This window comes from Patiria miniata, unplaced genomic scaffold (assembly GCF_015706575.1).
Source record: "Patiria miniata isolate m_02_andy unplaced genomic scaffold, ASM1570657v1 HiC_scaffold_22, whole genome shotgun sequence".
NCBI lineage: Eukaryota > Metazoa > Echinodermata > Asteroidea > Valvatida > Asterinidae > Patiria > Patiria miniata.
This window is the reverse complement of record NW_024037061.1, coordinates 10,838,932-11,098,713: the sequence shown is the minus strand read 5'-3', so window position 1 is coordinate 11,098,713 and position 259,782 is coordinate 10,838,932. Positions and strand designations below refer to the sequence as shown.

Genomic DNA, 259,782 nt, shown 5'->3' with positions numbered 1-259,782 from the left:
GGGTTACGATCGCGCAAGGCATGATGGGAAACAACATTACTAATGGAGATCAATGACTGTACGATATGCTAGCTTACATGGGTAAAGCGTAATCAAGTACAAGGCTAGCTGAACGGGTTGTATGCTTGCGTGGTGTACATTACTTGCGCTGGCGTGTACTGTTTACACTGGTGTACATTACTTACATTGGCGTGTGTTGTTTATATTGACGTTCTTTACTTACATTGGCGTGTATTGCTTACATTGGCGGTATTGTTTATATAGATACATACAATGTACATTTATTTCGATGCTGCATAAAGGACGATACATAATGTTATATATTCAAATTGGCAATACATGTACATATATATATATATTTACAATAGTGCACATTAACTAAATGGCAGCATCTAGGTCCGGGATGAAGCATAAGCTTTTGTTCCCCAGCCTATGGACAGACAGACAAGTGACAGACATACATGGAAAGACAGAGCACAAACACCGGTGTAAGACAGTAATCAAGGCCGTTGTTATCCCTATTACATTGTTTTAGTATGCAATTAACAATTGATTTTTTTAGTTTTCTAGCAAAAATAGAGAGAGTGGGTGATGATTTAAAAGTGTTATCCAGACTATTCCAATATAGAGTGCCACGTCGGACAACACTGTTTTTGGACAATGTCGTTCTACAATAATTAACATACAGATTTTGCCTAGTAGTACTGCGGGTATTATAGGAATGAATGTTTGAAGTAAGTGTAAAACAGGGGTGAAAACAAGCAGGTAATGCACGATTCATATATTTATACATAAATTTTCCTAAGTTAAGATGATACAGGTCAATGAATTTTAACAATTTTAAATTTGCAAATAGAGGCCCAGAGTGTTCACAATAGCCAGTTTTAAAAATTACTCGAACTGCACGTTTCTGTAGAGTAAGCAGTTTGTTGCATTTAGGAGTTGGACTACCCCAAGTCAAAATTGAGTAATTTAAATACGGTAAAACAAATGAGTTGTACAAGGTTAGTAATATGCTACTAGGTAAAAAATATTTTAGACGGTTCATTATACCAATATTTTTTGATATTTTAGCTGTTATAACGTCTATATGATTCTTCCAAGTTAAGTTCTCATCAATATTATGTATTCCCAAAAATTTGGTACCCTTAACTGATCAAGATGAGTATCATTTAAAATTATAGGAACAGACTGAGTGTACTTGTACTGGCTAGCACAAAATATTATATAATTTGATTTGAGAACATTTATACATAATTTATTGGCTAAAAGCCAAGTGGTAATTTTTCGGAGCTCAAGATTAAGATTCTGTACCGCTAAGTCTACATTTTTGTCAGTATATAATAAACTTGTGTCATCTGCAAATAAGCAAAATGTAATAATATCTGAAGTGTTGCAGATGTCATTAATGTACAAGATAAACAATAAGGGACCCAATACAGAGCCCTGTGGTACACCGAAAGTTATAGGCTGTTCTGTAGATTTTACAGAATTATACAAGACATACTGGGATCTGTCACATAAATAACTTTTAAACAAGTCTAAGGCTATTCCTCGGATACCATAATGTTCTAATTTACGAATCAAGATATCATGGTTAACTGTATCAAATGCTTTCGATAAATCCAAAAAGATGCCAATAGAAAAATGTTTGTCATCTATATCATTACACAATTTGTTAACTACATAAGATGTCGCTAAATCAGTAGAGCGATTACGTCTAAATCAAACTGTGATTCCGAGAGAATGTCATGTTTATATATAAAAGATATTAATCGTGTATATATTAACTTTTCAAATAGTTTCGAAAATGTTGATAAAACAGAAATGGGTCTATAGTTTCCAATATCATGTTTCGAGCCTTTTTTATATATCGGTATAACCTGAGCTATTTTTAACCCATCAGGAAAAAGTCCAGCTGTAAGGGATTTGTTGAAGACATAAGCCAACGGTTTAGCCAATGAATACTTGGCCTGTTTAATAACAAGAGAGTTTAATTCATCAAATCCAGGGGCCTTTCCTGGAGGAATTTTGTTCAGAGTGTCCACAATCTCTTCTTGCGTAATGGGAGTCAAAAAGAGTGAATTCGAACACCTTTCACTTAGGAATGCCTCAATGGGAGTATTACATAATGGTAGCTCACTGGCAAGTTTGCTTCCTATGTCAACAAAATACGTGTTAAAGGCATCAGCAATTTCTTTGCTATCAGTGATTTTGTTACTATCAGTACAGAAATACGTAGGGTTCATTTTTTGTTTACGCCTATTGAGTAGTGAATTTATAAGTTTCCAAGTACCTTTAATGTTATTTTTTTGTTGATTACATTTTTTGCTTAAATAATTTTTCTTTGATGATTTTATAACAGAGTTAAGTTTATTTTTATACAAAGTATAATTAGATTTGTTCTGTGAAGTACGGTTTTTAAGAAACTTCTTGTACACAAGTGGTTTTTCCTCCTAATAAAGTTGTAGATACCATCAGACATCCACGGTGACTTTGATTTATCATAACGATACTTAACTTCAACCACAGGAAAATGTCTGTCATAGAGTTGTTTAACGTGAGCCAAGAAGTTATTATACATACAATGGATATCATTCGATCGATGACATTATACAATCCCAATCAGTCTCATTCAGATCATGAGTAAAATTTTCAATATTATCGTTACCAAAAACTCGCCTTTTATAATTTGTATTAGCCTGAGCACTTTCTCTAAAGTTATCAATAATTAAAAATACCGGAAGATGGTCACTGATGTCAGTTATCAGAACACCTGAAGTATGGTTCAAATAATCATTTGTTAGGATATTATCAATTAAAGTTGCACTATCAATAGTAATCCTAGTCGGTTTGTTTATGGTGGGATAGAATGACTGAGAATCAAGAATATTCATAAAATTGTGTACAGTATTATCGATAGCACACTGCATTAAATTTATGTTGTAATCACCCATAATATAACATTTTTTGTTTTCAGTATTTAAACGACTTAATATTTCATCAAACTGATCTATAAAATTATTACATGATAGACACGGGGGTTTATAGACAACTCCAATGATAACATTTGGTTTATGGGAATTAACAAGCTCTATAAAACAGGATTCTGTTTCAGAGTAGTTTATACATAAATCATTACGAATTTTATACAGAGGTTTTATTCGATCTTTTTGTCCAGTTTTTGGTGTTTTCGTACATGTCATTGACAAGTGTCACCGATGACTTTAAGTCAGCAATATCTGACTTGTTGGACATGACCTGGGTGTTAACATCATGATATTTCAGCTCCAGTGAGGTAAGTCGTTGCTCTACATTAGTAATGGACGCTAAGATCTTCTCGAGCTTGTCCTCAATAGCCGGTAGGTTACCACTGCACGCAGGAACACATACCACTGCCGCCATCTTGTTCGCTATCGCTCGCACACGGCGATGGTGGTCTCGAAGAACTCGGTTTCCGGCGTCTTCGTCCTGTTTTCTTGGCAGGTTGACTGTCAGCCATGGTCAGGGATGTATTGCTAGCTGATGGACTGTTGTCACCTTGATAGTGGGCAGTGGGCACTTCCGGCCGATTAAATAAATTTTACAATATTTTGAGGGAGAGCAGGATCGTGCCACGTCACGCTGTCATGCTTCACTTCACAATCTGTGCGGCGTATCTCTAAAAAGAAAAAGAAAAATGCTGCACCACGAAGTGGCGTATCCCGATACGCCGCTTTACACGCTAATTCCCATAATGCTATGACGTCACAAAGGAGCGTCGACATGAAAAATTGGAATTTAGCGTTTCACGAACCGACGTATCTCCGTATCTGGCAAACGGCCACTATAAGCGCGTTGTATGACATACGATAAAAATGATAAAAATCTGTTTCACGAAGTGGCGAATAACTTTGGAGCTGAATTTCTCAAAAACTTAGCAACTCAGATGCACACGGATTGCATACAATAAAGTTTAATCTATAATTTACTAGCATAAACGAAACAGCTTGAATTCTTACACAAGGAGTATATGGAATGAGCCTATAAAATAATGACCAACTTTAAATCCGTTTTTCTCGAAACACAAACAAAATGTGATACGTCGGTTCGTGGTGTAACCGACGGATTGTTATTCCTCAAACTCAAAACGCGTGGCCCGTCGGATCACCGTCCGTTTTTCACCGGTAGTATACATTCTAAAATATTTGCCGGGGGGGGGGGGGGCGTGCGCCCCCTGCGCCCCCCGCTGGATCCGCCAGTGGGTAATGTATTGTTTGTAAACTTATACATAAATTTGGTCATTGCATTGTAAGAGTCTCAAATTCGCAAATAAAGGAAGGGTATGATCACGATAACCAGCATGAGATATTAATCGGACCGCTCGCTTCTGTAACATGAGCAGTTTGTTGCATTTGGATGGTGAACCATCCCAAGTCAAAATTGAATAATTTAGATATGGCAAAACAAAAGAATTGTACAAAGTTAGTAATATTCTACTGGGGAGGTAATATTTTTAAACGATTCATTTTGCCAATTTTTTTTGATATTTTTGTCGCTATATCATCAATGTGTTTTTTTCCAAGCAAGATTCTCATCAATAGTTATGCCCAAGAATTAAGTACTTTTTACTTGACTTAGATTGGAATCGTTTAAAATTAAGGGAACAGATTGGGTGTATTTATACTGATGCGCACAACAAATCATAATAGTTCGATTTCAACAAATTAATGCGAGGTTTGTTAGCTAAGAGCCACGTACTAATTATTTTCAATTCAACATTAAGTTTTCTAAAAGCAGTATCAACATTTTTATGAGTATATTATAAACTAGTATCATCGAAAAATTAAAAAAAAATGAAATAATGTCAGAGGTGTTAATGATATCATTAATATAAATGATAACAAGTATTGGGCCTAATACAGAACCCTCCACAAGTAAGATCTCGATAGGGAGAATTTACAGAATTGTATGACACGAACTGCTTTCTATTTCTCAAATAACTTTTAAATAAGTCAGTGCGGTTCCACGCACACCGTAGTGTTCCAACTTACTTATTAAAATATCATGATTGACTGTATCAAAAGCTATTGACAAGTCTAGAAATATTTTACTAAGAACATAGGATGTCGCCAGATCGGTTGACCCTTTTTGTCTAAAACCAAATTGTGCATCGGACACGATATCATCAGTGCTTGTTCATAAAAGATATTAATCTTGTGCAAATTAACTTTTCAAATAATTTGGAGAATATGGACAATACCGATATTGGTCCATAATTACCAATGTCTTGCTTACAACCTTTTTGTGGATTGGTGTAACCTGTGCTATCAGGAAATACTCTAGCTGTCAAGCACTTATTAAACATGTCAGCCAAAGGCTTCGCTATAGAATACCGTGCTTGTTTAATAATAAAACAACTTAAGCCATCAAATCCGGCGGCCTTGCCAGAAGGAAGTTTGTTAAGATTATCCACAATCTCTGCTGGGGTAACAGGTAACAAAAAGACTTAGTTCGAACACGGGGTCTTTAGATATGAAGGAAAAGAAGTGTTACATGATGGAAGTTTGCTAGCAAGGTTATTGCCAACATTGCAAAATAATTATTAAATGCCTCAGCAATCTCCATGTTACTATCAAGATTAGTACCATCTTGGTTAAAAAAAGGAGGGGTTAGCATTTTGCTTGCGCTTATTTAGAAGAGAATTAATAACATTCAAAGTACCTTTAATATTGCTTTTTACTTCATTGAATTTTTTTATGGAGATAATTTTTCTGTGATAATTTAATAAGAGAGTTAAGTTTATTTTTGTAGCAGGTATAGACAGATTTGTTGTGCGAAGTAGGTTTCTTCCTGACTTTTCAATACAAATAATTCTTACGCCTAATTGAATGGTAAATACCGTCAGTTTAGCCACGGGGATTTAAGTTTATCATAACGGCATTTTACCTTGTGTAAAGGACAGTTTTTGTTATAAATTTGTGTAACATGTAACAAAAATGTATTAAACATACTATGAATATCCTCGCAATGATGAGCAGACTGGTTCCTAGTCCCTCGCTATCAGCATTGGTTCAGACATGGGAGTGGGACCAAGTAAAGATAAGACCCATTAGAAAACAACCTCCAACTTTTACTGCACTGTAATAACTGTGGTGATTTTGTAAAGGCGAATTTCCATTGGGGGAAAAAACCTGGTTTACTGTAGTCAGATTTCTGTTAACATCAAGGTTCACTATTGTCCAAAATAAAAAAAAACCTTTTAAGGAAATTGGACAAATATATTTGTTCTAGATTTGGAAAGATTGCAGTATCACCTCAATGTTATGGTAAGTCACCACGACTATATTTGACAAATTATAAATTTCGAGGCGAGAAGCATAAACTTTGCTCGATGGCAAAGTTTTAGGTCGGGGGCAAAGGGTGGGTAATTTTTCTGGGAAAAATTTGCCCTATTTTGGATTTTATTCGTAAAAAATGGTTAAAAGCCGCAGGAAAGGTTAACGCTACTACAATCGGTTGTGAAGTGCTGGTTCTTTCATTTCCTCAAAAGAAGGCTATAACGTCACCGGGGGAAAAGCCTTCACCTGCCCTGCAACCCCGCGCGGGCCCCTTCCCGACGGATTCTGCCTCTAAATTCACGTCGATAATATAAGCGATGTGGGCTTATTGTGTGAAGTAGCTACAGAAGCATCCATGTTAATGACCACGCTGTGGTTGACTGATTCTTTGCAATGCTCGCTAAGAAAGTGCACCTATGCTTTAACAATTGAACACAATTGCTGTTATCTAAAAGCTTTGGGACAATAGAACGATCGAGAAGGTAAAGTGAAGCACATCTTCACATGTCATCTTGAACACCAAGCGGACAGTCATCCGTTGCCGAGAAAGGTAGGTGTTTATGCACAGCTATTCCGAAAATTTGGGACTCTCAATACTGTGTATGCGAGTCCCAAAACTTAAGGTATTGAAAACATGCAATACAAGAAAATAGACCGGCATCTGAAACAACCAGTCCAACAACCCTTCGGCACTGCATCTATCAACTGTGCCAAAAGAAACATCTAGCATGTCTGGTACTGATCTCTATTTCTACACATTTCTCCGTACGGCCAAAAAGTCTCCGGTTTCTGGTATGCGTGCGCGTCGCCGTAGCCATGCGCGTCGGCAAAATGAGAAAGGTTTTTTTTATTCAATGAAAGATGATGTCTCAAAACCGCCAAACTCACTGGTTTGACTGGAATCCTGCTGCTGCACAACTTTAACGTGTTTTTAGATGGGGTTGTGATCGAGAATAGCTTTATGTGGCCTCTCTGGACTCCCATATATTTGCACTAAGTTTAGTCGGGCACCATTTGCAGTCATCAGCCGACATTTGAAGCAAAAAAAAAAAAAACAGGTAAAAAAAAGCCGCGTCGCCGCACCACTTTTTGGGGAAGCTCCATACCAGAAACCGGAGACTTTTTTTTGGCCTAATCAACCACCACACCAATGAAGAGGTCAGTCTTTTCAAACAGTTGGACCATGGTTTGACATGTACCAGTCTAGTCTTTGGCCTCAACTTGACTTTCCTCTCAGGTGCAAAATGTATTTAAGGAAAGTCTCCTTTGAAAATCGAATTTAGACTTCAAATTTGGATGGTGAAATAGAGTGAGTAAAGCTGGCCTGATTTTGTTTTTCATGTTTTTCAGCACACAAGGTCCCAGTCTGGTGCACAGCCAACTTGCCACAGTATATACAATGTACTATCTAACAGTTTCACAAAATATCTAGATTGATAAACTTCAGTGTACAACAACAAGCGTGCAAAGTAAAGTCAGGCCATTATACCCACTGGGTCCACCAGAATTCCCCATGGCCTAATTTCCGCAAAACAAAGATTGGGTCCTTAGTATTGCACCAGCCAAATAGGATGACTCGTTTCGAATTCCATGGTGACAAGACGTGATCCCCCAAAATCAAATTCATTCGCAAACTTTCTTTGAAACTTTCCGTTTAGAAGATAACTTTGATATCCCACGTTATGAGGCCAGGAACCGATCGTAGTGATCAGAGAAATACGTCAACCCTCTACCCTTTGTACACAATTGTATTATTCACAGAATGATCAACAAATGGCGCAATCTGCGTTCAAGTTAACGTAATCGTGAAGGCCTTTATGTTGTTGCAAAAAAACCAGGACAGCAAACTTCTAAGTTAGAAAAGGTATAGACTCATGCAAAGTGTATACACTTTTACAGGGTGGGTAAAAAAAATATGTCACATTCAAAAAAATATATATCACCAAAATAATAATGACTGGAAAGCCAATTTGATGAACTAGATGAAAAAAAATACAGAAACTGCGCAATCTGTTCAAGAATATCACCATTTAAACGCATAGACCTTAAAACCTGTTTCGTAAAAAAAAACCAATTTATTGTGTGTTCTGACTGTTTGGAACAACAAAGAAAATGAAACAGAGTACTTGTTTCAACAACTGTCAACAACTGTAGTACACAATATCTTTATTAACAACCCTGCTTAGGCAAACAATATATGATTTATTAAGTCAACTTCTTTTAAAAGACTTGCCTTCAAAAGGACTTTGTTGAATATTTTTAACTACTCAACTGAGGTTTTATCGCTGGTGATGTTTGAAGACAATTGTGACGACGATTCTTGAAATCGCAGTTTTGGACGAAAGAAGTTTTAGGGTCTTTGCGTCTAAATGGTGATATACTTGTGCTTTAAACGGATAGAGCAAATGCAGTAGTGTTTTCGTCTAAAAGTAGTTTATGAAATTGGCTTTCCAGTCACCATTATTTTTGGAGGTACATAGTTTTTTTAAATATTCTTTTGGGGTTTGGGTTCCGTTTTTGTTTTGACTCGCCCTGTAAAAGCTTACGACCTATTCTCTAATTCATTTTCGCAAGATTTTTGCCTACCCAAAAAATTGCTCTAGTTGTGCCAAAGGAGTCGAAAGGAGAGTTTCCTGTTCTCTCGGATTTTCCCTCTCCTCATTACTGAACGTATGCGTAAAGGAGGAGTTAGAAATCAATGGTTTTCTTGCGCTTTGACTGTCACGAGTAAATTCTGTGCATTCATTGTTACTAAATTAAAACAATGAAGAACACCCTCCGAGATACCTGCAACGAATAAGGTCTATTAAAAAAGGGGTACAGTCTAAAAGGTCAAGGATCAGATTTCACCTGATTCTTTTCAGGGTCAAAATGACTTTTTCTGGGTCAAAATGCAAAATGACACTTTTTCCTATAGGTTTCCGGGTCAAAATACACCTGTCAAAATGATCTAGAGAAGTGTCATCTTGACCCTGAAAAGTATCAAGTCACAAACAAACCCGGGTGCTGGGTCCGACTTTTTGGAGTGTCTTGAAATAAAATCTTTCCTTCTCTGAGTTCACTCTGACGTGTCAGCCACTCACACCCCCTTAAGAATCAAAGGTTTAAACACCACAGCAAACCCTTGTTAGAAATCATGCACATTTTTGTATATCTATTTCATGGTATGCAGATCAGCTGAGCCATGGCTGGATCGGATGCAAGTGGATCTGATGCCCGTGCTGGATGGTTTGCTGTGCTGGCTATGTGGACCAGAGCTTTCATCTGGTCTGCAGTCATCAAAGTCATCAGCATGACGCTTCCCTTGTTACAAGACCAGTTTGATACCACCACGTGGATCTTGGGCTGGGTAACGTCCTTCATAGGCACTGCCACTGGATTATTTGGTAAGTTTAAATTTCAACTTTTGTTCGGAATGTACCATTTTGGGCTCTGGAACTCGTAAGTTCTTCCAAAACAATCACAGATTGAAAAGATCGTTCAAAATGTAAAATATTCGTTCACTTAATTCCTACCTAAAGAGACGGTTTTGACGGTTTCTCTGTAATTATCGTGCGAATGAATTTCGAGGTACATTTACAACATTTTTGGTCCACAAAAAAATTCGAGTCGTTGGTGCGCTTGTCTTCATTCCAGTAGTTCATGTGCACTTTTTAAAAAGGCGCTTCATATACGGATACGCTCAGATCTGAAACTGGCGTGGGACCTGATTTCGCCGCGCAAGTCTCAAAACTCTCAAACATCGTTAGCTTTATTTACTGCCGGAAATAAGTAAAGGCATATAGCAAAGGCAAAACATCTGTGCAGCGTCAGATGCAAACAAACTGTTTCCCGACATTACCCCGTTTATGCATGGGTGAAGGAAAACAGCTTCCCCCTTGGTACACGGATCCTACACACACAAGGATGAACCACTGTTCTGAGCTCTAGTACACGCTGCACTGAGCGTACTTGCCTTAATTGGCTGGACGCGTGATAAGGCCAAAAATAAATAAATAAGTACATTGTAAATAAATACTCGGTCTTTGGCCAGTGCGCGCGTCGATTTTAATCATGTTTAAAATTTTTGTACCAAGGAGCACCAAGGAATGGGGAAATTGCACCAAGGCAAATGATAAAGGGCACCAAGGCAAATTATGGAGGACACCAATGTATAATGAGGACACAAAAAAAGCAAAATAGTACCCATCTTGTCTGAACAACTCAAGGTTGAAAAAAGCCACCAAAAAAAAAGAAGCCCGCGTCGCCGAATCAATTCCGGAACTTCGGTCTGACCAGAGACCGACTTTTTTTCTTAAACGGAAATATTCATCAAACTATGAGCAAAACCACACAAAATAAATAAATACTTCAAGATATAACAGATGGTATTGTGCAGTTTTGTCGTCATAGATGAAGCATTTACCCGGGAAATAAACGTCAAATGTGACACCTTTTCCGAGGAGGACACCGTTTCAAGACAGAAATCTCGTTTTTAATGAGGCTTTCATGCTCGGGATTAACATGGTTATGTTGTTATCACTTATCAAAATTCAATAATAAAGGCCAAACGTGTAGGATCAATTAATATTCAAAACTATGATTAGCTGGCTTGACAGATATCGACACCAGATCGGGTACAGAGCCGTTCAGATTTGACTAGTATTTATGATGGTATTTGCCACCAGTACGGGCCGTTATCACGCGTCTGACCAGGAGTTTGGCCGAGTCGTAAATCCTTGTGTGCAGGATCCTTGTGTGCAGTTTTACTCAGACCTGTGGAATGGCTGTATGGCCAGTGAACAATAATGGAACGCTGAATTGCCGGTTAGGTACACCAAGTAATTGTACATAAGATCAACGTGGGCCCGTTTTAGTTGTTCGATGTCTCATTCAATAGTGAATAGCTCTTCTGTTTAAACAATTAAAAAAAAACCTAAACAAAAAAGTGGGGAATGTTCATCCTCGGCAGCCTCCGTCATGAAGTAGCTGAATTTTAAGAATCTCTAAGACTTAATTCCTGTTCTTCCCTACTATCAAAGGGAAGAATTAGGTGAATGACCCGCAGAGTCTGACCACATGCTTAAGCTGGCAGCAACAGACCAAACGTAAACGACGGTTTAACTTTGTGAATCAGATGAAGTGATGTAGGGGCGCTCAGTCGCAAGGCCCGAGGCGATTTTTCCCCTGAACGACATCCACATTGGGTGTACGCTATGGCGTTTTGGACTTTACTTCTCTAAAGACATGAGAAGAAAATATAAAATTAGAAAAAAAGAAATGATTTCGAACGTAATGAAATTCGGACTTTATTTCCCTTAAAAAAATCACACAGAGCCTCAGATTAGAAAAAAAAAAAAAGGTACAAAACGGTGACTCGTACCCACACGGCGAGGATCCCTGGCGGTACAAAATGACGACGCTACCAACTGAGATATCGCACTGCTCGACAAATCCTGGAAATATATATATATATACCTGTGTATACGTATCATAAAAGTATTGAAGAGGACGCTAAACAACCATGTACAATGAATGTAGTTTGGGAACAGAAGATTCCTGGCCCGGAGTGCTAGTACTAATCACGGATCCTAGACACACAAGAATAAACGACTGTTCTGAGCTCCAGTACAAAATGCACTGAGCGGACTTGCCTTAATTGGCTAGACGCGTGATATGGGCACTAATACCCGTTGGCTTGCAATCGCGAATTTTCCAGGTGTACCATTATTGTCGGTTTTTTTGCATGACATCTAAAATGGAAATACATGTATTCATAAAACTGTAATCAAAACTATTCCTTATATATGTAAGATATAATTGTTCCAAATTTAAAAAATATATATATATACTTGAGGATGTAACAGATGGTATTGTGTAGTTTTTGTCGTCATAGATGAAGTATTTACCCGGGAAATAAACGTCAAAATTCAAGGAAACACCGTTTACTCAAATTATGTATTTAATTAGGCTTTCATTAAAAAGTTTTAGAGAGATGTGGTCCCGAACCGATGAAACAAAAGCGACATTATTTTCATAGTTCATTTTATAGCTAAAGATATTGTGCTCGCGTTAACATGGTTATGTAGTTATCACTTATCATAATTCAGTAATAAAGACCAAAAACGTAGACTCATGAATATTCACGAATATAAGTAGCTGGCTTGACAGACTTTGACACCAGATCGGAGGCAGGGCCCTGCAAATCTGAAAGCCGCCGCGCGCAGGGGTCTTTGTCGAGAGGTACGGTATTCGTAGTATTTCCCACGGGGTCCGCTCATAGGTCCGACGCCTCAGTCCGAAACAGCGTTTGTCCATTGTCGGAGTTATGAGGCGTCGGACTCGTAAGGAGTCGGACCTATGGGGTGGAATTCATGACTCATAAGTCCGCCGCCTCATATTCCGAAATTTCGGTCTTATGAAGCGTTGGAGCTATGAGGCGTCGGAGCTATGAGGCGTCAGACTTAATGATACGGCCCCTCTTCCACCTGTACGGGCCGTTATCACGCGTCTAACGTTTGGCTGAGTCTAGGAGTTTGGCCGAGTCGTTAATTTTTGTGTGTAGGATTATAAAGCTAGGACCCAAGGAGTCAGAACTCTTCGGCGATTCACATTGTGACCAATGTCCATAGCTAAAGCACTGTGACCGCAAGCCTCGACCATTCATTGCATGACTGCAAACGGCCTTTGAAAACATTGGTCGTCGCAGCCTTTTCAGTTGGTAACCAACAACCTCCCTATATGTGCTGCATAATAAGTCATGTCACGTCGCTGCTCCTTTTTGAGAAATATATTTTACGACAAGATAGGTTTTAACAACTGCGCAGTTGTTAGATGCGAGTTATGAATTCAACCGATGTGCAGTTGTTGGTCCTTGAAGGCGCTACCTGTCCCTGTAATTTGAAGATAAATTGGGGGTTTTTTTCAGATAAGTTGTCGTGTCTTTTCGGATATTTTAATTCGCAATTAATCATTTACGGAATGTGAGTTTTTGGGAAATTTCACACGTTTTCATACTCAGGCCAAAAAAAAGTCTCCGGTTTCTGGTATGGAGCTTGCCCAAAAAGTGGTGCGGCGACGCGGCTTTTTTTTTTTTTTACCTGTTTTTTTTGCTTCAAATATCGGCTGATGACTGCAAATGGTGCCCGACTAAACTTAGTGCAAATATTATGAGAGACCAGAGAGGCCACATAAAGCTTATTCTCGATCACAACCCCATCTAAAAACACGTTAAAATTGTGCAGCAGCAGGATTCCAGTCAAACCAGTGAGTTTGGCGGTTTTGAGACATCATCTTTTATTGAAAAAAAACTTTTTTCATTTTGCCGACGCGCATGGCTACGGCGACGCGCGCGCATACCAGAAACCGGAGACTTTTTTTTTTGGCCTAAAGGTATAAAGAGCATTTTGTTGGTCATGAAATAATTGTTTCAGTCATGTTGATCATATTGATATACATTGTATACAGTATTATCCAACTGTGAACAAACACTTCAAAATCTTTTTTTTTTGGGTGATGCGTAACAACTGCGCATGCATAGTGCCATGGTATTGTCTACAAAGCAATGTAAACTCTTTCTTCTAACATTAGTGAGCGCGGATCTCTATTGTGTAGAGATTAGCGTCGTGAGCAACTGAGCAAGCTGGGTCCAGGTGCTTTTTATTGTTGCTTTTGAGCGCGGCGACCAACCTTTTACTTTTGAAGTCTTGGAGTTCGAACTCCTTGGGTCCTAGCTCTATGGTAGGATCCGTGTTTTAATGTCGACAACAATCACCAACGGCTATAAAAAAGCTTATAAAGACAATGTGCACACGTAAAATACCATGTATTCTGTTTAATCACAATTCCAACTCACCCATACATAGACCAACCCGTCTCCACCAACAAACTAATCTCCTCCTCTACAACAATTACCTCGAGGCTGATGGGTAGATGGTTCCGTCCCGGCTACGTCATCATGACGTGTGGTGCAATGATTGGTGGTTCGGTCATCATGGCGTCGTTTGCCAACTCGCCTGCTCACCTAGCTTGTGTATTCATTCTACTCCTGGGTAAGCAAATGACATACCCGTAGTATGTCTCGTGAACGGTGCTGGTTGGGCACAATAAACGTTTTGTTTAGTAAATAAACGCTTCCTTTCTGAACAGCGCCGTTCGAGAGGCGTTTACAATGTACTTGGAACGTTTAAAAATGGGTTTCCAATGTCCAAATTTCAGTTACCGTCTGCACAATAAAACCGACTCAAAATGTAACATGTTAAGCATACGTCAACTGCGTCTCTTTCCTTAAACGTGTTAAATTGTTTGTAAACTGTTGCAACAAAATCGTTTATTATGTGTTCAAAGGTTTAACTATAAAGTGCACCCTAACTCTCCTGTGCGCTGGTGCTGACCCTTGTTCATCTGTAAACAAAACCTGAATCTCCTGAGGAGCGAGCGGTTATCATACTCATGAAAACGAGGGTGCATGCGAAGCTGGCGCACAATCGCAGTGATCTTTGTCTCTGATTTCTCTTCACACTTTTGTTTTCTTCACACATCAGGTACGGGATTCGGGATTTCCAGTGTGCTTATAAAAGAGGCCATCGCCCGCTGCTTCGCCACGAACTACGCCACGGCCACTGGCATTGCACGCACAGGTGATTCCATCGGGCTGTTTGTGTGTGCACCGATTATCCAGGTATTCATCGATACGTATGGATGGAGAGGAGCCATGCTACTGGTGGGTGCCATCTCTATGCATCTTGTGGTGTGTGGCGCCCTCATGATGCGAGCAGGAGCACCTTCAGCAAGCAGATACCAAAAGCTTTCAGCAAACGATGGAATATCAGAACATCCAAGTCAACTTCCCTCTCGCTGTACCTCATTTTATAAGAACCTGTTGGAGATCTTCGATATTCGACTTCTCTCTGATTTCCGTTACTGGTCGGTGGCCATCATAGCCTGCTGCTCAAAGTTTGCTTTCCACATGTGGCTCATTTACTTCGTTTCACAAGCGAAGTCAAATGGCTTTTCCTTACAGGAGGCGGCAACATTTGTAACAGTTGGCGGCGTTGGAGGTTTAATAGCAAAACTGGTTCAGGGATTCTTTCTTGACCGAGGGGTGATGTCAAGTTTTCATCTGACGGCCATCGCTGTCGCGATTTGTTCGGCGTCATACTGCGCAACTCCCTGGCTGACGTCATATTGGCCAATGATGACGTCATCACTCCTGATCGTGACAAGCTCTGGCGCCCTCTGCTGTCTTCAGGACGTTCTCAGTAAGCAGGTACTCGGTGTGGATTTACTGGTCGGAGCGTTTGGTTGGACAGCTTTTGCAGGGGCCATCTTGCAGTTCTCTCTGGGCTATTTACCTGGTAAGCTACTAGTATGTCGCTCTTATTTTCATTTCTCGTAAATTTTCTTTTCATCTAGACATTTTCCGAAATCCCCTTAGCATCTGTTTTCTTTCCTGGCCTGTCTTCTGTTTCGGCTTTCATTACTCTCCCATCTCAATATATTCCTTCGAAAATTCATTCTTTCAAGTTTATCTCGGCCATTGTTTTGGTCGTGAAGACATCAGCGCGAACCAGAGTGGACCTGAGCAATGACAGCTGACGTCACACCCAAATGTCGGGACTATTAATTTTATTGAAGATCTGCATGTAGCACTTTCAAAATCTACGATATGAAGGCCCAATTCATTCTTTTAGTACAAGAATTATTTAAATCGGTCATGTACATTTTAAGTTACCGAATTTTAAACACAACCACCGTTTTAAAGTTCTGTCCACGGATCACAAAAACCAAAAACGTTGTGCCATCTTTCGGCAAAACTAAAACAATTCACACACACATCCCTATGTGATTTGTTTTCGTTTTGCTGAAAGAACACTTACCTTTTTATTAATGGTTATTAAAGTGAAATAATTTTGGTACCGGTACATCTCAAGGTGAAGGCCCCTACAAGCCAAGTGAAAAACAATTAGCAATTAAATTTTACTCACCCTATATAATTGGATATATACCACCATATCACTCATAGTACTCTCCGTATTGGGATAGCATAATAGTTGTCGATAAGAACACTGCTTGAGATTCATAAAATGACTCGGACTCGGAGACAAGGACTCGGACTCGGATACCAAGGACTCGGACTCGGACTCGGATACCAAGGACTGGGGCTCGGATACCAAGGACTCGGACTCGGATACCAAGACTCGGACTCGGATACCAAGGACTCGGACTCGGATACCAAGGACTCGGACTCAGACTCGGACTCAGATACCAAGGACTCGGACGCAGACTCGGACACCAAGGACTCGGACTCGGACTTGGATACCGAGAACTCGGACTCAGAATCGGATTCGGATGCCAAGGACTCGGACTCAGACTCGGACTTGGATACCAAGGACTCGGACTCGGATACCAAGGACTTGGACTCGAACTCGGAGACAAGCACTCGGACTCGGATACCAATGACTCGGACTAGGATACCAAGGACTCGGACTCGGATACCAAGGACTCGGATTCAGACTCGGACTCGGATACCAAGGACTCGGACTCGGATACCAAGGACTCGGACTCGGATGGGGTGGACTCGACTACAGCACTGTATATGTAGTTCAGAACTTGAACCCTCACAAACCCTCACTTGCAAGGGTCACAAAACTCTCCGAATCTAGAAAAAAACTGAGGGCATCCAATGGTGATGAATAGTCACCGTAGGCAATTTTGGGCCTATTTACTGCTCTGTATATAGGCCTACATTGTAGTCTGTTTACCGTAGTTTATTGCAATATCTGTTGTCATCTCACCTATGTGTTTTGTGCACATTTCAGGTTGGCTGTTCGACACCACAGGCAGTTACACCACAGCGTTTGTTTTCATAGGCTCCATGCAATTCCTTCCGATGTTTCCTCTTCTCATTCTCAGGTATTATCGATGCTTAGAAAGAGATGCACGGGGCGAACTTAAATAGACCCCTGGTAAATAGGGTCCGATTAAGAACAAACACACATGTATGTGCTCGACCGGCTTTAAAGGGAAAATACAACATTTGCAAACATCATAATAAAAAATTACCAAATCATTTTGAAATACCTTGCTGGACTGTTAGTGAATGACAGTGTAAAGCATCCTGTAAAATCATGGCACCTGGTATACATGTACTGTCATTTTTAAGAAAAGTGGTATTTTTGTATCAATTTCCAACGCTGGTCGGCCGAACAGCGTTGGAAAAAACTGTTTTTTTCAAATACTGGCCCCAATTGACCATCGCACTTGTTTGCAATCGATTACACACCTATGAACGGGTACAAGCAAGCTAGACTGGTTCCCTGACCTTACAATTTCCCAATGTATGTAAACTGCACTGTTACTTCTTATATGGAGTCAGGGAACCAGACTACAGGAAAATGATTGTTTTCTTGGTTTTTATAGCATTTTCGAACCCAAAACCTCAAAAAGTCAGTGTAACTTAATTTGCTTTATATTTCCAACCCCCCAATTCCAAGGGCGGATCGGGGGGGGGGGGGGGGGGCAAAGGGGGCCATGGCCCCCCCCCCCAAAAAAAAAAACCGAGACCAATTTTTTTTTTTTTTTATGTGACATCGCAATAAAGGCAGGCAATGAGTACACCACCATCTTTTCCTCAAAAAAACATTGGTTAAAGTGGTCAGAAATTTCCTCAGATCGCATCACAGAGCATCTAGAATCCAACATTTTTTCGGGGCCCTTAAGCGGGCCCCGAACCCCACACCGTAATTTTTAGACCCACTTTTTTGGGGGACCACAATTTTTTTTGCCCCCCCCCCCAAAATTGTGTTCTGGATCCGCCCTTGCCCAATTCCATCCATTTCTGAAAACTTACAGCAAAAGCAAATGATGTATATTCCCTTTAAAAAAGGGGCCTGGACGCTAAAAAAAAATTGCCTGAACCAAATGCAATGACCGTTATCGGTGACCAAGCCCCAAGCCGCATTTAAACGTTCTTGTTTAAAGAGGATTACGGTTTGAAATCCCCGAAAACTTCATGATTTGGATTGTTTACTTATACTAAATCTAAGATCTTGTTGAAAGGAAAGAAACCTAATGTCCTACCGTTCCCCGTGAAAAGACGAAATACCTGGTTGTTTCATCGGACGCCACGGACCTTCTGTGGCGTACCCTTATGTATTTTAAGTCATGTAACTTCAATATACGCTTCACGTTGTGTGTGTGGGTGAGTTTGTGTTACATACCCTATGTGGACTTGTGAACAAAAGAGGTCCACATAATGCAGGTTGTGTTAACCTTATGTGGACTAAGCCGTGTCCACATAAGGTTTTGCCCTTTCTGGAAAACAGGTTTAGAGACATTTTTGGGTTAGGTTTATCTGTAACAGAATGAAGAGAAACACTATATGGAATCATAGAAAAAAAATAGGGTTAAAAAGAGTTTTCACAGTTTAAGTAAAGTTATTTTTTGTACCGAGTTTTCTTAACTACACGAAAACAAAGCAATGTCCACACAAGGTATGTAACGTAAGTCTGTGTGTGTGTGTGTGTGTGGGGGTGTGACTGCAAATTCGTATCCTTGTGGAGACACACACACAATAGGGAACAAAACATTGTAAAGGTCTCCACAGGGCAATTTCTATAGATGAATAGGTCTCCACAAGGTTTTCACGAAATAAATATTTGGGTTTTACTCAAAAAATAGGAATTTCCAAGGTGGGTTGATCCGTCGCAAATGAAAGAGTTTTAGAAACGGGATATTAAGTCCAAATTTCAGCCAAGGAAACTAATTCTGGTTAAAATAAGAGCATTTTGAAACTTCACTTTCAAAATTGAACACTTTACTACACGAGAACAAAGGAATGTCTCCACAAGGATACAAATTTGAGGGTGTGGGTGTGTGTGTGTGTGTGTGGTGCGTAATACCATTGATGTCTATTAAATGTATATAGAATTTAATATCATTTCCTTTAAAACGCGTTTTATAGCCCAATTTGGCGCATTCCAGGCCGTATTACCTCTAATTACCTCTAATTAACATATCGCCCCTAGACAACCATAGGAAATTTTGGTAGTGTTAAGTTTTGTTTGTCTCAGACATTGCCCGTTCCGCGTCCATTTTGTATATCATGTGATAAGACAATTTTTCACAAACTGCGTAGACGCGATTCTACCGCGATAGGTCAATACTGCGGCTAGGCACCTATTTATTCCCATTCATCAATACCTTTCGGTCCGAGTCAAAACAAGTACAAAATTCACAAATTCCCAACGAGTTTATTCAACAATTTATTGTACTCCATGTTTTGAGAAACACATCTTTTGCCATGTCTAGGCTTATAATTTAGCAGGGAGTTTATTGCCAATACTATCTTTAAACAAAGTGAGCTTTTGAACAATAATTTCGTCAGTTACTTTCTGGATAGCTACAAATGATTTACTCTACCTTCAACACCACCCACGTGACGGGCTCTCGACCAATATGGACGGGTAAATAATCTAAGGTATTTATGAATCTTAGAATTTCATTTTATTACATTGTATTAACTACATACCGAATCAGGATACGATAGTAGTGGACACTAAAAAATAATATTGGCATTAGGCTAAAGAGAATAATACGCTATTTCAGTATTATCATCTTTACCGATGTGTATTTATTGCGCTAAATGTATATTACAGGAATTTCAAATTTCAATTAATTGTACTACTTTTGTTTGGTAACATGTTTAATCGACCAATTATCATCAGGAAGTTAATTTGTTATTTTCATAATTAATGGCTCAGTTATCACGCCAAATTGTTCCGTCTGCAATGCTGGAATGTTGAATAAAACACGGGCAACTTGTAAATACGTCTGTGCATGGCACACCAGCGTGCGTATTATTTTGTTTGATGAATTTAATTTAAAATTTCTTGAAATCGATTGAACAAAGACAGATTCAATGTAGATGGTCATCAGGTGAGACGAATTCCATTGAAATTTTTAACGACTTCGAAAGGACAAAATGTTGAAATTGATTGACCATTGATCAATTGAAATGACCAACGACTAATTGTAGCATTTGCGCGAAAGTTCTCGAGACGAAAGTAAAGTTAACCGTTTATAAATTTGAATGAAAACAGTTTTAAAATGGGCGGAAAAACCTATACTACAATCTGTTTTGAAGTGCTGATGCTTTCATTTCCTACAAAATGCTAAATATCACCGAAATGAGGAAAGCCTTCACCTGCTTTACCCCCCCCCCCACAACCCTTCCCGCTGGATACGCCACTGCTCCCTAAAGATATTTTCCACAGTGTTGTGTATGGACTTGAACTAAGACTAGCAGACTATTAATGTAAAAGTTTGTCAATGCGCAAGCGTGCGCGCGCGTTTGTTTGGAAAGTTCCAGTACTTTCTTTCTCTTGTTCAAGTGATAGTTTTGAGTTATCAACGTTATTGTGATCCTTGGACAGAACGTTAAAAGAGTGGTTGTGTTTAAAAATCCGGAACTTAAAAGTGATTCGAATGATTCTTGCACTTAAAGATGTAGTCCATCATTTGTAATTTGTGCATTTTGTTCGTTTGAAACAACAAAAGTGTTCAAAATCTAATGAAGGATACTGAACAACTAAACCTGATGAAGTTTCAGCTAAGCTTCAGCTATATATTCCGAGCAAAACAGCATTCTAGGATCTCAATTTTAAATCAAAAGTTGCTGAATCATATTTTGAATTGTTTTGAATTGCAGCTATACGCGATGTCGCGCACTGATCCGATGAATTATAGCAACCGCGCGCGCGCGTGTGCGTCGTGCCAATGCTTGCGCGCGCTACCTTGAATAACAAAACGAACTACTAATTTAAATTGTCCATTTTGGTTCCAAGTTATCAAAGTATGTACGTGAGTTGTAAAGTTACCCCAAAGGACACAACAATTTCTGGCGACAAGCACTGTGTGAAGGCTTCCCGAATCCCCGTCGATATAAGGGCTTCAAGTGGTATGGGCCTTAATTTGGTTGCTGGATTAATGAGTAGGCTCCAAAACCGCTTCCGTTAGATTTACTAGGAATATTCTTGGCACAGATGGACATTCTAGATTGTTGCATTGTACAAATGTAAAGAGGAACTGAATCTCAGGCCAGTTGGACGATTGTTTAATTAAAGTTCTAGATAATATAGGGCCAAATCATAGAGAGGGCGCTGTGTCGGAGCTAGACGACTTTTATTTCGCGGGAGATTTTTAGCTTTTTTATCCTTGATTTTAGGCGTTTCCTTTGGCCATCCAGGTCTTTTAACCCACTTTTATCGCTTTTGATGTTTTTAAGATCTGCTTATTGGTTTATTGTTCGTCGTTCGTGTGAATTTTCGTCAAATCTCGTCATTTTTAGTCAACTGTGTAAACTGTGTAAACAGTGAATCTTGAAGTCGGCCATTTTAAAAAACACTGTGCAATTTATAGACCGACATCGAAGTTTGTACTTGGACTTCCTACTACCGCTTCTGCAGCTTTTGACTTGGATTAAACCACCATGGAGTTCACCATTACTTATTTTGTGATTGGATTCCTGCTTACTCTCGCACGTATTAGTGATGGGATCTGCAAAACTGTAAGTACAACCGTAGACACAAGGCTGACAGAATGTGATCCCGATATTGGCACAACAAGCACCAGTTATTTTGCAACTGCGTTACTGCCTCGTAGACAATTTATCAAAACTCTGAAAAACTCTCATGGCCTATCCTGGACCCATGTTTTGTTGATCGGACTTGGAAATGATGTCAACCTAAACCCAGGCCCTCCATCCAACTCTTCGCTTGATGACCCCCCTGCACCGTGTGGTGTTTGTGGAGAGGAAGTAGGCTATTATCCAGAGAAGGGTATCCAATGTGAAGAGTGTGAAAAATGGAATCATGCCGCTTGCATCAACATGAGTAGTAAAACTTACAACTTGTTGGCTAATTGTAGTACCTCATGGATTTGTGATGGGTGTGGTCATCCAAATTTTTCTGGTTCGCTATTTAGTATCGTGACTGATTTTGAAACTGAAAATCCCTTTACTCCACTTGACTCAGACCAGTCTTTGAGTGATGTACAACCCCTCGCTGCATCATCCCCCAAACCGCCTTGTAAAACCAGGAAGAGAAATCCTCCCATACGTGACACAGCAAAAACAAAGTCTAAGAAACCCACCAGAGCGAAGAAGCTTACTGTCATTAACATCAACTTTCAAAGTCTGAAAAATAAGGCTTCGGAACTTTTGGGTATCCTACATGAACATACGCCGGACATTCTTATTGGCACAGAAACTTGGTTAAATGAAAAGATCCTTGATGCTGAGCTTTTCCCACCAGAGTACGCTGTCTTTAGAAAAGATCGTAATGATGGCTACGGGGGTGTCTTGATAGCTGTCAAAAACCTCTCCTGTCATCTAGTGGATGAATTAAATTCTGACGCTGAATGTATCTGGGTTCGCGTTGAATGTGGACCTAAGAAGAAGGTGTACGTGGGGGCTTTCTACAACCCAGACTCCTCTCATGAACCGATTGATAGACTTGATACATCTCTCTCAAAGCTCCATCAATTAACCAAAGGAAAAGGTGACATTTGGCTGGGAGGAGATTTCAACTTGAAAGACATCAATTGGGACGATAGGTTGGTTAAGGTTGGCGCCCAGTTTTCTGCTCAGTGCAGGAAGTTAGTTGACATCTGTAACTCCTTCAACTTAGACCAATTTGTTCTTGAGCCCACCCAGAAGGAAAGTATTCTTGACTTGTTTATGACAAACAACCCCACCATCGTTGAATCCACCAGGGTGCTTCTTGGTTGTGGAGATCACAGCATGGTGAAAATTCTGATTAACGCTGGAGATGTAACTACCAAACCAGTTCGTCGCAAATTCTTCCTGTACAAAAAAGGGAAGTTTGAAGACCTCCGTAATGATTTGAAGAACTTTGGTGAAAATTTTCTCCATGAATTGAATCTAAGGACAGTTAATGAAAATTGGATTCTTCTGAGGGACACCCTCAACGCACTTACTGAAAAGTTCATCCCATCCAAGTACTCCTCAACGAGATTTAACTTGCCATGGTTTTCTCCTGCGCTCCGTCGTCAAAGCAGAAAGCTTCAACGTATGTATAATAAACAGAAGAAAACTAACTCTGCTGAGGACTCCAAACTGTTCAGAAGCGCCCGGAAAATGTATAAAAGAAACCTCAACAGAGCTCACCAGCAATATATCTCCAGTATGCTTGAGGAAGATCTCCAACATAACCCAAAAAAGTTCTGGAAATATGTCAAATCAAAGCGAACTGACAATGTAGGCGTCCATCCACTGAAGAATGGCACTGACACCGTTTCAGACCAAGTTGGGAAGGCAAACATTCTCAACTCCTTCTTCAAATCAGTTTTCACCAAGGAAAACACATCCAACCTCCCTAACCTACAGCAGTCTGTTCCAGACATTGAATCACTTGAGATCGTGGCTGAGGGTATCGAGAAACTTCTTCGTGATCTGAACCCCTCCAAGGCTTCGGGACCAGATAACATTCCTAATAAAATCCTTAAGGAATGCAGCGTGGAGTTGGCACCACTACTAGCAGCGCTGTTTAACCAATCCTTAAAATCTGGTGACCTCCCAGATGACTGGACTACAGCCAACGTGTCTCCTGTCTTCAAAAAAGGCAGTAAAAGTGACCCCAGTAACTACCGCCCTATATAACTAACATCAGTGGTATGTAAATGTCTTGAGCACGTCATCCATCGTCATATAATGTTCCACATTGAGCAGCACCAGATCCTGACAGACTGCCAACATGGGTTTAGAAAAAGCAGAGGGTGTGACACTCAACTCCTCATTACCATTGATGACATAGCTAAATCAATCGAGAAAGGCAAACAGGTTGACGCAATATTACTTGATTTCTCGAAAGCGTTCGATCGCGTCCCACATCAGAGGCTTCTCACCAAACTGAGGCACTATGGCATCACCGGTAATGTGCACAAGTGGATCTCAACTTTCCTTACAACACGTACCCAGCAAGTCGTCCTGGAGGGTAAAAGTTCTACAACAGCTGAAGTTTTATCTGGAGTCCCGCAGGGCACTGTCTTGGGACCCCTGATGTTTCTCCTCTACGTTAATGACATCCCTTCATATGTTTCTTCGAAAATCAGACTGTTCGCTGATGACGCCATACTTTACAGAGAAGTAGAAGAAACATCTGACGCTACATCCCTGCAAAACGATTTGGATGCTCTGTGCAGATGGGAGAGGGAATGGGAAATGAAATTCAATCCAGACAAATGTTTTGTCATGCATATCACCACCAAAAAGGATCCACTCATCAGCACGTACAAAATCAACCAGAGACCTCTCCAAACTACTACCAATCACCCATATCTTGGCCTAATCCTGAGTTCTGACTGTAGCTGGTCGTCTCACATCAACAAAATTACCAACAACGCTAGGCAGACCATTGGCATCATCAGAAGAAACTTCAAATCCTGTAGCAGAAAGGTTAAATCCCAACTTTACCAGTCTCTCGCCCGCCCCAAACTAGAGTATGGTGCCTGCGGCTGGGCCACCTTCACTGAGGAAGAAAACAAACAACTTGAAGGTATCCAGAGATACGCTGCCAGGATGTGTTGTAACAACTTCACCAGGCTTGCCAGTGTCACAGATATGTTGAACCAGCTTGGTTGGCCTCTACTTGAAACACGTCGCTCCATTGCTAGACTAACCATGATGTACAAGATCTCTCACAACCTCGTTGAAGTCAAACACGACCTTAGGCCCAAAACAAAAACCCTTAGGAGCTCGCACCAGTTTTCATACCACCGACCCAACGCTAAATCCAAGTTCTATAGCACCAGTTTCTACCCATCAACGATCCCCATTTGGAACGACCTGCCAAACACTATCATCACCATACCCGACTTAAACCAGTTTAAACAAGCCTTAGTAGACCACGTCATCGGGGAGGGAACCAAAACCCAAGTTAACTAGCTCCAGCATAGCCGCCCCAACTCTAGCGGGATGCGGATTCTACCGTTTAGCTGGAGCAACGGATACAGATACAGATACAGAAATTAGTACGCCGGTGCAGCGCATAAAAAAAGAGGGACAGCCCCTCCGCCCCGATTCAATGTGTACTACGAAGTGTTTTTGATAATTGCACCTATAGCTAGAAACTTTAATTCCCCTGAGACATACCTTAACTAAGCTATCCAGGCATGCAAAATACATTTGGCATTTTGTACACCCAGTATGGAACACAGCGTATGTGCAAAAGGGCGCCCTCTACCCGATTTCTCAACCCCAAGAGGGCGCTGTCCATTCTGCAATGTGGGAATTCCCCATGTGAGCAATAAACAGGCATCGGGGCGTTTCTGTTTCGCGGAATCCACACACAAAACTGTCAGTGTCAGTATTTCGGATTGATGTAGACTCTCATCGACAGCATCAGTGATTCTGGTAAGGTTGTGAAGGTATAATTTATACATCTATACTTATTCTACCTCCATGTTGTTTGTAGTCTGTAGTGATATTTATTTTATCATTCACTGGTTCAGCGTGTACAGGTGTATATGTACCTGACTACTTGCTACGCAGGGGCTAGCCTAGCCCCATAAATGTGGCCTATTTACTGGACTGCCTCCGTAAACATAGGCCACACATCCACATGTACAAAAAACGTGTCGACTTTGCCAAATTTTGATTTTCACATTTAGGCTTACTTTGTAGGTTTTTTTTGCTTTAGTCGCATTCTCACCCTCTATATAGGCTAATCAGAAAGTGCTGCCTTTTTCAGATGTCTAATTTTTGTGAAATTTCATGTTGAAATTTTGATACGCAAACGTGTGCAAATGTATCTGGAAATTTCACGAAAAATGGACATCTGAAAAAGGCAGCACTTTCTGATTAGCCTATATAGAGGGTGAGAATGCTTCTAAAGCAAAAAAACCCTACAAAGTAAGCCTAAATGTGAAAATCAAAATTTGGCAAAGTCAACACGATTTTTATACATGTGGATGTGTGGCCTATGTTTACGGAGGCAGTCCAGTAAATAGGCCACATTTATGGGGCTAGGGCTAGCCCGACTGCATCTGGCCGTACGTACTGTTGCAAGCTCTGTAGTACGGCCAGACAACTCGGATGTGGCGATTTTGCTACCGATTTTGATCGAAATTATCTTCTCATCCAGGACAGACCTTTCCAAAGTTAACATTACTAGTCGTAGAGGAACTCATACCTTTTCGAAAAAAAACATTCTTTTATCCCAAAATCTTCATCCATCTGGCCAAAAGACGACTTTCAGTCATTATCTTCCACGAATATCGTCCCGAAAATGTCCCTCCATGCGATTTCAAAATGGCGGCCGCATTGTAATGTATGCATTATGCGGGCGCACTTTGGCAAGGTTATGAATATGCATTGTTCAGTTCATGACCTCGTGTTTGTATGGCCAGCCGCGCCGTGCGACCGACAAACGTCATGAACTGCAATGCATAATCATAATCTTGCCCAAGCGCACCCGCATAATGCATAAATTACAACACAACCGCCATTTTGAAATCGCATGGAGGAACAATTCGGGACGATATTTGTGGGAGTTGATGACTGAAAGTCGTATTTTTGGCAATATGGATAAAGATTTTGGGATAAAAGAACATTTTTTTCAAAAAGGTATGAGTTCCTCTACAACTAGGAACCTTGGAAATGTCTGTCCTGGATGAGAAAATCGCTACATGATCAGAGTTCAGGGGAGCATTTGGTGTCTGGCCGTACTACAGAGCTTGCGATAGTACCGTACGGCCAGATGCAGTCGGGCTACGCAGCGGCGTATCCAGGAATTTTTTTTGGGGGGGGGGGGGCCGTTGTTGGTTTTCATCAGGAAATCAATGTTAAAAGGTAGATCAGTGTTTTTTCTTGGGACATGTCACACCTGGCCTCCTTAAAATCAATGGGGGGGGGGGGGGGGGCTCGTACCATACTTTCAATAGGGGCGCTGTTCTAATCCGTCGATCATATGATCATATCACTACAGTGTACAAATATCATTTTTTGGTTGGGGGGGGGGGGAGTCACATTATTTTTAATGTATTTCCATGGAAACCTAATTGGAGCAGAGAGGGGGGGGGGGGTTGTTATAAATCCCCCTCCCCCATCCCCCCGGGGCCGTGCCTGCTACGATGTAAATGTAACTTAAAATGACATCTTCGAGTACCAAAACATGTTCAGTTCTAGATCTTCAGTTCTTCTAGATGGCTCACACACTGGACTTGATCCCCCCCTCTATTTTGAGCGAAATTATTCGTCATATGTTCGGAAAAGTAGATTTTGAGGATATTGACAATCAGGCCTTTGGTTAAAGTTGATATTAAAAATGGAACATACCTGATTAATAACCAGGGAAAATCAAAAGAATTAAATGAACATGTAAAAAAGGATCCTGTGACTCAGAGAAAATTACCATAAATGTTTTTGGGGGACAAACTCCCTTCAGATTTTGACTCAAATGTGAAGGACATACATAATGGAGACGTCCATTATTACTGTATGGCTCTTTATTACTGTATGGCTCTTTTTTCTTTAACATGGTGTCATATGTTTATCACCATTAATAAGACCCATGTTAAATGAGAGCCAATACAGCCTTGTGTGTCACGCTACACATTTGCTCCTGTTACAAGACGAGACAGTGATGAGACAGTGACGCACTGGGGGGGGGGGGGGGCGCCTTGGGGGCTTGAGGTTCCCCCAAGACTAAGAGGTTGTTAAATTATTTTTTTTGGGGGGGGAGGGGATGGGGTTAAATTTGTTGGGTCCATGATTCGGCCGTGGTAGTAATTTATGTGGCCTGTTTTCGAGTGGTATGTAATTGGCACTCGTACTTATGTCAAAAAAATCCGTCCCCCCCCCAATTTTCTTTTCTGCGGCAAAACATTTTTGGCTACAAATTTTTCAAAAACTAAAAATTCTGAAAACAGTTTGAAAACAAAATTGTGAGCCCCCCCCCCCCAAGCCAAATCCTGGGTGCGCCATCGGGATGAGAGGACTAAAACGCTTTAGTTTTTGATAAGGGCGATCTGGTTAACCATATTTTTATAAAACCTCTCAGATATGTGGCTTATGGAGTACTCTATCGAAAATGCCTTGTTCCCCGATCCACAGGTTGCTTAGGAATGAGAAAATCTGGGAAAAATCGCCAAGAATTCTTTCTGAGAAAAAAAATAAGAAACAGCGCCCTCTATCGATATAGCCAGAAACCTGTTGCACGTAACGAGTGCAGGCTAGATGATCTTTCTTTCATGCTAAATTCTTGCTTTTTGTCGTCCTCAGCAGGATGCCAACAATACTTCATTACAGTTTTGTCCAATTTGAAATGATCAAGTTTTAAGATCGCTGGTTATTCATTAGCTACAGGAAAATCGCTCGGTATGGTAAATCCTAGAGAAGAAAAATTCATGAAATGTTTTCTCAGGGTAACACTTTTAGTTTTGGTTATACTTTAATTTACATTTGTTTTAATATAAATTACTGATTTAAATCAATTTCAGTTGTTTTTAATCAAATTTCCCACGTCTTGTTTCATGAACAGATCCTGCAGTTCACATTTGACAATGACACACGAACCGTCTGGAAAACCTTTTTTGCTTGCTAGAGTGATATCGACCTTTGCTATTTTAACCCCCAAATTAACCCCCAAAAGTAGTTGAAGCTGTGTTGAATATTCATTTCATGTATTCGAATATTCATGCAGTTACTGTTATTATTTGAATTTTTGAATAACAGATTGAAAGAACAATAAACAAACCTTTTGTCGGTAAAGTTGTTTCTATTTGTCTTTATTTGTTTCTTAAATTTATGATGTCTTGATAACAGCAGAAGATAAAATCATATTGTTATGATTATGAACAGATTTGTGCAGTTATTACTTTCGTTGAACAGCTCCTTCCGGTATTTTACTGAATATTCAAATTCTAAATAGAGAGAAATTCAAGTATTTGAAATGACTTTCGAAATTGACTCAATTACAGGGTGAGTCAAAAAAGCGAAACCCAAACCTCCAAAATTATATTTCGTATTTAATAGGTTATGTAGCACCAAACATAATAATGACTGGAAAGCCAATTCAATAAGCTACTTTTTGATGAAAAAAAATACTGAACTTGCTCAATCCGTTCAAAGAATATCACCATTTAAACACAATGACCCTAAAACCTCTTTCGTCCAAAAATGTGATTTCAAGAATCGTCGTCACAATTTTCTTCAAACACCACCAGTAAACCTCAGTTTAAAAGTTACAGATATTCAACATTGAAGGTCCGTCTTTTAAAAATATTGGATTTTATAAATCATATTGTTTGGGTTGTTAATAAAGGTAGTGTGTACTACTACAGTTGTTATAAAACATGTATTCTGTGTTATTTTCTTTGTTGTTACAGTCAGAATACACAATACACTGCTTTTTTGACAAAACAGGTTTTAGGGTCATTGCGTATAAATGGTGATATTCTTTGGACGGATTGAGCAACTTCAGTTGCTTCATTTAAAAGTGGCTTATGAAATTGGCTTTCCAGTCATTATTATTTTTGGTTCTACATATTTTTTTTAAAATATGAAATATATTGTTTGGGGTTTGGGTTTGCTTTTTTGGACTCGCCCTGTTTAGCCTGTCAATTCCGTCTTCATCCTAATATTTGTGGCATGAAATTAAAAAGACGACAGCTGAAGACATTGTCAGAAAATATTAATTGTTCTATTCGATATTTTAATGAAACTGAAATCCACGTACACTGTAAACAGTTAACTAGTAAACAGTTCCTAAGTCTGAATTATTTTTTCTTTTAACAGCCTGGCATAACGGCAAATTACGAAATCCACGTACACTGTAAACAGTTAACTAGTAAACAGTTCCTAAGTCTGAATGATTTTTTCTTTTAACAGCCTGGCATAACGGCAAATTACGAAAGGACCAGTAACATGGCATCCTCAGACACCACCGTCTCCCCAGGGCTGTTCATGTTGCCTCTTCCCATCAACAAGGACATTAACATTGACAAAGCTGTGGTGGAGACTAAAGTCAGAGATCTGAATCACTTCCTTCGAGTACGAACTGGCCGGTCGGAGGAGTTTGCTATCCTGAACCTGCAGGGTCTCCTGACCCTCCGACTTCACCGCTATGAGGAGGCCCTTGGCTACTTCCACGCAGTCCTGGAGAAAGACCCGGAGAACCTGAACGCCCTAGCTGACCTCCAGTATGTCTTGGAGAAGCTCTTCAGACTGGCCGAGGCAGAACACTGCAAAGATGAGCTGAGTCGCCTTCTCCGATCTCAAGATCAAAGTGAGTTGATTGAATCTCAGAAATTGAACAAAGCCCGGTGCCTGGCCGAACAGGCTTATGCGTATGCCTATGACATCCATAGCGACACTCTCGAAGGAAAGAGATTCATGGATTCTAATGGTTTGTACCGGAAGGCACTGGACCTTGGCGGTACAGCTGTTAAGACTGCTGAGAAAGACGACTGGAAATTATGTATGGCCACCAACGCGCATAAGCTGTTTGACAGTCTCTATTATGAGAACAAGCATGCTGCAAAAGACTACATTGACATTGCTGTAAATTTGTTCTATGAAATCACCCAACGGATTCCCGGTGATCCCGAGTTTCAGTGGGATAGCTGGCGACACTTGGCTGACATTTTCAGGTCGTTTAAAATCAGGAAGATTTCTAAAGAAGTGCGTAAGGAGCTGATGGAGTACAAGAAAGATCCTGAGAAGTGCATGCTGAAAGCCATGGAAGTCACCCCCAACAATGCAAGGCTCCTAGCTCGCTATGCCAACTTCCTGTATTCCCTCAACAAGGAATACCAGAAGCCCCTGGAACTGTTGGAGCAGTCCATAAGTCTGGATAGCACTGAGTTCAATTTCTACGCGTTCACCACCAGAGCAATGATCAACCTCAAATACTACAATTATCACGTGAAGCAGGCAGGGCAAGACGCCTCGAAGATGGGTCTTCTTAGGAATGCTCTCCAGCTTGCCAAAAGTGACTTGGAGAAAGCCATGGCCATGCATGTCACCCCGTGGGATTTGGCCCGCCTGGGAGAGGTCTATTACCTCCTTGCAAAGAACCACACAGAGCAAGACAGTGAGATCAGGTCCCTGATTGAGAAAGCCCTTCTGCACTTCACCAAAGCAGGAGATTGTCAAGATGGCCATAAGATGATTGCGGTACATCTCAGTCGAGGACGCTGCCTGTTTGAGATCGGAGAGAAGCGCTCAGCGATAGGATGCTTCAAGCAAGCAACAGACTGTGAACCCCCAACAAGCACTTACACTGGCAATTTCAATGAACTCTTGAGTGTTTACCTGACCATTCTTCGTGAAGAGAAATCTTCGGAGGACAGGTCCATCTTTGCTGAAACTGCCTACTCCCTGAGGAGCGCGGTACTTAAATACGGCGAGAAAAACATACGTTCATTTTGTATTGGTAAGTTTAGATCAGAATATGCAGACGAATTGCAACAGCTGGCTGCTTACTGTGATAAGTTTAAGGAACTCAAGCAACTGGCATCCTTACTTAAGTTTGAGGAACCAGTGTCACCTGCAAAAGCAACTATTGACACCGGAGGAAAACTGCAGGGGCCTTGGACTAAAACTTACTTTCATAGAGCAAGTGACGTGACACAAGGAGTTGCACAAGGTCATGGTACTGCTGCTGCTAGACCTGTAGTTGACGAACACGATGACTCGGCTAAGAGAGTTGTTGCAGGACAGATGAAAGAAGAAACAGAGGTCGCCGCAGGTATCATTCCTGATGAAACTTTGGCTGGTGCCTCTGCTTCCATTGATGCACCTGAGAATAAATCCGAAAATGCTGAGGCTGACCACGAGATGACATCTCTGGCTGAAGACGTGGCAAAAATAGCCATCATGAGGCCTTCTGGGGAGTTGAAGGAGCAGCCCATTAGGAAAGCACCTGAGAAAGCAAGGGTCTCCAGCTTTGAGTATGACTTTTTCGTTGTCTATCCCAAGAACCAGAGAGATTGGGTGTCATACGACCTGCTGGTGGAATTGGAAGAAATCCGGAAGTTGAAAGGGTGTACTCGTCACAGGGACGTTATTGCTGGAAAATTCAGGATCAGGAGTGAGATTGAACTGATGAAATCCAGTGCCAGCATTTTATTGATATATAATGAAGACTTCAATCACGAGTGCGATTATTCCATGCATCAAGCTCTCCAGTTAAGAAAGAGCAAGGACTTCAGTCGGGTCATTATTCCCATCTTACGAGATGCTTCAGAGATACCGGATGAGATTAGTGTCTTCCATGATTTTGATGCCACTGGTGCAGTTGACTGGAATAAGTTGGCACTTTGCATCGAACAGCAGATAGCTCGCTAAGCTTAGATGATGTCCAAAAAACCGCATTTTCCCCCAACTTTCACTCGGGAGGTAACACACTGAGTATACAGTGTTTATACGTCGGTGAAGGGCAAAACCTAATTTGATTAATAAAGTAAAGTAAAATCTGTCACGAGCTAGAAAATTATGGCCCATCAGGACGGTGTTTATCTCCTGTTTCCTTTGTATGACGAAACGACTGAGATTGTGTCTATTCTCCCTGGCCTGGATGGGATGCCGGTCCATCGCAGGTACATAACAACAGTGTACCTGGACATTGTTTGAGTAAGGACGGGGAGGTACTGAATTCGCATATTTCCAGCTAGCTTGTTTGGCCAATATTTATCATGGAACAATTACGAATCAAGAAGCAAGACTAATCCGGACTTGTAAAGCTGGTCCCAGGCCAAATTGGTCTAAGGCGTTGTGGGTGTCATCTGAGTCAATTAATTTCGCCCAAAGTCAAGTCAGTCAGTGAGAAAGTCAATTCAATTCAATATAATATTTTGTTTTATCACAATTAAAAACTTAAGTAGTGAAATTCATGATCTTCTCAATGTGCACATAAAAACAGTATACATGTATTTAAACACTTATGAATTTACATTAGGCGAAAAGTTACGGGGGGAAAAGAGAAGTATAAAACAGTATGAATCCCCTACTTTGGAAAAATCATTCAAAATGAAAAAAGAAAGTAAATATCTATGTAAAAAAGCTGCTATTGTAAACACAAACTCAAATCTGCATGCGTACCGATGTGCTAAGTTATAAATTTAAAAAGATATCTGACTTATTGAAACATTGCAAACAATATTTATCTGATAAAAGTAGAATTGTAAATATGAATGGCACTAGGTAAAATTAATATCTGAACCAATTTGTGTGAGTGGGGAGAGCACCAAATCTTCCTGATCGGAGTATGTGTAAAGATGAATGGAGAGAATGAGTTGGGTCCCGAGTTAAAATCTGCAGTTAAGTGAGATAGTTTGTTCAACAATTTCGTTTACCTGTTTTTCCTCCGGACCACTTTAATATTTTTAGTGCAGCTTTGGTAGAATAGATGCAAAATTTAATCATGGACATTAAAAGAACTTAACTTCCTGAAAAAAAATGAAGCCTTTTATGAATGACTGTCCCAAAATTCTTGTACTCGGTGAAATTTTCCACTTGTTAACAGGTCCAGCATCATTTTTTTTTTACGAAAGTCAAAAATAAGTCATCGCACCATTGTCATCGCACCATTCAACAAATTATCAGTCAGTGAGAAAGGTTCAAGGTTGACTGTAGGCCTAGAGATCCAGCAAATTCAAATTCACAAGTGAATGCCATGATCCAGTGGTTATGGTGTTTGACTCTTGTACGATGGTGCATGGGTTTGAACCCTGCCAGGAGCATGGTGTTTGTGCCTTTGGGCAAGACCAACTTAACTCCAATTGCCTCGCTCCACCCAAGAGTATGAACGGTTTATAACCCTGTGAGGTTAGAGATCGGAATGTGCGATGATAGTATCAGCTGCCGCGAGGCCTGATGAACGGGGAATAATAATGCTTTGAGATTGTTGGTACGATGGAAAGCACTATCCAAGCATTACAACTTATTTCATTTAAGTGAAGATCAGTGAGTAGGTGATAACAGTACAAAAAGGACATCAGGCTGGCCGTCCTGGACCAGCACAATCGGAACATGGTTATCCATCGGGGTTGGGGGAATTGTCGGCATCTTCCAAGCCTCCTAGTCCTTGGGTCTGTAGTCCTATTGTTGACGGAGTTTGACTCGATGGAAGAGTTCTAAAGATTGATTTAAATTCAGCCAAAGAATGATTATCGTTGTGTCCGCAAGCAAGGTATTTTGCTTTAATCATGTCTATCTTGCTGATGAGGGCAGAGTCGGAGTACTTGATGGCTGTCGGGGTTTGGCAATTTCCCCACTGAGAGGTTTTGTAAAGCTTTTCATCAGAATTTCATATTATTAAATCCAGGATACTTTCTATCGTATGGGCAGTTTCAATCGACATTAATTATAACTACTTGCTTTTTTTTCTGCTGGTTCCTGATTTGCAGATTTCTTTGCTCACTGTGACTCGTCAGGTATTGTACCGCATCTGGAAAAATCGCTCAACGTCAGGTTACATAGGCCGTACTCGGTTTTTGTAATCGAAACATTACCTTATTAACAATAAATTAAATATTCTGTATATTATTTCTAATACAATGAGCTTAACAAATTGATTGAGTGATTCATTACATTCATCATAATTACGTGGGTATATAAATCTCCGTTCTGCAAGGCAGACAAAAGTAGCCTAGGATAAACTGACGCGGGAGACACAATATCTTAGACAAGAGCCAGGCGAAGTTGTCTGGCGGACTGAATCTCCTGGCGTCCACAACTGCCGCCAGATATTGAAGTGGCGGCCGCCATATATTAAGTGGCGACCACGAGATTTTAAGTGGCTGACGCCAGATATTAAGTGGCAGCCGCAAGATAAATAAGTGGCGGCCACCATATATGAAGTGGCGACCGCGAGATATTAAGTGGCTGACGCAAGATATTAAGTGGCGGCCGCCAAATGCATTCATCCCTTATCGACTGGCACTTATATCCGTCTTCCGTAACCTCACAATTTATTCCTAGCAAGTAAATCTACCGACTATTTTATCATTATTCTATACAACCCAACATTCACTGCTTATCGGTTTGTCAACAAGCTGCTTCAATTCAACAATCCAAAGTACATTTTCGTTGAGGAAAATATCTACCCTATGGAATATCCTCTTACACAGCAAGGGTTTATGATATGCGAGCAGATTCGGTGATGAATTATGCAAAACAAGACTGCGTCTTGACCTCGAGATTCTGACCTTTCAGCGGGCGCCTTCTATCCGGTTTTCCGTAACCCTTTGTTGTATTACAAAAACATGGCAGCCAAATTGACCAATCAACAGTTTCACCAAATGTATATCAGACGATGTCATGTTTTGGAGACGGCTCCATTTGACAAGGGGTGATATTCACACTAGAAAACCTCCTGCAATTATGCTGAAAAGTACAACTTTTTAAAGTTTTGGTTTTAATTTAATATTCATACATGCAAATATATTCCACACTGACATCAGCTTCCATGACGTCTTGAGATGAAGATATCGCATGACTGTACTGTGCTAACAATGTTTAATTTCAAAATTTCAGCCCAAGACATATTGTGCAAACTTGTGGACAATTCGTTTTCAAAATACAACAAAGTTACAGAAAGCAAAAACCACTAAACCAGTACAATTCCAATAAACAAGGTACGTCTATGAATCGGCTTTTATGAAAATGTGAACGTGTTTTATATAAGACAATCAAATTCCAATGATAAAAATGAATATTTTTTTTCGTAAAAAGGAGGAAAAGAGTATTCTCAATCAGTAATTGTCAATTTTGTCAGTTTTTCAGGATAATAAAGATCAATAAATGTATCATTTTCAGATTCATACATTTTTCACTCGAGTTTCACCTCGTGTATACATGTAAGTAGTATCCATAAATTGCATAGACTCCTTCCAAGACTTTACAGTGCTCGTGCATTCAGTACGTTTCTATCATCAACAGACGATAGTGCTAAACCAAAGCGACTGGTGTGGGAGTCTAGCAGAGTATGGCATGCACATGAGACAACATTTACACAAAAAGGAATGATTTAAACGATGCTTAATCATCAGAGTGATTTTGAAAACGGAATTGGGCAAAATGTTTATTATCCTTGAAAATGTTTAAACATCCAAGATCGGGTTATAATAACAAAGAATATAATAACCGGGAATGGGTCATTAGGGAGACTTTCACTTTCCAATAGACTTGTGCACAATTTTTTTCCAACTTAAATGTGCCCTAACCCAATATTCCCTTGTCCTTTTTCCACCAATTTCGGTATTTTTACTAATTAGACCACGAGCAACAAATATAACCTAATTGCGACGGCACAATTTTGCTAAAGTTTGCCTCTAAATTGGGGTAATGACCGGTGTCTCCCTATTATCGAAAAAATAACTATAAGGTGTATCCCTAATGGTACTTTCAGGAATATAATACAAATCTGTACAAGAAAGAGTTCTTTTCAAGGCATTCTTTTCACTTTGAAAATAAAAATGTGGCAAAACTTGGTGCAGCGGCTAATCAGACATGACATCAAAGTTAGTACAGGGGAGTCCGAATGATCTGGACCCAATTTCACAATTTTTGTGTGTGTGGCAAATAGAGTATATTGAGAAAAATCTGAGTGACTCATATTAATGGTTATTACCTTGTCTTTCACAGGAAATTAGAATTTATCAAATTAGTGGCTGTGGTGAGGAGTTATGCCATTTTTATCGAAGTGGCTCATTTCCCAGTCTGCACACGGAATTGGTTTTGCCTTTTTTTTTAATGTGTCGATAACTTCAAGTGAGTCAGCTACCATGACTAGGTTTTTATTTGTTATTACACTGCTTCACATCAGAACGCGATTTCAGTAAAGTTGTTGAAACTTTCACCAAACATGTCCAAAATACCAGCATATAACATATCTTATTTTCACTTGTTTTGATACTTGCTACACATTTTTAACATTGTCTTTAATTTGGGTCCAGATCATCCTGTCTCCGTCACCCTGTATAGTACTCACAGCTGCTCATTAGACAAATTTGTAAGGTAAGAGAGACTTTGGCTTATCCGGTTAGCAGCCACAATACTATACTGCTTGCATGCTAAGAAGGACTAATAATAATAATAATAATCGGCACTTAAGAACGCTTTTATTAGTAAACTAAATCACAGCGCTTACAGTATTATTATTACCCCTGATCACTGGGCCAAATAAACATTCCAAATACCATCTCAGTTCCCTGGGGAGTATACAACTCGATGCTGCCTGTTAAGCGCAAGCAAGCTTATTCAATCACAATATAACCATCTCTGCCCTCACAGGTACCATTTTACTCCTGGGTGGAGAGAAGCAATGAGTGACAAAGTGCCTTGTCCAAGGGCACACGCACCATGACCCCGGGCTGGACTCGAACCCACAACCTGCAGCTTTATCCACAGGCCACGAATCCAGTGCCCTTAACCACGAGGCCACACAGCGCTCCACTCCGGTCAAAACCTGCTAAGTAAATTTGCTAAATAATTTTGCTTAATAGTACTCTTTAACAGCTTAGTACTTTCAGTAGGTATTATATATTTCAGAAAAAAAATGTAAATTTTCAAAATTCCTTATGATATTTCAGGGTGATTAACAATGTTTTATACAAAACTGTGCATTTTGTGATAAAAGCATGAAACTTGGCATGTGATGAAGTCTTCATACAAAAAAGTGGCATTTGCAATTGTGTAGATCTTATTAATATCCATAGGTAGACTATGGTTTTACAAAGGTCATGACCTCTCGTAAGGTCACCAGAGGTTGAATATGAAATGGCCTATATGTGAAAAATCTTTTTATAGCATGAACACCTTTAATTAAGACATGAACACCTTTAATTAAGACATGAATCGTGAAAAAAATGATGGGGTTTAAAGAATCAATCTTACAAATAGCCATAAGGAGGTTTAATTACAATGGTCATGACCACTCAAAGGTCACCGGAGGTCAAAGATGAATTGTCTCCACATCTGATAATTATTTTCATGGTATGAAGACCTATGAGATAGACTTGGGTCATAGGAAAGTGAAGTTTTGAAGAACAAAAGTCATGAATAGAGTATGTAAAAGCCATTGACCTCTCAAAGGTCACCAGAGGTCAAATATGAAATGCCTCCATATCTGAAAATGTTCTTTTGGGCATGAAGAACTAACATGTGAAGTTTCATGCTTTTCATGCACAATCCTTTGGCATAATTATTGGGGCTATGCCCATTCACCATAGCTTCTGGTTTCACGCTTGATGTCATAGTACAGCATCATAGTAAACACCATTCCCAAGATCTGTGGATATTGAAAAAAACAAAGAAAAATACTGCTATCAAATACACGCCAAGGACAGACAGACAGACAGAGGGATAACAACAGATTCTTTGTTGTCCTGGGGGGAGGGAGGGGCTCATGCCATACTTTCAATAATAAAACTTTAGTACACGAGAACAAAGACATTACTCCACAAGGACACGATTTCCAGTATACACTTGTGGCCGGGGTGCCTTTAATAATAGACATAATTTCCAGTGCCTTGAGTGCCTAATTGTTGGTAGATACGTGCGCTATATAAGACTCTGGTAATATTATTATTACCAAGGGAAGAATGGTACCCCACAAGTCAGTCTTGGTCTGACCGTACCCGACAAGGGACATTCTACAGAAGAGGGATAAAAGGAAAAAGTACCCTGGCTGTGCATGTCAGAGTTGTAATGACTCAAGTCAATGACTCGACTCGAGTCCGACGCGAGTCACAATTTTTGATGACTCGCCTCGACTCGAGTCCCTAAGGGTAAATGACTCGACTCGACTCAAGTCACTGCGAGCCAATGACTCGACTCGAGTCCCTCATCAGAAAAATCGACTCGACTCGAGCGAAGGCTAATAAGACATACACGAGTCCCAAAAATAAAAGCAAAACTTTGCGAAAAATATTTGCACACATTATGTTCACGTCACTTTGCGAATACAGTACGGTACAGCGGCCGCTTGTACAAACAAACAACGTGTGGTTTCTTATTAAGCTCTTGGATTCGAACGCCGTCTAAATTTATGCCATCCTTTTAACAATTAAATATAAACATGCCCACTTTTAAATAATCAGAAACAGTTTGGTTTAATGCAATTTGGTTGTGATGCTGTCAGTTATCAGCGGAAAAAATTCTAGATCTGAAGTCAAACCAGATAAGAGCCTGTAAGACCGAAGTTTCACTTCTTTTTTAACTGTTAGTGATACAAATGACTTAATCTCTTGTCTTTATTTGTTATTGTAGTCTTCAAATATTCGTGACTCGAATTTAATCGAGCTAAATATTTGACTCGACTCGACTCGATACGACTACATACTGTGACTCGGCCCGACTTGACTCGACCTTGTTGACCTAATGACTCGACTCGGCTCGCGTCACTTCTTTAAAATGACTCGACTCGAGTCACAAAAATCAGCAACTCGTATACAACTCTGGTACATGTTCACAAGTTGATTTGCAAGGCTGCAAAGCTGTCTCCCCCGTAAAGACAGGCACGGCAAAGCCCAATCCCAGATATTGAACGAGATGGGTGTCAAGGGCCAGTCTCAAGTCATATCCAGGACGAGTTCCGGACACGCTTTGGGTAGAGTCATTCACTTAGTCTCCAATAGAAGCTCTACACTGGTCCCGGACATGTTTCTGTTAAATTTCGTCAACAACTGCTTGTCTCATCAATATTTACAACTTCATTGTCAAATGATTGCAGGACTAACTTTGGTTCAGAATCCTGCAACTTATACCACACAATGCCCGGAAGTTGTTCGGAACTCGTCCCAGATATGAATTGAGACGGGGGCCCTAATAACATACCTGGCATACACCGGAAGCAATGCATCCTGCAACGATGTAGTAGATGGAATCTCCCAGTTGCTTGATCAGTGCTTTTTGACAACCCTTGAGAAGCAAAGAAATGATTCCATTCAGACCGACAGGTTGTGAGAGTGGGAGAATTAATATATACGAAATAATTAACCAGCACGGGGTTTGAAGATTGCTCAGCCCCCACAGCAATGTAGGGTCAATTCCCTAAAGGTATACCCCTTCAAAATACCCATTTCTTTCATGTTAGGGAGGCGCTGTGGTCCAATGGTAATGGTGTTCGACTCACGTGCCGTGGTACGTAAGTTCGAACCCTGCCGAGGAACACGATGCTTGTGTTCTTGGGCAAGACGCTTTACTTCGATTGCCTCTCTCCACCCAGGAGTATAAATGGGTAGCTGTGAAGGAAGAGACCTGACTGCACTGATCTGAAGCTGCCGCAGAAAAATGGTATCATTCCTGATGAATAGGGACAATAATTGCAAAACGCTTTGAAACCTTAGATTTAAAGCGCTATATAGCACCACCGTTATTTGACATTACATTGAGAGGAAAAAAACCTAAATAATAAAACCTCAGAAATTCCAGTCCAGCATTGAAACAGGATTCTCTACAAAATCCTAAAATCAGAATCCTGACAAATTCATCCTTGGACGAAAGGCGAAAAGTAACGAGACAAAGTTAGTAAAGGGCCAGTTCCGACCTCACGTGAATGTGAATGCAAATGCCACACAAACTTGGCCAGCAGGAAGCATTCACAGTGAAATTTACCAATGAGATGAGAAGTGAATTCAACTTTGGAGAGCCTGCAATGGTTTCCCATTGCAGTTTGGCATCGAGAAACACATCGCCACGGCTCTAGTTATCGCAACCGGAACTAGTAACAGCCCAGTCCTACCACGTATACATTTTTTTCTAGAACGGAAGCCGTGAAAGATGAAATCTAAATCTTTATTTTTTTTTCTGAATGCAAGAAGGGGAAACTAAAAGAGAAAGGTGCTGTTTTCAAGCTGCTACTACTACTACTACTAATATTATAGTACTTTATACCAAGGTCTCAAAGCGCTTCACGATTATTACCCCTGTTCATCAGGCAATGAGACCAGTTCTGCAGCAGCTCAAGATCAGCGCAATCTGGTCTCTACCTTCACAGGTACCCATTTATACTCCTGGGTGGAGAGAGGCAATTGTAGTAAAGTGTCTTGCCCAAGAACACCAGCACCATGTTCCCCGTCCGGGTTCGAACCCACGTGCCGCGGCAAGTGAGTCGAACACGGTAACCATTGGATCACAGTCGCTCTACTGTAAAGGCCATATGTTTCTGTACACAATTGAAACCATCGTAATAATATCGCTTTGTGCGTACGAAAAATAAAAGTCCAAGATCTTCAAAGTGTATGCTGCCTCTCTTCTAAACTCACATTTTAACAATCTCCCTTTTTGGATTGAGCAAATAAACTGCTCTTTTTACCCATTTAATGTCACAGTTATAGGGTCTCATTTGCTCAGCGGAAATCTGGTGCAACGGGGCGGGCCAGATTATTCCAAACTAAACCTACCTCTTGGAACTTTTCAATAACATTTGATATACCACATCCCTCTGTATACGATGAACAGCAACTATCTGGGGTTTGGTTCAATATGAAGTCATCGTTGTTGTCTGCCCAGTCGCGTAAGCCATTCACACCACAACACTCAGACTTAAAAAAAATAATTAAAAAAGATAAAATAATATAATAACTAGAGGTTGTAGGAACAACCACACGGTGTTGGGCTAGTGATGACTGCAAAAATTCGCCACACACATGAACTCAATATGCATGTTTGACTTTATCAACATGCTGCCAGAGGGCGCTCTAACATTTGATGACGTCACCTGCAATATTTTTGTACAGTACTGCCTAGGCAGAGACTTACATCGTTGAAAGCAAGTTCGCATCTTCTGCCAATTTCAAATAATAAGGCACTTTCGGTTTTGACCGGGAGGAAGGGTCATGTGATTTTGCACTTTTTACCAAAAAAGAAGACCCTGCAATATTGTATCGATTGCCACAAATAACAAAATCAAATCTGTAACAGTTGATTTTATACTGATTTTCAAAGATTAAATCTGAAAATCTTTGATTGCTTGTAATATGATTCCTGGTGACGTTATCGTGACGTCATTACCAAAAAGCTCAATAGCTGTGTTAACTGTGCTATTTATAGCGACATTTTGATTATATCTGTCACGAATGATTTTTTTAGCAATTTGTGTATGATTAAAAGGTCTTTTCATTAAAACTTCCGGTGTGATGACGTCGTCGATTTATTTCTATTTTCTTTTTAACTAATTGAATTTTATATCTGCACAGACCATAACATCTCTATGTGAGCATCAGGCACCTTAAGTAATGTATTCAGTGGTCCCCCGACTTTCTGTTACCGTTGAGCAAAGTTTCAGCACATTGCCAACGACGCCTGACGCTCATGCGATGGGCGTTGCCAGGATTTTTTCTAAAGGGGGGCCAATTAAGCGAAGGGAGAAATCACCGGCCAGGCAAAAATTGACGCCCTTTGTAAAATAATAAATATACATTAAATTAACATAAAATGATTCGCCACTCGTTTTCTTTCTTTCTTTTTTTCTTAATCCCTTACGCGAATAAATATGGCGTTCAGGGAGCCTTCTGAAAGTGGTCAATAAGCGTCCTGTGGTTTTCACTAAGGTGCCCATCGAGCCTTACCTCAGTCTGGAGCCTATCCCAGGCAAAGGTAAGCCATGCCTCGCCATCTTTGCCATAATTTTTCAGACCTTTGATCATCAGGTCGTCAGTAACTACCGTCTCGACCTGTCTTCGGTAGACGAAAGCAAGGATGACAGCGACAACCTCCAGAAGGAAGATCAGCAGCAGGAAGAGGAAAAACTACAAGGAGAGAAAGGAAACGGGAATTAATGACCGAGGTATAATGAGACATCTCCTTAAAGGGGCATAACGCCCTGAGGGGCATAAGGGCCTGAATTCCCCCCCCCCCCCCCCAAAAAAAAAACTTGATGTTTTGGATTTGATTACTTATCCTATTACTTACTTATCAAAAGTCTGGTTGAAAGGAAAATAACCCAATGTCTTGCAGTTCCCGAGAAAAGACGAAAAAACCTGATTGTTTACATCGGATGCGGTGGACATTTGGTGGCATATAATACGCATACGCATTTCCAGCCGTGTGCATTCAGTGTAGGGCTACCGTACATGTATGTTGTGTACGTCATAATACACACAGCACCATTACAAAATGTTTCTCGCATGTCCACAGAATGCGAAATGCTGTGCGGCAGCTCACAACTAGCACGCAATAGCTAATTTTTTGAGAGTCAAAATGTTGCCCCCTGAAATTCGTTCTCACTCGGTTCTTGCAAGAATAATACAAAATCGCCAAACTTTTAAGCATGGTTGTGTGGAAGTTTATATCCTATTTTGAAATGCTCATTCAAATTAACATATGGTTTTGAAGACTTTTTTTTAATGGTCACTACTGTACACGTCACTACATCACGTGAAAACGAAGCTAATTTTAGGTCAACTGAATTTTCATTTTGACATTTGCCATTACCCTGACGAATTCGCTTCGCACTGAACAAATCCACCTCCACTCTTCGAACTAACCTGAAATTGGTGTTACTCACCATTTTGAGCAGGCAAGTGCTTTCCTTGTATGCACCGCAGCATCCCACGCTGGGCATAAGTATGACGATGAAACCGGCTGCAATGCAAATATTAGCGGCGTTCCGGATCAACGGCAGGTCTGGAGCCAGCGGGAAAAAGCGACCCTCTTTCATACGAAGGATGATACCCAGGGCCAGAATGGCACAGCCCGAGAGCTGTGGATGGTAAAAAAGAAGGTAAATAATATGTGGCTGGTGTTTTGACTGGTATACTGGCTGATGAAATGGCGGCTAACCTGACTGATGAAATGGCTGCTAAATTAGCTGGGAAAGTGGCTGCTAAAGTGTCTGCTAGATTGGCTTGTGAAATAGCTGCCAAGATATGTGGCTGCCACTTTGCATGCTAAATTGGTATTTGAAATGGCTGCTAAAATGGTAAGTACAATGACCGGTGAAAATGGCTACTAAAGTGGCCAGTGAAATAGCCGCTAAATTGTCTAATGAAATGATTGCTTTAATTACCAGCTAAATGACATTTGCCGTTTCCTGGATCCGACTGGACCACTCTACACCGGCGCGGTGCAAAGCGGTGGGCACCGTACACCGTGCACGCACGCTTGCAAAATGGTGATAGCGCAGCAGCTTAGTACAAAATGTTGATATTATTGTTCGACGCTGTGCACATTGTATAGGATTCTGGAACTTAAAAAAATTCCCATGGACTTAAATGAAGAGTAAAAATGTGTGAGAATCGGTGAAAAAAGTGGTTGCCCATCGGGCTGGCATCCTGGAACTTTTGGTTGTCCCGGGACGTCGGACAACCGTTTTTGGGAGTCCTGTGATAAACATCAACTTACAAAGAGCAGGAGGTTGAAGAGGAGCACCAGACGCTTGAGACATCCCATACCGATACACCGTTTGCCAGCCATCTTGGATATTCTGTCTTCCTCACAGCTTTGTCAAAATCTGAAGAATTTGAAAAGAAAACACAAAGCTTGATCAAAGAAGACTTACATGTAAAGGTAATATACAAACATTTGTTTTCGCTGTAATCCTCAAAAATGGATTTCGAAGTAAGTGTTTTATAGTAAATATTCAGTGGCGCACCCAGGATTTGGCTTTAGGCGGGGGAACTCACAATTAATTTTTTGTTTTTAGAAGTTTTGCCCAAAATTTTTGGCCGCAGAACAAAATTGGGGTTTTGGTGGGGGGGGGGGGGCTATTTTGACGTTGGTGGCGCCACTTACACCCCTATTATACCACTCGAAAATATGCCACATACATATCACCAAGGTCAAATCGTGGAACTAAAAAAAAATACAAAAAAACCCCAAAAACTAGAGGTCAAGGCGTTTGTTGAGTTACAAACGCAGAGTGGTCGGGCTGATAACTATTTCATTAGACACAGCCCAGTTAAGTTATGAACAAAGGATCACGAAAATTTAACCTTTCAAGTACAACCAATGATTTTGTTGAAAACAAAAATGTATCAAATTTCAGTGTACATTTTATGTACACGTACAAGTTATTTCTGGTTTTATAATAATAATAATAATAATAATAACTGGATTTGTATAGCGCCAAATTACCAAAGGATACAAGGCGCTAGAAAAGAAGAAAGAGGAAAAGAAGACAAAAACAACAACAAAAGAAGGACATGCAGCTACGTTTGGGGGAAAAGGTAGGTCTTGAGAGCCTTTTTGAAGGAAAAGACACTGCATGAGTTTCTGATGGAGATGGGCAGGTTGTTCCATAGCCGGGCGGCGGCAACAGAGAAGGCCCTGTCACCAGCCAGTTTACGTGACTTGGGGATGACAAGAGACTCACAAGCAGAAGAACGAAGGGAGTAAGAACTCTTTTGGATTTTGAGAAGAGAACAAAGATAATCTGGTGCAGAGTGTTAAGTGACTTGTATGTGTGAACCAGTGTGCGAAACTGAATTTGTTGGGCGACTGGGAGCCAGTGTAGTTGTTTGAGCAGAGGAGAGGTATGGGTGTGTTTGGGGGTCGGAAAGATAAGCCTTGCACATCTGTTTTGAAGTCTCTGAAGGCGAGATATTTCTTTCTTAGAGACTATATTAAGAAGGCAGCTGCAGTAGTCCAGTTTTGAAAGAATCAGGGCACGGACAGCATTGTGGCAGTCATCAGTCCAAAAAGAGAAAGTAAATACAGATTTAGTTCGGAGAGCCATGTTCATTATGAAGTCGTATGTTGTTCATGAATTGCTCAAAGCCATAGATAATGGTGAATTTTCAATTGGTATTTTTTGACCTTTCAAAGGCTTTCGAAACAGTTAATCATGAAATTTGTACACAATCGCGGAAGTGGTGTCAGGTTGCAACATTTTTTCCAAGCAAACAAATTTAAATACATCAATGAAGTACATCAATGAAGTTCCTAAAATATATATTTTTTTATTATAGCTGTCCATCAAGTATCATTGGAAGCTTTGGAGCCGAGTTAGATTACGCACAGGCCTTCAAATACAAATGAGACTTCAATCATTTGGGTCAAGACTGAAACATTATTTTTACAGTCAGATTTTGTGTTTTGAATATGAGGAATAAATCAACTTTTTTCCCTGAAATATTGATGGCGATTTTGGTCTGTTTTCCTTTGCAAATTTTTGTTCATTGATGGAGGTGGGAAAAGTATCTCGACGATAAACTCAGAGAAGAAAAATAGCCGATGAAAATGAGCAGAGACGACGTGGATTCGACCAGGGATCTTTGTGGATATAGCTCATCTCGCTATCTACTAGGCTGTAGCTCAAAGACGACCGTTCTTAATTTGTTTTATTTATTTATTTATTTTTTTACTTTACTTTATTTCATCTCAAGGCATGAAAGAATACAGTTTATACTTAGAATTTACTATGATTCATGCATTTTAGAATATAAAGATAAGAATAACATTGGAATAACACCACCAAGAGATGCAGGGGACCCACAGAAAGCACAGCTGGTCGAGTTTGAGTCTCCTGAACATAAACAACAAAGAAGATACAGGATGTCAAGAACGATTATAAACAAAGACAGTATGAAAGCTAAATAAAAAACATACATACATAAAAATAACGTAACAAAATAGTTAAACTAAAAGTAAATTTTAAATGAAAAAGAAAATGATAATAAGCGACGCGAAAGCACAATATGGCAAATAATAACAAATGTTAAAGGTGAATTTTACAGGGAAATGAATGAATTTATAAAATAAAATAACATAAATTATAGGGCTCCAAAACAATGCTTTAACTCCTATACTTATAACTGTCACTAACTATCAAAAACCCCGAACTGGAACTCTCTCGGTAGCTTTTGTACAGGCTGGTCACCAAGTACTACACATACCCAGGATTAGGCTACACCGTAAAACTGCCAAAGACAGTGCGTTTAAGTGGTTTGATAGATTAGTTGACTATTAATAATGCTACAGGTTGTGTAGCAGCCATTTTAACCTGTCAATTGTACCAATATGAGGCCAGGCCAGTTTACAGACATAGATAGGGTTACCAGTGACAGATTGTCACTGAGTGTAGGAGGGTTAATCATATGTACCGGTTGACTAAATAACAAAACAATGCTCTTGGTATTTGTTACCACTGGAGTTGTGATACTGGCCGTACCAGGGAGATTCGCTCGTAGATTCTACCAAAAGGCATACTTGGGAATCTCCCATGTCATGAGCAGGCGAGCCTAGAACTAAGCTGCACATCGCCTTTTTTATGTTGTATATTTTTTTCCCGAAAGTGTTTTTCCCCTCCAATAATAAGTTACATTGTTCAGACAAATTTCTCACCAAAATCCACAGCATGCGGGCACATCAGCTTCTTTTCTGAATCGGTTGATATGTGGAACACATTACCCCATTCAACCTTAATTTGTGCAACGTTTACATCTAGTTTCAAAAGTAAACAAGTCCCACTAGAACATGTAGAACATGTACCAGTACCACCCTCATCAAGCCGCCAGTTATCAGGTTATACTCGCATGAGGATGGTTGTTATGACGTACAAAGTACAACTTCAAGTACAAGGTACAATTAAGGCCAAAAAAAAAAATAGTTCTGCTTCCGATTACATGGCATTCGAAAATAGGGTAGGTAGGTAGGGAATTGTTTTTTTTTTGCCAATTTTGTGTGTGTGTGCACGATCATATAGAGGCGTGTGCGTGCAGTCAAGGGTAAAAGGTAAAATTGATGGTTTTGGGGTGTTTTTTCCTCATTTTTTCCATAAAAACATCTCAGAATAGGGTAGGTAGGGAAACCGGAAGTAGAACTTTTTTTGGCCTAATTATGCACGATCACAGTGAAAAACATAATGCAAACACTTGATGCGTAGTGTGCATTATGGTAGCCTTTCGTGTTTACTCGGCTTCCGGAATGCAGTATGGCGAACGAGTTGCGGGGTACACCGCACGACCATTGAGAAAATGTCTTAGATAAATTTGTTTGTTCGCATCACCATATCGCGATCGGGCTCCAGATCCTCGTAATTGTATTTCCCAGTGATTTCTGGGAACCGGAAACGACAACTCCTGTGCGATTGTAGATACCACCCCAAGCTACTTAAAGACATACAATGAAAGAACAAGTTGACAAATAAGACTTCGTTTTTGGAGAACCCACGCATTTTCATCCAAACAGAAACGGAAGATTCCACCCGCCAACGTGAACATGTCTGTGTACTGTTATTAGCTATAATAATTTTGGGTCAACTTTTGGGGATAAATTTGGGAAAGATTAGCGATACACGTTTTAAACTTTTATGCACGTTAGATGCACGTTTATTGAATGCACGTGACATGATTCTCACGTCAGTTTCATCAGTTTTATATGGATTACTGTCAGCCAAGGTTAATGTTGGATACTTGACTATTAATTTCAATGTAAACATTGATGTACTAGGACACATGACATAGGTTGAGAAAGACACAATTTCATGAGTTTGGGGATCAAATCAGTCAGTTTAATTAATCTAGTTCATATTGTAATTGATTCATGTATGTACAGGTACATTTTGACATACTTTTATAGACTTATTGTATTTTTTGGTTTGATGTTAATTGCAGATTGAACTGCATACTCATAGCATCACAAACTTCGAGAGTACAAACCCGTCACACATTTTGCTACACATTTGCTATTGGTACAATACAAGGGCATAGAGATTTGAATCGTCATTCGTCATCAAAGGAGTCCTTTTTGTTGTCCGTCATATTATACATTCATAATTTTGCTTTTTTGTATTGGATCCTGAATTTCCTACACTGCAAAAGCTGTGTTTAGCAATTAAACACTTTTCTAAAATGTTCTTCCTATCACTTAAGGATGGATGAAGTGTTTAATCAGGTGTTAACATTATTGAACAGTAATGTTTAGGAATCGGACACGTAATGTTTAGCTTCTAAACATGTTTACAAAGTGATAGCAACATTGTGTTTAATAATGCTAAACACAGTTTTTAGCGTTTGTTTATGGTGTAAATCGAGGACACACACGTGCAACATCGTCGGTGAATCGAGGACTGGAACCAAATCGAGGACGACCTCGATTAGAAACCGTGTACAAAACTATTCTAAGCTTTTGAAAACTAAATATAGATTCGAAAACGTTAATAATTTTGGCTAATATTTGACTCAAAAGATCGTGTGAATATAGGCCCTTTTTTATTTGGGTTTCGTTTAAACGTTTTGGAAAATTTGTAACGTAAACGGATTTAGAATGTTTTGTTTAAACGTTTAAAAGTGTAAACGTAAACGTCGCATCCCTACAAATAACGTATGTTACAAATTAAAAGCCTTCTGATAAGATGTGTCTTCAGCAGTGACCTAAAGAAGTCCAATCTATGACAATCTATTTATTTTAAACAAAGAGCAATGTACATTTCTTATTGTGTTCGTACATTTATTTGTTGATCCATAGCATGTATCTCTAAATAAGTACCAGGTTATTTGATGATTTGTGTACGGTGACTAAAAAAGTACCTTTTCCGATTTTCTTTTTATATTAACAAAAAGCAATAAAACACAGAGGCATGGTTTTGAAGAAATGTAAAATCAGTTTATTGTCTGAACTATATGGTTGTGAATAATTAGCATATAAAGTTTACTATGTACATGTAGTATTGCACTTTGTTTTCCTATGTGCACAGATTTCTCACAACATATCAACTTCATGTGAATTATTATGTGGCACACATCAATTTGTCTCCTCTAGCATATCGTCGGAGTTAAACCCTTGACCCTAAATTTTGCAGGAATTAATTTTTAGCAAGTTGTAAATCTCCCTATTAAAGGGAATGTACATCATTCATTGGTTTTTGCTGTAATTTTCAGAAATGAACTATTTAAGGGGTTACTATGATAAATCAGATATTGTTACACTGACATTTTTGAAGTTTTGTGTTCGAAAATGCTGGAAAAACCAAGAAAAACACAAATGGTGGAGTAGTCTGGTTCCCTGACTCCACTAAAGAAAAAATGGATCAATTTATAGATGCCGGAACTTTGTAAGGTAAGGGAAGCAGTCTAGCTGGCCTGCACCCGTTCATAAACATATGTAACCAATAGCAAACAAACTTTTGGACTGAAAAAAAAAATGGTGAAGTTAGAGCAGTAGTTGAAAAATTGTTGGGTTTTTCCAACGGTGGTCAGTCGGCCGACCACCGTTGGAAATTTATACAAACATACAATTTTCTTGAAAACGACTTCACACCAGGTACCAATTTTACAGGATGCTTGAGACTGTCATTTACCAACATCCTAGTAAGGTATTTCATAAAAACTTGGTAGTTTTATTTTTTGATGTTTGCAAATGTTGTATACATCTTGAGTTTAAAAACCCATTACAAAGTTTGGATTGTAATGTCCATTCGACACAATTTTGCAAAAAACAAAATGTTTTAAGTGCTCTTTGAACCGTTTTAAATTGTGCCTCAAAATATGGAAATTACTCCTTACCAATAATAATGTTTTATCTAATTTGAAAGAAATATCACATGTTCACTTGAGAATTTCTATGGTTTGTTCCAGTGCGCCACATTAGGCAAATCTCGTCCCAATTTTGTGCCTGATTTTTGGTCACTGCCTTTTTTTGACCTGTAGACGACGTTTTCAGACACTAAAATTGCTTTGCAAGCATAAAACCAATATTTAGCTGAATGAATTTGAAGCTAAAACAAATAAACAAATTGGCAATGCATGGGGAAATTCTGGGGAAAAGTCAATGTGTGCCACTGAAGAGGCCTTCATTATATACAACTGTTGTAGTACTCGTAATCGTACTCCTCATACTCCCACAAAGACAGAACTCACTCGTACTAGTACTCGTACTTTGCAAATGTTCTCCCACAGGAATTAATTTTTTTTTAAGACGTACGTGCAGGAAAAGCACCTAACCTTTCTACTGTTTGGGAGGCTTCAGCATTTGTTTAATGCCTACTTTGACAGCAAAAACCCCTTGAGAACAAAAGTACCCATTTAAATTTGCTCCTACTCATGGAAAGTACTTGTACTTTTACTTGTACTTGAACTCGAGAACCTTTTTTTGGTACCTGTACTAGTACTCGTGGGGAAAAAATTGCCTTGTACGCATACTCATGGCCTACGACGGTCACAGCCCGATAGTCCGAAGGTTCGATAGTCCAAAGGTTCTTTAGTCTGAAAGGTAATTAGTCCGAAGGTTCATTAGTCCGAAGGTTCAATAGTCCGAAGGGCCCGTTAGTCCGAAAATAGAATAAGGTTAATAAATCCGAAGGTTCAATAATCCGAATAGACGATAGGGTTCGCTGGTCCAAATAGATGGTAAGGTTCGATAGTCCGAATATACGGTAGGGTTTGATTGTCCGAATTGATATTAAGGTTGGACAGTCCGAGTGGGCAATATGGTTCGTCAGTTTGACACTTCGGACCATCGGACATTTCTGTTGATTTGGTCTATCGGACCTTATTGTTGATTTGGACTATCGGACCTTATTGTCGATTCGGACTATTGGACCTTATAGTCTTTTCGGACTATCGAACCTTGTTGTCAATTCGGAATAATGAACCTTCGGACTATTGAACCTTATTTTTGTTTCAGACTATTGAACCTTCGGACTGATTAACCTTATTCTAAATTCGGACTACCAAACCTTTGGAAAAATGAAACTTCGGACCAATGAACCTTCGGATTAATGAACATTCGGACTATTGTATCATATGTTCGGATTAATGAACCTTATTTCATTTTCGGACTAACGAACCCCCTCTTATGAAAATTTGTGCATTCGGACTATCGAACCTCCAGACTAAAGAACCTTCGGACTATCGGACCTTCGGACTATCGGGCGGCCCCCGACTATGCCACTGTTATACACTGACCCTCTGGAGTCAAGTAGAAAATAAGCCTATACATTTACATTATACATGTTATAAGTACAAGTGCTTCATTTCACACTCCCATTGGAAAAGTAACCTGTGATGAAGCCCATGTGCAAGTATATCCACATCGGTAACAAAGAGTTAGATATGACTGACACTTTTATGCAATTGCTGCCACGCACCTAGCACCCATGCGAAGATAATACAGATTTATACATGTTCAGATGACACAAATTTTGCACACTCCACACCAAACGGCCAAAAGTCCAAGTTCCCCTCACTGAACACTGGGGGTCCTAATGAAAAGGCCACAGAGGCCACATGAGGAAGTGGGGGATTCGGTGACATCCCCGATAACTTTGTCTTGTTGACGACCTGTGGTGCGAGAGGGGCTGGAAGATTCTGTGCCATTCTGGATATCGTCCACTTGTCCCTGGTGCTCGGCAAGAGCGCCCTCAACGAATCCTACAAATGGCATACGTAAATTCCTCATTTGTTGACGACCTCTGGCACAAGCGGGGCTGGTAGATTCTGTGACGTGCTGGATATCTCTGTGTCCAGTCCTGCGGGCACCTTGGCCCTCCGGATGATCAAGGGTTTTTCTCTCAAAACGTCATCCACCTGCAACAAAATACAATCAATCAATTAGATGAGGGGTGTTTACGAAATCTCGGCTTCTCGTCTGACTTTGGCTTCAGGTGTGTCTCCTGCTGCATGACTTTCCTCCTCTATTTCATCATGTAATTGTTATATGGAGACAATTGGAGGATTTGCAGGATTGAAGTTGCATCCCAGAAAAATGCTGCAGGAGTTCGGGTTAAATGAATATAATGGGGTCCATAAAAAATATTCATTACAGCGGTTGTTAGTTATAGGGATTGTGCATTACACATGGAATAGAATTATCTTGGGAGCAAAAGGGGATGTTTGTTATAGCCAAATGTTTGTTATAGCGGTGTTCGTTATCTGCTCCATTCACAAGTACCCCCTCATCGGCAAAGAAAGTACAGTTGGGGTTGACAGACCGACGCCATCTTGCCTGACTGCAATTTTGCCGTGACGCGTGGCCGTACCACTGCGTGTACATAGTACAAATCCTCTGGTGTACATGCGTCACACACAAGGAACAGTGTGCGTCAACCAGCTTAATGTCCTACCTATGGGACGTTGTTGCTAAGTAAAAGGGCGCCCTCTTTCGTTGGCGCACGGAGCCCATAGCGGCATTTTTTTGTATTGCAATCTGCCCCTGGTTATTACCTGTTTGATGACGCTGTCCTTCCAGGCGGTCATCTCGGCTTGCAGCTCCTTGGCGCTCTTCATCAGTCGGTCCTGCCGTCCTCGTAGCTCCTCCAGGGACGTGAGATTGGCATACATCAATCGCAGTCCGTCACAGATGGGCTCCTGGGACAGGCCTCCCGGCGGCACGGCCTCGCCAGCCATGTAGCTGTCGTATTCCTCTTGGGTCAGTGACAACGACTGTGCATCCAGGTTCTCTATGAAGCTGATGGCACAACACTACCAAAAAAAAACCCAAAAAACACCAGTTTTGATATTATTCTGTTGGAAAATTAACCGCATGCGTGTCATGTTCACATGGACCAGTGTGTCAACACTATACAAAATCTACCCTGCATTGGCTTTCATGAGTAGTCAATGTTGCACTATCAACAGTCCCTGTTTTGTACATTGTAATTGTGTTGAGTCAAATATCGGGGTTCCAAACACTTTGTGAAAACGAAATTCCCTGAATTTTCCCTGATATTTACCTGAGAAATTTCCAAAATTCCACGAGAAATATTTTCATTTTAACAAGGTTGCTGGGAGGTGGTTGCAGCAAAGAAACTAAGATACTGATAATACACAGGCAACTTGTTGACAAGCCATGACCTCCCTTCTCCCCTTACAGCCATCCTTTCCTCACCATATGCAACAGAGATGCACATACGCCATACTGGTGAAAACCTCTCCCTTCTGGGTCACTGTCCTATTCCCAGAGTTTTCCCTGATTTTTTTTAGTTTTTCCCAAATTCCCTGAGTTTTCCCTAACTGGAAAAAAAATTGAAACTCATTTTCAAGGTTCCCCTGAAAGTGGTTTGGAACTCTGAATATCCTTAAAAACTCAAGTCAAATTGAATTTTTCTTGTCTCTTTTGCACAACAAAACTGCAACCCAGTGATCTAAATTTGAAGCATTAAGTCAGACCTGCATATATACACAATTTGTGGGGAAAAGATGGGGAAACCATTCAGTAGTCTGGTGGCATCACTGTGGATAGAGTGTACAGCAATCAAGACTGGGTACCAGATATGGCTACTGACAAACTTGAATAAGCGAGTTGGGTATTCCAACTACGCATCAGCACATCAAGATTTGCCGATTTTTCTTTCGGGATAAACATTTCATCGTATGCGTGCAAAAAGCATTGCGGGGTACCATCAAGATTGAATCTTTGAGATTCTGAAGTATTGGAGTATTGTTCTGGAGTATAACATTTTGTAAAATGCCTTTGGACAGCGAAGTGTTTTTAGGTGTCTTGTGTGTCAAAACTTTTGTGCGAACAAAAGTTCCATCTCTTTTTCGATTGCACAAAAAATTTCACAGAATGCAGATTTGGTTAGGGACCGTGACCATTCAGCCCTGGTATGAAAAGTACCTCGTCCGGTCCAAAGCCAGTCCGGTCTTCAGCCAAGTCTCGTTCGGTACATGGTCCTGTCTGACCAGAAGTTTTGAAGTCAGTCAGGCGCATCAATTTATTGCCTTCAGAGAACGTCCAGAGCAGGACAATAGCAGACTTACCGGATTAAAGATAAAATCCTTCCATAACACCTTGGTAATTTACGATCCCATTGTGCGCGAAACCACATGGCAGGGGATTTGATCTGTGCCGACGAAAGTGTTCTATTGTTTCGCGCTGAGAGATGAAAACCACAAGCGGGTTTCTTCTGGGATATATTACATGTGTCAATACTTGCAAACAATAGACCCCAGGATAGAGGAGTTCCTGATTAGCAACTGGACCAGCTCCTGGGCCGGTAGCTGGGACGGTACGAGAGGACTTCTTGGGAGGGGACGAGTTTACTGGGGGGCCCTTTTCATACCGGGGCTGAATGGTCACGGGCCCTTACCACGTCCCCCATAGCCTTGTGTGCATTTATCTGCCACGGTTATCCCGAAGAAAAACAAACAAAAAAACAAAATCACTGAATCTTGCTGTGCACTGAACCGGCTTATTGTGCTGTACTGAAGAGCTTATGAACTGATTATTGCGAGCACCAGTCAATTTTCTTGTAACGAATGATTCCGCTACATTACTTTGATCATTGAGCCTCTCAATAAAAATTTGAAAATGAACAAAACTGCTCTAAAATGCTTACTAATCGGCAAATCTTTGTCTTGACAAAGACCCTGCTTGGATCGAAACGTTAGGCCCCTACTTTTTTCTCATTTCAATTAAAATCTTCAAGAGTTTGAAATTTGAGGACAAAACCAGCACTAAAATGACTGTTTCTAGCCTTCCACCATGTACATACCGCATTTGTAAAGTAGTATCCAGCTTCGCCTTGCATCAACCGGGACGGGTTTGCGAACCTGGTGATGTACTGAATATTGGAGTGCAGTTGGGGCGGGTTGGCTTTAAGCACCATGTAGATGATGGCAGGCAGGTAGTCGTCTGCACTCGCCGGTGCATCCTGGGATAAGCTGATGATCTTGAAGATGTTCTTGCTGCAGCGCACGATGCAGGACAGCTTGTCGATGGGCGCTCGACGAGAGTTGACTTCGATGAGGTCTGATGAAGGGATTACCGAGAAAAAAAAGTCTCAAACTGTTAGCTCACGTACACTACCTACCGTAATTTTCGGAATATAAGCCGCAGCACGCGAAAATCTGCAAATTAAGATTTGAAGTCGGCGTGTAAGCCGCACTGGCGTATAAGCCGCACCAACGGCAGCGGTTTCAATTTTGTAAGGCCTCCAAATTCTAGCCAAAATGCTCTGAACCAGTTCCATTTACAATACAGAAGCTATAAGTTTCCAAGATAGTACACCTATATTACCTCAAATGGTGTGGTCCGCTGGGGAAAGCATGCTGCATGCAGCAACACTAGAATCACGTGCGGCTTGTTGCAAGCGTCGATCGAAGCATGATCGAAGCCAGCTTTCACCGTACTTTTTACCGCTCGGCACCTTTACGTGGCACGTGGTTTCGGTTCGTTAATGACTTTCTTAATTGATAATTCATTTCAGCAACATATCTCTTCTTATACCAGTACATTAAATACACATGTGAATTTCATTTTTATTCTTCAAGGCTCGGCGTATAAGCCGCCCTGTGTATAAGCCGCAGTAAACATTTTCATGGGCAAAATCAACGTATAAGCCGCGGCTTATATTCCGAAAATTACGGTAGTTCTCTTTCACTTGAAATCCTGAAATACTGCTTTTGACCGAACAAAATAAAGAATTGTTGTAACGCTCACTCTATGAAGGCCGTTAGTTCTTGAAAGTTTTGATGATTTTATGAAAAGGAGATTACTATTTCCAAGACTATGGATTTGATTTATCATGTCAATAGCGCCCTCTATTGCCATGACAACTTGGCCGCACTTGCCAGGGGATCATGAACGGCTACATTAAATATATACGTTTGCTTTGATCTAATATTCAGAAATGGATGGTTTTTTGGGATAGCCTTTTTAGCAAATATTATTCCAATGACTTAACTGTTTTAAATTTTTGTGTTCATGGATGCCAGAAAAAGCAAGAAGAAAACACTGTTCTGGTAGTTCCCTGACATAATGCTTCAGACGAAGTAGAACAATTTATAGACGTCAGAGAATTATCAGGTCAGGGAACTGGTTTGCCCCCATTCGTGGATACAAAACGCAATGCAAACAACATGTGGACTAGCATAATTCGGTCAATTGGGGGCAGCATTCGAAAACAGCTGTTTTTTTCCCATTGTTGGAAAATGATACAAAATTTCACTTTTCTTGAAAGTACAGCATACCAGGCGCAATGATTTCGCAGGATGCTTGAGACTGTAATTTACTAACAGTCAATTAAGGTATTTCATAATAATTTGGTAGTTCAGAATAATGATCATTCAAACCCAGTCTCTGACCAACACTAATTCCAGGACAGCCCACTGGCCCTCAGTTTTTATGCGATACTCCTAACTTAAAGGTATAGTCCATCATTTGTAATTTTTGCATTTCGTTCGTTTGAAGCAACAAAAGTGCAAACTCTCAAGAAGGGTGCTAAACAACTAAGCTGATGAAGTTTCAGCTCAGCTTCAGTTGTATATTTCGAAAAAAAAAAAAACATTCTAGGATCTCGATTTTAAATCAAAAGTTGCTAAATCATGTTTGGAATTGGGCCTCATTTCATCATCTGAGACACGTTCTCACAGAGCCGATTGCAGCTACGTGATGTCGCGCACCGATCCGACGAATTATAGCAATTGCGCACGCATGTGCGTCATGTCAACACTTGTGTGCACTTTGCCGAATAAAAAAAACGAACTACTAACGGACATTTCCAACAGTGCTTCTTAAGACGCACCTTTGGAAAGGCCTTCTTTCGTTAATTTCTTCAAAATGACATCTTGCCAGAAAGAATAATTTCACAGGGAGTTTAGTCCCCTTACTATCTTTCAACCCAGTATGTTTTTCAACAATAATTACGCCAGTTACTTTTTGGATAGCTGTAAATGATGGACTCTGGCTTTAATAACACTGACCTGTTTGGGCTCTCTCGATCAGCTCTCTCACCCTGGGGCTACTCTCATCAATGACTGCATCCAGCATGGCAGGCAAGATCCATCGCAGACGTCGGATGCGATTTTGGACGGCTAGGTCCTTCTGCTCGTCGTCCGTGTACGGCGGGCAGAAGAGCGTGCGGTACAAGCGGGTCATGATGACCTTCTCTATGTTGTCCAGCATGCCTTCCAACTGATCTTGTGACGACCCTGAAATTTGACAGTGATGAATTTCAAGGACCATTTAAGCACATTTTGCTCCATGGATCCGTAGTCAAATCATCAATGACATTAAAAGCCACACACAGAAAAAAGTCTCACGGCTGGTTTATAATTAACACGAATTTATTGGGCAAACGATCAATGAGCGTCACACTGAAATATTAATTTGTAATGTCACGAATTAACTTTGCTTTATTGCTCTCACGTGAAATATGACCCGGCCTTGAGCCAAACCCTGCTCTACAGATCGTACGTCAAAGTGGGAAACACAAAATAGTCAACGGGGCATCCAAGCATTACAGGAAACCTATGACAGCTTTTAAGTAGAATTATGAGTGGTAGGATTCTACAATAACCCTCCTATGCAAACATACATTCTGTGCAAAGTTGTCCTTTTAGTCAAAATCAAGTGACTGTTTTTAACAGTTGAGTGCTCCCTGCCTACATAAAGCAGGTGACTGATAAGCCAGCTGTATCCACCACCTGCCTGCTTTTGTCTGTTGACTGAATTTGACTAGTCGCAGCGCTTGCTTAAAATATGATCTGAATGTTGGTGACTAGCCTGCGTAAAAGGCATGGCAGGGAAGAGGATTGATATTTGTTTGACTGTCTGTGATTGTTCAGACAGCAGGAGGGTTAATACCCATTTGCTGTGCACAATGACTGAACCCTTTAGCAGTTGTATTCAATTGTATTACATTGTATTTACTCCTCAATAAAATCAATAAAACTATAGGATGCTTGGGTGGTTTGAGGCGGTATGAGGAGTAGCAGGCAGAGCGGTACAGGGCGGTGTGAGGGCTACTTAGTGGGTTAATTAAAGGGAATGTACAACATTTGCTTTTGCTGCAATTTTCAGAAATAAATGGATTTGGAGGATTAGTATGGTATAGTAAATATTGTTAAACTAACTTGTTTCTCGTTCTGGGCTTGTAGGTGCTGGGAAAATCAAGAAAACCAATCATGTTCTTGCAGTCTGGTTCCCTGACCCCACTTCAGATGAAACAGAGCAATTTATAGACTTTGGGGAATTGTAAGGTCAGAGAATCAGTCCAGCAGGCTTGTACCCCTTCACAGGTGTGTTATCAATCGCAAAGAAAATGCGGAATAACTTAATATGAAAAATTAGGAGCAGTTTTTGAAAAAAAGCCAGTTTTCTCCAACGCCGACCAGCGTTGGAAAAATACAATTTTTCTTGAAAATGTCAGCACACCAGGAGCCACGATTTTACAGGATGCTTTAGACTGTCATTCCCTAACAATCCAGTAAGGTATTTCGAGATAATTTGATCATTCCGTTTTTTGATGTTTGCAAATGTTGTATCTTCCCTTTAAGAGCAGGCTGTTCCTAGCTGGAAACACACTAGGAACAGATCAACTACACAGTATTCAAAATGAAGCATTAATTGTAAAGGAAGGACATTCTGAGATTTGTAATCTCTTCTTTTATGTCTTCATTCATATAGTTTTTTAAAGAAAGTATTTAACTTGAACGTAAATTGTCCCTGACTATTTCTGCGTGCCAGAACTGTTGCTAGATTAACTTATCAATTAAGAGCTGTGAAATGTTGTGTGACACCTTTGGAGAGCAGCATGACGTATGTTGTGAACTAGAATGATTGGTTTGATCTTGAAGAACTGTTTGAAAAATGTTGACAGCCCGTATCTTTGCACACTTTGACCCCATGAAGCAAAATGTAAGATTACAGTGTTCAACTTATGTGCAATGGTACGTGGGTTTGAACCCTGACAGGAACATGGTCCTTGTGTTCTTGGGCAAGATACTTAACTACAATTGCTCTCTCCACCCAGGAGTATAAATGGGTACCTGTGAAGGTAGAGACCAGATTTTGCTGATCTCGAGCTGCTGCAGAAAATGGTATCACGGCCTGATGAACAGGGGTAATAAATGCGAAGCGCATTTCCATCACAAGTCAATCACAAGTCATCACATGTCAATCACAAGTCATCACATGTCAATCACAAGTCATCACAAGTCAATCGCACGTCATCACAAGTCAATCACTAGTCCATCACAAGTCCACCACGAGTCAATCACAAGCCATCACAAATCAATCACAAGTCTATCACTAGTCCATCACAAGTCCATCACAAGTCAATCACAAGTCAATCACACATTATCACAAGTCAATCACAAGTCATCAAAAGTCAATCACAGGTCATCACAAGCCATCACAAGCCATCACAAGCCATCACAAGTCAATCACAAGTCAATCACAAGTCAATCACTAGTCCATCACAAGTCAATGACAAATGTCATCTAGTTCCAAGTCACGTCAAAAGCTATTCACATGAACTTCACCCCCTATTTCTTGTGACTGGACCCATGAATGGACTTGTGAGTTACTTGTGACTGGACATTTGACAGACTTAACTCCAGCCACGTTTTGTGAGATATGGTAACAGATTCATCCTTGTCTACTTAATGGACCAAAAGAAAATGTACTTGCTGTGCCAGATGAAAAGTCTGAGGAGCAGCTGTAAACGAAGCCTCAAAGCAGATGACGCTGATGGTGGTGATGCGAGAGCTAGTCCAGCAGAGAAACAAAACAGAAACGATATTTACCTTGCGCGAGTTTACCTTTGAACGCTACATGGCTCTTGATGCGTTCGCCCATGGCGGCATAGAAGTCCTGCACCATCTCCGACTGCTCGTCCACGCTGAGGTGGGTGGCGCGCTGGATCTTCTCCACGAAGAGCCGGCACTGCTTGTTCAGGTCCTGGGCGGCCGGACGGTTCAGCATCTTCAGGAACTCCATGAAGTCGCCCATGGCCTTCTGGCTCTCTGTGCTGTGCTTGCGCTCCATGGGAGGATGCTGGCCAACCATTTCTGCAAAAAATTTGTAGAAATGAAGTTTCATAATTATCACTGATATCTTATTTGCAAACATATAAAAGGTGCTGCTAGCATGAAAGTCTGTACTAGCCTACCAAATTTCATGAAAATTTGTAATTTCATTTCCAAATCAGAAAGGGGTGGAAGTGGGGGAGTCCCCCCTTTTTGTTCATATCCCTGTTTGATTTCGGACATCTACAGCCCCCAAAAGGGGCGATCCAGACATAAATTCTTAAATAACTCTTTTTCTAGTGTACAAAAGTTATTTTCTTTTGAATGACACAATGAATAAAAGAAATCGGCCCAAGTTTAGTTACGGAAAAATTACTTCACAAATTTTTAGTAATTTACAGCCCAATGACAGTTCTGTAGTTGGGTAGTCTGGTTCCAGCCCCCCTCCCCCAATCTGGACAGAACTAGTTTACTTGCAGGGCGGATCTGTCTATGGCAAACAGCAACCCCAAATAAAAGCCTTGGGGGGGGGGGGGGGCTTCATACGCCCAAAATACAAAAAACAAGTTTTTTATGTCAAAATACAAAATTAATATTCCACAGGAAAACAAATTAAAAACAATACTGAAGGGCACGGTCAGTACCGGTACATCGTTAAGGGTTTGTGCAATATTAAATATTGGCCACATTCAACAGGTTTCATCACTGTTTCAACATCTACAAGTTTCTTACCCTTGTTTGGACTCTTGGCAGTTTTACCAAAGAACGTCTTGACCGCTTTGCTGCGGGTGGACGATTGCTGTTTCTTCTTCTCCTCAAACTTGTCAAAGGTCAGCGGTTCGTTGCTCTGGCCCGAGGCGGGCTGCAGCGAGTGGGCACGCTCGCTGTCCGCAATTCTTTCAAGACACAAAAGATCAATTCAGTTGTAGTTTACTAGACGTAACTGGATAAATTTCAGATTAGCTGTAATCACAAATTCTTCGCTGAGGACCTTCATGAGTCCTCTTCAATCCTGAGATAACAAACTTGTACCTCCAGGAGGGGACTAAGTAGGTTAACATCTTCCTTAATTCTGATTGATTGTCCATCTTAGACCCCCATGTCTGCAAAAGCTGCAGTTCCAGAAAGTTGGCTTGATTAAGGTACAGGTTAAGTGTAATTATTAAAGGGAATATACAACATTTGCAAACATCGAAAAATAAAACTACCAAGTTTTGGCGAAATACCTTAATAGGATGTTGGTAAATGACAGTCTAAAGCATCCTGTAAAATTATGGCACCTGGTATACTGTAATTTTCAAGAAAAGTGGTATTTTTGTATCTATTTCCAACGCTGATCGGCCGATCAGCGTTGGAAACAACTGGCTTTTTTTCAAATACTGGCCCCAATTGACCATTGCACTTGTTTGCAATCGATTACAAACCTATGAACGGGTACGAGCCAGCTAGACTGGTTCCCTGACCTTACAATTCCCCAATGTATGTAAACTGCTCTGTTTCTTCTTATATGGAGTCAGGGAACCAGACTACAGGAAAATGATCGTTTTTCTTGGTTTTTATAGCATTTTCGAACCCAAAACCTCAAAAAAAGTCAGTGTAACTATATTTGCTATATATTTCCAACCCCCCAATTCCATCCATTTCTGAAAATTACAGCAAAAGCAAATGATGTATATTCCCTTTAAGGTGTGTTTGTAAAGTCCTTCCCATCTGCCCCCATAGATTTAACTTTTGTTAAGAACACCAATTAACACTCCTTCTCTGGCTGGCAAATACAACAAAGCCAACCCAGCAGTCAAAATAAATCAAGTGACTGTGACAGTTGAGTGCTCCCTGCCTTCATGAAGCAGGATTGACTGGCTGTGATTGTTATGAAACCTGATACAGCTATGCTTTGACTGTAGAAGATTGATAAGGCAACAGTGACTACCACAGTTACCTGCTTTTGTCTGTTGATGGAATATGACTAGCCAAGTGCCTATAGAAATATGGTCTGATTGTTGGTGACTAGCCTGCCTAAAAGGAATGGAGGGGGAAGTGGAATGAATGTTTGACTGTCTGTGACTGATCAAACAAAACGATGGTTTGAATAGACCCATTCACTTAGACCCGCCCATGGAGTTTCAACCAAACGGGTCATACGCACGAGTGTATGGCGCATTTGGCTGGAGCATGTAGGGTGTGGCATTTCAGAGACACGTGTGGTGTTGCTCACGTGCATAGTGGGCCGAGTCTAACGGAACGTTCTAATTTGCGACACGGAACACTTACTTGCGAGCAAGCAAAGCGTCGCTCTCTATCTGCGCCTGCCGGGACTTCTGGCACACCTCACGCCAACACTTGGAGCAGTAGCCCTGCCACGCCACGTTGCCATAGAAGCCGCATCCATTCTTGCACATCAGCTCCGACTCCTTCATGTGGAAGCCCCGCTTCTTTTTTGACGACGATGACAGATTCATGGTGATGATTGGTCTTTTGAACTAGTTCATCAACTGTATGAAAGTTCGTTGACCTGAGGAAAGGAAACATCTGCAAATTTAAATCAATTGGTTATGGACCTGTATCATGCTTCCACTATTTCAGTCTATATGCAGTTAAGTACTGAATGATAATGTTTTTTGTGCAAAAAGGAACCAGACTATTTTTCCTTCAAGCCTGGCTTTGGTTACGTTGATTCGAATAGGAACAAATGAAGATGGCCCCAATATGATGGTCTACTGCATATAATTGTTTATCCAAAAAAAAACCAGCCATGTCCAAAAAAATTGTTTTCATAAAAATTCATTCAAAATATTGCGACCCCCCCCCCCCCTCCTGCTCTGCAACACCCAAAAATATTTTAATTAAGCTATACTATAGCGCCTGCACAACTGTAGTGGTAATGTCTGCCTGTGCACAAAATAGTGTTAGAGGCAGTTTGGTTAGGGGGTATTTTTACAGTATTCTGTAACATAGTCTTGATAATCGTCGGATTTGAACAGCACCCCTATTGAAAGTATGGTACAAGCCACCCCCCGCCGGCCGCCCCCCCCCCCCCGCCCCCCATCATTTCGGAGGTCAAGACTAAGCTTAGACTTTAGTCAAGTGTTCTTTTTGTTTGACTCTCCATAGACTTTGTACACGACCAACGAAGTGGCGTATGGATACTACATTCTTTCCACAATAAATTTATCACGTTTTCAACATTTCGCACTAAAAAATGTTTGTTTTTTTATTGATACTTACGCCTGATATTTCACAATGATTCAGAATAACGATCCAAACGATCGATAGCCGATACGATTGGCATCAGGTCAACTCGGACCCAAACCAAGTCGGACCCACGCCAACTCGGACCCACGCCAACTCGGACCCACGCCAACTCGGACCCACTACCAACTCGGACCCACTACCAACTCGGACCCAAGACCAACTCGGACCCAAGACCAACTCGTACTCAAGCACGACCAACTCGGACCCAACAATGACTTAATCATTAGTTTCAGAGATTATATTTTATAGGTCATCTTAATGTTACAGTGCTTATATAGTGAAGATATTCTGTAATTATATTGGTCAGAATGGGGCTTTTAGTTTTGTTGTTTGATTATACTACATTGATTTTGCACTCTTATTACTCATTCACATGAAGAAATGGATATGTGCAATGTTTTCCTTTTTCATCTGCTTTTTGTGGGTGTGTGCCAAATAATCAGTGTTCAAGGTCTCGAGACCGCCCTCGAGACCACTATTTGCTGGTCTTGGTCTCGGTCTCGGAAGCTGTGGTCTCGGTCTTGGTCTCGGTCTTGGTACGGTCCCCTTTGGTCTCGATATTTTGGCTGGTCTCGGGTCGAGCTTTTACAGCTTGATCGATTACTGTTTGTTTACTTCGTTCAGTACAATTAATAGTTAAAACATTTGCTAGCCAGTAGATCAAGCTTGTTATATATCGCGGTCGGTTTGGACTCGACAGCACGTTGGAAAGTCTCCAAAGTACATGTAAAGCTGCAGCAGTTCCAGTCACTGAACGATTTGGATCAAGTTCGGCATTTATCTGTTGAGTCGGGCACAAAAAGCAAAGTATAAATTTGAAATAGGCCTTTCATTTCATGTAATTGTTAGTTTTTTTAATTGTTTTTTTTTTACGAATCTGTTTAACTTTTTATACTTTTTTGATTAACTTTTTTCCCCCCATGGAACATCATAGTCGAACATACAGACAGCTACCTGTAAGGCCTTGAAGGATAATCTTCCCAGAGCTCCAATACTCCTTTTTGATGATTGACATTTCATAATTGTAGGGTATTTAATAAGTTGATCTTTTTTTTAGTTCACATGCTGGCTTTGAGTTTTGTGGGTTTTTTACGAATCTGTGTAACTTACTTTTTTGATTAACCTTTTTTGTTCAATATGGAACCTTCGTTTTTCTTGCAGTGTATGCAATGGTGTTTATGTGTTTTGGTTTTTTAAATCATATACATGTAGAGATTAGAATAGACTTCGTTTTTATACTTTATTTATTTTATTGAATGACTTATAATGTTTACTTATATTTATTGAATTAATCATGTCATGTTTGAAAGTGTTTATGTTTCAATGTCATACTTTCCAATTTTATTTTTCTATGAAGATCTGTTTTGAATTTATGTGGTGTTAATTAAAAATGAAATGAATTGCTGTTAAATTGAGCAAGATATGGCGTGAACGATGTCAAATATGAAAATGAATAATTGGTTAAACTTTAATTTTAATTACTTTTGGTTAAAGCGCAATATGTTTCAATGGAAACAAATAATAAAAGTAAATAATTAATTACACTTTTAAAGCGCATTTCAAAAAAGCATTTCAATGCGCTTTACGACGACAAACTGCTGCAATACAGATATTTTATCTGACAACTACAATGAAAATTTATACTTAATAGCATCACTCTATTTACAGATGATAAGTGGACAAACTTTATGAAATTGTTGAATAATTGTCCGAGTTGGTTATGGATCCGAGTTGGTAGTGGGTCCGAGTTGGCGTGGGTCCGAGTTGGTGGTGGGTCCGAGTTGGCCTGGGTCCGAGTTGGCTTGGGTCCGACTTGGTTTGGGTCCGAGTTGGATCGAAACTACAATTCACATGACATGACTCACACATGTATAGCGCCCTCAATAGCTCCGATAATTAAAGCAATGGCTGGTCCCAATATTCAGATGTATTGAGATGTCACTGTAAAGTAAGGAAACCAGTTATAATATGAATATTAAATTTTAATACTGACCTTTGACCAATGTTTACAACATACCCTCGACAGATGATTTTGATGCACAGAATTTAAAGAAAATCCCGGAATTGTGTGAGTATGTAACCTCTTGTGATGTGCACATTTTGAGAAATAGTGGCAGTTTCGGTGTAGATTTGTCTAGAGATCATTCGGGCGGGCAAACATGTGTTTAGGAACTCCAATCATGACATGAATGTCAATTTTCTTGGGTTGATTTGCATGCATTTATTTGTACTTTTTTTTGTAGGCCTACCTACGACTACGTAGTCGTTTCGTTTTCCTAGTTCCGGATTTTTCCTAGTTCCGGATTGCTTCAAAGTTCAAATAAAAACCTACCTCTTTTGGATTAGTTTCCAATAATTTTTTTTCTGAAGATGTGCATTTTGAAAAGAAAAATGTAAGCTCCTTGATCATGTGTTGATACACAAAGATTTTTCCGATAAAGTATTTAGAAGAGGAATTTTGGCCAGATTTGCGACTCGCACTTCGAGATGTTTCAACGGTTTGTAGAAAATCGCGGGAGCTGCGAATCGACGATAAATTTTCTCATCGGTATATCACTTGGACCGTGTGATTTCGAATATTTTGTTCATACACTACAGTCGTATAAACTCTTCCATTGAATACTTGTTGAATCAAAATAAGTTGTAAAGTCTCTAATTTTTGAAAATTTGCCAACGAATGACCGTATGCTTTTGCCAAGTTCCGGATAACGCGTGCACTTACGACCCAACTACATGCGCGTTAATAAATTGTGTGTTACGTTTCTGTGCTGGGTCAAAGATTTTCGGTCCGTGCATGAGTTTGCGCCGTTGCGCTGCAGACAAAAGTTTCAAAATCATTTACGTTTTTTCTCTTTTTAAAATTTACTGGATTTCTCTTGAATAAATTTTGAAAACCCCACAACTTCAGGTCATGAAACAATCGTTTTGTACACAGGAAAGAGTTCCACAAGAACCATTGCCTATGACTCGAGCCTTATTGCAAATATTGCTTGAGTGCATTTGAAAAATGGAAATTGTATAAACGGCACCATGACAGACATTGCTGCTTTTTCCTTCCCACACTGCTTGGTAGCCATTTGTACAAAATCACTCAAAATGCAAAAAGGTCTATTTGTGTAGCTATCATATGGTTGATTTTTTTTTACAGTTACGCAAGATTATGGAAATGAAATCTGATGACCATCGCTGGAAAGAATAACCCTCGTGACTTCCACTAATGCTTCAGTGAGTTCTTGAAGACTGGAACAATGGTCTGCTTCTTGAGTTCCATCCAGGGCCCTGTTCAGGCCACGATGCGCCCCGCAATGTGGGTACCGGGAGTCAAACTGGTGCACAGCCACAGAGAGAAGTACGCATTCAATAAATCATGGGCAAATTTCCTTTATTCAACCCTATTTCCCATATTGCATTGTAAGTCTAGAGTCCGAGGCATGATCTCTGTCACTCAGACTAGGAATCCTGAGTGCAGAAAAACATGCAAAACTAATTCAGGCAACCATTACTCACTCTTTAGCAAACAAAATTCGCCAAAGTTTTCATGAGGTGAAGACAAGTATTTCACCAGCCCAGTTATTCTGGTTGTTGGCTCTGTGAAGAGAGCCCAGCAGTGCTATTGTATAGGATTACCCATGGGCTTAATCCAGCCCATTGTGACACCACATGCATGAAGAGATTTCAAGTGACTAGCCATTCTGTTGAGTGGCTTGAGTAGATTTTGTTGTGCTCTGGGACCAGCTCTACTATGCTTGAGGTGGTTTATAGCTTGTAATTGTTTGATCGTATCTGTTATGCCCTAACTATTGCAGAGACCCCAACTATAGACAAATCCGGTCACGATAACAATTCTATCACGAAGGCCCCCTTTAATGGCGAAAGCGTTGTGCTAGCTATTGTTCAGATAATCCATCACAGGGCAGTTGTCTTGTACAGTAGCGTGCACAATGGTTTCTCCATTGAAGGGGGCCTCGTGAGTGTACAGTGATCACGTGCCCAGGGCCAAATTTCATGTCTCTGCTTACAGTTAACGAAAAATCTCTGCATACTATAGCAGAAAATTCCGTGCTTACGGTAAGCGCATTTAACGTGTTAGCGAGAAGTTTTGGCTTATGCGCATGCGTACATGCATGGGTAAGGATTGCGTACTTACAGGGTTAGCACAGAATGTTTCTGCTAGCGTGGTTAGCACAGAACGGTGATCGTAAGCACGGATCGTTCAAACCATAGTTGGAATAATGCTACAGTTCTGTCGTAATACTTATAATGTCCTTTCATTCAACTGAACTTTAGGTGGGACTGCCCTAACACCTTGCCCGGGGTATGTGTCGAGGAGCTCATCAAAGCCGTGGATCGAGTCCAATCTCTGGAAAGCACTAACGGCACATTCTTTGTGAATAAGGTAAGATTGCATCTTTGCTATACGGCTAGCAGTAACACACATGACTATGGGAAGTGGCTTCAGCGGCTTCCATAGGCGCGTGTAAGATGGCCAGCCATAGCCATAGCCATGTCATATACACAGCCAGAAACAGTAGATGAGCAATTTGCCACGTAATGTGCTACAAAATGCCTAGAATCCAAAGGCCATTTTGCAGGGTATTTTTGGGTAAAGAGTCAACAAATGTGTCAAACCAATTTCCTTTTAAACAAGGGCACTGCATTTTCAGGAGTGCGTGTGACTTCAGTTTAAAATTTTTTGTGAGTAACAATGAGTTTCATTACGGGATTCCATTAACATTGGTGTTTTACTTTAATTAAGATAAGAATGAAATATTCGGGTGCTTCCCTGCAAGTCCATCACAAGTCTTTCGATCAGTTTTAAGTCAAAGTCATAATTCAAATGCACTGTTATGAAAGCCTTCCTTTAACATTGTTCATCCAGTTACTTGTGACTGGCTTTATGAAAGGACTCTTGGAAGGACTTGTGATGGACTCAAATACAACACTGGAAGGACGTCAAGTTTAGATTTGAAAAATGGCCTCTCCAAGGCAAAGGCTTTGTGGTGCATTCTATCGCTCCTGTTGACATAACAGCAGAGATCAACAGCAATATATCGTACAAGTGTATCACCAGATTGATTGGAATGAATGGAGTCATCACCATTCACCATTATCATTATTATTGGCTATTTAAATAAGGCAAAAAAAAAATAGTTCTGCTTCCGATTAAATGGCATTCGGAAATAGGGTAGGCAGGTAGGGATTTTTTTTTTGCCAATTTTTGTGTGTGTACGATCATATGGAGGCATCTGCATGTAGTCAAGGGTAAAAAGTAGAAATTGATGGTTTTGGGTGTTTTTTCCTCATTTTCCCTATAAAAAAAATTAGGGTAGGGGCTGTCAGAATAAGGTAGGTAGGGAAACCGGAAGCAGAACTATTTTTTTTTGCCTAACAGTAACATGCCTAATCCCCATCACCATCATCATAATCATAATCATAATCGTCATCATTGTTGGCATCATCATTATCACTACCATTGCACATACCCACCCAAATCTCTACTAATCTTTCACCTTTTTTTTCCTTTCAAACTGACAATCTGTCCATTGGATCCTATTGTAAGATCTCCAAATGTGTCATCCAAGCCTGCTTAACCCTAGTTCTTTTGACATAATGCCCTCAGGTTGATCGGGAGAAATTCCGAGTTCAGATTTTCAACTGGACGTGGGCGGAGTGGCTGGACGTCGTTGAAATCGAGTTCAAACATGGCCAGGAGCAAGGTACTGAAGCTGAGGTAATGCTTCCTCCTGCCAACTCCCTCCCATTCCCAATCCCCTCCCCTCCCCTTGCAATTCAGGCGATTCACAATGTAGTGCGCCACCAAGAGTTTGCCACGGAGAGTTCATTTTTCCCAGTGCATTGTGGGAGATGGTCGACAAATTCGCAGCGCGGGACATTTGAAATTGTTAGTTTTTTCCGGTCAGTAGTTTTGTAAGCGTATGATTCGAGGATCTGTTTGCCCTTTTCTTTTCTTCTTATCAAAATGGTGGTTTTTTTGTAAGGCGGCTGAGAACGCTATGCTCCAATCTATAACATATTAGCTCAAGTTGTCTACTGACATTCATTCAAATGGACCATGTTTTGTCGACCGTAAACCTGAAAAGTGGACTCTCCATGGCAAACTCTTGGTGGCGCACTGCATTGTGAATCGCCCGAATTGGCCAGTCCCAACCCCAATCACCAGCTCAAGTTTATGCACCTGCTTCGCAGAAAATATTGGTTATCCAGTTAATTTGTGACGCATAAGTCACCTGATGACAAGCAATGAACTTTTGACGACATTTTAGCTGATCCTGCTTTTTTTTTGCTGAGCAAATACTTTCTAGTCTGTGCTTACCAAATTTCACTTCTTGGGCCCGGGTCCACCCAGGAGCAGGCAATAGTCAGTGACAGATCCAGCATTTATGGATAGGGGAGGGTTGCAAAAATGGAGGCAAAGACCTACCTCCCACCAAAAAACCAAGGAAAATAGAGGGGGGGGGGGGTGGGGAACTGGCTGTGCTGGATTCCCTACTGATAGTTCAACTCATCCATAGATCTAGAGCCTGAATCTTGAGTGATAGATTTGACTTTGTATGAACGTGCATGGTACAATTTTTACTGATTTGAAAAAAAAGATACAGATTATAATTTCGGGAGTACTGGAATACGAAATGGAGGCAAACAGAAAATTTAGTATGGCTCATTGGGGTATTAATTTTTAGTTTGTGGAGTTGAACTTGATGGCTTTTGGTTGTTTTAATAGCATATTTCAAAAGTCTTACTATTTTTCTTGTTTTACAGTGTTTGTCATTCTCCAGCGGCTTTCTGCCTACCTGGTTTCCTCTGTGTTTCATCTTTAATTCGGTAGGTCCTTTCATTTGAAATAAACTACCACAGTTGTAATCTAGTCATCACAAGTCATGTGTTAAGTCAAGGGAGAAGCATTTGAAATGAACAGTGTCAGGACAGTGACAATGGAATGCCTTCTTCTCATTCATAAGCCAGTTCAGTATCTCGATGAAGTTGTCCAGGCCAAAGGTCATTCAGGATAGGCATCAAGCGACTTGTTACTCAGACGCCGATTCTGCTTGTAATTAATGCATGAGCGTCGTGCAACCGTCTCTTTGTGCATTCATGTGACGTTTGAATTATTCATGTGACGTTTGATTATCCCAAATGACCACATGACCCATATTGCACGCATATGCATTTGAAATAAGCCTGTGTAGTGATGACGTCACACTTCATTTAATTGTGCGCTTTTCTATGTGGCTACGAAAGCATTGTCTTCACCATGCTCCCGTAAGAAAGCACACATGTAAACAAAGTGTGACGTCATCAGTGCAGAGGCTTATCTGAACTTGCTTACATTCATTTGTATATTTTCAACTTGACTTAACGGCTGGATGATTTGTCATCAACTTGTGATTGATGTGACTACAGCATGTTTTTAGAGACCTTACCAAAACTGTTCCACATTTGAACCAAATCCCTCACCCATTCCACGTGAGGTGAAAGGCCCCCCCCCCCTTCTTGGTACACCTCCTATGCATGCCCAACAGAACCTCCAAGAATCATCCACATCCCCCACCCCCAGATTTTCAATGTTTTCATTGCCAGTGACATCTTGCAGCACTAATGGTGAGGCAAAAAAAAAAAATACTGCTGCTTCCGATTACATGGCATTTGAAAATAGGGTAGGTAGGTTAGGGAATTTTGTTTGCAATTTTTTTTTTTTTGCACGATCGTATGGAGGTGTCTGCGTGTAGTCAAGAGTAAAAGGTAGTAATTGAAGATTTTCAGGGTTTTTTCCTCATCCCCCCCCAAACAAAAAAAATTAGGGTAGGGGCTGTCAAAATAGGGTAGGTAGGGTAACCGGAGCATTTTTTTTGGCCCGAGTAGATTGGCTGCCATGAAAAAATTCAAGTGACACCCGTGGCCATGTCGGGATAAGAACCTATGTCACAGAGGTATAGAGGTGAAAGGCGAGGAAAGTACCACACTGCCAACCTGACTCCCCATAGGATTTTTACTTATTTGAGTTAAGTATTTGTCATCTTTGCTGTACATTTAGGACTTGTGTAAATGTGTGTTGACATCTTTTGTACAGGTTTTCTGCTTTTTACCGTTCTGGGACAAACATTTCAACAGAGACCGACTGCACAGTCTGAGGTCTGCGATGCAGATCGCGTGCAAACTCCAAGATGGGGACAAAGAACTGCAGGATCCCCTGATATGAGTGTGAACGTATGTCAAGGAATCTGACATCCAGTTTTCTGTACAATTTCACCTCCTTGATTGGACAGAAAGAAATTTGGGCGATTCATAATTAATGCAGTGCGCCACCAAGAGTTGCCACGAAGATTTCATTTTTCCCAGTGCATTGTGGGAGATGGTCGACAAATTTGCAGCGCGGGACATTTGAAATTGTTAGTATTTCTGGTCAGTAGTTTCGTAAGAGTATGATTTGAGTATTGTTTGCCCTTTTCTTCTCTTTTATCAATGTGGTGTTTTTTTTTGTAAGGCGGCAGAACGCTATGCCCCAAGTTAGCTCAAGTTGTCTACTGACACTCGTTCAAATGGGCCATGTTTTGTGGACTGTAAATTTGAAAAGTTGACCCTCCATAGCAAACTCTTGGTGGCGCACTGCATTGTGAATTGCCCGAATTGGGGAAAAAAGGGAAAGGAACGGTTCTGCCTGCTTTATGGCAATCTGAAATGGAAAAAAGAGGCTAATTCAGTTTACTCCCAAAAACAATTAATTTGTAAGACAACTTAAACAAAAAGAAAAAAAAGGGCTAAAAATATAAATCTATCGGCAACTTTTACTTCCTGTACGTAGCCCATACATTGCTGAATTGCTAAAAAAAAACGAAGTTTTTGACTGATTTTGGTCGTGTATAAAAATATTAAATTAAAACTGATTGTAACACAGCTTTCTTTGAAATACTGTTACCATGTAATTCATTTATGTCAAGTTCTTATTTTTAATATTTCTATTGTATTATTTTTACATTCTAAATTCCTTACAGGGAAAATTATCAAAGACACAATTTTTACTAGACTTTTGCAGAGACAAATACCGGTACTGTAGTTGAAAAAAAAAGAGTTTTTTAAGTTCCAAAACTTTGCCTTTGATAAAGATCATGCTATGATGATGATCGTGTGTGTTAGTTCTGCCTTGAATAACATAAACCAATTTAAAATTTGAGTGTATCTGTGGGTCAGAATGGAGTTCACCTGTTTCCTGTTCCTGTTACACCTGAAAATTGATTGCAATTCTCATCATGCACCCCTAGATAATTGCAGTCTTCCTCAAAGTAACAGGGATGGGAAAACATGTCACACTTTGGACTCTAAATTGTGACCTGTTCTTTTTTTTATTCTATTTTTTTCCATTTTCTAATTTTTGCATATTTGTAATTCCGAGCATGTCTAAACTATACTATAAAAGTTTGAAACCCTAATTTGATCTCTAATTATAGTATATTTGATGATTTGTTAAGGTACATCAGTTAAAGAAATGTCTGTTTTGTGACGTTCGTGTCCATTTTCTCTGTTTTCTACTTTTCGACCCAATGAACTTCAAAATAGCATAACTTTGCGCAGGAATGACCGGTTTCAAAAATTAAACCACCTATTAAAAGGAAACAGAACATATTTTAACAATATGCAAAAATCTCATTTTTGACCTTATGCCCAGAAAAGTCTGATTTTGACAGAACAGGTCACAATTATAGAAAGACCCACATTTGAAAAATGTCTTCCTCTTTTATGATGTGAACATAATTACTATTACTATAGGCAGAACGGATCTCTTTTTAAGTTGGCATCAAAACTAAAATTGTCACTTGGTTTGATATTTGACAAATTAACTATGCATGCAATCTGATGGTACTGAAATTTTATTAGATGGAACATATCTAAAATATTAGCTTTCTATGATATTCTGCCTTTTTTATTTTCTATGCAGCTTAAATCATTTCTTTGGATTTTGTTAAAATTATGTACATGTATATAATTGTTATTGAATTGATATGAAACGTATGTCTTATAAAAAATCCGAACTTATTTTTATATTTCTAATTAAGCTTTGTAAACTGATTATTTTTGTAATACATGTACTGACATAGTTAGCAAAATGAACCAAATGGATTAAATTTTGCCAATATAAAAGTTAATGATGTTAAAGTTTACGTGTGAAGTCTAATTTCTTGTCTAATTCTTATGACTTTGACAATTTTTGTTTGTTTGCCCTATTTAGTTCTTCCATAATGCATTTAAACATTTTCTCAGGGTCGTAAATTACCTTTATTAATTGATTGGTTTTTTGGGGGGGGGGGGTGGGGGGCGGTGGTTGGCCAAAAAAATGTCCTCAAGCTTGAGAGAAGTTTCACGCAATACTTGAAGAGCGCCACCATTTGGCTCACTTCGGTGAGTGGCAATGGCGGCCTCCATTTACAAATGATTTACGGCATGTACGGCAACTGAGTCAGATTTTGGTGCTAATTTTTGTTTATAATGATTGGTAAAATGCCGAATTTTAGTCGTTTACAGGAGTTAACTTTTGCTTGTGGGTTTTCAGCGCCGATACACATTATACAACACTAAAATTTGGCGACGGTAAGGTAAGAAACGTTTATGAAATTTACAATCTATTTTGTCATGTTTGTGTTACTGTTAGTTTTATGACATGTAATGTATGATAGGCCTAATTGATATTAGTATTAAAGTAACAAGGCTTGCAAACAATGGAAAACGCGTTGCAACCTGACGCCACTTTTTTTTCTGCATACATCATCTCAATGAAGGTCAGTCAATGCAAAAATGATGATAAGACATGACTCTCATGACTCTGGGAGTGGGACTGAGAAACATTTCCAATTTTGATAGGAAATACTTAGAACATTTTCTAGACTCTCCATACATGCTAGCTGGAGTTACCCAGCCCTGAGTTTTATCATTGGGTTGTCTATAAGGGCTGGAGCGAATTTTTCTCGTAACTTGTAGTATTTGCAAAAATTTTTGGAAAATGTTCAATTTTGTCCCCGTTACACACTAATTGCAACTGCAACTCACCCCAAACTTGCCTGGAATAACCATTACACAGGTCCTTGAAGTAAAAAACGATCCACGATGAAGATTCAGCCTACAATTGCAGTGAAAACAGGAGGAATAACCGCTAACTTGACAACCTTGCTGGATTGGCCAGGACCGCAATTGGTTTGTGCACAAAAAAAATTGTGTACAATGAATGGCGGTCGATTAACAGGCACAGAGAGCGATCGCTGTCAACTACTCGGTTTTGCCGGCTGCGCTGGCTGTTGGCGCGCGACGTCACGCGGAAGCGTAACACCCGATGACTGTTTCATGCACTATTGGTTGCGGTTCCAGTACCAAAGCTGTGATGCGAGTGGTAAACCTTATATTAGTGCATGAAACAGTTATCGGGTGTTACGCTTCCGCGTGACGTCATGCGCCAACAACCAGCGCAGCCGGCAAAACCGAGTAGTTGACAGCGATCGCTCTTTGTGCCTGTTAATCGACCGCCATTCATTGTACACAATTTTTTTTGTGCACAAACCAATTGCGGTCCTGGCCAATCCAGCAAGGTTGTCAAGTTAGCGGTTATTCCTCCTGTTTTCACTGCAATTGTAGGCTGAATCTTCATCGTGGATCGTTTTTTACTTCAAGGACCTGTGTAATGGTTATTCCAGGCAAGTTTGGGGTGAGTTGCAGTTGCAATTAGTGTGTAACGGGGACAAAATTGAACATTTTCCAAAATTTTTTGCAAATACTACAAGTTACGAGAAAAATTCGCTCCAGCCCTTATAGACAACCCAATGATAAAACTCAGGGCTGGGTAACTCCAGCTACATACATGCCATGGTCTTTGTACACAACCGCTGAAGTAGCTTCAGGTTGCAACATTCTTTCCCAAACTATGTACCCTAACGTGGCACGGCCCCCAACGTGGCGCACTTTGATTATTCGCCAGTAGCACCTACCTAGAGCAAAAGTTTTAACTGAAATTTCACAGAAAGTTAAATTTTATCAAGTTCTAAACACTCCTGTTCATAAATCGCGAGTTTATTTACCTGTAAGTGTAACAAAGTTACAGGAAAAATTTATTTTGGCGTGATTTTCTGGTTATATTTTCAAGTGCAAAAGTGAACCCTTTGATAATGCTCCGAATAAATAAGAAAATAATTTTCTGACAAACATATGGCTGGGTATGTAGGGCCTAAGTACAAGTAGAGATAATAATTATTTATCAGAATTTATCAAGTTTACAGAAATTCTTAAATGTTAATTTCGATTTTTTTTCGAGATTTATTCAAGTGCGCCACGTTAGGGAACACTGCACCAATTTGTGCCCAATTTCCGTACGCCACCGTTTTTTTAATTTCGGATTAAATTTTATGAAACCGAAATTGTTCACAGAGGTTAAATAGCAAGCATTAATAAGGTAAAAGTACTAGGATTTTACTGCATGAATTTGAGGTTTGTCAACAAAGAGGTTTAGCAACACTACACGAAGAAAGTGGAAGTGCACCACGTTAGGGAACACGACTACATTGTATATATGAATTACAAAACCGTGAAAACACAAATAGAAATAACCATGTGGGCAATCATGTAGTTATGGGCCCCTCTTTCATGTCTTTAGTTTCGATCAAATAAGAGTAATAAAGGTGCTTTTTGTCATTCAAAAATGACTTCTATTTATTCTAATGACACCTTTATTTTTGTAATTTGAACAGTGTCTTGTGCTCGTGGTAGAAATTACGATTTTGATTTTGTACGCGTTTCAAAATCACGGTGATCGCCATCTTTTTCGTGTTGCGTTTTGTAGTTAAAATCGTCATTTCACCCCAAAATGTCCCTCAAAAATACAAACCGGGAAGAATTCCATACAGGGCCACCCCACCACTCATATTCCTTAGTATGACCTGAAAAGTACCAACAGTTATAAATCTGATGAAGAAACACTTTTTTAGGAGTGCAAAAATTCTTTGATCATACTGTAGCGTGGTCAGGTGCCGCAGCGAGACAAACAAATAACTTGGTAGAAAGAGAAGATGTTTAGGCTTCAAGTAAATAAATTTATTAAGAAAGATTGGATCTGTCTACTTATTTCTACTAATTATTACTAATTACTTCTAATTTTAGGGGCAACTACGATTTAAGTTCTTTAATTATAGTAAGAATAAAGGAATTTGTTGTAGAAATAAATGCAAGGAAAACAATTAATTATGAGAAAATACAAAGGGCGGGGCTCGGTGATGGTCAGTGTGAGTGGGGTAGCTTATGGTACATGTAAAAGCATCATAACTCTACTCCCAACCCAGCATGCCCAGGGGGGATTTAAAAGTTGTCATGCACTACAACTTACATGGTCATTACATCAAGGCCTTTCCTTGCCACGCCCAGACAAAACCTGCACAGCCCTCCACAGACAATACATGTTTATACATGTATGACACACATTTTGGGGTACAACAAAAGCTGAAAATGAGAAATGCAACAAGAAATGAAGACGGTGAATGATACCCAATGCATGAAATGGCTTTGGTTGCCAACTGGAAAACTGGGTTGCATTTTCTACCAAATACATGTATGCTGGTAAAGAAAAAAGGGGGCATTGGAATAAAAAAAAAATTGCTTTTAAAGGTTGTAGAACTCATTTTGTAAAGAAGAATAAAAGGGCCCTGAAGTAGGTACACTTAATCCTATCGCATGAGCAGTTATTGTAGAAATCCCATTTCAAATGTAGTTCCTACTGGTTCACTGGCCATACATGTACTTTATAAAAAAAAAACCAAATTAACTGCTTCTTTGCCATCCACAGAGCATACCCAGACTCCAATGTGAACTTGAATAAATTTATATACGTGTATTGGTTGAACTGCAGAGGATTGTCATGAAAAAAGTTGCATTATCAAATCATTCTGTCATCAAATTCTAAAGCCATGAGATTAAGATCAAAAGTGCAAGCAGACAATACATGTAGATTAAAGGGGCACTAGATCCTGAAATCCCCGAAAATTTCATGTTTTGCATTGTTTACTTATCCTATTTCAAACATCTAGTTGAAAGGAAACCAATCTACATGTATGTCTTACTGTTCCCAAGAAAAAAACCCTGTTGTTTACATCGGTCACGACATTCCCTGTCGTTCCCTGTTTGTACAATATAGCATACATACATGAATACACGTTTGTCTCGGGAACAGCGGTGACCAATCACCAAAGCACAAAATATATTTTCTTTGACGTCCGCAAAAGGCGAACCCTTTTCGAATGAAATCACAACTACATGTAGCACCCAAACAGCTCAACTTTTGGGGGTCGCAAAAGCGGACCCCGAAATTCGTATTCGCATGCATTATACAGGAATAACACACAAAAAACCAGGTTTTAGAGGATAGTTGTGTGGATGTATACATGTGTATATCCTACTTTTAAATGTTCTTTCCGATAAACATCATTTCGTTCAAAGCGCATTTTGTAGCCCAATTGGGCTGTTTCAGGACCCAGTGTCCCTTTAGTGTTTCGTTTGTCAGTTTTATTTCATCTTATGCTATGTTTTTACTTTAATTTTTTGTGTGGCATTTTTAACTTTTGTAATATGTTTTGGATACCAATATGTGGAAGTTTCTCAATTTTCGCTAACTTTATGTTTGAACATTAACCCTAACTCCCTAGCGTCTTTAACTAGGAACTGGACCAGTCCATCAAAATCCATCAATCACTGTGCATCACATACAAAACTGTACATGACATACCTGTAATGGAGTCCACCACTGGTTGACATTCACAGACTTTCTACAAATGGCTTTTATTACAATAGCAGTACAGGAAGCTAGGCAAAATCAATCAGATACCCCCAGCACTGCTTCAGGCTCATGATTAGGCCCAAACCCATCATACTGCATCAATATTTAGTCACGCCTGGCCTTCTGGACCAAGTTCCCCCAAATCCACCCAATATGGGGGAATGGATTTTGATGGAGTTGGGATGGTTATGGTTAATTGAATTGTCCTGTCCACATTTTTAAAACTTTTGTTTCTTTCTGTTTTTCCCAATAGCAAATTGATGCTCACCATGAGGAGAGCAGCTTTTGAACCACCACCTTCACCAGCTGATTCCAGTCCCCCACTGACACCCACTTTCCCCCAAAGGAGCTACCAAAGTGGTTTGAGCTTAGACCCTTTCAGTACGATGGCCGTGTGTGTGTTGCTGCCCTGCCAGGTCTGTGCTTGGCCCTGGCCCTGTGCGGAGAGCTACTTCTCGGTGTCGTTGTTGTCGGAGGACTCATTATCCACTTCATGCAGAGTGGGGGCGCCAGACGGAGAGCCGTGTTGGCCTTCCTGTTGGTCTTCATCGCAGCTCAGGTCAGCACCATCTACTCCGCCCTGCCGCTGGTGTGGGAATCCATGTACCACTTCATCACCATTCTCCTCCTCAACATGTCGGTGGTGATGACAGGGGGATGGGTACTAATACACTTTGAGGAGTTCCTGAAAGAGGAGCCAGTGCTGGCTGAGACCATAGAGATGTCGCTCTTCACGATCTTTCCAACCGTGTCAGTGGCCATTTTCAGCTGTGTCCTGGCAATGTTTACCTCGTCCCACTACATACCCTATAGTATCATCATTCATGGCTTCCTTGTACTCAGACTCTTTGTTACCCCCTCACAGCCGTCGTTTCGCAAGACAAACTTTGGCTCAAGCTCTGACATCTTTGTTCTCGGTCATGCCGAAGTCTCCTTGCTTCTGATTTTATACGTATCAGCACCTGCAGAGATTTTCATCATTTTGAACATTTGGAACCTACTCAGTGTGACCACCATTGTGAAGCTCCTGTTCCTGTTCAGTTCACCCTGCTTTCTGATGACATTACTTGAGTTAAGAACTTGGTCTGATTGTTACGGCATTCCATACCGGTTTGTCATTGGGTTGAGATGGACCTCTGGCCTTGCATCACTGTTCCTTGGTTGGATAATTCTCAGTCAGACACAGGATTCATTACTTATTCACTGGCTGTCGGTGATAATACTCGCAAACGTGCTTCTCGGATGGACAGCCTCCCAAAAGGGCCAAATTGGCCAAATGTTCAAGTGTGCATGCTGCTTGGCTGTGGTGCTTATTTATGTACTTGCTGTGCAGTACAGTATTCCATGGCATTTGAAACTTCCTAATGTGGACCTTTCTGCCATTGAGTTTGCACTGATACTGAATGCACTCTTGTCTGTCGCCTGTTTCCTTGCGTGCAATGTAGGTAATCACAGACTCTCAACAACCTTGTTAATCACGTTCATGGGAGTGATGGTCTACACTGAATCGTACCTCTACAGACAAGACCTGTACTCCTTTCTCCTGATGCTGTGCACTAGCGTCACCAGTGTGTATCTCCTAGTGAGGTTGCTATCTGCTGGCATTGTCCTGTGGTATTGTGTCTGGATAGGGTCAGTGCTCCATGCCTACAAGGTGCCGTTTTTGGTTGGCATTCTGACAGGGAAGCCGTCTGACACCAGTGGCTTATTTGGGGTACCAGTCGTTGCTTTGGCCCTGGCCATGACCAAGCTTCTGTTCTTTGAGTGGCAGGGAGAGGTATCTAACAAGGCTGCATTAGGTTACATCGTCAGCATCATGGCTAGTTTGCTACTCTGCTATCAGAGTCTAATACAACCTGCAAGTTACATGCTGTATAACAGCTCACCAACCAATTCACAGGTTGTTTGCTTGGTGGTGGCATTAACTGCCACAGTTTGCCTCAAACTGACCACGCAGCACTTGCGCCACATACCTGTAGCCCGTAGAGTAAACGTTCTCTGCCTGGCTGCCACTGGGCTTGCATTTGTCATACAACCAACCACTCTGCTGGAGTGGCAAAGCTTGAGCGGCTGGTTGACCTTGTTGGCTGGTACTTTGCTTGTAGCTGTCGTCCTTGGCATTATGTCACCAGATCAGAGCCTATTTGCCGTGTTCTCCCAGTCTGCTATCACCGGCCTTGCCTCAGGTGTCAAAATCTCGGAGATTCTCTTCACAACACCCAACAAACTAACCCTGTTACAATACACGTTGTCTTGTGTAGCATGTGCCTTCATCCTCCTCTCACTATGGGTAAGCTTCAGGGCAAAACAACTTGTCAGGAAGCAACCTCTACTAAAGCCGGCAGTCTGCTTTCTTGCATCTGTAGGATCAGTGACTTATATCACCGAGTTGAGCCAAGGAATGAAAGCTGACTTTAACATCTTTGAAGATTTCCTAACTCCATGCCTGCGACTCTACTGCGCTATCAGCATACTGCTTGGGTTTGCTCTTCGTTTCTACTGTCTTCTGCTACAAAGCAGGGATCCTTTTGGGTTTGCACCCAATCAAGTGTCGACCATCAGCAACCTCTTGACCATTTCAGCATACCTCCTAGCATGCCTGAACTGCCCTCTCCAGCCCCAGGAGATCTGGAACTCAGGGTGTGCCTTGCTTCTCCTGAACCTCCACCAGGACCCACACATCATCACTTCCTTAACGCCCAAACGCCGGACAGGTGTGGTCCTTGGAGCTTGCATGTTCAGCATCTATTCTGCAACCCTTCTCCACAGCGATCTTCTCCAGACTGGAATAGGCCTATACGCCTTGCTTGAAGCCATCCTTTTTGTTGCGACCCTGCCAGTCTTCGCCACCTTTGTACAACACCATGTCGTCGCTGATCATGTCCTGAACGTGGAGCTTGTCGTTTTCCTGACACCTTTGAACGCTTTCCTTTTCCTTGTCGGAAGCAGCTACACCAGCTGGCTGCTGGGTGGCGTAGGAATAAGCGCAGGGGTTTGGATGCTGGTTGAAAAAATATCCTTCAAGGACTTGCAATGAGACATGGATCAGGGGCCAATTGGAGCTGCTAGGAACAACAATTTGCTAATCAAAGACAGATTTCCAGCCCAACTATTATGCAAGGTTTATTCCTTGTGACTGATTCTCAATTGATTTTTGCTGAGCAAAGTAAGCACTACTTCCTGCATACGGCTCCATGACATTGGGCCCTGGCTATACATGTAAGACCCTTGCATAACCTACAGAGGGGCACTGTAGGGTCTAGCAACAAGGATCATTGATGGGCACATACTTCACTGGTTAATGCACCATTCAACAGTTAACAGTTGAGACTCAATGCATTGAACTGTAGGTTGGCTTAAACCTAACGGTGGTCATCCTCATTTTTTCAAAGAACTTTAGAGGGTAGGCATGTGAACCTTATTGATGCATTCACACACATACATTGTACCCGATAAAAGGCAGTAAATTGTGATTGGTATTTGGTATACTTTGATGAGTTGGATTGTTTCTCTAGACTACATTTTTTTTAGGTATGGTATATGCTTTATTCAACAAAAATAATTTATGTAGACCTGGACATTAATTTCTGTAAATGTACCCTCGTTGTAACAGCTTTTCGTCATAAGTTATACCTGAGGGAGACGAGGTAGATTAAGGAGAAATGTCAATGCCTCTCTAATGTCACAACTCCTTTTTAGAGGCAAAATTGTAATGTCACAAATAGGCTAGATCGATTTCTCGTGATCCAAAACATAAATGTACCAAAATCCGTGGGGGTAGGATAAGGTAAAATGGGGTTTAGGGATCCTGAAAGTTTTAAATGTTTGTGCACAAGTCTTTGAGAATGTCTCTCTGAGGTACTATTTTTGATAATATTAATTTGTACGTTAATCGTTTATATCCGAAGCGTTTGGTGTTTTGAAAACTTACCAAGTTGGTGGGAAGATAAAGTACAAAATGTGTATAATATCGTTGTGTGTTTGATTGTTTGCATTAGTCGCTTTTGGGTTCAAGGGTGTACAGGGTGTAGATACCCTTTTCATAAGGCAGCCTTGTTTGAGGTGTTTGTTACTAATTCTGTAACAATGAATGTATAAACTGTCCACTCTTGCTGTGCCTGTAGAAGAACGAAGAAAAACCTCAAAGATTGTTGCCATGAAATGGCTCTATTGCTTTGTATAAAATAATAAAAAGAAATTAAAACGGCCCTCCAATTTTTAACAATTTGTTCATAACACAGCTCGAAGTAGAGTTATTGTAGAATAAAACCCTGGTGCAATATGTATTATAAAAAAAAGGAGCAATTGCAAAGCTCCTTGAATAAAAGTGTTTTGCTTTGGATTCCCAAATTGCTCCTCATTGACCAAATAGGCGTCTACATGTATGTCCAAATGTTGTATTGGTGTCTCCATATATATAAGCTTGCATTTTATCAGTCCGTAACTCCTGTGTATGAAGTACACATAAGAGCTTTTCCGAACTTAAAAAAAATATCAATGACAAAAAAATACTCCTAAATCGGACATACACATATACTGAATAAAATCTGTTCTCAGGTGAAACATGGAAATGAAAAGTAAGAATCTCAAAGATCGCCATGGCCATTTTGAGAAGAAAGCCAACAATCAAGGAGTTATCCTCGGTTTTGTTGTCTCCAGCCACAGATAACGTCCTATTCTAGCATTATTTCAAAGCCCTCAATATCCATAACAAACAGAAATACAAAATGTACTACAAATTATACTTGCCTCCTGATTTCAAGATTTGTTCTAAAAGCAGAAAATGGACCTAGATATTAAGCCGACGTCCTGACTCCTAATATACATGCACGCTGAAGACAAGCGTTTGGGAAACTGCACACCGAAAACAGCACCAGTCTAGACATACCCGTATGCCTACCCATGATGTAATCGCTAAATACAAATCAGGAACACACTAGTGTCGGGAAAACACCATCATGGAATTTCGTGTGAAAATAATTCTGAAACCAAAGTTTGGGAATGCATTTTTAAACATTGTGAATGAAATTTATTTTCATGATTTCGAAACACGTCAGTTACCACGTTGCTAAACTGAGTACAGAGTCTCGGATTGATAAGTGCCATCGGGAGCCTGTATGAAACTTCCACACGGAGTACTAGGGCCAGCATTTTTTTCATTCAAATCAAATACATTTGTGAATTTATTTGTCATCCTGCAAGATATTAATATTTTGCGGGGTCTTTGTACAATGTAAAACGTACCACTTACAGCGATTTAATCACAATATTTAAAACATTTCTACGGACAAAACATGAATCTAGTATATTACTATTATGGAACGATTTGGGGTTCTGTGATAGTACATTCTTTGTCAAGGAAACTGAAAATTTATCTTAAGCACCTACTAAGGCCAAAAAAATAAGCTCCGGTTTCTGGTATGCGCGCGCGTCGCCGTAGCCATGCGCGTCGGCAAAATGAAAAAGTGTTTTTTTCAATGAAAGATGATGTCTCAAAACCGCCAAACTCAATGGTTTGACTGGAATCCTGCTGCTGCACAATTTTAACGTGTTTTTAGATGGGGATAGTTTAGTCGGGCACCATTTGCAGTCATCAGCCGACATTTGAAGCAAAAAAAATCAGGTAAAAAAAAAAAAAGCCGCGTCGCCGCACCACTTTTTGGGCAATCTCCATACCAGAAACCGGAGACTTTTTTTTTGGCCTTAGCCTGAGTGTGTTCCTAGCTCCAGGGCCTGAGGGAGAGTTTTCCCATACAGTGTTATGACTTTTATGCTATTGTCTCATCGATCACAAACTCTCCTGGTCCAACCACATCTCTTATTACTAAAACCATTTCTCGCCACTCTGGCGTCGATCATCTCTAGGATTCGTCATTTTCTCCCAACGTCCTCTATGCCCCTCCTTTATTTACCCGATTTGAACTATTGCAATTTTGTCTGGGGTCGTGCCAGTAATACCAATTACATCCTTTAAATATTGCACAAAAAGGGCTGTCTCGGATCTGTACTTTCTTACCGCCAAGAGAACACTGTTCACACCTATTTGCACAGTTGAGCACCCTTACTCCTACTGATATAAATAGTTTTCACGCTGCGATGTTCACGTACAAATTCACCAACAATCTTCCCAGCACATTTTCGTCTTTCTTTTCTTCAGTACAAAACACCCCTAGGCCTAGTCGCTTTACTAGATCAAGCAGTCACTCGCACTGTACTCTTTCTTCCCTTAACACTCAGTCTTCGGTACCATGGTCCCCCTACTATTGATCCCAGCATAGAACACTGTCTCCCGTGGGGCGATTTTAATCATTGTACAATAAATTCTTCCTGTCCTCGTACGTAGCATAGCTTCCCAACCTTATTTCCATGCATTTTCATCATTTGTATTATAGCTCCTTCTCTCTAATAATCATTGCTCTTTCAAGAAATTTGGACCGATCCAGTAAGCTCCGCCCAGTGCGCACGTGGGCAAATTGACACGTGCTCCTCTGCATTTTCCTTCCGCGCGCATCATACGCGCGTGCACGCATGGTCGGACTTTAGTGCACGCACGTCGGACATAAATCACGGCTGCTGTGATTGGTCAGAACACCATGGATCGGGCCATTAATTATTCATTTTGTACTTTTATATCATTTTGTACTTTTATATACATTGTATTTTTGCATTCCTGTATTTTTTTTTGCCGTCAGCTTTCGTCGTGTCACTTTTGTCTAGTCTGCCTCGTTCGAGTTTCGTTATTATGTTGTTTTTCTGTTGTTATTGTTGTCTGTAAGGGCTGTATCGTACAAGCCCACCATACTTTAACAAACCCATACTCCTTATTTTCTCTTGTATACAAAAAGTTAGTTTATCATTTGTTTTAAGCTAGTTTTACTTTTATTATATTTTTGTGTGACATATTTATCGAATTTATTAACTTGCTATGTACCAGATTTCTTTTATTTATTGATGTATTTCTCTAAAGGTGTATGAAATAAACGTCTTCTTGAATTGAATTGAATTGAATTGAATTGAATTGAATTGAATTGAATTGAGTTTTACAAACATTGATATAACCTTGTCTGGTCTCACTCGACGTAACGGTCGTAATGTCTTGTGTATCATGTAGGTACAATTCTCCTACTCGTATTTGTTAGTTTTTACAGTATTTTTGTCTGTGATAATTACAGGGAGAAGTTTAAAAGCTGCTGCTGCTTCACTTTTATCCCTACATGTTGGTAACTAGCATAATCAAGTATTTACGCAAAACATGTAACTTGGTGCATTCAACTATTATGAGTTTTGTTGTCGGTGTAAATGTATCTTTTCCGACAATTATGTTCAAATACTCAGTGAATCAAAATGAGATGTGCCACACTTACGACAACAAATTCGAGTGCTGAATTTTTCCCAAGGTGTTTTGTTTTCTACAATTTGGTATGTGAAATAATCAGTGCAGGTTTTTCCATAAATAACAAAAACAAGGTCACCTTTTCTCCTTGATCTTTGTTTTCAAATTCTTTAAAAAATGGGATTTTCCTCCTACAAACAACGACTTTGCAATTTGTATGTTTTCTTTTCTCAAAAAAATTACTTATTCCGTCTTGAGCGTCTGCAACCCTTTAAAAAAAGGAGGGTTTCTTTCTGCGCACGAATACCCGCCCTGCAAGAGCCGAGTTATTGTCTGGCAGCCAATAATTCAAATTTTGTGAAGAAATAATTCAATAACTAAACGTCGGTGGATTTTACCGTTCGATGACTCATTCAAAAGTGAATAACTTTTATATTGCTAGCAAAATAGCAAGCAAAATTTTTTTTATCTTTTTTGTTAGAGGTGGTACTTGAAAACAGCACGGGGAGCCATCTTTAAACAAGACCGAGGCCCCTTTTCTTTCTTTTTTATTTTAAATAAATAATGGACCCCAGCCCTAACCTAATTTTATCAGAACCCATGTACATCTTCATTTTGTAATCTTCGGCCAAATATAGTTCCAGTCGATAAACAACAATGACTACTATGCCTATTGGAATCCGAATATTACAAACTAAAATAAATGATGATTAGGGCCTAACTGACAAAAATAATCTGTGTAAAAAAAAAACATGAAGGCAAATTCCACGGTTAGTACGCATCTGCTCAACTTGCTTATATTCATCATTCTAAACATTCAATGGGAGCAATGGACCTATTTTAACTTAAAACATGCATGCATGTAATTGTAATATCAGACTTAAGTACTTCAAAACATTCAAGGTAAAAATGAACACGTGATTTTCATGTTTTGAATTGAAGGGGAAGCATCTATAGTCGACCAATGGCTATAGCAATTAATACATCTGAAGAATTTAGTTGCTTAACAGCAACTGGGGAAAGAATGTTGCTTCCTGACGCCACTTTTTCCTTCATAGTCGTCTCAATAAAGGTCAGTCATTTGCAAAAAGTCCGACGCCGCGTAGGTCCGACGCCTCATAGTTCCGACGCGTCGTAGGTCCAACAAATTAAACGCCTCGTTTTTCCGACGTCGGACTTATGAGGCGTCGGACTTATGAGGCGTCGGACCTATGCGGCGGAATAAATAAATTTTATGCCTCATAAGTCCGATGCTTCATAAGTCCGAAATTTCGGACTTATGAGGCGCGTCGGACCTATGAGGCGTCGGACTTATGGTATACGGCCCCCGGCCATGGTGATCTCGACCTCATATGTCAAACACCTCCCTATGGAGGTCCGGCATTCTCTGTGGCATTTCCAGAGACATGGCCAGCACCAGATTCCTGTGGTCACAGTTGATTTCTCTGACAGATGGCAGAAGGAGGATGGTCTTAGAGAAGACCTCACGGTGGTTCTCTTGATGGGTTCTCATGATGAGCTGCTGCAGGGCCTCTAGGGTCAAAGACCGCAGCCTCTCGATATCAGACACGTTCTTGAGCCCGATGCGATCTGAAATATTGACAACAAACTATTTCAAGCCTCTTTAATATATAAGGGTGTGTTTAACAATTATCTTTTAGACTTCGCTTGTCCTATAATATCCGTCTATCCACCACGGGTGTATATCTGACCCCTATATCGGTCCCTTAGTCGTTTCAGGAAACGCAATGCGCAAAGTACTGATGTATTTCTATAAAGCACAATGTTATATGTGTATACTTTTCGTACGCACGTGCTAGATAACTAAGAACAGAAAGTTAATGAAAGTATCAACCAACCTGTAGCAAGTATAGCAATGACGCCCAGCACGCATGCATGTTGCCCGTTGAGACCCAATCGCATCATCTGCCGGCCGACATCCGAAGTGGCTCTCAACATGTTCCAAAGAGCTAATTCAGTCACCGTTAGGCTCAAGGGGATCCTGACTGAGTGCGCGGAACTAAGCACATGTATGATCTCGGAGTTTCCCATCAGGAAAGCTTGATGCAGCGTGATCGCCTCGTACATGTTCTCCTTGATCAAGATAATCTGGTCCTGGACGTCCAGCCTACGGAACTCCGAAATGAGCTTCATGAACTTGATAAAGTCCCTGATAGACGGATCGAAGTTAGAAAGTAAGATGGACATAATCTGACGCCGATCCTCGACTGCTTCAAACTGAATATGTTCCAGGTCGGCCCGCTCCACCACGTTGATGTAAGTGCCCTCTTTTGACAGATACTTGTAAATGGAATTCCAATGATCGAATACCCTGTCAGCGAAGTCGATGCTGTTTGATGGGCTTTCTGCGGTTTTCTTCCTGATGCCACAGGACCCCTCGCCCGTGGCTGGAAGATGGGTTGCAGGCGTGCTGTTCCCGGCGAAGCATGACCCTTCAAATGGAACCAGAGGCTCACAATGCGGAGGTGTCTCGGTCCAAGTTGTTTTTGACATCCCTGGTGATGAAGCATACTGACTGCTCGTAGTCTGCCACGGATCCTGGCCAGCTTGATCGGATGCTGCTGAGGAGGAATACATGTAAGTACCACTACCGACGTCTGCACTTTTACCCGCCAATGCACTTGGCACAGAACGAGAGACTCGGCTCTTCCTTGGACGTCTGCCGAGTTTGCTTCCTGCGAGAAAACAGCAAATGAATTATTCAACTGAATTTTGCTTGTCCCATCAATTACCATTGGCCATTATCATGTTGCGGCCATCTTGATTTCCCCCTACTTAAATCAACGTAACCAAAGCGAGGCTGGAAGGAAAAATAGTGTGGTTCCTTTTTGCACAAGAAAAACATTATCATTCAGTTCTGTTATTGAATACAGGGAACATGACTGAAATGGTGGCAGCAAGATAAGGTCTAGTTCCTTGATTCTGTTGCAGTACATTGTTAACAAAATTAGTCACAAGTTGTCAGCGGTAGGCCTACGGTAGAGTATAAGTCCGTTTTATTTTATTGAGCAGATTACTTGAACAATTTGATACTCTCTGTTGCACGGGGTAATCTTACTATCTTTTGACATTCCCACAGCGATGCATTTCTTCCATCGGCAATACATGCATCGGTTCCTGGTAGCTTTGTTGATTCGGCAGGTCTTGGTCGGACAGGTGAAGGATTCGTGGTTGGCAATGGCTCGAGAGAAAAAACTCTGGCAGAAAAAAAGAGGAACAAGATCGATCTCAGGCCTTCCCCACGCACCCATTGTAATAACAAGGCGATTCCATCAGATCACTGATATCGAGAAAGTTGGAATTTCGCATGGTGAGAAACAGCAGAAAGCCTTGGTAAGCTTGTGGTGGCACTGTGGCATCATGTACATGCATGTAAACAATAACATCTCCTTTGCGAATTACTGCGGTTCTGAGAATTAGGTACTGTGGTTCAGGGTGCGTTATTAAATATTTTGAATGATCAACGTTTCATGTAACAAGTTATTCTGAGAGGAACCTGTGTAAACGTTTTAAACACTCGCCGTTTAACAATAAAATCACCTTTGTGAGAACACCAATTGTGAGTGGAAGATGTGTAATTAAACGTTTTGAAAATTCTACGTTCAGTAAAATCACATTTGCACGAATTCTGAGAGGAACCTGTACAAATGTTTTGAATGCTTAACGTTTCATGTAACTATAAATCTGCTTGTGTAAACGTTATAAATGCGCTAATTGTGATGATTTCACGACGAACAGGTCACACAGTTTGAAACGTTCAGTTTACGAATAACAGTGCATACTTTAAAAAAGAGTTCATTTAACACATGGTTCCTCAAAGAAAACTTCCACCGATACAAAAGTTTTAGACATTTTCCTGATGCAAATTCAAAACTTAAAGAGATCTCCTCTATTTCAACTGAAAAATAAAACAATAGGAATAGGCCTATAGACTGTGCTTCAATGTGTGACTTTGAAAATATAAAATCCTAAAGGGTCGGATCCATCCAAACAATTATCCAATTTATTAAGCCAATGCCTTGCCAAGTTGATGGTTTGCCAGCGTCGAAATTGTATTACTTTCTTATACCTTGCATCCTTCACAAGACGAAATGCCGTAGTGGATGGCGGTTGATGTGTCCCCGCACACCAGACAAGTTCCTCTCGTATTTGCTTGGAGAAAAAGAAGACAAAACGAAGGATATGATCTTCAATTATTATCAGCAAATCAAACTAACTTTTTGTTCGTCTTTCAGAAAGATTTTGTCATCTTCTTACTTTCTTTTATACAATTCAGTACCGAGCAGCTTTTCACTTAAACTGTAAAAGTCATTTTAACTTTTGAACACATTACAAGCGCTTTGTTACAACCGTTTAAAACGTTTTTAATAAGGGCAGAGCTAGGCGCCGCTATATACGTAGTAAAACTTTGCCTCAGTTAAATTTTGAGTCAGATTCCTTATGCATTATACAGATGCACGAAAACTAAGCCTCAAACACATGCTTAATTTTGTAACTAGAGACTTTCTGAAAACACATTCAACATTCCGTTTAAATTGTTTAGCGTTTGTAAGTTAAACAAGATATTTAGTGTTCATTTCGAGGTATGAAGGCCGTCCTCCGACCTCGATTTTTGTTTCCGAACTGATAGTCAGCCGTGTGGTTGCGACAGCCTTAGCGTCGCTGTTGTTGGACAAAGTTAATCCGATTACGTACTTGGACGCTACAGGCCAAGCAGTGAAATTCATGCACCCCCCCCCCCCCCCACACACACACACACACAAACCCATGGTTTTTGAATATTGTGTTTCTCAGAAAATATGCTCAGTATGATTGAAATGTTAAATTATAACAGAAGAAGAAATTCTAACTTCATGTCAGTAAAAAAATCGCCGTCATCGATGCCGAACGACCTCAATAGCCTGGTAAAGCTGACCTGAAAGTCGTGAATTAAGAAATCGTTCGAAAACGTCCCCAAATCTATGTATTTATCTCAATTTCTAGGAATCCACACAAGTTGTCATTTCACGAGTAGTTGAACACTAATCATCTAAATATATACCGAATTTCAGCTTAATCTGTTGTTGGAAACGCTTGTGTCAAACCTTGAAGTATCTCCAAGGAAAATTTCGTCGAGGATTTTTTCCGCTCAAACTCCGACGTGCATGGTTTTCAGGTTGGCCGATTTTGGGGCAACAGCGACGAAGCGTATGTTAGCATATTCATTAGCGTGACTCGGCGTGACTTCGCGTGGGTCTCGGTATCGACCAATGGAAGCCGGCCGTGGGTGATATTTATTAATTAATAACTCGTGAAGGGGGCGATAGTGCAAATGTTTACTGTGCACAAAATGGATATGAACCGTATTAACATTCGTGAGGCTTTAAAAAGATTGACAGATATTGCAAACACCAGTGTTACAACTGTTAAAAAATGCACGTAACCAGGCTATTCTTCCAATTTCAAGAAAAAGTGCTGAACATATTACAATGAGTTTAAGCACATAGTTGGATCATTATTAGAAAAACATACCCTGAAAGTTGCATAAAGATACGGTCTTCCAACTACGGGAGAAATTGATTTTCAAAGATTTCGCCCGCGAACATCAACATGTCTGTGTGCATGTTGTTTCATTCAAAATAAAGTATTACGTAACTTAGAAATCGGCCTTCGCAACCCCATATGGCTGTAGTAGCATATCTTGGTATGAACACCACTATAGTTTAGGCACATAATTATTCTACGTCCCGGGATAATACATGTGATCATTAGAACCTATTGACACAGAACCAGACTCTCACTTATAAGGGATCATCATTAGTCCTTAATGACCAGAAACCTTAAAAAAGTTATATGCGTCATTAGTGATTTGAATCAACTCGTTGCTATGTCAACCGTTCAATGATGAGGTTATATCGTCCTTCCAGAAAATCATTACTTTTCACGTAGGAACACATCAAGACGATCATTACATATTTTAATAAAAACAAACAAAGAGAAAACAAATTGTCGCCATGATGTATTTCACCAGAAAATCCGGTGTGGGCATTGTTTCTTCATAAAATAGCAGCTGTGTATCATCTCAAGTAGGGGCGTGGCTTTGGCACCCGTTTAGAGCTACATCCCCCTCCCCTTGAACAAACCCTAGATATCCAGCTCTGATCATGTATCAGTGTCTGTTCTGGTGTGGTTCTACGGGAGAAGGGGGCTATAATTGTTTTTAATCGTTCAGGCATCAGACTCCGTCCACCACAGACAAACTAGTCACTCCGTTTTCGACAATCTTTTGTCCCAAATTCAATCCATCTCTTCAAACACTTAACCAAGCGATAAAATGGCCAATGGTTTTAACGTAATAAATATGAGTATTTTAATCACATGTGCATGTATTGGCTTTTAGTAAGTGTATAATAAAATACATTTTTAAGTACTGGTAGTAAATTGTAAGTATAAATTGAAAACAATTTAATTTTGTCTTACTTTTGATACAATATTAGTGAGATTTGAAGGTTTGCCTGGTGGAAAGATACTAAGACAAGATAAGTTTGCGGCAGCACCATGTGAATAAATCATGTGAATAAATATTCACATGGTGCTACCGCTGACTTATCTTGTCTTTGCAATATTACTGTTTTAATGTAATTGTGTTGCCGATGGAATATGGTTATCCGTATTTCATTATCATTATCATAACCCCTCCCACATACCGTTCATTGAGTTAATTTAATAGTTGTTGTGGAGCAAAGTTTCTTATTCTGTCTGGATTTCCCTGACACCCCGCTCCCCCTCCCCCATCGTCACGTGGCCGGTCTTAAACGGTTGATAAAACACCGGCTGGCTGGTCTTAAACACTATTCCTGTGTCACATAATTTGGACTCACAAAACCGGTCCATTTTACCCTTTGACTGGTTGAACGTTACATTGATCGGTTAGGTGCGCGCAATACTTCCAATGAGTCCGTATTTCATACGCCTAAATTCACACTATACCGGCACAGCTGCGTTCTGCGTCACATCGCGCAGTACACGCAACGCGCGCGCCAATGATATAAGGAGTTGTTTACGACTATACCATAACATAGCTAGAGGGGTTTAAAAAAAAATGAAGTAACTTGTTGAACGAAATCGTTAGAAATTTATAATTTTTGAACTTGTTTGACTGTTGACCGAAAATTTATTTAAGAATGGGAATAAATAATTATGTGCTTGGCCGTATTAAGCACCGTGTTCAAGACCGGTTTGGAGTCTGGACACTGATAATCGGCTCGGGTCATTTTCAGTGTTCAGACTCCAAACTGGTATTTTTGTTTAAAACCGGCCAAGCACACATTTATTCCCTATAACCTTCGCCGGCTACATGTTCTCACCGGTTTTGGCTGTTGTAACATCGACTTGAACCCCTCCGTCGTTCTTCAAGTTTTCCGCCATATTGCCGAGATGACCAGAAGACGAAACCTCCTCGTTCTTCGCGGCGCACTCTGCCAGCAGCATCTTCATTCACTTCCTTCAATTTTTGAGGGGAAAAAAACAGGTGGATGTCTTCGCGAATCAGGGAGCATACGACTTGCGGACCAGTGTCATATAAAATCTGGACTCCTATGTATCTGATTTACCTTATACATTGTTATTTCGGTTGTGTGAAAATCAAACGGTTGTGTACTATTATGAACCTAGCAACCCGTTGTGTAAACTGTTGTTTACACAACTTGTGTAAAATATTACACAACTTGTGTAAAATATTACACAACTTGTTCAATTTTTTTTTACACAACTGGTTGCTATAGGTTCATATACATGTAGTACACAACCGAAATAACAGTGTATGGACTAACCTCGATACCGTACTTGTCCCTGTTCTTATTCTGTCCACCAAATCATGCGCAATACAACCAATGAGTCTACGAGTAGTCCTACTAACGTGAGACATGATATTATTGTATCTTGAATGATGTGATTTCATTGTTGTCACACTCAGAGAATGGAATTTGTAATTTTTTTGGGGAAACTACATTTCCAGCAGAACATTTTTAGTCGTCGTCGCAAAGATTTATCGTCATCTACCCCGTTTCGCATGTCAACCCACACGCGTATTGTTTCCTCCATGCATGCACAAGTAGTTGCGTTTGTAATCATAATTTCTTCTCTTTTTTCCTGACCATGCTTAATTAATTCTCAACGCAGTTGCCGCGGCTTCCGAATACAATCGCTTCTCGTATAGGTAATTTTCTTTTTAAAGATAAAAAAAACAAAGCTGAGCACATGTTAAAAAGCCATTTAGACAAATTTGGACGCTCTATATAAGCGCTACCAGAAGTTATTATTTTTTAATGCTATATAACGACAGGGTTCAAACTTCAAAAAATGACATTGAATAAATGAATTCCTCCTTGTTACCTCCTATTATTGGCAAATATATTACATAACAGTTATGTATGTAAAGTCTGCCTTCTTATCAGCGATTGACTCATATCACTGTACATAATAATAAGACGTTCGTCAATACACGCGTTATCAACGTTCCGTTAGGCCAAAAAAAAAATAAGTCGGTCTCTGGTCAGCGCGCGCGTCGATTTTAATCATGCGCGTCAACCTTTTTTTTTTTCCAAATTGTCCGCGGTAGCTACAGCAGCGCCCTCTATTGCCGCACCAAATTGTTGTACCAAGGAATGGGGAAATTGCACCAAGGCACCAATGATGGAGGGCACCAAGGCAAATTATGGAGGTCCCCAATGTATATGAGGACACAACAAAAGCAAAATAGTACCTACCTTGTCTGTACAATCCAAGCTTCAAACAAACAAAGAAAGGCAAAAAAAACAACAAAAAAAACCACCGCGTAGCCGCATCAATTCCGGAACTTTGGTCTGACCAGAGACCGAATATTTTTTTTTTTTTGCCTTATCTCCAAGAGTGTGAAATGAATCGTGCGATGGATTTTACACTAAAACATACGTTGTACAGGCAAATATATCCGTTCCTCTTTCATGAGCGAATAACACTTAAGTTTAAGACTTTCAACGTGTATAGATCGATTGCAAACAGTCTGCCAGTTTGAACTCGGAATGTATTCCATTAAAAAGTTTGTGCAAGTTTAGTGGCGGGTGCTGTGGTCCAATGGTTACGGTGTTTTGACTCGTCTGCCGTGGTAAATGGGTTCGAATCCTGACCGTGGGGGCATGCATGCTTGTGCTATTGGGCAAAGGCACTTTACCATTATTGCTTTGTCCTTCAGATGGTTAAAGCCGTAGGTCCCGTGTGTTGTGTTATGCACGTTAAAGAACCCAGTTACACTTAATTATCGTTAAAGGAAAGGGGTATATCCCCGTGTTTCTGGCAGTGGCTGCAATATGCGCTGCAGCACCTTGTATACCCTTATAAGGTGCTACATTATGGGTCTCATATTTCTCATAAAACGTCATTTACCTGTCGTTAATAATAGACATAATTTCCAGCGCCTTGAGTACCTAATTGTTGGTAGATACGTGCGCTACATAATTATAAGACTCCAGTATTCTAAGTTTGTCAGGTACAAAAACACACGAGCCCCCCCCCCCCACCCCCGATGCGCCACTGACGCCTCGCCGCTTGAGTGCCCCGTCAGTGGTTTGTCAGCAATGTCCGCGCCCACCTGTAACTTAAGGGCATGGACATCCGGGAATTATTTATGCTTATCATCTAGCCAAGACCTATGTTCTTTACTATGGTTCTTGAGTCAAAGCAACCGATGAAAACTGGTGTGCAAATAAATAGATGTTTTCATCGGATGACGTCAACTCGTCCCACCTCATGATACATGACATCCACTACATCCTTACCTGAGACAGTCGATCTTGGTTCGCTATATCCCGGGAAGAAACTCACCGGGCAAATAAACCACGGTGCAAGTTTGCTACTCGCTTTTCTATTACCGCTGTTTCCTTGCTCTATGCTGTAAAATTTAGCGCGGGTCACAATAATAATTCTCTCGCTTGAGTGCACCACGAAGTAAGATTCCTTCAATGCAAGTTGCAACCTTCTGTTGCGTAACACACTGTTGGCCAAGCAAACCAAACAATGTGTTTAAAATTCGATGATTTGGGTGGATATGTGTTTTTCTCAAAAGGACCACACAGCCAAACAAGAAAAACAATGGTATTTATCTCTTGAAACTGCTTGCTTATTTTCAAAAGGGAGTTCTGAACACAGAAGGACGTTTTGAATTGTTGACTATTATTCGCATCACGCAAACAATACGTACCACCAACACGATGAAGGCATACGTCATGATGGCCAAATGGTCTGCCAGGCACATGCGCGCTAGTGCATGCGTAGAATAATTGTGATCACCGCAATCCATGTGGAGCTACATGTAATAACTAGTCGCGAATTTTGTTGCGAATATATTTTTTGTTCAGTAGCTTGAAGGGTTTTATTTGTGGGTAGTAGCTAGAGTACTGTACACAAACAAGCGGGATCTTTTTATCGGTTTTACTTCGCTTTCACGGGATTCTCGCCTATTTTAGGAAGAAGGGCTAAATCTGCCTTGTTGTTACGGTATCCGCGTTCAAACAAGCCACGTGGAAAACAATGTTCGGTCCTAATGCCATCTCCAAACAGTTTCAACTGATCTGGTGACGAGCTTTTTTTTCGGAAGTTGCCGCTTTTTTTCGATAATGTTCAAGCGCACTGGTTCTGCAGCAACCCATGGCAAAAGATTGTACATTCTGTTATGTCGGCACGAGCTGCCGCGCGAGATCGCTTCATATACGGCGGTTGACAGCTAGAGCTATATAGCTGTACAACTTGAAACACAAACACGTGCAAACACGCAGGCAGTTACGAATTTAGGTGATTCTTGGTAACGATTCAAAATCATGGATCAAGCTAAACAGAGTCAAGCTACAGTTTTGGTGTGATTTATGTGATGTATTCTATCAACTTTAATGACCCACCCCCATTCTCCCTATTAAACTCAAGCACATTTCATTCAAAAGTCACGAAGAAAGTGGCCAGGAAATGCATTAGATTGCACCACAGAGCATCGAATCCAAAAATGTCCTGGGGCCCTCAAGCGGGCCCTGAACCCCATGCCTTCAGGGCTTCGCGCTCCGCGATCGCATATAGAAAGTTCAACTTTAGGATTTAAAGACCCCCCCCCCCCCTCCAGTCCGGGGATCAGGGATCGGGCCTGAAAAAGGTATGCACACACGTACTGAGCGTGTACACGCAGTTTTGCGACGAGCAAATGTCCAATACTTTTCAATATGATAGGGCAAAATTTTGACGATTTTGAAGTTGAACTTATCCCACTGAAAAATTTGATCCATTCAAACTATAATCAACATAATTCACCATTCATAATTATATTTGTAAAGGAAATTAGAAATGGAGTTGAAGGGATAATCTTGGGAGGAAATTACCAATTACACGCATTTTGCGTGACCGTCCGTCGGCCAAATTCCTGAGGGCACCCCCCCCCATTCAAAATGGTCTAGCGGAGCCCGTGGCGTGGTATGGAGGAACGACATACTACTGCTGCTAGCTTGTATTATTAATAGCAGACACAAGTACCAAGATACGTTGCGCATCACGCGGCCGCGGGTCAAAAATCAACTTGATGCACACTGTTGTTGAACCCTTCAAGTTACTGGAAACATATTCACGACAAAAAAATCACGAATAGTCGTGAATATTTTTCGCGACGTCGAGAATTTGTTGCACAACTAGTCGTGAAAAATGTTCACGGCGTCGCGAAAATATTCACGTTCACGACTAGTCGTGAATAAATTCACTACGTCGCAACAAATATTCACGACCGGTTATGTCCCTTCAGGGCCACCATACAGACTCCTGACGGCGGGAAGAGTATTATCCGATCGACCATGGAGCAATTGTCCGACAAAGTCCGAAACCTTGAGTTCCCCCGGGTCTGTTCAGATCCTTGATAACTCACAAAAGAACATTTGTCACATGGTGCAACCGTAATTCTTTATCTTATTAGGCCCGCTTACTCCATGTTCAAAAGAATTCCTGAGATTCAGGGAGCACAATTACCAACAGAAAATAAGTGGGGGGTGTCCCTCTGGCCCATATCATACGTGCTATTATGGTATATTGCGGGGGCGGCGGAACGGGGGGGGGGGGGGGGGGGGGGGGCCAGAGGGGCACCCCCCATATTTAGTCAATTGCCCCTCTTGCGGACATGAAAGTGCCCTCCTATTATTGTGTCTACCATTATCCTTAATGGTTCCAAAATTGCTATAGCAAGGTGATGATTGAAAACACAAAATTAATGTGACTACTGAAAGTTTGTAGCGGTAAATTGTCGTTGCGTCGTATTTGAGGGCGCTATTTCGTTTGAAAGCTCTGGCAGGAGCTTTTATACATGTCACTTTGGGTTGGTCTGTCTGTCTGTCTGTCTGTCTGTCTGTCGTCCGTCCTCGGAACATTCACCAAATGTATGGTGTTACATATGTACCATCGGCGTCGCATTTTTCAGATTCTGATCGATTTTAAGCTCTAGCAGGGATCATTTTGATCGATTTCAGGCACTGATACTGTCATGCAAGTCGTCTTTCAACACCGTCGGTCAGAACTCATGCATGCACTCGCACTTTTTCACATCGCTATCAACGGTAATGTTTACCTGCAACCAGCCTATTGCAAAATGGCAATAGCCTGGTCTCTAATTTGCAATAATTTTTTTGGGGTAATGAGTATCTCTGGCAAATTATGTCAATAAAGAGAGAGGTATTGCCATTCAATATTTACAACAAAATGCAGTTGAAATGCTTGAAATTTCTTTCATGGAGACACTGGTGATTTTGTGTACTTTTTGTGTATGGTACTTAAATACCTTAACTTAGCAAGGGTGGATCTGGGGGTGGGGGGGGGGTGGGGGCGCAACGGGGGCCACCCCCCCCCCCCCCAAGAAAAGAACCCATTTTTTATGAAGTGACGTCGCAATAAAGGCAGCCATGCATACACCACCATCTTTTCCTAAAAAAAAATCAGTCAAAGTGGTCAGAAATTGCCTCAGATCGCACCACAGAGCATCTAGAATGGATCCCAAAAACAAATCGGGGGCCTTAAGCGGGCCACGCCCAGAACCCCATGCCATTATTTTTGGCCCCACTTTTTTGTTAAATATAAGCGAGAGTTTCTAGAAATTCGTGTGTTGAATGACCCGGGCGTCCCCATGTGCACAATTGAACAGCGGCGATTCAAAAATAAACAATCATACTGCGCGCGTAGGCGATCCAATCAAAGGCTTTAAGCAGGGACGTAAATCCGGGGGGGGGGGGGTATATATCCCCCCCCCCCATTTTTTGACCAGGTGGGGTGGGCCGTTGGATCATTGCCCCCACACTTTTCGTGTTGAGCTATATGATAAACAAAAAAAAGGCGGATTATGAGGTAATTTTCGAACTTCTTAAAATGTATTTAATAGTACTGAAGAAGGGAAAATAAGATCAAAAGCTTTAAATGCGCTGTTTTGATGTAAGTTGAAGGGGCGTAAGTATACATGTACATCTGCATCAGAACAGCGCCCCCTGGTCTCAGTCTCGAAGTTTCACGGCCGGAGAATTTTGTTATTTTAGTCATCCCCCATCCCCCAGTCCCCGGCACAGATTTCAAGTTCGCTACAGTTTCAATGGGAGCTAGATATTTACGGGGGGGGGGGGGGGGGGGGACAGTCTATCCAACATTGACCAAAAGTATGGTGTTCCATAATGTGCCGCATTTTTCGTCAGAGCTTATTGTGCACTCGCACTTGTTTTCTTGTGCATGCACTGTTGTAATGTTTGTGTTAATAACTTTGCGTATTTCAGAAATACCTTTTTTGTTTAACTGTGTGGTCCCATTGTAAATGTTTGAAAATATTAAAGTCTGAGTTCCGAGTTTCCGAAAATGTAACTTTACTAACAAAAATCGTCACGGAGGTATAAGTATTATATCTTGTTATTTATTTGTTGCGCGTTGAAAAGCAATAGGCGGTGAATATTCTTCATGGATTTATACATAGGCCTACGTACTGAACGTAACTGCGTTGAGCAATGTGAATACAATTTTTGTGTTCCGTGATTGCTTTTTAGGTTAGTGAAATAAAATCACTTGACTCGAAACACCCCCCCCCCAAAAAAAGACGTTTTTGCTTTATGATGTTCTGTCTTCAAGTATGTAACGTTTGAAACACCCTAAAATTCATTGAAATACCTCTTTTAAAACAATGTTTACAATATTTAAATGCGACCGGATTTTTTTTAAAATTAATTGATGCATTATATCCTCCAATTTCTATACAGTGCACCCCATAACGTGTAAGTTGTCCCCATTAACTTCCGATCCCACTTTCCATATTTGGCATGGGTGTCGTGCGCATGCGCAGTGGGCCGTCAAGTACTCGGATGTGTCATGGCGGACCGATGAACATCGAAGATACACAGCGTGTGTGTGGCGGCCCGTCATCTACCGTTTTCTGTGTTTTTCCCACCCGGCATGGCTGCTCATAGGCCCATCGAATGGGTGTCACAGCTGATCACACGATTCGAGGAACAGGTGAGGGGGTTGTCGTGGCCCTTTTTGTGGCGAGACACGGTCGGGAAGAGTGTCGAATTTGGATGGAATTTTTGTGATCATTGCATTGGAATTGCGCGCTCTCCCTAGCCCTGCAGCGGCCGGCCTCGGCCATACTACTACGACGAGCTACAGTCATGACAGTTGTGCATTGAACCATGGTGTGCTGCCGCGGGTCACGAAAGCATTGTGCATGAAAATGGCAACTTTTTGTCTTACGCAGAATCACACAATGACACACCTTTGATTGGGATTCTGTGTGCACATTTTGAATGTTTGTTTTGTGTGTGTGCGTGTGTCCACTAGCAGTAGCTGTTCACAATATGTCATTAATGATTCAAGTTCATTCATTGTTGTCATATGATTGTTTCCTTTCCAGTCATGTCACTTTTCAGTCATATCCGTGTTTTTCATTTACGTCAGTGTTGGGTTTATTCTACAGAGTTCTAGGCCGAGGCCTACAGTCGTTTTCCTAGTTCCGGATAGCAAACATCATTCAGGCAGCTTTCACTAGTTTCAGCTGCTCAACTACGCCAGGAATTCAAGTGACATTGATTAAAAAGTTTACCTTGAGTGATGGAGATACTACACAATAATTTTTCAAATTTAAGCTCCTTTTAATTTGACTTTACGACGTCAAAAGTACCGATGCCCTTTTTCCTAGTTCCGGATCGCTTCAATCAGTTCCGAATCGATCAAACACTGCGCGCGAAAAAAAAAAAAATTTCAGCCAAAAAAACCCCGAATCAAGCACATTTCTGATAAAGTATTATTTAATTTTCCAAAAATAGTTAATTCAAGAGAATTCCAACAAATTTTAAAAAAGAGAAAAACGTAAATGATTTTGAAGCGTTTGTCTGCAGCGCAACGGCACGAACTCACGCAGAGACCGAAAAGATTTGACACAGCACACAGAATACGTCACACAAAATCGATTAACGCGTCTGTAGTTGGGTCGTAAGTACACACGCTATCCGGAACTAGGCAAAAAACATACGGTCATTTGTTGGCGAATTTTCAAAAGTTAGAGACTCTACAACTTATTTTGATTCAACAAACATTCGACGGAAGAGTTTATACGACTGTAGTGTATGAACAAAATATTCAAAATCACACGATACGAGTGATGTACCGAGGAGAAAATTTTTCGTCGATTCGCAACTCCTGCGATTTTCTACAAACGGTCCGAACATGTCAAAAAGCGAGTCGGAAATCCGGCCAAAATTCCTCTTCTAAAGATTTTATCGGTAAGACCTTTGTGTGTCAAGAAGCTTACATTTTCCTTTTCAAAATGCACTTTGTCTGAAAAAAAATTTTTTGGAGACTAATCCAAAAGAGGTAGGTTTTATTTGAAGCTATCCGGAACTAGGAAAAAAACGGAACTAGGAAAACGACAGTTTTAACTGGAGTCAAGAGTCTGATGAGTCTGACTCGAGTCACTATTTTTCGCGACTCGACTCGACTCGAGACTCGAGTCAAGTGGTATTTGCGATAAGATCTATTGGAAATGTTAAAAATACGTGAAATTATCGAAGGTCATTCATTGTAAAAATGATGATAAGACATGGATCTGGTACTGAGAAACATTTCCAATTTTGTTAGGAAATACTTACATATAGAACAACTGCCGTTGTAATTCACAGCTTTACCCTTTTACATAACAACTTACACAGCACCAACTGCCGATACATTTAAAGGGGCTTTAACTAAAAATTAAGACGTCTCTCGCATCACACCCCACCATATGTGCTGTAGTCTTCAATTGTGAAGTTAGCACTCAATTGAAAGAAGAAGAAGAGAAGAACATTTTCTGGACTCTCCATAGACTTTGAACACAACCGCTGAAGTGGCGTCAGGTTGCAACATTTTTCCCGAAATTAGGACCAGAAAATGTATCCAGTAATTACAAAAAAATATGAAGTTTCACGACTCCCCATACCATAGACTTTGTACACAGCCCTAAAAGTGGGGAAAGATTCTGCATTCCAGTCATGCTGTAATTTTAGCGTCAAAAAGCCCCAAGAAACATCAACATCAGGTCACATCAACAAGGTACTTGCATATTCCTCAGCTTCCAAAAAGTAACATAAAGCCCAATACAATCCCAAACTGCTTATTAAAAAAATTAACGAAATCATCATTTGTAATCTTGCATGAAAACAAAAATGTTTGGGCTACAACTTTGATTTTTTCAGAGAGTTGTCCATCTGTAATATTCTTTGACTCAGCGGCAGTGAGATATTAAGGAAGCTGCATGGCAGTTTTGAGGGATGTTTTTTTTCAGTGGGTGTGGCCATTATTTTAATTGGTTTAAAGGGAATATACATCATTTGCTTTTGCTGTAATTTTCAGAAATGGATGGAATTGGGGGGTTGGAAATATATAGCAAATATAGTTACACTGACTTTTTTGAGGTTTTGGGTTCGAAAATGCTATAAAAACCAAGAAAAACAATCATTTTCCTGTAGTCTGGTTCCCTGACTCCATATAAGAAGAAACAGAGCAGTTTACATACATTGGGGAATTGTAAGGCCAGGGAACCAGTCTAGCTGGCTCGTACCCGTTCATAGGTTTGTAATCGATTGCAAACAAGTGCGATGGTCAATTGGGGCCAGTATTTGGAAAAAAGCCAGTTTTTTCCAACGCTGATCGGCCGATCAGCGTTGGAAATTGATACAAAAATACCACTTTTCTTGAAAATGACAGTATACCAGGTGCCATGATTTTACAGGATGCTTTACACTGTCATTCACTAACAGTCCAGCAAGGTATTTCAAAATGATTTGGTAGTTTTATTTTTTGATGTTTGCAAATGTTGTATTTTCCCTTTAAATTAATAATAGGTTGTAGGACAATTAGTGGGAGTTATATGTCATAAGGTACATGAATACAAGTAAAAATATGACTATTTTTATCCAAGCATATGTTTTGTCATGTTTTGACTTGAAATTTTTTGTTGGCCTATGCGCTAAGATAGTTAAATGTAATATATATATACATTTGCTTTTGCTGTATTTTTGGGGGAAAGAATGGACTTGGGGGTCAGTAGTTTATAGCAAATATTTTCACACTGACCTTTTTAGAGTTTTGTGTCCGTAGATGCTGGAAAATAAAACAAGTAAAAAAAATGTTGTAGTCTGGTTCCCTGACACAACTTCAGACGGAAATGAGTAACTTATAGACATCAGGGAATTGTCAGTTACATGTAAAGGAACCAGACTAACTGGCTTGCGCCCATTCACGGATGTGTAACCGATTGCAAACAAACTGTGGACTAACTAAATTTGGTGAAATGGGGGGGGGGGGGGGCGGCAGTATCTGAAAAAGTCCGGGTTTTTTTCAGTCGGCTGACCGTCGTTGGAAATTGATTTTAAAAAAATGTACTTTTCTTGAAAATGACAGCACATCAGGTGCCATGATTTCACTGGATGCTTGAGACTATTATTGACTAACAGTCAAGTAAGGCATTTCATAATGATTTGGTAGTTTTGTTTTTTGATGATTGAAAATGTTGTAAATTATCTTTAGGGCAATTCCACGGTTACTCACGTTACATTTCTGATGTACTTTTGAGTTTCCTTGGGCTGTAATTACCTTACTGAAAAGGTTTAATGACTGTTATCCCCATGGTAGATAGAGAAGACCTAGACCTACCTAAGCACCAAAGATGACATCCAGAAAAATGTGTTATGTGTGATAAACAAGACGCACAAAATCGGTTACTCACGTTACGAAAATGTAACGTGAATAACTGTGGAATTACCCTTTAACTTTTACTTGTGAATAGTTTCCCTTCACGGTTTTACGATGATGTTTGCATACATCCAGGTCTTTACTTTTTTTTTTTTTTTTCCAGCTGCCATCTCGTCTGAGTGGTCAGTCTGGCCAGGCCCATGCCGATTTGGAGCGCAGCAAAACCTGCCTGATCAGCGTCAGCAAGCGTCTGTTCTCCCAGGTCATCAATGGGCTGGCCAAGATACTCAACAATCTCAACCCATCCTCCGTGGTAGGCCCGTCGCTTGATGTTTTTATTTTGTAAATGTTTAAACAGAACTATTGTTGACTACTCTTTTTTAAGATTTGAATTTTTTTTCTTCTAGCGAATTTTCAAACTTGTATGTTTTGTGTTTACAAAGAAAACTACTTTTTTTTATTGGGCATCTTCACATTTCAACAGGTTAGTTGTTAATTTATTCGCCCTACTTAGGATTTTCAGTAATTTCGTTGCTTCCAAAAAAAAAAAAAAAAAAAAGCATGCAAGCTGAATCATCCTATGTACAGATATCTTTAACAAACAAGAACAACCCTGATTAACCCTAACTCCCTCGGCATTTTTGCTAGGATGCAGCCTCAATCCTCCAAAATCCTCCGTTATTTCTTGAACGTGGTCCTCGGAGGGGTGACCACTGCCTCAATCCTGCAAAATCCTCCGGCAATCACTGTCAATATGATGAGGCAGAGCCAGTGACATCCTGGAGCAGTGCGGAGGACTTCAAGTATAATCTAGGCCTAAATGTATGCATAGCTGAGCATAAACAACACAAGGTCCAGCCCAAGATCCAGACACAGTACATCCTTCAAAATCAGCCACACAGTTTTGCCATATAGCCCCAATCCTGAAAAATCCTCAATTTTGCAAAGATGATTTTGGAGGATTTGGGAAGGTTAGGGTTAAAGCTGTACTTTGTATGTATGTATATAAAATAAACTTTGCTATTATTTTGGGTCATTTTGGCAGAGACCACTTGGTCAAGAGGAAGCCAAGATTCTCCATCAATCCCAGCTCATTGTCCTGGACACACTGGAAAAATGCCTATCAGCAGTAAGTACCTCCTGAGTTAAAGGGAACTTACATCATTTGCTTTTGCTGTAATTTTCAGAAATGGATGGAATTGGGGGGTTGGAAATATATAGCAAATATAGTTACACTGACTTTTTTGAGGTTTTGGGTTCGAAAATGCTATAAAAACCAAGAAAAACAATCATTTTCCTGTAGTCTGGTTCCCTGACTCCATTTAAGACGAAACAGAGCAGTTTACATACATTGGGGAATTGTAAGGTCAGGGAACCAGTCTAGCTGGCTTGTACCCGTTCATAGGTGTGTAATCGATTGCAAACAAGTGCGATGGTCAACTGGGGCCAGTATTTGAAAAAAAGCCAGTTTTTTCCAACGCTGGTCAGCCGATCAGCGTTGGAAATTGATACAAAAATACCACTTTTCTTGAAAATGACAGTATACCAGGTGCCATGATTTTACAGGATGCTTTACACTGTCATTCACTAACAGTCCAGCAAGGTATTTCAAAATGATTTGGTAGTTTTATTTTTTGATGTTTGCAAATGTTGTATTTTCCCTTTAACTTTACGAGTTGACGAGTAATCTCACAAGGATTTTTATTTCAGATAGAGAAATCTACAATGACTATTATTCTCCTTCCTTTTCTTTTCCTTTCAGCAACCTAAAGACACATCTCGCTCCAATGAGACCATGCTGGTCAAGTCCCTCCTACCGGAGGTCTGTCAACTTCTTAACGTTCCCGGCGAGCACCCACTGACCGCGCAACTCAAGATGGCTGCCTCCCAAGTCCTCTTTGCTCTCAGCCTCAACAACTTCAACGCGGTCTTCAGCCGGATATATGCAAGGTAGGCTTCTTCTTTCTGTTTCAAAGGCCTTCAAGGATTATGCAGTTTTTAAACAGATTAACCCTCCTATGCAAACATACATACATTCTGTGCCAAGTTGTCCTTTCAGTCAAAATCAATCAAGTGTCTGTTTTCAACAGTTAAGAGCTCCCAGCCTACATGAAGCAGGATTGACTGGCTGTGGCTGTTTATTCAACTTGATACAGCTATGCTTTTACTGTAGATGATTGATAAGCCAGCTGTGCCTACCACTTGCCTGCTTTTGTCCTTTGACTGAATTTGATTAGTCAGAGTGCTTGCTTGAAATATGATCTGACTGTTGGTGACTTCCCTGTGTAAAAGGCATGGCAGGGGAAGAGGATTGATTTTTTTGACTGTCTATGACTGTTCAGACAGCAGGAGGCTTAATCAATCATATTACCAACGATTTCTTTTGAATGCTTTTCAATTTCATATTTTTATGTATCTATTTTATTTGCTTGTATTTTGTGCAGACTTGACGCCCTTGCCAAAATCACCGATGAATCGGGCGACGAGTCAGACATTGAACTGATCCAACACATCAACATGGATTGTAGACGATTGACCAAGCTCTTAACTGGTATGAACACTAATTAATCCCTTGATCAAACTCTCATTTCACCTCATCAAAAATTACAGAGTTTTTGTTACTGTGTTATAATTACAACTCGACATATCTGACTCAGGTCACAAATTGACTTGACTTCCCTTGAGTCTCTGAGTAGAGTATTAAATTTTGGCTCCCCAATTTATCATATTTAGTTAGTCCGCATTTTGTTTGCAATCGATTACACATCTATGAACGGGAACAAGCCAGCTAGACTGGTTCCCTGACCTTACAATTCCCCGACATCTGTAAATTGCTCCGTTTCATCTTAAGTGGGGTCAGGGAACCAGACTACAGGAACATGATTGTTTCTCTTGGTTTTTCCAGCATCTACGAACACAAAACTTCAAACAAGTCAGTGTAACAATATTTGCTATAAAATACAAACTCCCAAATTCATCCATTTCTAAAAATTACAGCAAAAACCAAATGTTGTATATATTCCCTTTTTTGAGAGCAACTCGGGTTGACCCAAATAGAATTTGTGACAGTTGAATTATTTGTACAATCTTCAATTGACTACACTCTAGAAGTCATGCTGAACAACTACAAACATCGATCTAGTCAGAAGCTGGTGTAATTAAGAAGACATTTTCAATATTTTTCATCTTTATCTTATTACAGAAACAATTTGCAAGTTTCCCATGCTGAGAAAGAGTGTGATGGCAACTCTAGTGGTCAGTCTGGAGAAGGTAAAATAGATTTTTATTTTTTAAGGAATTTGTTCTAGTGAACATACATGTTGTTGAAACATTTCTGTACGTATGCTTGGGTGCCTTTGACTCATGTGAAGACACAATTACTTTGTAAATATTGACTTGAAAATTTGATGAATGCACTTGACATCACGAGAGCTAGCTTGCTGGGTACTCGCACGAAGGGATTAACCCTCCCTCTCTGGCTGGCGATTGCAACAAGGCCAGCCCAGCAGTCAAAATAAATCAAGTGACTGTTTTCAACAGTTGAGTGCTCCCTGCCTTCATAAAGCAGGATTGACGGGCTGTGATTGCTACGAAGCCTGATATAGCTATGCTTTGACTGTAGGAGATTGGTAAGCCAGCTGTGCCTACCAGTCACCTGCTTTTGTCTGTTGATGGAATTTGACCGTCACAGTGCCTACAAGAAATATGATCTGACTGTTGGTGACTAGCCTGTGTAAAAGGCATGGCAGGGGAACAGGATTGATTTTTAACTGTCCCTGAATGATCAAACAAAAGGAGGGTTAATGGTGCCCTGGAAGTTGTTTTTTGTCTAACGGTACCCCAGAAGGAAAATTCTAAAGAGGAGAACAATGCAAGTACCCCATAATCCTCATCTGTAAGGTTTTCTGCACACGAGAGTACGCAAATACATATCGTCACCGACACCACGAAGTAACACTCTACCGTGTTAAAGCATTTTTTTTTCGATTTTCAGTTTTTTGGATTTTTAAACATTATTCATCAAGGCCTACCATTGCACGAAGTTTCAAAGCTTCAAGAGCTTTACTTTAATAATTACGCTAAGTATCCATGACAACCTTTGCGTAAAAGTGACAATTTTCGTTTTCACGAAATAACACTCAAGTTCCATTTTCCATTGCAATGCATGGCGCGCACTCTGCTCATAAGTGAGCAAAAACGTTTTCACGAAGTAACACTCTTCTTGTAACAAGTTGTATGAGCGCGCGCGCGCGCTGACCTGAAGTTGCACTTTCCTCGTGTTAAATACATTGAAGAGTGTTACTTCGTGAAAACGAAAATTTACAGTTTCGCAGCTTTTTCGGTTTCACGAACTAACACTCATCTTTTTTCTCTTATTTCTTGTTTATTTAATACACAAACGAGTGAAAAACAGCAGATTTAATAAATTCAATTCATCAAGTGTCCACAACGAGAAACCCAACTGAAAATACTCTGTCGTTTTGACGCAAAGTGTTGTTTTAGAAGGCGTTCAACTTTAGTTGCCGTTTTCTTCGATTGCTAGTTTTTACTGGTATGTAGATGGGTGTTACTTCGTGGTGTCGGTGACGATATATCTGTCGTTTGCTTTCATAAGTAGGCCACACAGGGCAATTTACAGAACCCGCTTAACTTCAATTTGGTCATAGATATAAGTGTCCTCGTTGCTAATTTTTCTTTAAAATCTGTTTTCAGGCAATCTGGAACTGGATGGACAACTACCCTGAAGAGTTTATGATGCTGCACGACACTCGTGAATCAGAAATCCAAGGTACAGTTGACATTTACGTGTTCTTATCAAATTTTGCTCAACTACAACGAAAGAGTAGTATGTAAACTCCTGCTCATACAGGGTGAGTCAAAAAAAGTGGAACCCAAACCCCATAAAATATATTTCATATAAAAAAAAATATGTAGCACCAAAAATAATAATGACTGGAAAGCCAATTTCATAAGCTACTTTTAGATGAAAAAAAATACTGAAATTGCTCAATCCGTTCAAAGAATATCACCATTTAAACACCATGATCCTAAAACCCGTCTCGTCCAAAAAAAGCAATTCATTGTGTGTTTTGACTGGAACGACAAAGAAAATGACACAGAATACTTGTTTCAACAACTGTCACCAACTGTAGTACACAATATCTTTATTAACAACCCTGGTTAGGCAAACAATATGATTTATAAACTCTGCTTTTTTAAAGGACAGGCCTTCAAAGGGATTCTGCTGAAAAATTTTAACGTTTAAACTGAGATTGTATCGCTGGTGATGTTTGAAGACAATTGCGATGACGATTCTTGAAATCGCATTGTTTTGGATGAGACAGGTATTAGGGTCATTCTGTTTTAAACGGATTGACCAATTTCAGTCATTTTTTTCATCTAAAAGTACCTTATGAAATTGGCTTTCCAGTCATTATTATCTTTGGTGCTACATATTTTTTTAAATATGAAATACATTTTTGGGGTTTGGGTTCCGCTTTTTTTGACTCACCCTGTACTTGCATTTGAGAATGTACTGGATGGCAACACTGTCTCAGGCAAAGCACACAAATGATTTTGTCCGTTATTTCTCACCCGTCCTCAGACTGCTGCGAGAAGTTGTTTGACATGGCAGAGAGCCAACCAGAGATGCAGTCAGCGAAGAGGAAGAGCTCAGTCTGGCTCCTGCAGGTCATGCTGCTCATCCTCTGCCCGGTGAGTCAAGACTCCAGATCTGTCTATGATACCAAAACACATATGCAACCCTGCAGTGTTATCATTACTACTTGTGAATAACCCTAACCGCCCTGAATCCTTCAAAATCCTCTTTGCCAAAGTGGAGGAATTTGGAGGATTGAGGTAACATGGCAAAGGTGCGCTACTAATTTCGTAGGATGCACTTTGTCAAGGTCTTGGGCCGGACCTTGTGTTGTTTTTGCTTAGCCATGCATAAATATAGGCCTGGATTAGGCTTGACATCCTCTGTACTGCTCCAGGATGTCACTGGCCAAGCCTCAACATATTGACAGTCACCGCCGCAGGATTTTAGTGGATTCCGGCAGTGGTCACCCCTCCACCATTAGCATGTTGCGGCCATCTCAATTTTTCCCCATCCAAATCAACGTAACAAAAGCGAGCCAGGAAGAAAAAATAGTCTGGTTCCTTTTTGCACAAAAACATTATCATTTAGTACTGTTATTGGATACAGGGAACATGACTGAAATGGTGGCAGCAAGATAAAGGTCTATTTCCTTGACTCTGTCGCAGTGCATTGTACATAGACAGAGTCCGTTTGGGTGAAGAGCAAAACCTAATATTGAATTCACATCACCCTGACGCAGATTCCATCTTTATGAACACCTTCAGTCACTGAGTGCCTGAACCACCCTGCCTATTACTCACTGTAGCGCCCGAAACCACCATGCCTATTACTCCCTGTAGCACCTGAACCGCCCTGCCTATTACTCCCTGTAGCACCTGAAACTCCCTGCCTATTACTCACTGTAGCACCTGAACCGCCCTGCCTATTACTCACTGTAGCGACCGAAACCACCATGCCTATTACTCCCTGTAGCACCTGAACCGCCCTGCCTATTACTCCCTGTAGCACCCGAAACTCCCTGCCTATTACTCACTGTAGCACCTGAACTGCCCTGCCTATTACTCCCTGTAGCACCCGAAACCACCATGCCTATTACTCCCTGTAGCACCTGAACCGCCCTGCCTATTACTCACTGTAGCGCCCGAAACCACCATGCCTATTACTCCCTGTAGCACCTGAACTGCCCTGCCTATTACTCCCTGTAGCACCCGAAACTCCCTGCCTATTACTCACTGTAGCACCTGAACCGCCCTGCCTATTACTCCCTGTAGCACCCGCAACTCCCTGCCTATTACTCCCTGTAGCACCTGAACCGCCCTGCCTATTACTCACTGTAGCGCCCGAAACCACCATGCCTATTACTCCCTGTAGCACCTGAACCGCCCTGCCTATTACTCCCTGTAGCACCCGAAACTCCCTGCCTATTACTCACTGTAGCACCCGAAACCACCCTGCCTATTACTCCCTGTAGCACCTGAACCGCCCTGCCTATTACTCCCTGTAGCACCCGAAACTCCCTGCCTATTACTCACTGTAGCACCTGAACGGCCCTGCCTATTACTCACTGTAGCGCCCGAAACCACCATGCCTATTACTCCCTGTAGCACCTGAACCGCCCTGCCTATTACTCCCTGTAGCACCCGAAACTCCCTGCCTATTACTCACTGTAGCACCTGAACCGCCCTGCCTATTACTCCCTGTAGCACCTGAAACCACCATGCCTATTACTCCCTGTAGCACCTGAACCGCCCTGCCTATTACTCACTGTAGCGCCCGAAACCACCATGCCTATTACTCCCTGTAGCACCTGAACCGCCCTGCCTATTACTCCCTGTAGCACCCAAAACTCCCTGCCTATTACTCACTGTAGCACCTGAACCGCCCTGCCTATTACTCACTGTAGCGCCCGAAACCACCATGCCTATTACTCCCTGTAGCACCTGAACCGCCCTGCCTATTACTCCCTGTAGCACCCGAAACTCCCTGCCTATTACTCACTGAAGCACCTGAACCGCCCTGCCTATTACTCCCTGTAGCACCCGAAACTCCCTGCCTATTACTCACTGAAGCACCTGAACCGCCCTGCCTATTACTCCCTGTAGCACCCGAAACTCCCTGCCTATTACTCCCTGTAGCACCCGAAACTCCCTGCCTATTACTCACTGAAGCACCTGAACCACCCTGCCTATTACTCACTGTAGCACCTGAACCACCCTGCCTATTACTCACTGAAGCACCTGAACCGCCCTGCCTATTACTCCCTGTAGCACCCGAAACTCCCTGCCTATTACTCCCTGTAGCACCCGAAACTCCCTGCCTATTACTCACTGAAGCACCTGAACCACCCTGCCTATTACTCACTGAAGCACCTGAACCGCCCTGCCTATTACTCCCTGTAGCACCCAAAACCACCCGAGTACTCTATGGTTTTATTAATTCTTCATTGAATGAACACAATGTAACACAATGTAGAACAAGTATGGGTTAATGGGTTGGAACTCTAACATAGGAAGCCTTCATTTTTCACAAAGTTGTTTTGGATTGATTGAGCTGGAAAAAAGGTAACGGAACAGTGACATGAAAACCAAGTTATTGCTGCAGGCCCAATTTTCAATGAAATTTTGTGACTTGATTTGACAATGTGTCCCTTTCTCCAGGCGCTGATGAATGACATCGTCAACACCACCAGCTACCACCCCAACCCCTCCCCGCGACTCCTGCAGAAGAAACAGTTCCTGGACAACCTGCAGAAGTCGCTGTGCTCACCCGGCAGCAACAAGCAACTGACGGAGTGCGCGGTCGTCTCCAGCGTCAAGCTGTGCAAGGCAGCGTCCTACATCAGCAACCCGCAGAAGTCGGTACTCTGCAAGCTGGTCAACAAGCTCATGCTCGATCTCAAGGTAATGCTGAGTTTCTTCCTTTCCCCCCTCCCCTCCTTTTTTTTCCATTTTTTTTAAAATCGTTAGGAATATGTTTGCCTTAGCGTGGACAAATTCAGGTTTTTTGAGTATTGGGTTTGACACATTGGCAGGTTTCAGAGATGTAACATTGTCATTGAACAACAAACTTTTCAAATGAACTCGGACGCTTTATTCCTTTTTCATTGTTCATCCCTTGTCTCTTGTGATTTAACTTCAAAGTGACTAATACATTTTTGACTTGATGTTTAACTAGTAGTTTACATGCATGGACTAATATATTTTAAAGCCTGTTACGTTTACTAGGCACAATGCACCGTCTAATTTTGAAAACAACGTTCATGTGAAAAATAGCATGGGAGTACAATTTTGTTTCCATATGAAAAATCTGACTCTTGGTTCATGGGATTTTGATTAAATTTTGACAGAAAGGCTTCATATATATTCCTACAAATTCTAAGTGGTCAACCAACACTGCCTTTGTACTTAAATCTGAGTCCTGCTATTCCACTATTTTGATATACTAACCCTAACAATCCCCATCCAGTCAAACTCCAACACCAGGGTTTGTTGGAATCTGTCAGGATGACTACTGCACTAGTAAACTGATTATGCTTTACATGGGGTCAGGAATATCACCATAATCAGAGTCCAACAGTTTGGGTGTTGAGTTTACCATATGGTGTTGGAATTTGCAAGGATGAGGAAGGTTCCTAGTAGATCATCCTATGGGGTTAGGCTTATGGAGTAAAAGGACTCATCTTCAAAATAGATTTGATAGACGCTACCTTCCTTCAAAATCCCCCAAAACCTCCTGGTGGATTTTGAAGGGTTTAGGAGTGTGAGGGGAATGCAAAGTATTAGTTTGCTAACCCTAACTCCTTAGGCCTTTTTTACTAGGATGTAGCCTCAGTCCTGCAAAATCCTCCAATTGGCCTCATGGAAAAATAGCATATAGCCTCAATCCTGCAAATTCCTCCGCTATTTCTTGAATATGGTCCATGGAGGGGTGACCACTGCCTGAATCCTGCAAAATCCTCCGGCTATGACTGTCAATAGGCTGAGGCAGAGGCAGTGACATCCTGGAGCAGTGCGGAGGATGTCAAGTATAATCAAGGACTAAATTTATGCACGGCTGAGCATAAACAACATAAGGTCCGGCCCAAGACCTTGACACAGTGCGTACTCCGAAATCAGCAACCCACTTTTGCCATGTAACCTCAATCCTGCAAATTCCTCCAATTTGCAAAAAGGATTTTGGAGGATTCAGGGCGGTTAGGGCTAATAGTGTTAAAGTAGTGCAAATGGAAATGCGAATTACCATCTACTCAATTTGTGTGTTCCAAATTGTTTTTTTTTCGTCTCCAGATGCTTCTCTTCAACCCCAACAAGCCTTTCTCCCGGGGCGCAGGTAACTTCTCGGCGGACATTGAGCTGATGGTGGAGTGTGCTGTGGCCTGCTTCAGACTCCGCCCTGACAAGTGTGAACACTTCAACGCCTGTCTGTCGGTCAACGCCCCTCCACATTTCCACTTGGTGCTAGTACGTGCGTTGCACACCATCGTCACAAAGGTAAGTCAAATAAATAGGTTTCACTAAGGGGGATAAAATCTTCCATTTGAATTTAACTGAGCACATCTTTTTTTGTTGTTGACAAATTGTGTTGGAAAATGTCAGAAGTGAAAAAAATAAGAATGTTTTGGAATGCTGCAGGTTTTGCTGTAAAATTGCAAGACGTTGTATCTTCTGCCGTCATAGATTTATTTCAAACTCTCTTGTAAATCATTGTTTTTACTGATTGCAGTCCAACATGAAATGGTGGCCCAAGATCAGTGTGGTGTATGACACAATGCCGGGGCCGCTACGGATTCTCTTCAGTGAAACTCACTCCAAGGTCACCAGCCATTGCCAGACGACCATCAGAAGCAGTCAGGTAAGATGAAGTGACAAAGGGTAATCAATGAGGGCGCTATAACGACGCAGCCTGGACTCCATGGGCGCGTGCGCTTTCCTTCACTAATCCCTGCCCTTGAGGAATACGTAAACGGCGCTGACTGGCTATTCGGAGCGTACTGCGCGTGCATGCCCTACATGTATATCAGGCATGCAACTTTTCCTCGGATCAGCTGATTTCCTCTTTTTTTACTTGCCATGTGTGCCATTGAAAATAGAAAAACACTGTATAAAGTCTTGCAAAGATTTGAATTTCCTCTTTTTTTGTGTGATTTCCCGGTTGCATGCCTGGTATATGCGCTCTTGCGTTATCTCCTTTAAGTCACATCCGTCACGTACGAACATTATTTTCAAAACTGCGCGATGCCTGTATGATATGGATTCTGAATGCCTAGTTTTTTAGCCAAAAAAACCTGTATCTTGTGTTGTAAAGGAACGACAGAGGTACATTTCACATAAGTCCTTGCTAAATAAGGCGATGAGGAAGTCTTATGTTTGAAAGGATTGATTCAACAAACAGAAAACTTTGAAAATTTGAAGTACTGAGTTGCTCGTTAATTTACAATTAAATCTCCCAAATAGTGGGACATTTAATTACACAATTCCAGGGGTTCAGATCGCGCAAGGCATGATGGGAACCAACATGGCGCAGCAAGATCGTATCCATGGAAACAAGGTTGGGTATAAACAGACATTTAGCTAAGGTTATGGACACAAGTGTACATGTTACAGTTCATGAACTAAATTTTACATCCAGCCATACACACTTTGTAATATTCTGAATTTTTTTTATCTCTACAGAGTTTGACGACACTGAAAAATGTCTACAAGAAACCAGTCAGAAAGTTCAAGGAGAAATCCAGCGAGGAGGTGCCCAACACGTTGCTGCTGTGGCTGGTACGATTAGTCCATGGAGACCCGAAACTCATGCTGCATGTAAGTTCGGCCAGACGATTTACCACAGGCAATTTTTGCTGTACTTCAATTCCTAATATTATTCCTAATCTCATCCCTGGGCTTAACCACTCAATTCTACATCCAATTTTATCCTGATCTCCACCCTTACCCTTAATCTGTATTTCCAGTTTCAACTTTTTTTCATGTTGTGGTGTTTATAATGATCACTCCTTCCTGTCAATCAAACAGTGCGTATTGACCAATTAGATCATGACTTTTGGTAATGTGACCCCAGTAGCTCAGTTAACATTTTAGTCCCAGGCATTGTGAGAAATGTAGCCAAACCAAAAGTGGGCGGAGCTTATTGGCAAATCCTGAACGATCTATTTTCACATGTCGTCATCGTTCTGAATCGCAGAATCCTGACGGGGCCGGCCATGAGATTCAGAGCAGCACGAGCAACCTGATCCGAGGTCTGATCACCTTGATGTACATGTGCAGTACCATCCCCAACATTGCGCACGAGGCTATGAGGGCGCTGTTGACCCTGCACCAACCCGAGAACGTCGAGCTGTGGAACAGGGAGGCTCCGATCGCGACGTTCTGGGATATAAGGCAAGGAACACAAAAACTTCTTCTCTTAATTCTATAAACAGGCACACACTTTGTCAGGACTTTGGCTGGTAGAATGGTGAAAATAAACTTTAAAAAATCTTCAGAGGTTTAGATTTGACCTTAGCTGTCTTATTGATCTCTTGCAGCTCTCAGATGCTGTTCTCCGTCTCCCAGAAGCTTGTCTCCTGTCAGATACTGAATGGCACCGAGGTCCTCAAATGGCTGAGTGAGGTCCTGTCGCTGAGAAACTGCTTCCTGAACAAGTACAAAGACCATGCCACGGTCGACTGTAACATTCCACGCACCAGAGAAGCTCAGGATAAACTAGAGGTATGTTGGAGACGCATTCAAGTATACAAGTAAAACACGGTTTGAGGGTGGATAGTTGATATAAGATTCCTGAGGTATTGAATATGGTGGCAGCCATTTTCTGTGGTGGCGCAAGGCTTGCGCGAGTCGCTCTCAGGTATGGCGCAAACACTCCGGGCTCCTTAAACTAGTAGGAATACCAAAATAAGCGCGCCTTGTCTTTAAGAACACATGCAGCATGTGCTTGAGTGTTACACCATCGCAGTAAAAGCTTCTATTTCTGGTCGCCCGATTCCACTATACCGAGGAAAGCTGATATGTGAGGTGTTCTGGCAAAATGAGACAGAACTGGGCAGAGGTTGAAATGAGGGTTTGTGGGTATTAGGAAAGAGAATTAAATTCTCCCTACAATACTGTTTGTTGCACTTCAATCAGACATTCCTTTCATAAGTTATGGCTGTTTAAAGTTTGCATTTATTGTCATGTCAAAAAAGTAAACTACCTAGAAAAATGCCTTTAAAGTTTTGAGGTCTGTAAGTCATTAAAATATGCCAATTGTTTTTTACCTAAAAATCCCTCTTATTCCACGATTTGTTATACTGTTTTTATAAATGTGTAGCAAGCATATCAAAGATTAGACCAAAAAAATAGTTCTGCTTCTGATTACATGGCATTCGAAAATAAGGTGGGTAGGTGGGGAACTTTTTTGTGTATGATCATATGGAGGCGTCTGCGTGTAGTCGGGGTAAACGATAGTAATTGATGGTTTGGGGTGCTTTTTTTTCTCATTTTTCCCATAAAAAAATAGGGTAGGGGCTGTCAGAATAGGATAGGTAGGGAATCAGAAGCAGAACTATATTTTTGTTTTTGGCCTTCCAAATATTAACGACTCTTAATTAACGAATCTGAAAAAAAAAAAAAATATCACCCTCATTTTGTTTTTTGAATTTTTTTCAACTATATAACCAAAATACTCACCAAAATTTTGCTGAGTTACGCATCATTTATCTCATACGAAATGTTCCTGTGGACTCAAAATGGCACCAGTTATTATTTCCTCTCTGATTGTTTGTTTGTTTTTATTTTGTAGTGTGTATTCTTCATGAATCTGTGGAGTTGTGACCAGGAAGCAGTTCTGACTGCTCTCTCCTGCTTTGGTCAGCTCTGTGAGGAAGCTGAGATATGCTGCGGCGCCGACGATTTCACCCTCACCCAGGTGTTGCCCAATCACAACGTCTACTCAGATCTGGCCACTGCCGTGGGAATAGGACCCCAAGGTAATGTCAAAGGATCCAGTTGTTTATGAGTGGAGTCAACAATTCCAGTTGTTAGGGTGCCAGACTAAGCAGGCCCTATATATAAAAAATCCTTTCAAGTAATTAACTACCGTAATTTTCGGAATATAAGCCGCGGCTTATATGTTGATTTTGCCCATGAAAATGTTTACTGCGGCTTATACACAGGGCGGCTTATACGCCGAGCCTTGAAGAATAAAAATGAAATTCACATGTGTATTTAATGTACTGGTATAAGAAGAGATATGTTGCTGAAATGAATTATCAATTAAGAAAGTCATTAACGAACCGAAACCACGTGCCACGTAAAGGTGCCGAGCGGTAAAAAGTACGGTGAAAGCTGTCTTCGATATTGACGCTTGCAACAAGCCGTACGTGATTCTAGTGCTGCTGCATGCAGCATGCTTTCCCCAGCGGACCACACCATTTGAGGTAACATAGGGGTGTACTATCTTAGAAACAATAATTACCAACATTTCCGCTGTTTAAAAAAAGAAAAAAGGCGACTCATACTTTTATGGTGTCTGAAACATTTCTTTAGTTGATAATCAGTTGTTCAACTTCACAATATAGTTTTTGTACTTGAAATGTATTCAAGAAACGATGTAAACCTCAAAACAGGGACTATATCACCCTTTACAAAATTAATGGGTTCGTCCATGAAAATGGCAGCATCGTTTTGACTATTTTCGAAGAAAGTTATGATCGAAACTTGAATACTGCTCGTTAGTAATCACAAAAATTTGATAAGTTTTGAGATAAAAACGGACCTGTATATTTTTAGGACAAAACAAATCAGCATCTGTTGCCACAAAGCAAGATTTGTACGTAGCGCTCCAGTCAGACAACACACGCAATGGGGGAAAATCACGGTGGGTTGCATACTCTCTCACGTGCTGCAGGAAAATGTTGTCCTAGGCCGGCCACATTTTCCACATTTGTTTGTGAGAGTATCGATTGTAAATGATTTGATACAACTTTTGTGGCCCTTTTTATAGCTTCTGTAGTGTAAATGGAACTGGTTCGGAGCATTTTGGCTAGAATTTGGAGGCCTTACAAAATTGAAACCACTGCCGTCGGTGCGGCTTATACGCCGGTGCGGCTTATACGCCGACTTCAAATCTTAATTTGCAGATTTTTGCGTGCTGCGGCTTATACGCCGCGCGGCTTATATTCCGAAAATTACGGTACCAATAAAGTCAAGATAAGCGGTTGTCCTTGGCCGCTTTGACTTTTTTTTCAACAACCACCACAACAAATTTTATCAGTTGATAAAGATTTTTTTATATAGTTTAATAAAAGTAGAAAAAGCAGATTTAGCAGCCATTTTATCAAAATCTTAACATTCACCGTGTAAAGGGTTTTTACAAATCACCTCAACTTTGTCAACGTTTTCACAATTGTAGACTTGCAGAAAAATACAAAAGGATTGGGTAGAACCTTTGCCTGCAGGCAGCCATCTTGGAAGTATTATTGCAAAAATTGTCATTCAGTCCCTGTGGAGCAAAAGCACTACCTCCACAGTGGCTGCCAAGCAAAAGGTCTATTTCCAATGATTCCCTTATTTCAACTCTTCAAATATTATCAAGAACACTCTTAAATCCTACAAAATCCTACAAAATCCTTCACTTAGCAGGAACCAGACACATTATTTGTACTTGAACTTCAAGTACTTGAATTTTCAAGTACAAGTTAAAGTGGCTGGGCTCCACCCTTCTCAATCCTACAAAATCCTTCGAACCTCATGGTTCTGTCTTGCTAGCAAAGGTTCGTCCGGAGTGAATACATTTTCTTACCGCTTGGTAGGTATTTAATGCAATTTAGTTTTGAAGGAGGATTTTTGTTCTATTTTGTGGTTTGCAGAGAGGGCCGCACTGCAGAAGAGGATTTTTGCTCTCCTCAGGAGAATTGAATATGTGACTGAAGGAAACATACAGGTATGAAAATAAAATGTATTCAGACATTCAAATCTCCCTTTTTTTTCTGGGATAAATATTTTGTCGTGTCAGTGCAACAACGTCGTATCTCCATTCTGCAACAAAGTCGCATTTCACTAGTATACACTCCGTGAAACAACGTCTTATCTGGACGTCCATTGACTTTGCGTGTACATCCGGGTTATTTTAAGCGAGATACAACCTTTTGACGTTCTGAATCTCGCGTTTTTCGTTTATGCCATTTTAGGAGATACGACCTTGTTGCACTAAAAATAACCCGGATGTACACGCAAAGTCAATGAACGTCGAGATATGACGTTGTTGCACAGAGCGTATATGCGCGAGTGACGACTTTGTTGCAGAATGGAGATACGACGTTGTTGCGCTGACACAACGATTTGAATTGCTGATATATTTTGTAGGTACTCTTATTTTCTCAAAATATTAAAGAGAGGGGTTACAAAACCGTTTTGTTTCCAGCTGGCAGTGCCGGCTTCATATGAAATTTGGAGTCCTATGAAATCTGCTCTCTTTTACCTTGTGTGGACTCAGAGCCTCACATGTGACCTGTCACTGTCCTATCTATCTTCGCGTAGGCCTGTGCAATACCACCAATGAGTCCATATTGCATGCAGTCCAAATTTCAGCCTTCACAGGTATGCTTATAAATAAAACTTCCTCGTGAAAGTGTTTCGTAAATGAATTTTCGTGTTATTTGGTCTCAAGAATTTGTGTGTTTTGTTCCCTGTGGCATCTTAAAAGAAGCCCTCATTTTCAAAAAAATTGGTTTGTAATTAATTGAACTGCAGACTAACCAATAACGGACATGATTGATTAATGAAATAACTGAATAATTGTTGGCCGACCACAGGGGAAAATTTGCGGATAAAATGCCAAAAGTGGAAATACTTCAGTTTTGAAAATGAAACTGCCGCATACATTATTACATATATATGTCTTCCTTGTTCCAATAAGTATTAGGGGTAGACAGGTCTAGCTTTCACCATTTCTTATTATGCAATGCTTGAATAAATCTACGTCATCTGATTGGTGGGTTATTGATAACGTGTAATCGAATTATTCGTCCTAAGGCCAAAAAAAAAAAAATATTCGGTCTCTGGTCAGACCAAAGTTCCGGAATTGACGCGGGGACGCGGCTTTTTTTTTTTTTTTTCCTTTTTTTTTTTTTCTTCAAGCTTGGATTGTACAGACAAGGTGGGGTACTATTTTGCTTTTTTGGTGTCCACATGTACACTGGTGTCCTCCATAATTTGCCTTGGTGCTCTCGATCATTTGCCTTGGTGCAATTTCCCATTCCTTGGTGCTCTTTGGTAAAAAAAATTGAGGAGGTGCGGCTGTTGGAGCTACCGCGGAACATTTTGGGAAAAAAAAAGATTGACGCGCATGATTAAAATCGATGCGCACGCTGACCGGAGACCGACTTATTTTTTTTTTGGCCTAACGCACGGCCCAGCTGCACCACAGTAAATAGAGCTTCCATTGCATGGTCACACAGCTCCAATTACTCTGATGCTGTACATTCAATGTACCAATCCGATGACGAGGATTTATTCAGACGTTGTATAAAATAAATAATGAATGATTTACATTCGTGCAATGGAAAGAATAATTTCATTTGGTGACAGATGGAATTCCATCTACCACGTCATGAAATTTTTGTTACCATTGCCAGATGGCACTCATTAGCATCCAGTATTTGTATATTGATCATTTGTTGCCAGTCCTGGAGAGAGACCTACACCCGCTGGGAAACCATCACAAAGCAGCTGCTCAGTAATAAAGGACGGGGGGAGGATAGCCAGACGCTGGAAGGGCGGGGCAGCATCCGCAGGCGTATATCACACCACACGATTCCCACACAGGAGCACGAACTGGAGGTGAGTTACATTCTTAAAGCTATAGTCCATCATTTGCAGCCATCCCAAAAGTAGCTGGCATAATTATTGTTGAAAAACATACTTGGTTGAAAGATAGTAAGGGGACTAAACTCCCTGTGAAATTATTCTTTCTGGCAAGCTGTCATTTTGAAGTGATCAACGAAAGAAGGCCTTTCCAACGGTGCGTCTTAAGAAGCACCGTAGGAAAATTTAAATTAGTAGTTCGTTTTGTTATTCGGGGAAGCGCGCGCAAGCATTGGCATGATGCACACGCACCCCCGGTTGCTATAATTCGTCAGATCAGTGCGCGACATCGCGTAGCTGCAATCGGCTCAGCGACTTTTGATTTGAAATTGAGATCCTAGAATGCTGTTTTTCTCAGAATATACAGCTGAAGCTGAGCTGAAACTTCATCAGGTTAGTTGTTCAGCACCCTTCTTTAGATTTTGAGCACTTTCGTTGCTTCAAACGAACAAAATGCACAAATTACAAATGATGGACTATAACTTTAAAGGTATAGTCCATCATTTGTAATTTGTGCACTTTGTTTGTTTGAAGCAACAAACATTCTCAAAATCTGAAGAAGGGTGATTAACAACTAACCTGATGAAGTTTCAGCTCAGCTTCCGCTGTTTTTTTTGAGAAAAACAACATTCTAGGATCTCGATTTCAAATCAAAAGTTGCCGAATCACGTTTTGAATTGGGCCTGCAGCTATGCGATGTTGTGCACTGATCCGACGACTTATAGAGGGTGCACGCGCGTCTGCTTCGTGTCAATGCTTGCGCGCGCTTCGCCGTATAAAAAAATTAACTACTGACGGAAATTTCCAACGGTGCGTCCGAAGACGCACCTTTGGAAAGGCCTTCTTTCGTTGATTACTTCAAAATCCAGAAAAGAATAATTTCACCGGGAGTTTAGTCCCCTTGCTATCTTTCAACCAAGCATGTTTTTCAACAATAATTACGTCAGACACTTTTTGGATAGCTGCAAATGATGGACTATAGCTTTAAAGACTTTTGCTCCTAACTACACGGTTGATTTCTGCATTATTTGTTAAATTATTTGATGCTTGAAGTATGGTTTTTAAATAATAACATTTCTGTTCTGAAAATGACATTTGAAGTTATCTTTGTTTTGTCACGTTGATATGAATGTTGTTGTGTGTACACATACTCGAAGCAGACATGTTTGATTTCTGATGTGGCATGGTGGGACAGAGTGCTCTTGCTTTGCAGATTTCATGCCATTTTAATAAATAAGTTAATTTTGTAGGGCCGTCCATTTTTTATTAATTTAGTATTCGAACATTTAAAACTGTTTGACCGAATATTGGAGAATTTGAAACTCTCCGATCAAGTTTTTCATGCACCAGCCACATTTGCTTGGTGTGCCGGTCAAAAGTTGCTTGCAAAGCACACCAATTTAAATGTGTGTGCGGCGAGTGATGTTACGGGCCGCTGGATTATTTTATACAGGGCTAGTAAAAAAAAGCGAAACCCAAATGACGGGACTATAGTTTTAGTTAAGTTCTGCATGTAGCACTTTCAAAATCTAGGATATGAAAGCCCAAATCATAAGCTTTCTTTTAGTACAAAAATCGTTCAAATCACTCACGTACTTTTTAAGTTACGGAATTTTAAACACAACCACCGTTCAAAAGTTCCGTCCACGGATCACAAAAAAGGCGTGCGTTCTTTCAGCAAAATGAAACCATTCACACACATTCCTTTGTGATTTGTTTTGGTTTTCTGAAAGAACACTTCCCTTTTTGTGATCCGTGGACAGAACTTGAAAACGGTGGTTGCATTTAAAATTCCGTAACTTGCAAAGTACATGAGTGATTTGAATGATTCTTGTTCTGAAAGAAAGCTTACGAATTTGGCTCTCATATCTGAGATTTTGAAAGTGCTACATGCAGAACTTCACTAAAACAATGGTCCCGACATGTGGGTTTCGTGCTTTTTTGACTCACCCTGTAGTATTTTACAACTGTCAACGGCTTTAACCTGCTAAAAGGATGGGAACAATGAACCACCATCGAAAAAAAAATTACTGCCGACAAAAAGTGGCATCTGACAACAAAGCGCCCAACATTGCGATAAGAATAACGTAACAGTTGTGTGTGCGTGGTTAGTTTTGTTTGTTTTTTTGTTTTGTTTGTTTTTACCCAACTATTCAAACCGTAAAAACGCTATTTGAATATTTAGTCGATAATCAAATTTCAATACAAAGTACTAAAAAGGAAACACCGCAAAGTGGAGTACAGCCAAATCCTCTATAAAAGTCTACTATTTAGAAGGTGGATGTACATGTAAAGGTCTGTTTCTGTGTGTATATTTGTGCCTTATTCCATCTGCCAATTGATATGGGCGCAGATTTTCATTTTTTCTGAATTTATACAATAACAATATGTGACCTGTTCTGTCAAAAGCAGACGCTTCTGGGCAGAGGTTGAAATTAAGATAAGGCCAAAAAACGCTGTGGGGGTGATTTTTTTTCGATTTTCTAATTTTTGAATATTTGTAATCCTGAACATGTCTAAAATATACTATAAAAGTTTGAAACCCTAATTTGAACTCTAAATATAGTATTTTTGATGATTTGTTGAGGTATATTTATAGTTAAAGAAATTACTGTTTTGTGACGTTCATGGCCATTTTCTACGTTTTCTACTTTTTGACACAATGAACTTCAAAATAGCATAATTTTGCCCAGGAATTACAGGTTTCAAAAATTAAACCACCTATTAAAAGGAAAATGTACATATTTTAACAATATGCAAAAATCTCATTTTCGACCTTATGTCCAGAAAAGTCTGATTTTGACAGAATAGATCACATATCAAGAGGAGGAGAGTAAAATTTTAATTGCATTTTTTGATGGGTTTAGTGGAAACTCATTACTTTAGAAATCCAATGATGTAGCCTGTGAAATTAACTGTGCAAGCATTCTTGGTATCAAGTGTGCCCTACAGTGCTGCCCAAAAACTGGATTGCTGCGCGTTGCCTCGTATTGCCACACGCGTGCGGGTCGTTTTCCTTTCAGGTTGAACTGTAGTTTGCCACATAGTAACGCTGCCTAACCTTCATTCATATCATAAATAACAACAAGCCACTGGTGATGGGAAAGATAATACATTTTAATTGTGTTGTTTCTTCAATGCAGCTAACCTAACTTACAGCATTTCGTTCCTCAACCAGACCCTCATACGACTTGTGCTGGCCCCACCCCACATTTTCTGAAATGTCTTTTTTAATAAAGGAACCCTTTTTTCACATCTAATGTACATTGATTTTTAAAGACAATCCTACTTGACCCAACCGAACACAAGATTATGCAAACTTTGATGAACAACAAACGTGACCATTTAACGAGAAATAAAAGATGTAGTCAAATTTAAAACCTGCTTTATATGAATTTCTTGCATGATGAAAACAAACGTATTGAACCCCAAACTTGCAAGGCTTTAAACTTCACAGAGCTTGCTAAGCGAGAACAAATGCTATGCCAATTCACTCGCTTGGCAAAAAGAAGGTGTAAAGATACTACAGCAGTCTACATCATCATGACAAGCAAAACTTATCTGTGCTTAAAATAATTGTGTACCATAGCTGTTTCATACTTTTGGCACTTTGGCGAATAAGGGTACCAACTAGGGAACGTCTCAAAACTCGGAATGCGACTGTTTGTTTGGAATACTCCATTCTGTAACAGTTGTTCTCTGTGCCAACAAGCAGTGTTTCCAGCTGAAAACAAGTTGTTCCTGATTAAAGCCACATAGGATTGTTGGCAATTACCCCTAAAAGTACCAACAGATTTAGTGACAGAAAGCTTGCTCAAAGTGAAGATAGGACTGGTATCAAATACACCAGACATGTAACTTTTCCTCGGATCAGCTGATTTTCTCTTTTTTGACCTCCAATGGGTGTCATTGAAAATGGAAAAACACTGTACAAAGTCTTGGAAATATTTGAATTTCCTCTTTTTTTGTGACTTCCTAGTTGCATGCCTGAATACACGGTGAAATCATTGCGCCCGAAATGGTTAACGTTGAAGGTGGTTGCTAACACATTTTTACATGCGTTAGCAAGGGAATCCAGATACTAGACCCAAAGAATGGTGCATACATTTCCTCTGTTTTCTCAAAGTGTATAGTATCAACTGAGGTGAAAATTCAACAGGTTAAGATTTTTAGCATTTTTTTTTTGCTTCAAATTAAAAAAAATGCCCCAGAATCTAATCATCCGACATGCCTTTAAGTGTACCTCCTTATAGGCAAATATTTGAAAATCTTGCAGAATTAGGTTTCCAGCATTAGAAAGGCTTCAAAGCGTTCCAAATTTTGAGAGATTTCAAATGCTACAACCCAATTAATACTGCTTGGCCAAAGATCAAACCCTCATTCATAAATGCGTGTGTCAAGTGTTGTAGTCAATTCCTTTTCTGAGTCAAGAAACACACTGAAATGTATGGTTTTATATTAGGAATCAATTATGAGCACCAAGGCTATGCTGACTGAGTACTTAAAATAAGTAGAAATATAAATGTTTTGAAAGCTTCTGACACAAATATTTACAGACAAAATTGGGAGTACATGCCCTTTTGGGACTACTTGGACATGTCCAGCAAACTGTTTTGTTGCGGTTCTTGTATTCATACGTAACAGAAATCAACAAGTCCAAATACTCGAACACTGAAAGCTTTTTAAGAACTATGTCTCACAAGGCAGTTTTCACATAGGCAACTTAAGGGCAACCAAAATGTAAGCTAAAGGAACTCTCTGGAAGAACAGATATCATTTTCCAACAGTTTATGGAAATTTGTCAGAAAGTTAGACGGAAATAAAGTTTGGTTGTCAATTTCTTCTTGAAGAAACAAGTTGCCTGTAAATTGCCTTGTGTGACACGACCCAAAAGTTCTTTTCCTTATTGCACCAGCTTGTGTTTCATTATACTTGTCGGACTCAGTCAGAAAAGGATTTGACTACAATGCTGGTGTGTGTGCGTGATCACGCTTTGTGCTGTGTTTCATCTCGCTTTTTTGCTACCATCTCTCTCTGTTTTCTCTCTCTCTCTCCCTACCCCTACCCCCACCGCCCCACCCACCTTGCAAACACACCCCTACACACGCTGCCACGCTCCACTCTACTTGTAGTCATGCGGGTGTCTCAGTCCCTCGCTTCTGCTCCACCATTCCAACCCTCTGTCTGTGACCGTTCGTCTTCAGGAGTGGCAGAACATGACGGGGTTCCTGTGCGCCTTGGGCGGGGTGTGTCTCAAGACCAACAAGAGCCCCAGACAAAGGTAAAGGGATGTGGGGTTGGTTTCTAAGATAGCCTGGGACAGGCTAATTAGGTAAGGGGCGGATGTGTATCAAGACCAACAAGTGCCTCAGATAAAGATATTGAATCAGGAAAGGTTTCTAAGACAGCCTGGGGCAGGCTAATTAGGTAAGGGGCGGATGTGTCTCAAGCCCAACAAGTGCCTCAGATAAAGATAAATGGATCGGGGGAGGTTTCTAAGACAGTCTGGTGCAGGCGAATTAGGTAAGGGGCGGGATGTGTCTCAAGCCCAACAATTGCCTCAGATAACATGGATAAAGTTAAAGTGATCGGGGAAGGTTTCTAAGACAGTCTGGGGCAGGTTAATTAGGTTAGGGGCGGGATGTATTTCAAGACCAACAAGTGCTTCAGACAATGGTAAATGAGGGTAGGGGAGGTTTCTAAGATAGACTGTGACAGGCTAACTAGGTAAGGGCGTGGTGTGTTTAAAGACCAACAAGTGCCCCAGAAATGTTGCTTTTAGCTTGTTCTTGGGGGCTGGTATAATCAGGTAACTAGGGGTGTGTCTCAAGATCAACAAGAGCCCTAGACAAAAGTAACTTAATGGCTCTGATTTATTCTTGGGGGTGGGGTAATTAGGTAAGAGTGTGTCTAAGACAACTTTGAGACCTAGAATAAGGTGCTTCCAATGGGGGAGGTTTTGATTTTTTTTAGGGGTGGGATAATTAGGTAAAAGGGTGTGTCTGAAGATCAACAAGAGCTGTGGACAAAGGTGACTTAATCGGGGAGTTTATGATTAATTCATCGGACGGGGTATTAAGTGTCATTAATAAGGTAACTTAATAATAACAGTAGCGTAATGAGAAAGGTTCTGTTTTATTCTCGTAGAGGGGTGTGTCTAAAGACCAGCAAGAGCCCCAGACAAAGATATATGAAAGGGGGATGGGTTTAAGAATATATGTTGAAGGTGGGGCAATTAGGTAAAAACGACTTAATTAAGATTGCATTATTTGACTTTTGAAAGCACTTGTAAAATCTGAATGTTTATTATGTGGGTAATGAAACGGTGACTTTTCCTGTTATAAGTTATATTTTTGGTGATTTTAATAATTTAATACCCTGCATCAGACACTATCCTTTCCCAAGTTGTGTTAGATTTAATTGTGAACAAAATATTTCTTCCCCGCCTTTTAAAATTTGTAAGATTCTGTGGGATTAAGCAAACGGGCAGAGTGAAACTCAACAGTGTTGGCATTGGAGTTGCTACTTTTGTGGATCGCTAAATGATTTTGTGTTTCTGTAGGTATGAATCGTCGTATGAAACGTCTCCAAGGACCTCGCCCATGTCCAGCAATGGTCCGTCGTCAGCTGACAAACCATGTGCAGTCAATGAGTAAGTATATTATCGACTGTAACATTCACTGGAACAATTATGCCAACCTTAAAACCACATGGGAACATTTACCAGCAATTACCCAGAAACGGACCCACCAATTTAATGACAGAAACCATGCTTAAAATGAAGACAGGACTGATATCAGGTACCCTGTGAAAACACAATCAATCCTGTATACCATTATGAACTTTTCAACCATTTTTCATCAAGGTTAAATAATGTTGGTATTAATCAAATTAGGTTTCGCCCTTCACCGACATTCAAATATTCTCAGTGTGTTACCTCCCGAGTGAAAGTTGGAAAAATTCACTCGGGAGGGACTCGAACCCATGTCGGTGAATGGCAAAACCTAATTTGATTTATATTACCCCGATGCAAAATATTCCATCTTATAATAATTATGGTATTGTTTCACTGTAATGGAATCCAGTTTTGTCTTTCCATCATTAGCGCTACCCTATTCAATCATGTTGGGATTGTTTGTTTGTTTCAGATTCATTGCATGTCTACTCAAGCTGTTAGTGTGCAATAACGAAAGACTCGGACCACAGGTAATGTGAAGATGAAGCAAGCTTGCCCCCCACATAACTATCACGGTTATAAAAATGTCTGAACCCTAACCCTCCAAGATCCCTCAGAATCTACCACGAGGTTTTTGCAGGATTTAGGAAGGTAGAGTCCAGCCACTATTGCATTTCACAGGGCTTGATGTCCCTTTAAAACTTGGTAGGTACAAAGCGTATACCATTGGTTTCATTCACAGTTTAGTATTTTGTAGGATTGAGGAAGGTAGAGTCCAGCCATACTTTCCTTGAGGCTTGATGCCCTTTAAAGTTAAGGTACATAGAATATGGTGGTGGATTTTGTAGGATTTTGAATATTTGCTAAGGTTGTTTACACGTTGTTGGCTAAGCTTGGTCTCACCAGGTTATGCGCTCAAGGTAACTGAATCAGAACTAGCACAGGTTTCCATTGGACTTGCCTTATAATCCTCACAATATCCTCTCTTAGTTATTCCGATTCCCATTTGCCAGGTTTACAGCATTGCTTATGTTGCCAGCCTGGTAGCTTTGGGCTCTGTCTATATGACACATGCTGGCTTATGGCTCCTGACGGGCTCCCTTTGTGCACTGACAAATTAGGAGACTTCCAAAAAATTAGCAGGATACCAGTGTTGTTGTCGAGTCCATCTCAAGTCCATCGCAAGTTTGGTTATGACAAAATCACAAGTCAAGTTCTGATCACAAGTAACAGGGGATGAACAACAACAAAGGATTCCTTTGTAACAGTTCATTTGAATAGCTTGTGATTTGACCGAGGACTGGCCGACTTGTAATGGACTTGTGAGGACTTGTAAGGACTTCCAATATTGCAATGGACTTGCAATGGATTTGCGATGGACTTGCGATAGACTTGCGATAGACTTGTGATGGACTTGTGATGGATTTGAGATCGACGTATGATGGCCTTGTGATGGCCTTGTGATGGGCTTGTGATGGGCTTGTGATGGGCTTGTGATGGGCTTGTGATGGCCTTGTGATGGCCGCATGATGGGCTTGTGATGGCCTTGTGATGACCTTGTGATGACCTTGTGATGGGCTTGTGATGGACTTGTGATGGGCGTGTGATGGCCCTTCTGATAGGCTTGTGATGGGCTTGTAATAGACTTGAGATGACTTGTCATGGATTTTTGAGGGGATGTAATCGACTCGTTAGGACATGCGATGGGTTTGCAATGGGCTTGCGGTAGACTCAACTACAGCACTTTTGGATAACCAGTTAGTAGACCGCCTTTATAGTGTTGTATGACGATTCCAATCAATTCCTCTGCTCATTTCTTTTTTCCAGATCCGAGATTCGGTCAAGGATTTGATAGGTAGTGAGCTTCACCCAGCACTATTCCCCCACCTCTTTGAACTTGTCAAGGAACACATAGAGAAGTTCTTCAGTGCGAATGGCCAGGTAAGATTTGTTTTTGAAGAAGTTGACCTTAAAAATGATTATGCCTCGTACAGTTTTATGAAACAAATGTGTTTCTTTTAGTGGCTGAAGTTCCAATGCATCATGGAAGTGAAAATAGCTATCCAGCTCACGCCAGGCTGTACTATTGCCCGACTATCTGTGGTTCACGGAAAGATGCATGTAGCACCTGTGTTCGGTGTGGTTCATCACGAAAAAAAAAGGCTTTTTTTACCAAATATCCTTCCCCCACTCGACCAAAAAACTTGGCCGATGTAGAAACTATACAGTGTTGATTTAACACCAATGGGTACAGTGTAAATTTAACACCATTGTATCTTTTGCATTCACATTTAAAACATCCCTTGTCTCATTGTTATTTCGTGGTTTAGAAAGAAACTACAAAAATTGCCTGATTTGACCTGTTCTGTCAAAATCAGACTTTTCCGGGCATAAGGTCAAAAATGAGATTTTTGCATATTGTTAAAATATGCTCTTTTTCCTTTTAATAGGTGGTTTAATTTTTTAATCTGGTCATTCCTGTGCAAAGTTATGCTATTTTGAAGTTCATTGTGTCGAAAAGTAGAAAACGGAGAAAATGGCCGCGAACGTCACAAAACAGTAATTTCTGTAACTGATATACCTTAACAAATCATCAAAAATACAATATTTAGAGTTCAACTTAGGGTTTCAAACTTTTATAGTTTATTTTAGACATGTTAAGGATTACAAATATGCAAAAAATTTGAAAATCGAAAAAAAAAATCACCCCCACAGCGGTTTTTTTAGCCCTATCTTAATTTCAACCTCTGCCCAGAAGCGTCTGCTTTTGACAGAACAGGCCACTTATAAGTGTTGATTCAACACAGAGGTTCACGGTGTAAATTTTACTCCATTGAAGCTTTTGCACTTACATTCATCACAGTTTTTGGGTCATTGTTTTTCCCAGGTTGTTCAGAGTGAAACCAACACCTTATTCATCGAGCACGCCATCCAGGTCATCCGGCAAGTCCTGGATAATAGCAGCGAGGAAGCCGCTGAGTATCTGGGTGTGTTTAGCATCGAGGGGCTCATGCTGGCCATCATCAGGTAAGGAAGCAGCAAGCCTTGCCACTGTTTCAAACAGATATTCCTGCAGGGTGCCTTGGTGGTTACCATGCTTGATGTGCTGCGATGGTACATGGGTTCCAACCCTGATGGGGAACATGGTGCTTGTGTTCTTGGGCAAGACACTTTATTACATTTGCATCTTATCTGTGGGGGTAGAGAGCAGTTTGCGCTGATCTTGAGCCGAGCTGTTGCAGAAAAGTGGTCTCAAGGCCTTGATGAACAGGGGTAATAATTGGGAAGCACTTTGGTCATATCTTGCGCATCACGACGGTCATTGACTTTATGTGTACATCCGGGTTATTTTAAGCGAAATACGCCCTTTTGACATTGAAAACTCGCGTTTCATGACGACGTCACACGCCATTTGGAGATGCGGCCTTGTTTCACGAACATAACGATTTAGTTGAGCGATCATTTCTTTGATTGGTCCAAACATAAAGTTGAGCCCAGCACTGATTTCTGTCAGCTCGAACATGACTCATTTGTGCACTTATTTTTAGATTTTGAATGGATTGATATTTTGAAGGGATGAACTTTGTTTTTTCAGATATGTACGGCGGTTAGACACTAGTATATGCAATGCCTCTATGTACGTGGTACGCATCAAGGTGCTATTCTGTAATCTACTCACTGCGGTAAGTTTCACGGATCCTCAAAAATCGTTTTCTGTCCCAAATAACAAATTAAACCTAGAAAGATGAGATTTAATTGTGTGATTGGCCATGCAAGGCCAAAAAACCCCAACAATTCTGCTTCCAATTACATGCTTTTAAAAAGAGGGTAGGTAGGTCAGAACTTTTCTTTTGGGCCAATTTTTGTGTTGCTGATTGAATGGGGAATTCAATTATATACGAATTTCAGCCTGAACTTTTTCCATTACACTACGAAAGCTATACAAAAAATGGCCACAAAAAGTGATAAAAACTCACCTTAATTAATTGTCAAAAATATTTATGGTCGATAATTCTTAAAAATATAAAAAAAAATCTGGTCGTGCACACCATATGCACAATGCTAGTCATGACGGGAAATTGGCCCACACTGTCCGTACACCACGCGATGTAAAGTGGTGCAGCTTGCAAAAATGTTCGTTTTCCATCGGTGTTTTCTTGGCATTTTATGTCTAATCTTACATGCAACTGCAGTGCACCCCAGCCATGCATAGACTGGTTACTGCATTTCCATCATGCCTTCTTTGGCCGTTTTTAGTGCGCGGCGCGGCAGGAGCCATTCATTGCTACATTGAGCATTACGCAGGTGTTTTCATATCGTCGCCGTGACATCGAATTGCGAACTAGTATTCGCAAAGCGAACTTGTAAAAACAACGGAGGTTTCTTCTTAAAAAAAACAGCGAATGTAAATAGGCAAACAAATAAATACAAGCATTTTTGACGCATAAGGGTTAGTGAGAGGTGTTTTATGAAGACAGAAAAGACAACAGGATTTTTAAAAATTTTATATAATCATTTTTTTTTTTTTTTTAACTCGCCGATAATTTTTTTAGGGTCGCAGCCTAAAAATAGGGTCGGTCGGGTAGCCGGAAGTAGAAGTATTTTGTTGGGGCCTAATATATATTGACTGGTTGTATAGTTTGCAGGTCAATAATGACTTTAGAGCATATTCACTGAGTGTTATGTTGACTATTGATCAGGTTGTTCATTGACTATTGACCAGGTTCTGTATATTGACTGGGTGATATATTGACTGGGTGATATATTGACTGGGTTATATTTCAGATGATGAAGCAGCGTGACATCCTGTCCTTCAGGCAAGAGATTCGCTTCCGCAACAAGCTGGTGGATTATTTGTCAGATTGGATCAGTATTCCCAGAGAGGAAGGAACTCTACAGACACGGTACAAACATATGTTAAGATCACCAATTTATTTGTTTTAATTTAGTTTTTGTATTTTTGGTTTTCAAAATATTACAAAGCAGTTTAAGGCATCCCTTTTAGAATACAAAATACTTGTTTTTTTTAATTAAAGTTAATGATTTTTTTCTCATTTCAAAGGTGTTAGCATTTTGTTATATAAATCCTCAAATCTATATCAAACAGAAAAGAAGAAAAATAGAAAATGTGAACATTTTTTTCGTGTGTCCTAAAAATTTCGAAATAATTTCACCACAGAAAGTTAAATAAACCAATCCATCCCAAATTGTACAATGGGCTATGAAAATACGACTTCTGTACAAAAGTCATCTTTTTCATTTTTGTTGGTATCACTTTTATACAAAGTCCATTCATTTGTCTGTTTTCCACAAAATTACTTCAACAATTTCATCACAGAATTTAGATACACAAATCAAACACCAATTGTATGTTGGGCTTTGAAACTACAAGTTTTGTACAGAAGTCATCAATTTCTAATTTTGTTTTGGTAACACGTTTGTAAGGATTTCGTTCATTATTACAATGTCCACAAAAGTCTGTTACGTGTCCGTTGCAAAGTTAGTCCTGCAGCTCAAAATTGGCCCAAATACCCAAGGCCAAAAAAAAAAAGTCTCCGGTTTCTGGTATGCGCGCGCGTCGCCGTAGCCATGCGCGTCGGCAAAATGAAAAAGTTTTTTTTTCAATAAAAGATGATGTCTCAAAACCGCCAAACTCACTGGTTCGACTGGAATTCTGCTGCTGCACAATTTTAACGTGTTTTTAGATGGGGTTATGATCGAGAATAAGCTTTATGTGGCCTCTCTGGACTCCCATATATTTGCACTAAGTTTAGTCGGGCACCATTTGCAGTCATCAGCCGACATTTGAAGCCAAAAAAAAAAAGGTAAAAAAAAAAAAAAGCCGCGTCGCCGCACCACTTTTGGGCAAGCTCCATACCAGAAACCAGAGACTTTTTTTTTTTGGCCTTATGACATTGTCTGCAGCTCAGAATTGGCCCAAATACCCGAAAGACACTAAATGGACTAAACAAGTGTTTTTGGAAAGGTGTTTGGAAGCCAATAATTATTGACCTTTACAATGCATTAGAAAAGCAAAAGTACTTGAAAGATGATTGTTTTTCCTGTGGTGTGTAGTGAGTTGGATGAAGCCAGTATGGAAGCCATGGCAGCATTGCTGGTCTGTCTTCCCTTACAACCTGAAGAAGGTGACGCTGGTGACATCATGAAAGCTAAATCCAACCTCTTCTACAAGTAAGTGGAATTGACTGGACTGGTTGACAACAGTCAATATCACAGAACAATTGCATTGCAAATTGGAGACTAGTTACTTGGGGCCGGATAAGTGCAGTACAGGGTGAGTAAAAAAACGAAACCCAAATGTTGGGACTATTGTTTTAGTGAGGTTCTGCATGTAGCACTTCCAAAATCTAGGTTATGAAAGCCCAATTCATAAACTTTCTTTTAGTACAAGAATCATTCAAATCACTTATGTACTTTTCAAGTTACGGAATTTTAAACACAACCACTGTCCACGGATCACTAAAAGAAGTTGTGTGTTCTTTCAGCAATAAGAAAACAATTCACACACATCCTTATGTGATTAGTTTTCGTTTTCCTGCAAGAGCACGTATCTTTTTGTGATCTGTACACAGAACTTTAAAACGGTGGTTGTGTTTAAAATTCCTTAACTTCAAAATGACATTTTGAGTGATTCGAATGATTCTTGTACTAAAAGAAAGCTGATGAATTGGGCTTTCAAATCTTAGATTTTGAAAGTGCTACATGCAGAACGTCACTAAAACAATAGTCCTAACATTTGGGTTTCTTTTTTTTTTTACAAGTCACTGGGAAAAGCAGTCATGTGATCTACAGTTTCCATAATGTGATTGGCTAGTGATTAGCTTGTTATGGACTTGTGATTGACTTGTGATTGCTTTGTGATTAACTTGTGATTGACATTTGGATGGACTTTTGATGGACTTGTAAAGGATTTGTGAGAACTTATGATCGATTGACTTGTGATGGACTTGTTGTGGACGTGTGATAGAATATTTTATATTCTTGTAATGGACGTGTGATGTACTTGTGCTGCACTTATGACAAATTGTGATTGACTTGTGATTGACTTGTGATTGACTTGTTATGGACTAATGATGGTTTGTGAAGGTCTTGTGATAGACTTGAGATGGGCTTGTGATGGACTTATGATGGTCTTGCGATGGACTTGCGATGGATTTGTGGTGGACTTGTGACAACGTTTATTGACTTGACTGCATTGAGTTGACAGAGCAGTTCAAATGGAAAAACCGATCTACTTTGTACCATTTTTCCTGTGAATCAAATCAAACTTTGATTTTCTTTCTTTTCTTCAGATACTTCACCCTGTTCATGAAGCTCTTGAACGACCTGACGGAAGGGGAAGAAGACAAGGCGACAGAAGGGAGACAACAGGGGGACACACAGACCCAGGCTCACCTCAGGAAATGCACCATACAGGCCATGTCCAACCTACTCAGCGCTAACATAGACAGCGGACTTACACATTCCATTGGTAAGAAGCACTGCCCTCAATGAACTACTCAGTAATAAAGGTTTACAGCAATTGAAATAGAAAAAAAATTAACAGATGGTTCTAAATCAGTGATGAATACATGCGAAATAAGGATTTTGGTGTTTTTGTGTACAAAACACATGGTATTTGTGTCGCAGGGACAGGTAAGTTATTTATTTTTGTGCTGATAACATCACAGCCAGAAAGGAGTGTTTTTGTCTCGCCTGAACTTTCTTCAGGAAAGAGACTATGTATGTATGTGATATTTTGGTAAAAGTTTCGTAAAATAGGCTGAAATTTCCAAAGTTGAAGTCCTATTGGAACCAAACTTGGGTCATAGATGCAACATGGGAACCTCCATATGAGAATGATGTCAAAGGTCACATACCAAGGTCTAAGGTCATCTGAGGTCAAGTTGTAAAATAGGCTGAAAATGTAAAATTGGTCTCATTTGAAAAGTGGAAGTCCAGTTGGAACCAAACTTGGGTCATAGATGCAACATGGCAACCTTCAGATGATAATGAAGTCAAAGGTCATATACCAAGGTCTAAGGTCATCTGAGGTCAAGTTGTAAATAAGGCTAAAAATGCAAAATTGGTCTCATTTGAAAAGTTGAACTCCAATTGGAACCTAACTTGGGTCATAGATACAACATGGCAACCTTCATATGATAATGAAGTCAAAGGTCACATACCAAGGTCTAAGGTCATCTGAGGTCAAGTTATAAATTAGGCTGAAAATATAAAATTGGTCTCATTTCAAAAGTTGAAGTCCAATTGCAACCAAACTTGGGTCATAGCTGCAACATGGCACCCTTCATACTGATTAGTCACTCTTTAAAGATTATCGCGAAAGCAGGCGAGACGCATGGTTCGAGAACCATTTTGTTTGTGGATCTGAGCACAAGTAATGATTTTTTGGTCCCAAGTCTTGATAAATTGTCAAAACACAGAAACTGTCCTAAATCCTTTTAATAATCACATGTAGTTGTAATTTTTCAGAACCCTTTATAATTTTTTCCAGGTTCTCTTTGGGTAAACCTTTTAATTTGTACCCATGAACCTAAAGTCTCCGGGAATTACCTTGAGAGGTTTTTCGAATATTTGGTGGATGACCGATTATTCAACTATTTGGCACAAGCCTATTGTATGATTTAATACGGGTTAACCCTGCGAGCTGCGAAGCGTAAAAACTTACGCCGCGTAGCTGAGGTGCTCACGCGTGAGGCAGTTTTGATTTCGCGTATAAAATACCATTTTGTGGACACAATCCTTTCTCTAATGGTCTGAATATGATGAATGAAGGTCCCCCGAACCCATACAAGACTGAAACCCCTCCAGTAGGTCACTCACAGACATTGTGGCTGCACAGTCATGTACATACACTGCATGCACTGTGACCATTAGATGTTGGATTGACCATTACATGTTGGACCGACCATTACATGTTGGATCCCCCCAAAAAAGATAGACATGAAACAGTAGAGACAGCCTTTCTGTGGCTCTAGACAGCTGTCACTGGGCCAGCAGTAGAGGATGATTGATGACATTGTTGTGACGGCGGTATGCAAAACACAGAGAACTGTTTTGTGCACAAGTGAATGTGCTTTGGCTGGAGGCCCAACTTTCCCAGGGGCGGCTGACCCCCAAGTGAACTCCTACAAGAAAAGCGACCATACCATCTCAAACCACAAGGTTCACTTTAGGATTACATGTAGTTTCAAGGGAATTGGGCGATAGCTTCATAAAAAAAGTTAAGAAACAAAAAAAGGGACTAGCGCGTGAGCCCCTGCGTAGCCCGCAGGGTTAAAATATGAAACTTTTCTTGAATAGGGCTAGGCTACCACAATGACATCCAGACCAGAGGAGCTTTCATCGAGGTCCTGACCAAGATCCTCCAGCAGGGCACAGAGTTTGACACCTTGGCTGAGACGGTTCTGGCCGACAGGTTTGAACGACTGGTCGGCTTGGTAACGATGCTGGGAGACAAAGGAGAGCTGCCCATCGCCATGGCACTAGCCAGTGTCGTCGCGTCCTCACAAATGGTCAGTTTCTTAAAATATTTGACCTTTTTTGTATTTTGACTCTAACTGTTGTCTGTTCTTATAAGGATTTTGAAAAATAAAAATTAACATATCAATATTTTTATTATTATTTATGTCAGGTTTCGATGTACAAAAATAAACCAGCGCATTGTACGGTTAACAGAAGAAGTATCCAGATGACTGCAATATTATGTCAGTAAAAGTAACTGGATGACTGCAATATTACTTTTAATATTGTCGTCATCCGGGCATCCCTCGTTCCGGCACATTCAAGAATGTAAAAACTCACAGTTGTCAACCAGTGAACAGGGCGTAGTACGGGGTACCGTCGCACACGACGCAGCGCACTGCATGGTACTTGTACGCGCACTGTTGTCAACAACTACAATCGCAGCTTCGAGCTTTGCGAATAAGTGAAGAATATTCGATGAAATTTGAGAAATGAAGACAGTGTCCTGCAAAGTTTTTGTTTTGGATCAAGTCAGCCTGATATCAGTAATAATAATATTGGATGGCTTTTTTTTTCGAGGGACACAAGAATATATTGCACTAGCTATAACAATATCGCACAAATCAAAGCTTGTGCAATATGTTTTTGTATCCCCCTCAATGCCATCAAATATAATTATATTAGGCATGCAACTTGTCCTCGGTTCAGCTGATTTTTCATTTTTGAGTTCACACTTATGCCATTAGAAATTGAACACCACTGTGTAAAGTCTTTTAAAGCTTGGAATTTCCTCTTTTTCTTGTGTGTCTTAGTTGCATGCCAGTTTGCTGCGAGGTTAATTTCATATTCTCGTCATTTTTGCTGGGGGGGGGAGTTGTGGTTGGACTTTTTTCTTTTGTCAATTCAGGATATGTTAGTTTAATAATCTGCAGATGTGGGTTGTAAAGTTTTATTTGCTGTTTCAGGATTTTGTTGCACTTCACCCAAGAAATTTTAATGAATACTTTATGATCCCACGATCTCCTGCTTACTGGTGCAGATATCATGTTACTTGACATCCTCGGTTGCATTACCAGATTAAGGAATTATAAAAATTATCTACAAGATTCAACACTTGTTTGCATCAGTGTTATAGTCCACTCAATAATAAGTCCTTCAGTCTGAAGTCAAGTCACAAAGCTATTCAAAGGAACGGTGTCAAAGGCATTCGTTTGCCATTGTTCACCCCTTTTTGCTTCTGGCCAGACTTGTTTAAGAACATATGGATTACTTTTGACCAGACTTGTGCTAAACTTGTGTGATAAACTTGACTGCAACGCTGTTTTGCAGATTGTTTTGTTTTTGTGGTGCATTGAACTGGATTAATGTGCTTCTTTTGTTTCCCTCTGCTCTGTAGGATGAACTGGCCAGAGTCTTTGTCACACTGTTTGATGCCAAACATCTCCTCTATCAGTTACTCTGGAACATGTTCTCAAAAGAGGTAAGTTATTACAGTTGGGGTAAAGTGGCTTGCCCAAGGACACAACACACAGCCATCAACCTTGTTTAAACCACTCGCCTTCTAATCACAGGTTTTAAAACCCAACACTTTAAGTCATATGTCGCTGTCAAGTTTTATAGGCTAATTCAACCCCATTCCATGCTAATTGTTCATGCTAATTTTTCATGCCAATTTAAAGCTATAGTCCACCATTTGCAGCCATCCGAAAAAGTAACTGGCGTTGTTGAAAAACATACTTGGTTGAAAAATAGTAAGTGGACTAAACTCTCTGTGAAATTATTCTTTCTGGCAAGCTATCATTTTGAAGTAATCAACGAAAGAAGGCCTTTCCAACGGTGCGTCTTAAGACGCACCGTTGGAAAATTTAAATTAGTAGTTCGTTTTGTTATTCGGCGCAGCGCGCGCAAGCATTGGCACGACGCACAGGCGCGCGCAATTGCTATAATTTGTCGGATCAGTGCGCGACATCGCGTATAGCTGCAATTCAAAACAATTCAAAACATGATTCAGCAACTTTTGATTTGAAATTGAGATCCTAGAATGTTGTTTTTCTCGAAATATACAGCTGAAGCTGAGCTGAAACTTCATCAGGGTAGTTGTTCAGTATCCTTCATTAGATTTTGAACACTTTTGTTGCTTCAAACGAACAAAATGCACAAATTACAAATGATGGACTATACCTTTAATTCAGTGACAATGACCGTAGAAGAGGTCTACTCAAGCGTATCCCTGTTGAACAAAAGCACGCACCCCAAAGATGGCTACAGCGTCCAACCATGACAGTCGATTGCGATTAGTGACAATTTGTACTCGTACTTCTTTTGTTGGATTGATGGATTTTAGGTAGAATTGGCAGATTGTATGCAGACGTTATTCCGGGGCAACAGCCTAGCCAGTAAGATCATGGCATTCTGCTTCAAGATGTATGGATCCAACTATCTCCACGCTCAGCTGGAACCGTTGATCACTGAGCTGATGTCACCGGAGAGGGAACACATTTCATATGAGGTGGATCCGGCCAGGTCAGTTCATAAGAGCCAAGATTCATATTTCGAAATTTTGATAGTGGGTTTTAGCCTTCATCAATGTAGCTTCACCGTTTCCATTTGTATAACCAAAACGTCAAATTTATTTTTGTCTTTAAGGTAATGAACATCATTTGCAAACGTTCAAAAATGAAATTGAAAACACCATGAAATGTCCTACTTAATTGTAAGTAAATAATAGGATCAAGTATCCTGTGAAATCATTGCGCCTTGTATGCCGTCATTTTCCAGAAAAAAGGAAATACCAAAATTTCCTTGCAATGGTAAGGAGCAAACCATCTTACTTTCAGCAGAACCCTATGCTTTGCATTGAGACAAATGAAGAGGCATTTTCACCGTTTTCTCAAAAAGTATGATGTCTACTGAGCTGAAATTTTTGACAGGTTAATTTTCTAATAACCTGCTTCAGATTTATTGTGGTGTTCCTTGATTCGGCCAAAAAAAAAAAAGTTTATGCAAATTGAGTCCGTTACCTTTCCCATTTGATTCCCATTCCCTTGTAATTTCCATTTCCTTGTAATCTGTAAAGATGGACAGAATTGCGGTTGTCTTGAACAATTTATCGATTGTTAAGACTTTTATCCGGTTTCTTGACAAACAAGTAGCTGCTTAATCTCATGAGCCCGAACTGAAATGTTTTGATGTTGTGATTCTTGGACTGTTTTCCTCAGGATGAAGGCTGGCGAGAGCCTGGAGGAAAACCGAAAGAATGTCATCGAGGCCGCCAAGAAGTTCTTCTCGGCTATCACACAGTCCACTTCCAAGTGAGTAGATGCATGAGCTGCGCTGGCTTGTTATAAATTTAAGATTAATTGATGATGCAAGGATTTTTTTTGTGTGTTTTGGACTCCATGCACTAATGCTGTGTCAACAGTGACAAAAACCCAGAGATATGTCCGTTGCTTGACTGCCATGTCCAAGACAGTGTTGGTCGGCACATATGTGATGCGATCAAGTTAAATGAGCCGTTTGTCGGGAACTTTCATTTGGAGATTCAGGCCAAAACAGGGCCACTTTATCACATCACTTCATCACATCTCTTGGTGTTCCGACTTCCATAATTTTTGAACTAAAGGTGGTATCAGCATGCGGTTTGCACAGGAGTAATGCTGAGATTGTGCTCTTTTCAAATCTGTTAAAAAAAATTGACCAGGGTCGACAAACGACTCATTTAGCTTGGTTGCATCACATATTTAGGCCTGTATGTTGATCGTAGCCTTTTCGCTTACCGTTTTGGTCCATCAAACAGCTGATTTATATAGTATCATTTGGTAAATTAAATGATACTGGCAATGTAAGTATTGATCAATGGTCATTCACGCACCTTTTCATAGTGTTGGTCTTGATTTTTTTCTCACCAAGTATTCTGTTTTTATTTTCTTCCCATATCGTTGTGAAAAAGTTTTGTGCATGGATTTTTTTGGCATGTCCACTTATGCCAGCCCTTTTAAAAGGAAGTCTTCATTTTCAGAAAGTAGTTTCCAATAAATTGAACCCAAAATGTAAATGAATAACGGACACAACAGTCGATTGAAAAAATGATCCATCATTGCCAGCCATTGCACATTGAGGTGAAACTTAGTTGTTTTTATTTTGTGCAATCTGTGTTTTTACAAAGTCTTATTATCATGCACTTGTTTGTTGTGTTGACTCAACAGATTTCCAGCTCAGCTGCGTAGTGTGTGCCATTGCCTCTTCCAAGTGGTCATGCAGCGTTTCCCTCAGAATGCCATAGGGGCTGTGGGTAGCGCCATCTTCCTACGATTCATCAACCCAGCCATAGGTATGCCGAAAAAATTCCTTCCCTGTTAATACAGTTGTAATTGTGTCAATCAGTAGTTAACCAAATGTCAGTCACAAATCAATTACGAGTTAATCACCACATAATCACCAGTCAATCACATGTCAATCACAAAGAATCACAGGTCAATCACAAGTCAATCACAAGTCAATTATAAGTCAATCACAGTTCAAATCACAAGTCAGTCATAAGGAATCACAAATCAATCACTAGTCAATTACAAAACACTCACAAGGTCAAATTACAAGTTTATCATGACTAAATCACTAGTCTATCACTAGTCAAACACAAGACAATCACAGACCAAATCATAAGTCAGTCATAAGGAAATCATTAATCAATCACTAGTCAATTACAAGACAGTCACAAGGTCAAATTACAAGTCAATAATAGGTTTTCTCCAGTCAGTCACAAGTCAAACACAAGTATCAAAGTGCAAAAAGGGGACGGATAAGGGGATTTCGCAAAAGCACCCTAGACACTTGCAAGCCTGAAGAAACCTATAGAGAGAAGGCACTGAAGATAATTTCCAGTTTTTGAGGTGGGAGGAAAACCCTAGAAGAATATTCTGGGGAAAACCCACTGTATCAGGCAGGGACTGAAAACCCAATCCACATATTGGCCCAGGCAGGAATTGAACCCGGGTCACAGCGGTGGAAGGCGAGGAAAGTACCGCTACGCCAACCTGACCCCCTTGTGATTGATTATTAATTGATTTGTGATAAATTGTGCTGTCTTGGAACTCTATGTTCAACTTTTGTGAAATTCTTAGCATGAAAAATTGCTGCGATGACACAAATTGACGTTAGTAATTGCTTTCACCATGATTATGAATCGACCATAAAGTTAGCATCTGAGCTACTCTAGGGCCAGTGCATGCCCAGAGCCAATGGCAAAAGACTATGAATATGATTTCTTTCAGTGTCTCCATACGAGCAAGGCATCATTGACAAGAAGCCCGTGGGCAACTCCTTGCGAGGTCTCAAGCTGGTCTCCAAGATCATGCAGAACATCGCCAACACCGTCAACTTCAAGGAGCAACACATGGTCAGCTTCAACGACTTCCTGTCGGCCAACTTCAAGGATGGTAGAAGGTAATAGTAACCCTAATCGCCCTGAATCCTTTAAAATCCTCTTTGCCATAGTGGAGGAATTTGGAGGATTGAGGTTACATGGCGAAAGTGCGTTACTGGTTTCGTAGGATGCACTTTGTCAAGGTCTTGGGCCGGACCTTGTGTTGTTGTTTTTGCTCAGCCGTGCATAAATATAGGCCTGGATTACGCGTGAAATCCTCATTCAGGCAGTGGTCACCCCTCCACTGACCATATTCAAGAAATAATTGAGGAATTTTCAGGATTGAGGCTATATGCTATTTTTCCGTGAGCCCAATTGGAGGATTTTGCAGGATGGAAGCTACATCCTAGCAAAAAGGCCTAGGGAGTTAGGGTTAATAACAATACAGAGCTTCAAAGCTGCTTTTCCTGTGCTAGTTTTGAGTTTTTACCAAATGCTGTTTTCTTTAATTGCTGTTATTTTAACAGTTCCAAAGTTATTCTCTTATGATCAAGACATCGAATGACAACATATGTCCTGGTATAAAAAGTTTCAAAATTTTGAATTATTTGCGAGTCTCTGACAAACAATCTTTGTCTTTGCTTTGGAGGTACATAATTAAAGTCAGAATGTTTTCATCAATAATAATAAATTCTATTTATGGGGCTTTATTTATTTTAATGCGTTTTTGTTTGTCGCATAAAGAGTGAAAGACGAACACGTCTGTACTGAACGTTGAGCTGTAATGAACATCCCTTTAGGCTTCTGAATATTATGTACAATTTATAATGATTGATTGATTGCATGAACAAAGACATTTTGCCTGGAGCAGGGTTTGAACCTGTCACCTCCGGGTTGCCGTGCCGGTGCTAGTCAGCTAGTTGTGAATTGTTGCCATTGTTTCCTAGGTTCTTTGAGGATATCGCGTCGGAGGCTCACATGAACGACGTCGTCAGTCAGAGCAGTCCCTCGTTCACGTCTGACAGCAACGTGGTGGCGCTGCATCGGTTGCTATGGAATCATCAAGAGAAGATGGGTGATTTCCTCTCCAGCAGCAGGTACGCAACTCAGTCCTCTTGCTAATATCGCAAACAAAATTGCATAAAGCTAATCGTGAATGCGATTGAAAGACATTTCTTTGGTGGGATCACGCTTGTGTTCAGATTGTAATCGTGCACTTACTTCTCTATTGGCCGGTAGGGTTGCATGTGCCCATCAAAGTTTAACAAGTTATGAGATTTTTTTGTGTAACCAATTTTTCGAGCTTACACCTTAAAAAATTGCAGCAAATTGTGGTCGCTGGTTTAGTCTTCAAGTGAGAAACTGTCTAATATGCCTTGCTGAGTTTATTTTATATGGCAGAATTGTTGCCAATTGTTTGCTGATTTTCTTTTCCAGAGATCACCGAGCTGTAGGCAGGAGACCGTTTGATAAGATGATCACCCTCCTGGCGTACATCGGACCTCCGGAACATCCAAGACTGCTGCTAGAATCACAGTAAGTCAGGGACCCTAAATCCTACAAACTCTGTCCAAATTCAACACTTGATTTTGAGTTTGATTTCAATGTTGAGTTTGGTTGATTCAGAATTCAGGGGTGAGATTCTTCAGGATTTTTCCTGATCACAGAAGTTTTTGTCAGGATTTTTGCTGATTTCAGGATTTTGTTAAGAACCCCTTTTTAAATCTGAAATTCCTGATGTTTAACCTTCAAGGTATTTTTTTACCGGATAACAGTTTTTCCTAGAACACAAGAACTGGTATATTTTAAGGGGTGCCTTTAGGCAAAGAGAAACAAACCATAGACCCTACGTTGCTCTCGGGCACTCGGCAACCCATAAACCTCTGCTGATTATTTCGTGGATTTTTCATTTTTCAGCCAAAATTTTGGAGAAATTTTAGCTAAGAGATGGGCAAGTGGGTCTTTTTAGCATGTTTTTCGGCACTCGATTTCAAACTCAGAATTTGTTACTGAAGAGATATCTTCATGTGCACTTTTGATTTGCTTTGTTGTTGTAGATGGGGCAGCATGGACTTCACCAGCAGCAACTTTGAGGAGTTGATGGCGAGACGCAACATCCACAACGAGGAAGACTTCAAGAGACTGAAGAGCCTGAACATCTTCTATCAGGAGGGCACGTCAAGATGCGGTCATCCAGTCTTCTATTACATTGCTCGCAAATACAAGTAAGTCAGTCCTAACGGCACCGTCTTCAAGACCAGCCTGAAGGCTTTTGGGAATGTTGGCTTTCTCTCTGTCTTCAGCTTCATTTCTGTTTTGTTTGTAAATCGTTTAGAAGCCGCACATGACTGAACCAAGTAGATAGCTAAAACCTTGTCCTCACGTTATGGGATTGTTAGTTCTTGATTGCAGGACGTATATTGTAGAACTATTAAAAAAAAGTAAAGGGGACGAACCTGTGTTCACAGGAACGGAGTGCCCATCTCTCTTTCGTTAGAGATTGGGCCAGACTCATATGCTGTTGTGTGGGGATCGCCACACCTCCTCCACAGCGAGTCTGTTACCTTCCCAGCATTGAATAATGCCGGTACCCATTTAACACCTGGGTTGAGAGGAGTAATTGAGGTAAAGCGCCTTAACTCAAGGGGACAACACGCGCGGCCACGGCGGGGCTTGAACCCACAACCTCACGATCGTAGGGCTGGATAGATTGATTGGGTACAGTGTTAGGCGCCAAAGATTTAGTTCATATGTGATCTGTTCAAGTGTCCTTGGCACAAAGACATTGACAAATCGGGGAACCGCCAACATAGGGCTGGATAGCTCAGTTGGTAGAACACCGAAACGGTAATACGGAGGTCGCAAGTTCAAGCCCCGCTCCAGTCAATTGCTTGGCTCAAATTTTCAAAAATTGTTATAATTCACGTAGTCAGTTTCCCATTGTGGTCAACAAAGAACGGATGATTTGGGAGGATTGAGGCTGAAACGAATTTTTACATGGTGGCAATTGGAGGATTTTGCAGGTCTGAGGATGGTTCCTAGCGAAAAGGGCCTAGGGGTTTAGGAGGGAATCTAGAATTTACAAAATCATACATGTTTGACGTAAAGGGAAGCTAGTGGACCCCAAATTTATAGAATGACCCGTATAATTATGAATTAAATCCGTCTCCTTTCAGATGTGGACAGATTGACATCGACCAGCTCATCTACCACGTCCGACTGACCCTCAAACCGTTCTACCAGCGACCCTTCGAGGTCATCTTGGACTGCACCAACTTTGGTCCGGACAACCGCTTCCGCCAGCAGCACCTGCAGCACTGGCTGCTGTACGCTGAGCACATGTTTGAGAACCTACACATGGTGTACCTCTACAACGCTAACTCTTGGATGAGGGACTACATCAAGCGCAACGAGAGGATACTCACTCCGTTCAAGGTACTGTACAGTGTTGTAGTACTCGTACTCGGTACTCGTACTCGAGTACTGCTCGAGTACTTTTTTTGAAGTACTTGTACTCAAATGTCAAAGTACTCGCACTCGAAATGACGGTACTCGTACTCGGGCAGCAAAGTACTTGTACTCGACATGTCGAAATTTTACTCAATCAAAGTACTCGTACTCGAATAGCAGTACTCGGGGGGAAAATGTGATAGCTTCACTAATTACCATGGCCTTATTTTATCGATACTTTCAGTTTGAAATGGTTGATTGGCTTGTGGAGAAATCAAGATTTCCTGATTTTCCTCTGTGCAAGTCCGTGCAAACACATTTAACAGCTAGCCGTGAGTGGGTCTGTATATCGGTCTGACTGGGCCTGGGCCAATTACGCACAATGAACCATTTGCTGTATGGCCGTATTCGGAAATGCGAGTACTCCTACTCGTACTCATACTCGGAAGTACTCGTACTCGTACCCGTACTCGGAAGTACAAGTACTCGTACTCAGAGACCTGTTCTTGTACTCGAAGGTACAAGTACTTGTACTCGTACTCGTATTCGTATTCGGCAACCTAAGTACTCGGCAGTACTCGGTACTCGGAAAAAAAGTACTCGACTACAACACTGATACTGTGACAGTCCACGGAGTGTTTTAAATTGTGTAATTCGATTGGTCGAGAACTGGTCACATGGTCTGTTCAACGTCAAGAAGTCAATTTTTTTAAGTTGAACAAAAGAAATTGACTGGAGCCGGGTTTGAACCTGGGACCTCCGGTTTACTGTTCTGGTGCTCTACTAACTGAGCTTTCCAGCCCTATGTTGGCAGTTCCCCATTTTTACCGCCCTAACGTATTGGAACATAAGACCAAGCAAGTAGGTGCAATCAGCTGTATTTAGGTAGCATTTCGTCATGTGACAAGGAAAAGGTTGTTAGCAGCCCATGCACGCAAAAAACACTTTTGGAGATAATCGAGATGGAAGGTTTTGTGCTTCCATTTCTAGATTAAAAATCACATAAGGTTGAAAGTTTGACTGATGAAATTTGTTAATAATTGAAATAATATTGTGCATTTTTATTTCAAGCTATTACTGTGAATTTATTTAAATTTTTATGCTAACGACCTTAAACGGCATGTTAAATCCTTACGACCTTTTGCCGGGAACAAAATTGGCTTTGCGTACCCACTTGAGTGGGACGTTAGCCCGCTTGGAACATTTTTTGTTTACATTACAATTACATGCTTACGACCTTTTGCCGGGCACAAATAATGAAAAACGTCCTTCCGTCTTTTGTTTATTGTTAATTACGTTAGAATGACGTAGCCCCTTGAGACAATATGTGTATCAAATGAAAGATATTTCCAAGCTCTATGGATTACCCAAAAATCTGAAATTGATTTTTTGACCCATTTTTCACCCTTACGACCTTCTTCCAGGCATGTGATGATTTGCAGTCTCAATTTGTGCAGTGTTTTTGTAATAAACGTCATAAAACTTTGTCTGTTTGTAATTTTGTAATTTTCCCAGGGTACACGGAAGCTTGTCTTCATCGAGTCAATCAGCAAGCTGTCAGAGTTCATCGAACCAGAGCAGCAGCACCTGCCAAAGTCCACGCTGGCGTTTGACGAGGATCTTAAGGTCTTCAGCAATGCGCTCAAGCTGTCTGAGACGCACAAAGACACTAAGGTGTCTATGAAGGTAGGTCAGGGGTCAACATTTTAAGGTCAAAGGGCGACATTGTTGGATCCAAAGCCAACATCATATGTTGTGTTTGGAATTAAAGAGTTAAATAGCAGTTTCATATAAAGGCCCATTCTATAGAACTTATGATTTGTACAGAATATTCTTAATTGTAGAGAGTGTACTAAGGCTGCATCCGAATCAGTTGGCTAGAGCTAGGTCTAGGTCTGCGCCCATTGAAAATACGCGGGGACGCGCTGACAATAGACGTAGCCGTAGCTCTGGAAGCCCGTTTCGGACACGGCCTTAGAGTGACATCACGGCAACAGCGCCCTCAGGTTGCCAGGAAACAGCCTTGATAAAATAAATAGCCAAAAAATTACACTGAAAAAAAAAGTTGTCAAAGTTGTTGTTTTCTTGAAGTTCAGCGACGTGGACATTTGCGCAAAATACTTTTTTGATGCCAGTAATTTCATGGTCGTCTCTTTCAGTTGTGTGATTATTTGACAATTTGTCTGGGTAGGTTGGTCAGTTTGCCGTGCAGGTGACGTTTGTGGATAAGACCAAGGTGCTAGGAATGCCGGTGCTACTCAACGACATCTACCATGCTTCTGAAATAGATGAGGTCAGTCAGTTGAACAAGATTATTCAGCGATTCATTATTCCTGTTTACTTTCAAATTAAAATCAAGCCATATTCTGTAGGGGTGTGATAATCCCAACTTTTATGTCATGATGTATATCATGATATTGAGGTAACAGGCTTTTTAAAAAAAAATTCATGTATTTCTTGTATTCATTGATGAGTTGTCCTCAAACTTCAATGATTTTGTTGAGTCTCAAGTCGGCTGACAAGTTATTAATGTTACCTGTAACAAAGGCATACCTTTTGCATTGTTCATCGTCATTGGTTTGCGATTGAATAAAGTACAACTCTCAATTGTAAAAAAACAACAAAAAACATGTATTAAGCAGATAATAGGTCATTGTGGTGAAATTCAGATACTGCTAGATGCACACCACTCTGACCTGCATGTGAATCATACCATGACCTCCTGACCCTTAGGTCATTGAAGTGAAAGCCATGTATTCAGTTGTACTGAAGATATTGCCAGATGTGTACACCACTCTGACTTGCATATAAATTGAACCACGACGTCTTGACCCTTAGGTCACATTGGTTGACGAGAACACCTTCGCCATCACACTTCAAGATGGACGGACGCTGTCGTTCATGCATCAAGAATCAGAAGACGTGACGAAGGCCATTCACCACATCAAGACAAGATGGAAACGATCAAGACCTGTAAGTGTCTTTATTTCCTGTTGCATGACAGATTGTTTCTTATCCTAACTTTCTAGAGCTATTCGCTAGGAGACTTTCCTAAACAAAAGTCTCAATACTTTACAGTAACTTTCAAGCCCTATGCAAAGCCTTATGCAAGCACTGTGCAAGCCCAGATGCAGTTGTTTTGTTGTGTTAGAAATGCACACAGACCACATAAGACATTTTTTTGGTCAGCTCTCCGAAGACATGTTACTATTTTGTTTGCAGGATTCTGAGACAGTTCACCCCAAGATCAGACCCAAGGATGTTCCCGGTACTTTGCTCAATATGGTAAGTGTCATTAAAAAGTGTGATTCACAATAAAGAAACGCTGCTGTTGGTGGCCTTAAGGTTTTTGGAACATTGCCATGCAACAGGTGTTACCTGTTGTTGCATTTAGCCAGGTTTTAGCTATAATGGGTTAGGGTTAACCCTCTTATGCAAACATGCATTCCGTACCAAGTTATCCTTTCAGTAAAAATCAATCCAGTGACTGTTTTCAAGAGTTAAGAGCTCCCAGCCTATATAAAGCGAGATTGATTGGTTGTGACTAAATAATGAAAGGTTTGCAGAAACACCATGTGCGAATAATTTCTCAACTAAGAGAATGGTTCTGAAAATAACCAGAGGTATAAACTCGACGTTCCGGTCAGTATGCTCTGACCGTCTTCAGGTGGTTGTGACTGTTCATGTTACTTGATACAGTTATGCTTTGACTGTCGGTGATTGATAAGACTGCTGTGCTAACCAGTTTCGTGCTTTTGGCTGTTGACTAAATTTGACTAGTCAGAGTGCCTGCCTTAAATATTATCCAACTGTTTGTGACTAGCCTGTGTAAAGGGCATTGCAGGGGAAGTGGATGGAATTTTTGACTGTCTGTGACTGTTCAAACAGTAGGAGGGTTAATGAATGTTTTTTGATGAAAATGAATTTATACAAGAAAGCCATTGTAAAATATGTTTAAAACTGGTCACAAGACCATGCGCTCTGCACCACATCCGCGCATACACGCTGCTTGCACTGGCTACAACCAAGTGCTTCAGAACGAAGTGATGATTTCATATAAAATGATGTTAAGCACAACAACCCCTCCCCACACCCCACCCACCATAGAAATGGCACAAGCATGGAGTAAAATGGAAGAACAAAATCGTTGGACATGTGGAATGTTTGACAACTTTTCAATAAAGTTTTGAATAATGGCATTAAGGCCCCTAACCGGTTTTAAATCAGAAGTTGAAACTGCTCAATCACACTATTTTCCCTTTTTTTTTCTTCGAAAAGTTGCACTACCAGTGTTTCTTAAAAACCAGCTTCAGTGCTGTCAAAAATCTCTGTTATCATGTTGTGTATTTTTATCTGCTCATTTGCATCCAGGCATTACTCAATCTGGGAAGCAACGACCCATGTCTGCGATCGGCGGCTTACAACCTCCTGTGCGCCCTGACTACGACCTTTAACCTCAAGATCGAGGGTCAGCTGTTGGAGACATCAGGGCTCTGCATCCCGGCCAATAACACCATCTTCATTGTCTCCATCAGTCAAACGCTGGCTGCTAATGAACCACACCTTACCCTGGAGGTAAACATAGGGATTTCATTTTCAAAGATATCGGTATTCTTAAGCCCTTTGTAGCCATGTGGGATCATTTGCAGTTTGCTGAAAAAGTACCTAACGTTCTAAAGACAGAGACATTTTGCTTAAAGTGAAGATATATGACTGTTGTCAAATACCCTGTGAAATTACTCCGCTTGAAATGGTATCATTCGGAAGAAAACAATGATCGTACGTGGTTTAAGAAAGTGTGCTGTGGGCACAGTTTTTTTTTTACGTGCGTTAGCAACGAACCCAGTTAAGAGACACCACAAATTGAGCACAATTTTTCTCTATTTTCAGCAAATTTATAGTATCAACTGAGATAAAACTTCAACAAGTTAGTTGTTCTGCACCCTTCGTAAGATTTTAAGCAATTTTGTTTCTTCAAACACACACACAAAACGCACAAAAAGCAAATGGTCCTATGTACGTTAGGTGCCAATGTCAGCTTTTCTCAAGAAGGCAAGACCTTGTTTGTGTCAATGATATTCAACAAACAAACCACACACAGAACATCCACACAACAGATGCATTCAGTGGCTTCAACAAGCTGGCATGTTAGTGTTTAATATTAATTTCCCATACTTCATTAATATACCCAAATGAAAAAGCACTTTGATTGTTTGAGTAATTCATGGCGTTATCATTTTGGAATACTTGAGGAAACTGCTTCAGAAACAACCATACACAGTTGAAGGTATGGAGTGCCTTTTTTATTCAAGTGATAACTTTCAGTTTGTTGAATGTGACCAGATAAAAAAAACCAGTTAGTACGTATGGCAAACATGACAAGGTAATTAGGGAACAAACCCTGTCAAATTAACCCATTAGCACCTGGACTTCATTGCATTACATTGAACTTATTCACTGCGAAATCATAAAACCATAGAGTGCTCGTGCGGTTTCGGGTGCTACAGTGACTAAAGGGATAAAAAAAAAATGCTTAAAGAGGTTGTGGAATGCTCGAAGACATTTCCGTCATTTTTGGGGTATATGTAGCCTAAGGTGTGATGAAATAAAAACGACTATTGTGTCCGTCATGAAATGAGTACAAAAGGTACTTTTGAGAGCTATTTTTCAGGTCCTGTTTCGACCCGAACGCGCAACTTGTGTAAAAGTTGTCGTTGCGGGCAGCAAACAAAACACAGTAAATCGTGACGTAATAAACAGGACTCGTTTATGCTACTCTGCATCAGGAGTCCTGTTTATTACGTCACGATTTACTGTGTTTTGTTTGCTGCCCGCAATGACGACTTTTAAACAAATTGCACGTTCGGGTCGAAACAGGCATGACAGGACTTGAAAAACAGCTCTCAAAAGTACCTTTTGTACTCATTTCATGACAGACACAATAGTCGTTTTTATTTCATCACACCTTAGGCTACATATACCCAAAAAATGACGGAAATGTTTTCGAGCATTCCACAACCTCTTTAATTTACCCATCCAGTTTCCCTTGCGGGGAATACTTGCTAATACCTTGGAAAGACTCATGCGACATTCTCGGTTTTTGAAGAAACTATTCAAGTTGATCTTTTTTTTCCTTGGACAGTTCCTTGAGGAGTGCATCACCGGTTTCAGCAAGATCAGCATTGAGCTCAAGCATCTGTGTCTGGAGTACATGACCCCATGGCTACCGAACCTGACAAGGTCAGTCATGCATTATGAATGATGATCATAGTTTGGTGCATGTGTAGAGCTTTCTACCAAAGGTCTCAAAGCGCTTCACAATTATTACCCCTGTTCATCATGTCATTAAGCTTTTTTCTGCAACAGCTCGAGGTCAACGCAGTCTTGTCTCTACCCTCACGTGTACCCATTTATACTCGTGGGTAGAGAGAAGCAATTGTAGTAAAGTGTCTTGCCAAAGACCACAACCACCATGTTTCCCCGTCAGGGTTAGAAAACCCCGCGTAGCATGGCACGTGAGTCAAACACCGTAATGAGTCAAACACCGTAACCATTGGACTGTGATCTCTGATGGGTTTTCTTTTGCTGTTAGGTTCTGCAAGCGATCAGATGAAGTGAAGCGATACAAGCTCTCAGTGGTCCTCGACAAGCTCATCAACATGACCATCGATGAGAAGCAGATGTACCCATCCATACAGGCCAAGGTCTGGGGGAACATCGGCCAGGTGGAAGACCTGATTGACTGCGTACTGGATAGCTTCATCAAGGTTTGTAGTCACTGAGAAAGAAAAGTTGTGTCTGAATACGTCTGAGAGGGTTATACCAGAAAAAAATTCAGTTCCCATGCCTAGGATATCCCCAGACTGGGACCGTGAGTGCATAAAAATGTGCAAAATTACTACTGACGTTTTTTTACTCACCATTCGGCTAATTAATGCCCACACAACACATACATCAAAATGCTTAAGTTGCAAGCATGTCACCTGCTAAATTTGAGACCTTAAATCCAATTTTAAGGCAAGTTTTTGACAGTTCAAAAACCATCCACGTCATTCTCCATGCTTTAGAAATGGTGGTGTGATTCCCAAGGTATTCTGGGTAGGTGTAGGAAGAGCCTTGCAGCTTACTTGTTTTTTAATCGATGGCCAAATGAACATAGCGCCCTCTGTTAAAAAATGAAACATTCTGCATTCACTCAGATCAACAAGAGGGCGCTGTTTTATCTACAGGATGAAAATGTTTTAGCTTTAATAGGAGTCTTTTTTCACAATGCATTGCAGTACACATCAACGTGATGTTTTGCGTTTGGATTTCGATAACTCCCTGCAAAATTAGAATTAAACGCTGAATTTTTGGTGATGCAATGCTCACAACAGCAACTTTGCAGGGCAGAAGTTTCGAGGATTATTGAAGAAACTGTAGTGAGTAAGAAGCTTGCACATTTGATTCACACTGGTTTTATTATGCAGCACAAACTTTTGCACGATATGGATACCTTAAGTTTTGGGACTCTCATACACAGTATTGAGAGTCCCAAATTTTCGGACTAGGATATCCCAGGCTATTTTGATGTGTACCTTTAGGCAGTGTTGTAGTACTGGTATTCATATTCATACTCATACTCATGCTCAAGTGTATTTTTACGTACTCATACTCGTACTCATGAGAATGTACTGGTATCTGCAAGAAAAAAAATATTGCGTGTACTTGTGGCAAAGTGTTCGTACTCGCACTCATGAAAATGTTCTCCTGCAGGATTTTTTTTAGGGGTACATGCAGTAAATATAACCCATTTTCTACTGTCAGTCTGGTAGACTCTTGCATGTTTAATACTTATCATGGCAGCAGAAACCTGGGAAAATATTGACCAATCAAAATTGGAAAAGTACTCGTACTTGAGGAAACGTACTCGTATTCGTGCTTGTACTCAGTACTTGGGAAAATGGGAAAATGCACGTTCAAAAACTTATGAAACGACCCTTTTGGGAATTTCAAGTCAAGACGCAAGTCATCAGTGAATGTTTTTAAGCTTTCTGATCCAAAGAAAGGCCACATTACTCTTCTTAGAATACATGGGACTTGAAACCTTTATTCCCTAGGTTAAAAATCGTTGTTGCTTTTAATATGGCTTGCAGGTGACTGTGCAGTTACAGACGGGATTGACCGGCGGTGGTCAGCCGCGGACTGAGGTCATGGCAGATACAGCCGTTGCTCTAGCATCAGCCAATGTCAAACTAGTCTCTGCTAAAGTCATTGATAGACTCTGCAAGGTAGGCAAACGAGAAACCTCTTGCTGGTTGCAAGTTCTGAGGGATCAAAAAGAGTCTGTGTTACAGTTTTTAACTGCGAGGAAATACCTCACCAACAGATTCTGCCTCTTGACTTGCTATGTGGTAGTCGCTAATTTAAGACGTCGCATTTACATTTTTGGAAAGTACTGTTCTAAAAGCAACCAAAGTTCTGTGCCATTAGCAACAGGAGATTAACTTGTAATTTGACTGTTTCACTTCGATTTGACCTCTGAGCGACTTCTGAGTGGTATGTCATTGTCTTGTTATTGACTTGTGAATGCCTTTTGATTGGACTTCTGATAGACATGTGGTTGAAATGTCATGGTCTTCTGATTGAAATAAGATTGACCTGCAGTTTACTGGTGGTGGACTTGTGATTGACTTTTGACTTCTGTTTGAAGTGTGATTGTCAGATGAGATTGACTCGTGGTTGATTGTACTTGTTGTCTTGTCTCCCGCCCACAGATTCTAGAGAAGACGTGTCTGTCCCCCACACCCACCTTAGAGAAACACCTAATGTGGGATGACATCGTCATCTTGACCAGATATCTCCTCATGTTGTCTTGTCTTCCACTCCACAGATTCTAGAGAAGACGTGTCTGTCCCCCACACCCACCTTAGAGAAGCACCTAATGTGGGATGACATCGTCATCTTGACCAGATATCTCCTCATGTTGTCTTGTCTTCCACTCAACAGATTCTAGAGAAGACGTGTCTGTCCCCCACACCCACCTTAGAGAAACACCTGATGTGGGATGACATCGTCATCTTGACCAGATATCTCCTCATGCTGTCTTGTCTCCCATTCCACAGATTCTAGAGAAGACGTGTCTGTCCCCCACACCCACCTTAGAGAAGCACCTGATGTGGGATGACATCGTCATCTTGACCAGATATCTCCTCATGCTGTCGTTCAATAATTGCCTTGATGGTGAGTCACAGATACTGGCAGGTTCTGAGCAAAACTGAAATTGCTGTCTAAAAAAACCACTTTCCTGACCTAAATATGAGGTTGACAAAATGAATTGACTAGAGTGGAATTCTGACCTTCGACCTCTTGGAAAGTGTCCGGGAAGTCACTTGTCATTTTCTGCTCCAGGCTATTTCTTTATTCCACGTTTTATTGAGTAATAGTGTTCCTAGTCAGTTCACTTTATTCTTTATTAAATGTGGCCCGCTCCACAAAAAGGGTATTACGTCGCGCTGTGCATTATCGTGTAATGGCCCACTCAACGTTGAGAGGGTGAACATTTTGTCAAAAAGTGATTTTCACTTTTTGTCATGAATGACATCTTTATTACTGAAAGATTCAGGGTTCATTCACAGAAATTTTGATCTTGATGAATAAAGTGAGGAAAAAAACTACAATTTTGAGTGCATCGTGCCCAAATCTGCAACAGTGCCAGCTATTTTAAAGCCTGTTTTCTCAGTTTTGTAATTCAAACTCCAAGGAGGTTAATGTTCAAAACCAAAAGCCATTCTGCAAAACGGGAGGGGCTATGGAGCTTTATTATATACCAAATGAAAACTTATTGTTGTGGGGTTTCCAACCATGTATATAACTTAATTTTACTTTTTTTGCAACATAATCCCTCTTTTGTGGACTTGGTCACATTTTGTCTGTTCAGCACTGAAAGGTCTTTACAGTAGTCAAGCAATTTCAGGCAAACTCTCTTAGCTTGGATTTTAAACTTACTATTTTGTGTAAAAACAACTTGACACCAATTAATTTTGTGATGTTGTTTCATTCTTAGAATATACTTAGCTTTTGCTATTTTTATTAATGCTTAATTTGATAATACAAACAGATAACCAAAATTTAAAAATGAGAACCTTATATAAATGGTTCACCCTTTGATGATATATTAAATAGTTTTTGTTATTTCCTGATCTTGATTTGACAGTTGCCAATAACTTGCCTGCCTTGTTCCACATCATCCCTCTGCTTGTCTCCACGGGACCCCTACCTCTACGCGCCTCCATCCATGGACTGGTCATCAATATACTACATTCCCTCAGAACGTGCTCACAACTCAAATTCAGTGGTGAGTACTCCCACAGTCTGTCACCTTACTGCAAGTCTGGTCTTTGCAACCTCGTCCCCAGTGCTTACTTTATTTCCAACCTCGTTTCCAATTGTAAGCCCTGGATAGGAAACTGTCTTCCTGTATCCTGATTCGATACCGCAATTGGCTAGAAATGGATTTATATCGTGTACTTGGTGCTATTATTCATAACGTGCAGTGCGTGTTTTCGCGATCATTCGTCCACCATTCTCAAAAATATTCATTTCCTTTCCAATTTGTTAATATTAATATGACATGTGATACTGCATGTTGTCTCGTTAAGAATCCGGTTTAATTAAAATTAAATCGTGTTTTCATTACTCACGCCATGCTCGCGCTGCGACGAATTGATTCTGTTTTTACCCCAGACACCGCATACAAAAACAAACGCAAATGTAACGCACAGGCAGGCACCAGACTATTCCTCATTTGCATACGTGTTAAAAAATCTTGCACATGCAAATGATCCAATACCAGAGTGAGAGAGCAGGTACTGGTGGGTGTGTACTGCTTGACACCCTGGGGACGAGGTTGGGTCTTGTGAGACTCAAAGTCCTTATCTGATTGCGGGGAAGTTGTTCAGAATCCTGCAACTTGTACCTGGTACAATGTCCGGAACTCGTCCCGGATATGAATCGAATCGGCCCTTAACCGTTTCAGATCCTTTAAAACCCACCAGGGATATTTTGAAGGTTCTTCCAGGAAGGAGGAAACATTGAGTGAAAATATTTTTCTCATCATACAGAAGAGACAAAGAAGGTTCTAGACCTGGGCCTGACTGAGTTCTCCCTGCCCAAGTTCTACGGTATGTTTGGCATCAGTAAGGTCAAGTCGGCGGCCGTCACGGCGTTCAGGTCCAGCTACCGAGAGCGACCGCTGAGCCAGAGCGTGGAAGTCATGCCGCTCAGCTCCCTGGAGACGGTCACGGACGCCCTGCTGGAGATCATGGAGGTAGGAGACGGTGTTGATTAATAAAATGATTCTTATGTGCTGAATATGAAAGGTGTCAAGGAGCTTTCCAATTATTACCCTGCTGCATCAGGCCATGTGACCAGTTTTCTACAGCAGCTCGAGATTAGCATAATCTGGTCTCTACCCTCACAGGCACCCGTGTATACTCTTGTGTGGAGAGAGGCGATTGTAGTTAACAGAGATGAAACTTCTCAGATTTTAATTGGAAAACCGACTTTTTGACTTTTCCAACGAAATTTCCGATTTTCTTACAATGTGTCCCACCAAATATTATTTTGCAACGATTTTTCCACAAAATGCAATTTTTTAAACTATAATTTTGAAGAAAAAAAAGGCGATGAAAAGTCGATGAAAACGGCACGTAAAATAATTGCGGGCGTAGTTTTAATCTCTTTCACCAGTCGCAATTTTAGAAACACCTAAGCCAACGCTGATCGGACCCTAAAATGCATTTACCAGGGAGGTTTTTTTTAAAAGATTTTACATCGTTCTTGTGGATATCGTTCTCTGTAAAATTATACATGAAGGGACTGCGGTCGGGCACACATTTCCGACACCGATTTTGGCTAGACGAAATTTCCACAAGCACCAATTCTTAGTAACTGCTCCAACCTTTCCTTCAACTTAAGAAGATTCATGTGTGGTGTTCTTGAAAGTAAACCTTAGCTGACGCATTCACAGTAAATCCACATACTCCTGCATCACCTGTGAACTCTTGGGTTTTTTTTAATCTCATTGTCTTCGTCAGGCCTGCATGCGGGATATCCCGGAGTGCCAATGGCTGGCTGAATGGAACAAGAAAACCAGGGCGTAAGTTACTACTCAATTATTGCAAGCTTGCATGGAAGTATAAAAGTACCAAATATCTTAGGAAATATGCATGGGGTGATGTTGATTTTATTAGTGTGTTTTGCCCTACTTTGGTGTAGTGTTTAGAAGCGTTGTGTGGATCTGAACCCACGACCCCCTGCTTAGTAGTACAGATGTCAGACCACTCAACCACTAAGTATGCTGTGGTCAACTGACAGATTTACAGAGGGGAAAGGGTGGGAAGGATTAGGAGTTTTGACACCAAACCATTTAATTTTTCTCAAAGTTTTCGTCGTCAAAATTGTGTCTCTATCAGCACTGTATGTCGCCATGAATAGCACCGGCTTGTGTCCAATTGTTTACAGTCATGTGATGCCATTCTGCCCCCTCCCAGCTTTCAGATTCTCGGGCGACCGTTTAACTTGAAAACCTGCACCAAATGTTACAGACCAACAAAGCCGAAAATAGTGTTTAGCATATTTTAATGGTAAGCGAAAATTAACAAGGAACCAGTCGCACACAGCACACATCAAATGACATATTAGCTGGTGACCGATTTGGCTAACTCAGTATTTAATTTGCTTAGCAGATTCCTGTGCCCAGCTGAGTGATCCTTCAGCAATTTTGTGGTCACACCAATAATTTTTTTTTCTGTCACCCACAGTTTTGCGTTTACCGAGAACCCAGCCCTGCAGCCCCGGGCCATGGTCGTCTTTGGCTGCATCAGTAAGCAGGCCGACCCAGCCCAGATCAAGTATCTCCTGCACATGCTAGCGGTGGCCGTGCATGCCGTCAAGGACTGGGAACCGCCTCAGCTGCCCAGCAGTCTACTGCTGATTGAGTCCATCGTGATTGCGTTGACCAGACTACAGCCTTTGCTGCGGAAAGTAAGTGGTTTAATGCTCTGCCCCTAACACTCCCAGATCCTTCAAAATCTAACTGGGCTTTTGTAGGATTTTGCAGGATTTAGGAAGGCAGAGCCTCCTCCCCGATCTTTCAGAATCTACCAGAGCCTATGTATGATTTAGAGAAAAATCATGCACAACCATTTGATCACGAAACACAATTTCGTTAATACACGCATTCAAGTGTTCCTCGGATCCGCTGATTTCCTCGTTTTTTGCTTCTCATGAATGCCATTACAAATTGACAAACACTGTACAAAGTCTTGTGTGGTTTGGAGTTTCCTTGTTTTTACCTAAATTCCCAGTTGCATGCCTATAATCGTGATAATAAAACTCTTTATTGCAAAAATCAGTCAATTGACTGATCGTTGGAAATCTCCTACATTTCTTGATTTCTTCTAGATGACAGCAAGCCAGACGGAATAATTTTATGGGTGTTTAGTACCAGTACGATCTATAAGCTTTTGGACAATAATTCAGTAGGATACTTTTTGAAACGTTTAATAAAATGTACTTTTTTGTTACCAAAAGTAATAGACAGTTTTGACAGCCAAATAAATCATCCAGTATTTCAAAGTGGCCTCTTAATTATTCTGTAATTAATTAAACCTCTTACTGCTTTAATTTATTTTTAAACTGTTCTATGTAAAATGTGACCTGTTCTGTCAAAAGCAGACGCTTCTGGGCAGAGGTTGAAATTGAGATAGGGCCAAAAAATGCTGTGGGGGTGATTTTTATTGATTTTCAAATTTTTGCATATTTGTAATCCTGAACATGTCTAAAATACACCGTAAAAGTTTGAAACCCTAATTTGAACTCCAAATATAGTATTTTTAATGATTTGTTGAGGTATATCAGTTAAAGAAATTACTGTTTTGTGCCGTTCGTGGCCATTTTCTCCGTTTTCTACTTTTCGACACAATCATGACAATGAACTTCAAAATAGCATAACTTTGCACGGGAATGACCGGTTTCAAAAATTAAACCACCTATCAAAAGGAAAAACAACATATTTTATTAATATGCAAAAATCTCATTTTTGATCTTATGCCCAGAAAAGTCTGCTTTTGATAGAAAAGGTCACAAATATAATAATTATTTTTGTATGCATACTTTGACTTTTACCCTTTGACATTTCACCTTTGACCTGTAGAGCTCTCCACTTCACAAGCTCCTGTTCTGGGTGGCCATTGCTGTGCTGCAGCTGGATGAAGTGTCGCTGTACGCTGCCGGCTTAGCGTTATTGGAGCAGAACCTCCACACGTTGGACGAGCAAAGTGTATTCAATGAAGTGGTAAGTAGGAGTCTTGCTTATCAAAACTTCTAAGCTGAATTGCTGAGCTGAATTGCTAACCAGGAATATCTGATTCTGTAAAAGTATCAGACTTGAATCGCCACGTGCACTTAGAACATTTGCTTACTTAAAACTGGTTCATAATTTACGCTAACACGAATGGGAAGGGAAACATTTGCAGTGAAACTTGCCAGAGTTGAAATCTATTCAACATTTGCGAATTTGCAGTGCAAGAGCTTGATGGGACATCACAAATTTGGTGGGTTTTTTTGCGGCGATTGTGAGCTGGCCTTTCAGACCTGCATTTCCATTGAGCATAAACCAGCCTTCATGCTGAATAACATGAAATTTACAATAAGAAGATAAAGCAAGCCTAATAAAACTTGTTCCACAGCGCACAAAATTCTACTCAATTGATTCAGAAGACAAAAAGTTTATGCAATAAGCTGTATTGGTAACGTGATGGAAATGCAAATCCTATTTTGCCGGTCGTTCGTATGGAGACTGGACTTATTGCCCATGCATGTATCATGTAAGTACATAAAAAAGCAATGCCAGACTAATACACATGTGACCTGTTCTGTCAAAAGCAGACGCTTCTGGGCAGAGGTTGAAATTGAGATAGGGCCAAAAAAACGCTGTGGGGGTGATTTTTATCGATTTTCTAATTTTTGTATATTTGTAATCCTGAACATGTCTAAAATATATTATAAAAGTTTGAAACCCTAATTTGAACTCTACATATACTATTTTTGATGATTTTGATAAGGTATATCAGTTAAAGAAATAGCTGTTTTGTGACGTTCGTGGCCATTTTCTCCGTTTTCTACTTTTCGACACAATGAAATTCAAAATAGCATAACTCTGCCCAGGAATGACCGGTTTCAAAAATTAAACCACCCATTGAAAGAAAAAAGAACATATGTTAACAATATGTAAAAATATCATTTTCGACCTTATGCCTAGAAAAGTCTGATTTTGATAGAACAGGTCACACATTTGATGTAGGTAATTCAAGACATAAACAGGCCAGCCTGATAAAGCTACTCCTACACCAGTATAAGTCACGAGTGACAGTCGGTCAGTCAGTCAGTTTGTAACAAGTACGTTTGTAACCATGAATGAGACTTATAATATTAATTTCTGCATATTTCCAGAGTCCAGAGGAAGTCCTGATGGAGGTTCGTCGTCCGTTGGAGGAGTGGCATTTCAAGCAGATGGACCACGCCGTGGGACTCAGCTTCAAATTCAACTTCAACTTTGCCCTGGTGGGGCACCTTCTCAAAGGTACAGTCAGGCCGCTCATTTATTTTCTGGTTATTTGAGGCAAAAACCCTCCCTCTCTGGCAGGCAAATTTAACAAAGCCATCCCAGCAGTCGAAATCAATCAAGTAACTGCTGTTAACAGCTAAGAACTCCCTGCCTACATAAAGCTGGATTGACTGGCTGTGACTGTTTATTTACCTTGATACAGCTTTGCCTTGGCTGTAGGTGATTGTTAAACCAGCTGTGTCTACAAGACACCTGCTTTTGTCTGTTGATGGAATTTGACTGTCACAGTCCCTACAAGAAATTTGATCTGACTGTTGGTGACTAGCATGTGTAAAAGGCATGGCAGGGGAGGAAAGTAGAGAGTTTTTTACTGTCCCGTCCCTCCCCTCACCCTCCCTTTGGCTAGAAGGTTCAAATTCTAGTCCGGTCCAATTGAATGTTCAACTTGATAGTCACTACAAGAAGCTTGTTATGGAAAGTTCTGATTACCTGTAAATATTTGTGTTTTATCTGCAGGTTTTCGGCATCCCAGCAACACCACTGTCTCGAGGACCATCCGCATACTGAACATGATGTTGGAGATCGTCTCCAAACACAGAAATGTGTAAGTTCCACTCACAGACGCTCAAATTAGAAGACCAAATTTTTGAAAAGGAACCCTTTCAAGAGAAGGTACCTGCTTGGGCAAACCCAATTTCAAACGTGCAAACTTGTTACGTCAAGGCAAGTGTTTGCAGTGTGAATTTGAACAAGTGGAACATTTTAACTTAGGCAAATTTATTGTGGATGTTTTATAATGTCAAATTCACTTAGCATTTGTGCAATATGTATTATTATTTTGTTTATGTCATTTGGTATCTACAGAGATATGTTTGACGTCAACGTGGAGAGTGTCTCCTATCTCGCCGCCCTCTTGCCTTTCTCAGAGGAGGTGCGTAGTCGCTGCAGCATCCGCCGCGGCTGCCAGCACCTGACCGAGATGGACCTAGAGCAGACGGTCTTTGTCAACGCGGTCCACCAGGCGCAGACACAGGCCCAGGCTCAGACCCAGACGCCCAAGTCTCCCAGTAAGAAGGCCCGGTCACCTCAGAAGACGGCCGTGGCCAGCATTGCCGCCGCCAGCGCCATCAAGACCCAGCGTAGCTTGGACTCGGCGCTCCAACGCCAGCCCACCTACTGCAATCCGGACAAGATGCAGCTCAAGCCCTACAAGAGCCTGGATCTGTCGCACGGGGCGCTCTCCATGCCTTCTACCCCATCCACTTCCTCCTCAACAACCTCAGCATCGCGGAGAGCTGCAGAAGGAACTGACACTTCTTCCGGCGATAGAAGGTCCAGGATGGAACGCAAGACGAGTAGCGGAAACATCGTCGTGCCTCGGGCGAGGAAAGAACGCAAAGTGTCAACGCCTTCGGAGAACGTGTTACTGGATGAGGAGGTTTTAACGGACCCATTGATTCAAGCATTGTTGCTAACAGTACTGGTAAGTTGTTTGGCGATGCTTAGGACCAAATGCCTTTAAGAACCATTGGTTCAAGCAAGTGGTTGATTTGTGAAGTACCTCTTCGTCTGCCGGCTATGAATATTCATGTGTGACCGATTTGCAGTCTCAAAAATGGGAGTCACTGTGGTGCTTCCCTTGCCCTACACCTTTGTGACTCAGGTTCGATTCCAGCCCAGGTCAACTTAAAGATTACTTTTGCAGTCCCTGCCTCATTCCTTGGGTTTCCCTGAAACGGTATTCTGGGGTTATCTTCCTTGCACTAAATCTAAACATTTCTTTATTGTTTTCTCTGTCTCTAGTCTATGGAGTATCCCCCTTGTACATCAATGGTCTATTATATATGAACAGATTCAGCGATTAATTATGCAAAACAAGACTGCGTCTTGACCTCGAGATTCTGACCATTCAGCAGGCGCCTTTTATAGGTTCTTCCGTAACCTGTTGTTGTATTACAAAAACATTTCAACCAAATTGACCAATCAACAGCTTAGTCCACATTTCTGATCGAAATGATGTCACAATTTCTGAAGTCTCTAATCGGCTGGCACACGGGGTTGCAAACAATTTGTGCATTTCTCAGATATATCAGACGTTGGTTACGGAAAGGTCTTCGTTTGACAACGGATGATAGTAAGACTACTTTGTCTCTAGGGTTCTTTAGGATTCCTAAGCTGCAGTGTGTCTTCACTTTGGAGAAATCCGTGCTGTTTTAACCCAAACGCATTCAAATAAAACAAAATATAAATGAAATAGTCAAAGCCTTTGTCAAATTTTTATCATGACACCTACAATCTGATCAGTTATTGATAATCAGTTGTCCAACCCAAAAAGTCTACTAGAGTAGACCAGTGACAGCTAAGATGTGCTTGATAAGTGTATGGTTACGATGCACAATAGAAATCTGTTGGTTTTGGTCCTTTGATAATAAGCCCTTTTTGTATTATTTGCTATCTTTTCAGGCCACATTGGTGCGTAATTTAAACGAAGCTGAAGCGGGAATCTTATATGAATACCTGGCAGAGGCCAGCCAAGTATTCCCACAAGTGTTTCCTATTGTGTAAGTATAGCGTTACATTCCCCGTAGTCTTCAACAAATTTGACATTTTTTCTCTTAATAAATTTTTATCACGTGAATGTTTTAATCAAAGCAGTCACCTCCCTTTTCCTTTTTTTTTTTTTTTGGGGGGGGGGGTATCTGCAGCCGTCTGGAAAGCAGTTCTAACTTTGGTTGCAAACAGATCCGCTTTGCAAGCAGGCTGGGCTGCTAGTAAATCAAAATTTGTGAAGTAACATTTCAACAGTTCAAGTTGGCCGATTTTTGTTCGGTTGATGTGTCATTAAACCTTCGCATTGCTAGAGAAATTGAAATTTAGAAAATTAATCTACATTTCAGGGTGAAACTCAAAAGTAGCAAGGGGTACGCATCTTCAAATTGTCTCCAAGAACTCTGTGCCAAATAATCCCCTCGCCCATGCAAATGCCAAATAGGGGATACTTTAGTGTCTTTTTTATATACACGCCAGTTCATACTTTGAGCAAAAGCGAACTTGTGCAGAAATTTTGATGTGAAAACAGGCATTTGCTGTGCAGATTGGCAAAAAATCGACGTCGTTGCAACTCTGGCTAGTTTCATTGCAAAAGTATCTCAAAAAATTTCCTTCGTCAAATTGGCTTTGCATTTACTTGCATGTAAAGTGGAAACTCGCCTTCATGCAAGGACGTAGTGGGTTTACATTTACTTAAAAAAAGATTGTGCGGGGTACCTTGTGATGTCTGCCAAGGAAAAGGAAAGTGGACGTGGATTGTGTCCGCCTCTGGCACGGAAATCTTGCTCAGCACAGAACTCGTCTTAGTCATCAGCCAAAATGTTCCTCAATAGTAGCACAAATGCACACAAAATTTGAGCTTTGTTTTGCTTTATGCTTACTTTCAGGCACGTGTTGTTAGACTCCAAGATCGTCAGCATTCTGAAGAGCTGCCACAACCAAACCACGCTAAGCGCGGTGCAGAGCATCGTCCAGAACACCTTAGCGAGCGAGGAAATGGCCCAGCAGCACACCACCTACCTGCAAGGTATTGGCTTCGGTGGTCTCTGGAGGTTCTCCAGTCAATTCTCACAGGTAGGCGTCGACAAAAATGTGGTAAGCATGGAGAATATTTACTTAGCAAAAATAACCAGTATATAAATATAACATGGTTTGAGGGTGGACAGTCAATATTAGCTCCCTGAGGTATTGGAAGTTGACAAACTTCGCCTCGAGAACTAGTTTGTCAACTTCCAATATCGAGGGAGCTAATATCGACTGTCAATAAACCATGTTATATTTGTATTACTATACCTCATACATATTCAGTTGCCGAAGTTTCCCTTTGCAATATGCACCTCACAGGCATAAAATCTTTGGAGAAAGTTGTCCAGCTCACCTCAGAAAAGTGCATTTCGTTTCCAATACAGTAACTCCTAAAAGTTAGTACAGGATTCATCTTTATTGTCCACAATATTCTCCAGTTCAGCATTATTGAGCTCAGAAAAACGCTAATTAACATTTACACATGCAGCCATCTTTTCATGTGTAGCTAGGGGGATGTTCATGTTTGCGTACTACACCCATGCGACAGGTCCACGATTGCTTCATAAAGTGCATGCATAGTAGACTGTTTTACAGGTAACCCGTGCGACAGTCTACTACGCATGCATATTTACCCTGTGTGTAAATACTCGCGCGCGCGCTTGGTAAACAGCAACTGACACGTGTTGGTGAATGGACCAGTGAGAATTCGGCTGTCGATCATGAATATGTATGAGGTATAGCAATATGCTCTGTTCATTGTAAGCAGACTTGTATTTCAAATAGTTGAAATCTCTCGGTCTCTCGACAGAGGATACTGCGCAAAATTTGGAGTTATTTGCAGGTTCTTTTCAGAACTACGATGAACTCACAAAAGAGATTTTTAGTCGCGTGGTGTAACTGCTAACCTCCACATAGTGTTTAAAGCTATTGAAAAGTTTTCATTAAAGCATTGAGAATTACAAACATGATCTCATATTGTATATTATGCATAATGAATATTCATGACTTTCTTCCTCTCACCCTTTTACAGAAGGCTCAAATCCGAGCCAATGCCGAGCTCTTTGTCAAGCTGATCAGCGCCCTCATCGGCCAGACGCAGCAAGTCATGGAGGGCGATGCCAGCAGCAACAACTTGAGCCTGCACCACTCCCTGCTGACCACCTCCAACCTGTCCAGCTCCATGTCCTCCCTCAGCGTGACCACTGGCGGCACGCAAGCCGACGGCGAGTCTTGCGAGTCCCTACTGAGCGTGCCCAGCGTGGCGGGCCGGCTGCGCCACAGCTCGGCCAATCAGGTGCCAAAGAACCGGAGCATGGGCAGCCTGAAGCGCACCAACTCCAAGAACTCCAACGGGAGGTAACACAGGCCGTGGCGTTCGGACGCGGTGCGCGGGATGTGTCGCGCGAGCCTCCAACTGAGCATGCCCATTGGAGCTCGGCCAATCAGGTGCTAATGGAAGCAACGCCTGTGGAGCCTCAACTGCACCAACTCAAAACAACTCCAATAGGAGGTAACAAGGCGTGGCATATGGGCGTGGCACATGGGTGTGTCTAAGTCAAGACTATCGGGTGCTTTTATCGTAATATAGATCAGCAAGATACAAAAAAAAACTGTATCTTACAATCTGAAATGAGAGGGTTGTAGCATCCTTGTATTTACAAAAAAAGAGGATGTGTTTATAGTGTACAATTTATTTGGGAATCGAGACAAATGTATGTTAAGTAATTTCTTTTTTGTTGATGAAGAAACAAGCAGTGAAGTCTTTGTAAGAAGTTCCAGGATTGTGTTCTGCCCTTCACCGAAGTGAGCGCTGCATGCTGGGTGCTCTTCCAAAGCATGAGAAAATAATAAAATGGAAAAAAGTCGCTAGCTTTTACTTGTTGGCGCTCAAAGTTTTAAGGATGTCGGCCATCCTCGTCATTGTTCATTAACTTGGTAAACTTCACTCAGTCTCCTTTCAAGTATCACACCAAAACAGGAAAACTAAGAAAACTGTCAAGTCCTTTCAAGAAGAGGTCTGGACCCACTTTCATGACTCCGCTAAGCACAGAATTCCGTGGTTACGGTCGCCATTCTGTGCTTCTATACTAAATTCGCTTCAAACTTTGCAGCCTAATAATCAAAGACACTGTGAGATGCTTTCATCCTTACATTTTTACTTTTTGCATCGGACAAAAATGTGCCGCACGAAAGATAAAAAGTTGGCATAGACACGGAACTTATTAATTTTTTTACGTGTTTCATGTTGCGCTTTTCCTTTCATGAACGGTTTCAGTCACGTGCAGTGCTAAACAAAACGGTTGTTTGGGGGCTGCAATGCCGAATGGTCTTGTTTATAAATACTTTCACAGCAAATTGTGTATTTTTTTCTGTTTAAGCGAGCACTTTACTTTGTTTTGTTTGGCCTGGAACATGTGAAATACATACATGACGTTGAGATGGAACACTTGACCTGTGACTTAACACACAGTTGTTTTACCATTTGTATATACGTATTACGGGGGATGACAGATGACGACGTTGGAAAATTTGTATTGTAAAATGTAGAAAGGGACGTGTATTTTGTCCGTTTTTAATATATTATGACGTACAGTGATTGCCCCATTTGCCATTGACTGTGTGAAATGCCTGACTTCTAAATGTGTCTGTTAGTGTGTCTGTGGTACTGAAAGTGCAATATATATATCAATGAAACTTGTAAATTGTTGAATAGAATTAGACCCTGTATAGGCTGTTCTGACTGGTTTTTTATCGGACACAGAGCCTTTTCTTTTTATTTGTTTTCTTCATACTAGTAGTTCAACATTTTGGCTGTTAACAGATTTTTTGTTAAAACCAGGAGCAAGTTTGGGTGCAAACTATAGTTAACCAAAGTTGGACTACCTATTAGCTCGAACAGAGGATAGTTGAACTACTCTAGTCGACTATTTGGAACCGGAGTATGGGACACAGTTGCTTCACTGGTTACCAATAGCCGCGTGCATCATAAAGCACAACGGGGAGCCAGGACTATTGACCATCGTTTGACTAGAGGCGTTCGCGCGGTGATATTAGTGCGCAGATGTAAATTACATCATGAGTCAACCACTAGTGGACTAATGGTCCTCACCCAAACGTGCTCAAGTATTACTGCCCCTTTTCAAATTACCGCGTTTCGCAGCGTTCCTAAATTGGCCAGCGCTTCTCGGTCAGAGTTAGGCAACATGAACCTTACGGTCCAATGACTTTTGCGCAACAGTGGGATTTCCGTTAGTCCAAGACTGACAAAAAGTCCCATTGCGTAAAATTCATTTGACCCGAAAGTTCACCAGAAAGTTCCCACAACTTGCATTCCATTCAGCCCTGAACAATGTCAAATTCATCACTCTTATTTCATCGGCCTGTTTTTTTTGTTTGTTTTTCCTTTTTCCCCTGGAAATTAATATATGTCAAAGTATGCCATTTTTTGGAGGAGCCGCCATAAGGAAAATCTTTGTGTATGAGGCTCATTAGTTGACATGCCATATCTCTGTAGCCGTAACAAACACAGATAACAGATACGATTTTTCTTTTGCTTTTCTTTTTATTTAGATGTATCTACAACTCTCAGTGTACATGTAAATGCTTCTTACAACTGTGTACATGTAAAAAAAAACACAACTAAGTAGGTCCAGAATTTGTCCCATATTCGTGGTGTGTTATATGTCAGTAGACGTTGCGCCAAGCCAGTGTAAATAACAAAAAAAGTCTTTAGCTCTTTGTACATGTTTGTATCTATGTATAATCTTAATGTCTATACGTGTATATTGGGTGTAATAACATTTGGCTTCTATCTATGTATTGTATGAGATCATGCGTTTTGTGTCTGGGGACACAAGAAACAGTTTGCCTATAGCAGGGTGTTAATAATATCCCGACAGTATGGCGTTACCCTCAGATTAATTACAGGACGACTTGGCTAGTTGTATTTTTGAAGTTCTAAAAAGCTCCACTTTTCAAAAAACAAAACAAAAATTAATAATCTAGTCTTCTTCGAGTCAATGCCCAAATAAATAACCCCTACTGTTCAGGCATTTTCCACAGGAACCGTTCCCAAATCTGCCAAATCCTAACTCCCATGTAACATATTAGTGGCTTTACTGTGTAGTCCTGTTTCCAACAAAATCAGACAGAAGCAGGTTTTGGATTTTGGAGGAATTGGGGTGAAGTAAAAAAAAAAACGCTTTGGAAGAATTGAAACCTCTTTGAAGCGATTCATGCCGATTTGAATTTTACTGCAGTCATATCTGTCCTGTCATAACTTCAATGTGGAACTTCATGGGGCTGGTAAGCGCACACTAAATTGAGCTAAGCAAAATTGGTTACTGGTAAAATGGTACTGCGTGCTTCTGCCCAGTACATGCATTGCTAGAAACAATGTGACTGTTTAGAGCTTTGTTAATTTTTGCTCGGTGTAACAGACAGCATTGGTTGTGTGAATAACCCTGCCGACAAACGAAATGGTGAATTTTTAATGGTGAAGTCTTCATACAAGTACTGCACAGTGAGATTCAACAGGAAAGTCCACATTTTCACTCGGAAAAGTGAGTGATATAATCAACATGAAGAGTGAAGTACGTTCTTTCTGCTGTGTGTAATCTAATAATATTTAGTGACTAATGTCCTCGGGATCTGGTTAATGGGTTTCTTTTGCAAAATCCTCAGTCAGCCTTTAAACGTGTAATTGTTGTATGACTTTGGATGGTCATGTAATAACTGTTGTAGTGGAAGTATTATAGTCAGGCAAAGGAATTACTGGATGCAGAACATGTAACTGAAATGAGTAGCGATGTGGGGGCTGCCATCTTTGCCCACGGTCAAATATTGTAACGAGAGCATTTTTTCGGGTAGACTTATTAACAAACCATAAGTCTAAGGATCATATGTTCACGTGTGCACAGCCGCCCTCTGCGCAAAGAAGATTTATGCGACCCGCACGCCAGCTAATCGGAGCCGACTTTAGAATTTGTGACGTCATTCCATGCAGAAATGTGAACCAAGCTGTTGATTGGTCAATTAGCTGCCACGTTTTTGTTATATATAACAACGGCTTACCGAAGACCGGATAGCGCTCGCTGAATGGTCAGAATCTCCAGGTCAAGACGCGGTGTTTTGCATAATTAATCGATGTATCTGCACGCATATCACAGCCGCTTGTAATCAAGCGGATATTCCACACACTACCCCACATACAGTGCTATGCGGCAAATGGATATTTAACGGCAAAGATGGTTGCCAAGGAAATGGCTGTTGATTGACGCGCGTACAAGGTTCTGCATCCCCATTGGTTTGTTTGGCGGACACGCCCCTTTCCCAAACAGCGTAACTTTAAGTTTTCTTTTCCAAGGATGGATGTGATGTTCATGTTGTGTTCAAATGTAGCATTGTGATTGGGTGTTTTTGTTATCTGAGGCACAGCTGTAGTCATTTGTATCATTAAAAAAAAATACCAACCAATTATCAACCTGGACTGACGCGAGAAGAGATCGACAAGTGACGGCATAAATTGAAGACGAGACTGGTACATTTACACGTGCGGAACGAATTGATTGTCATTATACCCCCATGAATTCGAAATCATTGTACTTATATTATGCACCATATTGTATTTTTGTAAAAGAACTCTGGTTGACTATAAATAGCATTTAATGAGCTTAAATAAAGGAAAAATATTATACGAGAAATTTTGTGTTTGCGTGGAAAAATATCCTTTTAATGTTGTATTGCCGGAAGTGCAGTGATAAATGAATATATTTTGAAAGCGGAAGTATTTTGATATAGGCCTAATCAAAATATTATTCAAGTGTTCAGTGGGGACTCGGAACAAAAAGGAAGCCATGATAACGTCTTCCACGTGAAAGAAAGTGGATTTTTTATTTTGATTTTTTTTCCTCCATTTTTTCCCCTAAGATTTCCCACAAACATTATATGAACAGCAACAAACTAATTTGCGAAGTTCTCAAATGACGTCATCAGCAACAGACTTCGAGTAGAGTAACACAGCTAGCAAATGCTTTGTTTTTGCTTGTACTGATTCGGTTGACCGGCTTGCTGTTATTTTGTCAATGCAAATAAATATTTTTGGGTATAAAGCTAAAAGAACAATTCCTCTCGTGTTTTATAGGCCCACTTGTGGCAATAAAGTCTATCGTCCCGAGTATTAAAGAACATAAAACATTTTATGTAGGCCCTGGTTGTTCTCAATGGCAAAAGCCAAAGAAGTGTGCCTTTTGTAATTCCGAAACAGCTGATCCCCCCCCCCCCCCCCCCCATGGAACGTCGTTGCTATAGATGTAAGAAAGCCACTGAATATTATTGGGTGATTGGACTGTTCCTGGTCACCCTACACATTTTTAATACGTTCCTTTTTCTCGGGTGATCGGGGGTTGTGTTATTTCTGGACAGTAATTCTCTTCATTGAACTTGAAACTTGGTATGAATGTCAACGTGATCCCAAGATGTATACATAACGCCATAAGATTGAAATCGTGCCAGTTTTCCTCATATCTAAATGTAGAAAATCAACACTTCGTACAGTGTAGCCACGAACCATTCTTTCGTTAGCTCAAAACAGAATTTCAGTATGCCCATGTAAAGGCAAAAAGCCATAAAAAAAAAACCAATTTAGTTTTAGATGAGCATGTTGCATAGGAAGGTGTAGTCTGGGTATCACCCGTTCTACGGAGCGAGCTATTACATAGACTAAGGAAGGTGAGGCTCCGTCAAATAGTCAATTGACAGATCGTTGGAAATCACCTCAATATCTTGATTTTTTCTAAATGACAACAAGCCAGACGTAATAATTTATGGAGTGTTTACTATAGTTTCGTCTGCTTTTTGAAAATAATTCTGTAGGCTACTTTTTTGGATCAATGTAAATGATCCCATATGCCTTTAAACAAAGTCGTGACGTATTCTTTTATACCAAGCGTCATCAACGATCCTATCTTTTATTAACAAATAATGGTATATTTGCATGCACGTCTGTCTGGTCTAGTTTTATCAGCACAAGCGTCATATTTCACAGATCAAGCCCTTGTTTCCAATCGTTCTTGGTAATGTGCTTTAAAACACGTCACTCGCTTGTCCCGATGATAAAATTAGAACAAATATGGATTTTATTTCTGACGTGATGACATCAAACCGTGAGAATAATTTTAACCAGTCTAACAGAGTAAATAATACCATAGAGGAATTTTTACGATAGTACAATATTAAAAAAAGAAATAGAGAGAGAGAGTGTTTGTAAAGAATTTTATCTAGAAAAACGATTTTAATGTCGGCGTTATCGCTTTTTGATTGATTTGAACAGTTGTTTCTGACAACCACGCGGAACTCGTACGTCAATGCTCGGCCCACTTCCGGCCCAAGCTGACTATTTATTTGCCGTGTTTAGAAGAGGGTGGACATTGTTATACGGAGAGTCTGATCTATCTGAGAGTGCCGGAGTGGTAGACACTTTCGGATCTGATTTTTGAGAGCATGGAGACTGTACTTGAGGCCGATTCTTCCTTAACGTACTTGGGGAGCGTGGGTTTCGTCTCGCAAGTCCGACTTGCTCTTGTCTTCGTAACCGCCTGGCTGGTGGTGTGGCTTCTGCAGGAGCACACGGGCCTCTCACGGCGCTTACGGGGCTCTCCAACGGTCAACCTACCCCCAGGCCCTTGGGGCTGGCCCCTCCTGGGCATCCTACCGTCTCTTGGGGTCAGTGCGCCCCACGAGAGGCTGGCCGCGCTGGCTGGTGAGTACGGCGGGCTATTCACCTGTTACTTCGGTGGGCACAGGGTGGTGGTGCTGGGGGACTATGACTGCATCGTGCAGGCGCTTGGCAAGTCCGGAGATGTGTACAGTGACCGGCCAAAATTGACCATGTTCACTGAGGTCGGAGGAGGAAAAGGTTAGTAATTGCAGTATCAATAATGTCAATCGATACTCAAAGCTGAATCACTAATCAGAAAACAGGGGCGGATCCAGGTTTCGAGGGCCCGGAGGTTGGCTGCCAAGGGGGCCCGGTTGTTAGCACTAGCAGGCATTTTTTGCGATTTTTTGCACGATTTTCCAATTTGTTTTTAGGCCCAAGGGGGTAAGACACCCTAGCCACTCCTTCCACCGTATATCCGCCAATGACAGGGCTAGCCACGTGTGAAATATGTATACATGTAAGTGGCGTAGCCGGGATTTGTTTCAGTTGGGGGAGGGGCGGGGGGGGGGGGTGCTTACATTTCGAGGGGGGGGGGGACTGGACCTCTATTGACGCACATTTTTTGGGGGGGGGAGCTTGACCTCTTTGACGGTAGATGGCGCTCTTTTGTAATCAATATATTCACATTTCATAAAACCGCGCGGTCACAGGGAAGTCAAAAATAGTCAACATACTAGATTCCTCTTACATTGTAATTTGTTTTAATAACTCAAGTAATTACTTTACAAAGACACTAATACTTGGCAAGCGGGACATTTCACATTTTTTTTGTGGGGGCGGGGGGGGGGGCACCTGTGTGGCACTGGGAAGTAGTGGGGGACAGCTGCGTGTAACTCTACCCAGGTAGGCGATATACGGTAAACACTTTTCTTTTTATTTTGAAAACATCGATTTTCTTTCGCGATGCATGCAGTCAACTGCCCAAATTTAACGTCGTTCAACAATGTACGCTGTAGTACTAGTAGTAGGCCTAGTGATATATTTTTTTCAATGTAGGTGAGTCTCGAATGAATAATAGGAGCGATGATTGGGGCAGGTCTACGAATTATATTTGCTGCAGTGTCTGATTAAGTTACGTGTCGTTCACTCTTGAAAGTGGGCACAGCGTTAATAAACAAACTTTGTCTGGATTTATGAACTTTGTGGGCGTCCTGCAAGAAAAAAGGGCTCGTCGGTCGTGCCGAGAGAGGATGTTATTGTTATGACAGGAAAATAGATCACCGAGTTGTACACGGCGTTAATTGTCTGCGGGTTATTTCAGGAACTAAAATCTATGAGGGGACATGTCCACTTGCTACCGCGGCTGTAAAATGAGTGAACATTATAAGTCACTATATTTGTCAACAACCGTTCTAAAAATAGTTTCATAAATACCAAACCTCAGACGGTGATTAAGTCTCGTTAACAAAGAAAAAAGTTAAACACTTTGCGCGCCAACATGTAAGCTATCTTATCATATTATCAAAACTTCCTTTTATTACTTTTTGTTGCGGTTTCCCTCCAATTTCCTGTCTGGTTTGGCGATCTTTAAACAACCTGCTAAGAAATCGCACCAGTTCCGTTCGGCCTGACTGGTATGTGGTCGTAGCCTTTGGTGTTTTGCTCGCTACGATCAGCCTAGTAAAGTTCTATCGGAAAAGGTGCTGTTCTATAATGTGCTCAGGCGCGAACGACAACTCGTAAAAGTGCGGTAATTGACCCTTGACATTGACTCTCCACTTCTGTCGCACCCACTATGCCCCATGCAGCGCCTAAAAAAGCTGGCTGTGAAACGTCACTACACGTGCCGAGTTAATTTTCCTTCTAGATTTTAATTGGAGAATTCGTAAATAAGATAAAAACATAGTAAAGATATTTCTTTCGTCTGAAATGCGCTCTAACAACTGTAGGCCTATGTACCTTGAATATTTGCAGTCATTGTTTTCGTGTGTAATTATCACGCGGATGAATTTAGGGTACAACATGTTTGTGCTTGTCTTCATCACACGTATTTCTTTTCGAAAACGTTCCCACCGTGTCCATTGTCACCATGCTTGTTTAATATGCAGTTTGCGACTCTAGTCTGGCGTTGTATGACATTAATTTGCTCATAATTCGATGGCTTTGATCGTTGCTGGGTGGGCAAGGCAAAAATATAGCGCCGCATCAGATGTAAAATAAAAAACCTAGGATTTCTTAACATGTTTATGTTGATTTCTTGTGACCCACACATTAAAACATGGTAAGCAAACAATCAAAAGCACTAATAAATGTTTGTGATCGTAGACATGATGTGTACCTTTAAAGTTGCAATCGAGGCTTGACGCCCAGAGCTGTAAGGATGTCTGGCAACAATTTCATGTTGCCCTGTAGGTCTCTAATCTCCACACTAGACGTCACCGCAGGGTTGACTATACTAGGGCAAGTTCGAGTTCGATCGACTTATTACCGATGGTTAATCCGTGACACAATGCGCTTGCGCGCAGATAATATAAAGTGCCACACCACAATCTCATCATTGTCAACTATAGCGTGCGTTCGTTCATACGTCTTGTCTTCTACCACATTACAACAGCTTCAAGAAATTAAGCACATAGTAGGCCTAGTAGTAATTGACTGCGAAAATTCAGACGTACGTTCGATGGCCGCTAAACTAAAACTCTGGCCCATTTCAGTTGGTAGAGGGCGCTATTGGTTCTTGCATAATGTATTTGCATAATGGCATCTGTGCTGTGTCCAAGCAAACAATGTTGTCTGGCTACGACTAATCAAAACAGCGTAAAACAAAGACCGAAGCCTTAGCCACAAAATATCTTAATCGGACGCACGGCCTATAAGCCATCAGAGTCACAGCTAACAGACTCTGAAGCCGAGCCAAAAGTTCTAAAGATTAATCTAGAACGTCAGATCTTAATGTAGGGCCTACATTTTTATCCACAGGAGTGGCTGGCGCATACTATGGCAAACATTGGAAGGAGCAGAGGGCGTGGACATTCAACATTCTCCGTGGAATGGGGCTTGGGAAAGACACTTTTGAAGCCAACATCACCGAGGAAGTCGGCTATCTTTGCGACCGTGTGAACGCCCATCAGTCCCAAGCATTTGACCCATGTCACCCTGTGAACACCGCCGTGTCTAATATCATCTGCTCCATCGTGTACGGTACGCGCTTTGACTACGATAGCGCTACATTCAAACGAATGCTATCCTTGCTACAGGAGAATTTTGAGCTGGTCGGCTTGGCAGGCGTGGTTAACTTCTTCCCCGTCCTGAAGTACATCCCTCTCTGCGGGTTCGGCAAGTTTCTGGCCAACGTCCGGGAGCTCAACACTTGTCTCTTCTCCAAGTCCATCAGCGAGCATCAGATGACCTTTGACCAGGGCAAGATTCGGGACTTCATCGACGCGTACTTGAAGGAGATGCGCATGCGCAGTGATGGCGGGGAGACGCCCTCCTCGTTCACCGAGGAGAACTTGACCTGGGTCATCGCCGATCTGTTCGCTGTTGGCACGGAGACCACCGCCCTAACTTTGCGCTGGGCTTTGCTGTATATGATCACGCACCCTCACGTGCAGCGGAAGGTGCAGGAGGAATTAGACGAGGTGATTGGACGCACCCGTATGCCGTCATTGGAGGAGCGACCCCTGCTGAACTACGCACAGGCCGTTATAAACGAGATTCAACGAGTTAGATACATTGCAGCAATAAGTAAGAGAAAGAGTAAAACAGTGAATCACCAAGTATTTACTAGTCAGTCCTAAGCTCCATCTGAAATCATAACTTTAACCTTTTAAATGTTAATAACCCTTTCTCAGTACTGTATTTACCCTTTCCGACATTGCTGGTCATGTCTAGTGCAACTAAAGATTAAAATCTGGTGAGTGCTGCCGTGGTTAAAACTTGACCTTCGCTCGTCTACAAAGCATACACCACAAGGGGTTGGTGACCTCAAACTTCATTGATCTCGTGTGATTTTTTATTAAAACTATATTGACTCAGAGTAAACATTACCACGTGTGCACGACGCGTGCCCACTCAAATTTTTTTCCTGCTTCAAACAGTTGAGAACTAAACATATAGCTCTATGGAATTAACGCGGTCACAATTAAGCACCCTTAAGGGCAGTGGGTACCAGCGAAACTTTTCATCGTGTGTAACTTGGTCGCTGTTTCTAGTTTTTTAAGACGCTCGTGCGTATTGTGTCACAAATGGTCAATGTTAAAAGAAAGAATAGGGCAACACATTTTTTTTAGTAAACGACGTACTTAAGGAATAAGAACCGATCTACTTTCTGCAGTGCACTACGCGCCAACCTTGATAATGATTATATGCTCAGAACCTAAAACGTGAATAAGAATGAATAGAAATCGGACCTTTTCATCAAGCGCTTGAACCATTTATGAACATTCCATCACTGAAATTATTCCCCTGCTATCTCTTATCCTAAATAACATCAGAACTCATTGTTGTCAGACTGAAAGGACTGTTTGTATTTTCCTGACTTTTCGTTTTAACTCCTCATAGCTGTTCCACGAGCGACAACCGAGGACTCTAAGCTGAATGGGTACGACATACCGAAGGGGACTACCATTATGCCTGTCATGTGGGCTGTCATGCACAACCCGAAAGTGTGGCCGGAACCAGACCATTTCCGTCCTGAGCGCTTCTTGGACGACAGAGGGCGGTATCGCAAACCAGAACACTTCTTGCCCTACGGTATAGGTAGGCGCGTTTGTTGGAACAACCCCCCCCCCCCAAAAAAAAAAACCCAACAGACATACAACTATTATAATGATTGGTCAATCATCTTCTCCTTTAATGACTCGTATCGATCATGAAAATTAGTGGTAAGTTTTTCCAAATAACTTCATGTTAAAAAAATGTTTCACAGAAAAGTGGCTAGCATTGTTGCAATTACCGGCCAACTACATCGATGTTATGAAATATAAAAGGAAGTCAAGAAAGCAATTTTTCGAATAACATGGTTTGATTTCATCAAAAAAAAAGGGCGCTGTTTACATTAACTGTTACCCCATGAGAAATATAATTTGTGCTTTGCTTCTGCGGGCGTGATTTTTTTTAACAGGTCGTCGGATGTGTCCTGGCGAACGATTGGCCAGAATGGAACTCTTCCTGTTCTTCACCCATCTACTGCATCGATTTAGCTTCAGTCTGCCGTTGGGGGCGCCACAGCCATCCCTCAAGGGCCGGATGGGGATAACACTGGCGCCGCAGCCTTACCGCCTGGTTGCTCGCAGCCGACCACTGGAGGAGTCTGGGTGACTGACCTGCGGTTTCATAGCTTCAAGAAGCGCCTTCCTTAATGTTGCAGAGACCAATAAATAAGTAAATAAACTGCTATAGACCCCATGCAGTGATAAAAATACACCTACTTCCGAAACTCAGGACAAATACTCATAGCTGTCCGAAGTGTTTGAGACACCCATCACATTAAAGCTTATTTCATCATCTCAAATGTTCTGTTCAATTCTTGGGGCGGGTTGACAGTGACTTTTGAGAAAATTAAATTCAAAGATGATCACCCCTAAAAGCAGTCCTGAAGCCCATCGCAGGACACTAGTATTACGCTCCATTGCAAAATAGGGACATTTGAGGGCCTAATTTCATCCGATGATTTCACAGAAGTACGAGCTCGCAGTCCGATGGTCATTGCTTTCATCCTCAAGTTCATGGCCCCAGAGAATTTGAGGGCATGCAAATCGTGATTTGGCCGTCGTTGGCAACCTCGGGCCTATTTACAGACTGGCCTGCAACCATGTCTATACCTGAATGTTGCTGTTTCCCCAATAGCACTTGTTTAGGCAAGCGTAAGGATCAATTAACCACATGAATGCCTCTAAAAATCGAGGAAATAAACAAATCTCGGGTCAGCGACATGCAGGCAAGGCACTTTCAATTGCATGCATCTATTGTGCAGACGCTGCATGCAGTGCGCTTTCCCGCACTGATCGAAATTTCCGTCAAAAATTCCCTCTTAGTTTGAGTATTTTGAAGCACGTTTCTTAGCAGTGGCATAGCAAAGTAGTGGGTGGTGGGGGGGGGGGGGCTCCCCCAATACCCAGTACCCCTGGTCCCCGGTCCCCTTGCCCCCGGCGCAATTCCCAAATTATACACTCGTTACTGTATACGGTGTTTGGCACACACATCAAATGTATTAAGCTTGTTTCATCATCTTTCATTTGCTGTTCAATTTTTAGGAGTTAACCCAGACTTTTGGGAAAAAGTTGCACCCAAAGATGGTTACCCATAAAGTAGTCCTGAAGCCCATCGCCATTTTGAAAAAGGACGCATTTGCTCCATTGCAAAATCATGGAGACATTTTATGTCCCAATTTCATCAGAATTCCACAGAAATACGAACTCGCAGTCCTCTGCACGGCTTCTATGTGCACCCTTCTAATTTTTTTTTTAAACAGAATCCTCAAGTTCATGACCCTCAAATGCCCTAATACCTGATAGTTTGGAGGGCATGCAAATCGTCATTTTCGGGTCTATTTACTGGCCTGCAATCTTAAAAGCATTTCATGGATACAATAAACCAGTGATAAATACCGCACTCCGAACAATTGGGGAAAATACAACTCTCCTATCAAGATGCATATGATTTACCCTTTCTTGTGGGGTTTACCCTAAAAACAGTCCTACGGCCCATCGACATTTTGAAAAAAAATTATCCCTCTTTACTTCGTTGCGAACTGGAGTGCAGGAACCCTTTATTGTTACGGCAACCAAACTCTCTTGTGATGGAGGGGCCAGGAAATCTCTATTATTTAGGAGCGAAATTGACGGTATACAAATCATCATTTGACCGGCGCCTTAGGCAATTTAAATATGGGTCATTTTACTTGTCTGAACTGAAAGCTCATGATGTTGTACCTTCATTCTCTATTGCATTATGCTGTATTGTAGGCTATAGGCATGATATGGAATATCCATCACGGTACTTTATGTTGTATACCTTAGCTGGAGGAATTGGGATATATTTAGAAATGTGAAAGTTGTACATCATTGAGTCTTCTGTTTACTGACTAGGTTGTGTGGTAGAAGCTCATTTAGGTAGCGTTTTGCTTCTAGTTTCCAAAGTGCATTTAATTAACGAGGTATACTTCTTCATTGTGGAGACACAAGAAGGATAATAATTGTACTATGTAAACTTCATGACTATAGTACCGTTAGTACGTGTTTTCGTTTAATGTCTTGTCTATTCCTAATTTTTTGAAGATATAGAAAATCTCCTCAAGAACAACAAATTGCATAAGGCTGTACTTATTATGCATCATGAAAGTGCATGCAGGGGCTCAAAATATTGGCGGGAATGAGTGTACAGTATAGTGTATTCATTCCCTCCGTGGTACGACTGACTGTACCCGTACCCGGAAGCGATTTCCCGGTAAAGAGTTGTTCATAGCCTTTGACGTCACGGAACATCCATAACTACCTTTGTTATGGATATTACTTTTTGTTCGAGCTCCGTTGAACCATTTGCTGCTCCATTGTGTGCACTTCTAGGGTTCAGGCCTGACTCTTATTAGTCATCCAGTGTTCAAACATTCCAACAAGGATCTGTAGACTTTCTTTAAAACCATGAATAAAAAGGTATAAGCCGAAGAGCAAACGACTAGCGGAAAGTGTACGTGTTACATGATAGCCAGGGTGACCGTAAGGTCTTGGCCAAATTCTGCTAAATGCAATTAAAACATCTGTCAGATTCATCCAAAATCTGCCAAATTCCTCAGAATTACTCGAAATACACTATAAACAGTTAAAATCACACAGAGATGTTGTAGTATTGCCTCCATTAAGGTTCAAATTACTTTATAAACAATCTACAGTAACATAAAGATGTTATGAAATTGCGTAACTTTCAGGCAAAACGCGATTCTGCCACGACAAAGTCCAGTTCCCAGTGAACCTCAGCACCTAGACCAGCCAATTTTTCCCATTTATGCAAGGGTTTGTTTGAAAAGATTGAAGATTTTTTAACGACATGTACCTTTTTTTCCTTCAAATTTGTTATGTTTTTCTGTCAAATATCCATGTTTGCAGAATTCTGCCAGAAATCTGCCCAAAAAAAATCCATTCTTTCAAATTTTCTGTCAAACTCGTTTATTTAACAAAAAATCTGTCAAAGTTAGCCGAAAAACGGCTAAAACGGTCACCCTGATTATAGCATTGCATGACACAAGTAAAATTTGTCAGCCTCTCGCTTGTTGTATGTCTAACACACAGTTAATTGCTTGGGTATACTAGGATCATTTATCCCCAAAGTAGCCTACCGAATTATTATCAAAAATGTATTCTACTTGGATTAAACTTGATTGGTACTAAACACCCCGTGAAATGATTCCATCTGGCTTGCTGTCGTTTAGAAGAAACCAAGAAATGTGGGCCTAGGTGATTTCGAAATAAAGAGTGCTTTTGATGAAATCGTATTTTCGTGATCAAAAGGCTGCGCATGGTTTTCACTGTTTCTTAAGGGGCAATATCCACTGAGCTGAAACCCCAGCATGTATGTATGTAAGCACTGCGATCGGTATATGTGAGCATGTGCGATCGGCATTCCGCGTACTCATAAAATTTGCAAATTTTCAAACTACATCAATCTTGGACAATCTACAGTCTTTGGTAGCAAACAGGGTATCAAACTATAGCTGATAAAATTCCCCACAGGTCTGTATAAAAGTAACAACATCAGCAGCGACAGACATTATTCCTAAAAATGTGGAAAATGAGGAAAATGGTTGCTCAATCACATTCAGAGATGTCCTTTCTTATAGACTGACAATACCCCTGAAAACGTGTACGGGTTTGAGTGTTTTCGTAATCCACCATGTTAAGTTTGACAGAATTGGGTTGGGAAATTAATTGTAAGTTTTTGGGGACCAATATAGTTGGTTGATTCTTATAGTGTGAAGGGTTGTTTAGACATTAGGAATTCAGTCATTTCCTTTGGGGCAATCGTGCATTTTCGTCCAATCAAGGTCCAATCAAGGACTCATCAGCTGCATAATTGATTCCGAACACTGGGGTAGTTCATAGTTTGGTGTGTGACCGTTGGGTGAGACTGGGAGTAAACCCGTAGATTGTGATAATAATAGTAACCATGGTAGGTGGACACGTGAAATTAAAATTAAACAAATGAAATTGAAATTTCTCGACAACACTATCTGATGGCATGATTTGTTTCTACGAAACCTGTAGTTTGAAGCTGCATTTAATACTGTCAGAGGTGTCGAATATTTATGTGTATACGTAGTCAAAGGAATAAGGTGGTTTTTTTTGGGGGGGGGGGTTAAGAATGGAAGGCGTTATATCTAGTGGGGCAAATAGGCGAAATATTTGGGGGAAATTTGCCTTTGATTATATAAGCATGGCAATGGGCACACAATCAGAGTGCGTCATGAAAAGAATATTTGGCTATAGGGCCATTGTAAATTTGTCCTTTGAACAAAAAAATGTAGGTAGAATAACAAGCAATTTTCAAAATTTCAAAAAGTGACCTCCATTTCTGTTTATATTCTACGTATATTTTTTCAAAGGACAAATCTGCGATGGCCCTACAGGTACAGCCAAATATCTTTATCATGGCACACCCTGACTGAGTGCCAATGGCACAATACCAATCTGCGTAAAAGTCATGTGAGACTCACGTGTGTAAATTGAGTGTGGCTCAGTGCAGGAGGTTATATTGGCAGGAATGAGTGTACAGTATACGGTATGTATTATTCCTCCATGGTATAACTGACTGTACCCGTACACGGAAACAGTTTCCCGGTAAAGCGTTGTTCAGCCTGTGACATCACGAATTTATCCTTTGTTATGGAAATATATCTTTGTTATGGAGCTCCATTGTAACCATTTGCTGCTCCATTGTGTGCACTTCTAGGGTTCAGGCCTGACTCTTAATTAGTCCTCCAGTGTTCAAACATTCCAACAAGGATCTGTAGACTTTTTTTTTAAAACCATGAATAAAAAGGTATAAGCCGAAGAGCAAACGACTTGTGGAAAGTGTACGTGTGACATTGTAGCGTTGCATGACTTAAGTTAAATTTGTGCGTCTGTCACTTGTTCTATGTCTAACCATGGAGCTATAATAGAGCAAGACACAGCTTATTACGTAATTATCTTGTTATGGTGGAGACTGTTTGCGTGTCGGATTTGAACCTTGCAAGGACTAAATTAACATCCAACCCCGGCCGGCTTACTTGTCGAGATTTTAAATAGTCATAAGCTTGTGTATGCAGCACTTGGCATGGTCGTGGCCAGAATGGGGGGGGGGGGGGGACATGTACCCACCCCACCCAATTGACACCCCTGCAGACGCCCATTATGTTAAATGTGTATTCAATTAACACCAAATATGACTTCATAACTCTTTTCTTTTCTGTTTTCCCTCCGGTATGCAATCATTGAGCAATCGGTATTCCCTTGGGCCGTTCGTTTTGGGCAGTGTTTACACTTTAAATTTGCAACTTTTCAAACTGCATCATTTTGTTCATAAACCGTTGTCAATCTTGGACGATTTACAGTCTTTGGTAGCAAACGTGGCATCAAAATGCAGCTGGTAACATTCCCCACAGGTACATATAAATGACGTCTTCATAAGACGATCACATTCAAAATTACGACACCTCCAATGAGTGTGGATTTTCGGGGTTTTTTTTGGGGGGGGGGGGGGGTAGCTGTACCGGTGCTGTTCTGGTTCTGCAAGATTTTTTAAGGAATATCTGTTTAACGGACAAAAACATGTGTATGTATTAAACCGAAAATTTACTCTTTATTGGAAACAGATCATGTTTAGTCATGCCGTCATAATCATACGGTTTATATGCACAAAAGAATATGAAGACAGCAGAAGCTAGATACTGTCATTTAAAAACAAAATGAATTTTTCTTTAACTTTACTTTTCATAATATAATGTAAGTTTTGTGACCTTCGCCTGTAGTTAAACATTATTGCAAAACGTAAGGGCTAAATAAGTTTATTTCAATTTTGTTATTGATATTTCACTAACACAGTAACAACATCAGCAGCGACAGAAATAATTCCTAAAAATGTGGAAAATGAGCAAAGTGGTTGTTCAATCTCCTTCAGAGATTTCCTTTCTTATAGACTGACAATACCCTTGAAAACGTGTACGGGTTTGAGTGTTTTCGTAATCCACCATTAAGTTTGACAGAATTGGGTTGGGAAATGAATAGTTTTTTGGGGACCAATATAGTTGGTTGATTCTTAGGTGTGAAGGGTTGTTTAGACATTAGGAATTTATTCATTTCCTTCGGGGTGAGCGGGAATGCATTTTCGTCCAATCAAGGTCCAATCAAGGACTCATCAGCTGCATTGATTCCGAAGAACCGGGGTGGTCCATTGGGAATAAACCCGTAGATTATGATAATAATGGTAACCGTGGTAGTTGGACACGTGAAATTAAAATTAAATATGAAATTGAAATTTCTCGTCAACTGTAGGACGGGATGAAATTTATCTACGAAACATGTAGTTTGAGGCTGCATTTAATACTGTCGGAGGTGTCAAATATTTATGTGTGTACTTATTCAAAGGAATCACTTGGGGGGGGGGTTAAGAATGGAAGGCGTTATATCTAGTGGGGCAAATAGGGGAAATGTTTGGAGGAATTTTGATGATACAAGCAGGGCATTCACACAGGCAGAGTACGTCATGAAAAAGATGTTTGGCTATAAGGCCATCGTAGATTTGTCCTTTGAACAAAAAATATAGGCAAGCACTTTTCAAAATTTCAAAGGTGGCTTCCATTTCTTGTTATTCTTCTTAGTTTTTTTTTTTCAAAGAAAAAAAATCTGCGATGGGCGATGGCCGATGGCCAAATATCTTTCTCACGACATACTCTGACTGTGTGCCAATTTACATACTTGTATCATCAAAGGCACAATAACAATTTGAGCAAAAGTCATGTGAGACTCACGTGTGTGAAAGTACATAATAGCTCCCCGGATGGCTAATCCTAAAGCACAATGCAATGCACGTAGGCCTCGCCTTCGATTACGTCATGGAATAAAAGTTGTCAGGTTTGCCCAGTTCGGCTTTTGTTATATAAAGGCGGTCCTTCGTACGTTCCGACACTTGTTGAGTTGGCGGCACTGCAGACGAAGTGAAAGTTTCGCTCGAGTTACTTCCTTGGCACAAGTTGGGTAAAGAGTCTGACAAACATGGCCCTGAAATTGGTTGCGTTTCTGCTGCTGGTTGCTCTGGCAACGAGCTATGCTGAGGTGAAGCCATGCTGCTACCCCGACCAGTACGAGATTTCTGCAAGTAAGTACAATTCATGTACTGTTGTGCTTTGAGGTTTTTTCTTCACCGACAAGCCGACAGCTTTAACCCTCCGACGCAGAAAGCACATTTACTAACACGCTTACAGTAAGGGGTCCCTCCGGGGACCCAGATATTTAGCGCCTTGGTTTGAGGCTACACAACACAGTATCTATATGTATACAATCTCGACATGTCTGTAGACTATAAATAAGGAGGTCATTGACAGGAAACAGATGTTGTATACATAGTCTGTGGTCAAGTCGTGCACTTGGCTACCCGCAAGTGACTTTGTTTTGTGCACGTGTATATGGGCAGCCCATGTTGTCAGGCTCAGATATGCCTGACCCGGGGTCACACACTAAAGGTGACTGCATATATCCGTAGTGGGTGTCTCTGGCTAGGATTAGATGGAAGATCACCAGAATTGGTTGGAAATTTTTTTTTTTATTAAGGTAATTAACCAAATTGGGTCCCCAAAAGGGCTAGTCTCTGCGTCGGAGGGTTAATGGTCGGAGTGGTCATGGTCGTCGGCAGGATTTTTTGAGGGGAGGGGGACTCCTCAGAAACGATGGGAGAAATCACCTGCAGTGGAAACATATAAACGCCCATGTTGTTAAATATACATTAAATTAACAGTAATTATGATTCGCCCCTTGTCTTCTGCTTTCGTTTTCTTAGTCCTTTTTGTTCCTCTCCCTTTTCCCTTTTTTGTAAGTGCCCGCCTTGCCCCCCCCCCCTCCTCCCGTACTACACCCAAGACAGTGTTGGACAGTTTGTTGGCATTTAGTCGTTGGCATGATAGTTGATTCTATTGGCAAATTGACATTGGCAAATCCATGACATCGACAATAAGCCGCAACTTCACAAAAATTAAGATAACGAAAACAACAAATCCTTTCATTTTGAAAACATCTATTAACTGATGTGTGCTTCAATGAACCGGCGCTTCTTTCTAAGAGGAGCGGAGATGGGTTTGTGGGTGTGTCATTTCCCTGCACCCTTTCCAAATTAATCAGTTATTACTTTATTAATGGACTAGGCCTATACCTCACACACAAAACACTTCAAGAAATTTCAAAACAATAAAAGACATTTCAGAGCCGGAAATACCCCGAAATACCGTTTCTAATGGCATACAACAGTTTCCACGTGGGGCCCCAGAAGGTCACCCGTTTCGACCAGTGTTCGCTATTTGTCGTCAGGGGACTTTCTTTCCTTTGCCACTTGACTTTTTAGTATATACTCGTTTCCTGTTGTGAGTGGTTAAATCGAAGAAACGCGCTTTGAACCCATCCTCCTCTGAGAGGGGGCAGTGGAAACTAGACCAATGAAACGAGACCTTTGATATGAACTCGGCATGTAACGCCACAATACCTGGAGTACTTTATGTCAACGTAATGTCTGGTAACGTACATAACAACATGTTTCAAAGGAAAATATTCTGTTGACTAAACTTTCAATATTGTCTGGTCAACCCTACATGTTGAATCAGAGTGCACTGGTACTGAATGTTTTTGTTCGAGTCCTCAAATAAAATAAAAGGTGTTACTGTAGGAATCAAAATATAAGCGCCAAGGCTATTTGGACACGTAGACTATGTTTCTTGTACTGACGTCAGGAACTGGTTCCGGATTATGGGATCAGGTACCTGTAACCATTACTTAACAAATTACTTTGTAAATTCTCAGACAGTAAAGAGAAAAGGTTTCAATGTCATTTGTGGAAAATTTCAAAACTGGAAACCAGGCTACTGGAAAAGCAAAACATTTTGAGTGTTTGGACACGTAGCCTCTGTTCTTTGCTCTGTGGTCTACGGTATGGACACTTTTGCACGGCAAGCGTCTTTGATAATTATGCGTGCACTGGCAGATTATGCAAAAAAAACACCTCGAGATTCCGACCATTCAGCGGGCAGCTTCTATCGTGTCTTCGGTAATTCAATGTTGTATGACAAAAACGTGGCAGCTAATCAACAGCTTCGGCCAAATTTCTGCTATAAACGAACAACTTCTAAAGGCGGCTCCGATTAGCTGGCGCGGGGTCGCGTAAAACACGCCCGGCCTCAGGCGTTCGTAGTGCAGCTCTGCACAAGTGAACGCCTGATCCTCAGACTAGCTAGCTTACAATGGTATTTGCAGAAGGACTCAGACCCGTTTTCAAGTCTGAGTTTTCCGAAAGTATTTGGACATTTACACACATTGTTCACACCATCGAATCGGACTCTTACCCATAACCCAGTGAGCTGATGTGCAAACAGCCCGTTCCTTTTGTTATTTGCTGTATATGTTCAATGTTTAATTTGGCGTTTACTTATGTTGTCCGGGGTTCAAAAAATGACTCAACAAAATTGCAAGTCTTTGTGTGATCATGCAATACACTCGATGTGTTGCAGGTATCTCAGAATGTGTACCTTGTTATTTTAATTCCGTAGTATTGGATGGACAAACAAGCAAGTGCGAGTGCACAATAAGCTCTGGCCGTCTTGCATGAAATCCATCAAAATGATCCCTGCCGGAGCTCAGAAATGCGACGCCCAAAATGATATGCGAAGCCGATGGCGCATGTGGAACACCATACTTTAGATGTTACCTAGATTTATAGCGATTTGTAACAAATAACACATGACTATGACATTAATGCACATTATTTTGCCTCCATTTACAAACTTTTCTCTAACATCTTTACGTATTTAATTAATGGGTTTTTTTCATAAACATCAATCAGTATTTAATTTATTTTGCTTGCTTGTTTTGAAAATTGCTTGTTTTGGTAGATATATTTTGTGGGAAACTTATGGGGCTTTATTTTGTTAAATTTCCCGGGGACAGGCCGACCGACCACCAAGTGACATGTAGAAGCTCCTGCCAGAGCTTAAAAACTATTCCTGCCTTTAATATCCCAACAAACATTAACTGGCCCAATGGTGGTCCTATTACTGCCGGTACAAGCCCGATACTGGTCGGTTCTGGGCCAATTACCCAATGCATTGCCCACGAACTCCGACTTCACCTCAAATCGAATCCTAACTTTGGTTGGTGAAGAGATGTGCTCATCAGTACAACCCCTTTCCCCATCGTATAGCCACCCTCAGTCTGATCTATTCTACATTTTCATTGTACAGGCACCCAGGCTGGCCTGAGTCACCAGGGCCACGGCACCGGTTACAGCGTTCATTCTACCTCCGCCGTGGACGCTTTGGACAAGAAAGTCGGCGAACGTGGCACCTTCTACGCAGAGGATGGAACGCCTTACGAATTCCAGACCATCAAAGACTACGGCATGGTAGGTTGACGTATAGTTCAAGACTTGATCATGTGGCCAATGTTAGCCTTGGTCAAGGCATTCGTCATTATTCGTCCGTACGTGGTAAACGATCGGCGGCACATCCGATATTCTCGCCATGCAGTGCATTGCGGCGCGAACAGCAACCCCATGCGGCCACTATTTTATGCAAATTATTTGCATTCGTCTGGATCCTCAATTGATGGACAAGTGTCAAAATTTCTAAGTTCCACAAGCGTGCCCCAAGAGTCACATGGCTTCCTCCAATTAACTTCAACGCCACACCCTTCTCAAATTTTGACAAGAAATGGCCGTTCCTGAATCGACAGTTTGCTCATATTGTTGGGAAAGAATGTAGTATCCTGATGCTACTTCATTAGTTGTGTATAAAGTCCATGGAAAGTTGGGTTGGAATTTTCAAGGAATTTTCCAACAAAATAGGAATGTTTTTCAGTTCCATATTTATGTCTTTGCCACATGTTTGCAATGACTGACCTTCATGAAGATAACGAAAAACAAATGGCGTCAGGATACCACATTATTTCCAATAACATTTTACTGTTTAACTTTCTGGTTTTTTTTCAACAAACACTTCGCTGTGTTAATTTTGGTTCTGCATGTTTTTTTTTCTTCACTAGGGTGTTGAGTACAAGATTGACCCCACACACATGCATTGCGAAACAGTGAAACTGGAGGGTACCATGACTACATGTGTCGGCGGTAAGAATGCTGCAATGCCCTTTAATCCCTTCATTTTTTTCACCCTCACAATTCCAACAATATTAAATGGGGGTCATGTCCCCAAACAAGTGTCGTTTTTTTAGGTGCCCTTTTTCAGTAACTGACGATTGAAGACGACTCCTTTTAATGTGATCCCCAATATGCTGATTTGTGAAATAATATAGAGAGATAAGGGGAAAAGGGAAGAGCGCCCCCTTTTGTCTGGAAAAGCGCCCCCTTTTGCAGAATGTGGTCTAACATGTATTTTGAATTTTTTTTTGTGTTGAAAATTGCAGCAAAAGCATGTTATACATTCCCTTTAACCCTTTCCCCTCTGTCTTTGTTTCCAGACAACGCCACCTATTCTTCTTCCAGTTACCTTGGCAACAACGCGCTGACCATCGACTGCTTTATCTACTTCTTCAACTACGTGGGCTACGTGGTTGGACAGCAAACCGTGTCTGTCACCCAAGGTGACTGCCTGCCGACTAGCTACAGCTTCTCCGGCTCCCTCGGAGGGGGCAAAGACAAAAGTAAGAAGCTAATGATTGCTCAATACCAAGGGCCATATTCACGAGTCGGCCATTATTACTGAATTGAAAGTTAGGTAAAATCTTAATTTTTGGAACTTGCGAAGAGAGAAATGAAGTAAATTTATAATTAATTTCAGTCTGCTAAGTGGAATAATTTAACATTTGACAAAAAAATGACAATAAAATAAGGCCGCATTGTGCCTGCAATAAATAGTCTGGCGTCATCCCATTCAACAGTTAACACTAATGAAATACACTCAGGACTCGGCAAAAATGGCCAACTGGTGAATGAGACCCATGTCACTAATGGCCATAATAGTGCGCCCTCTTGCGGCACATGATCGCTTATGCCACAACAATGTCTTGATCCAAGACTATCCCCAACCCAAACTTATACTTGAACTTAACCACATCCCACCCAAGCCAAGACTTTTTAAAGTCTACATTAGTCGGGTGAAGAAATAAAACAATGACATTTTGGTATTTACTCATTGTCATTTTGTTTTATGAATACAGCCGACATCCTGACTACTACTGGATTCTACAACTACGTGGCTAGCATCTCCGACCCAAGCAAGTACTTCGAGGTGCCCGACTACTGCGCTTTGGTAAACCAACTCTATATTTTCTATTAAACCCACTTTATATGTTCAGAAATTTCTTGATATTTTCTTGGTTATACAATAACTCTACTGCACTAAAAAGAAGTCCCGGATCCCATGCGTTTCAACTACTTCAGATGCATGGATCTTAACAAAAAGTATAAAAAGGACACAAGGTCCATCGGCTGACGATACTACGTGCCCTGAATCGGTCAAGGTGGATCCAAACCGAGGCTATACTGGTTTTACGTAGGAACACAGTTTTGTCACGGTGCACGTGTACGTTTATAGTGCATGAAACAAAGTAAGCTTTGCAGATGTACAGCCTCACTTTCAAATCTCAACTTAGCCTCGCTTTCAAATCTCAAATCCAACCGTGCCATGGGCCATGAGGATAACTTTTTGTTGAAGTTTTGTTGATATTTTTTGTTCTTCTCTTATTAGGACAAGGCTAAGAGCTCCGAGATGTGGGATATGCTCCGCTACAAAGACATTCCCTTCAAGTTTTAAGTGCGCCGGACAGCTTCAATCCAGACGACTTCGGAATGGAATTGACGGTTGAGAATCCCCAAACATTTGCAAGGGGTTTGAACAATAATGAGTCCCTGTTTAAATTTGATGGCTCGGTAGGTTTAAAAACTGCACACTGATTTCCCTGTTTTTTTCCTCAAAGTACCCGTTACCAAATATTAATTCCAAATAAATATTTTACTTAGTGGTTTTATGTTGTTGTTTTTTGGGAGAAGTTTTCCATTTTAATTAATGTCGGTCAATTGAAATTAATTTTCTTTGCGTTCCACACAAAACTATTTTCCCCAAAGAGAAATTTGTTGAGAGTTCTTGCAGCTGATTAATGTTTAATGTTGCTAAGAGAGCAAAAAAGTGATGTGCCAAAAGTAAATTTTCATTAATTCCGAACTCTGAATAAATTATTGAGGCTGACAAGTGAGGAAGATTATACAAGCTTGGGCAGAAATTCCATGTAGACATGTTTTAAAGGTAATTAAATTGATTAATTAAACAAGGTGGAAGTTAACATTTGGAAGTGTGCATTTTAAATCCTGACTCAACGACATTTAAACAGGGATGTTAATATTAAGACCACGCGGTATATTTTTTTGCGCTCGCACGTAGTTAAGTTTCGCTTTTTATAGTTATTTGGAGACGATTCAACTTGTATCCAGCTTTTTTTTGTCTCGGATGATCTTCAAAAAGGTTAATGGCATTTCCCTGAGAAAAAGGGATCTTTGAGAAATTGTTAATTTTTTTGGAAATTACAGTTTTGAGAACCTGGCGAGACTGAGTTTTTTTCATCAAGGGGTGTTAACATTTCTTCTCCGTTGCCTAGCCTAGAAAGGTCGCTTGTGTTTACTACTATATATGCTTGCTTTAAGTTTTATTCTAATGGATTTAAGAACAAGTACTCTGCCGATGTCCCTTTTTAGGTTAAGACCTTTGCTGTAAACGCAAACTTACTTGATGAAAGTCATTGCATGTTTAATCCGAACAACCCAAGCAACAGCAGTTTCAGCAATGAAGCAAGTTCAAACTTGTTGAGCAATTGGTCAGAAACCGTCAAGAACCAGAAAAATATAAAACAATATGGTCGACGCTATGTTCAGTAACAATGACTTATTACTTAAAAAAAAAATAAAGAATTTAAATATTTCTGCAGGACAATCCTATTTCTTCAAAATGATACAAACGATTTTTGTAACGGATTGAATGTTTGTTCAGGCATTTGCAAGATTGATGATTTACTTTGACTTTCAGAATTCTGTTTCTTGTATGGCTAGAAATGTTTTTACAGACATTGTGTGTAGTTTTCCTCTAAACATAAACATCTATTTTTTATAATTCATTGACTTTGCAAATAAAGGTAGTTTAGTTCAAAAAAACGTTTCTTATTTGACTATTTAATTATTTTGTTTTCATCTGATTAAAAGTCACTCGGTAAATGGCCATCCATGGAAATAATCACCACGGTATTCACAAGCGAATTAAAGTCAAATTTTGAAAACAATACTTTTAATTATAACTTTATAACAGAATAGAGACGCGTTCTTCTCATTTTTGTTGTTGTGTTTTAGACATTGCCTCTGGTAATATTATTTGATTTCCAGGCGCAAAGCCATTTGCCATTTGCTTCCAGTGTTACCGGAAGTGTAATGATAATTGAATATAACTTGAAAATGAAAGCATTTTACTACAGTTGATACTTCATAAACAATAATAAGTGAGGAATGTCGTACACAAAAATTGGCATGATAGCGTCTTTACTTGAAAGGGCGCCCTCTAGCGCTACGTCGAAAGACGGATGAAACTATTGCTTTTAAAAACCATCCATTACATTTTTGCAAAATTGCCCCTAGATACTCTTTATACAACCTCGAAGTATTTTGCAAGGTTTCAGAATCGTGACATCATAGATCGGAAGTTATTGTATGGAGAATTAAAAAATGACCAGTTTTCTAATTCAAATTCATTTGATCCGTGTTAATTTACTATGTCGCGGTCTTCATAGCAGGTCTTCGTGGTGTTCTTGAATGACTTATTTATCAAAGTTTACGGTTTTCCGAAAACGGAAACAGTGTTAACGGTCCCCTACCCCTCCCCCCGAAAGCCCTCTTTTTAAAATCAAGGCACCCAAAGTTTGAAGAGGGCGCTCTATATACGGCTCTGATGCAGACCATTATCGACCGAGGGGCTGTTCCAATCCTTGGTGTTTATGGTGACATCTGACTCGGGTCCGTAGCCATACCTGGATGGTGGGTGGGGGACGTTGTTGTTCGCGGGAGATTTTCGAAGGAAACTCTTTTGGCCTATAAGTTCCGTTTTTTCGCTAATTTATTCGTGTCGTACGCGTTTTAAGGTAATGCGATGATTTTTCTTAGGAACATATTTGTGCAACTTTATACTCCTCTTAAAATAATGTATGAAAAGTATTTGACATTCCTTTTTGGTTAATTTTGTTGAAAGTGCACTTCTTATGCCTTACCGGAAAACTAAGGGCGTGGTTGCTATGATGTCAACTTAAGAAAGACACTGTTCAGTTTAGAGATTTTCTGTTCAAATTGTGAACCCAAAATTTGCCGATTGAAAACAAATGTGAGAAAGGGTTGCTTATTGGCTTTATTACCATGTTTTTTTCACAATAACGAATCACCAATTTTTGGAATTTTTTTTAACTTATGAACAATTTGGGTAAAAAAAATGTTAGGCCCCCCCCCCCCTCAAGCAAAATCCTGAGTGCGCCATTGTTCATTATTGGCAAAATAAAAATTGAAAATAAAGTTCAATGGGACACGAAGGTACATTGACAAGCCCTACATTAAACACATTTAAAACATTGCATAAACCCTTTAAGGTTGACGACACCCCCCCCCCCCCCCGCTACAGTCTGTGACCAAAGCTGTCTCACGCTTCGAGATTACTGCGCAGGCGCGAATCAGGATGGCCCAATGATTGGTTGCCCGGTCGGATCGGCTGAGCTATAACAGGCCCCTGGTGCGATGAGCTGCACCACTTGAGCTTGAGATTTACTGATCGCAAGTCAAGGCCTGGTCGCGAAGCCAACCCTGAGATCAGACAACTTCTGAACAAGCTGAGTTTGTACAACATGTCTGCCAAGACGATTGTGTTTCTGTTCCTGGTTGCCTTGGCGACGAGTCACGCCCAAGCGCCGGCAGGGCCGTGCTGTTATCCCGACCAGTTCGTAATCGCTTACGGTAGGCAGAATTCTTGGTCAACTCTTAAGTTTGTGGCTCCTATCAGGACTCAGTTAAAAATAACAACTCGTGTACGTGAATTTACTTTCAAAATGAGAGGTGGCTGTAGTGCAAATATCCAATAACCCTATTACTACTGAAGTCACGCAATGTTTACCGCAATGCACTGCGGGATCGAGTGGGGGTCGCCGCACCGCGCTCGCTATAGAAAACAACTAGTGTTGTGTATTTTTGGGTCTGGATTATTTTACTTTGCGCCACGAAAGCTTTCGAAAATGACACTGAAAAGTGATAAAACCTTTTCTCAATTAATGTAAACTGTATTTCAGGTCGATGATTCGGAGAAACTATAGGTATTTTGGCACGCGTGACTGTATGCACTGTGTACAGCGGGCAACCCATGCACTTGTACGCGGCAGGAAGTTTCGGGGAAACACGCTGCTGCAAGTGCAAGCGGTACAACCGGTACAACCTCAATAAATAGTTAAACCAAATAATGTGACCTGCCAAAGCACAATGAGGAATAACCCCCACCTTTGACTTTTCAAGTTATATACATCATGTTAAAGCGCTTTCCAATGATACAAAATGTATTTCTGTAGCTGAATTTATTCCAAAGATATGCCGCAGGAACTTCAACAGTGACCCGCCAATCTTCGCCAACCTCATTTCGAGAAAAACGGCTTTGAAAAAAAATACGCATTGCGCCACCAACGGCAGTGATAAACGTTCTTCAGTTTTTCCACTTTTGGGGTATTTTTTTCCCCAACTTGCATAGTGTGAATCTTGGATACCTTGACTACTCAAAAATACAAAAACAACCAAAATCAATTTTGACATGATTTTTCTACTATATCCGACTTCGGGCGTCGATTACTCAAACAAGGTTTTGGGGGACATTCCTCATTTTGCCTCAGTAGTACATCAAAATGGAAACGTTTAACCACGGAAAATACATACACAAAAAGACAGATCGCGCAAGTTCTGTGAATCAATTTGCAGAATTGTTTTTCTCCATCTAATTTTGTTTGGCACCTGGGACCGAGTTGACTTGGGACCGAGTTGACTCGAACAGACTTGGCTTGGGACCGAAATGACTCAAAACCATTTTGGTCCGGGTCAACTCGGTCCCTCAACTCGGTCCCAGGTGCCAAACAAAACTATGGAAAAAAAAATTCTGCAATTTGATTCACGTTGCGTGATCTGTCTTTTTATGTACGTATTTTCCGTCGTTAAACTTTTCCATTTTGATGTAAGCAGCGTGTTTCCCCGAAACTTCCTGCCGCATACAAGTGCATGGGTTGCCCGCCCGCTGTACACAGTGCATACAGTCACGCGCGCAGGGGCACAAATCCCGAGGGATGGGGTATATATCCCCCCCCCCCTACTTTTTGACCGGGGGGGGGGGGGGCTATTGAATCGTCTCCCCACTTTTTGTGATGAGAAAAAAAATGCGGATTTTGAGTTTGCTCGTACCCCCCGCCCTGCAAACAGGACGCTGGGATACGCCGATGAGCTGCACAGAATCTTGTGAAGGAAGTGGCCTATGACCTATGTATAAAGCATCTGGCTGCACTGAGCTGTTTAAAGAGGTTGTGGAATGCTGAAAGTCGTTTTGTTTTTTATATTTTTTTTTATTGTAGAGTAGACCCATATACATCATAATGACAAACTCCCATTCTTTTGTAATGTGCGTTTATATGTTTATAAAACTGAAATTCATCGAGTAATTTGTTGGTCGGCGAGCGCATAATTGAAATCAACAGTCGTCGGGTTCTTCGTAAAATCAGAAAAATCGTGACGTAATAAACAGGACTCGTTTATACAACGCTGCATAGGGAGTCCTGTCACGACTTACTATGTTTTGTTTGCTGCCCCCAACGACAACTTTTACACAAATTGCACGTTCGGGTCGAAACAGGACCTGAAAAATAGCTCTCAAAAAGTACCTTTTGTGTTCATTTCATGACAGAAACGATAGTCGTTTTTATTTCATAACACCTTAGGCTACATAATTATACCCGAAAAATGACGGAAATGTCTTCGAGCATTCCACAACCTCTTTAAGACCGCAGTTAGCCGTACACGCAAATGCTAACGGATGTGATTTCCCCCATGTGGACAAATTTTGAGCGTCGCATTATGCTATCTGACCGATCGTGATTCGAAACGGAGCCAAAGCAAGTGACGAGAATTGAAAATTTACAGCACAGATACGTTTAACAGATTTTCCTGCATTATTACGCTTTTCAACGAAATAAAAAGCGTTTATGAATGGGAATAAAGAGTGATATGACTCAGTCTTAACGGCCGTTTCAAACCTTGCCGGCGTGGCCGTGATGACGTTGCAGGTCACAGGTCACGCAAAATCTATCCAATCAGAGCGTGAATTCATCACAGTATCCCAGCGTCCTGATTGCAGGGCGCGGGGTACCGGCGAAGATTTTGAGGTATTGTCCGAACGTCCCAACAACTAAAATGTATTCAATAGCACTGAAAAGTGGAGAAACAAAGTACAAAAGCTTTAAGTATACATATTGCTATACATCTTTATTCTGAAGTGCCCCTAGTGAAATGTGGTGTCCAGCCCCTTCCCCCCCTTTCGAATTTGCACGGCTGGACAACTATAGGATTTTGGTCATCCACCATCCCCCCACTCGCCGGCACAGATTTAAGCCACTGCACGCGCGCTAATACCGCGTGATATTATATGGCCATCGTGACTACTAGCGTATGCATACCTAAATTCTCCGTTATTTTAAAGAATCATCGACCTGAAATACAGTTTACATTAATTGAGAAAAGGTTTTGTCACTTTTGAGGGTCATTTTTGATAGCTTTCGTGGCGCAAATTAAAATAAATCAGACCCCGGTACATAGTTTTCTGGAGCGAGCGCGGTGCGGTGACCCCCACTCATTCAATCCCGCAATGCACTGCGGTAATCATTGTGTGACGTCGTAATTAAATAGGGGTAAGGGCCTTAAAGGAGCTTCTTGACATGGATTTGTAAGAAGCGTCATTTGACGCTAGGGGTGCTATTTTATTTCATTTTTTTCTGACCATTTTTGGGCCGCAAATAATTCCAAATTGTATTGTTCCATAACTAAACTGGTTGGATTTTTGTTTGTTCTATGGACAGTATCACTCTAAAGTTGATATGTTGAATTGCTAGAAAACTTGCATAAAACTCAACAATTGTGACGGGGGAAAGCACCTTTTAGGTCCCTTCAATAGAGTTTGTAGTGTACTTTATATTAAAAACTACGATCAGATAAAAGTTTTGCTTCGGGACTCTGGTTTATTGCATTCAGCTTTTTTTGGGGGGGGGGGGCATGAAGGTAGTTGAAACCCAAAACCCACCCTGTCCCTGTACTCTTGGTTGAACTTGTAACCGTCAAATGTTTAGCACATTTCTGACGGAAGAAAAACAAAAGTCCCCAGATTACAAGGTTCAATCCAAACAAACGAACACACCTTTCCGCACGTAAGCACATCCGTCACGTTCATAATGGTTGGTTATTTCCTTCTGACCCAGAAATCTCAAATTCAAGTCCTTCATCTTTGTATCTTGGTATCAATCAGCTCATCTCTGGTACAGGAACTAAAAGTCGTGCTTTTACGATGGCTTCCGTCCCTGTCATTTAGCTGTTCCCTGTCAGCCTGCATTTACCCCCCCCCCCCTTGTACCCGACCTACTAATTGACTGACTGACTGACTGACTCCCCGCCCCCCCCGACTCCCCGACTGACTGACTGACTGACTGATTGACTGACTCCCCGACTCCCCGACTGACTCCCCGACTCCCCGACTGACTGACTGGCTGACTCCCCGACTCCCCATCACTTGTGAATTAGACTGTTTCCTGACTCACTGACTGACGTTTCACCTGAAGGCTATTTTATACTGCGAAAGCGAATGCGAATTTCTGACGTCACGGTCAGTTGTCCCGCTGGTCGGATGTGATATTGTGTGAATATTCATGCCTTTTTCCAGGTTCCCAGAGTGGAATCAGTCATTTTGGAACAGCAGCGGCTATCGGAATATTCGCGAATTCCGCATTTGACTTCACCAACAAGATGATTGGTGAGGAAGGTACTCTAGTCGTCGAGGGACAACCACCCAAGGACTACAAAGTCATCCAAGACTACGCGCAGGTACACAAAGCATGATGTTGTTTTACTGTTTGTTGAGTTTATTTCATTTGATATTTAAAAAATTAAATAAAAGATTTTGACGGAAGAGGGGGCATGACCAAAAGAGCTAGCATCCCTTTAAATCTAGATAATTATATATACTGGCCTCCTCCTGTCACCACGAACACATGCGAGCGAAGTTCACAGAAACAAAAGAAAAGTTTTCACTCTCAACCACCCACAGCACGCAATGTGTACATAGGTTTCCAGCAAAATTTGTCCCCAAAAAAGGATTTTTTTTCAGTGCAGTAGCTGGCTTAGTCCGAGGATCAGCCATTCACGTGACAGTTCAAGTTCAAGTTCAACAATTTTAGCTTCAAACCAAGCACCAAACATTGTGTTGCAATTTTGGTGCCCTTCAACTTAGCAGTTCCTCACCAAAGATAAACCTATGCAGTGGTGTTTTGATGAATGTGGACGGGCACAAGAAAACTTAAATGTCTTATTAAGGAGCCACAGATCAGAAGACACGTGACTAGAGGTGAATACGTTGTGCAGCGCCACGGTGCGAACGTCCAATTATCGCAGCATGCTAAGTTTATGCGACCCAGAGCGCCAACCAATCTGAATCGACTTTAAAACTGTGACGTCATTTCGATCAGTGTAGAATAAGCTGTTGACTATTCAACTTGGAGCAAGTTCGGGCAAGGACCATTAGTCGACTAATGGTTGATTTGTGACGTTACTTACGCCTGCGCACTAATAGCAACGTGCGAACGTATCTAGTCAAACGCGTAACGCAGCTGGTCAAAATGTCATCGCAAAACTTCTGGGTCCTGGCTCCCTGCTGTACGTTATGAATGCGCGCGGCTATTGATTACCAGCGATGCAACCAGCCCCAGTAGACTGGTTCCAAATAGTCGACTAGCGTAGTCAACCATCGTCGACTAGACAGAGTTCGGGCTAACTTTAGTCGAACTATGGTTAACCATTGGGTCAACAAAGTTCTTGCGCGAACTTGACATTGGCCGCCATGTTTTTGTAATACGACAACGGGTTGCCGCGAAGACCCGATAGAAGGCGCCCACTGAATGGTCAGAATCTCGAGGTCAAGGCGCAATTAATCGGCATCGAATCTGCTCGCATACCTTTTCCGCGAAAACATGCAGCTGGCTGCGGTCTGAATAAAAAGGTCACACCACCATCACTTTGCACAGTTTTACACCAAGAAGGATCATGCATACATTAATCAAATTAGGTTTTTGCCCTTCACCGACGTTTAAACTGTGTATACTCAGTGCATACATTATTTTAATGATCCACGGTCAGGAACGTATTTTTCTGTTCAAACTTTTTTTCCGGGACGAACATGAAATTAAGCCCTTTTGATTGCGAAAGATTTGGAGTGAACGTTATGGACATGTTTGAATCAATGGTGAGAAATCGTCGCTCTAAAAACGAAAATTTAGATACGTTTCTGACTATACCTCGGGAAGTATGTGCACAACATCCAGGTACGCACCGCGCGTACTCTGCACCCTCCATTCAGACGAAACACAAAGGGTCGTAACAATACACCTTGGCGGATGCTCTGAGCACCGCGCACCGGGCACCGCGCTCTGCAACTGTCAGGCCTGACCCTCAAATCCTCCAACTGAGGAAGTTGGGCCTTATCAGTGAAAACAAGATCTCCGTTTTGGATATGAAATTGGGCAAAAGGTGAGTTATCATTGAAAATTGGCTAGGGCAAATCCTGGTTCATGAACTATTCAAAACATTGGGGTCTAGTTGAAGAAAAACAACCCCAAACATTCAGCCCCAAAAGCGGTTATATTAGATTTTTCTGATATTATCCCACGCATGCTTTTCTTGGGCTTTGACATTCATTAATGTTTTAGCTGGTATTTTGCGCATATATTTAACTTTACCGTTCTTCGAAAAAAGTCACATTTTTGAACGAAGGATGGAGTATTAATTAACACAGACGGTAAGTAAGGAACGTGCAGCTCTATATAATGTTCTATTGTGATTTAGTATAAGCCATTGAGGTTTATAGTGTAAGCGCCATTGCATAGCAGATAGAGCGGCGTAATTGGTCAAACACGTGCATGAGGTTTCAGGTTCAGGATTGGACCCTTTTTCTTCTCCAATTTTTTTTGACAGGTCTGGGGTCCCAGCTCTGTCACTGGATCCGCGCCTGGGGTGTCTGCTGCCCATGCAGCCCCACCCCACCTAACCCTATCCCCATCCCACCCCATCCCTAACCGCACACCTGAGCAACCGTGGCGCACCAAGGATTTGGCTGGGGGGGGGGGGGGCTCACAATTTTTGTTTCAAATTTTTTAGAAGTTAAATTGTTTTTTTTTTTTGGGGGGGGGACTATTTTGACGTTGGTGCCACTTACACCGTATTCTACTCGAAAATAGGCCACATACATATCACCAAGGTCAAATCGTGGGACTAAAACAAAAGTTAACCAGGTGCGCCACTGCTAAGCAACCCAACGTTGTTATATGGCACTGGTGGTCCGTGACTCGGATTAGGGCGGAAGTTGCAACCTCCTCCACTTGCTCCGTAAAAGCCAAAAGCTTTCCCCTCGTGTGCTAAACATGGTTGACAGAAGGATTGACAGGTTGTTGGTTATCGAGAGATGTTGATCTGAAGAACATTCTTATTACCCGGTAACAGAAAAAAATAAAGAAGTTGGGCGTCAAGAAAGAACACAGTTAGCACAGCAGTATAGCTTCCACAAAACATCCTACGGCAGGTTTGCACAGCATGTTATGTTTGTTATGCTTTGTATTTATTTTATTCATTTATTAATTATGTCTGACATCTGCAGGGAGTTCAGTACACCATTGATCGCGGTGAATCCAAGTGTGACAAAACTAAGTTGGCAGGCCCCATGCAACACTGTGTTCCCGGTAAGTGTTGAGTCACCAAAAATCGTGGACCTAGGACAAAAGGGTTAGGGCACAAACAATACTAAAAAGTTACAGTACCAAGGAATGAGGATTAGGAACAATTAACCTATTGTGGTAGAATCGCGACAACGCAGCTTGTGAAATATTGTCCAATTACATGATAGACGCGGAACGCGCAAAACCTGAGACAAACAAAAGTTAACTACAAAACTTCACAGGGTTGTTTAAGGGGCGTGGAATTTTCCGTCACTTGCTCAGGCTCCGTTTCGAATTCACGAAGGGTCAAAATGCATATTATGCGACGCCCAAAATTTGTCCACATGGTCCGCAGTGAAAAAGAAATCACATCCAGTATGGAATGTGTACATTTCTATGATAAAGTTTTCGGATAGCATTTGCGCGCATTGGCTAACTGCGGTCTTATAAACAGCTGCAGCCAGATGTCTTTATACCACCCCGCCTTCCTTCACAAGATTCTGTGAAGCTCATCAGCGTGTCCCAGCGCCCTGTTTGCAGGGCGGGGGATACGAGCGAACGGCCGGTTGGCCGATTTGCCCCTCAACTGTAAATGTGGTTCTGGATCTTCCATTTTTGGCTCTCTTTTCTAGGTGGAGCTATCTTCAACGCGACTGCTTACCTTGGGGACAAAAAGTTGAACATCGACAGCTACTACTATGTCATACTGACACCTCAGCAGCAAGGCCGATTGGCATTGTCGGTGACCCAGGGTGACTGCCTACCAAATAGTTACAGCTTCACTGGAAAGGCCGGACCAAGTAAGTGCATGCATAATATAGAGGCCTTTCACAACCTCGTCCCCGATTGATGTACGAACTCAAACTAGGTTTTGCCCTTCACCGACGTATAAACATTGTATACTCAGTGTGTTACCTCCCGAGTTAAAGTTGGAGACAAAACACTCGGATGAGACTCGAACCCACGACCTCCTGCTTTCTAGTGTATTCGTCTTACCACTCGACCACCGAGCTAACGGGATCGGTTGGCTGGTTTAAATCTGATGTACATAGCAGCGGGACCGCATTAACTATTCACAAGATGGAATGTTTGCGTCGGGGTGATGTACGATCTGCTTGCGCCAAGATGTTCCCCAGCAGCCGGTGCGCATGCAGTGACACCAGTAAATAAATTGCCGTAGACACTATAAATGATAAGTACTCTCACTTCCAAATGCGGGCCAATTATCTACAACTCTCGAAAGTGTTCGAACCACATTTTAAGCTGTATACTCACTTCCACCTTTTGTTTAATTTATTGTGGGTGTTAGTCGATGTCTCGATGACTTTTGGATGATCTTCCCTCCAAGGATTATTGTCACACCAAGGGCGGATCGGGGGGGGGGGGGGAGGGGGCCATGCCCCCCCCCCAAAAAAAAACGAACCCAATTTTTTATGTGACGTCGCAATAAAGGCAGGCACCCCTTACACTACCATATGCATCCTTTCCTACCAAAAAATGGTTAAAAATGGTCAGAAACTGCCTCAGATCGCACCACAGAGCATCTAGAATTAAAAAAAAAATCGGGGCCCTTAATCGCGCCCCGAACCTCACGCCTTAATTTTGGGACCCACTTTTTGGGGGACCAATTTTTTTTGCACCCCCCCCCTCCTCAAAAAAAAGTGTTCTGGATCCGCCCTTTTGTCACACGAAAAGTAGTCCTAAAGCCCGTCGCCATATTGAAAAAGGATCCTTCCGCTCTATTGAAAAAGAGAACGTTTCCCGTCCAGTGTTCTTCACATTGTCAGCAACAAGCTTAAAGTCTGGTTCAGATCTGGGACACCTCCCTGGTTTTGTTTGTTTTAGCAAAACGCCGATTAAGTGCCAGGACAAACAATACAAAACTAGGATAGGAAGAGATATAAATACACTGATAAAATCAGTTGCAGGTGCACATCCGTTGTGAAATGTAGACAGGTTTTTTCTCCGGACACTTGGCCTCTTGGCCTCCGGCTGGCTACGCCTATGCAGGAAAAAAGTAGCACCTGCCTGCTTCCCCCCCCCTTCCCCGCCCCTCCCTTTGACAACTACCCCTTTCCCTTGAGCCATTGGTGGATCATCAGGTTTTCAGGTTTCAGGTTTATTTCCAAACTTAAGGTCAGTTGAATACTGTATCGGGCAAATTTCCTCATTTAAAATGTTTTACTGTAAATAATTCATCCTTCCGTCTTTTTGGCGCTTGCACTATTGGATGATGTATAAAATAAATAAATAAATAAATAATCAGATGAAGCTTATTTTGATGGATCCGCCCTGGATGCAAACACAAACCCTTCTCATTTTGTTGTTGTCCAATTTGCTTCTGTACTCTCAGCCTCCATTCTTACCGTCACTGGCTATTTCAACTACGTGCAGGGCATTGCCGATCCTTCCGCCTTCTTCGATGTGCCTGACTACTGCCCTTCGGTAAACCTACGTTTAATGCTTTTGAAATACCTCATTTCCCGTCAGAAAAAAAAGAAAGTTCAACGATTCTTCAGACTTTCTTTTATATACTAGATTTTCTTGTAACTAATAGGCCTAGTCAGTGGCGAAGCAAGGATTTTGTCGGGGGGGGGGGACATCTTTGTTACAATAGAGGGCGCTGTTTTTTTCTTTCCAATTTATTTACAGTTCATAAAGCCGTATAGGGTCAAGGAAATTAAGGGGATTAGAATCGAGTACAAATAGTCAACTTCACTACACTTCTGTTTCATTGCTCAAAAAAGCAACTTTAAACAGACATTGTCTTGTCGTAGGATGCGGCAAATTTCATAATTTTGTGTATATGTGGGGAACCTGGGGAGAGGGGGAGGGGGGGGGCAATGGGAATTTGTAGTCCCTCCCCGCCCCCCCCCCCCCGGGCTACGCCACTGACAGTAGTAAGAAGGTCTACAGATTGGACATCCCCACTGAAGCAGCCAAAATCACCCAGAGCAGCTATAAAGCTATCTGCATTTGGCGATCGGATTTTGTGAAAGACACTTCTTTTTTTTCGAGTGGAACAACCCGAGCAAGACAGAAATTAAAATAGCACGAATATTCTATTTTGGTTTTCTGATAGTCTGAAATTAGAATGTAACCCTTGCAGTTGCATAGCGAAGCTCTTGAAATATTTTAGTCCCCCCCCGTTTAATTAACTTAATCTCTTTTGAAAGGAATTTGTTTATTGTTTTTCGATACTTAGTATATCACCGCAGAATCGGAGTTGCTGAAACAGCTGAAGTACCAGCGTGTCCAGTATTAAAGGACAACGATATAGTTGCGCCCGGTCGACCACAAGGAACTTGAACTGACAGTGGAGAGAATCGATGATTTTGTTGCATGGTGTTTAAAGATGCTGTATATCTTGTTGTTTATGAAACAGAAAAGCATCAATGCATGAATAAGCCCTTTTTAAAGGTAACGATTTAGTCACTTTAATGTAGGTCTATATTGCTTAGCATAATTATGGTAAAGATGTGGAATGGTCGGCGTTCGGCACTTGCAATCAACTTTTAAGTTGGACCGTGCGAATGCAGGGACAGTTGAGTTTGGCATAGCTATAAGTCCGATTCATATACATTTATGAGTGTCGTATCTAGCGCAGGGTGGGAGGGTGACATTCATTTTGCTCCCTATCATTCGTATTAAAAACAGAAGTGTTACTGAACGGGCGTGAACCATAATCGGGCTCATATAATAGCGCCCCCTTTGAAGTGCCCGGCCTCCATTCAACTTATTTTTCGTAAAAAAAGGGGAATTATTTTGGCATTTAAAGAACATTCTCTCCCCTGGGATCGAAAACTTGGATACTACACTGTCTGGGACTCGTGCTGGTGAATAAGAAACTAAAAGCTCAGTAGAACAAACTTAAAGCGGTATTATTGTCATCAAATATAAGGTACATAACTGCTGGTTCGTAATTTTGTGTCATATTTAAAACCACATGCTGCTTGGCCCAATTTCATAGCGCTGCTTAACAGTAACAGAAAGGTTGTTTACAGCAGAAAATTGTGCTAACCGTAAAGGGCTCATGCATTGTGACTTTCTTAATGATTATTATCACTGAAAATGCACTTTTGTGTCCCATTATTTGTACCTTGTTTTTTAATTTTCGTTTTTCCAATTTGAAGGGTCTTTTGATGCCTTTTTGTTTTGACAAATTTCCATATTCATGAGCCAAACTGTGATGTCATTCCGGGCAGAAACATCAATGTTACAGCTATTTTGGCACAAAAAGTTGCTGGCTATCTTGATATTTTGCTTTTATAAAGTATCTTTTCTTGGTTGGTTCGTTGTTGTGCAAGTACATGGCAGTACAGTAGCCCAATTAATGGGCAAACCTTTCTCACAATTAATGTTTTCAATGAGCAAATGTTGTGTTCACAATTTGCACAGAAAACCCCCAAACCGAACAGTGTCTAATTTCTGAAATGACATCTTAGCAACAACGCCCTCAGTTGACCTGAAAAGCATGGACAATTTAAAATGCTTAAAGAAGTGCACTTTTTAATAGAATTAACCAAAAATGGAAGTCGAATAATTTTCATATGTGTTCCTCAGAAAAATTCGCCGCATTAACCCCTATAGGCGCCATGTCAAGGCGTGAATGTGCCAGAGGTTGCGCGCGAAATTTCTATAGAAAAAAAATACGTCACTGATATCATTGGCTTTTGCTTTAATTTTCAGAAATGAACTATTTGAGGGGTTAGTATAATAGATCAAATTATTGTTGCACTGACATGTTTGAAGTTTTGTGTTCGGAACTGCTGGAAAAGCCAAGAAAAACAAAAATGTTCAAGTAGTCTGGTTCCCTGACTCCACTGAAAATTAAATGGATCAATAAATTTATAGATGCCGGAAAATTGTACGGTAAGGGAACCAGTCTAGCTGGCCTGCCCCCATTCATGAACATGCAACCAAATTGGACTGAAGAAAAAATGGTAAATTTGGAGCAGCAGTTGAAAAATAGTTTGGTTTTTCCAACGGTGGTCGACTGACCACCGTTGGAAATGTATACAAAAATACTATTCACTTGAAAATGACTTCACACCAGGTGCCGTAATTTTACAGGATGCTTTAGACTGTCATTTACCAACATCCTGTAAGGTATTTCGTAAAAAACTTGGTGGTTTTATTTTTCGATGCTTGCAAATGTTGTAATTTCCCTTTAAGCAAATTTTTCCTCTGTGGTTAAACGGGCTTTTGATGTGCTTACTGCTTACGGTCTCCATGAAATAAACGGAAGCTCTGGTAGCACAAAATCGGCAGTTAAGCGGCGCTATAAAATTCGGGCCAGATATCTAATTTTGACGTATCAACAAAATTACGGACTTTCCGACAATGTTATACGATATGCGTAGGCCTATAGCTAATGCTTGAATGTTTGTCGCTTGCTTTGCTATTTAGAATATGCTAAATGCTGAAAAACAAAACAAAACTGTTACTATATCCAAAAGTGTGTCAAATCAGGCTTTCCTATTGGGTTGTACCACCGACTTCTCGATCGCAATATTGTGAATAATTGTAGAATTACCAAACAGTGTTAGGTTTGGTAGTTCGGTTTGGATTAAGTTTGGTGTTTCACTTTGTCAGAAAAGTCATCATCGGTCTTGACTTCCATAAATGGTTTCACGGTCCTATAGAAATGCAGATCGTGTCAATGTTGCGTAGAAATAGGTTGAAAAGTTCGTTTTTCGACGATTACTTAATTTTGCAAACTCTTTTTTTATTTAAATGAGAAATATAAGTTGCAAAGTTACTATCACTAACGTTCATGAGCGTTATAGAAGGCAATAAATTGAGTAAAGCATCCTTGCGTTGTATACCTGTCTAAAATCATTTCATTTGCTTCACCGATCCGATACGAATAAACTTTCGCTCGTAATAGCAACGCTTACATGCCAAGGCTAAAGACCTCTGAATCTGTTTTAAACGGTAAACTGTTAAATGGGATGCTGACAGACTATGTTATAATTGGAAGGCGCTCCAAACCTCAGTTTTTTTTTCTATTTCTTTTTTCTTCTTCAAGTGTGGCTTAAAGTTGGTTGGCCTATACACCTTTTTTTTCCCTTCTATATTTTGATATTCGTTTCCGAACGAAATTGAAAGGAATTATTATAATGTCCCATACCAAATACATTTCCTTGTTTGTTTTGCCGTGGTTTATCTGGCGTGCTCCAGTTCAGAAATCGCGCACACTATTCAGAACGACTTAGGATGGTCCCGCTCTTAATTCAAAAGTTGAACATAATTAATTGATTACTTGTTGTGGGCCTCTTATTTTCGTGCGATGTCTCATTGTAAAGCTCTTTACTAATGTAATGCTAGGAAATTATCAATTCAATTTGAATTTTTTTTTTGAAGGTGCCACACCCCAAAAAGCACGTATACACCAACTTTAAAACATTAGGATATGTTTAATCACAACTGAATTATTCATCAAAGCATAATGGTATATTTAGGGCCTAATTGCTATGATTTTTTTTTATTTCATTACAGCTCCATGCATGTCTATATATACTCCAACTAGTGCCAAAAAATAAAGAGTTTATCTCGCTCTCAATTTAATATGGCCGACTCGTGAGTAAAGTCTATTTGAATAGGTTTTGTTTTCAAAGATCATCAGTTCCGCCATGCGGTCGATGCGTGCCATGGGCTTTGTTGCCAGCAGTTTTTTTTAAGGGGGGGGGGGAGGGGCAGATCCAGGATTGTTTGCAAAAAACAATCATTGGCCGTGGAATAATCCAATAATCGTGGCATGCACATCATATCACGATTGGGGGCGCTGTTAAAAAAAAATAACGCCACACGCAATGTCACGAGATCAACAACGCATAGTACATGCGCACGTGATAGCAATGCATGACCTTGTCAAGGCTGGTACCGTTGTACTTTGTGCAGCATTCCTTAGTAATATGGTGAATGGTATTCTTGTTGAACACGGAAAAACATGGCGGTGAAAGCAGTGTTGGTTTTGATTCTGGCTGTGGTGGCAACCAGTGTGGCTCAGAAGAAATGTTGTTTCCCTGATCAGTTTGAGACATTAGATGGTGAGTCCTGGCGTCTGCCTTTATTGGAGGAAAGGAACACAAACTTTCCTTCCAAAAGTTCCAAGATGCTGCTCCATGGCCTCATGCTCAAGGAGCTGAGGCGCATGGAGGATGGGCAATGGGAGGAGAAATTACCATGGGCTGGCATGGAGCATATTCCTCCATGGAAATTGGAATTAACTTAAGTTAAGTTAATTCCAATTTACAGCCTCTTCAATACAGTATTGTGAGCCACGGTCACATGTGATCTGTGCTAAATTTCCTGAAAATTGTGTTCCCAAATTTGAAATGTCGGCTGTATCTTAAAATTAGTTAAATAGACATCTAGTTTTTCTACAATTTCAAAACTGTTTGAGGGCAAAGTTGGAGAAGGTTTAATTGTCCAAATATGGAGCTGCAAATGCCAGTATAAACTAGATCATTTATGTAACTTTTCCTGATTATTCGCATCTAGGTTCCATTGAAAAACAAAACAGACTAGATTTCAAATTTGGACAACATGGACATGGTCATGGACCGGCCTAGCCCCATAAATGTGGCCTATTTACTGGACTGCCTCCGTAAACGTAGGCCACACATCCACATGTACAATAATCGTGTCGACTTTGCCAAATTTTGATTTTCACATTTAGGCTTAGTTTGTAGGTTTTTTTGCTTTAGAAGCATACTCACCCTCTTTATAGGCTAATCAGAAAGTGCTGCCTTTTTCAGATGTATATTTTTCGTGAAATTTCCAGATTCATTTTTACACGTTTGCGTATCAAAATTTCAAAATGAAATTTCACAAAAATTAGACATCTGAAAAAGGCAGCACTTTCTGACTAGCCTATAAAGAGGGTGAGTATGCTTCTAAAGCAAAAAAATCCTACAAACTAAGCCTAAATGTGAAAATCAAAATTTGGCAAAGTCGACACGATTTTTGTACATGTGGATGTGTGGCCTATGTTTACGGAGGCAGTCCAGTAAATAGGCCACATTTATGGGGCTAGGACCGGCCTAGTCCGAGTAACTTGGACCCAACTTATCGCCTTTTTTAACATTTGGATATGGTCTGGCGATAGTGGGGTCCAAGCTAATACCGCGACCTGGACAACATCATCCTGTCACTGTCCCAAAAACCAACATTTTCCAACAAAAAACATCAGATTTCACCTTCAAAACGGCCTCCAAATTACTAGATATGCCACCTGAGGTACAAGTAGACATCGATAATTAAGATGGTTGTATTGAAGTTTACTTACGATCCGGAAAAAAAGTGAAATTTTCCGTTCATATCGGAGAGCTCCCCTTGCGATCTTGAACACGTTAAATTTCCGATCGTGTTTAATGTTTGAACGACGCGATTTCTTCTACATGCCCAGCGTACATTCGATGGTCCCCGTATCCCGAGTGCGATTCCGTTACCGAGCGCGCGCGATGCATCGATTATGATAATGAGTCACGTTTGTAAACACATACATGTGCATTTCGAACTGTAAAAGGGAATCGGGAACCAGCTTGAACTGGTACCCGCCATAAAAGCTGCGCTAGTTCCCGACTCCCTATTATCGTTTGAAATGCACATGTAATTTACAAACGTGATCCAGTCTACTCATTATCATAATCGATGGTATTTGACCTCAGTTACTGATTGGATGAGATAAACATTTCCGAAAAGTGAAGAAAAGACAGTTTGCCTATGGTACATGCATTGTTTGGAAGAAATCAATAATATAGAAAGTGGTTTAAAAAGGTTTACACATGTGCTGTTGTTTTTGTTGTTAATTTCACGATATTAGTTAAATACTGGAAGAATTATCCATGGAACCTTGATGTGAGAATCATGTCTCGAGTGCTGATTTAGGGATTTTGTACATGAGAGGCTGCAATTCAAAATATGAAATGTCAACTTTTGATGGGACTTAAAGGGAAAATACATGTATAACATTTGCAAATATCAAAAAACAAAACTACCAAATTATCCTGACAAACTTAATGAATGACAGTCTAAAGCATCCGGTAAAATGTTGGCAGCTGGTGCGCTGTCATTTTCAAGAAAAGTGGTATTTTTGTATTGATTTCCAATGCAGAATTCCAATGCAGCCAGCAAAATTCTACCAAATTTTCATCGGGCAAAGACAAGGCCCTCAGTATTTCACCAACCAATTTTGAAGTCTCAATTTAATTTTTAAAGAAGACTTTTCTTCCATATTTTGCACATCAGAGGAAAGTCATGTGATTTCAAATTTGAAGCTAAAGAAAGACTAGACTGGTACATGTCCCACCATGGTCCAATCATGCCAACTGTTTAAAAAGACAGACCTCTTCATTAGTCTGGTGGCTGGCTATGGAGAAATATGTAGAAATAAAGACTAGTACCAGACATGCCGGATGTTTCCTTGGCACAGTTGATTGATGCAGTACTGAAGGGTTGTTGGACTGGTTGTTTCAGATGCCAGTCTATTTTCTTGTTTTGCATGTTTTCAATAGCTTCAGTTTTGGGATGCTCATACGCAGTATTGACAGTCCTAAATTTTTGGACTAAGATTCACTCTGTTTTCTCAAAACTTTATCTACAGAGCTGAAATTTCGGAAAGATTTCCATATAAGAAGTTCACTAATTTTCCTCTGTATTGACTAACAAGCCCCCAGATAGCAATTTCATGTCATCAAAGTCAATTTGAGCAGTGAGAAAATACAAACATTTTCTTAGAAAACACTTAGAATTTTTCAGTCCACTCTCATAGGGTTTGTACACAGGGTGTTGAGTGAACTTACCGGCTTCTTAAGATTTTGTTAATTGTGTTGCTTCCAAAAGCAAACTAAAAATGCACAAATGCAATGATACTATCATTAACTTATTAGTCATTCGCTGTTTCATCTCCGTAATTTTCAGGCCAGGTGGTTGGCACATTATCGCAAGGCTCATTTGTGGCCATCATCGAATCCGTCCAGCTGGCCTTTGACTACATGAACCAGAGAGCTGGCCAGATCGCCTTAATTCAGGATGGATCGATGGTCTACGAGTACCATATCATTGTGGACTACTCTAAGGTGAAGTTGCTTACCTAGTACCTACATGTACTTATTTGAAAAATAAATCATGATTTCCAGAAAGAGAAGAGAGATTTCTGTACATAAAAATCGATGCTAGATTCTAAACAATTGTCAGAAATAAATTAGTTACGATGACAAGTTTAGTCTAGGGGCTAGACGTTGTTATGGTTTGATACACCATAACCCGCTGCCGTGATAACCAGCCACGAGAGGGCGCTATCACGACCAACCACGGACTTGTCAGTAGCAACATCTAGGACATTTTCTAAAATCCCCCCCCCCCCTGAAAAATGGGGGAAACTAGGGCGCATGCGCGACTTCTGCTGGCAATAATGTCCATTTTCTGTCCCACGTATACACACAACAAAAGAGCTGGCCAGTGAAGTTTCACAAAAGTCTTGCTGCAACTTTTATACAACTGGAAGAAATTTGAGAGTTTGCTTTGGACCTTCTATGAATTTTTTTGAATCGTGTGCTGCATATTAGACCAAACAGGTGCGCGCGCATTACACATCCAATAGGAATTGGCATGGACGTTGTTCCGATGGGTTTGTGGGTGATATTGGTTGGTCGTGATAGTGCCCTCTCACTGAGAGTCTCAGGTCATCGCGGCGGCAGGTTATCGCGTATCATACCATAACAACGTCTAGACCCTAGACTATCACAAGTTTTGATTAGTACATCAGATATCCTCTTGAGCAGAGATGTTAAGAGGTTGGGAGACCACTAGCATGGTGCTCGATCAGTGAAGCACTGTTTCAGTATTCTGCCGGCTGATGGTTGAATTAATCCTGCAGTCAATTTTGTGTGTTCACCCCAATATTGATTTAAAATTCAAAGTTATGTTGATGAGAACTCTACTTACTCTATGTTAGACATGTTAGACATGGGGTTAACCTCCATATCTCCTACGCTGTAAACACCCATTGGCACATTCTTTGCAGTGTGCACTGGAACTTTCAAGCGAATTCAAGGTTTATGTTATTTTGTAATGCTGGCTTTACTCCACCTGTCTCCAAGGGTGGGTCCAGAACCAAATCTTAGAGGAGGGAGGGAGGTGGGGGGGGGGGGGGGCAATTGACCAGATGCCGCAAATTAAAAAAAAGGGGCTGGGGTGAGGGGGGGGGGGGGGAGCTGAACACCATTAGATTCTTGAATCTTGGGGTGCTCCAATTGCCGGATCACGATCAGATGGGAACGCAAAAGGTGGATCTGATCCGGCAATTTGACCTGTTAACATCCGCCCGGTGCACGAGTGGCGCGAAAATGTTGCGGTCTCATGAACGAAGAAACACGTTTTCAGGCGTGTAGCTCATGTGAACATTTCCAGCGTATACAACATGCACAATAAACAACCGCTGAAGTACGGGCTAGCACCGCGCATGCAAAAGCGCACGTGGTATCCTAAAACTACACTATAGGCCTTACTTTTGTTACGTGTTCGTCCATTACTAAACCTTTTTCATTCCTGAAATTTTACTTATTTTTCCATCCATAAATGACTCTGAGTCCGCACTCACCAAAAGACTTCACTTTGGCACAGAATCATTGAAAAGCTTACGAGTATGCGATGAGAATAGTGCCGATAACGCGGTACGTACGGAGGTGACAAATCTGAAGTATTGATTATAGAAAATTGGAAAATGATGTCGTAGTACATCATGTGACCGTTTCTAACCAATGAGAAGCTTCAGAACCAGGGAATCCCTTATCGATGCATTGGTTTCTGCCGTGATGTCACACGTGAGCGGCTCTGTTGGATTTCACCTTTTAATTTATGCACGCACGGATCCTCTACGGATCCGTGATTTATGTTGGTGAATTCGCGTAATTTTTGTCTGTGAATTCTGATAGTGCTGTTTGAAAACTGACCCATCCTGGCCTAGCATGCAACCATGCAACAATGGCACTCCCACAGAGCGCGCGTAATTCCGAACTCGGTGACCTTTCGGACCCAACATTTCCGTACGAAAAGGTGGATCAAGCATAAGTGGGAACGCGACTTGCGGTTTCGTTGCGGTAAGATAACGATCACACCAAAATGCCGGATCTTGATCTACCTTTTTCCAATTCAAGTGGGAACGCGGTGTATGTGTGAGTACAGCGCAGGCCAGGTATGCTCGGAATTTTCTGGGTAGCGCTGCCGAAATTCCCAGGACTTGGTCTGGTTGATCTTATTGATGGAGACATCTATCACTGTGGTGGCTTTACCGGGCTTGTCAAAGAACAGCGGTACTATTAGGGGAATAAAATCCTCTTATCCAGCCTTGGACCAGGACTAATAATAACTTGAGCTTGTGAATTTTCACTTGATTTTTTTGTGTGTGCTTGACTTTCAGCAAGTGGAATACATCATCAACACTCAGATCAAGACATGCCAAATGCTCCCCCTCCCTGCAGGAACTAACATGTCCCACTGTATTCCAGGTGAGTTTCAGAAGATTGGAAACGTGGACCTGGGTGAGCGTTCCTCATCATTTCTGATAAATTAATTTCACTTTTGCTGAATACGTATTTCTAAAGATGCATTGCATTTGCGGCAGCCATCTTTCACATGTATGTTTTTTCTTTGGTGTTAATTTTCAACTCTGTATACCCAAGTCTACCCTTGCATATACATGTACCTGTTGAGCAAAAGAACTCTCCTCAAATGTGGCTGCAGTAAAAGTAAAAAGTAAAGTCTGTCACGAGCCAATGTGGCTCAACAGGCCAGCATTTATCTCCGGCTTTGGTAGCATGAAAGCGAGAATATTTCTGTTCCACCTGGATGGGATGGTAGTCCATCGCAGGTTACTCCCCAGCTAATGCCGGTACCCATTTGTACTCCTGGGTGGAGAGAGGCAAGTGAGGATGAGGTGGCTTGCCCAAGGACACAACATATGGACAACAGCTGGATTCGAACCACTGACTTTCTGATCATGAATCTCAAACCCTAACCACTTGGCCACACTTCCCCAAATGGCTACAGTGCTAACAATCAATTCGGGCGATTCACAGTGCAGTGTGCCTTCAAGAGTTTGCCACGGAAAGTTCATTTTTCCCAGTGTATTGTGGGAGATGGTCGACAAATTCGCAGCGCGGGACATTTGAAATTGTTAGTTTTTCCATCAGTAGTTTTGTAAGTGTATGATTCGAGTATCTGTTTGCCCTTTTCTTTTCTTTTTATCAATATCATGTTTTTTGGAAGGCGGCAGAACGCCATGATTCAATCTATAACAAATTATCTCAAGTTGTCCACTGACGCTCATTAAAATGGGCCATGTTTTGTCGACTGTAATCTTGAAAAGTGGACTCTCCATGGCAAACTCTTGGTGGCGCACTGCATTGTGAATCGCCCGAATTGCAGTGAAAAGTGAATGTGTAACGTCAGGGTTATTTTTGGCCGAATAACACCCGTCTTGAAAGACAAAATATTTCAAGCACATTTTAAAATTAAGTCAAACACTCCGATTCCCTGCAACAAAGTGATATTTGTTATGATTACAGGTCGTAGCAAGCAGCCAAGTTCAAGTACAACACAGACTAGATCTGTTGGGTGCTCTGTTGGGTGTAGTGTCCCTCCTCTGCCCAATTCTCGAATTGGTCGAGAAAAGAACAAATCAGTCATTTTGTCAATGCTTTACTCTGGTTTTTGTTCTTGGTTTCCTAGATGATGCAGATTACGTCAGCACATATTACCTCGGGGACTACCTGATGATGGCAGACTCCTTCTCTTATGCCGTGAAGGAGGGAGCATTGGAAGGCACGGCCATTTTCTCTGTCTCCAAGGGTGACTGCATCCCCACCAGCGTCACGTTCATGGGTGCACAGCAAGGAAGTACGTCAACTTCTTCTTTGGATGCTTTCTACCTTTTTTTGTGACTTAATATTTTCTTTTATAATTTCAAGCAGTCTACACCTTTTATACATACCAGGGCCAGTTTTATAGTGCTGCTAAGCACACAATTTTCTGCTAACAGAGCCTTCGTCTTTTTCATGGAGAGTGTAAGCAGTAAGCACATTAAAAGTACGCCTAACCCCAGACAAAAAATTTGCTTAAATTAGTGATGTAACAATAGAAATCTCCATGCGCGTGCAACCGTTAGCACATCCAAGTAATGAAATAGAATTTGGATGAAATAAGTGAGCACGATATTCTGTTATAGTTAGCACAACTTTTCTGCTTGCTCTTAACCCTAACCTGCCCAATTCTTCAAAATACTCTTTGCAAAATGGAGGATTTTGCAGAATTGAGGCTATATGGCAAAAATGTGAGGCTGATTTTGAAGGATACACTTTGTCAAGGTCTTGGGTGGGAGCTTGTGTTGTTTATGCTCAGCTGTGCATACATTTAGGCCTACAATATAGATTACACTTGAAATCCTCTGCACTGCTCCAGGATGTCACTGGCTCTGCCTCAACATATTGACAGTGATTGCTGGAGGATTTTGTAGGATTGAGGAAGTGGTCACCCCTCCAAGGACCACATTCAGGGAATAAAAGAGGATTTGCAGGATGGAGGCTGTATGCAATTTATGGAGGCAGTTTGAATATTTTGCAAGATTGAGGTTGCATCTTGGCCAAAATGCCTCTAGAGGGAGTTAGGGTTAAGCTGCTTTATGAAAGAGGGCCCAGTCTTTTACTGATGTTATATTCTTTAACTGTTTCAGTCAGTTTGACCCCTTTCACACTACAACATGAGGTTATACCTAGGGTTGACGGCAAACCTGTGTTAACCCCAAGTTTAAGGGTTAAAGATAGCGTTTAGGAGCTGCAATCTGTAATCTGACTTGCAAATGACTTGTAATTGACTGCCTATATTGGCTTGTGATTAACTTTCGAATGAAGCGCGAGTTATGTGGGATTGACTTATGATTGACTTAACAGGGCTGTGTATCGGAACCGGGTTCCTAAATACCCGACCGTTGATGTCAGGAACTGGATTATGGGATTCGGGTACCCGCAACCAAATTTATAAATTACTTGCTAACTTCTCCGTCAATGAAAAAAAAACAAGGTTTTGCATGTCGTTTGTGGAGAATTTTCAAAATGAAAGCCAGGCCACATGGGAAAACAAATCATATTGCATGTTTATAACCCCCATTAAACATGTTAAAGTTGCAGTTTACACCGTAAAGCTATAAAGCTTACTGATACACACTTGTATCTTGCTGTGTTAACACACGGAAGTGGTAGTATTATCTTGTGGACTTTTATGAACAATTTCAACAGCAATTTCCAAGATTTGAATTTTGGGGTTGGGTTCTTTAACGGGTACCCGGGTACCCGTGCATCATGCAATCGGGTACCCAGATACTACCGGGACCTGTAAATGCACACCCTGAGATTGGCTTGGCATTGACTTGGCATTGACTTGTGATTGACTTTCGACTGAATTGTGATTGACTTGCGATTGAATTGTGATTGAATTGTGATTGACTTGCGATTGAATTGTGATTGACTTGTGATTGACTTGCGATTGACTTGTGATTGACTTGCGATTGAATTGTGATTGAATTGTGATTGACTTGCGATTGAATTGTGTTTGACTTGCGATTGAATTGTGATTGACGTGTGATTGACTTGTAATTGACTTGCCAAAGACTTGTGATAGACTTGCGATCGGCTTGTGATAGACTTGAGAATGGTTTGTGACTTGGCTTTCTATTGATGAACCTTTGATTGACTTGATGATCTCAGCTTATTCTTTCCCCTCTCTGTCCCCCTTGGTCTGTCCAGCACCAGTCCTGGAGGTCGCTGGCTTTGTCAACTACACCTATGGAATCCAAAACCCTGCCAAGTACTTCACCATTCCTGACTACTGCTCTCAGGTGAGACTCACTTACGTTGTATTTCATCCCTCCAGCAGGGCGGATTGGGGGGGGGGGGGGGGGGGGGGGGGGCGGACGGACAGTAGCTAACTACTCCTCCCCCCCCCCCCCCCTTGACAAACCAATATTTAGTTATTTATATAACTTGGGAAAAACATTCCTTAAGTACCCTGAATGTCATCACTCAATATTGCAAATCCTGACTTTTTCTTCAGGCCTTTGGTCTTTATTGTATGCATCGCCCAATCTTCCCCCACCCCATGAAATAATCATGGACTTCAGCACCCCAGCCACCACCCTCGGGGAATCCTGGATTTACCCCTTTTTCAGATTCAATAATCATGCATGAATAACACCCAGATAGAGTCACACCAAGCCTAACATTTCACAAGTTTTCAGGGTTCAAATTTAATAGCAGTAGCCCGCTAGCCAAATGCTAGTCAAAACAGCGGCGGGCTAGTCAAACTATTCCTTAAGTAGCCCGGCTGGCGAGTCAACAATTATTGGGCTACGGCAACACTGAAAGGAAGAAATAAATCTTTCAGTTCAGAAAGCAAACCTGTATCAAAGAAAAAAATTGCGGGCTAGTGAAAATGCCCGCGGGCTAGTTAAGAGTCTGTTGCAGTTGCCCAACTGGCTAGAGAAAAAAAAAGTTAAGGTCCAACCCTGCAAGACTTACCTCTTGGGTTGACATTTTTTTTCAAGTGGAATTGTCCTTAATGACAAGTTTTAATTGTTTCCTGACAAGTGAGGAGGCTGTTGCTTTAGGAACACACTCAACAGTTAAAAGGGATTTTGCACCCACAGTGTACAATGTATGTGTAACTCTCAGAAAACATTTGTGCATAAGTTTGCTCAGTGGCTGGATGTCATGTACTAATCAGCAAAAGTACATCCCCTGAAAAAAAGGAGATCATTATAGCAAACATTTGATGTTGAAGCTGCTGAAATACTGAAGTTACTGCCTAAGATGACATCATTTTTGCGCATAAACATGATAAATGTGGAAATGTGTAGCAGCCAAACTCTACATAGGCTCCAAAAACTGCAAAGCCCCTGAAATGCCCATTAACATGATAAATGGCAGTATGAAAAAAAGACAATTCTATTGAATGGATTCAGAACGGCTATTCACAGGAATTCTGGCATGGGTGGCTAGTGCTTAAAGCGCTTGCTTCTCACCACTGTGGTCCGGGTTTGATTCCCAGCTCGGACCACATGTGAGTAGAGTTGTGCGTTGGTTCTCTCCTGTGCCACGAGGGTTTTCTCCGGGCTCTCTGGTTTTCCTCCCTTTGAAAAAAATCAAACACTTTTGATCTCTGGCTGTGCTCTGTGGTCATACATGGGTCCTATGGCGGCAGCCTATATGGCACCTTTAAATGCCTTCAATTCGACCACCTTGTAGCCGCGTCCTTCGCAATTCAGCTTCTCAGCTGCGAGTGTAAAGATGATTAGCCTCCCAAGTTTTTATTGTCATACTCAATGGGTCTGATTTAACTCATTAATTGGCGATTCTGGGTAATCCTGTACGATAGCACTGCCTGACTCGCTTCACCCATCTTCCATCCACTGTCAGTCAGTCAGTCAGTTTATGAGTCAGTAATTGAGTCAGTGAGTCAGCAAGGTACACAGCGGGCACTAGGAAGGTCCTCTGGGACCGGGAGATAAAGTACATGGACCTTTAATGTAAATTTTGTTCCTTGTATGTACATGGCCCTTTAATGTAAATTTTGTTCCTTGTATGTACATGGCTCTTTAATGTAATTTTTTTTCTTTGTGTCAGGTTGTGTGTACGTGTCCCTTTAATGTAAATTTTGTTCCTTGTGTGTTTTTTCAGCAGGCGTCCAGTCCAGAACCCAGGCAGTACAACTCGTTCATCCACCGATTCTTTTGAACGTGAAGGAGCAAGTTACGTTCATTCCCCCCCCCCCCCCCCCCCCCCCCCCCCGAAAGCCTGATTTTAAGAAACCGAGAATGGGCAGTTTAACAAGCGAATATTTTGGAGTTTATAAAACCATCCATCTCCCATCCGTCTCCTATTTGTATATTTTGCACTTTTACCTACAGTGGGATTTGTAGTATAGTACATGTATAGGCCAAATGCAGTTGTGATTGTCTTGATTTTTCGACAATGAATTTGTTAACTTTTCCACTTTGCAAATATTGCAAACATTGCAGAGAAAAAGAGTCTTACCTCAGTCATGACTACATGTAGGTTTGTTTTGAAAATCTCACATACACCCAATATTTGTAATCATAGCATATTTGGTGATACAGTAATTTTGTGCATGTACATCAGACTATCTGTAATTGAGGGTTTAAAAAAAAAATGATTTTCATATACTATAAAACATTGTTGGTATTTTGTATCAGTAACTTTTAAAGTGTCTTTTTGGTATGTGATTGGATATATACTCAAGTTTTCAAAGGAATCTAAACATCACGTTTTAAAAGTATTGGACACCATCTGCAAAAAAATCTGGAGCTTTTTGAGAAAATTCAAGGAACAACGTTATAAAACTGAAGCAGGTAATTAAAAAATTAACCCGTCTAAAATTTAGCTCATTAGATATCGCACTTTTTGTGACAATTTCGAAAACGCATCTTCATTTCTCTAAAAGCAAAGCATAGGTTTCCATTGTCAGTGATGTGGTTTGGTCCTAACCATCGCAAGAAAATGATGGTAATTTTTTTTTTTTTTCCAAAATTACAGCATGCCAAGTATTTCACAGGAGGCTTGATCCTATTATTTATTACAACCAAGTTAGATATTTCATGATATTTTGACAGTTTCACTTTTGACCGTTTGCAAGTGGTGTTCACTACCTTTAATGTAGCAATATTGCAAATCTCACTCAAGTACTAATTTGTACCCTTTTTTTTTTAAACAATACAGCATATAACGAATAAAAAAGACATCTTGATAAAATATTTGTAACAACGAATTTAATTTTGAGAAAAAGTTTGCTCTAAGTAACGACAGGGTTTGTCCCAAATACCTTGTGAAATTGCTCTGCTGGATTGCATCATGGCAGTTTTGCAGTTGGTCGTGGGACACTTCCGATAAGCAACTAGTCACGAGACCAAAAGCATTGTGCATATGATGATGTTTTTTCTTCAAAATTTATGGAAGCCACAGAGTTGCAACTTCCTCGGGTTAGGCCAAAAAAAAAAGTCTCCAGTTTCTGGTATGCGCGCGCGTCGCCGTAGCCATGCGCGTCGGCAAAATGAAAAAGTTTTTTTTTCAATGAAAGATGATGTCTCAAAACCGCCAAACTCACTGGTTGGACTGGAATCCTGCTGCTGCACAATTTTAACGTGTTTTTAGATGGGGTTATGATCGAGAATAAGCTTTATGTGGCCTCTCTGGACTCCCATATATTTGCACTAAGTTTAGTCGGGCACCATTTGCAGTCATCAGCCGACATTTGAAGCAAAAAAAATCAGGTAAAAAAAAAGAAAAAAAAAGCCGCGTCGCCGCACCACTTTTTGGACAAGCTCCATACCAGAAACCGGAGACTTTTTTTTTGGCCTTAGTTGTGCATCCGAATTTGGCCAATTGTGTTGCTTCAATCGAAAAAAAAATATATGCACAAAAAGAAAATGATCCGTTGTACCTTGGGTTTTTGCTCATCAGGGTTTTCCTTCTCCCTGCCGAAACCTTGAAATATCTCCCCTTGTTTCTCTTAGTTCAAGGATTCAACTAAGAGTGGACAGTGGGGGAAATGAATCAAGGAGGACAAGGGCTAAATTAAATATAAACAATTAAACCGAGCTACGATCCAGTCATGGGGCATATCACATGTCAAGTTTGCAGCCAAAAAGTTATCAAAGATCGTCTCCAAATGGGGAAAAATTGTTTGTCAGCCAAGTATCTCGCATACCTTGTTTAACACTTAAATCAGCAGAATAAACAAAAGTACAAACCGTTACCAGAACTAGTTCAACTGCAAATGTCCGACTAACAAAATAAAAAAAAACAAGGAGAAGACGTATAATCTTATGTTCCATCTTGCATTTATATATTTTTATTTGAACTAAAATTTGACGCAGCTCTTTCTCCTGCCCCAGGCTCCTTCCCCTAAAAAGAGAATATATACATGTACAAAGAAAGGAACTAAAGACAATTTAAAAATAATGATCAAGAAACATTGCGCACTTTTTGAAACTTCAGATTTATTAATAATTTTACTATGATGGCCAAAATCAAAAGTTACGGACACCGTGGATTCGTCTTCAGGGGACACGTTTTTTACAGGTAGCCCTTAATATACATGTGTAAGTAATTATGAAAAAAAAAGGAAAGACCAATTTATTATGAATTATACGTTATTTGACTTCAAGTGAATATTCTCAAGTATCCTGTGAAATGTTACCGGCATCCATAACCACCATAAAATACTAACCGTCAAATCCATACATTGATCAAAATTACAGCACCTGTTGTGAAGGTCTGCCAATGAAAAACATATTCAGGATGAACAAAAACCGAGCGAAGTTAGATAACCGTTAAAATATCAAAGACAAATGTCCTACTTGAAAGACTATAGAAATAAAGTAGAGCAGTAAAGAAAGTAGAATAGTTTTACATTCGTCTGCGAGCGGTCTATAGGCCAAATTCAGATTGTTCTATTTGTTGTGGCTGTTGTTCGACTTCAAGTTTTCAGCAGATTGTTGAGAGCTAGTGTACTCGTATGTCACAGCTCAACGGAGAATCCTACGAAAGCCCATTAGCGCCACTGCAAGTATATATGTTGCGGATTATTTAATTCGTTATTACGGATTATTAATTCGTTATTACGGATTATTAATTCGTTTTTACGGATTATTTAATTCGTTATTACGGATTACTAATTCGTTATAACGGATTATTTAATTCGTTATTACGGATTATTAATTCGTTATTACGGATTATTAATTCGTTATTACGGATTATTTAATTCGTTATTACGGATTACTAATTCGTTATTACGGATTATTAATTCGTTATTACGGATTATTAATTCGTTATTACGGATTATTTAATTCGTTATTACGGATTACTAATTCGTTATAACGGATTATTTAATTCGTTATTACGGATTATTAATTCGTTATTACGGATTATTAATTCGTTATTACGGATTATTAATTCGTTATTACGGATTATTTAATTCGTTATTACGGATTACTAATTCGTTATAACGGATTATTTAATTCGTTATTACGGATTACTAATTCGTTATTACGGATTATTAATTCGTTATTACGAACTATTTAATTCGTTATTACGAATTACTCATACGTTCTGAGTCATTACTCGGCAAGTATGGCACAGGAGTGCAAACGTTGTATGCAAAGATAGCGCCGCCTAGCGGCGCTATATACACAGGCCCCTGGTCACGTGCTCTCCACGTGTGAGAACTTCAGACCTAATTCGTAATAACGAATTAATAATCCGTAATAACGAATTAATAATCCGTAATAACGGATTAAATAATCCGTAATAACGAATTAATAATCCGTAATAACGAATTAAATAATCCGTTATAACGAATTAATAATCCGTAATAACGAATTAATAATCCGTAATAACGAATTAATAATCCGTAATAACGAATTAGTAATCCGTAATAACGAATTAATAATCCATAATAACGAATTAATAATCCGTAATAACGAATTAATAATCCGTAATAACGAATTAAATAATCCGTTATAACGAATTAATAATCCGTAATAACGAATTACATAATCTGTAACATATATACTTGCAGTGGCGCTAATGGGCTTTCGTAGAATCCAACTCGAACCAGAAATGTCAAAGCTTCATGTGAAACACAACTGGTTAATCCTGGTCAACATCCTGGACATGGGCGTCGCGAGGGGGGGGGGGGGGGGGGGGGGGGGGGGGGGGGGGGGGAGGGGGGGGGGCCTGGAAAAGCAAAAAAAAAAAAGCAAAAAAAGAAAGAAAAAGAGGCGCGCAGTTATAATTGGTTCAAATTTAATTAGTGGGGGGGGGGGGCAAAATGTCCATAGCCCCCCTCTAAAGCTGATAAATCAAGAATATGTTGAGAAAAACAGGAATTTTTTGAGAAAAATGTTTTGCCCCCCTCTAGAAAACAATCCTGGCGACGCCCATGATCCTGGACACATAAAACCCCGTGCAATCATACACTTATGACCGTGTCTGCACTGTTCGAGTACGTGTTAAAAATGCTGGCTGACGCAAGGTTATGATGCAGAAAAGGTCGAGACCGACATTGTTCCGTCTTGTACGAAATATCCTTTATTTGGCATATGACGTCAGCAGGTAATGATTGATCATGACCACGGGACACTGTTTACCTATATTAACAGGTCACATGGTCGGGACGGTGCATTGTGAAGTCTATAAAATGCTGGCCCCTTGCTAAATTCGTGTCAGCTTCGAATCGACGCAGATAATAAGAGCACAAGAGGAGTTTCATTTCTATCCGCAAATCCGGCCAGGCAATTCGTCGTATATACAACATGAGCATCAAGTCGGTTGTGTTTCTTCTGCTGGTTGTGGTGGCAACGAGCTACGCTCAGACAAAGTGCTGCTGCCCTGATCAATTTGAAATGAATGAGGGTAAGTTCATGGAATGGGTTAATTGCATCATGCAGGGTGGGTCGGAAAGAAAGTGGTCTAGCCGTAGCTGGAGCATATGATTCATGATCGTGAGATTGTGGGTTCCGAGCCCTGCCGTGATGCGTGTTGTGCCCTTGAGTAAGGCCACTCCTCTCAACCCATAGGCGTTAAATCATGGGTACCGATATGCTAGGAAGGTAAAGGACTCGCTGTGGAGGAGGTGTGGCAATCCCCCCCCCCCCCCCCCCCCCCGCAGCGGGATTCGTGGACTCGAGTCTGGCCCAATCGCGCCATTAACATTTCGGGAAAAAGTAGTTGACTTAATTGTTCCTCGTATATGCAAGACAAAAATTTTGACAGCAAATTTAATGAATGTTTCAGCCTTTATTCAAATGATTAAAATCTCAGTTGCAATTGAATGCGTGCGTGCCTCTGCTAAATATAGCTTCTTATGACATTTATGAACAGCTACAAATATGGGTAACGGATATAGATCAGTTTTAGTAATTTTTCTTTCGAGCTAAGTGGAAGCTGCTTTTTTTCAGATACTATACGTCCTAAAGTGTTTCAAACTTGAATTCTGTGCTTGTTTTAAGAAAAGAAAAAATCATTCGGTCAATTTCTTGTAACTTACCATGTACATTGAACGTCAATTCTTTGCGATCTTTTAAGCCTTCATTTTATTGTCTCAATGTATTTATCGAGTTTCAATGTGTTGTGAGGTATGTATCAAGGCATGCTACAATTAAGCTCTCCATATCGTACCTTCATCTCATCAGGATTTTTTCTACAGGGTGAGCCAAAAAAGCGGAGCCCAATTGTCGAGACTATTGTTTTAGCGAAATTTTGAATGTGTCACTTTCAAAATCTAGGATATGAAGGCCCAATTCATAAGTATTCTTTTAGTACAGGAATCATTCAAACAACTTGTGTACTTCTCAAGTTACGAAATTTTAAACACAGTGGACAGAACTTTAAAACGGTGGTAGTATTTAAAATTCCGTAACTTGAAAAGTACGAGTGATTTGAATGATTCTTGTACTAAAAGATAGCTTATGATTCGGGCTTATATAATCCTAGATTTTGAAAAAAAACTACATATGCAGAACTTCACTAAACAATAGTCCCGACATTTGGGTTTCGTTTTTTTTTTTACTCACCCTGTATTATGTTGTGGTTATTTGCTGTGGAATAAATGTTACTAAAAATGGAAAGAAAAAAAAAGAAGGAAACTGAAGTTCACGAATGCTTGCATATTGTCGCTTGGATACACTCTGACATACATGATATTAAGCACTGAGTGGGTTTCAAGTTCATTCGTTTCACACTTGCTGTATCCGTGCAGGCGTAGAGGTTGGGATGAGTCAAGCTGGAAAGGGCTCGGCCGTATTTGAAAGTGTGCGCCTCGCCTTTGACTACACCAACAAGCGTATCGGCGAGATCGGCACAGTAATAATTGACGGGGAAGCCAGCCAAGTTCAAGTCATCCTCGACTACAACAAGGTAATTAAGGGTACGGAAAACCGTGCAAAGCATATCAAAATGTTTTCGACAGCGATTTTGGAGACTATAATTTTCTGTGCTAACAGGGACATGGCCACCTCTCTCTAGCTTATCGGCTTCATCCCTTGATTTCCTCGTCTTCTAATTTCATTCATGTCTGTATTTTTAGCAAAGAAGAGAGCCCAAAAGAGTTTGTCTAAGTTAAGGCCGAATAAAAAAAACAACATGTTTCTCGTCCAGGTTTTTGAAAAAAAAAGACGAAGAGGGGCTTTTTATTTATTTATTTATTTTCTTAAGATGGCCGCCATTTTAAAATTTCCTGCAACCGTTGGTGTTTCCACTGTTCATTGGTTGTATTAGTATACAATGAACAGTTTTAGATGCATTTACTTTAACCATGGACTTTTTCGGTGGTTTTTATTACTGCATTTTTCAAAAATAAAAAATAATAAAACAAATTTCAGGCGGCTTCCAAAAAGAAAGCGGGCGGGGATGAGAAACATGTTTTTTGTTTTACTTCGCCTTAAGGAATTTTCCATTTTGTTGACAGTAGTGCATGTCGGCATTTAGAGAGCAAAGCCTGCACGTCCCCGACACGTGCCTTTAGATTATGAAGACGGTTTATGTTTTGTTGCCATGCATTGAATTCATCTGGTCATAGCTTTATCAGTTGAAATGACATATTACATGTATGCCGATTTTAGCATGTCCAACTAGCCGTTGCTAATGATTTAGTGATACGCGATAACTCGCCGCCGCGAGAGGGCGCTGTCACGACCAACCAATAACTCCCACTTGTCAGTGTAACTTGTCAGTGGAAACTGCTAAAATCTTTCCCCCGAAAAAAATGGGGAAACTAGTGCGCATGCGCTACTTCTGCAGGTAATTACGGTCCATTTTCAGTCCTACACACACTTATTAAAAACAAAAGAGCTAACCAGTGAAGTTGCAAAGGTCTTGCTGCATCTTTTATTACATTGGAAGAAATTTTAGAGTTTGCTTCGAAGCTATGCTATATATATTTTTTTTAATTGCGCGCTGCATATATTAGGTAAAACAGGTGCGCGCGCATTACACAACCAATACGAATTTCCCTAGACGTTGTTCTGACAAGTTCGGCCGTGGGTGATATTGGGTTATCGCGTGAGTCAAACCAAAGTTCCAGAATTGATGCGGCGATGCGTTTTTTATAAGGGGGGGGGGGCTTTTTAGACACGCTTAATTCACAATTTGCTCAATTGACATCATCAGCTTAATTGACATCATTTGACGCTAGGGGACGCTAGCGCTGTTCCTTTTTGGTGACGGGGGCTCGCACCCCAACTCCCTTCGTTACTCTTGGTTCGTGGTTGGTTCATCTCCTAAATACTCCACGTGGGAGTTCATACAGAAGACCAGAAAAGCCAGGGCAAACCCCTTCTCATAGCGATAAGTATCACTGGGTTCTTTAACGGGACCTATGGCTTTACGCCTATAATGGTTATAAGTGCCTTGCTCAAGGGCATAGTGTCCACCCAGCGGGCTCAAACCCACGCCACTGTTGCCTCTGAAACACCAGAGCATGAGTCCGGTGCTCTTAACCGCTAGGCCATGACACTCCATGCAATTTCTGATTATAACACAAACATTTTCTTTTTAAACCATTGATGTGTATAAACAAATCTGTGTGCAAGCAATACTATTAAGTACCATTTGTAGTTTTCGACCAATGCTGTCACCACATTCCCGAAAATCCGTGCGTTTTTAATTTACATAATTTGCGAAATTGATTCTTTCCATCACAAAGGGCGTTGGATACAGCATTGATCTGAAGACCAAGCAATGCCAGAAGATGCCTGTACCCGGACCCATGCTACACTGTGTTCCTGGTAAGTACCACGTGATGTCTGTGTCACGTGTAAGTACCATGTGATGCATGCGGCATTAAAACGGATATTTATCACGGAAATGCGGAGTTTTTACTCCCGTCCGTACTTTCCGAAAGACGTCTTTCATTCTCAGAAAGACTTCTGTAATATCTTATCTCGGAGGTCATCTTTCCCTGATCTAGGAAAGTCGTCTCAGTTGGACACTTCCTGATAATTTATCAAGAAAAAGCGGAGTCGCGAATGGGCAAGTTAACCCTGCGCAGAGTGACCTGTTGCCCTTTTGGCCCCAGGTAACCGATTTTTTTGGAAAAAAAAACCCAAAAATTGAGGGCCAATGACGGTCACCTTCCATCTAATCCTCATTCGACCCTTGCCAAATAAGCTGATTCAATGAACTTTGCAGCCAGGGCTTCACCCAGGCTGTGTCAACAAACTTTCGACCAGGCCTCCTGCCAAGTCTCATTGAAACATCAACAAAGACCTGTAACTTGACACAGCCATCTTTCTTCATAACTGCATACAACTGCATACCACAGCCGCCAGTCAATTATCTTTCCAGCGCACTGTCTGGCAACTCTCTGGACACTGTCTGGCACGTGGCTTTTTGTTGTATTGCTATGAATAGGGTCTTGCGTAGTGCGGGAAAGTACCTGCTGCCCAGAGGGCAGCAGTTGACGAGTTGTAAAGTTTTTTTTGTAAACGCTGCGCAAGGTTAAGCTTCCGTAGATTCGAGCCAGATCAAATGAATATTTGCATTGATTCATCTCTGCAGTTGAAAGTGTCTAACTGTTAAACACATTATAAAATGGCTTTCTTGCAAGAGTTTACTAACATAAATTATTTATTGTAACGCGTCTAAACTTGAGTCGGATTCATCATGCAAACTACTGCAAAAAGCGTTTACAAGTTAAACACTAGGCCTGGACACTGCACACACTGTCAACAAACCTAGTGTCTTTATAGCGCCCTCATTGTTTTAGGCATCTTGGAATTGTTAAACGAAACTGCCTTCGTGGCGTTGCATGGCCATAATCTGTTAATCATATTGGTGCTCATATATTGTAAGTGCTGTTCTCGAAAACCCATTTGATCCGAATAACGTTTTTCTTCTTCGTCTATCTACAGACAATGCTACATACCAGGAAACTGTCTACCTGGGCGACCATAAGTTGACTGTTGACTCGTTCGGCATATCCTTCAAGACTGGCACAGCTTCGCTGTCTGTCTCCAAAACCGATTGCATTCCAAATAGCTTCAACGTGATTGGACAGTTTGGAGAAAGTAAGCACAACCCATTCTCTCAGAACACCGAAACGACGGGTACCATGTGGTGCAGATCGACTCCCATGAGACTTCAGTGAAAATTACGCTTACTTCCAAAATTTATTTAAAATACTCACAACTCTCCGAGGTATTTGAGACACCTATCAAATTAAAGCTTATTTCATCATCTTTCATTTTCTGTTATGGGTGGCCATCCGATGACTTTTGGGAGAAGATTCCATCCAAACATTATCACCCCTAAAAGGAGTCCTGTGGCCCATTGCCATTTTGAAAAAAAAAAAAGTTTCATGCACTCCATTGCAAAATAGAGCAATTTTCGGGCCCAATTTCATCAAAATTTCACAAAAATACGAGCTCGCAGTCCTTTGCACGGCTTCAGCGCCCCTTTTTATAACAAACCTTCAAGTTCATGGTCCACAAAATGCTCTAATAATACAACAATTTAGAGCATACAAATCGTGATTTGGTCTGCGTAGGCAATTCTGGGCCTTCAGGTCTGCCCCCTACTTCTAAATTAAACACATTGTAATCCAATCGGGGAAGATATGGATAGATATATTAAGTGTCCTTCTTCATTTAAGTTTAGAAATAATATTTCATACATTTGGGAGATTCGCAATATAGCTCAACTATTAAGGATTTGCATCCACGTGACAGTATCACGTGAACGGTGCAATAGCCGCCATTTTGGACTTTTCCCGTTTAGTTTATCAGGCCTTCAGACATAAATACTATTGGTTATATTTTTGTATAGCTGCTCTCCTTGCCGTGACTGGGTTTTACAACTACAGCCAGGGAATCAAGAACCCGTCCAAATACTTCACGGTGCCTGACTACTGCCCGAAGGTAAGGCGAATATAACATTGCTCATCACAAATAGACCCCTTAATTGCACGGTGCGCCCTTATCCCACCGCCCTGCAAACAAGGCGCTGGGATACTCGGATGAGCTTCACATAATCTTGTGAATTATGGCCTATGTATAAAGCATCTGGCTGCAGCTGTTCAAGACCATGCACAGTTAGACAATGTGGGCAAATACAGGTACAAACTGGTGTACGGGCATTGCAATTCACTTTGGGGACTTCGACCAGTGAACAAATGAGCCTCCACATGTTGCAAGAACTGTTTTGTGGACTCGCACAGGTCGTGACACAGTGTTTTCCACTTTCGAAAAAAAAAACAGTGTTAGAGGCATGTTTGGTTAAGGGTTATTTATAGCAAATTGAAGTAAATTAATTATTGAGGGAAAGTAAGGTCAAAAATTCACTTTCAAAAACTCTTTGCAGCACGTGTCAATGTTTTTAAACTTGTTATTTCGTAACTACACGAGAACAAAGCAATGTCCACTTAAGTATGTAACGCAAAATATCTCTGTACTCAACTGTATCACGAGCGCAATAAAGACCTGTCCTCAGATGTGACGTCAGATGCAAATGGTCTTTGATACATGTTTTAGTCATCAGGAATAAATTGTAACAAGTCCCCTATCAGGCCCAAAAAAAAAGTCTCCGGTTTCTGGTATGCGCGCGCGTCGCCGTAGCCATGCGCGTCGGCAAAATGAAAAAGTTTTTTTTTCAATCAAAGATGATGTCTCAAAACCGCCAAACTCACTGGTTTGACTGGAATCCTGCTGCTGCACAATTTTAACGTGTTTTTAGATGGGGTTATGATCGACATTAAGCTTTATGTGGCCTCTCCGGACTCCCATACATTTGCACTAAGTTTAGTCGGGCACCATTTGCAGTCATCAGCCAACATTTGAAGCAAAAAAGAAAGTCGCCGCACCACTTTTTGGGCAAGCTCCATACCAGAAACCGGAGACTTTTTTTTGGCCTTATCTTCAAGTAAATTTTTGAGACATTTTGGTGATAAAAAGAGAGAGGCAAGTCTGTATTAACCCTGTCTTTCGACTTGAATCCTGTAAGGCATTTGTGTTTACATCTATAATTATAGTTGGCGGTATAATAACAGGCTTTCGTACGATGCCTTAACATGCCACATACATCCACAAGTGTAAACATTGCGCGGATTAAAACACGTGAAAACTGGATATTACATGTATTACGTGTTGAGAAATGTGTTCAAACTTTAAACACAGTTTTTTCAGGGTACTTGCACCATTATAGCTTCACGAGGTTAGCTGACTTGATAGCTTTACTGCAGAATAGCGGTACAAGAACGGATGGCTGTTAATGCACCGTTTTTAAAATTTTCCTTTTTCTAAATTCGCAGTCGTTTACCGAGGAACCAGTTTTTGGCAACCGACCATCTTACAAGCTGTTCTCGTAAAATTACTACTTGTCTGCACATTCATCCCGACGGGTGACGGTAGAACAAATCGCAGGATTTAGCAGAACTATACACTGTGTTTTATAGGTTAATACTAACGTTCAAAGTGCAAAAACATGTTTGTTTTATTCTCAGAGCTTTTGTCTATTCCCCCATAGAGCTATATTAATTTAATATAGCTCTATGATTCCCCTGTATTTCAGCTATAGACCTACACTCTTAAAGGTCCGGGGTAAGATTCGACCCAAATATGGGTCAAATTTGACCGTGTCAAAATGGCACATATCCGAGCCACCTTTCTTGGCCATTTGACCCGAAAAAAAAAACGCGCCAGAAGAGAATCAGGTCAAATCTGATCCGGATTTCGGGTCAAATTTGACCTAACACTTTTCCGTGTCAAAATGACACTTCTCCGAGTCACCTTTCTTGGCCATTTGACCCGAAAAAAGGCGCTAGAAGAGTATCAAGTCAAATCTGATCCGGATTCCTGGTCAAATTTGACCTAATACTTTTCTGTGTCAAAATGACACTTCTTCGACTCCGAGTCACCTTTCTTGGCCATTTGACCCGAAAAAGCGCCATTATAGTATCAGATCAAATCTGAGCCGGATTTGTCGAATCTGGCCTGAACTTTGTGGGTTGATCCCTGTAAACGCATTGTGCGTATGTGCAGTAAGAAATATATGCCGTTGTAGTGTGAAATTTGGACTGTTTGAAGTATGGGCACATCGGTTGTATTGCGCATGCCTAAGTGAAGCTTATTAGGACAGTAATAGGTCACGTGTGAGGGTTAGAATCCATGTAAGATATAAAAGTCCAGATTTCATTATGACACCGGCTACTTTTGGGTTCATCTCAAGCGGTATTGGGTACCGAAGTGAATACATCACGCCCACGCAAACACTGGCAAAAAAGAAGGTGGCGGGCACGCGCGTGTGTATTGTAGGGCGATACGATTGTCCAGTATAGGTGAATAACACTGCATGCCATGTTTACCTATGTACACGTACGTGAGTGGCTTCACGGGCACATGCATTTGAGCAACCATTGTAGGCGGTCGACTGAGCAACCTTACTGCAAGGCGTTACCATTGTCCAGTAGAGGTGAATATCTTCGCCTTTTTTGCAGCTTTTTCGAGAACCACTCGCCCAAACAACTTCAAACTTGGCACAAACTTTGACGTGAGTGTGCGTTCAACCTGTGACCATTGAATCGCGTGCGTTGTTTGCACGAGCAGTTCTCAAAAACTCTACAAGTATGCAACCAATACCAGCGGCAAAGCAATTTGCACTTCCCGAACATGCACATTTTAGACGGGCACTGCACCAGTGTGTGTAAAAAAGACATTAACGCGTGATTCAGCCCGTGGACCAACACGCGCGCGTACTCCATTTGTTTGCGCTACACTTCCCGGTTCAAAATGACGTCACACTTCGATACCCTGTAGAGTTATTTAGAAGCCAGTGTCAATGCCTAACAGAAATACCCTGAATTTTGATCCGATATCGTAAATTGTTTGTTCAAAAAGCACAGTCGTATTTGTAGCACGCCTGAGACGAGAAGCTGTCCCAATGAAACACAGTGCAGCCGGAGTTACAGTATTGCTAGTATATTGTTTGGCATTTCATTTGTAGTTGTTATACTTGGTTTGAACGAGTCTGAAGATTTAATTACGCAAGCATTTTACTTAGCATACACACATTTTTTTGTATCATGTTAGTAGTATAGGAGGCGTCGATGGGACCCCTATTTGTGGTGCTACTCGGAGGGTGGGTGCAGGTGGTGCGGGTGGTGCGGGTGGTGCGGGTGGTGCGGGTGGTGCGGGTGGTGCGGGTGGTGCGGGTTGGTGGAAGTGGTGCGGGTACCGTGGTAGCGACGAAGTCGCAAGCAGGGCTTCATATACCGAGCCACGTTAGTGGCGACGGTGAGCTCACGCTAGTGAACCCGAACGGAGTGGGCAGTAGCGCAAGCCTGGAGACTTGTCTCGAGGGTTGCGTGCGAGCGACGAAGTCGCAGGCAGGGCCTCATATACCGAGCCACGTTAGTGGCGATGGTGAGCTCGCGCTAGTGAACCGAACGGAGTGGGGATAAGTTTCAAATCTGATTGGTTAATTCAAATAGTACGCTTAATGCCGATTGGTTAATTTAAATTATACAGTCGATGGTGATTGGAAGATAAATGTATATGTTTCTAAATATAGACACGTCTGAGTGTGTTAAGTAGAAGACGTTTGGGTACATGACGTGACAGGTAGACTCGGGCGAGTCAAAGACAGCAACAGAAGACGTCGTAGATGTGACGTCACAAACAAGTTCGGACAAGCCCGGAGGGAACAATGGGAATAACCCGTAATGAATAGAGATGCTTCGGACAAGTTAAAACCCGCAACGTAATATAATGGATTGTTGTGGATACGAGAGGACTGCGTATAAAAGTCGGAGCGTTTGTTTTTTGATGGTCATTCGTCTGCCTGCCACTGAAGACATCGAATTCTCTGCAAGATAACGCAATTTTCTGCACGCAAAATCAAACAAATTTGCCCTCTAAAAGAGATGGATCCAGGACCAATCGTACCTCCATCTTCGCCATCCATTGGTTTAGAAAATGGGCCGTTTGAGTGTGTGAAAAAGTTAACTCACACCCAGGTGAAAAGAGGCTGGCGCGAAGCTTACAGCGCAAGTGAGAAGAGACCGTATTATTACAACGTTTTCACCCGAGAGAGCCTGTGGGCCATACCTACCGTCCAACCAGCTCAACAGGAGGAGAGTCAGGCGGACTCCGGGCCTGCACCGGACTTGCTGGCAGCTGCCATGGCAGAGCTGTCCGGCAAACCACCCATGAAACTCGCCGAACCCCCGTTCATCAAGGGAAAACCCGGCAAGAAGAGAAAGTTCAGCCCGGACCCCGAGCAGGAAGAGAACGACAGGAACGCCGTTAGATTCCACATTGGAGGTGAGCGTTATGTTTATGTCAAGCGCTTCAAGGGTCACGTGTACGTTAACCTACGAGAATACTACTTCAACGAAGACAAAACTAAACTACTGCCAGGAAAAAAGGGGCTGAACCTCACGGCAGAGGAATGGATGAATTTGTCCGATCGGAGCAAGGCTATCAACGAAGCCATAGACATGGTCTAAATCATCACAGTATCTCAACGCTTACTCTTTCCGTTTCTTTTTTCTTAATTTCACTACAGAGTCTACGAATCAGGACATTGTCGATCGACGGGCACGGGCAAGAAGACTCACCAAGCGAATCTTGACTAAGCTCATCACGGACGAGATACTTCGGCTAGTCTACCGTGCGCAAGAACAACTTGGCTGTGAAGGATGCGAGGAGGACTGGACAAGTCAATGGGACCACGCATGCCTCTTCTTCGGCGTGAATCCTGAGAACCGCATCGATGATTTCATGGACGAGCACTTCGATGAAGCAATCCAGTCACTAGACACGGGCAGGGTTCTACCTATGTTTCACGCAGTAGCTGCCCTTTTGGGCGCTAGTTCATTCAGCGGCGAAGGGGTGGACTTGAACGCCGAGATAAACCCGATCATTGCAGACATTTTGACCGAATGGAAGGCTGATCAATCAGATATTGGCACTTCGTTCTATACGATGCTTTTCGATAACACCACTGAACTTGTTCAGTACACAATCAATCTCGTCGAGTAACATTTGAAATAAGCAAGAAAGGAGCACCGTTGTTATAGTCTACTCCTGAACTAATGTAGTTACTTATTTTCAAAAGCTAAAAGTTAATACTGGTTATTAATGGTGGTGGGTAAAGTTCCAAGTTTGAATGAAACAAAAAATGAATAAATAAAATGATTGATGTAGGGCAAACAAAATCAGAAAGTGTGTGGTGTATTCATTTGACGATGTCGGGGTGAATTTACTTATTTAAATTAATAAATACAAGTTAGACTTTTAATAAATTGTGTTTTTACATTACTTTTAAAGTGGTGGGTGGATGGGTTAAAGCAAAGTAAAATAAATAATTGTTGTATACATATAGTTATACGGTCTAGATCGTGTTTTAACAGATGGGAAGACTTTCCCACGGGCAGTGCGGGTACTTACTTAACTCAAAGACCGGCTGTATGAGAAATGACGGTAATGATCCTATTCACCGGGAACTTCCTTAGAGGGATTATCCGCTTCTTCATGCCCAAGTGTATTGTTACCATTAACGAAAAGAACAAGTCGATTCACGTCAGTCGAGTGACAGCGCCACCGTGATCATGTTTCAATAGATGGGAAGACATTCACACGGGCAGTGCGGGTACTTCATTACTCAAAGTCCGGCTGTATGAGGAATAATGGTAATGAACCTATTCACCGGGAACTTCGTTAGAGGGATTATCCGCCTGTTCATCCCCAGGTGTTTTGTTACCATAACGAAAAGAACAAGTCGATTCACGTCAGTCGAGTGACAGCGCCAACGGGTCCATTATGAAAACGTTTTTAATAGTGTTCATTCGTTTTGAACGTACGCAGGACGGGCATTTACGTCTCACCCAATGAAAAGCTTTGCTTGCCACGCTCCACCCACAGTTACCGCCCACCATGACGCGAACTTGGTGTTTTGTAATATAAATCTCCCACTATTTGGGAGATCTAAATTAGGACAACAGTCGATGGTTAATGTGGGGGGGGGGGGAGGGGGGGGCAGGGGGGCACTTTGCCCCCGGCAGACTTTTTTGAAAATTATTTTTTTTTTCAGCAAATATTTCAATAAATGGTTAGATAGTTCTGAGAGTACCCATTCCGATGCGCTGTGAAAATGAGCATATACATTGTGTAATTTGCAGTATGCATAATAATGGTCAGTTTCGAAGAGCGCCCCCATTTGGAAATGAGTTTTTCGGCAGCTTGGAAAGTATATGGTCCGTCGACGCAATTTTTAGACAAAACATTATCCCGTTTTCCAGAACAAAAAGTGATGAAGTTAGTAGGTGACTCTTCCTTTATTGTTGACCTGTTTCAGGTGATACAGAAGCGTCAGAACGGCTTAGTGAATTTCAACCGTAGCTGGGCTGAGTACCGAGATGGCTTCGGTGATATGACGGGAGAGTTCTGGCTTGGGAACGAGATAGTCCGCCAGCTCACATCGGAAGGCACTTGGGAACTTCAGATGTTCGTAAAAGAAGCCAAATACACGATTAAAATAAAGTTTGGAACGTTCAAGATCGCAGGTGACAACTTCACACTACATGTGAATCCACTGAAACCATGGCAACATCATTCTTCAACAGGTATATCATCTGATCTACTTGTCAAAATAAGTGTGTTTCTTTCATTATAATCCCTCAAAAGTGTTTTAACTTTTACTTTTGTTTCAATACTTGTTGTAGTAATAGCCTTCTGAAACAATTTAAAAAAAAAATCAAAAGCAGTCTTGTCCAAACACCGAACACCAAAGTCGTCCTCTGTTTACATTACGTCACTGAAGGGAACTCAAGTACTTGAAATGACGAAATACCATGTTTATACAATGCATTACAACGCACGAAGTGCACGAAGCCTCAATAAGCAGGTCCACAATACCCTTTCCAAATGCATCACCAAGCGTTGGATGCGTGTTCTTGTTATTACCTTTATTCTTTATCCCTTCAATCATTGTGTACACAAGGACTTAGTGTGATCAGCAATTCAAATTAATGTCATTGAAACCATTGCACGTATGATTGACATAACGTAACATATTTGTTTTACGAGTCTATATACTTGATTATTCACCGAGTAAAAAGTCACGATGTACGTTTTACTGGTCTTTGATGAACACCTGTGAAATTTGCCAGAAAATAGCCACTTTGAGTTTACGATTCCTCTACACCTCGACTTCGCCCAAAATAAGATGGAGTTTACTTCATAAATGCACGTTGTGTTATATTGGATTGGTATCAGTCATAATCAACACTGGTTACCTTGGTTGTCGAATGTTTGCAGTTAATTTCAGCTTGAAGTCGTGGATTCGCATCTATTCGGGGAAGCTTGTGAAGTTTTTGTCTTACTTGCTCAATGGAGCAGCACACTGCTTTTCGATAAATGTCAACGCGTACTATTATTTCTTGTGTGTTTGCTAGGTAACTCTCTCCCTGACGTTTCCTCAGGCCAGCAGTTCTCAACTTACGATCGCGACAATGACGCCGATGGCAACGCCAATTGTGCCGCTCAGCTGAAGGGAGGCTGGTGGTTCAAGACTTGTACTGGAGGAGTCGGGAATGTGGATCTCGTGCCGACTAACCTGAATGGGGAGTATTCCTATCCAGTCAACTACACGGGGCAAGATTACCGCGGTGTGAGGTGGGCTGGTGCGCTTGAGTTTGGTAACCAAATAATATCTTGCCACCTCGCGATTCGTATGACTTAAGTTTCTTGGCCTGACCGTGAGGGCTTTTCGGTTTGGTAAGAATAAAAAGAGCTGTTTGTAAGACTAAAAGAAAATAAAGTGAACTTGTCGAATTATTAATCAAGACTTGGTATTACACGAAAATATATTTGAACAAGATGAACTGACGAAGAAACCAGTAAACTGAGAATCTAGAGTTTAAGCCGTCAGTGTTATTATACAATTACTTTGTATTGGCTGTCAATTGTAATTGTCACCTGTAAAGCGCTTACAAACCTCAGGTTTACAGCACTGTATATAAGCACTACATTTTACCTCCATCAAAGAGGTTATGTTGTCATCAGCGTTGGTTAGTTTGTTGTTTGATTTGTTTGTTTGTTGGTTGGTCGGTTGGTCTGAGAACAGGATAACTCAAAATGTTACTGACGGTGTCATATGAAAATCCGACTCCTATGAAAATCCGGACCCCTTTCTCCCCTTAATTGGTTAAGCCCTCGCACGTGACAGGTCACTCTCCCATTATGAGCCTAAAAATAGCATATTATCGTACCCTCGCACGCGCAATACTACCAATGAGTCCACATTTGATGGAGTCGTATAGTCACGCTACAACGGATTTTTATGAATTTGTTTTTAGGAGTAGTCGTTGGTGCAAGTACAAATCGATTAGATTTTGGAAGTGATCCATATCTGTGTCTGGTAGAAGATTTGGTTTAAATGATTCTGCACCATTTTGTATTTAAACTCTGTGTACAACTGACCAGCTTCGTGGGCGTGCACTGACCTTGTGACCTTGTATCCCTTCAGCTAATTTAACCACACAGGTCAATGGAGTAGACCATTTTAACAATGGGGGAGTGGAGAGGTAGACCGACACTAGCATATACATGTAGACTACAAAATGGTTGAGTTTAGGATCAATTTTGTTTTATTGAATAGCTAACTATATAAAGCGGTCAACATTGCTATTTTTTTTGATAAAATCAGAATATGAGCAATCAATTGACATTTTCAATGTGAAATAAAATATTGAAGTCCAATGGATATGCCAGTATTTCTTTCAGGTGTACTGACAATATGGCGGGGAATTGTTCAGCCTTGGCGGAGCTTTGCGCTCTCTGAGTGCTTTCAAGTTGTTATTATTACCCGTGATAACAAAATCGAGAATTTCATGTTTTTATTCGAGTAAAAAGTATCTGGTCAGATTGACAAGGAATCCGGATTCTATAGGGTGTCTCAAAGAAAAGGATGCCAATTTATAAATGATTCTTAATTTCGGAAAGCGACATCTACAAGAACAAAACTGCTAGAACGCCCTCTATCGAATAGTATTAATTTTATGTCATTGTCATGGATGACTGAGCAAACATGGTTTTTACGGAAGAGATCAAAATATGCACTTTAACAAGTTAGTACACAATGGAAAAATGGTGATATGGACAATGATTTACTGTCAAATTTGACATTTCCGGGTCCAAATGACACTTCTCTGACTTACCTTCTGGGTCATTTTGACCAGAAAACCTTGCCGAAAGTGGCATTTTGACCCCCCAAAAAGAGTCCATTTTGACCCTGGAAGTGTCAATCTTAAAAATAGAAACCGGATTCCTTGTTTAAGCCGACACGGGCCTTTTTAGAGTGTATGATATTGCTTTTAATATCAATCTTTATTTAAAGCATCGTTTTATGTTAACTTGTTTAAATGTTTGACTTGTACGGCTTTCGTGGGAGCTGTTCTTGATGAAAATCATCACAAGCATCTCCGGTCACAGCCAAAAACCGAACATTTTGCCACCACTGGGGCACAGTGACCACAATACAGTGCAGTGGCAACCAGTGACGACTGTCTCCTAAGGTGCAAGATGATATTAACATTGCAATGATGTTGACGGGTTCGACCAATTCGAGATTCGGCACTTCGAGAGTTTGGCCAATGGATTGTTCATCATTACTGGATGGAGGTACGGAGTGTACAAGAAGTACATTCCAAGTGTGACGCTATGTGTGCAATACTACACAAGTAAATATGTCTTCATTTTCCCGCTGTGATGTGACATTGCATTGCAGAGACAAACCGTGGATGACAGCAGAGTTCAAATCCCTGATAAGAAGGCAACAAAATCTGTTCAGAAGAGGTAACGTTCAATGGAAGACAGTCAGAAATAAAATCATCCGGCTAATCTCCAAGTCAGAGCAGAACTATTACCATCATCGAGTTCAGAAGGTCAAAGCTTCGAACCCCGCAACTTGGTATCGGGAAAAATTCGGACAATGACAAGAGGGTCTAATTCCATTCCCTCAATAATTCTATCACCATGAATAGATCCAGCGAGTTCTATAAAACAAGTGGCTGATCGAGCATAAATAACCACTTCACATCAGTCGCAGAGGACATCCCTGTTTTGGACATGAATACTTACCAGTATACTTACCTGCACAGGAACCTTGTCCAGTTCTACAAGAATGGGATGTCTTCAACCAACTACGGCGTATCAACTGCAGAAAAGCAGTTGGTCCTGATGGCATTCCAGCGCTATTTACTTGCAGCCTTTATTTCAGCTCCCTATATCTCACCTATAGAGGGCAGCATACGGGTTACCTGCGTGGTGACACTTTCGACAGTACATGCTTACGTTTATACCATTGCGAACTGTGAATAATTGGTTTAACTTGACTGACTCACTGACGTATGACGGACTCAGCCGAGGACCCTAATGCTGGATAGGGAAGAGTGGAGGGAGGCTAGCAAGTCCCGAGATGGTGTAGGATAGGCTGCGCCCTCGCATCGCATCTAGCCATTTCAGAACCAATGGGGCTTAAAAGTCAACACTGCATGGCGGCGCCATTCCCGATGCCTCCAATCGGATTTTCGTGTAGAAGTTACAAAAATTGCAATTATTTTGGATTCATCGACTATTTAAGAAAATCACCTTCCGAAATGCCTTCATGAAATCTGGGCCTATATATCGAATCGATTTATGTAGTGACGCATCCATGTCTTGTGTGCTTGGAAATGAGGAGGGAGACAAAGGAACATAATCTCAATAAACAGAACGGTGGCGCTTTTATATCTTTATGTTAAAAAGTAGTCGAGACCGGATAGTCCGAGACCGAGACCTGAAGTTGCGAGACCGAGACCGCAGATAATAAATAACACTAATCTCTTATAAAAATAAGACAGTAATTACAGCTGAACAGTCTGTCCTTGAGATGACGATGTTGATGGGGATGTGAAGGAAGTGATTGAAAGCTAGCAATCACTAGTTGTATCTGCTTAATTGTGTCATGTGCGCTTCATGTTTGCTTCATACCATGAATTACAACATGACAACCGAATTTGTTTATTGTCACAATTAATTTAAAAAAATGGAAACAACCTAATTTATAGAAGGGGAAACCTAATTTGATGAACTCCATATATTGTTGCCACTTTTTTTAAATACAGTTTAACTACTATAAAGTGTAAATCTGATGAACTCTAACTTAGGAGTACGACATTTTGTACTAGTTTTTTGTAATGCTGAAACTTGACAAAAGTAAAAAGTTAAAGGTGGATGTTTCATCTATTATAGGAACTCGGACCCTAAACTCCACAGCCACCCCCTTGGTTTCAGCAATGACTAGTCTAACGACTAGATACTTAAATGCAACTTGATTCCAAAATAATTTGGAGCAAGAAAATATTGATCTATTTTTAAAAATTTCAGTCATGGAATATAGACTTGTACATGTAGACCCAAAAATTGAGAGATGGTAGCCAGATATGGATTGGTCTGCCCCCCCCCCCATCCCTCTTTGTGATTCTCCTTCCAACCCTGCATGTTTGTGTGGCCCCGACATGTTTGTTTCTTAATCGCTATATGCCGTTTACGGCCAACACAATAAGCGATTAAAATATTGGCAATGTCGTCCTTGTAAATCACTAAAATATTTAAGTAAATCGCCCGGCAAAGTAGCCGATGCAGGCGATACGCTGGCACGGTACAAAACACAGAGAGGCGTGGGCACTGAGCCATGAATCCTAAAAGTACATCTCGCCCACCCCATTCAGTTTGTGACAGCGCCCTTCTATTGTGTCAGCCATAATTCTCAAAAAGGCTAATGATGATGATGACGGCGGGAAGATTAACAGATTAAAGTTAAACACAAATTAAGTGGCAATACATTTCAGCCTTAGCCAGGCCTTCAGAGGTAAATGACAGAGAGTTAATGGAACAAAAGTCTTCTCGACTCATGCAAACGCAATTGACATTTAGGAAGGAGACGAGGCAGGCAATTAGACTCTATTTTTGTGTGACCATGGCAGTAGCTCAATTTGTGTTTATAACAGATGAAAAGATGAATACATGGCGAGTCAAAAAGAAAGTGACCGTATGATAAAAAAAATGACACACCCCATTTTGTAAAAAAAATATAACTGTGATAAAGAACATGTTATTGAGTAGTAGCCGTGAAAATGTCACGTAATTTGCATACTCTATTCCCAAGTCGTGTCTATTTTAATAAAGAGATCACAAAATTCAGCTGTCCACCACTAATACCAATTTAACGGTCTACGAATTGATGAATATCCATTAAAAAATATAATGAAAAGAAAAATGTTTTTCCCGCCACCACGAATAAAGGAAAAATTGAAAAGGAAAATGAAAAAAACAAATCACCAATACAGAATAGAATATAATAGAAAAAAAGAGAAGACAAAAAAATGAGAAAAAAAAAGAAAAGAAAAGCAGCGAGAAGTCATATTGTTGTAACTTTAATGGGGGGGGGGGGGAGGACTGATAAGTCAATATGTTGAGAAAAACAGGATTTTTTTGGAAAATTTGTTTGCCCAGCCCCCTCTAGAAAAAATCCTGGCGACACCCATGTTTCCAGCTCTTTCCCGAAACTTTTCCTTTATTAGCTCCACTGCGAATGTCTGTCATTACGCTCAACGGTGATCATTCGAAAGTATTACGATTGTTCACTTTGTTTCGACATACCAAACATTTCAGAAATTAGTACAGAGTTTGGATCTGGATGCATCTTAACATATTAAGCGTAACTACCTTTCAATTTGTTTGGTAATAATTTACCGATCCGACTACCCACGTCGGCCTTGACATTCTGCAGCGGTTTAGGCCAAAAAAAAAAAAATATTCGGTCTCTGGTCAGACCAAAGTGTCGGAATTGACGCGGCGACGCGGCTTTTTCTTCTTTTTTTTCTTCAAGCTTGGATTGTACAGACAAGGTGGGGTACTATTTTGCTTTTTTGGTGTCCTCATGTATATTGGTGTCCTCCATTATTTGCCTTGGTGCTTTCGATCATTTGCCTTCTTGGTGCAATTTTCCATTCCTTGGTGCTCTTTGGTAAAACAAATTGAGGAAGTGCGGCAATAAAGGGCGCTGTTGGAGCTTCCGCGGAACATTTTGAAAAAAAAGGATTGACGCGCATGATTAAAATAGACGCGTGCGCTGACCAGAGACCGACTTATTTTTTTTCTTGGCCTTAAGCATGTTGGTTATTTTATTTACGTAACTACGGTCACGCGTTAAATTATTCAGTGTAAGTAGGCCGAGCCGTATATCATGGCATTGAATGAATAATTCAGGTTGCCTTCGGCAAAATATTGTAGTCATAATGACCATCCCCCAAAACAACAAGCTGTCAACCTAACATAACTTCATTAAAATCGCCTGAATAAAATATCGAATACGTCTTGATTAGCTGGCAGATCGGTGAAACCAAAAAGCATGGGCGTCGCGGGGGGGGGGGGGGCAAAAAGAACAAAAATATAAAATCTAAAAAAGGAGAAAAAGAAAGGAAAAATTGAGAATATTTTATATGCTAGAGAAAGTACAAGGGTTTTGGGCGAAAAATGTTCTTCTCCCCCAACCCCGAAAAAATCAGGGCTAATTTCATTTAATTAAGAGCGTGAAATTGATATCAAAGACTGCATCTTTTTATATATTATTATTTTTAAGAGCAGCTATTTACATTTTTAAGAGCAGTTATTTTTATTTTTGAGAACAATATCAATAACTGCTCTCAAAAATAATAATAACTGCTCTGAACAATATAAATAACTACTCTCAAAAATAATAATAACTGCTCTTAAAAATGTAAATAACTGCTCTTAAAAATAATATAGGTTTTCCCGGCGAATTTCCGAATTTTTATAATCAGTTTCATTATCAGCCATCCAATTTCGCGTGAGCTTTGCACATGTGGTCCAATTGGGGTTTCTTTTTCATTTGGGGTTCATTCAATTTCATTTTTAGGCAGCCAAGATTTCAGCAAAAAAAAGTTGCTAGAATTTTGAATATTTTGCTGTCATAAATTTCTTTTATTTGGTGATTATATGATGTGTCAGCACATGGCAGTAAGCCAATGACCAACCCTTTCCCACAAATGTTTTCAATTAGCAAATTTTGTTTGAATAATTTGTAAGAAAAAACCCTAAACTGAAATGACATCACAGTAACAGCGTTAGTCCGGAAAAGCATGGAAACTGTTAAATGTTTAAAGAAGTGCACATTTGCAACAAGATTAACTCAAAAAGTGTTGTCAAATGTGTAGTTTTCTTACATTTCACAGAGTTGCGCAACAAGACTTCCTGAGAAAAATTCATTGCACATACCCTTTAATTAAGAAAGAAAGTCAATCTACGGTTTGAAGACATCAAGAAGACAGGAATACGGACACGTATGAAGTCTTAAATGATGTTTGACAAAATGTGAAATATGTTTGCCCATTAATGTAAACGAATGCCCGATCAACCCCTTACTAATGGTTTAAACGAAATTGAATGAACAACGCGATACTTTTAATATGAATGCATCTTTGATAGGGACGAGTGAAGCTAAAAGGCGATAGAATGTTCGGATAGTGAAATAGAATGATTCTTTTTGATTGTGGAATGCCGATATGCGTGATTTTTTAATTTCAATCTAAATCAAATGAGCCAGGCGTTAAATTGAATGAAAACTTGGTGAAATTGGCCAGGAAAACCTATATTTCAATGAAGAAATCAATATGAGTTAGAGCTCGGGAGGGGGAGGGGTTGGGGGGTCACCCCTCACCCCCCCCCCCTCACCCCCCCCCCCACCCCCCCCCCCCCCTCCCGCCTCATGATTTCTACACTTTCGGACTTTTTCACTGACTATCCAACCACATTTTACTTTCTCACAGAATATTTACTGACTTCTATCCCATAACTTTCAGAGCTTTGGATCCTTACTCGCAAATTACAAATGCCAATGAGGGCTCGAAATGTACGAAAGCCCGTTATTGCCATCGCTATTTCATTTTCGAAATTTTATTTTTTTCCAGAGGGGTTATATTTTTGCCAAAGCCGTTACTTTGTTTTCCGAAAGCAGTCATTTTTATTTTCAAGAGCAGCTTTTTTATTTTCAGTATTACAGGCTGCACTTTTGAGGAATGTACATGTAAAGTACTTAGGCTGTCGCCACTGCATGCAGCAACACGACTGCATCAATGATAAAAAGCGGGGAAGATCGGACACTGGGTATCTATTTATATGGTGACCTGTGAAACACGATGACGTCATCAAATTGGGCCTTTGGGGAAGGGCGCCGCTTACGTCTTCGGAAATAAAAACAATTGCTCTCGAAAAAAAAAAACTGCTCTAAAAAAAAAAGATTAATAACTGCTCTCGAAAAAAAATGCACTGGGAAAAAAGAACTGATTTCGGAAAACAAAGTAATAGCTTTGGCAAAAATATAACCGCTCTGAAATTGAATGAACCCCAAGTGAAAAAGAAACCCCAATTAGACCACATGTGCAAAACTCACGCGAAATTGAATGGCTGATAATGAAACTGATTAGAAAAATTCGGAAATTCGCCGGAAAAACCTATATTACAAAACTGACCTCGATATTGTAACCTACAACTAAACCAAAAAGAATCCAATGCTAAATAACGTTTAACCATATCTTACAACGCGAGAAGATTACACTTACCACTACTGCATCATAACGTTAGCCAATCAAGGCTACGGTTAAAAATGACCAATAACAAGGCATGCGGCATTACACCTGCAGACCAATCAGTAAATTACACACAGCGCGTTCGATTGATTCACCCGCGCTACTACTCGTGCAAGCGCGCGACAGCATTCGATTGACCTCTCACGTGACTTCTCGCGCTTACTGGAGCCTGGCCCAACTAACCGACTCGACGAGCTGGTCATTTGGGTAAGTATCCCATAAGGCCATCATGGCCATGCAACGTCCGGCGGGCGCCTCAGGAAGTGTCCAAAACGGGCTTCCATGGAGCATAGAGCTACAAACCCTATGTAGCTCTATGCAGGCAGCTACGGCTATACAAATTATTGTCAGAGCGGCCCGCGTATTTGCACTGGGCGTGGACGTGCTCTAGACAGTTAATTGATTCGGATGCAGCCTTGGAAAAATGTTGCAACCTGACGCCACTTCCGCGATTGTGTACAAAGTTTTTTTTAACAAAATTGGAAATATATTTCAGTCCCAGATTCATGTCTTATCATAATTTTTGCAATGAATGACCTTCATTGAGATGATATATTATGAAGGAAAAAGTGGCGTCAGGTTGCATCATTCTCCCCCCCCCCCGGAAAAGCAAATAAAAAAGGAAGAAAAAAAGTGAGAAAAAAAATTAAAAAAAATAAAAGAAGCGATAACCCATATTGGTGTAACTTTAATGGGGGCGGAACTGATAAATCGAGAATATTTTGAGAAAACAAGATCTTTTTGGAGAATATGTTTTGCCCCCCTCTAGAAAAATCCTGGCGACGCCCATGTTTCCAGCTCTTGCACGAAACTTTATCCGAAACCGTTCGTTTATTCAGCTCCACTGCGCATGTCTGTCATTACGCCAGGAGCCAGACGAGAGTAAGCTGGGGGAAGTAATCGAACGCACTCTCATCCTTTGCATCTACCTTTTCCAATCGAAGCAGTACCAAATTCCATGACCACCGATCATCAGTATCATTCAAGTTATCTACGGTTTCAGATGGAGAAAATGGCGAAACAACATTTTGTTTTGGAGTCATTTTACATAGTATCCTTGGTGATCCAGGGAACTATCTTGATTGTCTCTGGATTGGAAACTTCACCTTATACAGGCGAACATACATTTTACGCTGCAGAAAATCGCGCACTACAAGGGTTAGCATATGCAAACAAAACTCTGCGTTCTCGCGTCCTCTGTGCACGGGAATGCAGCATGGATGAACGTTGCAAGTCGTTTAACTTTAACGACTGCAATAACATGTGCGAGTTACACCTTGCCACAAGACGAGAGCATCCCGAAGACTTCAATGCAACTCAAGGGAGTGTGTACTTTGATGCAGATGAGGACACACCTCTCTACTCACTGACTAATAGTCCCTTGAATTCCTACAGAAGTTGCAAGATGCTCTTAGATGCCGGTTATCGTTCAAGCGGTATCTACACAATCAACCCAGAGGGATTCGGTAATGGCGGTCTTCTTGTCTACTGTGACATGGAAACTGACGGCGGAGGATGGATCGTGTTTCAGAGGCGACAAGATGGCAGCGTGGACTTTTACCGTAAATGGGCCGAGTACCAGCTTGGGTTTGGCGATCTGTCCGGTGAGTTCTGGTTGGGCAATGACAACTTGGTGACTCTGACGTCTGATGATTCACAAGGAACATGGGAGCTACGCGTTGATTTGGGGGACTGGGCGGGCAACACGGCATGGGCAAAGTACGCAGATTTCCAAATATCCGGGGGTGAGTACAATCTGTATATTGGCCAATACGATGCCAGCGGCACTGCCGGTGACTCTCTTGCGTTAAGCAGAGGACGTCCCTTCTCAACAAAGGACATTGACAATGATGCATTGGGATCATATAGTTGTGCACAATCCCGCCACGGAGCCTGGTGGTTTGGTGGTTGTTCGCATTCCAACTTGAATGGTGAATATTACCCAGATGAGCATGCAGCCGCTGATGAAAAGGGCGTGCATTGGCGCCACTGGAAAGACCTTTCCTATTCTCTGAAAACCAGCCAGATGAAACTCCGTGCGAAGCGGCAATGAGTACTTTTTTGCAAACTGACATTAAGTTGGTTATTGTAAACTCAAAATTTAATATTGACACGCCCACCGTGGAGGGCATGGCAAATTTCCAAAGCGACGGAGCCTACCGGAGTGTGGATGTTAAATCCCTTCCCGGCCTTAATAAATAATAGATGAAAAATATATCGAATGAAACGACGGGTAAAGTTTAATCGGTAATTTGTTTGGGACAAGTTTAGAATTATTTGCGTCCTGACAACAATTCATTTGGTAGACTGGTTTCCACCTCTATCAGAACCAGTGTACTTGCAGAGCAGAGCTGCTAGAGAGAAAACAGGTTTATTTGGGGTTTTTTTGGACGCCCACAAAAGCGAAAAAAGCAGGTGAATTGAAATTATCCGCCGCATATCTATATTCAATACTTTTGGTTAAATGTGAAAAGTTGTTTAATCTCGTGCTTTATGATCTATGGATAAGAGGCAGCCAAAACAGCACATTATTTAACACTGGCTCGAGCTCACAAAAAGGATAAAAGCTAAAATTCAAAATGTTTTAAGTCTTGATGGAGAAACGAATATTGTACAAATGAATCATTACATCAAAGAGATCTAGTTCATTAAATGATATCAATTCAAAACTTTGGTGGCGGGATTTTCCTCCTGCCAAAAGAATACAACTCAAAAATGCTCCACTAATCTGCAAACTCATCGTCGTTACAGAGATTAAGGATTTCAGCTCTTCACTCTAAAAACATTAGTCAGATTTGACTAGAAACCAATCAAATTTGACCAGCCATTCATGGTCAGCTGGGTGCAACTAAAAATCGGTCAATCTGACTAGATTTTTACGGTCAGTATTATTGACTTTGGGAAAAATAGTTATGCAAATAACTAAGATTGGAGTCGAACCCTACCACTTTGTTTGTCATATTATGAAACTTTGCATGGTTAACTAAATTCCTAGTCGTACAATTTTCAATAAAAAGGAAAACCAGTCAATATTTTGACCAAGTTGTTTTTAGAGTGTTGTACAATTTGGTTTTGTCGTTTCGCTCAAAATTGTTATGTAAATATAAATGAAATGATAAGATACGATTTTCAAAAAAATCCGAAAAAAAAAACAAAATCAACAAACCAGTTGCCATCCCATTTAGTTAATCTATAGCTGAACATGCCGCATAATGTAACGTGTGCACTACTACCAGTGTTTAATAACTTAAATTCAATTTACCTGAATGATAACTGCTCGTATGGAGTATGAAGCTACAGTGCGCAAAAAAAAAAAAAAAAAAAAGATTAATTTGGTTGGATCTAAACGTAGTTATTTGCTATTTTGCTTGTACATTGCATGATGTAAATAATGACATTTGACGTTGAATAAGCTGAGTGATAAGAACCAAACCATTATTGATTCTTATCACTCAGTTTGCTGTTTGCAATTCTGCTTGTATATTGCGGCACAAAACAAAAAAAAGGTTCCAATGACCTATGACGTTGAATAAACCGAGTGACAAGAACCAATCCATGTTTCAGTTTTCCCGATTCATTCAAAGTTTTCTGTTTGCAAGAATGTGATTCTAGTATTGTGTTTAGCAGCTGTAGGGCCAGTGGGCTATGTTTCAAAACATCAGTTCCAAAATGTATTCTCTAATTGACTGAGAGAGCAGAAAAAAGCATCGAAGATTATTTTTTTTTTAGGGAGCATGTGTTGTCCTTTGAAACCGTACACACAAAAAAAAACAAGCACTGCTCTGAAGCACAACATATCATGGCACCCGACTCTCCGTATCTAATTTTAATGTTTGAATATTCAAATGACCCGGTACCACTGTGAGAGACTGGCTGGTGAAAGCGAACTGCTTCACGCAGGGGACGAGGTTGGATGGAAACTGAAGTCGGCAGTGACTGACAAATATCCCCGGGTGAGTACAATCTGAATATTGGCCAATTCAATGCCAGCAGCATTGCCGGTGACTCTCTCGCGTATCACAGCGGACGTCCCTACTCAACGAAGGATAATGACTATGATCTAGCGGGATCATATAATTGTGCACAATCCCGCCACGGAGCCTGGTGGTTTGGTAGTTGTTAGCACTCCGGCTTGAATGGTCAATATTACCCAGATGAGCATGCAGCCGCTTATGAAAAGGGCGTGCATTGGCGCCACTGGAAAGGCGTTTCCTATTCTCTGAAAACCAGCCAGATGAAACTCCATGCGATGCGACAGTGAGTACTTTTGTTGTGAACATATAATGAAGTTGGTTATTGTAAACTCGAAATTGAATATTTTTACCCAAGTCTGATACGCCTGCCGGAGAGGGGCATGGCAATTTTCCAAATTGACGGAGCCTACCGGAGTGTGGATGTTAAATCCCTGGCCGGCCTTAATAAATAATAGATGAAAACCAAAATGGAAAAGAAGACTATATGGTATAACAAGTGCATTGTTAGAAAAATGATTATAGATGTTTAGCAGGTATACCTGAAATGCGGCTACGAGGCTTAATATAACACATACATAAAGCATATACACCATCTTGCTGTCTTGGGCACTATCGGACAATAGGTGGCGCTCTTCAAGGTGGCACAATATTGCCGACTGGCGTTACAAAAACTAAGCACTTGTGAAAAAGTGGCACTCGTGAGAAAATATTGAGGAAGGGATGAATCCCCCTTTACTCCTCGGAAGCTACGTGACTGATATACGTTCGTAAATAACAGCGCCCCCAAAACGTAATTAAAAAAAATCGAATGACAGCACCGACATCGAATAAAACAACGAGTTAATCTGAAAATTCTTTCTTGTGAAGTTTATAATTATTTAAGTCCTGACAATAATTCATTTATCACATGGTAAACTGGTTTCCACCTCTATCAGAACCAGTGTACTTGCAGATCAGATCTGCTAGAGCGAAAACATGTTTTGATTTTTGGGCCCCACAAAAGCGAAAAAAGTAGGTGAATTGAACCTACGCATTATTATGTTCAATATACCTTTTGAACATAATGTGAAATTTTATTTAATCTCATGCCTTATGATCTATCGATAGATGGCAGCCAAAACACCACATTACTTAAACATGTTTCGGCTTCACAAAAGGATAAAGGCCAAAATTCAAAATGTTTTAAGTCTTGATGGAAAAACGAATATTTTGCAAATAAAACATTTCATGAGTGAAATATAGTTCAACAAGTAATATCGATTCTAAACTTTGGTCGCGTGTTTTTCCTCCTGCCAAAAGAATACAAGTGAAACGCTTTTCCGCTAACCCGCAAGGTCATTGTTGTTACTGAATTTGTGATTTTAGCTGTTGTGCAATGTGGTTTTGTCGTTGCAGTTTAATTGTTATGTACATACAAATGAAATAAGAAACGATTGTCAAAAAATAATAATCAGTAAAAAAGTTTTTTTTCATTAGATGTAACGTGTGCACTACTTTTGAATACCTATGTTGAGAAAATGAAATAGCTGAAATTCAATTTACCCTGAATGATAACTGCTCATATGGAGTACAAAGCTACAGGGAACAGAAAACTAGATTAATTTGGTTGAATGTGAACGTATTGGTTTGTTATTTTGCCTGTACATTGCATAATATAAATAATGACATAGGACGAAGAATAAAGTGAGTGATAAGAAGCAAACCGTTATTGATTCGATCACTCAGTTTGCGGTTTGCTATTTCGCTTGTATATTGCGGCACAAAACGAAAAAGTTCCAATGACCTATGACGTTGAATACACCGAGTGACAAGAACCAATCCATGATTTAGTTTTCCCGATTTATTCCAAGTTTTCTGTTTGCAAGAATGTGATGCTAGTAGTACTAGTTTTTAGCAGCTGTAGGGATAATGGGGCTTTGCTGAAGCCAATCGCCATTAAAAAAAAAGGATGCTCAAGCTCCCAAATAGCTCTATTTTGCAACAAAATAGAGCAATTGTATACCTATTTCATCCGCATTTCACAGACGTACGAGCTCGCAGTCCTCTTCAATGCTTCCACTTTTTTTTTTACAAACCCTCAAGTTCATGGCCCACAAAATATTCTAATAGATAAGAAATTGAGGGCATGCAAATCGTGATTGGCAGACGTAGGCAATTTCGGGCCTATTTACCATTTACTATTTAACCTTTAGTTCAGCTCCCTATATCTCATCTATAGAGGGCAGCACACGAGTTACCTGGTGACACTACATGCTTACTTTTATACTCCAACCATTGTGAATAATTTGTACTTAACTTGACTGACTCACTGACGTATGACGAACTCATTGACTGTCACTTGAAATTAGACTTACCTATATCTCTCGCTGACTGACAGACTGACTGACTGACTGACTGAATATCTGGGTTGCCTTTTTTCAGCGTGGCCACTTCTTGGGATTTTTCCCAAGAACTTTGGTTAATTATTTGGGTTTTTGTATGAAGGCCTTCAAAGTATTTCGGACAAGATCAGGGAGAGGAAGATGGGTCTGGCGGGCCACTGCCTCCGCCAACCGGAGCTAGCAGCTCATGACACCATCCTGTGGGAGCCGACTCATGGAACTGCCAGGAAGGGGCGGAGACAAACCATGAACATCGACACGCTGCGGCGGGACGTTGGTCTCAGTGACACGGGGGAGCTGAGGATCCTAATAACAATAATGATAATAATTTGGGAGGCTAATCATCCATACTCGCAGCCGGTATGCTGAAGTGCGAAGGACGCGGCTACCATGTGGTCGGGCCGCTGGCACGTAAAGGCGCCTATGGCTGCCGGCCACATCGACCCTTATACGACCACGGAGCACAGCCTGAGATCGAAAATGTTTGATAATTAATGCTGGATAGGGAAGAGTGGAGGGAGGCTAGCAAGTCCCGAGATGGTGTAGGATAGGCTGCGCCCTCGCATCGCATCTTGCAATTTCAGAGCCAATGGGGCCTAACAGTCAATTCCTGGCGGCGCCATTCCCGAGCTCTCCAATAAAAGATTTTGCGTGTAGAAGTTTAACAATATGCAATTATTTTGGATTCGCCTAGTACTCACCTTCCGTAAATGTCTTTCCCGGCCTATATAACAAATCGATTGATGTAGTGGCGTTTCCATGACTTGTGTCTTGCGACGTAAGGAGAGGAGACAAACGAACACAATCTGAAGAAACAGAACGGTGGTACTTACATATCTTCATGTTAAAAAAAGGCCAAATGCGTTAACTAAGGGAGCCTCTCAAAAGTCGGATCGCCTGGAACGTCCAAATGGGAACATGCCTTTGATCAACTGGGAATACGGTATATGCCCAGCGGATCGCGGGCATATTCCTATTTGGACATTCCACTGGGAATACTGTTCCCTGATCGGAACAATGTTCTCATCACTGAGAAACGAAGCATACCTATGTTCTCATACGATCGGCCATGAGCACAATGGCCAAGTGAGAATAAACTCCGAATGCGAATGCGAATGCCGCCGCGTACATCGCAACTGAGTGTGTTGCACGGTGAGTACAGTGTTAACGGTTTTGTTTGTACTGCAATAGGAACCGGCAATCGCTTTAAGTCTAGGCTTTCATAAATGCGGACATAATGTTGAAAGTTGTTTTTCTATTTTGTTTATATGTTGATGTAGTTGAAATTTAGGATTTGGAGCAGGCCTAAACTAAAGAATAATTTGCTTTAAGTTACGTCCGTGTGTGTGTGCGTATTTACCCGTACACGTATGTACGTATGTACCTGATGCCATGGCACGAAGTTAGAGGTGCATCTACCCCATGGATCAAACTTTGTATGACACTATGAGATGCTTAATTCTCATATTGTTTAAAATGCATGCCATTGACACAAAGAACTTAATTCTTTTACTTTAAGCATTGTAGGAATACGGGAACGCCTTATCAAGTGTGCAACCGCATCTCCGATCTTTTGCTAAATTTGCAAAATCGTCTCTATGAATGTCAAAACTGATTTCTCCCCCCCCCCCTAAACAGTAATATTTGGTAATACCAACATTTTGACTTACTGAATTTGAGGATCATCAAGACGGAGGTTCAAGGACACAACGTGAGAACAGTCATAGGGAAAAGACTTTTGTGTTTCTTGGGGCCGCCCACATTCCTGGACCCAGGGCCTCGTAAAACCTTCCAAACCTGGTCCTGGCAACACAGAAAACCAGGAAAGTAACAGGAAGTCCTGTACTCTAATGCATCAGTTGTGCTGTTTACCAGTAGCAGAAATACGGATTCACTCAGTTCAGTGCCTAAAATGCTTTATGAATTGTATCTATCGTTTCGATTTATGTAGTGGCGTATCGAGGCCTTGTGTTAGCCGTAATGAATGAAACAAAATGCCTTCCGTTGTCTTTCGTGGAGATTGTGACAAGCAGTTGTGGATATTACAACTCGTTATACTTAGTACTTGGTACTTGGAGGTTATCCTCTTCAGAACTCCTCGAGGAAGTCTATAACTAAGAGGCTAAACCCGCGGTCTAACTAAGAGGTTATACCCGCGGTGCTTTCCTCTCTTCATCTTTAAAAACAAAACCGGCTCAGTGTGTATTCTAACATTCCACCAAACTGCTCAAAAATACTCATTCACAAATTACATTAGCTATTACATACAGTCGTTTTGGCTCACAAGAAATACGACTCTCTTAGGGTTATTAAAGGCAAAGCAATCACGAGTTTCAATTCTTCTAACGTCAGGATTTAAAAGCATGATTATACGTTATCAGCGCACAGAATTTTCGCTAATTTGAATGCGTCAACCGTCAAAAGGTTGCAAAGACTTAATTTAAGACTGCTACAATTTAAGTCTTGAATACACCAAAACGAAATAGGCTGCTCGAAAACGAAAACGAACATTCACAGCAAAATCTTGGCTGCCTAAAAATGAAATTGAATGAACCCCAAATGAAAAAGGAACCCCAATTGGACCACATGTGTAAAACGCACGCAAAATTGGATGGCTGATAATGAAAATGATTAGAAAAATTCGGAAATTCGCCGGGAAAACCTATATTATTATTTTTAAGAGCAGCTATTTACATTTTTAAGAGCAGTTATTTTTATTTTTTAGAGAAGTTACTTATATTGTTAAGAGCAGTTATTTTTTACTTTTAAGAGCAGCTATTAATATTTTCAAGAGCAGTTTTGTTAATTTTAAGAGCAGTTATTTTTATTTTCAAGGGCAGCTTTTTTATTTTCAATATTACAGGCTGCACTTTTGAGGAATGTACATATAAAGTACTTAGGCTGGCGCCACTGCATGCACCAACACGACTGCATCAAAGATATAGAGCGGGGAAGATCGGACACTGGGTATCTATTTATATGGTGACCTGTGAAACACGATGACGTCATCAAATCGGGCCCTTTGGGGAAGGGCGCCGCCTACGTCTTCGGAAATAAAAACAATTTCTCTCGAAAAAAAAATAACTGCTCTAAAAATATATATTAATGACTGCTCTCGAAAAAAAACTGCACTGGAAACAAAGCACTGCTCTCAGAAAACAAAATAACGGCTTTGGCAAAAATATAACCGCTCTGGAAAAAATATAACTGCTTTCGAAAATGAAATAGCGATGGCACTAACGGGCTTTCGTACATTTCGAGCCCTCATTGGCATTTGTAATTGGCGAATAAGGATACTAAGCTCTGAGAGTTATGGGATAGAAGTCAGTGAATGTGGTTGAAAAATCAGTGGACAAGTCCGAAAGTGTAAAAATCATGTGCCGGGGGGGGGGGGGGGGGGGGTCGGAACACCCCCTCCCAAGCTCTGACTCATATTGATTTCTTCATTGAAATATAGGTTTTTCCGGCCAATTTCACCATGTGTTCATTCAATTTAACGCCTGGCTCTATTGATTTAGATTGAAATTGAAAGATCACGCAGATCGGCATTCGACTATCAAAAATAATCATTCTATTTCACTATCCGAGCATTCTATCGCCTTTTAGCTTCACTCGTCCCTATCAAAGATGCATTCATGTTAAAAGTATCGCGTTGTTCATTCAATTTCGTCTAAACCATTAGTAAGGGGTTGATCGGGCATACGTTTTCATTAATGGGCAAACATATTTCACATTTTGTCAAACATCTTTGAAGACTTCATACGTGTCCGTATTCCTTAGCGTAAATCGTATTTGATGACTTCAAACCGTAGATTGACTTTCTTTCTTAATTAAAGGGTGCAATGAATGTGCAATGAATTTTTCTCAGGAAGTTTTTTGCGCAACTCTGTGAAATGTAAGAAAACTACACATTTGACAACACTTTTTGGGTTAATCGTATTGCAAATGTGCACTTCTTTGAACATTTAACAGTTTCCATGCTTTTCCGGACTTACGCTGTTACCGTGATGTCATTTCAGGAAGACACTGTTCAGTTCAGGGTTTTTTTCTTACAAATTATTCACACAAAATTTGCTAATTGAAAACATTTGTGGGAAAGGGTTGGTCATTGGCTTACTGCCATGTGCTGACACATCATATAATCACCAAATAAAAGAAAATTATGACAGCAAAAATATCCAAAATTCTAGCAACTTTTTTTTTGCTGAAATCTTGGCTGCCTAAAAATGAAATTCAACGAACCCCAAATGAAAAAGAAACCCCAATTGGACCACATGTGCAAAACTCACGCGAAATTGAATGGCTGATAATAAAAATGATTAGAAAAATTCGGAAATTCGCCGGGAAAACTTAAAGGCCTATTATTATTTTTAAGAGCAGCTATTTACATTTTTAAGAGCAGTTATTATTATTTTTGAGAGCAGTTATTTATATTGTTCAGAGCAGTTATTTTTATTTTTAAGAGCAGCTATTAATATTTTTAAGAGCAGTTTTGTTAATTTTAAGAGCAGTCATTTTTATTTTCAGGGGCAGCTTTTTTATTTTCAATATTACAGGCTGCATTTTTGAGGAATGTACATGTAAAGTACTTAGGCTGGCGCCACTGCATACACCAACACGACTGCATCAAAGATATAGAGCGGGGAAGATCGGACACTGGGTATCTATTTAAATGGTGACCTGTGAAACACGATGACGTCATCAAATTGGGCCTTTGGGGAAAGGCGCCGCCTATGTCTTCGGAAATAAAAACAATTGCTTTCGAAAAAAAAATAATAAAGAAAGAATATATTAATAACTGCTCTCGAAAAAAAATGCACTGGAAAAAAAAGAACTGCTTTCGGAAAACAAAGTAACGGCTTTGGCAAAAATATAACCGCTCTGGAATTGAATGAACCCCAAGTGAAAAAGAAACCCCAATTAGACCACATGTGCAAAACTCACGCGAAATCGAATGGCTGATAATGAAACTGATTAGAAAAATACAGAAATTCGCCGGGAAAACCTATATTACAAAACTGACCTCGATATTGTAACCTACAACTAAACCAAAAAGAATTCAATGCTAAATAACGTTTAACCATATCTTACAACGCGAGAAGATTACACTTACCACTACTGCATCATAACGTTAGCCAATCAAGGCTACGGTTTATCACCTGAAGACCAATCAGTAAATTACACACAGCGCGTTCGATTGCTTCACCCGCGCTACTACTCGTGCAAGCGCGGGACAGCATTCGATTGACCTCTCACGTGACTTCTCGCGCTAACTGGAGCCTGGCCCAACTAACCGACTCGCCGAGCTGGTTATTTGGGTAAGTATCCCATAAGGCCATCATGGCCATGCAACGTCCGGCGGGCGCCTCAGGCCGTGTCCGAAACGGGCTTCCATGGAGCATAGAGCTACAAACCCTATGTAGCTCTATGCACGCAGCTACGGCTATACAAATTATTGTCAGAGCGGCCCGCGTATTTGCACTGGGCGTGGACGTGCTCTAGGCAGTTAATTGATTCGGATGCAGCCTTGGAAAATGTTGCAACCTGACGCCACTTCCGCGATTGTGTACAAAGTCTATGGAGAGTCAAGAATTTTTTTCTAACAAATTTGGAAATATATTTCAGTCCCAGATTCATGTCTTATCATAATTTTTGCAATGAATGACCTTCATTGAGATGATATATTATGAAGGAAAAAGTGGCGTCAGGTTGCATCATTCTCCCCCCCCCCCTGGAAAAGCACAAAAAAGGAAGAAAAAAAGTGAGAAAAAAAAAGAAAAAAAAAGAAAAGAAGCGATAACTCATATTGGTGTAACTTTAATGGGGGCGGAACTGATAAATCGAGAAGATGTTGAGAAAAACAAGATCTTTTTGGAAAATATGTTTTGCCCCCCTCTAGAAAAATCCTGGCGACGCCCATGTTTCCAGCTCTTGCACGAAACTTTACCTGAAACCGTTCGTTTATTTAACTCCACTGCGCATGTCTGTCATTACGCCAGGAGCCACACGAGAGTAAGCTGGGGGAAGTAATCGAACGCACTCTCATCCTTTGCATCTACCTTTTCCAATCGAAGCAGTACCAAATTCCATCACCACCGATCATCAGTATCATTCAAGTTATCTACGGTTGCAGATGGAGAAAATGGCGCAACAACATTTTGTTTTGGAGTCATTTTACAAAGTATCCTTGGTGATCCAGGGAACTATCTTGATTGTCTCTGGATTGGAAACTTCACCTTATTCAGGCGAACATACATTTTACGCTGCAGAAAATCGCGCACTACAAGGGTCAGCATATGCAAACAAAACTCTGCGTTCTCGCGTCCTCTGTGCACGGGAATGCAGCATGGATGAACGTTGCAAGTCGTTTGACTTTAACGACTGCAATAACATGTGCGAGTTACACCTTGCCACAAGACGAGAGCATCCCGAAGACTTCAATGCAACTCAAGGAAGTGTGTACTTTGATGCAGATGAGGACACACCTCTCTACTCACTGACTAATAGTCCCTTGAATTCCAACAGAAGTTGCAAGATGCTCTTAGATGCCGGTTATCGTTCAAGCGGTATCTACACAATCAACCCAGAGGGATTCGGTAATGGCGGTCTTCGTGTCTACTGTGACATGGAAACTGACGGCGGAGGATGGATCGTGTTTCAGAGGCGACAAGATGGCAGTGTGGACTTTTACCGTAACTGGGACGAGTACCAGTCTGGCTTTGGCGATCTGTCCGGTGAGTTCTGGTTGGGCAATGAGAACTTGGTGACTCTGACGTCTGATGATTCACAAGGAACATGGGAGCTACGCGTTGATTTGGGGGACTGGGCGGGCAACACGGCATGGGCAAAGTACGCAGATTTCCAAATATCCCCGGGTGAGTACAGTCTGAATATTGGCCAATACGATGCCAGCAGCACTGCCGGTGACTCTCTTGCGTTCAGCAGAGGACATCCCTTCTCAACAAAGGACAATGACAATGATGCATTGGGATCATATAGTTGTGCACAATCCCGCCACGGAGCCTGGTGGTTTGGTGGTTGTTCGCATTCCAACTTGAATGGTGAATATTACCCAGATGAGCATGCAGCCGCTAATGAAAAGGGCGTGCATTGGCGCCACTGGAAAGGCCGATCCTATTCTCTGAAAACCAGCCAGATGAAACTCCGTGCGATGCTGCAATGAGTACTTTTTTGCGAACTGACATTAAGTTGGTTATTGTAAACTCATTATTTAATATTGACACACCCACCGTGGAGGGCATGGCAAATTTCCAAAGCGACGGAGCCTACCGGAGTGTGGATGTAAAATCCCTTCCCGGCCTTAATAAACAATAGATGAAAACCAAAATGAAAAAATATATTGAATGAAACGACGGGTAAAGTTTAATCGGGATTTTTTTTTTGTCAAGTTTAAAATTATTTGCGACCTGACAACAATTCATTTGGTAGACTGGTTTCAACCTCTATCAGAACCAGTGTACTTGCAGAGCAGAGCTGCTAGAGAAAAAAAACAGGTTTATTT

The 259,782-nt window shown here is 40.9% G+C and overlaps 16 protein-coding genes and 1 pseudogene across 27 annotated transcripts; 14 read left to right on the top strand and 3 right to left on the bottom strand.

Annotated features, from left to right (window-relative positions):
* The first annotated feature begins 6,807 nt into the window (after nucleotides 1-6,807).
* LOC119730918 (monocarboxylate transporter 12-like) lies at nucleotides 6,808-17,341 on the top strand. Of its 5 annotated transcripts, none has more exons than XM_038203982.1 (5): nucleotides 6,808-6,870; nucleotides 9,498-9,706; nucleotides 14,165-14,350; nucleotides 14,843-15,655; nucleotides 17,120-17,341. In XM_038203982.1, exons 2-5 carry the CDS (start codon nucleotides 9,505-9,507, stop codon nucleotides 17,257-17,259), a joined length of 1,341 nt encoding a protein of 446 aa, XP_038059910.1. In that variant the 5' UTR covers nucleotides 6,808-6,870; nucleotides 9,498-9,504; the 3' UTR covers nucleotides 17,260-17,341. The 5 variants fall into 5 exon arrangements, with proteins under 5 accessions (XP_038059910.1, XP_038059911.1, XP_038059909.1 ...); XM_038203983.1 differs by having other exon boundaries at nucleotides 9,493-9,706; nucleotides 14,207-14,350; XM_038203981.1 differs by having other exon boundaries at nucleotides 9,493-9,706.
* Nucleotides 17,342-24,361: 7,020 nt separating this feature from the next.
* LOC119730582 (tetratricopeptide repeat protein 22-like) lies at nucleotides 24,362-33,782 on the top strand. Its single transcript, XM_038203561.1, has 2 exons — nucleotides 24,362-25,731; nucleotides 30,208-33,782. Exon 2 carries the CDS (start codon nucleotides 30,244-30,246, stop codon nucleotides 32,665-32,667), a length of 2,424 nt encoding a protein of 807 aa, XP_038059489.1. The 5' UTR covers nucleotides 24,362-25,731; nucleotides 30,208-30,243; the 3' UTR covers nucleotides 32,668-33,782.
* A 3,971-nt stretch (nucleotides 33,783-37,753) lies between these two features.
* Nucleotides 37,754-44,771, bottom strand: LOC119730213 (tetraspanin-9-like). The gene is made up of 6 exons (XM_038203001.1): nucleotides 44,668-44,771; nucleotides 43,832-44,026; nucleotides 42,894-43,073; nucleotides 41,727-41,867; nucleotides 40,159-40,242; nucleotides 37,754-38,611 (listed from the first exon to the last, which is right to left on the bottom strand). The coding sequence occupies exons 1-6, from the start codon at nucleotides 44,737-44,739 to the stop codon at nucleotides 38,534-38,536; spliced, it is 750 nt and encodes a 249-aa protein (XP_038058929.1). The 5' UTR covers nucleotides 44,740-44,771; the 3' UTR covers nucleotides 37,754-38,533.
* A 7,333-nt stretch (nucleotides 44,772-52,104) lies between these two features.
* On the bottom strand, nucleotides 52,105-63,476 carry LOC119730445 (rab5 GDP/GTP exchange factor-like). 2 transcript variants are annotated; one of them, XM_038203337.1, is made up of 7 exons: nucleotides 63,228-63,476; nucleotides 61,689-61,852; nucleotides 60,735-60,998; nucleotides 57,909-58,136; nucleotides 55,700-55,956; nucleotides 53,427-53,684; nucleotides 52,105-52,790 (listed from the first exon to the last, which is right to left on the bottom strand). In XM_038203337.1, the coding sequence occupies exons 1-7, from the start codon at nucleotides 63,413-63,415 to the stop codon at nucleotides 52,659-52,661; spliced, it is 1,491 nt and encodes a 496-aa protein (XP_038059265.1). In that variant the 5' UTR covers nucleotides 63,416-63,476; the 3' UTR covers nucleotides 52,105-52,658. The 2 variants fall into 2 exon arrangements, with proteins under 2 accessions (XP_038059265.1, XP_038059266.1); XM_038203338.1 differs by having other exon boundaries at nucleotides 60,750-60,998.
* A 2,666-nt stretch (nucleotides 63,477-66,142) lies between these two features.
* On the top strand, nucleotides 66,143-72,908 carry LOC119730444. 2 transcript variants are annotated; one of them, XM_038203336.1, is made up of 6 exons: nucleotides 66,143-66,280; nucleotides 67,357-67,557; nucleotides 68,496-68,604; nucleotides 69,829-69,939; nucleotides 70,989-71,051; nucleotides 72,298-72,908. In XM_038203336.1, the coding sequence occupies exons 2-6, from the start codon at nucleotides 67,457-67,459 to the stop codon at nucleotides 72,424-72,426; spliced, it is 513 nt and encodes a 170-aa protein (XP_038059264.1). In that variant the 5' UTR covers nucleotides 66,143-66,280; nucleotides 67,357-67,456; the 3' UTR covers nucleotides 72,427-72,908. The 2 variants fall into 2 exon arrangements, with proteins under 2 accessions (XP_038059264.1, XP_038059263.1); XM_038203335.1 differs by having other exon boundaries at nucleotides 66,150-66,276.
* Nucleotides 72,909-79,282: 6,374 nt separating this feature from the next.
* LOC119730367 lies at nucleotides 79,283-83,397 on the top strand (annotated as a pseudogene).
* A 4,183-nt stretch (nucleotides 83,398-87,580) lies between these two features.
* On the bottom strand, nucleotides 87,581-96,597 carry LOC119730366 (probable nuclear hormone receptor HR3). The gene is made up of 6 exons (XM_038203225.1): nucleotides 96,175-96,597; nucleotides 93,727-93,863; nucleotides 90,450-90,532; nucleotides 89,439-89,577; nucleotides 88,219-89,055; nucleotides 87,581-87,949 (listed from the first exon to the last, which is right to left on the bottom strand). Exons 2-6 carry the CDS (start codon nucleotides 93,854-93,856, stop codon nucleotides 87,708-87,710), a joined length of 1,431 nt encoding a protein of 476 aa, XP_038059153.1. The 5' UTR covers nucleotides 93,857-93,863; nucleotides 96,175-96,597; the 3' UTR covers nucleotides 87,581-87,707.
* A 4,142-nt stretch (nucleotides 96,598-100,739) lies between these two features.
* On the top strand, nucleotides 100,740-171,918 carry LOC119729921 (neurofibromin-like). 4 transcript variants are annotated; one of them, XM_038202703.1, is made up of 56 exons: nucleotides 100,740-100,897; nucleotides 104,772-104,921; nucleotides 105,654-105,737; nucleotides 106,371-106,558; nucleotides 107,053-107,159; nucleotides 107,811-107,878; nucleotides 109,322-109,397; nucleotides 110,214-110,323; nucleotides 112,868-113,110; nucleotides 114,497-114,700; nucleotides 114,933-115,061; nucleotides 115,883-116,017; nucleotides 116,397-116,593; nucleotides 116,740-116,923; nucleotides 117,993-118,179; nucleotides 120,061-120,134; nucleotides 121,877-122,032; nucleotides 127,261-127,337; nucleotides 128,619-128,708; nucleotides 129,205-129,262; nucleotides 130,560-130,673; nucleotides 131,620-131,759; nucleotides 132,328-132,415; nucleotides 133,518-133,636; nucleotides 134,808-134,924; nucleotides 136,046-136,224; nucleotides 138,057-138,268; nucleotides 139,615-139,698; nucleotides 140,563-140,741; nucleotides 141,437-141,529; nucleotides 142,424-142,548; nucleotides 143,489-143,660; nucleotides 144,528-144,677; nucleotides 145,018-145,116; nucleotides 145,638-145,805; nucleotides 146,757-147,015; nucleotides 148,546-148,716; nucleotides 149,222-149,323; nucleotides 149,869-150,003; nucleotides 150,253-150,315; nucleotides 151,402-151,605; nucleotides 153,173-153,270; nucleotides 153,623-153,797; nucleotides 155,166-155,300; nucleotides 156,135-156,252; nucleotides 157,226-157,366; nucleotides 158,133-158,338; nucleotides 159,108-159,169; nucleotides 159,834-160,056; nucleotides 161,228-161,368; nucleotides 162,526-162,655; nucleotides 163,157-163,244; nucleotides 163,505-164,123; nucleotides 165,104-165,201; nucleotides 166,078-166,264; nucleotides 167,247-171,918. In XM_038202703.1, the coding sequence occupies exons 1-56, from the start codon at nucleotides 100,838-100,840 to the stop codon at nucleotides 167,574-167,576; spliced, it is 8,301 nt and encodes a 2,766-aa protein (XP_038058631.1). In that variant the 5' UTR covers nucleotides 100,740-100,837; the 3' UTR covers nucleotides 167,577-171,918. The 4 variants fall into 4 exon arrangements, with proteins under 4 accessions (XP_038058631.1, XP_038058630.1, XP_038058629.1 ...); XM_038202702.1 differs by having other exon boundaries at nucleotides 166,078-166,285; XM_038202701.1 differs by having other exon boundaries at nucleotides 127,189-127,337.
* A 1,675-nt stretch (nucleotides 171,919-173,593) lies between these two features.
* On the top strand, nucleotides 173,594-179,444 carry LOC119730981 (cytochrome P450 2U1-like). Its single transcript, XM_038204061.1, has 4 exons — nucleotides 173,594-174,131; nucleotides 176,856-177,623; nucleotides 178,440-178,637; nucleotides 179,002-179,444. Exons 1-4 carry the CDS (start codon nucleotides 173,717-173,719, stop codon nucleotides 179,196-179,198), a joined length of 1,578 nt encoding a protein of 525 aa, XP_038059989.1. The 5' UTR covers nucleotides 173,594-173,716; the 3' UTR covers nucleotides 179,199-179,444.
* Nucleotides 179,445-186,016: 6,572 nt separating this feature from the next.
* Nucleotides 186,017-193,267, top strand: LOC119730327 (development-specific protein LVN1.2-like). 2 transcript variants are annotated; one of them, XM_038203164.1, is made up of 6 exons: nucleotides 186,017-186,222; nucleotides 189,344-189,509; nucleotides 190,148-190,229; nucleotides 190,580-190,762; nucleotides 191,279-191,370; nucleotides 191,809-193,267. In XM_038203164.1, the coding sequence occupies exons 1-6, from the start codon at nucleotides 186,125-186,127 to the stop codon at nucleotides 191,872-191,874; spliced, it is 687 nt and encodes a 228-aa protein (XP_038059092.1). In that variant the 5' UTR covers nucleotides 186,017-186,124; the 3' UTR covers nucleotides 191,875-193,267. The 2 variants fall into 2 exon arrangements, with proteins under 2 accessions (XP_038059092.1, XP_038059091.1); XM_038203163.1 differs by having other exon boundaries at nucleotides 186,051-186,227; nucleotides 189,349-189,509.
* A 1,632-nt stretch (nucleotides 193,268-194,899) lies between these two features.
* Nucleotides 194,900-206,837, top strand: LOC119730849 (development-specific protein LVN1.2-like). The gene is made up of 6 exons (XM_038203902.1): nucleotides 194,900-195,092; nucleotides 199,087-199,247; nucleotides 202,069-202,150; nucleotides 202,759-202,926; nucleotides 204,480-204,571; nucleotides 205,332-206,837. Exons 1-6 carry the CDS (start codon nucleotides 194,984-194,986, stop codon nucleotides 205,389-205,391), a joined length of 672 nt encoding a protein of 223 aa, XP_038059830.1. The 5' UTR covers nucleotides 194,900-194,983; the 3' UTR covers nucleotides 205,392-206,837.
* Nucleotides 206,838-209,043: 2,206 nt separating this feature from the next.
* LOC119730573 (development-specific protein LVN1.2-like) lies at nucleotides 209,044-220,953 on the top strand. Of its 2 annotated transcripts, none has more exons than XM_038203553.1 (6): nucleotides 209,044-209,178; nucleotides 212,054-212,211; nucleotides 214,554-214,641; nucleotides 215,864-216,031; nucleotides 217,933-218,024; nucleotides 219,865-220,953. In XM_038203553.1, exons 1-6 carry the CDS (start codon nucleotides 209,079-209,081, stop codon nucleotides 219,916-219,918), a joined length of 660 nt encoding a protein of 219 aa, XP_038059481.1. In that variant the 5' UTR covers nucleotides 209,044-209,078; the 3' UTR covers nucleotides 219,919-220,953. The 2 variants fall into 2 exon arrangements, with proteins under 2 accessions (XP_038059481.1, XP_038059480.1); XM_038203552.1 differs by having other exon boundaries at nucleotides 209,079-209,178; nucleotides 219,862-220,953.
* A 3,431-nt stretch (nucleotides 220,954-224,384) lies between these two features.
* On the top strand, nucleotides 224,385-231,813 carry LOC119730870 (development-specific protein LVN1.2-like). Its single transcript, XM_038203933.1, has 6 exons — nucleotides 224,385-224,616; nucleotides 225,962-226,119; nucleotides 227,906-227,987; nucleotides 229,113-229,268; nucleotides 230,026-230,117; nucleotides 231,506-231,813. The coding sequence occupies exons 1-6, from the start codon at nucleotides 224,517-224,519 to the stop codon at nucleotides 231,560-231,562; spliced, it is 645 nt and encodes a 214-aa protein (XP_038059861.1). The 5' UTR covers nucleotides 224,385-224,516; the 3' UTR covers nucleotides 231,563-231,813.
* A 1,772-nt stretch (nucleotides 231,814-233,585) lies between these two features.
* On the top strand, nucleotides 233,586-235,442 carry LOC119729968. Its single transcript, XM_038202759.1, has 2 exons — nucleotides 233,586-234,515; nucleotides 234,760-235,442. The coding sequence occupies exons 1-2, from the start codon at nucleotides 234,116-234,118 to the stop codon at nucleotides 235,233-235,235; spliced, it is 876 nt and encodes a 291-aa protein (XP_038058687.1). The 5' UTR covers nucleotides 233,586-234,115; the 3' UTR covers nucleotides 235,236-235,442.
* Nucleotides 235,443-235,670: 228 nt separating this feature from the next.
* LOC119730051 (ficolin-3-like) lies at nucleotides 235,671-238,315 on the top strand. Its single transcript, XM_038202839.1, has 3 exons — nucleotides 235,671-235,775; nucleotides 236,551-236,818; nucleotides 237,650-238,315. The coding sequence occupies exons 1-3, from the start codon at nucleotides 235,671-235,673 to the stop codon at nucleotides 237,934-237,936; spliced, it is 660 nt and encodes a 219-aa protein (XP_038058767.1). The 3' UTR covers nucleotides 237,937-238,315.
* An 8,559-nt stretch (nucleotides 238,316-246,874) lies between these two features.
* Nucleotides 246,875-248,504, top strand: LOC119730912 (ficolin-3-like). The gene has a single exon (XM_038203977.1). The coding sequence runs from the start codon at nucleotides 246,909-246,911 to the stop codon at nucleotides 247,956-247,958; it is 1,050 nt and encodes a 349-aa protein (XP_038059905.1). The 5' UTR covers nucleotides 246,875-246,908; the 3' UTR covers nucleotides 247,959-248,504.
* A 10,092-nt stretch (nucleotides 248,505-258,596) lies between these two features.
* LOC119730050 (ficolin-2-like) lies at nucleotides 258,597-259,443 on the top strand. Its single transcript, XM_038202838.1, has one exon. It carries the CDS (start codon nucleotides 258,607-258,609, stop codon nucleotides 259,441-259,443), a length of 837 nt encoding a protein of 278 aa, XP_038058766.1. The 5' UTR covers nucleotides 258,597-258,606.
* The last annotated feature ends 339 nt before the right edge of the window (nucleotides 259,444-259,782 follow it).

Excerpts from the sequence above, each read along its gene's own strand:
- LOC119730366 (XM_038203225.1), bottom strand. The coding sequence starts at position 93,856 with ATGAAGATGCTGCTGGCAGAGTGCGCCGCGAAGAACGAGGAGGTTTCG. Across the intron at positions 90,533-93,726 it reads TGTTACAACAGCCAAAACCG|CAAATACGAGAGGAACTTGT; the intron begins GTGAGAACATGT and ends TTTTTCTCCAAG. Across the intron at positions 89,578-90,449 it reads CGTCTTGTGAAGGATGCAAG|AGTTTTTTCTCTCGAGCCAT; the intron begins GTATAAGAAAGT and ends TTTTTCTGCCAG.
- LOC119730582 (XM_038203561.1), top strand. The coding sequence starts at position 30,244 with ATGGCATCCTCAGACACCACCGTCTCCCCAGGGCTGTTCATGTTGCCT.
- LOC119730050 (XM_038202838.1), top strand. The coding sequence starts at position 258,607 with ATGGATGAACGTTGCAAGTCGTTTGACTTTAACGACTGCAATAACATG.
- LOC119730573 (XM_038203552.1), top strand. The coding sequence starts at position 209,079 with ATGGCGGTGAAAGCAGTGTTGGTTTTGATTCTGGCTGTGGTGGCAACC. Across the intron at positions 209,179-212,053 it reads TCAGTTTGAGACATTAGATG|GCCAGGTGGTTGGCACATTA; the intron begins GTGAGTCCTGGC and ends CGTAATTTTCAG. Across the intron at positions 212,212-214,553 it reads TCATTGTGGACTACTCTAAG|CAAGTGGAATACATCATCAA; the intron begins GTGAAGTTGCTT and ends CTTGACTTTCAG.
- LOC119730327 (XM_038203164.1), top strand. The coding sequence starts at position 186,125 with ATGGCCCTGAAATTGGTTGCGTTTCTGCTGCTGGTTGCTCTGGCAACG. Across the intron at positions 190,763-191,278 it reads CGGAGGGGGCAAAGACAAAA|CCGACATCCTGACTACTACT; the intron begins GTAAGAAGCTAA and ends TTATGAATACAG. Across the intron at positions 191,371-191,808 it reads TGCCCGACTACTGCGCTTTG|GACAAGGCTAAGAGCTCCGA; the intron begins GTAAACCAACTC and ends TTCTCTTATTAG.
- LOC119729968 (XM_038202759.1), top strand. The coding sequence starts at position 234,116 with ATGGATCCAGGACCAATCGTACCTCCATCTTCGCCATCCATTGGTTTA. Across the intron at positions 234,516-234,759 it reads CGTTAGATTCCACATTGGAG|AGTCTACGAATCAGGACATT; the intron begins GTGAGCGTTATG and ends ATTTCACTACAG.
- LOC119730912 (XM_038203977.1), top strand. The coding sequence starts at position 246,909 with ATGGAGAAAATGGCGAAACAACATTTTGTTTTGGAGTCATTTTACATA.
- LOC119730444 (XM_038203336.1), top strand. The coding sequence starts at position 67,457 with ATGGTCTGCTTCTTGAGTTCCATCCAGGGCCCTGTTCAGGCCACGATG. Across the intron at positions 67,558-68,495 it reads GTGCACAGCCACAGAGAGAA|GTGGGACTGCCCTAACACCT; the intron begins GTACGCATTCAA and ends ACTGAACTTTAG. Across the intron at positions 68,605-69,828 it reads GCACATTCTTTGTGAATAAG|GTTGATCGGGAGAAATTCCG; the intron begins GTAAGATTGCAT and ends TAATGCCCTCAG.
- LOC119730918 (XM_038203982.1), top strand. The coding sequence starts at position 9,505 with ATGGCTGGATCGGATGCAAGTGGATCTGATGCCCGTGCTGGATGGTTT. Across the intron at positions 9,707-14,164 it reads CACTGCCACTGGATTATTTG|ACCAACCCGTCTCCACCAAC; the intron begins GTAAGTTTAAAT and ends ACCCATACATAG. Across the intron at positions 15,656-17,119 it reads CTCTCTGGGCTATTTACCTG|GTTGGCTGTTCGACACCACA; the intron begins GTAAGCTACTAG and ends TGCACATTTCAG.
- LOC119730213 (XM_038203001.1), bottom strand. The coding sequence starts at position 44,739 with ATGGCTGGCAAACGGTGTATCGGTATGGGATGTCTCAAGCGTCTGGTG. Across the intron at positions 43,074-43,831 it reads GCACTTGCCTGCTCAAAATG|TTTTTCCTCTTCCTGCTGCT; the intron begins GTGAGTAACACC and ends CTCTCCTTGTAG. Across the intron at positions 38,612-40,158 it reads TTGCTTCCGGTGTATGCCAG|ATCTTGGGAATGGTGTTTAC; the intron begins GTATGTTATTAG and ends CAATATCCACAG.
- LOC119730870 (XM_038203933.1), top strand. The coding sequence starts at position 224,517 with ATGAGCATCAAGTCGGTTGTGTTTCTTCTGCTGGTTGTGGTGGCAACG. Across the intron at positions 224,617-225,961 it reads TCAATTTGAAATGAATGAGG|GCGTAGAGGTTGGGATGAGT; the intron begins GTAAGTTCATGG and ends GTATCCGTGCAG. Across the intron at positions 227,988-229,112 it reads CATGCTACACTGTGTTCCTG|ACAATGCTACATACCAGGAA; the intron begins GTAAGTACCACG and ends GTCTATCTACAG.
- LOC119730981 (XM_038204061.1), top strand. The coding sequence starts at position 173,717 with ATGGAGACTGTACTTGAGGCCGATTCTTCCTTAACGTACTTGGGGAGC. Across the intron at positions 174,132-176,855 it reads TGAGGTCGGAGGAGGAAAAG|GAGTGGCTGGCGCATACTAT; the intron begins GTTAGTAATTGC and ends TTTTATCCACAG. Across the intron at positions 178,638-179,001 it reads CTTCTTGCCCTACGGTATAG|GTCGTCGGATGTGTCCTGGC; the intron begins GTAGGCGCGTTT and ends TTTTTTTAACAG.
- LOC119730445 (XM_038203337.1), bottom strand. The coding sequence starts at position 63,415 with ATGAATCTGTCATCGTCGTCAAAAAAGAAGCGGGGCTTCCACATGAAG. Across the intron at positions 60,999-61,688 it reads TGCCAAGAGTCCAAACAAGG|AAATGGTTGGCCAGCATCCT; the intron begins GTAAGAAACTTG and ends AATTTTTTGCAG. Across the intron at positions 55,957-57,908 it reads GATCGAGAGAGCCCAAACAG|ACCTCATCGAAGTCAACTCT; the intron begins GTCAGTGTTATT and ends TCCCTTCATCAG.
- LOC119730849 (XM_038203902.1), top strand. The coding sequence starts at position 194,984 with ATGTCTGCCAAGACGATTGTGTTTCTGTTCCTGGTTGCCTTGGCGACG. Across the intron at positions 195,093-199,086 it reads CCAGTTCGTAATCGCTTACG|GTTCCCAGAGTGGAATCAGT; the intron begins GTAGGCAGAATT and ends GCCTTTTTCCAG. Across the intron at positions 202,151-202,758 it reads CATGCAACACTGTGTTCCCG|GTGGAGCTATCTTCAACGCG; the intron begins GTAAGTGTTGAG and ends TCTCTTTTCTAG.
- LOC119730051 (XM_038202839.1), top strand. The coding sequence starts at position 235,671 with ATGACGGTAATGATCCTATTCACCGGGAACTTCCTTAGAGGGATTATC. Across the intron at positions 235,776-236,550 it reads AAAAGAACAAGTCGATTCAC|GTGATACAGAAGCGTCAGAA; the intron begins GTCAGTCGAGTG and ends GACCTGTTTCAG. Across the intron at positions 236,819-237,649 it reads GCAACATCATTCTTCAACAG|GTAACTCTCTCCCTGACGTT; the intron begins GTATATCATCTG and ends TGTGTTTGCTAG.
- LOC119729921 (XM_038202700.1), top strand. The coding sequence starts at position 100,838 with ATGGCTGCTCATAGGCCCATCGAATGGGTGTCACAGCTGATCACACGA. Across the intron at positions 106,559-107,052 it reads TTCAGCCGGATATATGCAAG|ACTTGACGCCCTTGCCAAAA; the intron begins GTAGGCTTCTTC and ends TATTTTGTGCAG. Across the intron at positions 113,111-114,496 it reads AGCTCATGCTCGATCTCAAG|ATGCTTCTCTTCAACCCCAA; the intron begins GTAATGCTGAGT and ends TTTCGTCTCCAG.